Source organism: Mugil cephalus, chromosome 13, assembly GCF_022458985.1.
Source record: "Mugil cephalus isolate CIBA_MC_2020 chromosome 13, CIBA_Mcephalus_1.1, whole genome shotgun sequence".
NCBI classification, from domain to species: Eukaryota; Metazoa; Chordata; class Actinopteri; order Mugiliformes; family Mugilidae; genus Mugil; species Mugil cephalus.
Window position 1 is genome coordinate 15397656 of NC_061782.1, and position 216963 is coordinate 15614618.

At 41.2% G+C, this 216963-nt stretch overlaps 1 protein-coding gene across 5 annotated transcripts; it reads left to right on the forward strand.

Moving 5' to 3' along the window:
• The first annotated feature begins 12335 nt into the window (after window positions 1-12335).
• Window positions 12336-193068, forward strand: LOC125019203 (protocadherin-15-like). 5 transcript variants are annotated; one of them, XM_047603767.1, is made up of 38 exons: window positions 12336-13138; window positions 66752-66870; window positions 77484-77498; window positions 78622-78687; window positions 95558-95718; window positions 96499-96654; window positions 98222-98341; window positions 98438-98548; window positions 100209-100379; window positions 103737-103845; window positions 103948-104060; window positions 106892-107098; window positions 109120-109254; window positions 114886-115035; window positions 116445-116638; window positions 117301-117433; window positions 117677-117756; window positions 121383-121476; window positions 127608-127736; window positions 134715-135020; window positions 136949-137179; window positions 139451-139567; window positions 143219-143359; window positions 145578-145690; window positions 160597-160706; window positions 161130-161270; window positions 164707-164834; window positions 168936-169151; window positions 171262-171350; window positions 172583-172759; window positions 175008-175226; window positions 176505-176513; window positions 177877-177996; window positions 185894-185921; window positions 186519-186557; window positions 186711-186784; window positions 188599-188713; window positions 191547-193068. In XM_047603767.1, the coding sequence occupies exons 2-38, from the start codon at window positions 66780-66782 to the stop codon at window positions 192159-192161; spliced, it is 5223 nt and encodes a 1740-aa protein (XP_047459723.1). In that variant the 5' UTR covers window positions 12336-13138; window positions 66752-66779; the 3' UTR covers window positions 192162-193068. The 5 variants fall into 5 exon arrangements, with proteins under 5 accessions (XP_047459723.1, XP_047459724.1, XP_047459720.1 ...); XM_047603768.1 differs by having other exon boundaries at window positions 185897-185921; XM_047603764.1 differs by lacking the exons at window positions 185894-185921; window positions 186519-186557; window positions 186711-186784; window positions 188599-188713; window positions 191547-193068 and adding exons at window positions 179126-179131; window positions 179937-181676.
• Window positions 193069-216963: the final 23895 nt, after the last annotated feature.

Consider the following 216963-nt stretch of genomic DNA (forward strand, 5'->3'; position numbering starts at 1 on the left):
ATGATGTCCCCACATTAGCCACATTCTTTTTTTTTAATGAAAAGTGGAATAAAAGATAAAACTTTTAAACCCCTGATTTAAACAATTAATTTTAATACTATTATCACACATTATTATTACACACGCAAGCTGTTTAGAATACCATCGTACTGTGGTGCTCCATTGTCTAAAGGAAGTCATAAGTCAGTGCGCGTAGATATTCACATAGTAAATATAATTAATTCTTATAGATCAGCAGTTGAATTTAGCTGCAAGTTAGCGCATTAAACTGCTACTTAGAATAAAATCAACTTTATTAGTCAGGCATGCAAGGCGTCTGGGGAGCACTTTGGGTGAATTCAAGTACTTGCTCAAGGCCATGAACATAAAGCTGACCAAAGCTGCTTCTCTAACCACCCTCCCACAGCTCCCCCCCTGTTTTAATGTGTAAAACTAGATGTGCGGTAATGATACAACTTATACTTTGGTGAAAGTGTTGATGCATGGCTTAATTTTCTTTGTAAGTCTTTATTTTTATGTTATGCTATTGCTGCATTTACTACACACACAGGATCGGCAGTTGTGCAAGAGATCTATGCTGGACCGCTTCCATTTTTCATCCTCTCTTTCCTCATATTGAACACAGCAATAAATACTGCATGTGTTGTTCTTCCCGCTGCCCAACCCTTCGCCATAGCTCTTGTTTTGCAGCCCAGGGATTGAGACATCTACGTCCCAGTCCTCTGAACCTCACAAGCGCCATCAATAATTCTGCTAAAGAGTGCACTGAGCTGAAAATGGGAAGGGTGGCTGAGGGAGGAGGGCAGTTGATGGCTTTTCACATGGCACACTCAATCTCTCCACCTCCCTCCGCTCCCAATGGGCTCTCACGACGTGACCTTCTGCAATAGTGTTTATCATTTTATGCTGTATGGACAAGAGGAACACACACTGCCTTTAGCTCTCTAATTAACAGGAAGCAGACACCCTGAGCAGCTGAAGAAAGTTCAAGGGAGCTTTTATTTGTCTATTTTATACTGCTAAGACCCGCGGGCTGCGGTCGTTATAAATCAGTGAAAATGGCCAGAAAGTTACCATAAGCAATAGACTCTAGAACAATGATGGAATTTATTCAGTGCTTGAAAAACATTTAGTATATTAAAACTTTATTAAACTGGGAAGTTTAAAGGAATGTTTGTTCACATGTGCAGCACTGAATTTTAGTTTGCTGACGAAACACAGTATGAAAACTTAATTTCTCGCATATACTGTACAAGCGTCTGCAGTCTTATGAATACTTTCATGAATCAAACACTGATGTACATCAACCTCGTAGGCTGAGATAAGTGCTTCTAAATGTCACTGGCCTTCCTTTGGGGAATCACAACATTTGTTTGTTGCCGCACAATCTGCTGAGACCGGTCACTCGGATCTTATGAAATCATTTGACGTATTTTTCTTCTCACTTGGGTTTTACTATCTCGTTGGGAAATGTAATAAGACTTCCGAGATTGGTCTCTGACATGCATTTATTATTCATCTTGCAAAATGATGATGCATTTTTAAAAGAGGTGATTTTTTATTTTTTTTGTACATTGTAGCTCCATAATTTTGACCGATGGTGATTTTATGTGTATTTCATTCTTACAATATTTTTATTTTTATTTATTTTTTTATCTTATTCTCATCCTTGACTCATATTCTTATGTCTGGACTGGTCACATTTATGTTCTCTGTTATCTTGAGACTCTTGGACAACACAATTTCCCTGCGGGGATCAATAAAGTCATCTTGAATCTTGATCTTGAATTGAATCTTGAATGTAAACATGTATTTAGACCATTAGAACATAAGTGCTTATTCAGGCACTCGTCAACATACACATTATCACATTAGATAACATTAGGACACTTCTTCTGCTAATAAACCAGTCACACCCAGCATTCATGCAGAGGTGGACCAGACCACATTAGACCTCGATTTGACCTAAGAATGTGTCCTTGATGCAGAGGGACACAATGTAAAATGTGTGCCGAATCGGTCTGGACTTCAGTCTCTGCAAACGTGTCCACATCTCTCTGATCTATTCTCCTTACAGTGATTTTTTTTCTCTAATTACCTCTTGATTCAATCATCAATTAGGGTGTAAAATCTGAGATAAAGGGCAAAGACATTAAGTTCACAACTTAAATTGACAGCAAAGTGAAATGAATGAGCTGCTGGAGTGGATGGCCCAGTGTGGCGGGACTAATAAACCTGCAGGCTAGTTCAGAAGGAGGGGGAGGAGGTGGAGGAGGAGGTGGAGGGGGAGGCGGCTCCTCCACCTGCCAATTAAATGAAGAGGAAATTAATGGGTAAACAGTTTCATTGGGGACCACAAAGGAGCGATGGTGCTGGGGGCCCCTGCAGGGGAACCACGCCACCCTACCACCACAGCCGCCATGTGTTGTTAACAGCCTCGAGGAGGAAGCAAACTTGTTTATTTGTTCTCATTATTTTTTTTCTAATCTCTGTCTTTGCCAACGACTACCTTCAAGAGTTAAGGTCTGAGGCAAAACTATGCTAATGTGATCTTTTTTACAGTATATTTGCTCCATGCAGATAAATATTCCTATCCGTCCCCTCACAGCTGCTTCGCTGCCGGCTATATCAGCCCATTATTTTGGATTTGAAAATGCTGCCATGTCTTTCTGGATGATTGGGTGCACAAGTCAGGTTATAGCTTTTTAAAAAAATCTGCACTGCATATGGATTTCCATATTAGTGCACTGCATCTGTAACTAGTGAAACAGCCACACACTGGCAACGGCAAAAGCGGCGACTGAAAGATTCTCATGTGTCTAAACCATTTGAAAAGGTATTGATTGGAGCAAACAGCCTGGAGCCACTGAGGTGATTTCTTCTCATCACTGGACCAAAGCACTGATGAAGACTATCCATATGTCTGTCTGTTGCTGTGCCCTGAAGATTGTTTTTATTTCTCCCACTTTTTACATAAATTCTGTCTGATGTACTCTCGGAGCACCTGTGGATGATATCGCAGTGTTATGCTCCTTTAGCTCTTAAAAACGGATGCTGACATTCATAGTCATGGCTCCGGGCCGAGCCATTGCGCCCACGTCATTAGTGTACAAATGTTAAACTGTCTTTTCTTTTTTTTTCTCGTCTCAAAGCTGGGATGAATTATTGTTCCAACCGTGGACTAAATCGCCTCAGGCCTTTATCTCACTTTGTCTCAGACATAAAAACAGATCAGTCTGCCTCCGCACCGTGTGAGATGTGACTTTGACAAGATGCTACAATTTTCGTTTTTGGACCTTTTTGCATTCAACACAAATAAAAACGTTAGCCCAAAAACTGAATGCGATGACCAAGGACTCCGTCAATACGGACAAGAGCTACTCTGACATGGTATATCTTTAAAGATCAGCGAAATGCTTTGCAAAGAGTCTACTGTTGTGAATTATCAAGCTTTAATTAAAATGGTGTGTGTGAGTCTGTGTGTAAGTGTGTGTGTGTGTGTGTGAGAGCGCTGGCATAGAAATAATGTGTTTTGATGGGAAGGGCTGGCTCGCTCCCTGCTCTGGGGGACAGAGGGTAGCAGGGAGTGAGAAGATGCCAAACAACAGACTGAGGCAGGATATAAATCAAATCTCTCTGGAGATAATAGGGCTCACAGCGCACGCGTGCACACACACGCACACTCAACAGTTTTCTGGAGTCTGTCGAAGCTTCAGTACCCCAGACACCAGGTTAATGACTTCAGAACTCTGTGGGAACAGAAGCATGCAAAAGTGATTACAAGGGTAGAATAGTAATGGTGGTGAAAAGCTTTAGAAATTTGATTTTAGAAAGGGATAAAAACATGTTTTCAGGAGGGATTGACTTACCTTGTAGGGTCAGAAAGCAGTGTGAGTCATTTCATCTTTACTGAAACAACAGAACAGAAGCATAAGCCTGCGGTTGAGGGCGATAACGATCTCTCCACAGATTAAAACTGTGTCCAAATTCAGGGATGGGATGCTGTGATGGGACTTTCTGGTTCATGAGCTAAGAAGCAGAGCAGGGAAGGACATCAGGAAATAGTCTACGCCTGAGTGGATATCGCCCTGGCCTATATATGGCTGCATTCTCCCTTTACCTTCTAGTCCGGTGTTGGGCATGAGGTTTTATATTCTAGTTTGTCTTTGCTCATGTTTGGTATGTACAGTATATTTAGTTTAACCTCTCATGCTTAACTTCTCTTTTGGCCTCTTTGTGACATATTGTGGGCATGTCAGTGACGGATGCTGACACAAGACAACTGCAACCTTGTCCTCCTCGCCAAACAAGACGAGCTTCACTGGTACTAAAATCAGTGGTGCATTCAGGTCACCTATGACAAGCTGTAACATCAGACATTGCAAGAAGCTACTCCCCCGATGGCAGCCAAAGTGTAAAGGATAATGTTAAATATATTCATACAGCACGAGGTTATTTTTCACAAGTAAAGCTGGCGTGCAGGATTACAGGATTTAAAAAGCGTGACAAAATATAATTTTTATGCAAATGAATGCCTCATCTCATCAGTAATTGTACATACCCTTGAAATGAGAAGAAGGGTCCACAAATGCAGACTTTAAAGGCCTTGAATTGGGACACAACATAAGTGTTTTGATATCCACAGATCTTTAAAATTCCCACCAATTAGTCTGCATGCTTTCAGCCAACTTCTCCATTTTCTCCGGTAGGATCCAGAGAGGTTCTTGGGTCAAATGAGATACGCGGTATAATTCCTCCACTGAGCGCCCATGACTTCCATTCTGTTAAAATTGCTGAGGAACCCTGCTTAGCTATCAGGTGAAATATAGCTGCTGACTTATCTTTCAGCTCCAAAATACACCCTGGACCTACTGTATGATTCCCTTCATGCAATGGTAACCCTCACTCAGTCTGAGCCATTAATCATCACATACTGGTTGGTTACTGCAGCAACATAAGAAAAATGGTCGGTGCATACTGAGCTCAGAGGTCGACATCCTGCCTCAAGCAGCGATTCGGGGGCTGCGTGTTGCAGTTCTTCGTGAAGTATTGATTGGCTTGGACTTCTTTGACCATACGTTAAACATATAGTTGTGTTTCACAGAGGGGTTCGGCAGTGTTTCTGTTTCTCTCAGAAGGTATTTTAAAGCAAGTCAGCGTACGCTGGACAAATTGGAACTGTCAGCAACCCGCTGTAAGCTTAGAAAAATAGTGAAAAACTGAAGAACGTACTGAAAAATGAAAAACTCAGGTCAGTGACTTACAACTACTATTAGTAAAGTGTTTACGGGACTTTAGAGAAGAAGACATGTTCGCAGGCAGCGGAACATTTTAAAGTACACTCCTTCACTCTGGAAAGTTACTACACTCAGGCAAGAAATAGCCCTGCGTGGTATCACATGCCATTTATCAAACTCCATATTCTGTACATATTACACCATGCTAAAGCTGACCTTTGACTCAAGCCAGCTAGTCTCTCTTGTGTTCAGTCTATATGTTAAGCTAAGCTAACTGGCCGCAGGCGGTAGCTCAGCGCTTATAGTGTACAGTAATGTGGATTGAGTTGAATTCAATTTCATTTACATAACGTCGATAACAATTCAAATTATCTCAAGATGCTTTACAAATATGACCTGAAACCTCCAGAGCAAGCCTGAGGGCGATGGTGAAAAACTCCCTTTTAACAGGAAGAAACCTTGAGCAGAACCCAACTCATATGAGAGGACCCATCTGCCTAAGGCCAGGCCAAACTGACCAGATTAAAATGCAGTATGTCAAAAAGAAGCCGATTGTCAAACATTTAATACTCTTCACGGATTCATAATATATTTGACCACAGTATGCACATACTCTATGCATGCCCTTGTTCAGTGCCAAAGCTATCGTTAGCTATTGCTGAGTGTAGTACACAGAAACAATGTCCTTCAAGTTTTTGATGTGCAACAACATTAGGAATCCAGCAGCTCGTCCCACTGTCCTTCCCGTTGGCTGTCGATTGACAGGCATTCGTATTTTTGGCTCTGTAGAGTTTTCACAGATAATCGCATCACGGTGGATTGTTGCAACTGGATCAGAATTGTTATGATCCCTAAACGTATTATTTGCAGCTCTGCAGTTTGTGATTCATGTTGTGAAGATATAAAAAGATATACTAGAAGCTAAAAAGTCTTATATACATCACATTTTCCCAGTTGTCTGTGGCAATGTTGTATGTATTGTCCCTGCTAAATGAACAATAAATAAATAAAATACAGTATATATCATTAGCATACATCCATTTTTATGTGTCCTTTGGAAAGCATAAAGTTCCATGCAATAAATAATTTGTCATACACTGTTTAGATAAATATATCTTTATCACGTACTGCAATGGGAGAGGTTGAGGATTTTTAATTAAATATTAAAGTGGATCAGTTTATGGGAGAAATGCAATTTACCGGCATACGTTTGTTGGCTTCATACGTGCTATCCAGCAAATATAAATGCCCTGTAGGGCTTTGTAATTTTCATTTCATTCATTATTGAAGCATATTTGAATATGGATGGCATGCCTTTGATGCATCATACCACATGTCACATGCATCATCTGTATTGTTATGACATGAATGATCTCCTTAATGACCCAGAGCTAATGTTACACCTTCCCTGTAGCCCTTTTATGCAGAATTGTAATTTTATTATACTGTATTAATCTTGTCTTATCTCTTAAAACATATAATTCTATACACTAAGTGTCATCCCACTAGACTATTATGAGCATCTGTTAAACATTACATAAACATGAGTCACTGTAACTGCAAATACATACGCTGTGAATAGACTTAACCTATAATAATATATTCACCTACAATAAAAAGCTGTTGAAGTTGAAATGCCGCATAGATAACTTCAGTAGCTTATCATGCACTTAGGAAGAGTTGCACCTGCTGCACGCAATCAGAATATTTATCATAACACACTTAAAAATTGTTTAAAACTATGATAATTGCATGTAACTGTTAATTATCACACAAAAAATAAACCTGTACTTGAACCATTTCAGATGTTAAACTACACAGGCTTTGCACATGTGCATAAGCGCTTTATGAATGTTTACTACACCCGATAAAATTCAAGACGGGCAACTATTATATCTTTAACTGTAATGGAAACATGGATGAATCGTTTGAATTGTGCATGTAACTTAAATACATTAAATTATGTTAAACGGAGGCGTTTGCTGTTTTTAAGTGTGCAAATATAGAAATTAGTTCACGTAATGGAAACACATGTTTTATCCTTTGTCTTTTTTTGCACTTTCATATTTCATTAACATTCTTTCATTAACTTGTTTAGCCATTATGCCATTACAATGTAATATGTATAAACGTTCTAAATGTTTTATTAATTATAATGGGTTTCAATTGAAATATGCAGTATATTCAGCTATATTCATTGAATACTGTTGATCTGATTCAACCACAAATCATTTTCAGAATGTCTTCTGTTCTGAGCCCTGTACGGAGAACATTGGGGTCATATCATGATTAACGGGAAGAGAGTCACCTTGAGTCTCTGCCCTCATTCTCAAGTGAATGAAACCCTGTCCTCTACACAAACAATCTACTGTGGAGAGATATGGAGTCAGTGTTATGTCTTGGATGTGCCTGATTTGGATGCAACCTCGAAACATGCAGTAATTTACAAAGTCCAGCCACCTGGCACTAACACACACAGTGATTGGCAACCACCTGCCATTGGCTAGGCTCTTGTTTGATTTGATCCTCATGCCAAACTTCACCCTGACATTTGTGCTGCCTCATGCATACCAAGCAGAGGGCTGCCTGGGAGGTTAAACAGTTCATTATCTGACTAGAGACTTTGTGAAATCACCACCGACGATGACTGGCTAAGGGAAACTTTATTTATTTTTTAAGAATGGCAGAGAATCAGATGTGACACTGAATATTTTTACCACTTTGGGCCTATTAACTAAATGTGACACAGTTTGTTCTGTGCTGCAGTATCTGTGTCATGTTCACAGTGTCCAAGATGTTAATCAATTATGAAAAATTACATGCAGTCCGTGAAGACGTGTCCCTGAATTTCCGAAAAGCAATTTAAAGGGACAGCTGTGATCTTCAACGTTAGACAAAAACATGTTTGTCTTCTTCTTTCTTTGAGTTAAGATGAATATAACAGTCAGAAGTACTGCATTTAATTACACTGACATTTTTCTTTCACCTCGACATTATGTTTCATGTTTGTATGTGTGAATTAATGAGCATTAATTCGCTGGCTCCAATAAATAGAGGTCGCACATGTGAAAATGGATATGCTGTCATAATTAATTAATGAGTTCACTGTACTGGCGCTGTTTCGTGAAAGTCAGAGGCAACGGAATTGCAGGAATGCTATGCAATAATTTAACATGCATGGAAATAATAGGGATATGATAAATGGGGGAACTACAATTGTTAGAAAATGAGAGCGAGAATAATATACTTTGTGCAAATTAGTGTTCACACTGAAAAAAAATAAAAAAAATCAGATGGCTGTGCAGCCATGCTACTACATGGTAAAGAAGACCCATATCTGACATGTTAATCTGCACAACAATGAGGACAGCAACTTCTTAAAGACAAACACCCCTCATCTTTCATATAATCCACATGTTTTATTCATCCAGAGCTTACTGTGAGATTTGTGGTTTGGTTTGGTCGGTGCTGAGTATTGAACCATTTAGCACTAATTCTTCCTGATATATCTGTCATTGTTTGCGCTTTAGCAGCAATACTATATCCCTTTAAATCTGTCGGCTAATGGGGCTGTCAGACAGCCACAAACGGGTTTTAATTAGATCAAACATCCCCCTTCATTCATGGCCAAAGTCCTGAGTGAACCCAACAGATTGAGTTATTATGATTAAGCTCAGTGTTTATGGACGAATGATTCCAGCCTACCTGAAAGATCGATAAAGGACACCTGAAGGACCATTTTCTTGAGAAGCAGCCTGTGTTGCATAATAAGGTTTCTCCAGCGTCCACACGGTGATTAATTATGTTCAATACCGCTGTTGAGCTTAGTCATTTAGTTTGGGTCATAAGCTGCTTTAATGCCAGCCTCCGACTCAAATGTGACTTTTAATCTCGAATAACATCCTCACCTGCAGTTCACAAATATTTTAGATACAGAATCCCATCAAGCATGTTTTTGATTAGATGCTTTTAATCACATTGTCACACAATATGTAGAACCACTGCTGAAGCTCCTCTTCTGGCAGACAGAGGTTCACAGATGGGAAAGGATGCACTGTAGACGTCATGAATGGACGTTCAGTAGACGTCAAAAAAAGACGTCATCTGGAGTAACAGTCTGCACCTTCAGGTGACCCGAATTAGACGTGCAAAAATGACTTCGTCTCTTTGTGCAGTGGGACATCACTGAGCACATTCCGTTGAGATGAAAGCCAATTAGTCACCTTTATGGCAGTGCTACTTTACTTTCTGTATTTTCACAATAATGATAATAACGAGGCTTCTGTCTATGCCAGCCACACATTATATATGTTGAAGGCTGTTCTTTATTAAATGGACAGTGAAGGCATTTGCTTTTGGGATCACGGCCCATCTCTATGTTAAAAAGTACTTACAGAGAAGTGTAATTATGTTTCACAGATACGTGTTTGACCTTGCAGCTTACTTCAGGTTGCGTTTTGTCTCGCCTTGCGGTTTCAGAATGAGAAGTATCTGTATGTTTTGGCCCCACAACACTGGTGATATTGGGTATTTCGGCAGAGATCTGATTTTCATTGCATACTTTCTGTATATATTAATGTATAGTTAGATCTTACCAACGTTTTTAAATAATTGAAACTTATTTCTAGTGTGCAAGATCTTGATAAAAAAAAAAGGATACTGTTATTTAAATGTATTATAAATGTGACATTCATAGTTTAATGCTTCAGATTAAGAGACATCTTTCAATTATTATTTTACAGTTTACTTGCTAACTTTCGATAAATTAATCAAGTTGTATTTTTATAGCACCAAAATCAAAAGAAATCACAGTCATTTAAAGTGTGCTTTACCTGATACATATTAAAAATGACGCGAAAAAGGACATGAAGACATATGCACAATGTATCTATGATAAAGACAAAGATTAGTTAAAATAATGAAAGATCAATATCAGAAAAAATACTGATACAAAGATTAAAAACATTGATTGAATAAAGCAATAATAAAAGATAGACACATAGCAAAATATAAAAACATTAAAAGTCGATGGAAAGAAACTGAAGGATGAAAATGAAGAATAAAATATAGAAACACTCAAAAACACTTGTAGAGTATAATCAAATAATCTAATAACAAGATACTGAAATGCCTGACCTGCTCCACACCAGAGCTTTACCCGCCTCATTACAAGTATATAATAAGAAGTACAGGGAAGTAAAGTCTGTTAACTTATTCTCATGACAACAGTGTCCGTAGATGCCCCTGATATTCACAGTAAGATTATCCTTGCCTGGAAACCATGGTAACCATCCAAGTTAAATGGTAACCTGTCAGCCTTTCTGCAGTACAAACACTCAGACCAAATGAAGAATCAAGAGATCAATGTGAAACATATGTTTTAAATGACTTAGAGACTTTGTTCTCGACAAAATAATTTTCAACATCTTGCCCATTGAAAATAACAAGCTTCTTCCTGCAGTGCCCAACTCCATATCCATCACATGCGTATTTATAACAAGACGGGTCGGAGTGGTTGTGCCAATGTCAAGAGGTCACTCATGACCACTGGTTTTGTTTCTGCGTCTGAAATTATAACCAGAATCAGAGCTTGTGGACTTTTTAATAATTAAAATAATCCGTGGTACACAGTGAGTATAACATGAAATCAGAATAGCATGAATGAAAAATGAACGGGAAAGTGAAGAAGTACATGATTTTAAAATTACAGTAAACACAAATGATGTTGCTTTCCAGTGGTGTATTCAGAAGCTTTTGTGATGGGAGGCAGAGGAAGGTCACAGCTTAGACTAAAAATATGTGCAGACACAAGTTAAACGTCTACGTTCACTAACAAAGATTGTACCTTAATTGCGAGTGTGTGATTTCAGATGAGTCCCTTGCCACAATGGCTTTTGCTACTTTTTTTTTTTTTTTTGCTTTTGTAGGCCGGTTGTGTCCCCAACCTTGACCTGTCTTATTTTGGTAAATCAAGCTCTGATATTCTCTTTCTCAGCAAGAAATTGAAGAGAAAATACACCACTGAAAACACTGAGGCATTGGCGTACACCAGGTTGAAAGTTTAGAATTTGCAGATTAGAGCTTAGATGGGATCAGAGTGGGATAAGCTCAGGAAAGACTGTACGTATAGGCATGTTATACTACACAATCTCACACGCAGATACAGCACTCACAAATAATGCTCTTGATGCTGAGTGTGTTTTCACTCTGCTTAGCGAGATTTACAGCAGAGACGGGGAACAAATCGCAACTGATCTTCCCAATCCTTTCTGATGGATGGATAGTCTGCAGATTGTCAACGCTGGCAAACATGACAGACTAAAAACGCAGTTCGTTCTTGCTCAGAAATGAAACTCGGGCGTAGTGATGTACAGCGCATATATGCTGCAGCTCGGTGCTATGTAGGAGTGTAGAATGTGATTTAACCTTTGTCTGCCTCACACAGTATGCAGGCGTGTGCTTATTTGAAGAAGCTGACAAGTCAGCATGACATGTATAACTTGCTTTAATAAGCCAGCAGTATTGTAAAATCTCTGGTTTCCTGTTGTCCTCCAAGTCAAATTTGGTCCATCTCTTACAAGTGTGGTCTACTGGCAATGGCTTTCGAAAAAGACACGTACAATATATAATAATTAGTTAAGAAAAAGTTGGCTAAAAATGTGCAACAAAGAATTAGGTGACACATTTTACTTTAAGCTTTATAATAGTTAGGGTCACTTTGGGAGGACGTTGCATGGTCGATGGGGAGACAAAATGAGGATTAATTCCATGTAGTGACCCCAGTGCATCATATTATTCCTCCTTTTTTTTTTATCTTCAGCCTTAGTAAAAACACTTTCCTCATTTGAGATAGAAGCACTCACCTTTTTCACAAAGTGTGAACAAAGACGGGGTGAGATGAGATGTGCAACACTGGGGCAGGATACAGGCGAGGAAAATGGAAGTTAGACAACCGCATTGGTTTGAAACCGAGGTAAAAGTAAGCAGGTGAATGTTGCCTTATCTGATTGGGTGATTGGAAACAGGTGAAAGTGGGTGTGGCAGTCAGGTGACTGCTCAACATACAGGAAACAGAGTGGGTCACAGCGTGGGGGGGAAGTGATAGTAGCATGTGGGAAGGCATAGAGATTTGCCAGCACAAAAAAAAATTGATACAAACACTATTAAGAAGTAATTATGGCACTCCTTTGGGGGGCGTCTTCATATAAATTGACAACACCAGCTGCACCGAGGGCATCCAGTGGAGCTGCACGAAGAACGAAATCTATAAGGTTTGAGGGGCTGCCTGGTGACTGAGACGTTTGGGAATTCCTGACTGTGGATAAAAAGCCCCAACACAACTTTGGGTGGCGCCAGAGCGCAGGAAAAGAGGAAGTGGCTGAAACGCAGCACAACGCACGGGTTAATCTACCCGGAGAATCGCTTTATGGCTTCGGCCGTTTCCACACAACGCAAGATGATGTGTGAATCTTTTCGGCGGGTGGTTGGACTTGCCACCTGTCAGAAATGCTGAAGACACTACGCCGCTGACGACCGCACCGACCTCTCCTGCCACTGCATTGGAAAACATTAACATTTTATTTTATTTATTTATTTATATTTTTTGTGCAGGGTTCCCTGCGCGAGTGAGATAAACAGGGGCAAGTTTGTCTGACATCGGCGCGGGAGAAAGTGAGCCACACGGATAAGTGGTGAGATTATAAACGGAGTCTCTATGCGCCCGGAAGGCTCCGACCCCTCTCGCTTTGAAGATTAGGGGGTTGACGACGTCTGAAGGACACTAAGAACGGGATTAGGTATTGTGCAGTCTAACCTACTTCTCATCACTCCTACATCTTGTCCTCTGAAAATTTGCGCAATGACCTTTGGTGCACTTGGAATACAGCGGGTGCGCCCGTGAGGTAAGGAAAAAAATGGTTCTGAAGTTTTAAGGCTGTTGGTGTAAATCATTTGAAGTTGTGTCACGGAGCGAATTTCCCTCTGAACTCACTGCGATTTCTGTTTGGATATTGATACCATCCGTTAGAGCCTGTTACGCGCAAGTGCCATGGGGAGTGCCTTTGAATAGTTTCACCGAAAAAAGACAAGGAAAGTGGTAAGTGGAGGGGCTTTCACTCATGTTAGTCGCTGTTCAGCTTCATCCAGCGACCAAACTCGGCATTTTGCAAGCCTGGTGCGCCGGGTTACTCAAACGCCTTGTCGATCCAACGCTCCATGCGCACGAGGGCTAATGTAATTTGCAAAATGTGCACCGTTCAGGGACGATCAATAGTTGAGGGATTCGTGTTTTATTCAGTGTTAACTGCATACCTAGAAACGACGTTAATGCTGTTAAATGTCTCGACCTACTCTGATCAGGGCATCTTCTGAGATATGCATATACGATCTGGATCGTATCAATTATTATTATTATTATTATTATTATTTAAGCACTCTTCACGCCAGAAACGAAACCAGCCTTCTTTGGGATCGGGATGGACAAAAACAAAACACTGAAAAGCATGAACCGTATTTGTTAAACAAAATGATCTTTACATTATGCTGGATTATAGAACATTCTGTCTCTGCATCAGACTGACAGAATTTGTGCACTCACTCCTGACCCAACAACTGCACAGAGTGCACCGAAAGCTCAGCCTGTGCATGCCTCAAAATGCATATTTTTCATCTAAACAGTTGTATAAGGAGTAAAGCTTTGTGATGTATTTGTTATGGGCCTGGGCAGCATAGAATGCTTAAGCATAAAAACTCCCTCTGCAACAAGATGGCTCTGTGTTCAGAGGGATACTATAGTTTGACCACCTCCGTATTTTTTCAAGTTTATGTGCCTGTCTGAGTCTTTGTAGATGAATAGGGGACTGGTTGGTATTCATCTGGCAGCCAGTGAGATGAAATACATTGATATTGTATCCTGGAATATGACCACAGCACTACAGTGAGCATCAAGAAAAGCTTCATGATCAAATTATTCAGTTTTCAAAGGAGGTGTTTAAAATTCTCTCTTTTGCTCTTCTCAGCGGTGTTTTATTTTATTGCTACTACAGTTTCCAGCTGCTGCATGTTTGGGTAGTGCCCTCGAAGTGTGCGGGGAATATTTATAAAGCATTGCTGCAGGATGTCTTCATCAGTTGAGGGTTGGGCTTTTTCTTTCTAGAGATGCACATTTGGGAAATGAGAGATGAGGCGGTGTAGTAGTAGCATGGCTCAGGCCGGCCAGGCTCCATTGATATTCCGCCGGTGTCCTGCTCCATAGGCAGTCCATTGTCATGGTTCGCTCAGTGGGATAGTATCTGATGATTGAGGTGTATTGGAAGAGAGTTGAAAGGCAGCTTGTACAGAAACTAAAAGCTCATTTTGGTGAAGGTTAACGCTATCGCCTCACAATGAAAATGGCCACGGAGTATGTGTTTTCATACTTTGAGAGTCGCGTGGAGATGACGTAAATCCAAAGAAGAAAAAGATCAGCCTCTAGCATAATATTTTATTAGTTTGCATTTCAGTCTTTCCCAATAACAAACGCCAACTCCAATGAAGTTGCAATGTTGTTTATAATGTACATAAAAACTAACTACAGTCCTTGGCAAATCTTTTTCAACCTATGTTCAATTGACTCTTCTCTGGGCCCAAGCTTGTCTGACATGAACTTGCGCAAAACTTGACTGTCGTGTGACGAGTCCATATTTCAAATTGTTTGAGGAAATCATGGATGTTGTGTACAGGCTAAACAGGAAAAGGAACATCTAGACTGTTATCAGTGAAAAGGTAAAATCAGCGACTATGATGGTATGGGGGTGTACTGGTGCCTGGTGCTGAAAGGTGCATACAGGTTCTGGAGGAACATGCTGCCATCGTAGCAACATCTTTTTTTGGGACGCCCACATATTGCAACAATGTGGGGTCATAGTGGGGAAAAAATGTCATTGCTAGACTGGCCTGTTTGGGAATTGAGGAAACTAATTGCTGAGGATTTGTGGGTGGAATTCTTTCCCATTCTTGCTTGATGTGTGACCTCAGTTGCTCAACAGTGCAAATGCTTAGTGAGGCTTGTCAAAAGGAAAGGGGATGTAACACAGTGGGAAACATGCCTCTATCTGTCCCAGTTTCTTTGGCATCACATTCAAAATGAGCCAATATTTTCAAAAAAACGGCTAAAGTTCCCCAGTTTCAACATTAAATATCTTGTCTTTCTAGTGTGTTCAATTGAAATATGTTGAAAAAGATTTGCAAATCGTCGTTCTATGTTTTTTCTTCACGTTTTACACAACGGCCAAACTTTATTGGAATTGGGCTTTGCAGATCCACATGTGCTTTAAATAGAATTGTGCAAAAATAAAGAGTTTCCAATCAAGATGGACGCATTTCAAGTTTCAAAGGGTGCAGCTTCTCTAATATGAGACACTGTGTGGCCACACAGCCTGTAGACGATTCATGGCCAGCCAAGCAGAAAAGATTTATCTGTCGTGGGCACATGAAATTGCAATGCTCGGCAGTATTCTGTCCAGGGCAGGTGAGAGAAAGACGGTTCCTCTGTTGCTTTGGGAAATAAAGAAGCACAACAAGAGGAGCCCTTAAAAAAAAAAAAAAAAAAAGCAAGAGCTAATAAATGCCCTAGGTAGATACATTGGCTTTTGTAGAGTGCCGTTGTAGTTGACAGAATGAGATGCCAAAATATACATGTGGATACAGTAGGAGGATTTAACTCTCGACTCTCGATGTTTTTTCCCCCCCCGCACATTAGCTGGAGGGCCTTCTCCATGTTTACTGTAAATAGTGACTGACCAAGGATGATAAGTCGATATGTTGATAAGGATTCAGATTTTTCCTTTTGGCTTTGAAGCAACCCCTGAAGTCGTGTGACCTACAGATTTGGAATACAACATTTCATCAGCTCAGCATCGAGGTGTTGTAAATTTATAGCCAGGAGCCTGTAGCTGCATTAGGTCTTAGCAGAGCTTGACTAATCGTCATGGCCAGCAGATGTAGTAGAAATCTGTGTCCAGGTCTCCACTGAAGCTTTAAGGGAGTCGGTGACTGCATACAAGTTACCTCCACGTGACAACATCAAACGTCTCAAAATTACTCGACATTAAAATGAAAAACTGTGATTGCGAATTCACTGCACATCGGCCTCATTTTCAGTCTGCTCTTCTTGTCACAAGGAGGTTGGTCCTTCTCATGCCGCTCATTTTCTTTCTAATGAGAATTGTTTAGACAAGTGGTGGGTTTATAAATTTCTACTGTAGTGGGGACCTTAGACAATCCACTGTTGAATCTAACAGAGCAGTGAAGGGTAATGGGTGCCTGAGCTCTCCTCTCACCCTCTTGTTAAATCTCTAACTACTGCTGGGCCATCATATGGAGAGGGGAAAACTTGAAGTGTTACACAAGTATTATCACAAATGCCCAGCTGTTAGAGTTGTAGGACCTTCTGAGAAAATACCATGGTTAACACAGACATTATTCTTTTAAAAACAACTACGGCAGTGTCTTTGAGAAGTGCTATGGTCGTCAATGAGAGTTGCCCTTATTAACTGCCCATTGTCAACATGGGAGTATAAGCCGTGTGCAACCTTTCTTCCACTGAAACACTCATCAGATGTGTCTGTGAATAATAAAGACAATACATAATGGTGTTGCCTCTTTACTGAACTGTCTATTTCACTGGCAGTGTGAACTACAATGCCACCTTTCCGATCGCTCTCGCCGCAGAAGCTGATATGGAGCGGTTATCATTCTCTTGAAATTTGTGTCCTTTGCCTTTTGAATCGGTAATTGGATAACGATTGAAAAAATGTTTTCCAAGTATTTGCCTTTGAGTTAAAGTCAATTTCATTTGCATGATCTAACAAGTGCGTCAGTTTAACTTCTACCAAACTACAACTCATCCTTGAATAGCTTCAACCCTTGGATGAAATCTAGCATCTTTTTTTTTTTCTATTATTTCTGCTCAGTGGACCACTGCCTGTTTGAGCTTTGAGAGAAAACTGTGACGGCACATATGCAGATTATCTTTGTAATTTGTGAGGATGTTTGCAAGTGACCATATGTTTGCTGAGTGAATTTCTATTAGCATAAGTCAATATTTGCAACATGAGGCAAATAGAGAGGAAAGATGTGAATTTCCATATTATGATAATAGCATGACTAAACATTGGTTGCACAATTTGTAGGTGTAGACGGATGATATTGTGGCCATGCTTTAATTTCACACTTCAGTAAGAGCGTTCATCTTGGTTAGCGTGGTAGATAATATATTGTGTCTTCTGCAACTTTACCATGCAGGATGATTGCATTGTCGTTTTGTTGTACAGTATATTTGTCATGATTAAGATTGTGTCTTTAACATCTATTTTAAAAATGTGCGTTTTAGTTGTCATGAGCAAATTTCAGTAATGTGTTGAAAACGGCACTAAAAAGGGCACTTATTGCATTTATTGACTTTTGGACACTTGTGCTATCAAACAAATGAAAGTCCAATTTTTACTCTCTTGTTGGTTTTGTTTCATCCCCACCAATTTCCGAGGTAGATGTATGTCTCATCAGCAGGTCAATACTCTACTCCACCCCACTGGTGGACGCTTGACGCTCATTTTTGTCTTTTTCTGTTTTTTCTTTGGGTTTAGAGCAGTTTTTGCTCCAGACTGGATTAGTAGAGTATTTCGTAGGTCATTACATTACAACCAAGTTAGAGATTCTGCCCTGTTTGTCAAACTTTTACAAATCTTTATATTATATTATCAGCTTATAATGATTCCAGTGTGTGTGGCCACATTGACTGTGCCTGCCTGCTCCCAATTCCAAAAATGCGGTGGAGTGAAGTTTAGGTAAGTTGCTGAGGCCCAGACAGACGACTAACAATCTCAGAGAGTACCCACCTGTCACTGAAAGCAGACACATCTTTAATTATAACTGTAATTGGTGATTTAATTAAACCAGGTGTGTTATATAAAAACTTACCCTTTGCACCGTTGTAACGAATGGAAAAATAAGCTATGTAGACCAAAACTGTGTTTTGTACCAGGCAGTAGATGTTTTCTTCTTCTTCTTTTTTTTTTAACATGGAGCCTATGAAGATTGACTCTATTTTGGATGCAGCCTCAGGTGGCGATTCGAGGCACTCCATTGTTGGTTTCATTTTTCAGCTACAGATGTTGCCACTCGGGCACTGTTGGTAGAAAAAGAAATGGATTCAACCTCTTGAAAACAACTAGCAGCTTACATTTGTGTGTAGTCTAGACCAGGAAGTGTGTTTACAGACCATGTTGGTGTCACGGTGATCTTTTGGATCTAAAATGTCATCACCTTGTCCTGTCAGACATTTGTGTCAAATCTCGCCATAGTTAACCAATGAATTCTTGTGAAGCAAGTCCCTCAAGGCATTTTTGAGATATCATTGACTAACGGGCCATACAGAACATTTTGTGACACAGTCCAAAAATACAGTGCCTCCCGCCATGGCTGTCACCAGCATGCGGGGATTTAAAGACATGGCTAGACTGTATGATGTTGTGTTTTGTTTTGACTGATTCTGTCTTTCGTGCTGCTATTTTGAACTGGTCATTCAGTTTGAAAACTTTTTTTACTCCAGGATGCAATCAAACCGAGCACTTGTGTTTAGTTGGAGCTGAGACCTCCCTAAGAGAGGCACAAGTTCAGCTTGAGTGTTGGCATAATGATGCCCGAAGTGAATTGTGAAATAATCAGTTGTTTAATATTGAATTTACAACAGTTCCAAACATCGAGGTTGCACTGGCGGTAATAATGAGCACATACAATAAAACACCTACACCCAAGGCAACCTGCTAAGGGCTGTAAAGGCTTTTTCGTCTCAGAGGGATGAACCTTGAAGCGCATAAAATCCACCCCCATCACCACCGATAAAGCGTCTCCAAATTCGGAAGCTCTCTTGCTTGTTTATTTTGAACGCACACTCAGGCGCACACATACGCGCCTCTCCTTGAATATCTACTTCAGGCCTAAAAATAGTAAGATGTGCACAATGCTATGGCGCTGAGGGAATCGCAGACTGTGGGAGCATGATTTGTGAGTATGTGGTGACATTTCTGTGATTACGCTTTAATTCATGGACAACATCAAGCTGTGGGTTTTTCTCGGAATGCGGCAAAAATAATCGCACACCTGTAGCTTTAGAGCCCCAGGTAGTGTTGGAAGTAATTGATGAGCAATTTGTGGCCTTGGTGTAGGTTAACCGACCTCTATTTAAATTACTCTGGTTCCAACTGTTTCATTCAGGCAGTCAAATGTTTTCATGTGTCCAAAAAATTAATGAATAAATGAAATTAGTTGTACGTTAATTTACTTTGTGATATTTTCATAGCATCCATAAAATCCACTTGTTCAGTGAGCGTACATGTAGACATCAGTGGCCAAAAACATCAAGCTATATAAAACATATTCACTAGACTCACTAGAAAAATATGTCAGAAAAGGAAATGGCCTTCGTATTCAGAAACAATTAGTTGGAGTTAGTTGTCCGTGAACGTTCATAGTATATCCAACAGCATCCAACAACAATGAAATAGGAATAAGTGGCAAGATGTTTCTACAAGTCCTTTTTCTTTTTCTTTTCTTTTTTTCGTTTTACATCCCAGCTAAAGAGAAGCAACAAGAAACCACTGTATTTTGGTTTCATAATATTCTTTAGTTGTCACTCGATAAATACTTGAACAAAGGAGACAGAATTGCCAAGTGTTATACAGTTGCATCAATGAAAGAAATAAAACAAAGCAAGCTCTAACAAAGCGTGTAATTCTTACTTGATATATAGAATAAAAATGCCAGAAACTGGCCTTACTAAACAATAACTAAAACAGTACCTGAAAAGGGCTAGCACGTGAGTTGGCAGAGGACGCAAAATGGGAACAAAAACATGAGGCATAATGGCGAGAGGTTCAGATTAACTCAACAAGTGTAGTACATAACATCACTGCTGCTTTTAAATAGGCATGCGGCCACACAGCTCGGCTGATCGGAGAGCTAATCTGAAAGTCTCTCGCCTTAGGGTCGAGTACAGCCAGGCAGCAGAGCGACCTGTGTTATTGGGCCATGCAGTCACGGAAAGGGGACCACACAGCAAAACCTACAAACTAAAGCACTCTGAGAAGGTTAAGTACGCAGTCATTTAGCCAGGATGTTAACGGCTTTCAACAGCGTCTTTCGTGATAAATGAGTATTTTCCAGTCATGCTGCTCTGATCACTGTTTGCTATAGGAAGGGATCCCCCTTTGTTGTTAAACTAAGCCCCTATTTGTACTTGTTAATGAGATATAAACAGCATTTATAGCCTCCCTTTTAATTTGACTGTTGATAACTTTGCCCCAGACGGGGCGATTAACAAAAACCTGAGCTGCATACAAACACTGAGTTAAGGTCAAAGCGGAGCATAAAGAACATTTATTCCACCAAAGCTGTTGAATCACTTCTGTACCGTATCGTCTCACTGCTCTACCAGCAGCATAAAAAGCAACGCAACAGCCAAAACAGCAAAGTACACGTAACTTAAGCAGAATGATAAACAGAACCAAAAAAACATTGTTCATTTAAGTGTACGCAGTGTTGGCGCCAGTCAAAGATCAGAGGGCAGGTTGGGCTTCTTGTGACCTGAGATCTGCTTTATTCATCTGGAGAACTCTTGATTGAGCTGAGCAGCAGAGTGCAGTTCCATTGAATGTGAATGCTTTTTTTTTTTTTTTTTTTTTTTTTTTTTTAATACTGAGAGGATCTCGGGTTGTGGTCTGAAAGCAGATGGTAGCCAGTCAAGGTTTCAGAGGACCAGAATGAAGTGGTCTGATTTATTTATTTTCTTTTGCCAGTATGTGAGTGGCTTTGACTTGAAGGTCCATTTACCGAGAAGTTTAGAGCTTGCAGTGGTTTATTGGGGGAGTTTCTGCAGTTCATGGCATGCAAGGACAGAGCCACAAGGAATTATGTTTTGCTATTGCCGTATATTTTCACCATCTCAACTTTCAAGCATGTAAAGATTGAGTCAGTACGTGACAATGCGTATTTTAAGTTAAAATAGCTGTTGACTCGGTAAGCTTAGAAAAATCAAAAGCTTCATCCTGGCAATTTAATTATCTTCAATGTTCAGTGTATTATTTACTTCTCACATGAACGCGTCAGCCTCATTTTGATGTTCATGTTCATAAGAATTTCATCAGCCATATTTTACTCTGATGCTCAGCAGTTTAAACATCTGTGTCACTGGCTGTTGTGAGACACATTTGTTTAGTCTTTTGAGACTTTGAGTGTCTTAAACGGAAAACAAGAAGCAAGTAATCAGTTGCATTATTCATTTTTCTATTTCGTGACCACGTGAATGGTATTCATTTCACTTTTACAGAATGTAATTGTGCAATCTTGATAGCGGGGGTCTGAAAACATATGAGCAAGCATCTGGTATGTAAGAGAGCTTTTGTACTTCAAGATTGTCCCTCTTGTTTCTTTTGGAGGTTGAAGCACAGAAATCACAAGGGACGAGCGAAGACCAAAAGGAAGAAAATGTTAGCAGTAGCCTGAGTCAGTTTTGGCTTTGATGCTGAATATTTAAGTGTAACCATGGCTGTCTTCATTAACATACAATGGTTTTAGTGAATAATTAGCTCTAGGATAATAGTGGCATGCACTCTCACAATATTCTGAAAGCACTGATATAGTTTGATCTATTTTCTAATAAATTGGGGCATGTGCTGGAGGAATTTTTAAAGGGATTCAGTAATATGAAAAAATCCATATACAGAGTAAGCAAACTGAGCTACGTGTGGGAGTCAGCTCTGACATTTCCACATTATTAGAATTAGCAGGTAGTTTACAACCATAATAAGCACTGAAGTCTCATGATCCAAACACCTTTCAATTTCCCCTTATTATGCTAAAACAATGAAATCTGTAAAGTGTTTCCTTGGTTTTTAGCTGTTTTTGGACTGTTTGACTGAATGACAGTAACATTAACTTAAAATGAAGAGCAAGTATTTGTGCTATAGCTTTAGGACACTTGACCAAAAGTTAGTAGATGAGTGTGCTGGCGCTCTGACTTTCATTGGCAAAAAGAAAACTTGGCTTTCACCTCTTTTGCTCAGAATGTCAATATTGTTTTAAGCTGCTTGAACAGACGACTTCTCCTGTCAGTCTTTCCTTGAGATCATCCAGCTTGAGGGGTTTAGTCCACTTCCCTGCATGAAAACAATATCCAGCTGTTAGCTGAATACAGAGACCTGAGGCCATGAAGTCGGTTTAGCTTCATTAAACATCACAGGATTTTTGTCATTTTGACAGCAGACACACACAAAAAAACAACAAAGAATTGAGCCTTTAGATTATACACCGATCAGGTGTCTTTATGACCACCTTCCTAATATTGTGTACGTCTCCCTTGTGCCTCCAGTACAGTCATGACTCATCAGAGAATGGACATGGACCTGCTGAGGGTGTCCTGTGGTGTCTGGAACAGGAAGTTGTTAGTGGGGGCCTTTGGGTCCTATGTTTTGAGGTGAGGGGATTAACACTTGGTGCTGTTTCTCTGGTGTTTTGAGTTGTTCCTAAACCAGTTTTGCACCTGTGTCAGGCTGCATCGTGCTGGGGCTGGTTTCTACCATCAAGGAGCGTCATTGCTATGAGGTGGGCTTGCCTTGTCTGGTCTACATGGGTTAGGTTATGTCTAAGGAACATCCACATGAATGCCAGGTCCTAAATTTCCCACTGCATTGTCACAAGATGCTCATTTAATGTTGTATCTGATCTGTGTTTTTATCCATTTAACCACAAGTTTTGAGATGGTTAACATCTTTCTGCACGCAGAAGAAATTGATTCATCACAGCAGTACTTTCTGTTCTGTAATCCAACAAAAGCAAACCAGTCTGAATTCACAGATTGGAGGAGGAGATTTAATGTCATTGCAGTCGAGTCTGTTGGAGGTCCATTCACTCCCTTTTTGTCTGTTTACTTTGTCTTTAATAATGATTTCTCCTGTCTCTATGAAACTCTTTAAATTTAAAGAACAAGTCCTTTACGAATCTCCCATTCTGTGTTTCAATAACGCCTTTTAATAGTTTTGTAGCCAAGTCTACTTGTGATTGATGTGGCCTGGAAAAATAAACCCATTCATCACAAGAGGCGTGCTGTCATTATTTTGACGTCTGCTGATAATTGGGTCAAATGAAGTAGAGCTTGACTTAATCGAAACCAATGTAGAGCCTCGTTTCTAACACGCGTACTCTATTAGTTGCCCTGCAATGAGCAGACGCTACAGCGTCATCGTGCTGCTTTCATTTTAAGACCTTGATGTGATCCTGACTTGCTCTGATGTCATGGAAACACTTAAGCGACCAAGATGCCTGTAATCTTTGGGCTCGGGCACCACAGCTGCGCTCCCCCAACCAGACAATCCCAAGGTGTGATGATAAACACCTGGCTCTCTCCTTATATAGAGCCCACTGGTACAGATGATGGCTCAACAACATGGTGTGTTAAGAAACCATTGATTTTGCACTATGGAGGTTTAGTCTGTTAATGGAGTCAATGTTGTGTAGTTTTCATCCGTTCATTACCAATTGTCCTTGGAGACTGCAGGCATTATAAGAATGGTCTAACAATAAGTAACACATAATTGTTAAACTGAACAACACAAAACCTGAAATTCTCAAAATAGCACCTGTACAGTCCCTGAAGAATGGTAGTTGTCGTCTAATACTTAAGACTATGTATTAATGTGGTGGATTTATTTTGGTAGTTTGAGGGAGAGATCTAGCAGTTTAAGTTCTAATCATCTGCTTTCTGGGTCGAGCATCTCAAACGAGCCTTTTGTTACAGCAGTAACAGCTGCAAAGAAAGAAATGGAAAGAAGTGTCAGGATATACCACCACTTATCTCATGGTATCGCCTTAAACTGCAGGGCAAGGCCTTGCTGTTTAGAAGTAAAGAGCATTAAATTTTATGCTTCACTTACTACTCTCTTCTCACCTCTTGATCCGCTGCCACTCACTGAATCCAGCTACGTAATGCCTCGTCATGTTTTCCTGTTGTCCTTGAGTTTACAGTACAAACGTACTGCAAACATACTGTGTACTGTTTCCTTATTCATAACGACTGCAAGTGTAGAAGATAGTGAGGAAGTTGAAATACCTGAATGAGGCAGTCACGTCGAGCATTTTCAGGACCACTCTGTAGTTCTTGAAGTCCTGTCGCTGTGTCTGTAAACCCACTTGTGGAGCATTGACTGGGAACTGAGAGACTCCTGAGTGGTCCAGCCAGTCAATTAAAGGAACCTTCACCTAATTAACCTCTCTCTCTCTGTAACAGTACACGCTTGCCGAAGAGCTCATAGACTGAAATACCAGAGTACATGTCAAGGCGCTGCATAATGAGAGTCTACTACAGCTTTCAGCTCGAACTAACTAACATACATTTGCTGAAAAGGAATATATAATTAGGGAGGTAATTCCCAGAGAGGAAGACTTGCTGCATGTCTGCAGGAATGGTTTGGAAATGTGTGGGTTTTCTGACAAAAATGCATCCGGAGAAAGTGGAACATGTTTTTTCTTCTGTACCTGTTATAATACAATGATAGGAAAATCCTGGTTGCACTTTTTTGACAGGTGTGTCACCTGTGGTTTTGTGAAGCAAATTTTATTTTTTATTCTGCTCTATTTTCTGGTATGTTGGTACGCACATGGTGATTACTGGTTCAGTTCTATAACAGTAATCTAATCATGTCGCCATGCGGCATTGTTGTAACGTAGAATTCAGCATAGCTTCATTCCTCTGGCATTTTTGCAGTTGTGTATCATCGCCAATATACTGCGAGTTGTCAGATCTTTTGAAAATTACAAAATTTAAAATAGGAATATCTTTGGACCCCTGAGGCAGATTTCAACCTGTGGTGAAGATCTGTTCAGTAGCAGTAAACTGCATAGTTACTTCTTGGTAGAATCCCTTTCGACTTTTTAAGCACCACTGTATAGCGTAGGCTGCAGTCGAGGAAAAAAAAAATACTCAATGTAATTGAGTTTTCCCCTCTCCTGGTGACAACTCCTGTGGTTCCTGGTTCATGCTGATTTTCCCATATTTTGTCATTTTATATCAAACATTTAATTAATCCAGTCTAGCAAGAAGTAGTGAACACTGTTTGAACATGACAGACTAAAAGGAATGAGGAGGGATGGGTCTTTAATGGAGAGGGTAAAAAAAAAATGAAAAAATGAACACCAGAAAAGAGTGGGAATTACTCTGTCGCTTTGAAGTTAATGTGAGATCTTCAATTAAAAAGGAAAAAAAAAACATTTTTTTTTCCCCTGCAGTTTGCTCTGCTTGGCAAATGTCCTTAACCTTTACCGCGAAGAGTCTTCACATGTGCCTTCGGCAGCAATGATTCTGTATCTTGTTTCACACTCCATGATATGAGGAATTTGGTGTTTTTGCTGCATGTGGGATATGACACTCTTGGTTGACAGCAGCGCGCAAAAGCACATGGCCAAGGACCATTACCTCACCAGTGAGCGCCAGTACATTCAATAGAGGAAATTACTTTTTGCTTCAGTGAAATAAGTGAATTTTGTCTCCATATGTGGGGATAAACACTTGCCGTTGGGATTGGAAATGCAGTTGCAAGAAGAGGCCGTTTTAGTCATTTCACAAAAGGAAAAACCAGGATCTTATTTACATTAAACGGGTACCACACGGTAATCAAATTTGCATTCTTGCTTTGATGAAAGTTCTCAACACAGTGAACGCACAAGAGAGGTGACATTGTAGAAATATATCATGAGCCATATGTGTTTTTGAAATGAATTTCATTTTAAGGTAAATCTCTCAAGGTTGGCATGGACTTAAATACACACTACAATAAAAATGGATTTACTTAAACATTATTGTTATTTTTATGCACATCCAACAGTAAACTCCACAATGAGACTTAAAAATGGACAGGGCATGTTTAAATTAAACTTAACATCATGTGATTGAACTAAATTCACCAGTAAAGTGTCTCAGCGCTGCATAATTTTAGGAGAGGGCAAATCAACGGTTATTTCCAGTGGGTCGTTTTGTTGTTGTTTTTTGTTTTTGCAAAAATATCGAGTTTTTGGGTCACAGTGTTCCACGCTGCGGAGTTACTCTTTTTTTCAGTCGGAGTCTTTGTTATCAGTAGCAGCAGCCGCACAAACAACAAAGTTTGTATTGTAACAGAGGGCATTAAGACACGTGTCACATTTTGGCACAATTTTAAGTTGTTTGGGTTGTTGCAGCACCAGAGAAACTTTGGGATCATTAGTAACCTGGCAGTGGACTACACTGAACAGGGACGTGCAGCACATCAGCCACAACATTAGGAACAAGCAGTGACAGGAGAAGTAAATGACATTGACCGTCTAAGTAATTTCCCCCTGGGATCAATAAAGTGATTCTGATTGTGACAATACAGTGTTCTGCTGGGAAACCTTTGGGTCTGGTATTTGTGTGACATGGGCCACTCGCCTAGACCAGACCAGACCAGACCAGTCACCCACACCCAATAGCGATGATGGCAGCTGTCCGCAGCAGGATGCAGCTTGACACAGGCACACACCTGTCAGTGGTTTTAATATTGTGGCCAATCGGTGTATGTTCCTGTAGTAGACTGCCAGGTTGCTAATGATCCAGATGTTTCTCTGGTTAAACAACAACTCAGAAACCATGAAGAACAACCTGCCCTGGCCTCCAGATCCTCAGCTGATCAAGTGGGATGCACAAAAATAAGCTTGATGACACAGGATTATCTACACAGTATTAGGCAGTTGGTCATAATGTTCTGCCTGATTGTTGCATATCTGTGTTGCTATATGTTGCCCTGTCTATTATATATTTTGGATAGTTTACCGAACTACTGAACCGAAGTCTACTGTTGAGCTGGTATAATACAAGTATACAGCCAAACTAAAAATAGCCTGTTCTTACCTTCCATCCGAGGAGGGCATCCATTAGAGAGGATATCAAATCAAACCTGTTGCCAAAATGCGCTCCACTCTTGTCTAATCCTTCGCCCCAAGTGCCTCCCTCATGAATTCTTCTGACAACTCTGATAAAACCAGATGCCGGAGGACTATTTATACACCAAAACTGGCATTTGCATCCAAAAGTCGGCACAAATGCTATTCTCTTAACGCCCGCAACAGGGGTCTCTTACAAATATTTCTTCAAGTTTGACAGCGCATTTATTGAACTGGCAAGCCAGGGGAGCGAATGGCTGAGTAACCTTGCATCCCGTCGTGAAGGTTATCACTTTCCGAGCAGTGTTAGAATGTCTTGCAGGTGAGATGACAATTTCACGACCAATTACTCTCCCTCTCACTCATCACTGCTTGACAATGTTGCCCTCTGTGAAGTTGAGAATTACGCTCCTGTTACAGCTGAACTTTGCTCATCCTTCTTACTTTACATTCACCCAAAGCGAAGCAAAACCTTAGGTTTAATTAATCATTTTATCACTGACGCTGGTAGCGAATTCTACTGAAACAGATTTACAGAAAAAAAGCCGGTGCTGTTGTGTATATTTAGAACAAAACTACATGGGCAGGGTCCGCGCTGATGGATGTGGAGAAAAAGCGAATGTGGAGTCGGTGCAGTCCTCGCGCTTACAGGCTGTCAACCTGCCAGCACTCAGGCAAAACCTCAAGTGATTGCATACACATTCTAACGCAGTCATACAAGGACCACACAGGCTGCTAGAAACCGCTATTGCTGCAGAAGGCGCTGCGCAGTTTGGAGCCTGTGTGATTTGTTAATTAATACGTGTTGGGCAGAAAGACTCGCTGACATCCATTCTGCTGAAGATCAAAAAATATCTTTCCACATCCTCAAACTTTTTTAAGGGGTTAATAACAAGATAAAACACTGTTGTGCTGCCACTCCTCAGCAGGATGGCATTTACCCTGAAATACACATATAGTACAGTGAGAATGGCCTTTATCAAAGCATCATATGACGGTGACATTTAAAAGAGCACCGTTGCTCTTGTAAGGCCGACATTAAAGAGGCCTCCACACTGCTAGAGGCTTCATTAATGGATTTGTGAATGTGGAAAAAAGGGGCCAGAGTTTTTATTGGCACTCAGCAGGATTGTACAGTAGCTGTACACACCTTGTGATCTGGTTAAATTAGCTGTGAAATGCAGAGTTGTGCTGATGTCAGGTTTTAATTGATGCCTTCTCTTTTACATTTTTTTTCTTAACATAGCCTAATAGAGCATGACAAACCCCTGAAATTAAAAAGCAAATCCTAGATCATACAGTTTCTTTTCCTCCTCTTTTTTTTCCCTCAGTGGACAACCCATTCATCCATTCTCTCTTCCCGTGTCAGCCTTTTTCAGGGTTGCTGTAGTAGGCTGCACTCATTTTCAGAATATATTGACAACCCAGTCCATTACATTTATGCAATAGAAATTATTTGTATCTGACAAGCAATCCATCCTCTGTACCTGCGTTCCCCACAGTGTGTTCCCAGTTTGGAGCTTTTGTTTCTTGCATTATGGCTCAGTATGATAGGTTGTACAGCTAAATTGAACATGTCAAGCTACCTTATGGATTGTCCTTTGTGACCTTAAGTTCATACAGTAGAACAGAGTGCAAGAGAAATAGCCTTGGTCTATTTATGTTTATAGTTCTCTTGTAATCGATTTCCATTTGTAGAAACCAGAGAAAGTCTGGGCCATGTTTAGAAAGGCCAACAATGAATGACTGAACCGTCAAGGGTGAGCATTCTTGGTTGTAAAGAAAGCGCTATACCTCTATGACATTTAACATGAAGCTCTTGTATGTTAGTCAGTCACATGCTTTATTGTACAATTGCCCAGAATGAGCACCACATGACCACAAGTAGCAGGTCAGTTCCAGGTCTTGATTCGGCATAAACCCACAGTGAAGTCAGAAAATCAGGACACCGGCCTTCGAGCTGAGATCCTTGCAATACTTTTGTCTTCGTAATGGCGTATTGAGTGTTTTCAGCGCAGTTGTGGTCTTTCATTTCCTGCGGAGTAAGGTCAACGCTAATTACTGCTAATATAATCACTGTCCAGTAAGTGATTATCTTGGTCCTCTGGTTATTCAAGGTTCCTTTTCATGCATTTGAAATGAGCCCACGTGCAGTTCATCTGTTCACGAAAGGGACATTCAGCGCACTCCAATTATTAAGTCATACCCAATGTAAAGTGATGCTTATAGTAATTATTACAGCTGTCTTGTTAATAGCTTCACCAGGTGATCTAATTGAATTAAAGACAAAATAAGTGGTCATCTCTCTAATCTACTGCCACACTGGAATTCTATTATTAATAAGACCAAACCGAGCACCAAACTCTTTCATCACAAATAAAGCATTGTAATTAGTCACTGTGAAGGCTGTAGATTCGCATGAAAGAGGTTTAACTTTAAGTCGGCTAGATTCTCACAAGAGTCAAGAAATCAGGAGATCACAAGATATCCATCCATCCATTCATCTTGCGTGGCTTGGATGCACATAGTTGATCCACAGAGGTGCAGACTAGTGAAGCGGCAACTGTGGATGTTCTTTTAGGTGTGACCACGGTCACTACAAAGAGCTTTTTAGGCACAGGCGTTCCTTGCCATGATGGTTCTTGCCAATATCTTTGCTAAGAAGTAGATACACTTACTGCACTGTCTGCTTTCTAGCTTTCAAAGGTTCTTTCTACTGTTGACTGTTGTGTTTAGCCTGTGATGATAGTGCCCTTTCCCAAGTGCACTTGCACAGGTTCTATGTAACAAACCGTTCAGTGAGTCAGGTTAAAAGCAGTCTACAGTCCTCCATAAATTACTCTAAGTAAATCTTACAGTACTTGCTGTCCACTGCTTCCTTATACTGCTTCAAAAGCATTAAATCCCCGCAGTCAACTTAAAGGAACACACGTGTTCATAAATCTGCCGCCTCTGACTGGAGTAGCACCACACTAAAGCGTGGCGCCAGTGCGCATGATCGTTTACTGTGATTATGTTTATTAAGTAACATGCAAATGAGGCCATGCTGCTGCGCTGTAATGCCGATTTTTACAACAGTTTAGGATAAGTGACAATTTATGACGTGAGCTGCAGTAAAATTGAAACTGAAATAGCACAGGATTGCTTCATAACCATATTGTTATTTCTATTGTCAGGCAAATTAACGAAAAAACAAAACGCCATCTGCCTCTCGCAAGAGAGTGGCGTTTTCGCATTGCGTCTCTCGGCTGTAAGATTTCCTGGAGGAGATTGTTGCATTTGTTGATCTTTTGTTGGCACCCTCTCCTATTGTTGGCACAGTTGTATTAGAGTGATAAGACTAGTGATGTGACTGGCTAAGACTGAATTTATTAACCACCGCTCCCTTTGGTAGCTGGGACACAAGGAGTCTGTGCTCCTCTAGTGTCTAGAAGTTATTTCAGCTGAATAATTGGGGTTTCTCCTTACATGTTAGGACACATGGGTACCTCTAATATAGAACCAAAGTGACTAATATAGAACCCTTGTGCAACAAGGCTTGCTAAAAAATAAGTGGATCCAACAATGTCGCTACAAAATAAAATTGCAAAGTAAATAAAGGATTTTACTGGAAGAGGGGTGGAGCCTCTATAATAGTAAGAACAGACATCGTGCTCTACACTGGGCCAAGAGAGTGACCACACAACACATGCTAATCTACCAAATAGCTTCTTCTTTCTAACTTCCTTTTGATTATGAGTCCCACCCTCACTCTGCCCAAAGTCACCAGAGCGCTGGATGCAGGAAAAAAAGAATGAAGTCCATGTGGTTTTCTATTATTCATAGTACTACTGGGCTACAACTGACCCTTCTAGACTTACAGTGTATAAATGATGAGCCCTGTGCAAAACTTTGTTAGTGATTCCCCTGTTTGTGGACCTGTAAGTCATTTTTATTTATTTATTTTTTGTTATTCACACCATCACAAAATGATTCTTTTAAGGGAGTGGTGTGTTACATGTCAGTAGATGGATCACTCGCACAGCGTAATGCAGTTGTTTCCTTGAACCTTTGTAGACACTCTGAATGGTACTGATGTAATCTTTAAGGGAGCAAAGTGCTTGAGACCTTCAGCTAAAAAAGTGCTGTATGGACTCTGGAAAACAGCCATCATTGATCATCACTGTGCTGATAAAGATAAGCTGAAAGATTGCATTAGTCTTTTAACTTTGTATGTGGACTTTAATGGTATCTCTTGTAATTTCCAGGACTAAATGGAAATATCTGTCTCATTCTATCTCTCCATCTTGTCTCTCGTTTATTGAGTCTTTCCACACCCTCCCTGCCCCCTCCCCCTGAAGTGGTAGTTTGAGTGTGGCTGTTTTCTCACGAGAGAGTGTCTCTATGGCTTTTCCTGTCCATTAAAGCACATCAGCCATGACACGTGTTAATAATAAGGAATATCACAGCTTAATGGCTGCCACGGCTGTGAGTGTCACATGCTGAAGGATATTCTAAGCAGGAGGAGCTTTAAACGCCAAGTGCAAACAGCCATGATGAATGAGCTTGTGATATCAGGTATCGTGTTACTTACAGGGTGACTGCATCCGTGAGCAGATGTGGGGTTATTTAAAACATGTTTTATTTTGATTAGGACTGTCTTACAGTGGTTAAGCAATTATTGAGTTGATTATTATTGAGTGAGTGGCTTCAGTGACATGTTTCATTCACTGAATGGTAGTATTGAAGTCAGTTACTCATTTACACGTGTCTTCACTGGTTTGTAACAAATAATTTACCGTTATGTCTTTCACAAATGTCACAAAATAGTCTCCAAATTCCACCTTTCTCTACTCCCTTTTTAACTCTGACTGTTGCGTTTTAGAACCATGTTGGAGTCATGTCAATGACGGTAGCGAACTTCCCTTTTCTCAAATTATATCTCATCTATTTTATCAGCATGCATGCAACTTAAATAGTAACTGCTTCATAAAGTGATATTTCCTGCTAACACAGTCCCTGGCAGAAAGTTACTGTAAAAGGTCAACATTTGTTCAACCCAATTTAAATCATTCTGATCGATGACATTTCCATATAATGGTTTATTTTAGCTTTAAATAAAATTACCTGATGAGATTCATGTTTCCCAAAACATTTATCCTATTATAGACAATCTATTTCTTTTTTTTTTTTTTTTTTTTTTTTAAGATGCACACACATTTCTGATAACTGTATTAAGAAGAAGAACATGACTGAGATGAACCCATATTTCCATTGGCGCTGCATTGTTTGTAGCTGAGGTTGATCCCACAAGACAGACCTGAACAAATGAATTCATTCCAACCAAGCATTGACATGGTTATTTGGTGCTAATCATTTCTTATTGAGTGAATTATCAAGTGGTTTACACCTCCCCTCTGGATCCGTCGTCTAAAAAACGCTAATGTGTTCTGACTGAGGTGGTCGCATGGGGCATTTTTGTTCTGACTGGGCTGTTGTTCTGATTAGCTAAGCCCTAGCATCCATTTAAAGATTGCAATCGATAAGATTTGGATTATGGATCCTTAAGTCTTGGATATGAATTGCAGTTGGAGTGCCTTGGTCTTTAACGTATGAAAAGGAAATCCCCTCATTAAAAAAAATATTAATGCCAGAGTCACCAGTTTCAAACTTTTAAGTGCTCAGGGAGAGTGATATGCTCGAGCACACTGTTAAAATTATCACATTCAAGTACCGCAGCCCTGGCAGCATAATGTGTCTGTAACAGTGAAAACAATGAGTGTGCAGAATATTTAATTCATGTGTTGCCTTAATCGCTACATTTAGAAAGTTGGTAACCTCAGTGGAGCTGCAGCGCACCAGCCTCAAGCTTGTTGATCTCTGACTTATCTTTGTGTTTTTATGCTTGTGAATTTACAGTGTTTACCTCATGCAGTTCTCCTAAGAGCCCGAGCAGTACAATGCATACTGTAATTACAATTAAAAGCGGGTGCGGGAGAAGACATAAACATTCAGCTCTTCAGAAATAAGTTGCGTACATGTTCACCTTGTCATTACCATAGTTACAAGACCTTGAAACTATAGAAGGTAAAATAACCATTCTTTGCCTTACTTTTTAGTCATTTGCTCTTTCTGTGTAGCTGACAGTCTAAAGGTGTCTATGTTCTGTTTTCTACTTTGTTTTCTTAGAAGAATAATGTCCTTTAATTATAGCATCTCAGCAATCTTGACAATTAAATATCGGTTTGCTCTGAAGAGCTCTTTCAAATGCAGCAAGAATTTTGATGGATTCAAAAAAAAAAATCTATATAATAGTGTAATTTTCCATGAAAATGGATTTGAATGTGAGATTCCCTGTTTACTCACAATTTGATCCACTGTTATTTCTTTATATGAGAGGGACTGGCTAATGCTCAGTTATTGTCATAACCGCAGGCTATGGATGTCGTAATTCATTATCTCTACAGCAAAGCAGATATTTTCTCTCAAGCCGTTTACTTTCTTTCCACCCACATTCAACAGCAATTCTATGTGACCCCCTCTAGAACAGCTCCCTTCCTTACATGACATTGATCTTCAATCACTTGACATTAACCACAGGAGGCGGTTAACAATTAGATGGATGGAAATGGAAACATTCAACCTTTCAAAAGGTTGCTTGATAACCAGCAAAGACTCCATAAAGTACTCGTGTGTTTTCCTCTGATTTCAGTCTATGTGAAGCTTTACATGGTTACTGCCCTCTGAAAGTGACAACTCATCTAGAAAGGAAAATAACCACATTTCCCGGAAAGTCCCTTGAAGTTTTTTCGCAACGGATGTTTTCAGAAAGCCTCACCTTACCGTAACTTCACTAAAACCACGTGGTCTTATTTTTGGGATTCGCCAACAGAACACTGATGGCGACTTGGTGCTTCTTAAAACAACATTGCTAAATGTCAAAGGCGGATGCAGCGGTGATGACGCTACCACTGGGAGTTGCCATTTCGATGGCAGAGAAAAGCACTTTCACAACAGAGATTCCATGCAGTTCTACGTTTCTAATTCAAGATGGCTAAAAACAAAAATGTGTTCCTTTGTCCTTATTTGGGGAATATACATCAAAAAGAATGTTAAAGGATGAGCAGTTGCTTTAATTCGACACACATCTACTCTGTATAGTATAATCTAATAAACATCATCTCTTTTTTGGATAGACATGTTTGATGTAGCACTTGTCAGGATGTAGCACTTGAGGGGTTCAACTCTGTCCTTCTCCTCTTACTTCTCTCATATTTTCCTTCCCACTCCCCTACTGTGTTTCTTTGCTGTTTCCCCTTTGTCTTTTCCGTTTTCATGTTCCCTTTCTCACACTGTGTCCATCAGTTCCTTTTGTCTTGTTTCGCCCTCTCTCCTCGCCTTTCTCTTTTTCCCTTTGAAGTGCTAAACAATGAGAGGGCAACACTCCCTGTTAAGCTCATAGGGAAATCCAGGCTTGAAACTGCATGGCACAGTGCAGCGCAGCAGAATCTTGTCCCGCGGACCGCAGGGAGATGAAAAGGGAGGAGGCGACATCAGAAGTATAGTCCCCATGCAGTGACGATGACAATGGCTGCACAGTGCCTTGATCCTCCGAGCCGTCAGCAGACTACATCAGCGCAGTGTGGCTGATGAACGCTATGACTCATTTCCTTTCTGCCTGTGTCGCTCTGATTGTTGAACCTTGACAACTGTCCATTCCTTGACTGGATTTGAAAAGGACTATCAGGGTGCAATTAAAGCCACCAGAAGATTTGCATGTCAGGACATTATTGGCTGTAGTGATTTAGTCAGAGTATTTCATTAGTCCAGCATGTCCGTGGGGAGAAGGACGTCTTCCATTGTCTTCCCTCTCCTGTCTTCTTTTCCGTGCATGCAGCCGCAAACACATCCATGCAGTGATGAATGCTATTCATTACTAAGAGATGGAGCGGGAAATGAAGCAAAATTAGTGCTCAAGGAAGCAATCCGTGACTAGGGCCATATACCACTGCCTGCCGAGGCATCTGAGACGTATGTTTATCCACTCCCACATATTTTCTTGAAGCTGTACTTAACAGTTACTCACGCTATGCTGTATGCACCTCCGAAATCTGATACAGCCTCCCCAATTTCTGACTGTCAATTTCCTCCACAGGCACTAATGCCAACGCTGCGTGACGTTCTTTTATGTGGTCATTTATGCTTTTAAGTCTCGGATGAAGTGTTATAATTAACCCTTTCACCAGTCCCCCAATGCAAGGCGATGCATCCACAGTGAAAATGATTGATTCCACGTAAGGGATTTAGAGCGATGCAGTCAATATTTATTTTCACTCCCCTTCATTTAGTCCATATCTCTGTAGAAATTCCACATGTACTTAATTTTCTTTGCCTAAAAATATTCTCAGTGATTAAGCCACTTGGAGAAGCATGTGGGTTGTAGCACGCTTTCTCAGTGGGGCTCTGCAGCTTCATCTAATTGGCCTTTAATTTGTTTGATTACGACAATGAGGTGAGCAAGCGTTAATGTTTCTCCATGCTGATAGAATTGCCTGGAATTTTGAGCTCTCTGCAGGTCGTCTCACCCGATCTGGCGATGCACAAATTTGATAGCTGCCATATTGAAAATGATCTGTGACTGGTCTCACGATATAGGTCAGTACCAGTTGCACAGACGCGTTAATTCGAGAACGGATTCAATTATTAGATAATATTTTTGTGTCAACGGTTCCACTTGATTATTTGTCAGTTTACTGTCAGGCGAGACGATAAATATCCATTTCTTCCTTGTTCAATACAGATTTTGTCCAGTATACACTTAGTGCCGCGATGCATCAGGGTGATAATAGTCTTGCCTTGACAGGGCGTAGGCACTGTGTCTGCAGTTTCGTCACACTCGGTGAGGAAAGATACACTTTAATTTGCATTTATTCCTATTAAAATGGGTCCAGTAGACATGTTTGAGTCACTAATGTGCTACATTTTGTTAAATAATGTTTCAAGATATTTCACTGATTGGCAGTTTCTGGCAGCTACTCCATCTCTGCAATTTTCAAATTGATTATTTTGGATCAATAAAGATGGGGAAAGGTTAACTCAGGACATTGTTGAGAGTGAAGCAGGAAGTAGAAAGTGACACAGTAAGGAGAAAGAGATGCAGGAAGGGGAAACGAAAAATAATCTGACTGGCAAAAAAGACTGAATGGCGACTAGCATGTGAGTGGTGGTGTTACAGAGTGAGGCAGACTGACGAGCACAGTATACGTAAGTAAGCATTAATGGCTCGCACTGCTGTCAGCTACAGCTTCTAGTCCCACAGAGGCATTAACTCCACCTGAGAATGTGAAACTGAGACTTTCTGGTGGCAAAAGGTGAAATGGGAATGTGAGGGTTATCTGGGCTCATGCTGCAGGGAATATAAATCTTCTAATTACAGAATGTCATCCAGTCACTCCAGTCAGTTGTTGAGAAGATACCATAGTTTTCGACCTGATGGTCAGTTGACACACCAACATTACCGACCCCCAGCTTTGAAATCCAGATTCACTGCCACTGATCAGTAGTTGCAAAAATATGATGACTGAGGTAAATTACCTGTTCTAAATAATATATGACTGTAACTAAGATGAACTAGACAACACAAAACTGTGGATATTGCTTCCTAGATGCCTGCAGCCTCCATGTCCAATAGTTGTTGACTGATGAGATGCAAGGTAGCGCCCAGGCTTGAAAGCTTGTTTCCCCTAATACAAAAGGAAATTATGAGGTGTTTCAAGTGGTCCATTGTATATCAAGCTTACCTTAGTGCTTTCCTGTGTTTCCAAAGCTCGGCTAATTGGCTGCACTAGACAGCAAATATATTCAATGTATTTGCTTCACTCGCAGACCTGTCATGATCGAAGTAGTTAATTATACAAAGCAAAACAATTTTTCAGACGGATGTTGCTCCAAACTCAATTAGGCGAACATCAGAGAAAGTGGAGAAAACCAAAATATACAAAAGACCTTTTTGGTTCTTATACAACACAGTCAGAATGGATGTTTATTTACAGTTTAACACCGTTTGTGCATTTCTTTCATTAAAAACTGAACAAATTACACATTTAAATGAACGATAATGCAAAATGTCATGCACTCGTGTTTTAGACTTTTACGTTTTACGCACAACATGCTTCTCTCACTGTATCCAGTGCAATGTGTTAAAACGGGTTCAGCTTCAGCTTCTGTCCAGGAAATTAGGTTTCAATCAGATACGAGAAGAATCGCAGAGGATCCGGCACAATACATAACCTTGCACAGTAGAAGGCTGCTCTCTATCTCTGACAACTTCTGGTGTTTGTAGACTAGTTACTGTATGCATCAGTGAACTCTATAATGGAGAAAGAAGACACAGGGAGGTTATCTGAGAAAGAAATTATGAATTACTTCCATATTCTCCAGATGACTGTACTATTTCCTGTAATATGGTACATCTCTTCATTTATTTCTACTAAGATGCTGTTCATTAGGAACTGAAATTTTAATATTTTGGTAGTATCTAAGAAAAAAAAATGATTCTCAGATGTTTGTGTGCACGCTTGCTTTAGTGGTCTCTACTCGGCTAGTCAATTACGCTGTGATTTTGCTCTGGTGGACATCTCGGAGACATAGTGAATCAGACAGGATGGACCACTGAGGTTTTTAAAGCATTGCTCTGTTATGTTTTATTAATGACCCTATGATTCACCCTGACGTTTGCTGATGCTCTCTGTCTCAAGCAAATCTCTTGCCATCATAAAACTGCTTGTCCAGGGTGCACCTGGTAAATATTTAAGGGGCTCGCAGAGATTCCCTGGTGTCCCTGGCCCAGATTGTGTTGTCTTTAGGGTAAGAATTTTACAAAGGTCTGATTTTAGCTTTTAATCCTGCGGTGGAGCGTCGACTCAGAAATAAACTTGCGGCAATTATTGGAGTGTAGGAGTATTAGCAGCCATTTCAGAGTTTCTGGGAATTCTTTTAATCAATGACAGAAACATTGCTAAATGTAGCTGTATTTACGTTCCTGGCCTCGGGGTCATGGCTCATCTCCCTGTTCATTACTGTTACTGCAGCAGTGTCTCGGTTCATCCTGATGACTCTATTTTTTTTTTTTGCTTTTTTCTGGACTGAGGTGCGGAACCAGCAGCACATCTAATAATAATCAATATACTGGGGCGAGAGAGGCGTTTAGAAGACAAAGTTGTTTACGGAACCTGCTGCTTGTGCAAAAAACGAAAACATTGTGCTTCTTAAAGCATCCTAAATGAATGATGTGACTGACAGACAACTACCTGACTAGTCAGGTAAAAAAAGCTATACACCAGAAATCAATTGGTTTTGAGGGTTGTCTGCTGAATAACAATGACTCGGATCTATGCCTGCTGGAACTGAAGCTGTGATTTATGTAATTATTGGTAAAATGGTTATAAACCAGATTATACAGAGACTTCACTGATATTAGTATATTCAAAATCCTTGCCATGCTCCAACTGATGTAAGATTTCCAGTTTTAAAGGAGGATTTTAAAGTGTACTAGATGGAATTACTGAAATATTTTACAGATGCACATGACGACTCAATTGTAAACATTTCAAATTCCTTTCACTTAATGTCTCCAACCACCTCTCGCAGTTTCTGACATTTCCTTGTTGTGCAAATGGGGAAAAGGAAATCTAGTGTTGAATTTATCTTTTAGTCCATCACTACTGAAGGCCAAGTAGCTTCTACACTCAGGAGCTATGCACACAGATTTGAAATTCACTCGGTGAGTGACAGGTTTGGAGTTTGTGTGTGTGAACTGAAGAACAAGGAGGAAGGAGACGAGAGATGGGATAAACAAAGAGACGGTGGTGCAGGAAGTGGGGCAGGTACCACAGCGTAGAGGAGATTGTTGGAACGTAGAGTGCGAGATAGAGCTGACGGGGTCCAGCACGTGGGGGGGGGGTCAGATCAACAATTGGACATAGGAGGCTGAGGCTAATGGCTCCAGCACAGTGATCTTGATTAAAAGACTAATACACTCCTGCACCACATTATAAAACCGACAATGAAGGTAATCGTTGTTTTAAGTCCACAGCTGAGCCAACAATGGTGACTTCATCTCATGATTAATCACATTTGGCATTGTTATCTTTCAAAACAGTCCCTGCCTCTTTGTGGGATTTCTATCAGGACAGAGGAGAGAGAGAAGAGTGTGCCTCTGAGGCAATTCAATTCAGTGTTTTTCTACTGCTTTACTGTAACAGTAATATAATCTCCCTCCTCTTGCCTTGAATACATCTGTCGGGAAAAAAAAACAGTAATCAGTAAACAGTTTCCTCTGCGTCACACCCCTTAATGGGATGTAAAAAAAATGGCGGCATGTTTATGACTGTTGTTTCACTCATCTCCAGTGTCAGTTTTTTTCTGTGTGTGTGTGTGTGTGTGTTGGTAGTCGAGTAACCTTTTGTGCAAACTGCTTTGGGGACGCATGTGTTCTCATGCTGCTTTTCTGAATGCATGTTCAGTAAAAGATGTTACGGGATTGAGGGCAAGGTGACAGGCTGGGATTTTGTGATTATCTGAGTCACTGCAGTAAACTGACGTCACCTGAAACAGGTGCAATCAGACTCGGGTGATTTGCAGAAACAGCACAGAGATTTAGAGGCTCCTTTATCAAATAATCATGTTTGGCGTGCCTCATTTGGGGAAATGTTTGCACACTTTTGTTTTTTAAATTTTCATATTGAAATTCTAAATATGTCGCGCAGAATCGGTACATCCACAGGTGGGAGTCAACAATTATCACAAATATGGCAGCATCTGTATGTAGGCTAGTATGGCAGACTGAGAAAGATGGCAAAGCAATCAACAGCGGAACATTATTTTTTATGGCATTTTATGCCTGTTTAATTATTTAATTTAAATTATGTAAGGTTTAATATAGCGTTTTATGTGGTTTACATTGTTGAAAAGAAAACATTTCAATTTTCTGTTAAGATTACTGTTGTAATTGTGTTCGTTGTACTGCCATAATCTAATGAAAATAGTTTTCATTCTAACCTTTCTTCATGATCCAGGCTTTTTTTAAATAAGCTGACTTGTATCTTGGCCTATTATTGGCTTTTTATTGTTCTTAAGCGCCACTATTGTTATTGCCACTATTAGTCGGTGAATCACTCCACTGGATACCAACAAAAAAAGAGATGAAAAAAGTCACCAGTTTATGTTGCTACATTGTCTGTAGTGTTAGCCAGGCTGTTCTTATACACAAAAGAATGTGACCAAAGTTCATTCACTGATCTCTTAAGAAAACATTTATATAAAATATTTTCAAGTTCTGCTAAATGCCTTTTCTTTTTCCTTTGTTTTTGCATGTTCTTTGGCTAAGTTCTTGTTCTAAGGCCATTTTTCTGACAGTTGTCTGTCTATGGCCCTGCTCTGTCTTCAATGATTTCTGCAACTTGAGGTTGTGGAATTCTTGGAAATGGGTCCAATCTACTTTCTACTACCGGCTCGGCTTGATTGCCTTCGCGAAAAGAATTCATAAATGCCCGAAATTGCGTATTATCCTTCACAAACTTGTGTGCATGTGCGCTTGCCCTCAGGAAACTGGAAAGAAGTGAACGCGGAAATGAAGACGCCGCTGCCACTTGGGGTGTTTGCAGGTGGAAATGAAAGAGGGATTTTATTTGTTGGCTGTGGGCTTGTCTCATATAAACACAGTGAGCCATAATTTCCTATCTGCTTAATGGGAACGGAGGTCAAGGGCATTTTTCAGTGAAAGGAAGTATATAGCTTTTGTTTTCTCTCCGTATCTGCTCTTAACATCTTTATCTTGGCCCCATCTCAGTTTTATCCTCCGATAGCATCTACATCCTTGATCTCCCGCATCTTATCTGCAGTGCCAGGCACAAGGAATGGCAAATCAAAAGGGAGAGATAAAAGGAGGACAGGACTTGTAGTATTTGGTGGATGGGGAGAATTGAGACATAAATGGTGTAGGAGAGAAAAGGGACTTTCTAGAATAACACTTTCATGGCAAATATAGAAAGACAATGACAAAAGTATGCATATCGAATTAATTTTTCGATGTTTAAAGCCTTTCTTCAGAGTATCGTTTAGGTCTTTATTCCTTTAGATAAGTGTGTTGTTGCTGTCTGCTTTTGGATATGTACTGATTAGCGCTGATTGGTAAAAGATGCACTCCCACCTCGATGCACAAATTTTAACCCTAATTGATGCTCAATGTGGTAATTGATCCAATTTTTCAAACTTGTTTGTCAAGTTTTGATGGATAATAATTCCTTTATCTGAATCTGCTGGAAATTTGAAGAGGTCGTCTGCTCTATTAGGTGCTAATGGACTCTGTAGAGGCTGGGTTTCTTCTGGAAATTTGTAAAAGTAGTAACCTGTGGTAGCTATCAAAAGAGCTCTCTTCCCACGATTGCCAAGGTGCACTCTGAAGAAAAGAAGAAATGGGCAAGAAGGGGATAAAAAACAGAGAGAGGGAACATTTCCATTACAGCCCTCCGTGTTGGTTTCTTTAGCCTTTGGGATTCCTAGTGCTGGTGCTTTAGTCCCCATGTGATCCAATTATCAAACCCCTTTGGCTTCTATGCCAATGTGAGACATGGCTCATGAGTATCTGTCACACAGCAGCGGGGCAACTCGAAGAAAGAATTACAAGTACTAAAGAAGTAGCCATGCAGCTGGCTTCATTTCAGTTGTTGGAATTTTACCTATTTGATGGTGTTTCTATATGACAGAGTTTTCTTTGTAACACAAAGACAATTATGCCCTAGTTCAGCAGATTCTGTTTAGTGTTTCAGCATCTCTTAGTTCGTTGTTTTGGTTCCCCTCACCACTATCTTCAGCTGTTGGTTGTTTGTGGCTCTTTCTGCCTTAAGTTTTGTCTTAAGTAAGTGAAATGCATGATCAATCAAATTGAGATCTGGTGATTGACTTTTGCAAAATATTCCACTTCTTACCTTTTACAAACTTGTGGGTTGCTTTTGCTTTATGTTTTGGGTCATTGGGCATTGTCCAATATACTTTGCTGCATTTGGCTGAATTTGAGCATAAAGTGTATCCCTATACACTTGAGAATTCGTCCGACTGCTTCTGTCATCTGTCACATTAGAATTAGAATTACAAAACCTGTATTTGTCACACAATGGGGAAATTGCAATTTGCAACAGCATATGTAGGGGCAGAAGAATAACACGAACAAAGGGTAGACTGTTTAAAAGATAAATAATGGGATGATAATAGAATAAACAATCTACAAGTATAATATAGATATAATAGAGTTGTACAGAGTAAGTAGTGAATGGTGAGAGTGTTGAACCTTGAGGAGTAATAATATTGCACATATTACAAATGTTCATGTTCATTGTGGAGCTTAACAGCAGCAGGAAAAGACCTTCTGTATATCCTACACACAGCGAGGGTGAAGCAGTCTGTCTCTGAAGCTGCTCTTCAGAGATGTCAGGTCACCCTGCAGGGGGTGGTGCTCATTGTCCAGCATGGATGACGGTTTAGTCAGGACTTTCCTGTCACCCACCTCCCTCACTGAGTAGCCCAGCACAGAGCTGGACTTCCTGATGACCTCGCCCAGCTTCTTCCTCTCCCAGCAGTGCGCAATATACACAATGACTGATGCCACTACAGAGTCATAGAAGGTCTTCAGGAGTGCCCCTTTGACTCTAAAAGACCTCAGTCTCCTCAGAGGTCAGTCTGCTCTGTCCCTTCTTTTAGAGCGCATCAGTGTGGTGAGTCCAGCCCATCTTCTTGTCATCAATAAAAAACTAGTGAACCAGTGCCGTTGGAAGCCCTGCATGCCCATGCATTGCACTGCCACCACCCTGTTTTACAGAAGATGCGATGTGCTTTGGATCATCAGCTCTTCCAAGCCTCCTGAATTTTTTCTTCTTCCCGTCATTCTTGTACAGGTTTGTTGTAGCCTCATTTGTCCAAAGAATGCTGTTCCAGAGCTGGGCTGGTGTCGTTTGATTTTAGTTTTTTGACTAATCTTTTTGACTAAAACAAAACTTATCAGTCTCCAAATATATGTGGACCTAACAGTTAATAGGCACATCTGTCCACATCAAATCAAAGATTGACAGCTCGTTCCCACTGCCCCCAAATGGCCAAAACATATTGCGTGCACGGCTTTATGTAACAAGTAGGCTATTCTTGCTCACCTTATTCTTTTGTTCTGATCATTAACGTGATGTGCCGTCTCATGTCTACCCCTTCAGTTAACCTCCCTGAAAGCCTTTTTAAATAGGACTCCTCATGCAGAAAATTCTTGACAGCAATAAAATATGAATCAACTCCAGGTCTGTACTAGAAATGGTTACACAGTTCCCTCAAATCTGGAACTGGTGGGATTTTTTTTTTTTTTTTTGCACTTTCAACTCTATCACTGTTAGATTATTGCTGGCATTTCAGTTTTTATTCTTGTATTGCATAGAGTGTGGCCTATATCAGTAAGAAGCAGGGGAATACCACAAAATATTCAGCAAACGAGTCAGTTATTTTAAATCAACCCCCTGTGCAGACTAAAGCCTATGGATATTCTGTGCTATACTGGTGAGTCATTTGCAATGCTCTTGCCTCCACCCCCTGTTGTATTTTGGTTAGAATGACTGAATGACTTGATATTAAGTGTTTGTAAGACCTACCTGCTACCCATGTCATTGGAATACTTATTTTATCTCTTGTTCATTTTTGTGTTTTTTTTGGACCCCTCTCTTACGCTATCTTGTTGGCTTTCTCTGACCTCCCTCCCTCCCTCTTGCTCCCACTCTCCCTCTTGCCCGCCCGCGGTCTTAGTTGCTCTGACCTCTCAATATCACACAAGCTGTCTGTGCCAAACTATGAATGTCCCATGACACTTATTCGACTCAGACACCCTTCGGCATTTCCATTTCCACGGAGCCAGTTCCAGTTTTTATATGGGGGTTGGGGTCTAGTGTAAAGCCTGCATTCAGAATAGGCTGAAGTTGAAGGCACGGTAACAATGGGCCCTAAGCAGAAATATGTGTGTTTTGAGTCTGTGTGTGCGTCAGTGTATCTTTATTGTCTTTTGGGAGGCTGACCTACTCAGCCATGAAGGCTATCTAAACCTTTTCTCTTAAACCAATTCTCTTAAACTACCAACCATCAGCTTTCAAACACCTTCACAGTTGCAAATATTGTTATATTGTCATTTTAAGGTCATTCCATTAATGTCTTTCGTACTTCTTTGAGATTAATTATTTTCATTCATCACAATATATGGTTAAAGGGCAATGTACTGTGCTGATGAGGAGTAGAAAGGTCACCAGTAGGAGTGCTTGGCGTTTTAGTGCAGTTGAGACTTTCTTTCAGCACCATGGACAGCACCAGTAACTTAACTGTGTGTGGGAGGCTGCCTGCATTTGTCTAACGGGATGATTAAACATGGGGACTAATGTCAGTGTTGTGAAGTTCACACTTCACAAGTGCTCAGTGTTCACACCGGCTGACACTATTTCATGTACATAATTCACTATTTTGGATTTTAATCTACCTTTACTGCACTAGTTCATGTTTCATTTGTGCCTTTTCTACAGAACCTCCTCCCACCTAACCCTCTCAGCTCCTCGTCATTACCACTGCCCGAGCTAAAAGAATTGATGTTTACTATTATAGAATCACAGATATTACCACTGAAAGCCAGGGTTGTTGATTCATAGTCATACACTTTGCTAATGATTTCTTGTGATCATCATTCACTTGGCGTTGTATCCCGAGACTGGTGTGATACTTCAGCTCCATGTGTTGTTTGAGATTTGTTGCAGATGATGTTGGCTTTGTTTCAGCAAACCCAGAGGCAACGATTTGCATAAAATTGTTCGATTTATTTATTCATTTATTTATTCAGCAGAAGGGGCACAGATTTGTTCTTAAAACTCCTAAAGTAAATTGGTTCCTCTACTGGTAGGTGGTCTGTCTGAACCATATCAGGTGCCGTGAAACAGTGTGTGTAACGCTCACGTTCATTTGTCGCAAACGCATACCTTCACTTCACCTTTCACCAAAAACATGAGCAATGTAAGAGCTCTTTTAGCACAATAATGCCCTACACATTTTATAGCCAACAATCTCACACACAGAGCTATTGTATTTTTATGAGAATGTTGGTTGAGGCTCTCATATTTCTTTGGACTCTGTTGGGAGCCTTGTGTAAAGCAGCATTCTAAAGTTGCAGCTTAAATATTTTAGAAAATATGGCTCTAATTTATGTCTGGGTTCTGGCAGCTAAGTAACTGCAGGTTGGTGCTCTTTAGAGGCTTCATCATGAAGTCCAGTGCATATGGCTCCAGAAAATATACTGGGAGAGGAAGAGACAGAATTTGTCACTGTGCTGGGCTCAAAAAGTTAGTCATCCCTATCGTACCATAGAATTTCCTCACACTTCGCATCACACATCAGCACTTCTGAAAGGTGTCCTCTCTTCTTTTGACCTGTGGTGCTTAGTGCAGTAAATGTGTTGTATTAGAAAATACAGCCTCTAAACACACATAATAATGGATACAATTGCAGGCACAAGTGTAGAACTGAGATTTCAGCCCCATCATCTGTTTTGCAGCTTTAGATCTTTGTGGCTGTACATGCATTGCTGTGCACAGTCGCACACTCCTGTGGGACTGCCTAAAGGGAGCTCACGGGCAGGAGGATTTGGGGACTGTACAGCTGAGTGCATACTCCCAGACCAGGGAAATGATGCTTCAAGAAGAAGAATTGCTCCATTTGTCCTGAGTGGAAAAACAATATTCAATATGAATCTTGCATTTTTATACTTCTGTTTCTCCTTTTCCTGATTTTTCTTTCACAAGGCTTGAAGCATCACTGGGGCTGCTTTGATGAATTTGTTGACAGTATAACGGACAAACTTAAATCAGCAAAGCAACATCAAAGAGATTTCTGAACGAAGTCATCCAAGGAAAAGAGTTCATTTTCTGTTCATTCACGTATGACCATGTTCGCTGAGCCTCTGAAAGATTTATTGTGCCATTGATTCAATGAAGCTCAAGAGAAGTGCACACCACCGGCTGACTCAAACCCATTTCAGTTCAGTTGCACATTTTCATGTTGACTATAGTTTTTTTTTTCTTTTTTTGAATTTCACATTGGTGAAATAAATTGATAGTTCTAAATGATGCTTCAGATGTCCGAAAAATTACCCAAACACTGCCTGTCCAAGTCTGAAAGCATCCAGTTGCCGTACTAAAACAACTCTTTTTCAAACATTTAAACTAAACAAAACCATTTAAATGGGTTGGCAAAATGATATGAATGTACTGTACCATTTCTACCCAAAAAATTGTTAATACACATTTTCTATATTTCCCAAATGTGAGATGAGAAGGTGTTCTTTGTGAACAATTAAACCATTGCTTTCTGTCACTGCAGGCAGTTCTTCTAGGCAAAAAGCTTTAAAGAAATGACTGAAGGGCCTGTGTTAATGCGACATCATTAATAGGAGTTTCCCTGAAGAAGACTCGCCTGCTTAACAATGGAAACCTCAGCTGAATACAAATAGGCAGTGTACACCATTCGTAAAAGGCCCTGCAGGCTTCCCTGGTTGTACAGCAAAAAGCCACAAACATCGATACAACTCTGAACGTTCTCAGAAGAATACATGAGGCCTCAAAGTCAACTCTCCTGCTCCTGGTTAAAAGAATTCTGTGCATGTATAATTAGTTTTATTGAGAGCATTGGAAGTTTTAGCTATGTCATAATTATCCAAATCTTGCCACAGAAAATCGTTAATAAAAGGAAGGCTGTTTCTGTGCTTCTTTTTATATAAACACTTTTATCGTGGCCATGCACAAAGTTTTTGCTTTGCTTTTTTTCTCGCTCTCACATCTTTCTCATTCTCTCACATGACTGTATAACTTATACTTGCACAAACACATACATTTAAACATATATACTTTAATAGACAATACATCCTGACATAGAAACTTCAGTAGGCCTATTTGTAGTGTTGGTTTGGTCCTAAGAAGACTTCATTGGAGTGAAGAGATGAGTCTTTTTCCCTAAGAGCAGAACATCCATTAATCGCCCTGCTCTGTGGTGTGCCTTCCGTCCTGCCTGAACTGTGGCCCTTCATTTTCTGTGGAGCAACAGAGACGGTATAAGAGGGAGAATTAGTTCTGTGGTCAGGGCTGATTATTGGAGAGCTTTTGCTCAAAGCTTTCCTCATACCAAAAACAAGATAGGCCAAGTGGAGGTAGGGCTTAACCCGGATTAGCTCATCATGCTCTTTCAGGATACTATACATTCTGTTTTTTGTTTTGTTTTTTTTTTTTTTGTTTTTTTTAAATAAATATATCTATTTCATAGAATGTTTTACTAATTGTGCTTTCAAGTGATGTTGATTTTTGACACATTCACAGAAACATGATGGACGTTCATAACCCTTAGCAAACGTTACAGTTTTGTATCTCCCAAGCTCCGAACACCAGAGTTTTAAGCAAATACAGAAAATATTCTGATTTTCTGACATGTTTTCCCCTGGTCTGTTCCTTTTCTCTTTTGTTGTCATGTGAATACTTGAAACGGCTATCAGTGTCTTGTTCAGATGCTTGACGCAAAAATCACATCTAGTTTGTAGCATCCTAATTGTTTCCACATTCCAGCTTAAAAGCACTTGATCTCACTGAAGTTAGAAAAACGACTTCCCAGTGAGATCGAGGAACGCGTGAATGAACCATGAATATGCAATTACCTTGTCCTGCAGTGACTCCTGATAACAGGTCTTGGTGTGTCGTTTTAGAAATGTGCTGCACGTCTTTTAAAATTAACGACCAACAATGATAAAATAAACAAGTATAGCTGGGGTTCTTTTGAACAGGAAGATGCAGCCCCTGCCAGTCAAACTGACTTGATAAACCCACTGATGAACCTAAGGTCCTGAATTATAAATAGTAAAGAAAATCTACCCATGTTCATTTAATAAAGCTTCAAATGTGAGTAATTTAGGGAGTTGGTTAAATCATACATTTCTTAAATATCACTGGATCGGTGCTATTGCTATGGGTTTAAACTGGGTTGTTATGCAGTGTTGCAGAATGAATCTCTCTGAATAATGGATATCTTCCAGTTTCACCAGTTTGAAGTTGGTACAGAAATACCAATGGGATGCAACTATGCCATGTTGGAACATTCGGATTTATAGGACCCCATTTATGTAGGGTCACAATTCAGTCTGTTCAGCTGTCCAGAACATCTGCTGTGGCAGCGATGATGCGTGGACCCGAGAGTGTCACTTTAATTTTCACAGATTAGATGGTTGTGATACTCCTTTTTTCTATGTAATTTGAGTTTATTGTCACTCCCTCTGCTTTAGTTAAAAGTCTTAATAGATGCTGGCAAGCTGTTCATATTTCACTGAATTGCATTTACTGTTTGAGAAAGGTAATGTTATATGTAATTTTCTTTAGAAGAATTGTCTGATATTGAACTGTGGGGTGACATGGTCTTTGTGAGAAAACTGTGTTACTGAATATTATTCAGCAAAGCAGCTAATTAGAGTATATTGATAGAGTTTTATTGTTGTTTGTTATAGGGAATAAGGCTATCGGGCTATAGCTATAGGGAAGAAAGCTTCATAATTGTTGGAAAGTGACGTCTGAATCATAGCAAACTGCGTCCAGGGGTATTATTTCCAAGCTCCCATTAGTTCACACACAACAGAGAAATGGGTTTTAATACTGAAATAATTGGCAGCCTTTTAATGGCCTTCAGTAACTATAGTTTAACAGATTGAGAGTATGGCATTAACACGGAGTAATAATTTATGGATTCATTTGACCTTCATGTGAAGGTTAGAAGACTTTTATCCGTTCTCCATGTCTAGCATGGGCACAAGACATCCTGTTGAATGTAATCCATCTTTCTCGGGGAGTGTGGACCGGAGTTAAGTGTTAGGTGCATGGTGGGAGGAGGGGCAGCGGAGCTTTAGCCGGTCTCACCTTTCATGACCGGTGTAATAAGATTACCTGCTTTACACGTCACGACCAGAGAGAGAGGAGGGAGAGAGAGAGAGAGAGAGAAAGAGAGGGAGAGTTACTCCGTGTTTTATCTCGCTCTGGACGACCTACAGTCCTCCGGCGCAGTGCCTTCTCTTGCTGTGTCGGTCTCAAGACAGGGGGGCAACTGATGTGCCCTTGTGCGGAGGCAGTAGCTCAGCCGGTATTAGTGTCTCCTTTGGATTGATGAAAGAGCTTTTGTCTTGAGCACATCTAAACCTAAAACATGGTAAGACGTTCTCTTCTTGTTGGTTTTAGACGACCGTCGCTACAATTTACGCGCGGTGAGAACCACGCGAGCGCTGCGATACGCACGCGTATGCCAATATTCTCCCTGAGTAGCGGATCTTTATGACCGCGGAGTAAGAGCTCGCTTAGGACCCTTACATCGCTGCCAGTACTTTCACGGTATCATGTCGATTCCCTGCCGTGTAATGAGTAATCCATTGGCAAGACGCAGACGTTCCCCTCAACTCTGCCCTGATCTGCGCTTCTAATCTCGGGAGGAAACCTCTTGAAGTTTTTTCCAAAAACTGTCCGGAAGCATCAGCGCTCATTTTGGATTCAGCGGGGATGGCATCACATTCATGATTGTAATTAACTGTAGTTTGGTTTAACTCTGTGTGAAAATTTTGAAATATTTCAATTTATAATCGTTTTTTTCTTTTTCTATGAACGTTATTGAGTGCATCAATCCCACAGCTGCATTTCTTATCAGGAGACTTTTGTATCTGGCCTCATATGCATATCAATAAGCATTTTAACATGCATATTCATGTAATAACTTCCCCTGAGTGTGTGCAGCAGCCCATCACGCTGCGGGACGTGATGCATACCCCTTCAAAACTTCATTCTCTGGCACAGTCTGGCTTTTCACTGACTCACACAAGCTTTTGCACAGAAATGTAACAAGGCTGATTTGGTTCTGACTCATTTTTTTTTTTTTTTTTTTTTTTTTTTTTTTTTTTTTTTTTAGAGAGAAACCTCTTAACAGCCCAAAATGACTGCAGAGTGTAGTCACTGTGGACCAAATATTCTGCATGCCTCATGTTGCAGCAGAAGCCTGCAGATAAAGAAATGTAACTCTAAATGACTGTGTGAAGTGTAGACGGGATATTTCTGAGGTGTCATTTTAAAAATGAGGAAACCGATCAGCCTGACTAGAATGTCAGCGAGTAACACTGGCTATGTGTTTGCATCATTTTTGATGGCATTTGGGGCTTAATTAATTAAAAAATGATTGCATTGCTGCTTGGGATGATTTAGATGACCAGAAATATGCTTTTACCTTAATGGACATTTTTCAGATGTGTATGCAGGAAAGTCAGGGGTGTGACAGCTGCACTCTTGTTAGCCACTTGCAGTGATCCTCTCCCTTTGTCCTTTTTGCTGCCTTAATAAAACATGGTGTAAAAGCATTAAATATTACACAAGTAGGTCAAGTTAGGTAGTTTATTTTAATAATACTCTTGAGCACCGCTCAAACTGATCATTTTAACTATGCCTTTTTAGAACAATAAACAAAAAGTAGATTTGTTTAAAACAAACAAAAAAACGGACAGACTTTTACATTAATAGTACAATCCAAGGGTAACTTAAATGCTTTACCTGGTAATTATACACAGAGATCTTCCCCTTTATGTTACACTTTCAGCTTCAAATGTAGAACAGTAAACCTGCTACAGTGTATGCACAAATGTGGAGGACCTTGTAGTATTCATAAAACACATACAACAGGTTTTAAGTTATTCCCACCAAAACATGTTAGATGATGTGAAACTGCAATAGAGACTTTGGGCTTTATGTTAGATTTTCTTTATGACTGTGTGTCTTAGTATGACAAAGTATGACTTATATGCTTTGGCGTCTGATATAAGGTACAGTATATAGCTTTTTATTTTCTATTTTTCAATAAGATGGAGGACAGTCAGCTCAGGGCGTCGTCTGTTTAAATATTAATACAGCGAACAAAGGAGGATATAAAATACTCCACTAACTGAAGTGAACCAGAGGGGATACATTAGTCAGTGGTGAATTATCCTTAGAAGTAATGGAGTGTCTTGTTCATACCAAAGGATGAGGGATGTGGAAAGCCCAGTGGGTGTGGTGCTTATAAGTAGCAGTCAAAATGACACTAATCTTCCCACTGCATGGTCAGCCTCAACTTTATACGGCGGGTTATTTATTTCAGACGGTGCAGCTTTCCAGTGAACGCCATGGCTTTCCACGTCACTTTGTCTCATCTTTCAGCATAGAAATAAACAGAGTCCTCAGTTCCCTCAGAGCCCTCTGGGTGAGCAGAGTGCAGTCTTCACCTCTTTATTACATATGTTAACAACAGGCAGATGTGTGTGTGTATGTGAGATACAACAGTAATTAACAAGGGCTGCAACACTCCCATAACTGACTAATGATCTAATCTTGTCTGTTGCATGAACGCCCCACACATAATGCATTCTGGTGCTGGAGCAAATAAGGCTGCACTAATTTTGCAGCCCTTGAGAAATTAAGGTATAAAACAATCTTGGGAGTTTTGAACGGGCTCTAATTTTAGGCTCATTGTGCTGTTCTTAACTATGTGACATAAGCTGTTGCTGGTTAAACGTAGATGTCGGCAATATTCTTTGTTTTAGTTGTATTTTCGCAAATCACCATCTGGCTTCGGCTCTGTGGTTCTCAGTGAGTCCATTGGTTTCTACTGAAGCTGCAAATCTTTCGTAACAGTTCACACAGAGTAAAAATGTATTGGGGATGGCAGTACGTCTGCCTTAGAGTTGATCCACAGGTGGTTGTTTACAGCAGAAGACATATGTGAGGTTGGTGTTAATTCTGATCAAGGGCTATGTTGTATGGAGTTATAGTGTGCTAGACTGTTTTCCGACATCAACTGACGTCCGTGACACAGAAGAATATGCTACAGTATAACAGATGTTGGATTCACTGGCATTACTTCTGCATTCAGTTTGAAGCAACGCATGAGAACGGCATGAGTGAACCAAAACTGAAAGGTTGCATGCTTGAAAAAACTAAACAAAAACTAAGATCTATTATTTATATAATCATATCTCATGGATTTTGGCTGGGTATTATTTAAACGCTTGAGAAAGCACCTGAACCTCAGGTTTCGCAACATGAAATAATGGTGAATTATTAAAACGGGATTTCATCATAGAATAAGGAATATTCCCGCCGCAGTGTATTACTACCATAACCTACTTATCATTCAGCAAATATGACTTTATTCATATGCACAATGGACACCTCAGGGCAACCATTTCAATATTATTTGATAAGATACTCGTGTGTAGTGACGCCTGAAATGATTTGGGCCCAAGTGTGTGGTGGGAGGAAGAGGAAACGGGAACCTCTGTGGAATGTTTTCTTCCTTTTCCTTTTCACTTTCGCCTTGGTGCTTCAGTTTCCAATGACGGTATTTCACAGATTAAGAGGAGATGCTGCGGGTTGTAAGCTTGTGTTGTGATTTACTGTCGGTCTCTCTGTTTCCATGCGGGGAAGGGCAGGTACTGCACAGCAAGACCACCATTATCAGATCAGCAGCTCAGTGTCAGATATCAGAGGTAGTAAACTCTCTATTTCATCTCCACCACCTGTGGTGGAATGAAGCGAATGGAATGTGCCAATAGAAACCATTAGTACTGACTCTGTAACATGCTGCAGTGAGCATGGAAATGACTCCAAGGCACAGGCGTGGTGTGCTGTGGGAGAAGATTGACAGGTGTGATCTCTGCACTAGGGGGGCGGCGATGTAAAACAGCATCCGTAACAATGCGATGGTGCCATTCTTGGGTAGTGATATTTCCTTAGTCTCCCATCACTTTCAGTCTGTGACCTCGTATCACTGCTTCTCACATCCCACCTTGCCACATCTCTTCTGTCTTGTTAAATATAAATTTGGTTTGTTCGCCAGACCATTTCTTATATGTGAGAAAACTAATTGAATTTTTATCATGGACGATGCCGTTTTTGCGTTCACTCCATGAGTTCCATGTTGTCGATTCTCTGGCCTCAACTCACCCTTCAACTCCAGTGTGAGAGCTTAAACAAAACATACAGATTAACTCTACTGGTGTTGGGGGGGGGAGAAAAATAAGCAGAAGGAGTGAAAGTCAGTCACCATTAATAAGCTTACAGAGCGGAGCAATAAAGTTGGCAAAGATGTCCTTCTCTGTCTTGATTAAATGTGGACGGTATTTTTTTTTCCTCCATTGATATTCATTAATTTTATCTCAGCTTTTAAACAATTAAAAGTTTACTTTGTATTATCTTGGTTAGTTACTAAGTTTCTTTTGCATTTCATCCGACAGTGAGATGAGCAGTCGAACACCATCTGAAAGATGAATTTAGGGAATCTGCATTATTTATGTGTTTGTTGTGACTTTAGCCAGACTGGTTGTGTTCCAGCTGTGAGCTGTTGACTAGAGAGGGGCTGGCATTACTTGTGCAGAAATTCCCTTGAGCCATCCTTTAAACCCTGTGGTGTTTTGCAGTATTGAACTTTGTGATTTATTCTGGCCATGTTTCTCACCATTACAGTCCGTTGTAAGTCACACCATTACATTTTGAAGCAATGAAAAAAGTCAAAGTAGGTCGTTAAAGGAGAAAAGCAAGAAAACTACATTGGGGAAAGCAGCCGAGCCGAACAATCTTGTGGACACATTTTGCTTGGAGTGTTGCAGAGCAATTTAATATTTATGTGTCTAGCTAGCTAACAGAATGGTTTGCTGATAAATTAAGTTGCATTCAGTTTGAGAAACTGTCACAGAGAGTTAATCCAACACCATCTCATGCACTGGATGTTATTCTGAGCTAAGAAGGATATAACTGAAAATCATTAGAAGGTGTTTACACTCAAAGCAGATGTGGAGAAATGTCTTGTTTCGATTATGGTGTGAACACATTAGAAAGGGTTGATGGAAAAGGCAAGATTTGGTGGGGAAAAAAAGGCATCTCTTTTTTTCGTGTAAGCCTGCATTTCTGTCATACATAGTGAAGGCAACTGTTGTTGCCAATTATTTTGGGCCCCTTTTATTTTAAGGTTCTTCTCTTCTTCTCTGCATATTACTGACATGTTTAATATAGCATGTTATATCACTGTCTACAATTACGTAGCCCATTTGAAACATTTGAAAATGTTTGCTCAGATTCGCCTCACAATTGCGTGGAAGCATGGCCATTAATAGCGAGTTATCTTTTTTTATTGTATCTGTTTTGCTGAAATAAACCCAGTTCCCAGCTGCGTTGTCGGGATGTCTGGTGTCAACAGCTCTCTTGGGATCTAATACCGACCTGAGATTGGGCTCTGATTGGATCGAAAGGCACATTCATTTTCTCTATTTTAGGGATTTATTTCAGTGAATAGGGACATTGTAGTGCTCCATCGTTGAATTCCTACTTGGCTCTGAGTCGCAGACAGCATACCAGACGTTATCCTGTAAGATGGCTCCATAAACTTGTTGTTAGTAAGTTGTGTGGGCCACAACACTGGCTTTGGCTTTGCACTGAGGGTTCAATGTAGTAACATTTATATGCCATGGCCTGTTTTCTTCTAAGGAAAAAAAATCCAATTTAGTTTCATTAGTCCACAAAGCATTGTCCCTATAGAGAAATTACTTCCACTGATGTAAACCAGCTCTAAAGATTCCTTATATGAGCCTTTAGCTGTAACTCTGGTTCTTTAAGCTTTCTGTGTTAGGTCTTTTGCTTCAGCTTTGTTGAAGGTAGATGTTGGCAATTTGAAGGTGTCATGTAAATGGCAAACTCCAGAGTGTTTTTATGAGACCAATTAGCTCCAACCCGCACTTTCAGTCTTCTTCAACTGATTCATATCCACGTTCCATCCCCTGCCTCCAATTAGCTTTCCAGGTGTTGTTAGCATAGGTGTGCATGATTTAATTAAGTGTTCACTGTAGGTGATTAAAATATATTGTGTGTTACTAGATGAAATAGTTTTTATTTATTTATTGTAACTTGGGTGAAGGCCACATTTAAGGCAAATGTATTCACTTATTCTGTTGTATGTTACTAGCAAGTCTTTGCTGGCACATGAAAGGCCCATTTCAATACAAATGAGTGCGCTTTGTCTTTTATACCAGAATCCTTTGAAGCATTTGAGGCAGTCAGAGGAAGTTACCAAAGTGAGTAGATTGCATTGTGTGGTGGCAGACATGCCACTTCAGCAAGATTTTAGGTGAAGGAAATGTAGCGTTTTTTGGAGTAAGAATAATACTGCCCACCTCCGATTTCCAAAATCTGGCAGTGGCCAGCAGTATGAATTTGTAGGAGTGGTTTCCTGAACTTGGAAGGTCAAGTACAACAATAGGATATTTTATTTTTTTGAGGTCCATATTGCAAGCCAGGCAGCAGTATTCCATTGTATTGTTTGAGAAATCATCCTCAGGATGGATTTGTCATCCATTTTCTGCAGTACAATCTGTCCAGTCCGTGTTTTTCTTTCACATTGATCTAGATAAATGCACCACAGTGACCACATTCAAACATTCATTTTAGGGTTTTATTTTTCTGTGTGGGGATTAGTCATTCCATTATGTGTTGAAGCTTTGAGACAAACCCTGTGACAATCACAACCACGCTGCGATTAGCAGGGGTAAAAGTCATCCATTGAGGTGAAGGATTTACAAAAAGTCAAAGGCGTTTTTTTTCTGGTTTTGTTCTGGCATCAGCTGCATGTGTTTAACGCCATGCGGCTAAGTGGTTCCTATTGTGCGGAGCGGTACGCCTTGTGACATGGATAGGATATCGTTGATGCTAAGCAGACACAGAGTGGTTGAGGCACCGTGTGGACTGAGTTCAGTGAGGGTTTAGAGATTTAGAATGTGGTCATGAGATGACTATGGCAGAGGGATTAGAACCTCTGAGATCTGTGCCTCACTCGCCCCGAATTAGTGCAAATGAGAGGTTTAGTGGACTACCAGGCCCTGTTGACATTAGCTGCAGCAGAATACATTAACTACATACTGCCCTGCATATTGGTTTACTTTGAACTACCTATTACGAGTTTATTTAATACTGTATGTGCACAAATCCGTGAGTGTATAATGATAGTATACCCTCCTTTTTTATCCATGTAATTCACACTTTCTCTCGCCTGCCCCACCATTGCTCCTTCATGTCCTGCAGCCATCTTTTTTTTTCCTGACACTAGGTAATAGAGTGGTATAAATGCCAGCAGTCCATTACTGCTTATCATCTGTTATCTCTTCTACTCTGTGCTATGTAATAGCTTGTATCAAAATGTGCAGTAATCTATGATTATAGAGGCTGTCTGATTGTAGATTCAACTTAAAGCCTAATCTACAGTGCTGCGGTGACCTATGCACGGACACTCTGCCTGTACTTGTATGCTTGTCAGACTGAATTGCTTTGTAACAACGCCACTCAAACACTAGCTGGCACTGTGTCTTTTTTGACAGTCAGATTAACTTTTTTTTTTACTTCTTGCTTCACTTTCCACTTCCTGCTTCAATTTTAAAAAATGGCGGCTGACCTCTTCAGTTAACCTTACAGATTCTTTAGTGATCCAAAACAATCAGTTTGCAAATCATGGCAATGGAGAAGTGGCCAGAAATACTAAAGCTGACATGTGCTACTAGAGGACCAATTGCAACTCTTGGGGACTGCGTCGCTGCAGCACGTAGTTGCAGTTCTTGGGATGTGCACGGTAGCTACAGAGCCAGGCTCTGCATCAGTTAACGCAGAAGCATAAATTGTATTTACATTCTCCAAACGGTGTGATCTTTACCAGGAAATATCTGCTTGTGTCTTTGGTTTGTTTTTCCATAGACTGACCGTTTTCACACAAAGAGGTAATAAACAGCAGCAGTAGAACAAACGGATAGCAAACAGATGGCCCAGAGGGTCGACAGAGATTAACTCATTTTTGAAACCAACCCCAAGTGGCCATTTGAGGAATTGTAGTTTTCTGCACCAGCTTCATTTTTCAGCCCTTGAGGTGTCTGTTTGGGGTCAAGCTGGAAAAGTTTCTTCCATCAGCCTAATGTTTTGTCTTGTGCAACACTGACTCAATGCGCATATGGCCATGACTTGGACCAAAGCGCAAGTGTTGTTTTTAGAAGTTCCAAATTCAGTACAAATACAGATTTGCAACTTTTTGCGAATTTCTGTTGTTTAGCGTTTATCTCCTCACATGCAGTGTGTGTTTTATGTACTAAGTAACATTGTAAACCTTTTGTTGATGCAAAAGGTAAGCTTTTATTCTAAAACAACAGTTGGACGTTTAAAATATGTGTCCAGTTAAGGTTTCATATGTGGCACTATTTTTGGAAATTAGCATACATAACAAGATGTGGACCCAAGTGCAGGATTAAGCGGTACAGAAGATGAGATGAGGAACAAGATGTGGGCATGTTCGGTGCAGTTTTTATCTGCACATCAAGGCCTGGTAACAGGAACCAGTCAAACTCCAGACATGTTTGTGACTAACCGGCATTCAAAAATAGATGGGAAATCTGTTGGCCATCATCACATTGTTATAGCATTTAATTTTGTCATGACAAACACAGGATGCCTAATTTCCTCTTTCCTCTTACTTCTTGTTCTTGCAACAGTTTTTTTTTTTGGTAATGTGAAAGTACATTGCATAAACAGGTGTGGAGGGTTTATCATGTTTAAACCTTCTCAGCCCATCAAAATAATTATGAGAGCACTTGAGGCCCACATTAAATCTTTCATTTTCTGCTAGCACCACCGCAAAAGCACATAATGGTGTTTATGGTGGTTTCCCATTAGGGTCCCGAGCCAAAATACCCAGGCTAAACACGCCAGCTGTTACGTTTGAGTTTGGCATTAGCACCTGTCAGCTCAGCACGCTTCTTCACCAGGAAATTGATAGAACACACCTCCTGACACAGGTGGGTTGGCACAAAAGTTACATAATTAGAGAAACCGAATGAACATTAACTGCATAACAGCTTTTCGATTCCAGGTCAAGCGCACACGGGGATCACCGCACGCACTGAGGGCTACTCTCTCCTATAGCCATATACATACAATGATCACTCACTTAGGAATCACTCATCTAATAATAGCAGTTACATCATCCTGCAGGGGGACGCACCTGCAGTATTGACGACTGAGGACACATGTAAATTGAGTTTTAGAGTAGTGCTGTAGGATTTACTATGAGCTTTCAAAAAAATTACTATTGATCATGTGATTACTTTTGTCTCTGTTTTTCTTTTATAACCTCACCTGCTTACTAGCTGTTGGCACCAGTGAGTTAAAAAGCATGAAAGTACATATGTTTTTTTTTTTTCATCACATCACATTTAGGCTTTCTAAATGTGTAGCAGCTGCAAGAGAGAGGGCGTTCATTTCTCTTCTAAACCATCATTTTTTTCTGATTCCATGTGGGGGGCAAGCAATACTTTGACAGCTAATGTTTCAGTTAAAATGCAATAGAACTAGCACTGTTTTTTTTTTATTATTCTTATTCTTATTCTTTCTTTCTTTCTTTTTCTTTTTTTGCTTTTGGTCAATATGACAATGATTTTTTGCCAAAGATGGATTAATACTTGCAAACCCTAATATATGGTCAGGTTTCCCCTAGCTCTTAATCAATTTCTCTTACTTTTGCTGTGGCATCATGAAGCAATAAGCAATGCATCAAGTGCATTATTCAAAAGCTTAAAACTACTCTGATATCTGCATAAAAGAGGCTGTTAATAGATTTAGCTCAAATACATTATTAATAAGGTGGAGTATTTGGGTCTGCTTTAATGCCATATGATAAATATGCAACATTTTGTAATATGGAACTGAAATTTGGATATGAAAAGGTTATAAACATGTTAATTTGTGGCATTTAAAAAGGTGACATCTTGGCGTGGAAAATGGAGAACCTAGGTGTAAAACTAATTTTTCATTTGCTTGCGACTTAGCAGATTAAAAAATGGTTTATGAACTGCAGCTGGTGCACAGTGAATTCATTACCTTTGAGTTTCCTTTGGTCATCACCGACCACCAAGATTTGTACACATAAGCATAACGTGTGCAGTAAAGTGATGCCAAGTTAAATTTGAACAGATGGTAAACTTGCGTTGCCTGGTGCAGGTGAAATTGGGGGGAGGGGGCTGCTGTGTAGGGTCTGACATAGCAGCGCAGAGCATGAATAACAGTATCCTCTCAAACGTCTCCTTATCTCCGTGATCAAATACCTTATTATAATCAGTTAATGAATTGTCTCGGTATTCGTGGACCGGTGTTGTGGAGTGTACAGATAAACACAGAGGAGGAGAGAGATAAGGCTTTAGCTGCTTGCCTGGATGTTTAGCCTGATCTGTCTCTGTTTGGCATTTCAAGGCTATCTCTAGCTGGGCATGAGCCATGTGCAGGCCAGACCGTTAGCCAGGGCTAATCACTCCCGTCATTAGAGCACTGGGGCTCTGGGGCTCCCTTGTTACCACTGATTACATTTCTCGGTAGGTAATGAATAGCTCTGCCTAGCTTTAGCGCCTCTAGTCGCACACACTTAACAATTGTTATATTTGTTTGCTTTTACCATACACTTTTTTGCCTTTTTTTGTGTGACCGTCCTTAAAGCTGCACTTACACTCCCTAGTTTTGAGTTACACAGTGTAGTTGAGCAGGTGGTGTTACATTACTGTGATGTCACATGTTGGAATTTGGGGCTGTTGCCAAGTTCAAGCTCAGGTCCGACATTGTATACTAGTGATGTAATATGCTGAGTGTCACATCGAACACAGAACAAAACGCAGAGAAATGTTTCTGATCTGAACTGTCTCTTTGCTCATTTTAGCTAGAGGATTTTTGCAGCAAAGCGCTGCAGCTTCTGTATATATAGCCTGGGCCACATCGGTGTTAAGATATTCCTAAAGTGCGCTGGTGTTTGTTGTCTTCCTGTTCCAAGCCCAGTGAGGAGACGTAGCATACAATATCTGGATATATTGGAACAGTTTCTTGCCAGGAGCTTAATGCCGTCTGTGTGTGCTCCTTTAATTGGGATTTACATGTGTAGATAACAGCAAATCTCCTTACAAAGCCTCTCCTCAAAACAAGCTGTTTTCCTGGCGCCTGCGCAGTCGTTACCATTTGCAGTGCACACAGTCTGTGTGTTCAGAAATATGGTCAGTGTGCAGTTGATTCAGCTTGCATGCAATGCAGGATTTCATGTTAAGGCAGAAAATGTATGGCATCGGTCCTTGTGCGTTCTGGGTTTCCCACGCATTACTAACCACCGCTTCATCCGCTTTAAAAGAAGGGAGCTTAAACAGACCAAATTAAGTCTCTTCATTGTCTCAGTTTTGACTGGGAACAGTAAGTACAAGGAGGAGCTCCACTCATTCAAGTGGTGAAGCCTTTAATGTTTGTTTTTAATAATAATAATACTGCATTGGATTTATATTGCGTTTTTCCAGATGCTCAAAGCGCTTACAATTGTATTGTATGCATTATTCATTCAGTCACACTGGTGATGAACAGAAACGTGGCTGCCAATCTACGCCTACAGCCCCCGACCACCACCGACATCACTCACTCGCAATCATACACCAGGGAGCATACACCTGCAGGCAAGGTGGGTTAAGTGTCTTTCCCAAGGACACATCGAACAGACTAGGGATAGGGCGGAATCGAACCGCCCACCTTTCGGTTATTGGCATGTGAACGGTCTTAGGTTTGAACATGAAGTTTTTGACAGAAATCCTTTGACAAGACACTGTACCCCAAACAGTAGCATGTTATTATCAGATTATCAGCATTTGAGGGTGAACGGAAGGTAGAAGGTAAATTCTGAAGTGGTGTGTGATTGCATCCACGTACCACTCAAATACATTACAACAAGCTGGGTGAAAGAGACTAAATTTTGTAATCAATAAAGCTAAAAAGAAAAGTAGTGGATTGACTGATCTATTAGTTGTTCATCAGAACAACTCATCTGCAGCTGCTCTTCAAGGTACTACGCCAAACGGCATTATGCCATTTCTCCCTGCGTTTATGTGGTTGTGTTTCTGTGTATAACTTGTTTGTCCTGGAACCTAATTTCTTGTTGAAAGGAAAGGTGACAAGTCACGTATAACGCACCACCACTCAACTTATAATTTTAGCATATTTTGCTGAAGAGTACATTTGGAAAAGGAGATTTGTTGTTCCAGGGTGCACAGAATTATGCATAACAGCTCAGTGGCTCTCCGCCAACTAAGTCAGTCTGGACAGGTGAGAGACAGAACATGCTGCGTAGCTGTAGGCTATGTGTTTTTAATGAATGCAGATGGTGATGGTGGAAATGTGCGAGAATTCCAACACAGGTGCAAGCTGGGTCAAGTTAGACGAGTCGCCTGAAATGCCTGAAGGGATGATAAGAGTGTTGATGAGACATAGTTTTACCACAAATGTAAATTGGGAAGCTAAAGCAGACTACGCACACATATGATGGATCATTTTAATGTGTGGGAAAAGTACAGCATTATATCTATTCTCTAAGCACTTGATCAGCTGGTCAGTATTTACTATATAAAACAATTTATTTCCTAAGTATTTGTTGCCTGTAAAACAAAGTTTCCCGTAGTGATTTTCATCTAAACTTGACAGGACAGTCTGCTGCTATTATAATTCAAATTAGGTTGTAGTACGGTTGTAAACATGGTGATTAAACACTTCTTGAGTATACGCAGCCTCGCACTATTGTGTAAAATAGCATCTGCTGATATCTAATTTATGGAGCCATGGGCTGCTATTATCTCCCAGGTTTTACGAGTTAGATCTGTGCATAATTTACAGTGCATTGTTTTTCATCCTGATCAATTGGATGTCATAGTGCCCTGTACTGTAAATGGAGGAGAAGTAGGTGGATGAGGAGCTGCTCAAAAAGTAATCTGTTGATTTATTTTTTTATTTTTTTATTACTCTGATGAACCCTGAATTTTCATTACCTGCACTAAGGGGAGGAAGCTGATGTCAAATCTCTTGAGAAATGGCAGTATTCACTGGTTGGTATTCGAGGCATCCGGTTGTTTAATGTTCAACTTGGTTTTGGATTCCAAGGAATTCGGTGCCAAATACTTTGAACAGGAGGGCATAAACCTTGTAGTCTACTGTATCTCACTGTATCATGTCTTTAGAAGAACACTACAACACGCAAGACATTCCACAGTGTAGAATTATTAATTTGAAAACCAGAAGAGTACGTCTGTATCAGTCTGTTAGTTTGTCTACCACATTGATATCGCGTTTACTGACTTTGAGCAGATATCCAGATGATATGATCTAGGTTACTTATTGGTACCATTGTAATGGTTTCAACAAAACTCCCTAGAACTAGTATATAGAGTGTGATGAAATATATGTAATTGTCAAGATAAGACACTAATAGAGTGTATGTGAGATCCCAATAATCCATTTTGTTCTGCCACAGTTGTTTACTGTGCAATTGCATATTTAACAGACACTAGTCGTAGACTAACCAACTCAGAAAGCATCATCTGTTCGTCAGATTGCAAATTAAATATGCATTTATTTTTAAGGACAATGTGGATATTAATAACAAAACCGACAGAAAAGGGCTGCCGGGTGCTGTCAAATCAGTAAATAAATGTAACAAAAAAGAGGACTCCTTAAAATAAAGTGGAGCTTTCTGTCTGATTACTAATGTGAAGTATCAAAGACAACAAATTAAATATTCCTAAAATGAGACACTAATTACTCTAGTGCGTGACAAAGAAAACTGAAATACAAAGGATCAGCACCTCTACTCCTGCTGTTTCTAGACAAAGTGGTAAGAACAGTGAACAGTGAGTGCACATAACCAGAACCAGAATCTGGTTGGCTGGGCCCGCACCAATCTGGGACTGGGAGGACACTGGAGATGCTCCACTTGTACACAATAGACAGAACAGACAGACAGACACACACATATGTATGGATATATATGTACACACACACAGTGGGAGAGGCTCAACAATGTGTTTTGACTTAAGACAATTCATGCAAATCACACAGGGAAGATACATAAATGTCCGCTCTAACTCTGTATCTGTCCATCAGTATACCAAGCTAAATGTAAACTAACTTCATTCCTTATAATGAGTCAAGCTGCTCTTTTCTCCCTGCAGACTAAAGCAGGGAAATGGGCTTGTGGACAAAGCCCATGATGATCTGCTTTTCCTTTTGTTTCCTCCAGTGCTATGACGCAAATGGTGGAACACCTCAGTAACACCTAGACTAATAGCCCTGCCTTTTACTGGTCCACCGACTCGGCGCCTTATGAACTGAAAACCACAGTTTTGATGTTCGAGTGGTTTTCTCACCTTGTTTCTGACTGTTCCAGAGACTAATAAAAAATAAGGCAAAAATGTAAATATGGCCGTGTTTCATCCGTTATTTTTGACAAAACGTTTAAAAAATGAATTTACTTCAACATACTGACAAATTAAAAATTGATTGCGTAGTGGCTTGCAAGCAGCATCTGCGAGCAATACAAATTAGCTTTTGATTCGTACATGTTTTGCTACTTTTGCCCAAAGTCCTGACCAACCCTTGACTTGAATCACTTTAGAATGGGATATGGCGGAAGAAGTTGCCATGTGTCCAACACTAAGACACACAAACAGGATGAGGTAGGAAAAAGAACTCGATGCCGGATGAGAGGCGATCGAAGGAGCACGGACAGGGGAAGAAAGGGAGAGACGAGCTATTTTTGTTTTTCCTTTCAGGGAGCGGCAAAACCCCTGCACTTAGGGGGTAAAGATCTTCACTGTCTGTGTAATCCATAACTGTGATTGCTTCACCCCTCCCCCCCCATCATTTTAAACAAACCTCTTTCTTATCCTCCCTCAAAGTTTCATCACTCCTTTGCCAACGCAGTGCGATGTCAGAGATACTGTACAAACAGTCTTTTTTTTTTTCAGCAGAGCCACTTAACTTGGAGAGAGTGGTTATTGAATTACTGTGACGTGATCTGCATAAGGTGAGGTAGAGCAGAGTGGAATTGAACTGCCCAAAATATGTGCCCAAAATATGGATTTCAGCTCATGACGTGACTCGTGGGCCACTCTGAAAGGACTGCTACAGAGTATTCCTGACGTTTTTTTTTTTTTTTTTCCTTCCTTCGCAGTTCGGTCTGCAATCTCTCCAGTATCTCTGTTCATTAAGTTTGAAGGACCATCGTTGTTAGTCCATGTAAATGAGATACAGCGTTCCCATGTCAACCAAGAGAAGATTTGGAGGAAGTCGGGAAAAGAAATGACTTCTCTCTTCGGGGTGGCTGGTTGTTCAGGTCTGAGTTTTCTCATGTGAAAAGGATCAAAGCAATCGTACTCAGCCCTCTTAAGAAAGATAGATGTACGAATGTGGGAAATCAAATCTGCTTCAAAAGGGAACACCACTGGGAGCCGGAAAGATGAGAAGGCAGTGACTGAATAGGAAACCAGTGTGAAATCACTCTTGTTGTTGTTGTAGTGTAAAAGAAGAGAACACAGTCGTCTCCTGCTGTCCTCAGAATGTTTGTGCGGTGTGTCTGCTGTTTGGCTACGCTGGGTAAAGCGGTGTAAAATGTGTCTGGGCGAGTGTGTGCGCAGGTTTAAAAGAACGCAAGTAAGGTAATACCTCCTGCACGGTGTGTGCGCGACAGACAGAAACGAGTGGCAAGGAGAGGGAAATCACCATCAAATGAAGAAGTGCTGATAGTTAGAGATTTTATTTTTGTCAAACACACTTTGATATGAGAGTGTTGATGCTTGTGAGCCTCCTCTCGCTCCCTTAGCATATGCTATGAAAGCTGATTTCACAGCTTATTGCCTGCTCTGAGAGTAAGCCTTGTGAGGAAGGTATGACATCAAATGGCTCAGACAGATAGAACCCCTCTATTCCCCACGCTGACATTTTACCTTCCTTTGACTCAGGGTGGAGGCTGTGTGCGACTTACACAACAAGGTATAATATATCATCTGCACAGCTTTGCTTGTGATTTGCACTCAAGCCTGAATGGGGGATTCTACTGTAAATCCCAAGTACCATCGTAATGTAAGGAGATAATACAGTTTGCTTAATTTTTTTGATTCAAGGTTTGGTTCACAGTTGCATCTTCAGACGGGGATGTTTGGCAGTCCAATAATATCCCCTAAAATTCCACTCAAAATGTGTTTTTTCTAGTCTCTGTAAATTTGTCAGTCTTTGTAGACTTACACATAGAGCTCTTATAGTTTGCTCATTGGACAAGAATATAGGTTTAAAAGCTAAAAAAAAAAACAGTATCAACCTAGTCATATTTAAACTTTTAGTCCTCATAAATTGCTATTTGTCCTAGTTAGCTAAGTGGCTGGCTACTGTGTTTGCTTCAGTGCATCACTTATGACTAATCACAATGTCTAAACACTCACCTACTGTTTCTTGCTCAGTGTTGCTTGCTCTGGATTCTCCTGGGTTAAAAACAAAAAACAAGAACAAAACAAAAACAACTGAATATACAGTTTACATACCCTGGCAGAATTTATGATTCCTTGGCCAATTTTTCAGTGTTTCACAGTAGGAATGATGTACCTTTCATCATAGGCCTTGTTGAGTCCTCTCCAAATGTACCATTTATGGTTGAGGCCAAAATGTTCAATTTTGTGCTGTTTGGCGTATTGTAAGCGGGATGCTTTGTGGCATTTGCGTAGTAACGGCTTTCTTCTGGCGACTCGAACATGCAGCCCATTTTTCTTCTAGTGCCTCCTTATTGTGCATCTTCAAACAGCCACACTACATTTCTTCTGCATTTCAGCTGAAGTTATTCGCAGGTTTTTCTTTGCACCCTGAGAAATTTTTCATGGCAGTCGTGGCTGAAATTCTTGTTGGTCTATCCGACCGTGGTTTGGTTTCAAAAGAATCCCTCATTTTCCGCTTCTTAATTAAAGGTTGAACACTGCTGATTGGCATTCTCGGTTCCTTAGATTTCTTTTTATATCACTTTCCCATTTTTTATGCAGTTCAATTACCTTTCCCTGCAGATCCTTTGACAATTCTTTTGCTTTCCCCATGACTCAGAATCCCAGAAATGTCAGTGCAGCACTGGATGAAAGATGCAAGGCTTTGTCATGCCCAGAAACTCACTGACCTTTTATATAAACACTGATTACAAGCAAACAGATCACAGGTGAGGATGGTTACCTTCAGTGGCCATTTCAACCCATTTGTGTCGGCTTTTGTGCATGTTATCAAAGCCAAAATCCCCAGGGTATATAAACCCTTGATCAGTGTCATTTGGGTAGTTTCTGTAGTTTCTCTGTTGTAAATCAAAAAGGATTACAGGTTATAGGATTTAAGGGAAGAAAAGTTGTACTGCATGATTAATGTGGTCTTCAAAAATACTGACCTAATGATGATGCTGTAGTCACAGTTGTGCATGCATGAAGCTCAGAGATGAGCTTGCTGAGACTGAGAATAATCCTTCCTCTCTGTCTTTTTGTTTCCTTCCTTTTTTTTCATGTTTTTGTCCAGGTGGGCAGGCAATAAGGCTTGACAGAAGATGCAACGGGGGTGGTGGCTCGTCAGATGGCTGGGGACAGGAATGGCAATCCTCTGTTTGCTAACCCACAGCTGGGGCCAGGACACAGAAGGTATGAACAGCCAGCACCGAGACAATCACCCTCAGGCCTCCCCACATTCAGTTAACCGTAGCTGCACTGCCAAAAACAGACGTGTAACGTGGAAAAGGCAGTGTTTTTTTTTTTTCTTCCTCCTCTGTCAGAAGACCAACACGGCGGAAAAGTTTTCGCACAGTTGTTACTGATACTGAATTCTGTCCCAGTCTGAAGTGTGAATTCCTCAAACAAGTTCGCCAACTCTTGCTAAATGAATAAGAAGCAAACTTTTTTTTTTACTCACTCTGCTGCCAAAGTTTCCATCGAGTCATGTCTGTGGGAATTGTGACCGAAAAGTAATTAATTTGGCAATTCACAGTTTTTATTCCCCTGACAGTCCTTTAGCTGTTACTGCAAATAATGTGCAGACAGAAATATAATTTCAATCTGGTTACAATGTTGATTCTTGTTCATCCAACTGCAGAGATGTCCAGGTGTCGGTGTACTGCTGACACTGTGCACGCTGCCGCAGAGTTAAAACAAAATTTACATTTACAGTATTCTTTCAATCCTTCCATTCAAATTTACATAATGTTTTCCATTATTTAAAGAGAGGGTGCAAATCCAACTTTCCTCCTACACAGCTGACTGATCACACTAAGAGGATTCTCCTTGTAGTTTAATGTTTAAGTTCCCACATTACAGAGAGCATCTTAGCATTTATAGTCTCAGCTCACTGACTTTGTAGCAGGTGCCAGTTAAAAGTGAATTCCAGCTCTGTAAGACTGGCATGTCTTTAAACATAATACTAAAGGGAGGCAGCGCACACACAGACACGCTTCAATTCCCACCCCTGTGTGGCAATGTTGAGATTCAGGCCAATCTGAAGATGCTGTACTTTTCAGAAGCAAATTCCCTTTATCCCAGCCCCATTTTCTTATTTCTTTTCATCCATTTCCTGCTTCCCAGGCCTCAGTGACAGGTTTATTAATGTGAAAGCTTTTTTACATAAGAGTGATACCTCTTCTTATGAAGTTTAAATTAAGATGTTATTGTTGAGACGTTTGCTTCATGATCCAATTCTCCTAGAAAAGAGTAGACTTACTTTATGGCTGTCTGAATCTTTGAAGGAGAACTTTTGCACCAAGACTCTGACCACATTAATAGATCAGTGGTGCTGTGAAAAACTAGGAAACCATTGACCCAAAAACACGGCTGCGGGACTCAAAAACGGCCAAATGGTGTTTTTGAGTAATTTCTTTTCAAAATTGATGGCCTTTACATGTGTCTATTTATAAATGTGTCTGACGGGGGTTGATTGACATACAGGACCGATGGCTCACTAACCTTGAGGTAAATTTATTCTGCTTGAGGAAACCTGTATTTGCTTGAGCAAGTGTGCTTAATGTTATGTACCCGCTTTCCCTGCTCACACGTCAGTACAGAGCAGGAAACTTATTTTCAAGGAAAACTCTTGAAGTCTGCGTTGCAAAAAAATTTATTAATATAGCAAATAACAGTTGCGGGTTAATTTATAATTTGTATATTTGTATAATTTTGTGCTTACTAGATTTTCTGAGTACTTGTAATTATTCAGAAATATTTACAGTAATTATAACAGGTAATGAATCACTAAATCTACACTAATTTGCATTTGGGAGAAAATTGCTGCTTTCTGTCAACATTTCTGACAACTGTAAGAGCGCTGAATCAAAGTCTGAAATCGGTTTTCCAAAAAAAAAAAATACATAACGCCACAGATGACAGGTGATACCACCTCTTTGTGCAAAAATGCTTTTCAACAGCAAAACCTTGATACATACTCCAAAGCTAACTGTGCTGCTGTAAGTGCACAGTGGAGGGTCCAAAAGTTTCAACTGTGTGCATGCAGGAGCAGGAGCAGGGACAGATGTACCTCTAACAATAAGTGGAAGTGTACTTGGCTTACTTGCACCCATAAGACGAATTGGCATGGCATGTGCTCAAGTACTCTGACGGAATGAGTCAGAGGCTTTGGTCACATAACGGCACTCTAGACTGAGCGGTAAATTAAGTTGGTGTTATAAAATATTGCTCATGCATAATACATGTGGTGCCTTTTAAACCTAATTTCGGGGCAAATTAACCAAACATTTCTGCAAAATGTTATGACTATGTGACTTAGTTATTGCTCCCTCCCAGTTCATTTAAATCCTTTTTTAACCCAAAAGACGTGCCATTACCAAGATGGCCGCCCCGAGCCAAGACTCACCTACAAGGACTGTTTTTTTTTCCCGCTCTGCCTGTGCAGGAACGCAGACGAAAGAGTCAAGCAAAAACACCATACAACTTTTATTAAAATTGCCTAGATTTTAGTGTTAACTCTTGTTAGCATTCAATAGCTTATAGCTTATAGCTAATAGCTGATCAACTGCAAAGATATTAGACTACTTAGTTACTGTTTGAGTCCAAGGTTGTCCCAAACAGATGTCTAATGCTAAATCAAACATCCTACACTGACAGATTGTGAGACTTCCAACCCCTAGTTTCTCCACATATATAATGACATCCTGGCAAGATTTGTTTTGTTTAAATCTGACATTGTCCTCTGACCGTGCCATAAAGGCATTGTTTCCGCTGATTGCAGTTGTTGCTGCAGCCTGTAATTTCACTGGTTGCAGGCAGAAATGATTATAAGACAACAAAAATATGCTCTGATTGGATCAGATTCTGCCAGCAAATCATCCACAGTGACAGTGCAGGTGCGATGTGGAATATCAGTGTCGTTATGTTCCGAAGGGCAAAGGAAAATACGGGTGCCGTCGTTGTCTCCCTTTGCCGTTCACTGTCTCCCAGGGATAATCTTGATTTGAGCAAGGATATTCCCCTCCCCTCAACACTACATCCCTCATCTCCTCACTCATAAATCTCCCCGCTCTGCCCACCTCAAGCCGTCCTTGGCTTTCAACTCTGTCAACGTGTTTGTTCTCTGTCGATCAAGTGAAAATGGCAACCGGACGTTTTTAAAGGGCATTGAGCTGTGGACACATTTCCTTTTCAGAGGATGGTGGATGGTGACTTTCAAGTTTTTGCTTAATTGACAAAGAGATATTACGACTTCCAATTATTGTGAATGTGGACATGGTCTGGATATTCTGACTTTGACAAACCTTGGGATTCTTCTTTGAAACAGCTCATTTATTTGATTTGAAAAATTCTCCAAATGCTTTAGTTTTGTTGTCTCTCCCTTGCATTCATACTGTAACCTCTTACTGTGTTGAGGAACAAAAAAAAAAAGCTTATTAATGAATACTAATGTGTGCTCACTTGTTAGTGAACACACATTAGTTACTCACTCGGTAACTAATGGCTAAATCTCTACCCTATGAAGTTATCTTCTGCATCTGCCAAGACAAAAATAGCTGATTTGTGTGTAATAGAGCAGCATTAAGAAAATTCCTGCCACATTCCCTCTGTATTCTGTCCCTTAATTCATTTTCTTAACACAGTGTCTACATTCATTTTTCTTTAATAATCCTCTCTTCCTTGGGCCATCTTGTTCCACGTTCCCCTCCTTACCTTGCGGCGTCTGACTCTTATTCGGCTAGACTCCGTGGAGAATAAATTTTGACTGCACACGTGAAACCCGGCAGTGTGCTTCATCTATTGATCCTTGTGCGTATGTGGACTAGCGTGCAGCAGTTAAACAAATTGCAATGAAAGATCAAAGTTCAGGGACAGATGTACACTCTCCATACCTCAAAATCCCTCCTTTGCTTAATCCAGATAATAGACCGATGCACGTGTGTACAGCCACGCACCAACATCCCTAGATGTATCTGTTGCTGTGGTTGTGTGTGTGTGTGGATTAGTTACTATGGCTGTGGACGCTTCTGCCTTGTGACATCAGCCTACCTCCTTCTCTCGCACATTTCCCATCTCTACCCTCTCTTCCCATCTGCACATCCATTCTGACCCACAATTGTTTGTCTATTTTTGGGATTGTCTGATTAGGGGCCAGATGTGCAGACTGTGTCTGGCTGCAGTAGAAGCCTGTGGAGTGTGTGGGGGGGGGGGGGGGGGGGGGGGGGGGGGGGGGGGGCAGTGGAGTGACAGAGGGAAGGGGTTTTAATCTGCTCACCAGTAGGCTGTAATCAGGCTCTGGACAGCAGAGGGAGGGGCTACTCTTGCTAAGACTAGGGCCCTGTCCTGCCTGGGGTGTGTACCAACAGGCCCGTCTTAAAGCTCAGCACGTGAGCAAGTGTTTGCCGAACTATTCACTGGTAGTGTGATTGCAACCTTCTCCTCTACTGTCTGTGTCTGTGTGGTTAACCTCGCGTAGTCTCTGTGAGAGATTACATGTCGGTAAAGTAATCCCCTTTTCTCTTCCATTGTGAGATGCTAATAATTTACATGATGCTGCACGAATCTCTTCCCACCTCACTGTCTCTGATGTTGTTCTTCACTACAATACCCACTGCTGCCCCCTCTCTTTTTCCTTTCTTCTCTGCCTGTCTGTCATTTTCTTTCCATTTGCCTCCGCACACACACTCAACCCCACATGTGATCCTTAAAGAAAGAAAGAAAAAAGAAAAAAGAACATAGACACAATTACAGCAAGAAGCCCTACAGAGAGACCCGCACTTTTAATGATTTGTCAGGAAAGAGAGATTTGGACAGAGGCAAAGCCACAGTACAGTTTGCTTCCACATTGATTTTGCTGCTTTTCCCTCATGTAAGAGAATAGTGAACTGACTGGAAGGAAGGAGGAACTGGGCTGTAGGTTTAGCTATACACAAAACAGCTCACACGTGCATTCCCATTCGTTCTGTGTTGGTCACATATCTGTGATGTTCCTTATTATGTCGTAACTTCCATCAGCTCTGTAATATTGTGAAAGAATATTGGTATGGATTCAAAGCTGCACCACGCCCACATGTCTTGACCTCTTGACCAGGGAAGGGAAAAAAAGATTCAATTATCTGAATCTAAAAATAATCTGTTTCCTCTGTTCTGTTGTACCTTTCTGTGTGTGAAGTGTAGAGTTTCTTGGGGAAAAAGTAAATCCAGGTGTCATATCTAGATATTATACAAACCATGAGTAGTTATTGTATTTAAATATCACAAGGTTGCTATTTCCTTTGGGTATTTTCCACAAAATAATCAGTTAGTAATGTTACAAGAGGACTGTGGAGAAACGAGGCAACGTACTGAAATACAGACCGAGTTCTGCTTCAAATGGGTAATATGCATCTAAAATTTCAGCAGTGGGGATAAAAAAGCAATTACAAAAATTACTTGTCATCTTTGTTTCCTCTATTATGGTGCACTATATGCATTTTGTTGACATCAATGTATTTCCTCATCCATGCCACAGACGGCGATTATGGCTGATGGTCAGCGATATTATTTGAACATTTAGCTGCAGGATAATCATTGCGTAGGTGAAGCAGTACTCTCTGAATACATCAGCTGTAAATCACACAAGATAGAGGTAATAAAACTGCATGACATGTTTGATGAGGATGACAGTGACTTGTATATCTAATATAGTAAGTGTATGCAAATACAACAGATGTGAGGGTGCTAGTGGACAGATTAGCAATGTGTTTATGGCAACATAAACGTTCATAAACTACTCAAAGCATCTTAAGATTTTTTGCTCGTTATGACAGATGTGTATCAAAGAAAATGGCATAAAAATTAAAACATCAATGTTTACGTGACCTTTTCTGTTTTATGATCATGCACAGCTTTGGCAGCCAGCCCCTAGGCCCTAGCTCTGCTCAGTGTAACAGAGACTGCTCATCTGGTTTGACCTGCTGCCTCCCCGTAAGCCATGACGTGGCATTATCTGCCACTGGACAGCTGCCCTTTGTCCCTCTCGGCGTCCTTTGCAAGGCCTTACTGGATCTGTCCCAGAATGCCCCTTCTGCCCCACTGGACCTGGATCTATGCAAAATAAACTCCATCCGTCCAACTGGGAAATTAAAACAGTGTCCATGTTTGTCTCCACTCATCCCTAACCTGGGCTGACTGCCACTCTGGGGATTAGTCATAACTCTAACCTCCAACCTTGAAGTTTTTTTTTTTTTATGGGTTCTGGTCAAAGTGGAGGTCGGCATGCATTCCTGACTTAACTGCCTCAGGTCAACCATTGTGGCTGGAAGCAGAAAAAATATCCATTTAAGATTTTCCTGTCCTTTCCAGAATAGCTTTCCACAAACTTTGTTAGACATTTGCTTATCTCAACATAGGGCTTGATATTTATGTGGGCAAGCATGACTGCCAATGGACACATAGTATGGAAGACTTGATGATAAGGGGAAGCTTGTGTTGAGTTGGCGATGTGCCATTTATCTATTGGATGAGTTCCAACTCTCCCCTTTACTGCCTTTGCCCTTTCTTGATGATCTCTTTTTTTGATTGCTTTTTGGAGTCCCCACATCTGGAGAGCGCAAGTATGTTGGGAAGGTTTGCACTTCTTAGTTATCTAAATAAGTGGCTTCTGATCCTATGTTGGTGTGTTGTAAAGGTCTGCTGGATAGATCGAGACCACGCTGCCTCCTGGACCACATTACTTGTTAGGTTAGTTGTCCTTTAAAGTCTGTTTTTTTTATTTATTTATTTTTTTTAGATCTCCACTCCCGGGGAGCTGCAGTTTGATTTATTGGTTGCTAAAAAGGTGCTTTTGCAGATGAAGCCACAGGAAAGGCACAGGCAATTGAATCGAGTGGCAGGGTAAAAATGCCTTTTGAAACTAAATGTCAGCGAGCAAAATTCATCTCATCACCGTCTTGTTGCTTCAGAAATGTAGCAGGCGATGAGCTCCCTTGTAAAGACTTGAATTGCTTAGGAAGTTGTCTGAAGGCAGTCTTATTTGAAAATTATAATGAAAGAACTCAGAAAAAAGACACGCAGAGACACTCAAAACTCTGACATCCAAAAAATATATATAACGATACTGTAAAACATTACAAAAGTGGTTCTCTAAGAGTGTCGTTTAATAAGAAAACCATCAAGGAGTATCTCATTGTTGTGTTTACATTGTCTGATGGCTTCTGCTCAGTTCTCTTCGGTTTTGCGAGATGAGTTTAGGTTTGGCAGGGGGAAACTGTTGTTTTGTTCAATCACAAGAGTCTGCACATTGATTGGGGCTCGCTTGCAATCATTTTATTCCACCTGATTCCACAAGACAAGCAGTAATCATTTGTAATTGAAGTTTCACAGCTTCAAGTCAACATTGTTAGCTTGATTAGCGAGAAGATCTCTTTTGGTGAGAGCAAATTACGCCAAGGTCAAAATTAGAAGGCTTTGATTGTCTTTGGATTGGGTCTCTGAAGTGTACAGTGCCCTGATTATCCATTAGTGATTGAACGCATTTTTGCATACATTTTTTATGATTCAAGTCATTTTAAATATTTGACACCACCAAGTAATATTGTCATTCACAACAGACATATACGCTGATTGAAAGAAATGTTACTTGAGATTTATTAACAATAACCGTTACCTGTAACTGGAAGAAAGCCACATTAGAAAAGCAGTGGTACATTAAATAACGGTTAAGCAAATTACCTTAGTCCCATTTGAAGAGAAATTGGTGCAACGAGCCAAGAAACCTAAATTCCTCAAAACTGTTGGTTAAGACTGAGCGTTACTGCTGCTGCCTAAGTAATGCAAATATAGAGTATGCACCTAATGTTTTAAAATACATTGATTGATTTTTCTTTTGTCTCGCCACCTAATGTGTTTTTACAGCTGACAAACGTCATAAGAATCAGTGCACATTGGCTGTCCTCTTTAAGGTTGACACAACGAACCAGCTTCAAAGAATTCCCGGCAACAAAGGCTGACAGTGTTATCAGCTCATGCCGTAATAACGTATTCGTTCTGCACCTGTGTGAGAGGAAATAACTATTTTTTACCTGCAGCTGGCAGTAGTCTGTATCCTTGTTCAGAAGAGGAAGCCAGAACAGCTAGGACTTGCTAGGAAGAACTCCAAACCGTTGGCCAGAGCTGACCGTTCCCGATTCGTGCTGATCACCGGGTCTGTCATTTATTCAGTTTAGATATGCGTGTTTGAATGTTCAGGTCACATAAACATCAAGCGCGAGACGAACGATCTGTCAGAGCAAATTCTGCTGACCTTAAACTTTAACAAAGAGAAAGAAGGTATAAAGTTGTGATGTTTCTTGCAGGTCGATATGAGCCCTAGATTTCTATTCTTAAATCTGCTAACTGATAAAAATACGCACAAGCCCAACGCTATTACCTGACTTCGAGGCTTCAGACCTCGGTAATTGAGGGCCCCATGCTGCTCTGTACCCATCTGCCTGAGCTGTGCGATCGGCTGTATCTTTTGTTTTTCACTGGTTACCATTTTTAAATGACTGCATAGAATATCTCCATGAAACAGACATTCGCTCGCGTATGCTGAGAAGAGCATTTTGATCACTGTCCACATCCGGTGTCAGAGATTTATTCCTCATATAGCTACTATATCTCCTATTTCCTTCTGCACAGAATCATCTGTTCCTCCTTCCCCTCTATTCTCCTTACATGTTTGTGCATCATTAAGCAATTCTAGATTCTGTCAAATTGGAAGATAAACGTAGTACTGCTTCATTATATATTTGTATGCATTAGGACCCTCCATACTAGCTTTTTTTTTGTGGTGGAGAATTTGGTGTAACAGTTTGGCACATTTTTGTAAAACTTCAAAGGACCATAGGGAATTGATTTGGCCAGAAAACATCGTTTCTGTTCTTTCATTACACTGGAATGGTTTTTAAAATGGGAGGAAAGCTTGATGCAGAATATTATTAGAAAATATCACCAGCAGCTAAAAGGTGCAAATGTGATAAGAAGTTTGGATTATTCCAATTTTGTAGTGTCCATGAGCAGAATTTGTTACTTGGAGTTTTTTTTCTTTTTGTGTGTGTGTGTGAGTGTGTGAGTGTGTTAGTATTCACATGCATTTGAGTGCCATATACACCAGTCAGGCATCCTGCTGGGGCCATCAAAGGTTGGTATTGGTTTTGTCACGGGATGGTCAATGTTATTTTCTTCTCCTCTCAGTGGTTTTTGTGTTGTGGCTGATCGGTGAATGTTTGCGCTGTGATTATAATATAGGCCAGTGCAAACTGAGGTGCTATTCTTTGCCTCTGCTCTGTTTTGCCTTTTGTCTTCAAACCAGAATCCTCACATCTTCCCCTGCTGTTGCAACTACCACTTAAAGCCACACACGCACCTGCAGAAACACACACACACGCACACACACACACACACAGTTCTGCCTGAACGCACGCATGTAAAACTAACAAAACAGGCTGCCTGTGATCCTTTAAAAAGCTTCTCAAAATGAGTGCAAGTAACTTTTATTCCGCACACACGCGCATGCTCAAGCCCACTCTTCTACTTCTACTTCACACGGAGTATATTCTCTCAGAGCAGATCTGCATTTGATGTTGCTTGTTGTTTATGTCTCAGATTGCTAGGTGTGACCCACTTGCTCTGTTCGTTTTGTCGCTATTAAAGGAAACCCCATTTCTTCGGCTATGTGGGGTTCGGGGTTTCTAATTGCTATAAAATGGAAAACGGAACTCGGGGACATTTAACAGTGAGCATACTTTTAGGAATTATCAGTGCAAGATGAGTGTTTGTTGATAATTATTCCACACAGGGCTTAGGATTAGAAGAGGTTGTGTATGCCTCTGAACATATCGGCTTTCTCTGTGAACGGATCTTCACACCGACCGACGCACATGAAGCAAAGATAACATACTTCACAAGGATCTCTGCTCTAGATATTTTTTTTTATCAAAACATGTTTGGATCATAACAGTAGTACATGTTATAAGGGACAATATGCAGAAATAATTTGCATAAAATATTCTCTGCTGTAGCCTCAGGTTTTCATTACCATTTAATTGCTAATTATTGTATGTATCGGCACTTTGGAAACTGCCATAATTGAAATGCAGCAACATCACATCCAGAGTTTTTTTTTCTCTATAATTAATATGCACTTTTAAACCATCACATTAGTGAAGGCTCATGGGCATGCATATTTAATAAGAGAGCTATCCGCTCTTTTGCACCTGACAACAGGTGCATAGTTGCACAACTAAAGTCAGGGGAACATAAGGCAGGTGTGAAACACTAGAGTGCGGCGGTGTCATTCTGTCCCTCTCTGATTTCATGCAGTGTAAGATGAAACTACCTGACAGCAAGCTGCTTGAGAGGCTAGATCTTGCAAATGGAGGCAGAGCAATTTAACAAGTAAGAGGACGACATTTCTCAAAAGTCCTCTTTCATTCTTTTTCCCCCTCATCCAGAACAAAAGAATCTCTTAATTCACATGTAGTATGTATCATGAACCCCTACTACTCTTGTGGTCTTGCAGATGTTACTAGTAAGAAGTGATGTTATGCTCATGTCTGTGTGGGTGGCAGTTCACGAACATCCTGTTTCTCTAGTGAAGACACTTTTCGGCGTGTCTTCCTAAAACTCTCTGCCTGTCTTCTCCCTTATTTTAATATTTTGCATAATGATATGTTTCTCTTCTTTCCTAACTTCAGAGCAGCTCCTTAACCGTTTCATGCTTTTCTTCCTTTCACGCTTCTGCTCTGTTTCCCTCTGGCTACACTAACCTCTGACTCCTTCAGACTGGCAGTATGAGGGTAAGCGAGCAAGCATCTGTTACCTGTTTTCTTGTCTATTGATGCGCTCCCATATTCCCTCTTTCACCATTTCCTTTTGTCTCTCCTTCTTCCCCCGTCGAAAGACGTTTAATCCTCAACTTCCCTCTCATCAGCTGCTCAGCGCGTTAACTTGCAACGCCATTCATCTCGACTAGACACCTCCCTCTCTCCTGCCTCCTCCTCCTCCACCACCACCACCTCTCCGACTGCCCCATCTGGTGCCGTCTGTCAAGCTGCCATTACCTGTGTCCCATGTGCTCGTACTATCTAGCTGCTGTGACCTCCATCTGTGGAGCTGCTCTCGTCAGTGCTCTGCTTATGATGTTGCCACATGCTTTCACTGCCCCGTTTGTCTGGTGTCACTGCTGCACAGTCCATTCTCGTTGATGTTTCATTGATGCCACCTGCTGTAAAACGATCACATCAGTGTGACGGCTTATGGAATGACAGCAACGCTTTGAGGTTTATTCCCTCAGACAAATTAAATATTTACACTGTCAATGATCGTATGTCATTTTTTGAGGCAATCATTTGACAGTCTTATATCAGTCCCGGATTCAATATTCAAGACCCAAGTATTGAAATTCATTTCGCCAAAAAATACGTTACATTATTGCATTTGTATCAATGCATAATAAAAGCGGTATTTTAACACTAAAGCTAGTCGAAGCAGAGTTTTAACAACTCTATGTATAAAACTGGGTATTTAGGTTTCCAACCCTTTTTTCTGATAAAATATTAGATCTTTTTTCCTCTTTGGGGCATCAGTCTGCAATTTGAATAAAATTTATTTGAGAAGATTACAGGGCAAAGTCTCTTTGGTGGAAATTCTAATAGTACAGTAGGTTAAGGAAGGGAAAACCCGGCTTAACATGTTTAGAAGCTTATGGTACGCTTAATTTAAAATGAAAACCCGAAACAAGCTGTCAAGTGACTGTTAAGAAGTTTTGAGCTTAAATGAATGTTCCTGGTTACCAATAACATAAATCAGCATGTTTGAGCTTTAGTATTAATTCTGTTTGTTAATTAGTCTATGCTTTGGTTCTACCTAATATGCAGCCAATCCTTTCTGTCGTAATAATTCACGTGGTTTTATTTGCAGAATGCAAGCTGTCTCGGCCAGGCCCCCCTGCAACCATAGTGACCATTGACGAGGAGAGCCCCAACGGTATGTGCCATACAGTTGATCATCCTTCCTCTCCTGCTCCCGCTGCCGCTTTGTGCTGTTCGCCGTAGAGCAATGGATTACGCTGCTGGGATTTCTTTTGTATTACAGCATACAGTGTTGCTTTGGTAATCTAATACATATTAATACCGCTCCTGTTGGGAGTGTTGAATTACGTAGTCACTCGATGGCTCGTGATGCGCACTGGTTGCAGTAGATGTTTTGTCAGACACGCTGGATTGTCATTTGGTTGTGTTTTAAATTAAAGATAAATATGTTGTAGTTGTTCTTGGTGTGTATATATTTGTATCGCTCTCTCCGGGTAAAGCAGAAATGTGTGCACTTGTCTGAGTGAATACAGATGGTGTTTGGCATACAGCTGTAACCCGGGGCTCCATTAATGAGATGTCTGCTCCATGCACAGGTTGTATTTACTGTGCTGTACCTGCGCTTCAGAAATACAGGAATCACTGAAGCATAGATCACACAAGCAGCACTTGAGTAGGTCGGGTGAAACTATTCTGCGCCTCCCCCTCTTTTCTTCAGGCATCTTCTCTCAGGCCTCTCCATCACCTGTACCCGCTTATCAGCTGTCCACAGTTTTGCTAGTTTTTCCTCCCTCTCCTTCGTAGTGCTTTGCTACACATTTTGAGGGTTTGCCATCTGCATTTTGCTGATGGCGTTCTCTGTATGTGCAAATACGTGTGTGTGTGTGATAGGGAGTGCTGCCTGCTGCTTGGGGAGGAGCTATATATTCATTGATGGATTGAGAAAAGCTTTTCCCTAAATGGAGCAGGTGTGTGTTTGTCTCACTCACTTCTCTCTGCCGATATTAGTGCTGCAGGTTAACAGAGTTTAATAACAGCTTTCACTACAGATGGCGTCCAGATCTTATTTATACAAACAGAATACTATTTCACAGATGCTCTGCTTCCCTGCAATAGTGTATGTAACGTGAGTCATGCTTTATCAGGTGACTTGGGAACCTTAGAAAGAAAATAGTTTGTGCACATATGCATACACGTTATGGGCACATTTGCATCCCGTGAGTAAGAATTGGTGGCTCTGTGTCAGATCACACTGCCCATTCCTCAGCACAATAGTCTGCAATTCAGGCCGTCGTGCATCTTCACGTACTCCTTTCTCTCTGTGTGTGCATCTGCGATTTGGGACTTTGATCGATTGCTGGGGGAATTTGTGTGATGGAGGTAGCCAAGCCTGTATCCGAAAGCCTCTCTCGGCCCACATGTGCCGATGCTCCGTGTGAGGGATTTGCACTAATCTTCTTCATAAAGCTCTCATTTACCTGGGATATGGGTCTCTTCTGGCTCCAGCGTCCTTTTATTTATCTCTCCATGATGAAACGGCCCAGGGCCCGTCCTACCCATAATGGAATGTAAAACAGGCAACCCGCCGTTATTGACCAAAGCAATTATCCTTCTAAATGTGTTTCATCTCTTCTGTTCTGTCACACAAATGGTACATAATAAGATCCCATCTTTTTTGAGCATTTGCCTTTATATTCCTTTTTGTGTCGGTGAATGAGAACGCAAACAACATAACCATCCACATGTCTGGCTTCGTTTGATCAGGGTCAGAAAATATACACAAACAAATAAATATATAATGCCCTTTCCCTTAGCTTCTCCAAAGAACAAATTTAATCTGAAGCAGACGAGCCAAAAGGTATAGGGTTCCCTGTGGAAAAGGTGTCTCTCAGAAACATGATAACATTTGCAAACTGTCGCAGGCCCTATACTTTTTCAGCAGTAGTTCTTTCATTGATTGTCCCCGTGGATATATAGTGGACCCATTTAAAACATCAGACTTCAGCACAGACATTTAGAAATAGGCACTTATTTTATCCCTTTTCATTTGTTGTTATATTTTAATCCTAGAGGTTTTCACTTTAGAAAAAGGAAAAATCACAAGGGGATAGCAACCCAGTTGCATAAATGAAGCATAATATGCTTAATTTATTTAAGCTGCTTCTGCAGACCCACTGACATGTGCCAGACACAGCACATAAAGTCTCGCACACTTAAAAAGCAGATCTCTATTGGGTGGATAATGCTGTTTTTATGCAGGCTTAGCTTATTTAGCCTATGAGCTAAATTCAAAAGCATTTAATGAGGTTCAAGAGCCATCTGTCTGATTGTATAGGGGCAGCTTCTTATAGAGAGCGACAGGGTAGTTTTCCATTGATGGAAAGCTTCCTACAACAGCACCGGGAAATCAGTGTGTCTGTAAATGAGGATGCTGTCTCCTAGCCTTTATCCTCTCTCTGCAAATTCATGATTTGTATCAACTGTTGCCTGAAGCGTGTGAGAATCCTCTCAACCCTCTGCATATTGAGCAACAGCGTATAGAAAATCAGAAACAAGTGTTACTGAGGGGCTTAAAAGGGAAGTCAGTTTAGCATTCTTCTATGCGATGTGCTGTCAAGGTAGATTCAATCTAAATGCTTATGAATCTTTGCATATCATTGAAGGTTGACTCCCACTTGAATAAGGTAATCAGTGTTAAAATCCTCCAGAAGCAGATGATGCAAGTAATCCTATCAGTCACGGAAATGCACACTTGACCTCACCATAATCCCCAGGATGCGCTGGATGTTCACAACAAGTGGTTCGATGGGAAACATACAAGATTTACCTGTGGTGAAGCAATGTTGCAAGCGCATCATTTTCTTACTATTTGGGAATTAATTTGATTCATAAAACCATACGAATCAGTTGAAGGCACTGGCCTCGGCAGTTGTCCAGCTTTAACTTATTGCCATCTGAGATATACAGTACCTAGACTTACAGTACTGGTTATGATGAGCTCTTTGATTGATTCATTATAAGCCTCCTATTAAGACTGCAGCTAATAAAAATTTCACATTAGCCCCATAAGCTCCTAAAAAGATCACTGATCTCTGAAGATATCTAAAATATCAAGTATCATCAAGTATCAAATATCAAATATTTAACCTGAGACTGAGGTGTAGTATCCGTTTGAGGGCTCTCCCAACAGTGATTTTGGTTACGTTTTGACTGTAATTTAATATGTCTTCATATTTGTACTTTTGTAGATACTGGTAAACATTGTGACTTAATCTTACTGTGCCACTATCAGGAAGCGCAGAGCACTGTGAGCTCAGTGTCATGAGAGTTGGTGAAACAGTCACAGAATTAAATTGTAAAATGTAAAGTTGGTCGTGTACATAGATACGAATTTTCACAGAGCAGGTGTTTGAAAGTAATGTATTTCAGTTGGCTGGAGCTTTCATGTTTTACTCATTTTTTTTTTCCTGAACTTAGGTTTAAGTGACAGGAATACTAACTCAGCAGACACTGAAAGCTGCACCAAACAGCAACACCAAGGAAAAGAAAACACCAGGTCAAAATTAAAGTCAAGTTTTAAAAAATCGAATAAATTCCTCCACACAACTCAAACCCATTTTTCTTGGTGATAGTTTAAAAACTAGAAACATCAGCACTCCTCTAACCCGCGAGGGCAGACTGTTGTCCACCTTTATACTTGCCAGTACTCCAGCTTCCTAACTATCATAAAGGTGGAAAAATCATGCGATAGAAAGCACAATTTCTCTGGATGAAATACAGTCTCTTTCTTGCCGCTGCGTCTTCACCGTCATCTCTGAACTTGCACTAAACCACACAAAGCTCACCAGATAGAAAATGAACTGACAACTGTGTCTGTATGAAACTTGTGCAGTGGTTCTGCTGCTTTCTCTGATCTACTGTCAGTTCTTTGCTTCCGCCGTTTCATTGGTATGTTCGTTTTCCGCTTCTGTTTTTAGACCTAAAGACAACTGACCACAAAGCTGCCTTGACAACGCATTATAAGACCTGACAGAACTGAAATGATGGCAAACAGCAAATAAATATAGAGAGAGTGCCAAAGCCAAATACAAGACCTATTTAAAGGTCTCTCATTTCATTGAGGGTGACTAGCATGCTTTCTTCATGAGCAGAATCCCAGGTCCAATTTCTCCAGGTTCACCAGGTTTAAAAGACTTGGAAGGCACGTCAAGGGAGTGTTAAATGTGTTAGGTTTAAACAATTAATGAGATCAGCCAGCCTACGTGAGTGTTTTCTTCTCAGCCACCAAGGATTCATCAGCTCCTCTCCTTGAACCTAATTCAGTCCCTCACATTGTTTCTCTCCTGAACTTGTCATGAGTTCAATCAGGGTCTCTGGTGCTTAATTTTTCCTTTTTTGTAGTAGCTTGTTGCGTTGCTTTTCTCAAACCTATAATTTTTTGTCTATTTTTCTTTTCTTATTATTTATTTCCTGATACACATCTTTAGGATCTTGAAAATAAAACGTGTGCCTCGAGTTAAGGGACAGTTTTCTTACTTAACTGAACTGCAAGCCTACCTGGAATATGTGTCATTATTAATTGGACCTAGAAGACAGGAACCTTATAATCCAAGGTTAGTCCAACAGTGGACTAAAAGTCCAGTTTAACACCCCCCCATGGGTGTAGCACCATGCATTACTATGATGAATCTTCAAACACCTATTGCCCTGAAGGCAACTGGACTCAAACAATAGTATTTGTCAGTGGGAGTGCAAATTGATGTATGGGGCTTTCAGCGTCCCCTTGTACAAATTGAAAGGGTGTAATTTGTAAGTCTTTTACCAAGAATGGTACCAAATATCGGTCGAACTGAATGAGGAGACGGACAAAGCTTCACCCTTTGGTTTTTAACAAATTTATTTTTAAAACCACGCTGAAAATATGTCAATATTCTCAGAACATGAGGTCTAATTTTGCTGATTAGCGCTATTGGGTATTTGTTTTATGACTAATAATTGCAGGAGCGGTAAGATCTGAGGAAACTGAGGCGAAGTTACCCAAGTGGCCAATTTGATTTTGTGGAGCCGTTACTCAAACAAAACGAGGGCTGCTGTCTTGTGTGCACGTGCACTTGAGCATCTGTGAAATGTGTTTCACGGTTGCAGTGTGTGTGACTGAATGATGACCAGGGACGTGCTGTGCGCTTGTTCACAAATTCCACTTTTTTATTTATTTATTTTTTACTCAAGTGTCTGATTAGAGTCCAACACATTCTGTCTATTCCCTGTTGTCACAATAGCACTGGTCTCTGCTCAGTTTTATGACTGCGTCCAGTTGTGATGATTGCTAGGTCATCAGTATATAATTAGAGTGAAGCTGAAAGGCCGGGATTAGTGTACAACACCTGCTCCTTGTGGATTAGAGAGCAAAACCCAGAGTGGGATGTTCAGAGAGGTTCTATTACACGGTACATACACTAGACTTTGACTACCCCGGTAGAGCCACAGTTCTGTATCATTCATGCATTTTTATTTTTAGATTATGCAATTTATGTTAACCTCTGCCTGCTCAAAATGGCCCACAAGGGTTTTTTTTTTTTTTTTTTTTCCTTTTTAAATCCCAAGTAGATGGGGAGCTAGCGGAGAGTCCTCCCCAATTACTTGCCGCTAATTAGGCTACAAATTTGTGTTAATGCTATTGTTTTTCTTCAGAAGTAGGAGCAATTTTTAGTGTTTGATGTGCAAATAAAGATGGCAATTACAGTGTATTGTGGAGATAAATGGTCAGCATAATTACCTCTGTTCCTGTTGTAAATCACTTTGTGCTTATCCCCATTACGACATAGAAAGAGGCCTTTCATGTGTCACACTGCGCTGTGTAATTATTTGCATGGACGTACTTGGATTGTTTGAGATTTTAAATATCAAATGAAAATCGCTCCGTATCTGAGATGCAAATAATCTCTGAGTCAAATTGCTTAATCTGATAGAAAATGCAAGAGTACACAAAGTTAATGGTCAACAGGCTCACCCAGCTTGCCATAATGTAAATAAATGGTTTTCTTATGAGTTATGGTGCTGGAGTAAGGACACTACATTATTCAACTGGTCTCCCCAGAATATGGTTAGGATTGTCACCTTAGATGAATAGTGTCATCACAAAAAGTGTGTTTTTTTTTCCTCATTTCTCTAAGGGAATCCCAGTGTTCTTTCACCGCACTGTCTCCAACTATGTACTGTACGTGGACAGACTGTAGAGCAGGATGATAGTTGCTAGTTTTCCACACCGCACTGTGACACAGATGAGCTGGGAAACTGCAGTCTGTGAAAAGTTTGCCTCCGTACGAGCATGTAGCAAAGTCTCCGCAACACATACGCGTACTGTTCGGTGAGCCTTTTAAACGGCACCCGTGCAATTTGTACCACAACTCAGTGGAGAAGCGGCTTTAATGAAACGGCGATGCCATGTTCCTGGACACCATAATGATGCTTGAGGCGGCTTTAATGATGCTGACATTTCCTGACACATAACTGGTAACACATCGATGAAATTAAGGTTATTAGCAACCTCCTTGAGTCTCTGCACAGAGAAAACAAGAAAGAGCAAGGTTTTTGCCCATTCATTCACTGCATAATACCACAACTTGTAGCACTTCATAGTGTATTGATTCTAAGGTTATTCTAAGGAAACACACACGCATTAGTTTTTATTTTTAACTTGGCCAAACCTGCAGTCATATTCACTAATGCTGCCTGTTATTGTTGTATTTATTTGTCTTTTCCAGTTGGTAATTTGCGTTTTTCCGGTAATAAGGTGCAAAGCATTCATCAGTTCATAACAAGCACATCCCAATCAGATTATGGATTAGTTTAATCCTCACATTAGGCTGAACAGACATTTAAGTGATTGGTCATTCAGATCTCATGTTTAGAGCTCCTGTTCAAGCAACACAGATGGACAAGCAGAGGGCGGTGTGTTGTTGCTCAACAGTGAACAGATTAAACTGTTTTAACAGCTATGAATATGGTTCCTACAACCTGGCCTTTGTTTTGTTCATAGAGGTGAAGTGGTGATGGCAATGCTTAAACTTTTTCCTTTAGCTCACCCGTTTACACACTTACACCCTGGGAGAGCCCCATAGAATTTAGTATTTAGTATTTAAGACGACTATAGTCTGAAACTTTGAAAGATTTCTGAGAAGGCGTAATTACAAAGGTAATGATATCGTCTTGAAACGGCTTTCTGATTCTCTTCACAGTCCCGTTAGTTACAAATGAGCCATCAGTAGATGAGATGTATGAGAGAGGGAGAGAGGTTGGTTGGTAGATTCAGTGATGCCCTCTGTTTGTGAGTGGGGGTTTTCTTTATAGTAAATGACTATGATTACAAGAACAAAAGAAACAAATTTGCCATCCAGGCAGCGAATTAGATTTTGCGCACATTGCAATAACCTGGTTAGAGTAAAACCTGTGATTGTATTAAGATGTCCCTCTTTCCGATACCCTCTGCCTTACATTTTCTGAAGGAATGTCTGATGACTTGAGTGTGATGTCAAAGAGACGATTTTGGAGTATTTGGACACATGCCGCAGTGAGATGACTGTCATACATGAGCACATTTTCCTCGCACAAAATGCAGGTAATGAAGAGGAAAACTGAAACCTTGCTGTGTCTTAGCAACATAATGCAACTTATTTTGTCACAGAAAGCTGACAATAAATTAGTAACTTGTTGAAGGCAGCTTTGCTTTTATTTGCTTTGTATTACGACTATGATAATAATGGAGGCTATGAAAAATTCAGTCACTTTTGTGTCAAGAAGAGTAAAAGTGGTTTATCTGCATTGTAACAGTTTTTGCTGTATTGATGAATATTCATTGCACCTTATAACCAGTTCCTTTTGCCCCGTTGTTCTTGTCATGCCTTTGTACAGCTGCATTGGGAGCAGTTTAAAAGTGTAGGCAGTTCAGATAATCAGATAACCTTCAAACTAACGTGCTAGTAATACTCTACACCAGCCCTTCATTCTTCATCAATAGACTGTCTCTGGACTGTAAATGGGACTGCCATCTCATATACCAAGCTTGCTTCTTGAAATTCAAGCTTTGGTGAGACTATATTTTCTATGTGGAAACATACACCATGCAATACACTACAGAAAACACATCTGGTATAATTCAGTTCTCTTCCCTTATTCTCAGCTTACTGATAAACACATTGAACTTCAACATCAAATGAAATCTCCACAAACTGCTTATATACCCGTGATCATAAATCATATACTTATAAACAGCCCAGTGCATTTTTCCATTCTTCTATTCAATGTACCTTATTTATTTGAACTATTAAAGACGTTCTCTGAATGTGTTCATGTAATCGATGAATCATCATAGCAGCGTCGACAAATCCAGAGCTATCTAAATATTCATAGAACATGAATCATAGGTCGAGGCTGTTTGTTTTCTTTTGAAAAGACTTCGCGCTCGCACACAACTCATGTTACTCAAGGTAATGAATGCCCTTTCCATCCCGGCAACAGGTTTCTCCTCTCAAGGGTTCGACGTATTTAAAGGGCTTTGAGGGAGCAGATGAATGTCTTGCTACCATGCCGGACATTGTAAGTGATTCGTTGTGAGTAACCCTGGCTACGTTCTATGGGGATGATTTATGGTCGACTGACATATTGGATGTGATGTCACAGATCTATGCTAATTGCATTAGGCCCTTTTCCAAAAGTCAAGATGTTTGACCATCATTTTTCCATGGAGCAGAGTTCATGGATTATTCCACCTATCAAATGATAGTCTTACAAAGGTTTGTCAGTTGATGTTGTGGTACAATGATTTTAAGTGTGTACGTGCGTGTTGCACAGCCTGATGTGTACAGTCCACTGCCTGCTCTACACAGCTGACCAATGAGGTGATGATTGTCATTACATGCTTGTAGGTAAGGGTGGAAATGATTATTGCTCATGTCTAGACTGTAGCAATTATCTTTATAGACTACATTTTATACAAAGTTGGAATTGAAAGTGGCATTAAAATATTTCTATAGACTAAATACGTACTTGTTTTATTGTCCTTTAGCGGTTAAAGCAACAACAGCCCTGCAATCTGTCACCTTAAGAAATGGTGCTGATGGCCTAATGTATTTACCAACATCAAATCTTACGTTTGTGTCGTCCATCTTTCAGCGCACGATCTCCTGCTGCAAAGCAGTCAACGTTCATCTCTTTGAAAGCACTTGATTCTTATGTAAATGGTACATCACCATCCCCTGATGACGGTTGCTTTTAGCATCAAGGCATAGATTTATGATAATTACCAGATCCTTTTATGGTTGGCCATATCTGTGGCAATTTTCTCTATATTGTATTCCATTCATTCACTCATGTAACTGTGGAAGGGGCTGTCAGTTGTCTGAAGTCTGGGCCTCAAACTAAATCACTCGCTGAACCATATAATAAAATGACACGAGGCAAACAAAGCCGTCCTAACTATATGGCAGATATGGTGAGACTCAAAATCAAATGGTTAGGTGTCACATTTGGTAGCGCATTTGTATAATTCTAGTGTGACATCTGGTGCTCCACGAGCTGAAGCTGAAAGTGAGCATCCTTATTTGTGTCAAGAGTAGGTTTTGGAATTTTTCTTTTCACCGTGCAAATGTTTGAACTATTTCACTTTTCATGAGTTCCAGCTCTGACAGATTTTGCCTCTACCTGGTCTTCAAATTGATTTTTATCGTCTTAATGAAGATGACTTTCTGTCGGCTTCATTTCTAGCGGGTGGGGCCAACGACTCTTTGTACACTGGGGATACTTCACTAAAACCAACAAGCCTTAACAATGGCAATACATCACCAAAGGAAAGTTGAGACGCAAATCTGTGTGGGAAAGGGAAGCAGTGGCAGCATTTGGCAACGGGCCTGAGACGTCCCTTGTTCAGAGCTCTTTACTGTGTTCATCACTCGCAAACTAGCCTGAATTGTGCGGAGGCGTGAGGCAACGCTGTGGAACCTGTGCACAGGCAAGAAGACAAAGGAAAGTTCCTAATGCTGAATGTAGTCAAAGAAATTAGTGTGTTGATGTATCTTATGCATGTACTTAGTGGTGTTTGGGTCAGTATCAGGGTGCGATTCCTGTATTTTTTCCCCAGTTGCCAGTTTGTATAAAGGCAGTAAGTCAATTTCTCACACTTGCTGTTGATATAAACCGAAGGTCATTGTTGCTTTCTTTGCCAAACTTATAAAACCTTGAATGTTTTGTGATGCAGGGGAATACAGTAGCCTGCACTCCCTAATCACTTGATGCAGTAATCTGTTATCTCCAGAATAAATTGAGGTTTTGTTGATAGTAGAGCATCTGCACATGTGACTTCTTTAATTTTTGTTCTGTTTGAACAGTATATAATTTTTTGTGTGGATTATTTGTATTGATTGCTAAGATATTTTGTACAGACTCTCCGAGCCCAGATGATGCATTCTGTTGACTTTTCCTTCAGGGGCCACATGGGTTTCAAAGCTCTCTTGTTGGTAATGCTTAAAATGTTTTCAATGCTCAGAGATGGCGCTGTAGAAAGTGTGTGTGTGTGGTTCAAGATTGAGAGAGAGAGCAGGGGGAGTTGTGCCAATTGGAAAGTAGGTTGGACATCAATACGCCAGTATACCTCGGTGATTTTCATGCACCCACTTGCGCCACGGAAATGATGTTGGAATGTTTGGGGTTTCTGGGCAATCCACACAAGAAAATTAGCTGCTTTCTAAAGGGACGGCAGAAGTTTCACCACGACTGAAATTAAACTAATTCTGAAGGATGACGGGGTTCCACCCAATATGAAAAAGAAGTTAAAAAACACTATCCACATTTCTCCAGGGGAAGAGACTGTTTCTCACAGCACTTCCTGGCATCACTGTTTACTAAAGGAAACAGCTGCTGCTATTTTTTCTTTTTTTATTACTTTGACTCCAGTTATTTAAGAAAGGGAAAAAAATAAATAAAAGGCAGAAATAGACAGATGTTTTTCAAGTAAAATTATATCAAAAGTAATTGGGGGTTATAGTGCATTTGAAATGCTAACATGGCTGTGATATTACATGCCTTCTCTTTTGGTGGCGGCTGTAATACACCTACACTATTTTAATTTTGGCAGTGTACGCTGCACAGCGGGTCCCTTGACAGCCGGTGCACACATTTGCACTTTATGTGTTTATGAGAGGCTCCTCCTGAGTGAGACAAGGAGTCAGTGTGTGGCACAGCGCTCAGAAAAGACTGGAAGAAAGTGAACTTAAATAGAGCGTTGAACAAGTTTTGAAGAAAGTCGAACACTTCTATAGGGGTTTTCTGAGGCAAATATCCATTGGTCTTCCAGTCCTTTTGTGTGTGTTCTCACAGTTACTCTTCCCATAATTGCTGCTTGACAGCCACTTACTGCAGTTACACAGACATTCTCATTTTTCATTTCGGTTGTAGATCATCCTTTTATTTGTCCGCATAATTATGTTGGGCAGCATTGCTCATTGTATAGTGATGCACTGCAGAGGCGTGGGTCATGGCTGCACAGTGCTTTTCTGTGACGGATTATTTCATATGGAGATATATGTAGAGTACCTGTATCTTATTACATGCCATATATAAAAGATGCTGCTTTAAGCAGCATATATGAAAGTAAAAATTAGAATCCGCATGTCTGCTCCCGTAGGATAAAGTAAGATAAGGTAATCCTTTATTTATCTCGCAGGGAGCAGCTCTCACTCCTAAAGACAGTGCACACAAGAGATAAAAAAAAGTAAAACACCAAATAAATACAATAGTAGTACGTATATAGGAGCAGGCTCAGTTGTACTCCCTCACGGCACCGTGAAGGGGCTGGGATTGGTTTTCCATGAGGGATGACAGCTCTGCTACCGTCCTCAGATCACCCACATACTGAGGGGGGCATCCCAACCCAGAACTGAGCCGGCCTTCTTCAGTCCCCCCTTTCTTTTTTCCTTTGTCACTGAGATGCTGCTACTCCAACAAACCACTCAGTAGATGACTGGCTGATGACTCCACAGAGTCATAGAAAGTCCCCAGTAGTGCTCCCTGCACTCTGAAGGACTTAAGTGTCCTTAGCAGGTGGAGTCTGCTCTGGGACTTTCTTATAAAGTGCACCATCGTGGTCAGTCCAGTCCGTTCCTTGTTTGAATGATCACCAGATACTTATAAGTGTCCACTATCTCTATGTCCATTTCCTTAATTATATCTATTCTCCATATACCTACGTGTACATATCTCTGGTGTTCAAACCACTTTGTTTCTCCTATAAGAAACCATAGACTGTAAGTAAAACCATCCTATTGCAAAAGAATTGGCACTGAAGCCTTAGTAATGGATGTAGAAGACACTGTGCCACATCTATGTTTGTTCATTCCCTGTAGACTTCTGCGTCTGCAAACAATATTGTAACTGTATCTAACACTGAGCAAAGCTGAAGAAAAAGGTGGTCAAGGCCGCAACATTTCGAACGTACTGTACTGACTTTAATTGAGTTACGAGTGAAACAGTTGTATGTCGATATCCAGCAGATTTCAGAGGGAATCGATCTTTACACTATGATTGCAGCTATTCTCTCACAAAACTATTTTAGGCCCAACATACCACCGTTTTTATGTGCATGCTATCTTTCCACTGTCATTTGAAGTCTTTGGTTTGGTCTTTGAGCTCAAATTCTGTTGAACGCTTTGAAAGAAAAAACAAATTATTCCAGCCTTTGGCAACAATTGTTCTGTTGTTGTTTTTAATTTTTAGTTCTGAGTTAACAGCTTGTGTGACTCCCCCAAACCGGCCTTTGGTGTGCCTCCTTGTGGCAAACTAAGATTATGGATTACATTCACATATATTTCAAACCAGACTTTGTGGCAATTCCAAAGAATCTTTCAATACAACTTTTTTTTTATTTTATTTTTTTCATACTAATCCTGGAACCTTATCTGAAATTGGCTTCCACACTTATCTGCTGCCATCGTCTATGGATGCCAACATTATTGATATTTGGGATAAAAGTGAGCTCTCTGTGTTGTCTCTGTGGGGTTAGTTTGCTGTGAAGTCCAGACCAGAGGCGCCTCTGACTGGAAATGACACTGAGTCAAGCTGCTGAAATTAGTCATTTTAGAAATATACGACATATATCGTTTATAGCATGTAGAACTTTGCGTAGCCTATTTCTGAATAGCTCTGGCAGATTCTGACATCATGGCTGAAATTGAGAGAGGAAATGCCCAGAACAGAGTATTACCTGTCATAGCAAAAACCGGGCGTTCAATTAACTTGAGAAAGGAAGAAGACTCTCCGTGCCCTCTCATGTAATATTATCAGCCACGTAATTTGGAAGCTGACAGTTTCAGAAAGATGTAGTCCTCCACTCAAGTTATGGAGACAGTCATCTTTATGAAGAGCTGTGTCTTAGATTAATGAAGCAGCAGCAGGGGGCTCTTTTGGCTTTTAAATTAAATTCCGAGAACAGTCGTTTTTCAGGGAAAGTTTAGGTGAGGCAAGTGAGACAGATAATTATTGGTCCCTGTGATCACAACACAAAAATGCATCAAACCTTGACTGCAAACAAGGAGCGCAGTCATTAATAAGAGCCTAAAAATGCAGCAGTGGGTATAATTATAATGCAAAAGCTTCCATCACACCTCCATCTGTGCGTCTTCTAGAGCGTCCTAATGACTAAACCCGCTTTATGAAATGATAAATTACAAGATGTTAGGGGCAGCAATTAAAAAGCCCATTAAAACACCACCATCCTCTTTAAGTTTTACAGCTGGTAGATTAGCGAGGCAAGTCAAGTGCTTTTAGTTTCAGTAGTACATATATATATGTACTACTGTATATATATATATAAATATATATGTGTGTGTGTGTGTGGTTATGCTTCACTAACTTAAAAATTCAAATTCACTTTTTGGAGAGACAACACAATGCTCTTCAGAATGACCAGCTGACTTTTCATTTGAAATTTATTAAATGCAATCTGGGTGAGTAAAGGTGGAACAAAGCTAATAAAATTAACTTTTCAAACTTTTCAAAACTCTTGGCAGATGTGATTTTGTATAAGTCCTTGAACTGTAACTGATGGCTCAGCTGGTAATGGTGCTGTAATTTTTATACGCTTCCTTGCTGTCATGAATGCATTATATTTCCGAGATGAAAGGTCTGTTTTAGTGCCCATGAAACAAGCAACATATGCCCGTAAATGGATATCTTGTAGTATTTTCATGAAGGTTTATTGCCCATGCAAGAATTTCTAATGAGATTAGCCAACAGCATGGCTCGCAAATTAAAGCAATACATTTTCCAACAATTTCTACCAACAGTAAAGTCCTGTCATCTAAAACTACCAACACGCGTAAACAGTGAGATTTAAATTCACAATGTGTGTAAAGGGACGCATTTCACAGTATATGAGGCAGGACATGGATCTCCTCGATAAATAAATCATGGGCTTTATTCAAACATAGCTCCAGCAATGACAGCTGTCAAAAACACCCCACTGTGCTCTGCTACAACTCCACACAGTGTTATAAGCGAGTGACTCACTGTGCCAAGAGTATGAAAGCAGTGACCAGTTTCAGTTAATTATATCGATGCAGAAAAGAGTGAACAATGTGAGCAGAGGCTCATTCTGCATCTATTTCTGTGACACTGATCTAACGTGCCGTTGTCAGTTTAAAACTTCACTGGTTTTGTTTCGTCGCTCTTTGGGCTAAATCCTGTCCTCACAGTTCTCCAGCAGATGCATCCTGACAGTTGATGGAAATGAAATGATAGAAATACTAAAATAGACTGTTCCATATTGCAAGAAAACAATATGCTCCTTAGTGCCGTGCAATTCAGTTGAAAACTGCTACATCAGTTCAACAGCAGGCCTACATTTGCAAACTGAAAGGAAATAAAAACTGCATTAAAATGCATTTTGGATCCCAAAATATGGTCAAGGCTTCTGTAAGTGGAATTCTGACACTCCCGGGGACGTGATGAGAAATGTGATAATATTACACAGCCAGTGTGTTTAAAACCAGAGTAAGTCATAACCAAGATGAGTTTCCTCACAAGGCATTTGAACAACTGGCTCTTACTTTCTGCCGATTTGATGGTTGAATGAATGTCCACTGGCTGTATGTTAGTTATATGCCAATATTTTATTGGGGGCAATAAAGTATGAATCTGAATCTTTTTCCTGTAAAACTATTAATACGTATTTGAGGTTATTAAATATATTGGTGTGAGTGTCTCTTTGATGATTCGTTATATTTATATATAATTGATAATTTGTTGTGGCAATGATATATATATATTACAATAAGTTTTAAATATATCAAGTTGCAGGAAGAATGATAAAGTGGTGTCAAAGTGTTGCCATCCTTCCTGACTTCTTATTTTGCATGTTTGTCACACTTAAATGTTTCAGATCATCAAGTAAACACAAAATGCAGTTTTTTTTATTAGTAAGGGAAAACAAAATCAAAGAGGGAATAAAATGTGTTTTGGATTATTGTCCCCCTGCAGAACCCAAGTTCTCTTCAGCTTGAGGTCACAAGCGGATAGCCAGGCATTCCCCTTTGGGATTTTTTGGTAGGCAGCAGAATTCATGGTTCCATTTATGATGGCAAGTCTTCCAGGTCCTGGAGCAAAACATCCCAGACCATCACACTACCACCACCAGTGGTTGGTGTAATGTTCCCTTTCTGAAATGGTGTGTTACTTTAGTAACTTTTTTTGGACTTTTGTCTTGTCGGACCACAGAGTATTTTCCCAAAGGTCATGGGGATCATCAAGATGTTTTCTGGCCAAACTGGGACGAGCCTTTATGTTCTTTTTGCTCAGCAGTGGTTTTAGTCTTTCAACACTGACCTTAACTGAGGCAACTGTTCTTTGGATGTTGTTGTGGGGTCTTTTGTGACCTCTTGGGATAATTTTGGTCAGTCGGCCACTCCTGGGAAGGTTCCATGTTTTCACCATTTGTGGATAATGGCTCTCACTGTGGTTCACTGGACAAAGCTCCCAAAGAAATTACTTTACAACCTTTTCCAAACTGATAGATCTCAATTACTTTCTTTCTCGTTTGCTCCTGAATGTCTTTGGATCTCGGCATGAAGTCCAGCTTTTGAGGATCTTTTGGTCTACTTCCGTTTCAGACATGTCTTGATTTCTTGATTGAGAACAGGTGTGGCAGTAATCAGGCCTGGGTGTGGCTAGAGAAATTGAACTCAGATGTGATAAACAGGGGAGCAAACACTGAATCTGGATTTTTTTCCCCCTTAATAAAAATGTGCATTTTGTGTTTACATCTTATATTTAAATTTGATTTAAATTTAAACACACACAAAAATTAAAAGTCAGGAAGGGAGCAAAAAAATGGGACAAAAAAATAAATAAACAAAAGAAGGATTTCCATAAATCTTTAAACAAATACTGTATCACAAAATGCCTGATAAAAGTGCTGACTGAGGATTTATGGATCAGTTTGTGCTATCCTTCTCGATTTTGTATTGTCAGTAAAACCGTATGCATATGGCTTGAGTAGCTAGGAGGAGCAGCTGTGGCCAGTGAACAGCCTTTGCCGTGAGATCTTATCTTAGTGAACCCCCAGTCATGTCATATATCCACTAATTTGGCCACTTAGGAATCAAGCAATCCACAGATTTAACTGGCTTTGGGAGTTGTTTTTTAGAGAGCTGCCGTGGCAAAGTTTAATTAGTCTCTGAAGGTGTTGGTACCTCCAGGGATGGTGATTTACTGACATGAGGAGAACAGTCTACGGAGGTTAATACCGTGAGGTCTTCTTAGGCAGTTGTTAAATGTTCTCTGTGGGATTGAAATTAAAAAAAAAAATGTTCCTTTTGAAAAACATACACTACTCATGATCTAATGACAACACATCATCAGTCAGTGGGTAGCATAAGCCTTTCAAAGAGCTGTGTAATTTCAGTTTCATTTCTTTTCAAGGTGACTAACAAAGGTACAAAACAGTGATGGAGAATGTCGGCCTTCCGACAGAGGCATTCAACACTGCTCTGCCTTCACAGGTACAGTTTTGGTGGAAAACATGCAGATAAATGGCCGTGCCCAAGACCCAGGCAGAACCATCTCGCTGACACTGCTGGACAACCACGACTACTGGGTAATACTGGAACCAACGCGGCAGAGACTCTACCTCAACAGCACCGGACGCGTTCTGGACAGAGATGTGAGTACAGGACTGGGTGGTGATCTATGGTAAAGTCAGGAAAAGTTGTGTCATAAGTGTGCATTGATTAAAAGAAACATGATCAGTTTAAACTTCACTTTTGCAATTTTTGCTTATTTCCAGAGTGAGTCATAATTCCACTTTGTCTTTATTTTAAAAAATGAATATTTATTCAGGAAAGAGGATGTGAGAAGAAGGGTGCTGGGGGATGCTGTGGGATTAGTACGGGGTGTTGGTCTTGTGGGAAAAGATGATGTTTTAAAGCTTGTGGTCGGGTTACACAGTCTGAAAGGAGGGAGGATGGAATATGAAATGTGGCCAGTAGGAATGATGAGATTTGAGAAGCACGTGGGAGACAAACCTCTACAACTGATGAGAGAGAAGGAGGAGGCTAAAGCTGGCTCTCTGCATTTTATTGTAAAGCAATTTTACCCTCGCTCTTAAATTCAAAATCCAGCTATGTTGCACTAGAAAAGGTTGCAGCTGACCAACAGAATGTGGCATACCGCTCTAAAGTCTGACATTTCAATACAAGCTTGCTGTACAGAGCTGCATAAAATATAAAATGACTAGTTTACACCAGTACTGCAGAAGCATCACAATGAATAAGAGGACTGAATAAAGGAACAGCTGAGTTCTCATTTTATTACCCCTAATGAAGTATGCATGTTCTTTATAAACTGATACCGTCAGCAGTTACTCATTATGACCCCTGCCAGCTGAAGGTAGTTTGAACCATACAGCAACTTCCGCACATTTCTTTGTGTTTCTTTCTTTCAGCCCCCCAACTACATCACCACCATAGTGGTTCAGGTCCAGTGCACCAACGAGCTGGTCGGTACTGTCATTTTTCACGAGGTACGGATTGTTGTGAGGGACAGGAACGACAACGCCCCTCGCTTTCAGCAGCCACGCTACTACGTTTCAGTGAATGAGGTAAGGGGAGAGGTTCCTCTGCTTGCCTCTGGAGGATCTGTAGTGTGTGGAGAATTAACGTGCTGTTTTCATATAAGCTACATTAAATTTAAACCTTTGTCCCAAATTTAGATGTAGTGCTCCCCTATTTTTCTTTGGCTGTTTTTTTTTTTTTTTTAAATGCACTCAATATCATATTACAGTGTGAACTGGTCACAAACTGGAACTGATTTGTTTTTGCGACCATGAATGCTTTGTTAGTCTGAGTCTTTATCTGCTTTAAATGTGACCCCGAACTTTTCCCCGGCAAGGCAGGCGCACCCTCCTGCGGCCCCTTTCAGCCATTTGCATCAATATGATTTCAAACACTGACCAATTATTATTGGAGCCCTCAACACGACGCCTTATCGCCCCTCCACTGACTGCATCCTTTCCAGCTGCCTTTCATGTTTATACAGACTCCTGCAGAATTCTGATGAATGTTGTAAGGAAATAAAAGTATACCGTATCCGTTCATTGTATTCATTGTATTCTATGTCATTCATCAATGACAGTGTGCATTCACTGTTCACTTAAAAGTTCCATCTGTAGATTCTGTACATCTGTATGCATTCTGTGTCATAACATGTCGTAGTGGAGTAGACAGTGCACTGCAGCAGTAGTTGCAGCTACAGTACTTATTGTGCGTGTCTTGTCAGCACAGACTGTTCATATGAATCTTAAATATTCAACACTTTTGGGCCACTTCTGCCCGCAGCCTCAGTTTCTTTGGGCAGGGTCTACATAGGCGATGTGGGAAGCATTGCTTTTTGCCACAAATTCATTTTTTTTTTTAAATAGCAGAGGAGTCGACGCTGGGAAGTTGTTTTTGACAAATTTGTCTGACTAACTGTGGCTATCAGTCAATACTTTCAAATTAACTGCAAATCATGTTTCAGATTTGATTTTGAGGCAGTAGTTACATCTTGGGTGTCTAGGAGCATTTTGCAGGAGCGTACTCTGCATTCAGCCATGTACATTTAATGAGCATCAGACAGAAACACCATTTTCCTCAACAACCTGCAATGCTTCAGCCCAGCCTGTCTAAGCGTCTGACTGTAATGTCATGATAATTTCCATGCTGAGTTCTATGCAAACACAACCTTTGTGTCCACTGTTCACGCGTTGCATGTTCAAAATTCCCGTCACAGTGAGTTATCATAGCCATATGCAACTACCCCAACAGTATAGTGAGTCATTCTACATTGCTGTCAAATCCCCTGAGCAAGATCTCCTGCCCTCTGCCTGTTCCTGTGGACTTTACAGAGTGCTCTGGGGAACGGCCGTGGTGCTCATACATACTTTTTGTTATTCTGTCAGCGGTGCGCACAAGCCTTCAGGTTGCTGCTGACTGCAACATTTTCCCTTTTTTGATTTTTTTTCCCCCCTTGCTTTTCTTATATTAATGTTGCAGAGTGGCGGTAGTAATAGCCATGTGAGTGTGCTCGCTGCTAAGGAGAAGTTGATGTTGTACTCACAGGGGGCTGGTTGAGCTGTTGACTCTTTTTTTCTGTCTCTCTCTCTCCCCCACTCTCATATTTTTCTCCAGCTCACCCCGGTCGGAACAACCATTTTCACCGGGTTCTCAGGATATAACGGCGCCACAGACATTGACGACGGCCCCAATGGACACATAGAATACAGCATCCTTTACAACCCCAGTGACCCGGTATATGGACAAGTCACGCCACAGTAAACACCCTCTGTGCTATTGTAAATTTCCCCGACAATTATGACCGCCCTTCTTTCCTCCTTTTTCTGTCAGGAATCTAACAGAACAGTAAGCGTTGCAAACACCCTTTCAGGAAACATTATCCTGGCAGAGAGGCTTAACTATGAGGAGAGGACACGCTATCTGGTTTTGGTCCAAGCCAATGTAAGTGAACTAATAAATAGACTATAGTTTGTCCGTTTCAGTACTGGCCTTGAGGATAGAGATCTCTCAATGTCCCTGAACACTGAAAATAATTTTCTGAGCGTGAACTAAAACGTTTGTTGCATTTCTCTTCCTCTTTATTGTTTAAATTCCATGTCTGCTCTACTCTATACAATGCTATCAACTGCAGGCGCCATTTAGCGTTAACAAGGCCACATTTAACCAATGCTAACATCTCAATCCTCAATATTAGGCGGACTTATCTCAAACAAGTGTTTAATTAAAACTTACTTTAGACTGAAGCTGTCATGCTATGAGATATCTCTTTACCGTCAGCTTTGCATATCAGTGCTAATTTAATTACGTGTTTTACTTGAGCGAGTGCATTTCCCTCAACACTCTGACTGGACAACATGATTGGGAAAAAATACAGTAAAACAAGTAAACTTAATGATGCGGGTAAGGGAGTATGGATGATGGTGAAGACTTTTTTATGTTCTTTGCTCAGTCCTTGCACTTTAGTCATTAAGCAAGATTTATCTGTTGATGAAAAGCCATAGAAAAGCTACAGACCAAGAATTTGACATCAATTAAAGAAACCAGACTGCAATCTTAAAGTTCCCCATTCATTAATTGGCAGTACCGGATGTTTCAAAGCCTTATTGTGTGAGAGCGTCAATATAAGGAACCTTTCTGTGCGGGAAAAAAAAGATGTCATTTTCCCGATCACTGATTATATAACTGCATAGCAAGCAGTGGTAAAATATAACGCTCAATACTTTGAAATGGAAGCAGTAAAGTAGCACAGGACAGGTAATGATTTAGCAGTCAAGCCATCTCCTGTTCTCTCTATTTCTTGCATGAAAGAGCCAAAATTCAACACTTTACGGCAACAAGAGGTTTTCCAGTGAGACGTAATCTTGTCTCCCAAAAGGACATCAGGAAAGAGAAAGGAAGAGGAAGTCTGTGCTTTGTATGTCAAAAGTTCAGTTACACTGACAATGCAGTTCTTGCTGCTTACTTACTTATTTGTCAGGGTGCCACTCCAGACAGCTACTGTGCCACAATGAGGAATCGTTAAAATATTCCTGCTGGTCTTTTATTGCCAAGAATTATTTTGCAGAATGTAGTGGAGTGGTGCTGTCCTGACTTGAAGCGATCTGATGTTGGACTTCTGTCTAGATATTTCCTAACATCTTTTCATTGAGATGTTGGTCAAGGATACGAATGTATTATGCAGTCAAACACTCAGCAGACAGGTAACTTAATCAAACATAATGGTTTAAATGTAAACCGATTAATACATTTATTTGTCCTAAATAAAACCGTTTCTTTTCATCAAGTCTTCTGTGTTGCATTTAAATAAAAAAAGGCTCATTTAGTATTGATTGTTGCCTACTGTGGTAAAAGCATCAGAATCCCCTCAGCTGATCTTTTTTTGTTGAAAATATTTATGACATTTATAAATATTCATTACCTGACTTGTAGCTAAATAAATACAATAATAAAAGACAATGCATACAATGCTGTGAGCTTCCGTGGTAGGCAACACTGTAATGTATCTTGAAGAACAGGTGCAGAAATCTGTTAATGACTGATGACTTTAACGTGTTATATTGTTTTTATCTTGAGCAATAAATCACCTTTGTCTGTCGCCCAGGACCGTGCTCCATACCCCCCCAACCGACTAACGGCCACCGCCACTCTCACTGTGGACGTTCTGGACGGAGACGATCTCGGTCCCATGTTCCTGCCTTGTGTTTTGGTGAACAACACTCGCGACTGCAACCCCCTCACCTACCGTGTTGCTATCCCTGAATTCACTGAACCGGTAAGAATCAGGCCGACAGGCAAGTGTGCGCACATGGCAAGGTCATTTTCAACTGATTTCCTCCAGTTAATAGTATGTGCATATTTAGTTTTTTTTTTTTTTTTTTTTTTATGCACGCAGGTTGTTTTGTTTGTCAGTCTGTGTGTTTGTGCGTATGCAATATGCGCGTAAATGTCACTATCAGTTTAGCGAGCAAATAAGTGCAAACGAGGATACCTGCCCTGTGTGAGCCGCTTGGTTCTGCTTCGCGTATGTATTGTTCTCATTCATGATGCATGTGTGCCTCATGTGTGCATCATGAAAGCCTTTTTAAATGCTCTAACTGTCCTCTTACACCTTCCCTTTGCCTTCTCACCTAGAGGTAGAGTATGCTTTGCTGTTTTGTCTCAGCGTGGCAATTCTTGGGGCATTTTGTGGTCTGTTGTACCAGCAATTAGAGCTGAAGGCTGAGCTGACCTGGGATGACAGCTCAACACCACCAGAATTCATAGAAGCTAGAAAAACAGAGGAAATTGCGTGCCAGCTGAAAATAAGCGATAAAGAGTCCGAGGGAGCAAGGAAGAGGACCAATAGAAATTATATTAATTTATAAATCTATTTCACATGTGCTGCGCATTTACATGCAAGAAATGATCATCAGAATGAACTTAAATGATTCATTCCGAGTTGTGCTGAATTATTGAATTTGAATCCTAGACTAGTTAACAAGGCATCCCCTCAAGGTGCAATTAGTAGAGGTTTCAGCCATACAGCACGTTCCTCATCATTAGTTTAGACTAGACTGCATTGAACTGACTTTCATTGAGCTGAGTTCCTTTGTGTTGCAGTGGAATGGGTTGGGTTTGATTGGATTAACCGGACTGGACTGGATTGAGGTTGGCATTGTTGCGTTCTCACAGCAGGAAGGTTTCAATCTCAGCAGGTGTCCTGTTAGAGTTCTCTGTGCTTTATTTCCCTCCCACAGTTCAAACATTCCACATACAAAGTATGAATTACAAGCACGAAATCAGCCCAAAATATGGATATGCTTGCCAGAATATTATTTTTTTTTCCACGCTCTCATTCTCAAGCATTATTTTTCATGCACTGTATCATAGGGGAAATGATTACTGCAGCATTTAATCTTTTTGGTTTTCCAATGAGTAGGTTTGCTATAAATATACTGATGACAAAATGTTCTTCTTTTATTTCTCGTGCAGTTCACCATCTAGGTGAGATTTGTATATTTCCATTAATGTCGAGTAATGAATCACATTCACCAGGGTCCGATTAAGGAGGAACTGTGTAGCCTCGCGTTTACAATCCACTTTATAATGGCAGCTTTAGCCACAGCTGCTTTCCAGTGCTCATTTGTTTTCTGTCTCCATCACTACCAGCCATGACTGATAGTCGTACACAAGGAATGCTGAAGAAGATTTGCTGCAGAATTTTGTTGGCTTATTTTTGTGGTTTGTCATAAGCTTTGAGGAAACTAAAGGTTACAGCATGGCAAAAAAGAGCCTGTGATTAAAGTAACAAAAAAGAAAAATCTAAAAAAAGATTTTCTAAGACACAATGGGAAACGGGCCTTACACAGAAAGGCACACTGAACAAACACAGTACAGTATGTGTATGTGCTTGTAGCATACTGTTAGCCGGGATTGAGTGCATGAGGCATAGGATGTTCTTTGTCCATTTTTTTTCCATCCAGGGTTGGCTTGTAAAATGCATAATTTATGATAAAAGGTTTGCAGACTGCTAAGTATGCAGGACCTGGGAGCACCTGCTACACCAACCAAAGCTTTTTCATCAATATGAGAATTGTTGGCATTTTTCCAAATCAGTTTCAAACCTTCATACTAATAGATGTTACAGTGACCTTTTCATTATTCTCCCCTCTACTGTACATGTCAAGTGTTTGTTTTCCGGAATTCCCAGTGCTTTACTTAACATTCCCTTCCTGTTTTCTATTGGTTACTTTAATTTAATTTTGTGGCAGCATTGTTAGGAATGACCTACATTAACATTGCAGTTTTCAGTCAGTTTTTGCTGGTGTCTGATTTTTCTCCATTCTGCTGTGTAACCGTTATGCTAACATATCTGTCCACGGGGAGATTTGTCTTCGCGTAATTGATGAGTGTATTATAATTAATCACAATGGCACGACAGGCATTATTAAGTTGATCTGTATTTATTTTTCGCCCTGGGGGGATATACTGTGGGCTCTGGAGTCCCCTGGATAATGACTGCTGGAGGAGGGTATTATAGCTAATCATCATTGTGCAGAGCTAGGGGGATTTGATTTAGCGCACCTCCAGACATTGTAAAAGCAAGAGGGCTGGTTGGGGAGGGGTTTAAGGATTACTCCAGAGCTGAGGGATATAAATATACCCCCTTGGGGAGGGATTCTTCTGCCAAAGAGATGTTAACCATGCTACGCTAAGAAAGTTCAGCAAAGGCCTCTTAGCATGCACGTCAACTGTATCGGCCATATGGAGGCATTTCGCATGAGGACAGCTATTCTTAAATGTGATGTTCTAGACATATTCCCACTTACCCATATGTTGGTGCAAAAAGCGTAGAAATGGAGTCGGGGCAATTAGTGCTGACGATGTTTGAGTATGCATGAGCAGTAAAAGTAGCCTTCGGCATCACTAACAGATTATCCGTGGTGTGAAACACTGTTTTGCATATTTAGGATCTTGTTGATGAGAAGTAGATCTGAAAGGTTTATTAATCAAGTATCCTATTAATTGGCTAGTATGCTAAAGATTATGACTGATCAGGCAATTGCCTACATCAGAAATGATTAAATGGATAGCAGAAAGGCTGTTGGATGTTTTTCAAGTCCTGTTACTGGAAATGTGGGGAAAGACTACATGGTTGCAGCTGTGCATTTGGTGACCAGAGGATAAATCCACATCACAGTTACTGTATTCCTCCAAAGATTTAACATTATCGCTGGATAATATTATTAGCATGTAGCGCTGAGGCAATGTTTCTCTCTTCCACTTTAAAAGCAAAAAAAACACTGTAATGGGCCAGTGAGAGAGTCCAGAGCAGCCTCTCTAGAGAATGCTGCTTTTATGTGGAGGAGCAGAGTTTAAAAGAATGTACAACACTTCACATAACAATATACAGCAGCCAGAAATATTAATATATGGCACGCAAAATGTTTTCTGGGGCAGATATCTTTTTTTTTAAGCAGGATTTTTCATTTCAGAAGACTAAAAATCTTGTCTCTCTGCATAATAATGCACTCAGAGTTATTTTAGGAGACTTTATCTCCTGTGTTAACATGATAAACAGAAAATAAAGGGATTCCGCATGTGTTTGTCTTGCTATCTTGCCGACTGATTCTCCCAACCCTTGTTGCAGAGCAAACTGAACCCACTGAATGTGACCCCTCCGATACGGGCCGTGGACATGGACAGAAACATACAGCCCCCATCAAACAGACCTGGCATTCTCTACTACATCCTGGTTGGTAGGTACAACATAAAGCTGCACTGACGACATTTAACACCTTTCGTTTAAAGTGTCATCATCTTCTTTATGGTGCTTTAATCATTCTTATCCTTTGTTGCAGGTCAACCCGCCACATATCGAGAATATTTCTCCCTCAACAGAACCACTGCAGAGCTGCGTGTTCTTCAGCCAATTAGCAGGGACTTGTATCAAAAATTCACACTCATCATCAAGGTAAACAATAAAATAAGTTTTGACTAAACCTTTGAGTTTCTCCTTACTCACCTTTCATCTGTTGCATTGTCAGAATCTGTCTTGTTTTTTTATGTGTTTTTTTTGGGGGGGGGGGGGGGATGTCACCTACAACATTGTAATGAGGACACTTATGATTGGACATGAACACAAAACTGGAAAATGAGAAACTGCTTATCTTTTCGATCAAAGTCCTACAAGGCTTGTACAGATAAAGCATAGGAAAACATTTAGTCAACCAGGTGAAGCCTGATTGTCTGGTTGCTCAGCTTCCTTTGCATTATACAAACAAAGCTGTTTTGCTAGGCATCTAAATTATTTTCTGATATTTTTTATACTAGTTGCACCACAGTGTAACTCATGTCTTGATAACTTTAGCATGCATCCTTACCTGCTCTGGCTAGATAACCTCACTGCTGAAGGCCATTAACCTTAGATTTACCTGCTTAGCAGATGGGAGTGAGAAAGATGTTATGATTCATGGAGTTTGCAAGAGGATGGGCTGCCGCGCCTTCATGAATCCTAATTTAGAGTCGAGCCAGGGATTGCATCGTTGCTGCTGGTGCAAAGCTGCAGTGCAGATGAACTTTCCACCAACCCATCACTAACCTCTAAACTCCTCTGAGCACTCTGTAACCTGCAGTTTATTTGGATAGCTGAGGAGCAAAGAGATGAGAGGAAGACCTGATTATCGCGGGAGGAAGGTGGAGGCTGATCTTAAGGGAAACATTTTGCATCTCTTTTGGTTTGTTGGTACCTAGAGGAAGGAAGAAAGTTCAAAGGGGAGACGGGAAAAGACCAAGGTAGATGGAGAGATGTGTGTGGAGGATGGTAGGAGCCTTATCTACCTGAGTCATGGGACAGAGAGGAGCCGAAAAGTGAGAATTAGACTTGGCGTCTTGAGAGTCCTCCAATGCACCTTACTGTGTTGTGTACGTGGCTGATGGTGAAATTACTTGCAAAGTCTGAAGCATTTCTTAGTAAACACATCTGTTATTCTTTAAAAGCCATCAGTGATACTGATGACGGCACATCCACCACGATGACGAGCACGAAATGAAGACAAGTAGCAAAGTCACATGGGGATGGAGAAAAATAGTTTGGTAAAAAGCTACAGTATGACACTCCAAGGATGATGGAATCACGACAGGAAAATCAAGATTGAGTGATAAACAGTGACTTTCGGTAGCAGTGAATCTCCTGCAGGCCCGTGTGTGGCAGCAGCGGAGAGCAGGTCATTTAACACTGCCTCCCTGAAATAGGGACACCGCTAAAGAGCTAAATCTCCAGAGAACATTGTAATCCTACACCTTGTCTTTTCTCTGTCTGACAAAAATGTGTGTGCGTGTGTGTGTGGGGTAAGGGGAGGACATCTAGGAACGCACATTATGTCTGTCAATGATGGCACTTTTCCCTCAGGTGTTTTTGTGAGCAGATTGGATCTCTGGGTCACCACAGTGTGGGTGGTCTTTATTATCACTCATACGAGGGGAAAAGAGAGAAAACAAATGTTCGGGAAAGGTAGTCGAGCATAACGTTGTGATGAAAATAATAACAGGTGTGAACCTCGGCTGGAGAGAAACCGTAGAAGTTTTTGTTTTTGTTTGCATGTGTTCTTCTGTTATAATCGGCTCCTTGCAACACAAGGCCAGTGAAATCGAGCTAATGTGCGGAATTAGTTCCACGTCATGGGTTAAACTGATGCCTGTATTTCCAAAGCCTTTAAGTTGCCGAAGCCTCACAGTGTGGGAGGCGGCAGTGACGTATGTGCTTAAGATTGTAGTGACAGCCTGACCAGGCCACCGTTGTTTTGATTTGATCTCGCTGGGCTCTAGTAGTGTCACGTGCAACTACAATTAAAGTGAAGCTCCGTTAGGTTTTTGTACAGTTTGAATGGCCGAGACAACATACATTTTGATTTGCAGTGATGTTCCGTGCTGGAAAACGAAAGGAAAGGAGTGTTTACATTCCGGCAGATTGCTACACTTTAGGATGTGCATGTGATACAGATGTCAATAACTTATTTTGGATTTTTGATGCAGGTGCACATTTCCACACTCTACTTGTAGATTTTTCAGAGAGGGTATCACTCTGGGGATTCATCTGTAAGCTGTGCTGTAACATTTATTCTGTTCAGTTACGCTGCGTGTTCTAGTATTATGTAATATTCAGCAGATTAAGAAATAAGCGGTGAATGGTTGTTTCTCTAGAACTGAATCCTGATTTTTTTCCACGTCGTTTTCTTTAGGGCTGGTGAATGAGCATTGTTTCATGGCAGGATGCTGCGTGTTTGTTTGTTTTTTAATATTAACATGCTAAAGGGATGAAGGGTTTATCGTAACAAATTGTTCAGTGGTTCACTCTCGAGCTTTCAGGCAAAACACAGCACATAATTTATTTCAGCTGGGGCTTTCACACTCAGCGGTGAAAACAGACTTGGAAGCCGTGCTAGAACATTTCTTTAATAGTTAAGTGGTTAATTTTGGCATTGACTCAGCTAGTAATATTCCCAATGAGCCTCTTGTATCACTGGTCACTCATTCGACAGAGTGGGAGAGCCACTAATTACTGTCTCCTCTACTACAAATGATGGTATTTGCGTTAAGTGCCCTGGTAATTACCAAGTCCTGTTCCTGAGTGGACTCCTGATTAAATTTAGTCAATAAAGCTTTTTTGTAATTGAAATGACACTCAGAGAAATTATGTCTTTCTGCCTATCAGTCTGCATGAGGAGAGTTACAGCAAAACTTTTAGCCTTGTTGATCTTTTCATACTGTGACTTTTATTCTTTTTTTTTTTCTTTTTTTCTTTAGGCAGAGCAGGATAATGGTCATCCCCTCCCAGCCTTTGCGGATCTCATTATAGAGATCCTGGATGAGAATAACCAGGCGCCGTATTTCCAGTTTGCCACCTATCAGGGCTACGTGAGCGAGTCTTCTCCAGTGGGCACGACCATCTCGGCAAGCGCCAACCTCAGCTCGCCCCTGGGAATCATCGCTTTGGATAATGACATTGAGGAGGTAGAGAGCGCCTTTATTCTTTATCGGCACCAAAATCACTGTTGCCTGCCCCCTACACGTGTCCGTCCATGCGTGTTTGCGCAAACACAAAGCAGTGCATTGATTAAATATTGATTAGAGATCCGCATTTACTGACGTGTTTGTGTTGTGTACTCACGGAAAGTAACATGCTCATGAGTCATTCTCCTGCTGTATTTTTTTATTTATTTATTTTTGTCCCTGTTGTAGCTGGCTCCCGGCAATAGACCTGTAGGTAAAAGGGTTGTTTTGAGATGCAGTGACACACACACACACACACACACACACACAGGGTGTAATAAAGGGATGTCCTGATCTAGTGTTTGATACTTAATGAAAGTCAATTTCAATATTGAGTATCTTTCAGTACTTAATCCAATATTTATGTTTCCCTGCATAATACATCTACACATGGGCACACTTAATAACCTAAAGTGATATCAGTGAAGCAAATTCAATTTGATGGCTTAATATCTCTGTATTAAACCTGCATCACAGCTCTCACTGGCTTCCTTAAATATTCTAGACCTTCTGTTGATCTTCACTTTGAGCAAAAAATTGTAAAGGTTAAATTGATTTTCTTCATTTGCTTGGTTGGTACCTGACAAGCGTTCGTCTTGCCCACTGTGGCACGATGCTAATGTGCACATCATTCATTTAAACTGCTGAACAGGTCTGACAGCCGCCATTTGAATATTTTTCCTCAACAACCTGCAGCGCGAGACGTTTCAATAAACAAAGGAGCACAAGTGGTTAGGCCTTTTATGTCCAATCGAGATCCGACCTTGATAGCCTTAATCCCTCCTCTGCAAATTGACTCAGGACATCCCTGCTGTTAATGCATGCGCCCCTCTGCCAAAAGTAAAAACAAAATGAAAGTGCTCATCCCTGCTGGAGACATCCTGAACTCATAATTAACAGCTTTGTGACTATATTTTGAATAAAGCGAAAAAATAACTATTTACTGATCAAATTATATGCTTGTGTCACTTCACAGTTTCATAAACGGTGAACCAAATACTGAGGAGGTCTCCGGTAATGATGGGTGTGTGTAGATTGACTTTTGTATCCTCATGAGAGTGTGTTTGAAGTGTTTTGGAAGTGGTGTTCTTTTTTTCAATGGGACTGATGTTTATGCAAATTTTTTTGCAAGGGTTGCCTTTGACTGGTTTATATTCTAAAATATTATGAATTCTTGTGTGCATAGTTGGATGAAGGGGTTGTTCCAACATGCTTGGTTGTTAAAAAAAACAAGAAACTGATTGTGTGTGTTCAGCTACCACAGCACAGAGCGCCTGTAATTCCACGCACTAACTCTGCCGACGGAGTGACTGATGAAAAACACACAGTCGCACACGTTCACAGCAGATGTTTAACATTCAAAATATACCATTAGTGAGACTTTGGCGGTGATTAACAAAGCAAATTCGAGTGGAAACAGAAATAACAGAATCAATAAACTGCCGAGTCTCGATGTTTACCGAACTCTTAAGAAGACTCACTGATGGACGTGAATCAAAGCCGACTGAACCACAGTGGACTTCTTGGTTTACACAGCAGTGATGACACATCTTTAATGTTTCGTTTTAACGTGTTTATTTTTTTTTTCAGCTGCATCTGGACGCCCTGAAAAAAAAAAAAGCTGTAAAACTTGCATTTTTTTCCCACATCGGATAAACAGGAGCTACAATGGGTGTATGCTGTTTTAGGAGAAGACACTTCCTCTCTTCCTTTGATTCAGTCACGTTCTGAAACATGTCGGTCCAGTCAATCATGTTAAAAAGTCATTTGTATACGGTTCCGTCCTCTGCTCCTTCACCACTGTTTTCTGAAGTCAGATGAGAAACCTCCCAGCAGATTACTTTCTCAACTCTTCGGTACATCAAAATGTACTGTTTGATAGGTTTTCTGAGCCCCACAGCTGAGGCCTTGCAAGAACTGATGAAACACTCGTGTCACCATGGTAACATCTTATCGTTTGTGGTGTATTTTTCTGTTGGAAGACGAAAGACCCCATGGTGAAGATTACCCTGGATGGCTACACGGCGATCTTCAGCCTGACTCCAACAGGGATAATCCGCTACCTGAAGCTCCTCAAACCTGTGGACCGGGAGACGCAGATGGCCTATACTTTCACGGTAGGCCTGCTAGACTCATGTAGCTACCTGTGAGACGGCACTATAGCCCCGTGACCTTCATCTCTTGTACATTAATAGAAATCCCAGGTTAGCGCTATACCAACAGGCTGCTTGGAGATACAAAGCTAACCTGACACTTCTAGAGCAGTGTGACCTTTATTACAGGACAGATAGTAGTGAAGCAAGGCAGTCTGCTCATGCAATTCGCAAAATTATATCAAAGTTAACCAAAGGCAGAATGTGTTACGTTAAAACTGCTTAGATGGTGAAGTGGAAAGGAGACATAAGCACAACAGTCGGGAGAAGATGGAGTCAGAGTTTGTGTGAGCAAGAAGAAAAATGTGTTTAATTGAACCAAAAACTACTTACACAGGAACACAACTGTAGAGGAGTGTGGGACAAGGTGATTGTGTCAAATATTATGAAAAACATGTAATAAAACTGGGCCTAATCTGATGCTGAACTCGAAACAAAACACAACCAAAACCTGATTCTTATCTAAAAAAACATAAAGAAACAAAACAAATCTTAACCAAAACTAAATACAAAGGTGGCACCAACCCTAAAACCTAGACAAAGACGTGCTACATGAATGACGACTCAGTGATTTTCAGCATAGGAACATACAAACAGCAGCTGAGAACAGGATGCGCCAGGATCACTGCAGACACGGTCCTTTTAGGCGGGAGCCCTGGATGATTGGCCAGCTGCGCTCCACAGGTACAGGTCAATTAGGCTGATGGCACCTGAGAGCAGAGAGAGAAGCAGGAAGGGGAGAAAAGACCAAGAGGGAAACACATGTACAAACAGTTCTCCTTCCTTACTTATGCCTTCATCTATTTGGTCTGTTCAGCTCACTTCCTCCACACTAAACCCAGAGCGACGATCAAAGTTCCAAAATGTAATTGTTCTTGTTCTTTGAAATGAACACTGCAATATGGCAAATAAAATATTAATTTAATAGAATTGGTTGGATATTTTAGAAAATGCCTTTGTGTGTGTGTGTTTAAGAGGGCAGATAAATTCCTCTATGTGCCAATAAATCGGCAGCTACAGCCAGCAGAGAGGTTCATTTAGCTAGGGGGAAAACTTTTGCCTGAGTGGTAACAAATGTCCGCCTACCAAAGCCTCACAAACAAATATGTTTTTTGAAAAATAACACAACTGCTACATCTTCACTTTTTATAGATATTGATATTGAATTTACTGTTGCAAGAATATCCTATATTTCACTTAATGTATGAAAAATGTATATTGTACATGGAAAATTGTATTTTTTTTTGGTTTTCTTTGATATAACACTGGCGTCAGCAGCCTGCTTCACTGGTTCACCAAAGATGCTTTCCATCCCTAGAGATTGCTCTGGTTAGTATCTGTGACCCTAAAGTGAGCTCTGCAAGAATAACCCTAGTGACTCCAAGAGTTTCTGAACGGGAGTGATCTGGTAGACTACAGGTTTTGATGTAAAGCCGGTTTGGTTTGGTCGGGTGGGTGGAAGTTTCTCGGACATGAGCAAAAATGCAGTTTATTACAGTTTGTTGTGTTTATTTGTCTGTGCACAGGTTTGTTTGTCTTGTATTTTGTTTTCTGTGGGTTGGGGTATGACATGCTCAAATGCTGGTAAGTGCTGAGAAAGCTTTTTAGCTTAAGATCCGGTCCGACAACGCTTTACAGTAGAAGCTGTCAGTGTGTGATGACTCTTCCTTGTTCATTTTTAGATTTCCACAGCCCTCACAGTGCTTTAGAAGGGCATCTTTTCTTCAGCGTCAAGAGAAATTTCCCGCTACAGTATCTCCTTGTGTTTCCACCTAGATAAAAGATTTGCTGTCTGGTGAATATTTTCCCAGAGACACTGCTGCACATTAAATGCTAGGCTCACAGTTGGCGGTGTTACAGGCAGTTGGATTTTTGTGACACGGTTTTACCGTTCATCCACAGCATGACCTGCGAGCCAGACTCTAGCTGCTCGAGTCATGACTTGCTACAGTTCAGTAACATAGACTAGATGTGCTAGGAAGTAGGTGTTTGTTGCCATGCTAGCTGCTTGTGTGAGCTAAATGTGTGCTAAGCTGTGATGTGGCTCATCAAGTCGTGGGTGCAATTTTGAAAGACAGTTGAAACTCATTATAAGTCCTAACACTCAGCAGGTGACACAAAGTCCTTGCCCTCCAGAAAATCTCAGGTGCAGGCAGTCCAGGCCATAAAATTAATTTCTTTAGAAATGTATGAGTTTTGAAAACATGAATGGATGCGTGGAATCAAAGAGACACAGAAGCTGTTAACTGTCTTGTGGTTTTAAGTGTGTGGATTTTTGTTCTTTGGAAAATGCTGTCATGTGGTTTACAGAAAAAAAAACTCACAGCTGTCTAGTCATGAGGCGATGTTTCCATATTTTACCACTAAAATTAGCATTTCAGAATAAGGTGAAGGTTAGTTTATTGTCATCTGCATGCTTACAGATAAAAACGAAATTTGAACTCAGGACCAGAAGCTTACAAAACAAGTCCTATATATAAGCAGCCCTAAGAAGAAAAATATTATACAGTTAATAGAGTGATGAAGACATATACACAAATTAAAAACAATAAACTCAATAAATACCATATACTCAGTGGATCAATAAATACTGTGGTGCAGTGGTTTTCAGAACAGATGTAACCAGTCCCATAAAACCAGAGCAACATTCTGCAGAGCATGGAAGGATATGATGGAGTTCACCGCTGAGACATGGAATTTACCGTCTGACAGCCTCTGTGTAGAAGTGTTGTTCTCATCTTAATGCTCTGCAGCCTCTCACCCAAGGGGAGGGGGTTTAACAATCCGTGGGCCAGGCTGGGTAGGGTCCCTCATGATACTAGCCACACTGCTCCTGCACCTGTTGATGTAAATGTCCTCCATAGAAGGGCAACTCTGACCAGCCTCTGCAGTGCCTTCCTCTCTGCAGCAGAGCAGTTCCCATACCTTCCTTCTTCACTCCATAGTGATGGAGGGACTATTCTCCACCTCGCACCTGTAGAAAGCTGCCAGCACTGAATTGATAAGGCCAGCCTGCCTCAGCGTCCTAAGAAAAAAAAGGCATCAGTGAGCCTTTTTAATGATGTTTGCAGAGTGTGCAGAAATGTGGTTTCTGGTTTTAAGGTTTTCGTAACTGTCAAGCATTTCCACAGCTTTTCCTCCAGTAAGCAGGGGGCAGGGAGTGTGGCTTCTCCTCCTAAAGTCCACAACCAACTTTTTGTCTTTGTCTTCCCTACGTTGATTGAAAGGTCACCGTACCGGTTCACCATAAGTTTCACTTCCTGTTGGAGCGACGACTCATCATTGTGAGATATTAGCCCCGTGACTGTGGTGTCTGCAAATTTCACAATGCAACTGCCCGGGTATTTGACTGGGCAGTTGTATGTGAACAGCGTGTACAGAAGGGGGCTGAGGTCGCATCCTTTGGGGGAGCCGGTGCTGAGGGTGATGGGGGAGGACGTGATGCCATGAATTCTGACAGACTGTGGCTGGTGTATTATAAAGTCCAGTACCCAGTTGTCCAAGTACCAGAAGTTTATTGTCTAGAGTCTGTGGGGTGATGGTATTAAAAGCAGAGCTAAAATCTAGAGGCCTGACATAAGAATCCCCACTTTCCAGGTGGCTGACATTGATTGTTGTTCCTTATGTGGATCACAACTAGTCGCTCCAAGCACTTCATGATTATCAGTGTGAGAGCCACCGGGCGATAATCATTCATGCTTTTGACTGTTGCACCTTTGGGCATTGGGACAATGGTGCATGACTTAAGACACAGTGGCACCACAGCCTGGGAGAGAGAGATGTTAAAAATGTCTGTCCACACTTCTGTGAGTTCATGAGCACAGTCCCTCAACACCCTCAAGTATTTAAGGTGCTTTACATTCCTCTTCTCCAATCCTATATATTGTGAAAATCATCTCTTTATACCTCTTCCCAGATTGTGCAGCATTTTCACTGTGGCTAATTTCCAGATAGTCACCCCACTATTGCAAAAACAGTGATGTTTAAAGTTTAAGTTCCCTCTGGTATGATGACCCCCAGACCCTCTGATGATGAACCGGCTTTATATATTGTTAGGAAGAAGATTATTTCTCACTTTGAACATGATATGTGCGGTTTTCAGTTGTTGGAGTGTTCCCAATTCTCCACATTACTCATGATCCTGATGGCTCTTTTTTGTAGATTGCTTTTGTAAGTGTACAAAAATACAGTACAAGTACAGATGTACAGTGCATCTGACAGAACCGCTGTGCTTATCTTTTGATCTGTCCAGCTATCTGCTTAGGCTGCACCTTGTGTTTTATTCATGCCTCAAGCGAGTAACTCTGCCTTTAAGTTTGTACTGTAAGCACTGTTATTGTGCTCTGGGCCCTGAGTGATGCTAAAAGGCTCACAATGTAAACGGCAGACGCACTTGAAATAAAGGAAATCATCATTCTGTGTTCAAAACCCATCCACGTGTCGCAGCAGGTCAAAGTGATACTAAGGCTAAAAGGGGCGTCTTACAGAATTAATCTTAATTGGTGATTTTATCAGTCATTCTCGGTGATAGCGAGGGTTCCCGAGTTCCCGCTAAAAGCTCGGCAGCATGTTTACATGGAGGCTTTGAAGTTTGTGCCACAGCTTTTTTGAAGATGACGGGGAGTCTTTGTTTAAATGCTACCATCAAGTAAATTTTATAATTACTTTCTTAAGTACCTTAGACTGAAAAGAGCGGGGTGCAAACAGAATATACATCAGCCTCCTGAGATTATTATGCTCATGTTTTGTTTGTATTCTTACTGTTTGTATGCGTGTGAGAGAGAACGGATAAGAGGGATGAGCAGGTAGGCGCGGCATTGTTTACATTTGTCAGTACTTACAAAGTAAGGAGTGTCTATACATACAGTTAAGGAGGACAAAGTAAATACGAAACCTGCTTTCCTCCTTGGCTTCGGAAAACTATCTGCCATCTCTCTCCTGGGCCTGTCTGCAGAACACAAACATTGTTTGATGTGCTGTTATCATGTATTTCTGTTCAACACTTTAACTTTGAATGCTGGGCTGCTACTAAAGGCACCCTCCTCCCCCCTCCTCTTCATCCCCCTCCTCCTCCTCCTCCTCATCTTGGTGTACGGTGTAAGCAGCAAGACTTGTCATTTCCATCTCGGCGCTGAGTGGAAATTTTGGGGGAAAAGCAATTTCCCCCTCGCAAACATGTATTTCTTGCTGCTGCCACAGTTGTTGTTTAGATCTCCTCTCTCTTCCACTTCATTTGTTGCTCTGCTCAGTCCATTTTCTCTCTCCCTTGCCAAGTACTGGAGATCAGAGATGCCAGGGACACATCAGCATGTAGTTGGCTCAGTGGGCACACTGTCCTTTAGGCAAGCTTTATACAGACGCTCTCTTCTCATCTCTAAAGGTTTTTCTAATGTTAAGGGAAAGAAATGTTGGCATATACAAATGGCAGAGTGCAAGTGACATTGTTGTTGTGGTAGAAAGATGCTGATGAAGTTATTCTGAAAGCTTAAGTTTGGTGGAAAAGCAGTCATTTGTCTGGGGTTTATTTGAACCAGCTGACTTTGTTTCTCCGGTTTCTAAAGCTTTAGTGAACATGTGTCTCTCTTGTGTTTGCAGATGGTGGCATCAGATGGCGTCCAGCAGAGCAGCCCAGTAACTGTCAACGTCCTGGTCATCGATGCCAATGACAACACGCCGACGTTTGCCGAGGTCTCTTACAGTGTTGAGGTCTTCACAGACATGCAGCCGGGAGAGACAGTGCTGCAGGTAATCGATCCAGCGATCATCCTAATGCCTCCCTCCCTCCCTCCCTCCCTCCCTCCCTCCCTCTCTCTTCTCTCTCTCTCTCTCTTCTCTTCTCTCTCTCTCTCTTCTCTCTCTCTCTCTCTCTCTCTCTCTCTCTCTCTCTCTCTCTCTCTGGCACTCTGCCCCACGCCTTCGTCTTTGTCCCCATCGCACAGAATCTCTGTCGCACACGTTCTTTCACGCTCAAAGCGAATCACCACCACGATCGAGCACACTTTGTTGACAAACCCTGACACGGTTCCCTTCGCCTCGTCTGCGGTCAAGTCTGAGAAAGGGTTTTAATTTGTATCTGCCCTGCACAGGCTGCGGTAAATTCTTAGTGGGAGGCAGCAGTGATTACAAAACAGGTTTTATTAATTCTATGGATAAAGATTACAGTTTGTTCTGATTTCCTCTGGTGAACTGGCTTTAACGTTCATGATTTTTTTCTTTTTGCGTCCACACACGCTAGCCCGACCCTTATCTATGCCAGAGAAACATATGCTACATTTAGATGCAGAAAGCGTCTCCCGGACGTAAATCCATAATCTCGCGCTGCTGTAAAAATTGGAAGTTCCATCATCTTTGTTGTCTCTCATTTCACAGTCGGAGCATGATCTTTTTGTCTTTCGGTTGATCTCTCCTCTCAACACAGCTTCTCCAAAAAATGTCAGACGATGAAAAGGTCAAGTTTAATCATTTTATGTTTAGTTTAAAAAAAAAGAAAAAACAGCTGTTTCCCCCGCCCTGAAATGAGGCCAAGGGTCTCAGCGCGTCTGGTTTGACCGCTTAACCGGTTTTTATAAGCTGTTTACGAGAGCTGAAGCCCCCCTGAGGACACCACTGCTTATTTGATGCTACAGCTTTTACTCGTGTCACATGCATGAAGAAGTAGGTCGGTTAGCTTGGATTAGAGCTAGCCTTGAAGATATGAAGCCAAGAACATCATAAAGGCTCATAATTACAAGTAGCAGAATGCACTGCGTAAGTGGCTTGTAGGTTAAGTGGTTGCTTTATTCTTGCAATAAGACAGCACAAAATAAATGATATGTTATAAATACATCCTGTTCTATTCTGTATGTCGTGCTTTTTTCATCGACCTAGAGAACTATTGCCGCTGCTTCTCTACAACTCTGCCATCCATCTTACATGAGGCTACGTGCAATTAATTCCACCTGTTAGAAACGTTATTTGTCATTTAAAGCCACCAAAGTGAAATCAGTTGGTCTGATTGCAGCATTAGTAGCAGGTATACATTTCGGTAAATGTCAAATATGAGCATCCGTTATGTAATAATATGTATGAATAAAATCTAATGTGTGTGTGTGTGTGTGTGTGTGTGTGTGTGTGTGTGTGTGTGTGTGTGTGTGTGTGTGTGTCCGTTGTCTCAGTTAACAGCAGTGGATGCCGATGAGGGACTGAACGGTCTGCTGACCTATGAGATACTGGCTGGCGCCCAGGGAGATTTCATCATAAGTAATCGCACCGGACGCATCGCCGTGGCCCCTGGTGTCACTTTAGTTGTGGGACGGTCCTACGCGCTGACTGTCAAGGCCTCTGACAATGCGCCTGAGACACAGAGAAGGTACAGTAGCCCTTCACCTCCCCTTGCTTGAACTCTCATGGGTGTTTTCTGCACTGGTGGAATAAGTGTTTTAATAATTTATTGTGATTAATTATTTCTTTTCTTTTTTTTCAAAAGGCTTGCATGCATTCAGTGTTATTTTCTGACATTTGAAGGGGCTGGAACACCCAGTGTGTTGTTGTTTTACCTACAGCTGTTCTCTCAGAACTTTTATTTAGTATTAATGGGAGCTGTGAAAAGAAAGTCCTGTCTTGGACAACAAGCTCCAGCAGATTAAAAGCTAACATAAAAACAACAGGGATATGGTGCTATGTCAGGTCGTCTTCAAGTTCATTTATACATCTACATTTCATAGCAGTTGAACCGAACATGTCTCACTCAGCCAATGAATAAAAAATAACCGAGTCAGTTTGGTTTTCTGGCTGTTGCTGTGAAGAGCTGAACAGTGCGGCTGATGATAAGCACTCATGAACAAATTATGAATGCTTGTTCTTTTTGACTCGTCACAATATAAAGAATCATTCAACCCAAACCTCCGCACAAGTGAACTTTGATTTATTTCGTGAGCATTTTTCTCAGCGCTGTGGGCAAGGAGCATCGGTGCAGCTCAACGGGTTGTAAATCAGAAATTGATGCCGGTCTGTTGTTTTTTCTTCTGCCAGGAGCTCTATCACTACAGTCTACATTGAGGTTTTGCCGCCCAACAACCAGAGCCCCCCGCGCTTCCCTCTCCTCACCTACAGCCTAGAAGTCAGCGAAGCAATGAGGATCGGAGCTATTCTCCTCAACCTACAGGTGAGTCACAAACCCATAAGTGTGAGTCTTCGTACAAGGTGTTCATCCTGAGACTGCAGTTTTTGACGTTATGACTTTTTTTTTTTTAGCAACACAACTGCATTTTCGCACATTTTTTTTTTTTTCTCTGGTTTTCACTTCAGTCCGATGTACTTGCTCCTCAGCTGTCATATCTTTTACCCCTCCAGCTTTAATGGTAGTCTGTGACCTTCACACAGATGTTATTTTTTATTCTTCCTCCAGGCAACTGACAGAGAAAACGATCCCATCACATATCGCATTGTGAGTGGGGATTCTCAGGGTATCTTCAACCTCACTGAAACGTAAGTCCAGATAGGCTTCCCCAGTTCTCCAGTGACATAATATCCATTTTCTTTCCTGTCTTGCTCTGATGAAGGCCACCGGGCCGAAACATTAGCATGTGGTGAAACTGAGATTTGTCCTCAAGACTGGCGTGTGCTACCTCCCTCCGAATGGACATTTAATTGAAACAGTTTAATATGTTTGCCTATTACATGTGGTTTTGCTCCACTATTCCTCCCAATGCCTGCTGAGCTGCATAAACAGGTATTGTGAATGAATACAAAATGCTTTGTTGTACTGAAATACACCCACCATAAATGGCAAGCCACTGGAAATCTATTGTGGTCCTTGCAAGGGAACTCTTCTAACACTGACATTAGTTTGAGAGTTTATTGAGTGTATTGGGGAGCAAGACAAAGCTCTTATGCACGGTGGCTAGTTTATCAAGAGTGGTATTGAATTTGTGATTTAAGAGTCACGAACACAAGGGCAACTTAAAAATGAAGGCCTTTGTTCTTGCTGTCTTTCTTATCGAGGGATTGCTGCAAAGCGTTGACAAAGACAATGACTTGAATCGGGGGCTTGGATGCTGTGATCATGGCGGCCCTGGGTTTCAGACGCTGTCATGCAGACTTGACTTGTGGCTCCAAATGAGTCTGTAGAAGTAACGACACAAAATAAAACTTTATTGGATGAGTGGAGATTGGTGTTCTCTCAGTTTTTCTCAAGCTCCGAGCCCTTTTCAACCCCGCGAGATTAAACAAGGCATAAAACAACAAATATATCTCGAAAGTAAAAGGAATGCAAATATCTCACCTTAAATCTCATAACCAATATCAGCTCTTGGAAAAAAAAAGGTCTAGTGCAAGGAAAAGGCATAAAACACTGAAGTGGTCGATGTGTTTTTTTTCTTCCTATTCATTAAATAAGGAGGGGAAATATAGAGAGAGGAGACACGGGGAGGCTGAAAATGTAGGACTGTGCCAGACACGTGTCTCGCTAATTGATTAAAGCCCTTTTTCCCTGTACCCTCAGTTTCTAAGCTGTGCAAGGAACAAAGACTGTGCTGCTGCACTTTTACCCTGCATTTTGTTTGTTTCTAATTAGCCCCACAGTGTTAAAACTGTTTTACAGTTTCTTACTGATAATGGCAAGCAACGAGTAGGGTGACACAATTAAAAGAACACGTCTGCTATTGTTGCTACTGCCACTGTATTCATGCAGTGACAGAAAATATGCCTAATTAAATTGATTCATTTTCCTTTAGGATATTTTCTATGTGGTAGAACTATTACTATCAAATAGCAAGCTCCCATCAGTCTATAAATACAATAACTTTTAGTGGCTGCTGATAAAGTATATGATGAACAAGTTATAAGCAGGTACACTTGATGAAGGTACAGTGAACATTTTTATTTTTTTGCATTGCAGCATTTTCCTGTTTCAACCCAGCTATTATGAGTAATGATCTCTCCAGTTTTGAACTTCTTATAAATGGACCAGGTCCCCCTGAAGGAGGTGTAAATCCTTCATATTCACTCACCATTACTTCTCCCCTTACACGAATCCTTCTCTCTCACTCCACCAGAAAGAAATAGCCGGTTCATTTCAACTTTTAAAAAATTCACCCCGGTACAGGCTATTTTAGTTAACCCCCCCAAAAAAAGATTATAAGATCCAATATATCATGAATATATAGTGCTCTAATAAGATATATAAACTCTCAAATATCAGCAGTGATTTCATTTGAATGATATTCATTTTAATCTTCGGTTAAGTTCAACATAAATTTTGAGTCTACAAATCTCACTGTCATTCTAACAACCCTACTTACTTTTTTTTTTTTTTATTACATTGTCTTTGAAGCCAAAGCTGCTGCTTCTTTTTTTTCTTTTTTTTTTTAGTTTCTTCTAAAAGTGGCCTAAACCTCTCCTGGAGGCTGTGCCAACTTTCATACTTGCAGTGTATTCCACTTGGCAGCCGACTCTCCTTCTTCAAAATTAAATTGAAACAGAAATTGAAAGAGGTTGTGCATTTCTTTTGTACACTGAAACCAAACACTGATCTTCTGGTCGGAGTAATAAATGTTTTTTAAAAAAACACACTAACTTATAATTATGCTCATTTCCTTTTGATGAATCTGTAATCTTCGTATTTCCCTGGATCATAATTTTTAAGAGTTTAAATACGTGGCAGAAGTGATTTGACTGAAAATTAAGATTTAGTGACATTAAATGCTGCCTCTATAATTTGTCTAGCCAGACTGGCCCTCTGGCTTAATATTCACGCCACCTGGAACTCACGCCTTGTGCATCACATCCACTTTACCGTTTAGAGACATGATCTGAGCTGAATGAAAGATCAACTGCTTCTGTGACTGGGATGGACAGCCTCCAGCCTGCACTGCTGACACTCTAGACGCCGTTGTTAATGGCTATCCCGTACAGCAGACAGCATCTTTTCATTTGCGGTGGCTGGGGAGAGGAGGCAGGACGCTATCGCACATGATCTGTGAACCTCTCAGACACCGCTCGAGTGTAGTTCAGCACTCCAGCTGTAGCGAGAATTAAACTCCCCGGGGTGGCTATGCGGCATTAATCATTCCAATCTTTGTCATCGTCGCCATCAAGTTCATCATCATTATCGCCGTAATTACGCCGTAATTATAACGGTGATCAATGTGTATCATCATTCACGTCAAATCTTCCTTACCTTTACAGCCTCCAAGTATAGAGAAGACTGTTTTCTATTCTCCTCCTTATGTATAAATAAACATGAACGCAGCAGCCAGTGATGGATGGTGTGCTGCATTTTTATGTGTTCAGAAAGCTGTGTTTGCCCTCTTGACTTACTGATCATCATCAGGTGTGGTGGTTGAATAGTGGAGCGCTCACTTCTTTATGGGATGAGTTCTCAGAGAAGCAGGCGCTGATTGAGACTTTTGATGATTTGTGAATTAAATTTTTTTAAAATACAATGACTGTTTGATGATTATGGGCTACAGAGGCAGGGGGGATGTAGTGGTCTGGATCTGCTTGGACTGTTTGGTCACAAGAGCTTTAAATTATAAATGTGAAAGGGCTGCGGGGACAGCAGAGAATTGCGACGAGCATTAATCTAGCAGTGCGTTCAGATGCATTCTTCTTTCGCTCTGTTTGAGATTCTGGCAGAGCCTCTTCTTTGTGTGGCGGCGAAATTGTTTTGTGCGCGCTGTGTGTGTGTGTTTCTATGGAGCCGCACTCGTGTCTCTTGTACGCCTGTGTGCAAACAAAGATAAGTCTACACGGGAATTCATCCACACCAGAGAGGCAAATTATGGCTCGTGAACGAGCAGGAGGGCCACAGCGTCTGCTGCATTAGAAGGAGAAATGAGACCGTAGTTCATGTGGTTTGGGAGCAAGAGACTGGCTACACAGAGAGAAAAGACAGAGTGGGAGCATTTAAACTCCCACCTGCTCTTCGCCATAATCCTCTTCAATCAGTGATCATGTTTTATAAATCTGGTAAATAAACAGTGAAATACTGCTTCACACACCACTGCATCAGCGATACAGTATCCAAAGCCAGACAAACTCTTTGTATCATGTCCTTGTTAATGGAATTATGAGATATATTATTATCTGCTCTGACCCTTCTCTCTCTGCAGGATTGGCCTCCTGCTTCTGGGTAAGCCTCTGGACAGAGAGACCACTGATCAGTACCGTCTGATCGTAACGGCGTCCGACGGCAACCCCGGAGGGGTGAGGCGTGACCCTTTTTTTATTAAACTGTTGACGTGCTTCCTCTGCATTGATGCTCTTCACACATTTAGAACACATTAAGCTCAAATAAGATCTTCTCGAACACGCTCGGAAATTTGGCTCACTGAACCAAGTGGAAAATCTAACGGTGTTTGAAATTGAGTTTAATAGCCTGTGATTTTGTCGCAAATTCATACAATCTGTGGTGGCACTGGGAGTCAGGACCACCAGTTATTATGCCATACCAATGCAACACCAGGATAATAAGAGCTGTCTGCTCCTTTTAGCCTATACTCTGTATCTGGAAATTATATTTTTGTGACTTTTGGAACCCTTGAGTTCCTCAGGCACTTATTCATTGAATAATGGAAAGCCGTTGTAAAAGTGACTGCTGTGAATAGAATTGCAAAAGAGCTAGTTTAGTTTGCAGTTGTGTCCCTCTGGAGTGAATTTCAGGTCCGTGAGTCTACAAGTCATTTTCCATTGTTCAGATTAGAATGATTGTCAGTCACAAAGTGTTCCCCTTTACAGTTACAAAGGGAACTGACAGTACCTACCACCAGTTTTCACTGAGAAATGGCAACAGTTTGAAAAATCTAACTTAAACTTAAATAGGTTTAAATTCATTTAAACACCTGTCATTAATATGATTTCATATTGCAGTTGTCATGACAAACTTTTTACATATGAAAATAGCTGTGAGCTGATGTACTGGACATTACTGTAATGTTTTTATTTTTATTTATTTTTAATGAACGTAGCATTGTAGCCCACATGTTAGCTTAGATAGTACTAGGATAACACTCACAGTGGTTTGCAGCACACAAAATTAAGTGAGTACGGTCATTAAGTGACTCAAGACATAAAGCAAAATAACCGAGCACTGGTGAACTTGATACTACATTTCCCATCATATAGACTTAGACTTAGACAGACTTTAATCATCCACGAGGGAAATTACTTTGTCACCATAGCTTTGTTGCATATAAAAGTAAACACTCATAAAAACCACAAGAAAGATAAAATTAATATTAGATTGAAATAAAATTAAATTAAACAGTTTAACCAAAGAATTTACAGAATTAGCATTATGAGCAAATGTATAAACATAGTTGGCAAAACAGTGTCCAAGGTGATGTGGTTGTTTGGCCAGTTGCATAGCAGCAGTGGCATGGATCATGTCGCATAGTGTTTCCTTGTCTTTGTCACTGAGGGAGGGATGTAAATTCAAACGGAGTGTGTCCGTCCGTAGAGTCCTGAAACCGGGCACAGACCTATTGTGGTCCTATGAACCAGGTCTCCATAGCACTTCTCATGACACACTCCCATCAAAGTCCCATCAAACGCGCACACAGTCCATCCATTATCCTGGCAAAGGCCTCCCGTTCCCCATGGACAGACGGCACCGCCGTCCCGAACCTCCTTCTCCGCTCCTTCACCTCCAGCTCCAGCCTAGCACCCCCAGAACTTCCTCTGACGTTCAGTGGGAATCTCAGGCCTCACTCCGGGCAGCTCAGGGGACACGGACAGCACGAGCAGCTGATCACAGGAACACACCAACGGACACAACGGCCGCTCTGCCGAACTCCACAGCCAACGACCAACGACGCAGCCTAAAACAAAATGAAAACAGCACAGAAAGACAAAAACAACCTAAAAAGCACAGAGAAACAACAAGTCAGACAAAAAACAACTATCAACAGACCAAGAACAACCCAAAAATTCTTCACGGAGCTACTGGTGACATTCAGTCACACTTTCAGGTGCATTTTTCACATAAAAATAAATTTAAAAAAAAAAAAAACTCAGCACCTTTTAATAACGGTGCATTGAACTGAAACGTCTGAATTTATAGTAGGACATTTCCAATTATAGTTGCTTAGTGCATCAACAGTAGTGGAAGCCATTATGTTTAATACCACTTATGTCTATTTGTGTTTCATTAAATAATGTTGTTAACAAAATCCTGTTCAACTTGCCGTTCCCAAAGTAATCATCCCGTTGATTAGCCTGGTGAACCGTTATTGGTTTCCTGACTTGTTGAATTGAAATGCTGTCAACCTGCGGGAATCTCAGTTCCTAGCTCCGACTTCCAGCTTCAGAGGTAAATTGAATGCACCAATACACGCCCCTTGTCTACTATATATGCCATTATTTTTAACAGGCGCTCTGTGCTCTTGACGTCATGACCACTTAGAAGGAACCTGCGGCATATTCTCAAACTTTACAGAGCTCCAGACGACATTCTAACAATATTTTACAGGCTCAGTTGCACTAACCACGACTGGTAAAATAATACTTAAGTGCCTGATCAGTGCCGCTTCAAAAAGCTGCTGCCCATTCAAAAGACCTTTGAGCATAAAACGCACACAGAGCTGTTTTTGTACCTTAGCCTTGAGAAACAGCGCAGACCATAACCAAAAGTGAATACTGGCCGCTCAGTCCCCCGCCGAGAGCTGATAATCATATAAACTGTCTTAATTTAATTAGACCTCACCTCGGCTGGCTCCGTTTGCGCAGCTGTCTCTGTTCCAGGCAGAGGTGACACGCGGTCTCCTTTTTAGGATGCCGTATGTGATAGGTAATGAACATTAGCTGATGAGCTGTCGCAAGAGTGATGTTGATTGCCCCCCCTCTCACCTGCACGCTCATAAACACTCAGAACTACACCTCCTTTTCATCTATTGGCAGACATTGGCGAGCTGGTCCAGTGGAGTTACGTAAGCGGACTCTGTGAGAGTGTCCCGGTATTTGAGAGATCTCCAGAGCCGTAAGAGTGCAAAGGGAGAACGGAGTGTCGCGGCAGGAGTACGAGGGGCGGAAGGAATGAAAAATGACAGGGTCAGTGGGAAAAAAAATAAAGAGGGTGTAAGATGGGGTTTCACCTCACAGAATGAGGTAACCACGGGCTGGTGGTCTCCGTCCTAATGCTGATGGACAGGTTGTGGAAAGCGACAGCCTTTACCTTTGCCGTATATATCGCGTGTGCGCAAGACATCTTCCGCAGAGTAAATTACAGGCTGACTTATGTGGGCAAAATGTCACTGGTAGGAGGAAAGGCTGTCACAACAGGAAGGAAGCTGAATGAGGGAGAGGGGTAAAGGTTTGTAGGAGTGCGGGGGTGAGGAACTCACTCAGTGCGACAGAGTACTGCAAGGACAGCCAGAAACGGGGAAAGGATCAAAATAAGCGCAGGGGGAGGGGATGGAAAGGAGATAGAAAGCGATAGAGAAGAGGACAGGGACACCAGGGATTTGGATGTGTAATTAGCGCAAACCTTTGGTAGCCATGGAAACCTGACACAAGGAGCAAAGCAAGCCATCTTTGCCCCCGGTGATACTTCTCACAGAGTACAGTCAAATCTGCAGACACACGCCTGCATGCGTGAATTGTTCTTTGTAATATTAACTCTTTGCAACATCTCATGCACGAAACAAATTGTGCTCATCTGTGCGACAAATTCAAAGTTTGTATGCTCAGCAGCTCAAGCTTTAATCAAAACTGCCAGGCAGACGCGGATCCCAAAAACTCACGCTGGGGTGCTGGATAAAATTATTCTTCTTGCCCTCGGAGGAGAAAGAACATGACTCCTAAGAGCCTGATCATATCAGTCGCTGCGGCATGACTTCTGGTCAGGATTGTCACTTAAAAGCAAAGTACCATTGGTCACGACTGGATCTTTCAGACAGCGAGGACAGAAGACGAGACATCACAGAGCCCCATCTATTTTATGTTAAATAAATAATAACAGCTCATTAAACACGCTCGTAGAGGTGGAATTTTTGGCTTTGATAAGAACACCCACACCAGGATGGAAACACTAATTACCTTCAGGCCTACTGTAAAATGAAAAATAAGTAGATCCCTTTTCAGCACTGATACCAAGCTGTGTCCTGTTACATCCTGATTTTAGTAGTGATGCTGCGACAGCTGCATGGAGGATTTTCAATGGCTTTCCATTACAGTTTATGCTTGAAGAGACTAATTATCTTAGAAGTAAGAACAATGGGGAATGATTTCCCAAAGGACGGGGAGATTAAGGTGATATTATCTAGGTCATCTTCTATATGACATGTGCAGTTGAATGTTTCATCTCCCGAGGCGACTTAAAACATATTTTTTTTTTCTTTTTTTGCAAAGGCCAACTCCTCTTCTCCACAACCAGCTCATCCTTCCTCTCCCAAAGGAGGTTACTTACACCTTTGTATACATGTTCATCCCAGGACAGTATGACGTCATAGAAGTAGCATATTCAGCCTTTTTCTGTGGTGATTTATTGGATTGCTACGGTTGTGTGTCATTGTGTGAAGGTTAACAGCAGTACAATGGTCCACATTGGCCTTCCACATGAATAAACATGCCAGGGGGAATGAACATGAGACGGTAAACAAACATTGATTCATAAATTGATTTATTGTGGACAGTGTTTTGGTAAACACGTGGTTATTAAATTTAATTAAAAAATACGGTCAGGGTTGAGTTTCACGGTGCTGTGTTGAACCTGTATTTTAAAAGTAAAAGCTTTTATTCACTGGGATGGAGATGGGATTAATCGAGTTTTATACTTTCATCTTGCAACCTTTCTCTTAATAACTGTGTGCAGAAGATCAATACACTCTCTGAACTCTCTGAATAGATGCTATATGCATTAAAACTGATGCACTGTCTTCTTTTGGCAGCGTTAAAAGTTGGGAGCTTCTCATTGCAGCTGCAGTGCATTACAGATACATGGAGATTTATTTATTTATTTATTTATGCCCGTTGACTCCAGGAGGGAAAAGCTGATCCGGTATTATCTAGCATATTGAACTTCCTGTACAGTATTAAGCATTGATGGAAAATGAACATTATATACATGAGCTGAAAGGACTTTCATATGTTTAGGAATTTGCTTTCAAAGCTCCACCATTTCTGCCGGGGTGCCCGTTTTCTCTCTCGGCAGCAGCTAAAACGCATTACAGTAGTTTGACTAACAAGATGACATTTAAAAACACTTTTATAAAACATTTGGGGTGGAACTGTTCTGCTATTTATGCAGTCGCCCGGCTTTTAACATTTTCCCTAAACAAGGAATTATTTATGAGTCTAATAGTGCTTTCGCAGGGTTTGGTGTATTATAGCGGAAGCAGGCTGCCACATCTGAAATAAACTATAGCTTACTGTCCCTGCCAACCAATTTCCTGGGGAAAACCCTGCTGAGTTGGCAGTGACTCCTAAATTCTTTCCTTTCTTTAATAATACATTGAATGCTGCGCAAAAGTTTTTGCTGCTTTAGAAGCTTACATTCTTATCCATTGCACAACACCATCAGGCAGGGAAGCATGTGATTGGTCTCACATTTTTTCTGTGCATCTAAATTCCCAAAAGAGCTGTGGAAATTCTCCAAGATGCTTGGAGCAGGCCTGTCTTCCATGCAAGTGTGAAGGAGTGTGAATGTTTGTGATGTTTTAAAGGCAAAGGGTGGTCACACCAAGTGTTGAATTCATTCAGTTTATGTATCCTTGTTTTAACTATACTTTATTTCTGGTGCCTAAATGTTGTTACGTACTATATTTCCATTCAGTTTTCACCAGTCGATGACATTTTCAGTGCGTATCAACATTTGAGTCATTGACAAAGTGGCTCTGATTTATTCTTTAAATGCCACTTTTTTCCCCCCCAAATGATGATGTTTCTGATAGTAAAACAGTTTGGCATTTGGTTTATGTTTTCCCTGCTTCCATGTATTTTGTCTGCTCGCAAATGGCTTCGGTTAAAACGGCTGTATTTCGTTAACTTGCGAAAGAAAAGCTTTTTATGCATATTAAAGTTCATGTTGCCAGTGATAGCAGGAGCTGTTATTTTTATATTCTTAGTCTGCACACATTCACAGGGTTTAAAGGGTTTCCAAAAGTGTTTGATTCAAATCCCTTTAAAATTCTGTCTTGACCATGAAAAAATTCATTTTAACAGTCAACCTTTAAATTATTAATCTTTAAGTTTATGTCGGATTTCACCCAAAAGGCATAATGCAAATTTAATCATACATTTTTTTTGTATATAACATGGTAAAACATAAATACATTATTTTTCTGTTATGATAATTTTCTTTGACAATATTATATTTTTTTCTGTTCTTCATTTTCCTCTAGACATCTACTACTACAGTGAACATAGTCGTCACCGACGTCAACGATAACGATCCTAAGTTTGACCTCACTATAACCACTAATTTTACCGTGCAAGAAGAACAGGCCAATTTGTTCGTAGGACAAGTCATGGTAAGTGTAATTTGTTTCATAAGAATGCTTGTCTTTGTGTTCATTTTAAAGCAAATCAATAAGCTGTTCTGCGCGCATTACTCTTTTTTTTTTTACACACTTAAATCCTGATTATTATTTTCATTGTTGTGTGTATACTGGAGTTATGACTGCACCCAACTTTCTGTTATGTTCGCCTATATAAAATTACCTCATGTTTTTCTACTTGGTCGATCTTGCTGGACAGATTTGTCACCCACAGCTGCTTCCCTGGTGACTGTCTGGGTTTAGCTCCACTGAGCAGCCATATTTTTCTAATTACTGTTGTAGATTAATTAGTCTGATGTTTGTCAGCAGATTAATCATGGAATAATGATAGCTGGCTTCCCGCGTAAATATATGCTCATATGCAGTGTCACTTAAAAGTATTTACGCCCCTGGGAGTCTTATGCATTTCTGCGAAAAGCTGACGCAAAACATCAGCTGATGTTTTTAGTCCTGAAAGTAGGCAAGGAGAAACCAATCAAAGAGGTGAAACGGATAAATTATGCTTCTGTATGTTTGTTCAACAAAATGATTTGTACAAACCTGTGAGGTGAAAAAGTATGTGAACCCTTGTTTTCTGTGTCTGGTGTGACTCCCTTGTGCAGCAATAACAGCAACTAAATGTGTCTGATCACTTCTGATCAGCCGTCTAGCGCCTGAGAGAGATTTTAGCCCGTTTCAGTTCTGACATGTTTCCTCATATGAACTGTTTGCCTCAGGTGCTTCCACATTTCCTGTTGAATTAAGCTCTGGACTTTGACTTCTCTGTTTCAAAACGTTCACGTGTGCTTGGGTTTGTTGTCTTGCCGCGTGACCCAGTTTCTCTTAAGACTCATCACGTTTTCTTTCACAATAACCTGGTATGAAATTCGTTGAAAGTCCCTCTAATGTTTCACGGATTAGATGAGGTTCTGAGCCTGTCTAGTTTGGTTTCATCCAACCACTAAACATTTTCCCCTCAGTCTTCTGGCTTGTCCACATGTTTGGTAAACTGCAGACTGGCAGGAATGTTCTTTTTGGAGAGCTCTGGCTCTGCCCATGCTGCCCTGCCATGCACACTGTGGTTGTTCAGTGTTCTCCTGATGGTAAACTCATGAGCGTTACCATTAGCCAATGTGAGAGAGGTTAGAAGTTACTCTGGGCCCTTTGTGCCCTCTCAGAACTGTTATGCATCTTGCTTTTGAAGTGATTTTTGTTGGTCGACCACATCGCAAATCTCCTCCACTCGTTCACAATGTGTCTGTGGATTTGTTGATTCCAAACTCTTTAGAAATGTGGTTGTAACCCTATTCAGCCTGATTATCAGTGCCAAAAACTTTAATCTACATGTTTTTTTTGGTGTGGGGGACATAGAATAGTATGTTGCAGTTTGTCCCTGCAGCATGCAATGGAATGAGCTATTAGAGCGCCCAGTTTCCTTTTTGCCAGAACTTGCAGACACTTGTTATCTAACCGACATTTTGAACACCGACACATATTTTCTCCTTCCCTCCCTCACTCTCACACACACACACACATACACACACACACGCACGCATTGTCCCGTTGACTTGACTTTTAAATAACTTATTTACTGAACCACCCACAACCGCGGCTTAATGCACAGTGCAGATGTGACAGTGATAAAAATAGCATTCATTCGCCAACGTAATCAGAACCTGTAGAGGTACTTTAATAAAATATTTCTTTTCACTAAATACTCCAAATCCTCCATCACTGCGCTTGCTCATTAAGCTAAGGAAACATCAACACAAACTTGCTAATCTTGCGTTATTTTATTCAATGACTGATGGCCAACGTCTAATTAAAAAGGTGCAATTAGGAAGAGACAAAGTGACACAAGAGAGTGCCACCATATACTTGCACAAACACGTGTTGTGTAGATCAGACTGTGACAAATCCCTGATTTATTTTTTTTTTCTTCCTTTAAATAAAACGGTGCACTGAGCAACATCTGAGTCTCATTACACTGATTGGAAACACTTCAGAACGGATAGACTCTAATTTACTTGTAACCCTGAGGTGCACTTACTTTTGCACCTCACGATTATGTGATATTGGCTATTTTTCCTGCACTAAACAGATTTTATTCATTTTTTTTTTTTTTTGACTGGTTTCTCTTTGTCTAGTTTCAGCATTTTTGTGAGCTTCCAACGATGCTTTGAGTCATTTTTATGCAGAAATGTAGAAAATTCTTAGGGGTGCAAAATACTTTAAAGCGCCTCCATGCAACATGTCTCATGTCTGAGAGGGTTGTCTGTCATCCAGGTCATGATATAGCCCAAAATGTTAGAAAAGAAAGACAACTGGACTTGTAGAGTTTCCTGAAGACATTTCACCACTCATCTTCCTCAGTTCTAATGGGGGGGAGTTGGGGGAACATCTGTGGGTGTTGCCCATCAGAGTTTCATCATCAAGAAACTCTACAAGCCCAGTTGCCTTTCTTTAACATTTTAGCTACACTATACAACATGCATATATAATATGACAGATAAGGCAATGCAAGCCTCACATCGTTTGTTGTTGCTTTTTGCCTCTATATTTATCTTACAGTCTCAGTCACTGAATTTAAATACTTACCCCCACATTTCCTCCACAACTCAGTGTTTTGACTCTCAATACAGTTCAGAGTTTAGCTTCAAAATAATGAGCGAGGATAAATGGGGCGGTCGGGCGGGTTGCCTGAGGTTCTGGCAGTAATACAAAAACGATTTCTTCACATCATAGAAATAGTTTGGTTTGAGTCTGGAAGTTGTCTCTGATGTGGGTTCACAGTGTTAGACAAATAATTCAAATTTAGCATGGTCCAAATAGATAGAACAGATAATTAAAAAATAAACAATTGAAAGACAAATTAAGGTAATTAATTGATAATGAGCTGCCTGATTACCATATAATAAACACTAGCAAACTAAATAATTCTATTTAATGTGGATAAAAGTGGCTGTACACTGCCAAAACTTCAGTAAGATTGTGAGATTGCGTTTTGATTGTTAATGTCAACAACACTTGATTTCCCATTGCATTTTTAGGGGGCGATAAAATGGACCACCACTAAACGTTAGGTGTTTATGAAGTGTGAAGTAAGACCAAAGGACATGAAGGAAGCTTTGTGTTTGCATGCGTTAAAGCTACCCCCTAAATGTTTCTCTGAAATGCAACAGCAGCAGCAGCAGCAGCAGCAGCAGCAGCAGCAGCAAGACTGGTGCTTAGCCCAGACAGCAACTAGCCAGCCTGAGCTGAGGCTTGTCCTGAAAAGAAAAGTACATTAAAGTACTTAGCGCAAGACAATCCTGCTCTCTATGCACATTCACATAGAAAGGCTATGGTTTATCCTGCTGTGGCTAACGAAGTCTGGAATGTACGGAGGGCTTTTATTCAGGCGTGTTTCATAACAATATATGAAAATGTAATGGTCATGCAAAAGATTCAACTATGTGAAAATACCATAAATCTGACTTTTTTTTAGCTAATTTTCTGTTCTTGTGGTGATGACAGAAAATTAGGCTGTAGACAGTTTTCAAACCCTATATAGGACTTGTTTGACTCCCTTTCAATTCTTCAAGACATCGTTATTAGTCATATCAATGCAGACAACACACTACATGTTGTCACAAACGGCACTGGATTCACAAAGTTACTGTTTCAATGAAATAGTGCCTTAGTGAAAGCTGAACTTGCTGCTGATCTGTTCATGGGACAAATTTATTAATTTGACCATGACCTTGTGCTGAAAAAAAAAGTGAAAACCAAAAAGTTGTGCAGCTAAAGAGAATAGTCACTCAACAAACACCATCTAATCCTTTCTCTATGTTTCATCAGCAGTCCCTATGGGCTGATAAATGCTCAGTAACTGCCAGCTCACTGTCCGCAGGCCTGAATAACATCTTGTGATGTGGAGAGTCTTTATAGAGGTTTTGAAGGAGCTTTGTGCAAAAACATGTCTGTTTTAAGTCAGTTTTATTGAACAAATGTTGTCCCTATCAGAACAGTAGCCTTGCTCACTGTTCCATGACATGCTGAGTTAGTGACACAAGAGGCACAAGAGGGAATGGATGAGATGCAGTCTGGTGGAATTAAGCTATCCTTTGTGTCTACTCAAGTATTTTATATTTAAATGTGGTGTGTTGCAGAAAAATCAGTTTATTTTCCCTTGCACTGTGTTGAATTCACCAACAACAAAGCTTCAAGCAGTTGCCAGCTTTGAAGATGACTTCAGTGCAAATGCTGCTAAGTAGCTTAAGGCTAGCATTAAAGTATTTTGGATTAACGTTAAAGTAACTGGAGCCGGTAACTACCTATTATTTTACACACACTCGCGTAGGCTGGGTGCGATTTACAAGGTTATCACATCTGACAGCATTGCTGGTTGTGCTAATAGAGTCGTTTAGTCTGTGACTGACAAATCCTGCATCATATAAGCCCATTCTGTTTGCTCAGAGCAGGGAGCCATAATCTGAGCATGCAGATGACCGGAGGACAAATCGATTAGCATTTGTGTCAAACACATCATGGTCGCATTATGTAAAATTGTTGCTAATTGGACAGGCTGTTCAGCACAAGGCCATTTAGTTTTTGACAAGCAGATTTCTTTTTTCTTTTTTTTTTGGTAAAGTGAATTTGATGGCTCAAGACATATGCAAACAATGCAATGCTGCGTTTCACCTGATTGACACACACTGAGTGGAGTAAGTAATCAATGACTAAATGTGTTTTGCAAAATACTGTAACCAGATGGGAATAGCAAGACGTAATTTGTTACGATAATAGAAGTGGGCAATTCAGAATTTTTGGGTTTCTGGCTTAATTATCCAAAGCAGAAAGAATATGTTCACTTTGAAAATGCAAACAATGATCCACTCAGTCCAGACCAGCAGCACACAGAGAAGAAGCATTTACTGTGGTGTTTTATGTTAGAAGCCTGCGTGGTCGTGTTTTTCCAGGAGTGCCCCCACCTACTCAAGCTGATTTTCGCGCAGCAAGTACCTGCACCCTCAGGATGTTCTATTGCTACCAAAATCAATATTCCAAGCCTGCCCACTGTCAGAGGTCTTTGCAGGTTAACATCACAAAATAACCCCTGGGTCGTGAGTGAAAGCAAAAAAGGCTGACTCAAAATACTGCTTCAATGCAAAGAAAACTCTAACCAAGATATATATACACGTGGCCACAAGTCAGAAAATAGGTTGGTTATGCAATGCAGACAAATGACTACAGTCTGTACCAAGTCCAGAACATGGACTGTAGACAAACATCAATCAGTTCTCTATAACGTCACCCATAGGATTCCAGAAGAGCGAACTTGAAGTTCACTCTGTTGGCTCTGGCTGTCAACATCTTGGCAGTGCCTTACGCTGACTCCGTCCAACTCCCGACTAAATCATAAGTGGGGCAAAGAGGTGGCGTGTGAGTTGAGTTGAAGCAGATGGTTGACACCTAGGCGGGCAGCTAGTGACCTGCGATGGCGCCCACCGCGGTGGCCGTGTTTTTAATTATGCATAACTCTAAAACTTAAATGAGGAGTTATATAAAAATGTACTGTGGTGTACAGTTGTTATAATTGGGGGAATAAGCGATGGAGACTGAAGCAGCTGCTGTGAATTTGGACATTTTAGTGTGGAGGACCGTGGTAATTCGTTTTCATTTGGAGCCAGCCCCAACTGGACATTTTTTAGCTACTTGTTTAAGTCCACAGAGGTTACTGCTGTCTGCTGCAGACCATTCTAACTGTACTTCACTAAAGATGCAACATTTATATTTGGTTTTACTGCCTTGGAACTAACTGTGTTGTCCATCTTATAAGGCAGGTAATTAGCATGAGTAGATCTTGACTCAATGCACTTGTGCCCATTGCAATTATGAGTTTGGGGAACATGTCCCCCTCCCCCCCAAAAAAACTTGTCTGTCGTCTGATTAAAATCTACCTGATAACAACCTGATCAGTGTGCCTGACTTTACAGTGTCTGCTTTTGATGATTGATCAGGATGTCTGCAGGGTGTTTTTTTTATTTCATGGATTTATTTTTTTTTTTGTCTGTAATTATGTCCCCCTCAACCATTGTGGAAAACAAACAGATACCATCTTTAAAAAAAGAACATTAAATATGTGCTTTGGTTTGTTTTGCTTAAAGTCAAGGTCCAATTTTTTTTTTTTCCCCGCCTTTGAATATTTGTCAGGCACGCCATGTAAAACAAATTAGGGGCAGCTTTTAGCAATCATCTGTGCATGAGTATCCTCCCTCTTCCAATGCTCTTCATAGTCATATTTTTTTTCCTCCTTAGTGCTTCCTTGTCCTGCCTTGCATGGAAATTATTACCACGTAGACAGATGAAATGTAGCTTGAACTGGGAATGATGTTTTTTTTTCTATTCCCCTTTTCGCAATTACAGCAAAGAATTACTGCCACACAGGAGACCGTTAGAGCACACAGACAACACAATAAAGGCCCTACATGGTGTTAATATCTGAAAAGAATCATCTGGATCATCACAGCGTACACCTACGTTTCTCTCTGTAGTTCTTCGGTTTTCCTGTTTTTGTTTTTATTCTTATAATTTTATTTACCAGATGAAATGCATGCTATTAATGGGTATTTATGTGTTCAGTTGCTTTGATGAGATACAGCAATCGGATGAAAAAAAAAAAAAAGTCTGGTCTTTAAAACTTATAAAAGATTATTCATGAGTTTGTGGCAGGCTCTATTCTCAGTATGAAGAGTAGGAAATGAAACGTATGAGAGCTGTAGCTTTCTTGGCTTTGTGCTTGAAACGTCTGTAAATATGAAAGGCATTAGCTCTAATGGATCATGTAATGGATCAGAGATTATTTAGGCTGTATTTCTCAACGTCTCTCTGTTCAGTCAATACAGTGTCTCAGACAAGAGCAGATATATTGGTGTCTTTTTACAGAGATGACCCGCCCATTGATTAGTCCCTCGTTCTCTGTCTCCCCAGGCCACAGATCCAGATGCAGGAGCCAATGGCCAGGTGCGCTACCGGATTGTCAACCATCCCAACCTGTTTATAATCGGCGCTAATGGAAGCATCTACACAAAAGTCCCACTAGACCGGGAGTTAAGGAGCCGGTACGACTTGGTGGTAGAGGCTTCCGATGGGGCAGTTGACCCTCGACGGACCACTTTGACCCTCGCAATCCAGGTCACGGATATCGATGACAACAGCCCCGTTTTCTCAGAGCAAACCTATACGGTGAACGTACCTGAGAACAGCCCCGTGGGAACTGTGATCCTGCAGCTCCGTGTAAGAACTTAATGTTCATGTGTCCATTGCCAAAGTCGTTGTTTGTCTCTGGTTGTGTTTCCTAATCTCAGCGTGTCTCCTGTATAGCATGCTTGTATTAACTGCTTAGCATTTACCTTCAATGCTTGCTATTTAGTGTTTAAAATGTCAATTGCTCCCAGATGGAAACATTCACACAGACTAAAACATACAGCCTTATATACACATACCAACACAGTTTTCTGTTTTTGGATTTTTTTTTTTTTTCAGACAGAAAAAGACTTGTCGCCTGTATTTTTTTCTCAAGTCATAACCAGGCTTTGATGAGCTGCTTTTCCTCCGTCCTTCGCAACAAACATTAATAAAAGCTGTTTTTGGGTATTGCTTCGACACCGTCAGAAGTCGGCGCATGTGTTTGCACTGAAGTGAAGTATAGGGAAACTCCGTGCATACAGAGCAAACATGAGCAGAAGGGCGAGTAATTGCTGCCATATTGTGAGTGACATTTCTCGGAGAGGGATAAAGCAGGAGGGGATGGTGAGAAGAAGGAGAGGTGGTGGTTGAGGGTTAGGGGAGGTGAGTGACAGTTGCACTGTGACACTATTAATGTCCCAGGCGATGACACTTCGACTCTAAACGGACGGGGGTGGCAGGCAAGATATATAAAAACTCAAAGCGAGATAAACCAACGTCTGCTGCACACAGGCAAGAAAGTGGCTGAGATAGTCAGATTAAAATGTACTGCCTTTACCCTGCCTGCATGTGTTTTAGCTTTAAGTCCATGCTAGTAGTGTAGGGGTAAACAATGTTGGTGGATCCACCTCCCTTCCCTGGAGGATGAACTCTGTTGACTAAGAGAATCTTCTGAGTTTTCTTCCATGTTCCCAAACATGATTTTAGTTTTCAGGGTGTTCTTATTCATTGAAATATGTAAGTTTACCTGGTAGATTTTAGTACAGATATACAATCTATTCCAATGATTGTGGGGATCCCTCTATGCACCATGATGTGTTTTTTTTTTTTTTTTTTTTTTAATATCTCAACAACTATTTGACAGATTGTAGTGAACCTTGGCAGAGACATTCATTGTCTTGTACAATACCTGCAAAACTCATGGGCTTTAGCCAAACTTCAGGTTTATTTCTATTTAGAAAATGCTACGACTTTACCCACTTTTGAAGTAGAGTCTTCAGGACAGTTTCTAGTTGCGCGTCACTTTGGTTGTAGCTAAGTTGTTCCCTATGCCATGGCCTGCTGCGAAACGTGACATGTACCTCCTCGGAAATGTAACTTCTCGTCAGCGTTACACAGACCGCAACCGCTGTCTCAGTGGCTGGACAAGCACAGCCCATTAACCCTTGTTCATCCTCCAACACACAACCTGCTCAGATGTCTTCTCCATGTTCTCTGCTCTAGTGATTTCATTTAAAGCAACTGTTCTTCAACATTAAATTCAATTTCGGCATTGCTCGAAGTACGGGGTGGAACTCGGCAGAGCTGACTCGGTCGCAAGAGCATAAACCAAGCCCCAGTCTTGCTTTGTCAAGTAATTTTGTTTTGTGTGTGTATCCGTGTTTTTCTCCACAACATGCAGCCTGTGTCTAGTGAACTGCTGTTGCTGCAGCCTTCGTAAATAATGTCCAGTTTGAGACTTGTGATTTAATACCGTGCTTTCAGTAGTGGTTTAATTAAATCAGAGCCTGATTAATGATTGATGTAAGAAACCCCTACAGCATAAAAATGCAAGATTAAACTAGAAACATTAATATTCACTATCTATAGTCTATACACACCCTCTTATCTATATATAAGATATAAGGTCCCACTTTTGGAAATGTAATGCGTGACTTTGCCTGTCTCCTTTCATAATTATATATATATTTTTTTTTCATATTGTGTGTGCCTTCTCTTAGTACTAATCCCTCTCCTTTTCTGCCTCCTTCTGCCAGGCGGTGGACGCAGACCTGTTCTCCAATGTCACATATCAGATCAAGACTGAATCGGCCAGGCAGCTGTTTTCTCTGAACCCTGTCACCGGGGAGTTAGCAGTGCTGCAAGCGCTGGACTTCGAGAACCTGGCAGCTATGGGCATGGGGGCCTCTTACACTTTCCAGGTGGAGGCTGTCGACCAAGGAGGGGTCACGCCGCCGGGACAAGCTACCGTCACGGTCCGCATCACGGTAAGAGTCTGCAGGGAACCAGTCTACCATAGCCTCTGAGTGGTCTCTTCTTCTTTTATCTCTCCACATTGTGCCTCTCCAGAGGTGCAGCGCTGACAGTGATAGGTCATTAGCATAGGTTTACAGTAGTAATGGTGTGTGCATGAGCCACAATCCAAAAGGGATTTGGAGACAGTACAATATTGCACCTGTACTGCTGTTTTGATATAAATTCCAATGACTTTTATTCAGAAGCTTATTGCTTACCCTGCGTATGGCACCTTTTGGCCTCGCAACCTGCTTGTCCTCACAGCATCCCCAGGAAAAGACAGCTGATGGGGAACGTGTGTCTGCCTTGCACACCGCTCTGTTCCAGACCTGAATGACTCATTAGCTTTGTGACAGCAATTATGTCAGGGTTTTTTTAGGAGGTTGTGTTATCTTGCCAGCCTTTAGCAGATTAGCAGCTGAATCCTAACGACAGGATTAGATGCCTTGTGATACCTTTCATTTGCGTATGCATGAGTGTTTGTGCGTGTTAATTGCTGAATGTTTTCACCCTGATTAACTCTTCAAAAGGTGTGCGCATTTATCTCTGCGAACGGAGCCAGCCCCCAGTGACTGTCTCAAAGTTTACAGAATTAGCCTCTCAGTTTTTGCACAGAATGGAGTGATGTGCAGGAGCTTATTCGAGAAGGCTCCTCCACATGGTCTCCCAACCTCTGATAAGGACAAACTTTTTGGCATTGTTCGTTCCGTTACCCAGGAATGGCGTTTGATAGGATAAAGAATTGCACAGACACAGATATAAAACCTGTGTCTGCCCTTTCAAGTGAATGGGCATAATGGATGCACAGAGGTTTCTAGGTGGCTGGAGATGGAGAAGCACAGTGATTCTTCTTGCTTACCCCTGTGACACCTGCAGAGGGTTTTTTGAAGTTGCTTTTGTCTGAGTTTACCTTCCTTGCATTTTTTTTTTCTCATTGCCGTTTCTTTTATTGTTTACCTCGCTGTGATGGATTGACTGTCCTGCTTGTCTTGTCTCGGTTCCAGCCAAGTCCAAACTTTTTCCTCTGTTCTTCACTTGGGAAATTTAAAGGCCGCATGTGTATGTCTGTGTGTGCGAGCATGATCAGAGACAAAGTACTGTATGTACGCGTCCATGTAGTGCATGCATATTTTAAGCAAACACAAGTGTGTCTGCACAATCATCTTGCTTGTCTGCAGCTTTTTTTTTTTTTTTGTTAGTTAACTCTTGCACCATGCACGGATCAGACTTTGTTGTTCAAAGCAAGAGCTCTATCATAGATTTTCTGCTAGGAAACACTAAACCTGTGTATAGATCAAAGGGAGGCTGCCCTCCACCACAGAGTTTATAGAACACACGCTGTTGACCATGGCTCAACCAACACAGTGGAAAGTAAAGAGAGAAGTTAAGAGAAGGAAAGATCAGGCACTGGCACTTGAGATATGCGAGTGGCTTACTGTGATTTCATAGCACAGTTAACAAGATTTTAGTTCTCTGCAGAGACACAATATGGCAGAGTTCCGTCGGCTCTGTGCATTATTTACTGGGTAAAGGTGATTAAAAGCTGTGGCAGTGTGGTGAGGTTCGCACGTGTGTTCTGAGGAGCATTAAATCATTAAATAGTTATGTGACTGCAGTGGGCGGCATTAGGCTTTCTCGTTTGCGTGGCTCATGTTTTCATGGTGACCTGTCTGCTTTCACTGCTTTTGCTTGGTGCGCGGCTTTGGTTTGTTTTCATGTCTGTATGCCTGTGTCTCAGTTCGAGAATCTACGCCTAACACTGCTTCAGAAATAGTGCAAACTCATGCTATTCACCGTGACCTCATGTCAGCTGCCTCAAAATACAGTATCTCGAGAGCAGAAAATATTGTTAAACTAAATCCTTGAAAGTGGTTTTACTTGGCACTGACGATAAGCTCAGTCAGCTCAGAGTGAAATGTTGATCATTTAATATGAACATTAAGTGTCACAATTCCCATAGGATTGGAAACAGTATTTTTCCCTGTATACATTTTATTTATTCATATATAGATGTATTTTGTAATGGTGTGATTAGAGGTGTTACTCCTTCAGCATGCCCCTGTGATTATTAAAAACGGTAGAATATATTAGTAATTTTATTGGACTGTTTTAATACCATTTTCTTCCTTATTAGCTATTACTGCATTTTAATGGGTAAAATAATTGCAAGGTTTAGCAACAAACACAGGCTGCAGTTGGACGCATCGCCAAAACATTAACTGTTAATCCATTTCTCATTTTAGGACATGAATGACTTCTCCCCCATCTTCAGCCAAGACCTGTATAGGGGCATGGTGGCACCCAATGCAGAGAAAGGAACGGTCATCACCACCGTTTTTGCTTCGGACCAAGACCCACCGGTGAGTGTGAACGCAGCGTTGTAGGCGAAGATGAAAGAGCTTCGCTTGATGAGTTTCACCTATGAATGTAAGGATGTTTTTCGGATGACATCACCAGAGCCGCAGCGCTCCGTGGATGTTAATTCCACTCCATTAGCTGCAACTGCAAGGAGGTCTTGTTTAGAGTCTTGTATGAGTCATTTCCCAGCTACCTCGGACGGCATCAGGTTTCCTCTCAGTCCCTCACTTCAATTTATTTGAACAGGCCACCTCGTTTACCTCAAATGAACCCCTTTTAGTGGCAGTGCCCACCAACTTAATATTTAATTGCACTTGGTGAGTCTGCAAGTCTCACATTGATTCTTTTCCCTTTTTTTTCTCCCCAAACCAGTTTTTATTTTCATATAAAAACGCTGATGGATGTGGGGCCTGTCAGCGTCAGCTGTGGGCGTTAGTAGAACATGGCAGCAACTGAAGTTCATCCCACTTTCTTTCTCAGACAGAGACACTCCCTCATCCTGCTATTGCTGCTCTCCACCTCACTGCTCCAATCCTTATTTCTAATATGAAGTCACGCCTCGTACTATACAGAAACTATCCAGTAGTGGCAACAAATAAGAAATTGTCTCCGTGAGCAGTCATGCGGTTGACGCAGGAAAATAGTTTGACAGACAGATGGATTAGATTTTCTAACGGCAGCTAACTAACCCAGTCTGTTATTGACCCTGGATACAGGAGCTCAAAGCATTTTATTGACAGGCTGGCTGTCGTAGACGTCTCTGTTTGGTGAAACAGAGCTTAGTCTGCCGCTTGCTAACAAATAAATGTGCATACACACATCCCATCTCTGTTTCAGAGAGGCTCATAAAAACCTGCACACATAAAAGATGAGAGAAACAGATTTGCAGTGTCGATGTGACATACTGTATGCGAGTGATGCATTAATTGTCTGAGAGGGATGGTGGTTTAGCGCATCGCTGCTCAAATACTTTGTTTTTGTAGGTTTTGTGAAGAAGGCTTGATATCTACACACTTTTGGAAGTAATACTAATGGTTTTTAAAAAGTAACCGTATTTTTGGCATGCCACTCAATGCCTTAACATCAGGCGTTAATATCATAAGCGAGGAGATCACCATGGAGACAAACGTTCCAATATGAACCTTTCTTCTTGTGGGCCTATTTGTGGACTATTTATGACAGTTTTTTTTTTTTTTTTTTTGCTTCCGCATTTCGGTTCATCACAGAACAGACAGTTTATGATAACTGTCTCTTGTGATTCACGTTTTCTCTGCAGTCTTTAAGTCACTTTCAACAACACACAAAACTATGATATTGCAGCCAGCCTGTCAATAAAGTGCCTTGAACGTGCCTTCTTCCTCAGTTCAAGTGTTTCTGTTGTGTTGTTGTGTGTCTCAGAGGTGTCATTTAGTTACTTGCCGTTTTATATGTTGAGTATGTAAAGGATATTGGATTCTTATAAAAAAAACAACAACAACAAACAAAACAGCAAATATATTTGGAGACTAATCTTTTTTGAAAGATTTATTTTTCAAGCCAGCAAGAGATTTATTTTTTTTTTTTTTCATGACTTTTATTTGAGGACTGTATTTCTACATTTTTGGGGCTCGTCTGCAATGTTAATGACACAGTGAGTTCACTCCGGCAGCACACATAAAATATTCATAGCCTGTGAGTAGAATTCAATACAAGAAAAAGCGGGAGCTGAAAAACTGGATAGAGACGAGGTAAAATGTTTCTATAACTACACTACACTCCGCACTTCTTGTTTTCACTTCATCGTTTTTTTAGTCGCCGTGCAACACCAGTTACTTTGAAATTGTGCAATCTGTTCAAGAAATTACTAGATACAGCATGGAAAAGTGCTGTCTGTTAGTCTTCAGTGAATTATTGTTTTTCTTTTTGTAAAGTATGATAGTAGTAATATGATAGTCTGATATACAATATTCCCCCAAACCTGCATGTTATCTATTGATTTAGTGCACCCATTGATTGGCTTAAATTGATTATAAATAATAATTAAAAATCTAGTAACTACACAGTATTGAATCATTTTAACTTAATTCAATTATACTGACAGTATAGCAAGCAGTAATCATGATGCTCCTGTCCATGTAGATATGTTCACACTGAAAACACCAAAGCTGACAAGACAAGATGCTCAGTCAAAGTAGCGATGATAGGTTATTATTGAGCTGTGATATGCAAACTACAACTTGCAAAGTCAAAGCATGACGTTTTGGTCGCGCATTTTAATAAAACGCAGCTAGTTTCAACTAAACATTATTCCAGCCGTCTCCATTATCGGCCAAGTTGTGTAACCAAGCAGATAGTCTATCCCTCCCGCGGCCGAAAACAGTGTATTAACCTTCTAAGTCTGTTGATCTGGCTTTGTCAAAGTAAACCCTGTGCTCGTCTGACCAGTGAGAATGTTCAATAATATACGTAACATATTTTAGGAAGGTGACGTAATCTTACAATGTCAAAGATAATATTGTGGTCATCTTCTAGCCAGTATTCCATCAGAAGAAGCTTTAAACAATGTGTGAAATATATAAAACAAAAGTGCGTTTGAGCATAAGTTTTGTCATTTTAAACCAGGACAACTGATCCCTTTAAATATATCAATCAGGCATAACATTATGACCACCCTCCTACTCATCAGGAAATGGACATGGGCCTTCTGAGGGTGTCCTGTGGTGTCTGGCAACAGAACATTGATAGTGGGGGTCCTATGTGTTGAGGGTCCTATGTGCCATTACCATGGGGTGGGTGGGGGTGCCTGGTCTGGTATAGGTGGGTGGTACATGTCTAGGTAACATCCGCAAAAATACCAGGTCCAAACATTTCAGCAGAACGTTGTAGTGTCTCATGACGGTCAATGTGGTTTTAATGATGTGGCTGATTAGTTTATAATATAAAGAATGCAAACAAGAAGCCGACTACACTAATGTTAAGCCTCAAGCAAAGCACTTTTAAACACATCTGCTGCCATCTCTGCATTAGGTGCTTCTGTGGAAGGCGATGAAGAGCTTACATATTTTCCATTAATGCTAGAAAACAATTCGAGGAGCTTTTAGAGATAGTATTTTTTCAGAGAATCCCCTTAGCGAGTTCAGTTTTGTAACCTCTTTGAGACACATTCGTGCGAGTAAGTCTCCCAAGGGCTCCTCTGCCACTACAGGCTTTACCTCTTTCTCAAGACCCAGGTTTTACGCCATCTGTGAGGAGCAAAATCAGCTCAGGCAAGAGAGCAAAGCTTCAGGAATCTTATTAAAATCACAGTGAACTTGGGAGTCCAAAGGGATGAAACGGGAATAAGATAAGCTATACAGATGATTAGTAATCAGGAACCGTGATTAATCTTAATCAAAGGGTCATATTAAAGTCCAGACTGTCACTAATGAATGCAGGCGTGTTACTCTGGAGACTAAAAGGATGAATTTAATGGAGAAGTTTTTATTTCAGATGAAAGGAGTAGTTTTGAATCAATGAATAAAAGCGAGTTGCTTTCAGGCCGTCTGACGAGGAACAGACTAATGAGGGATGGGACTCGCTAAGAGTGGATGGATAAGAACATGACAAGACATTTGACATGAGCAATTTTTCAGGTTACTGCTGGTTGTTCATCTTTCTATTTCTCCTTCCTTCAGGGCACTCCCGCCAGCTTCGTCCGCTATAGAGTGGACCATGACAGGTCACCGTACAGCGGGAGCATCTTTGATGTGGTCGAGCTAACTGGGAGAGTTATCACTAAGGTCAACCTCAATGAAGAGCCCAGTGTCACATTCAAGGTATGTGTCATTAATTGTGAGGATTACACAAAAGCCTGCTCCAGCGTGCAATGCGTCATGGTCCATATATTTAGATAATGTAAAAGTAGTGCGGTGTAACACTTTATATACGAGACAGAAAATGATGTTTTGAGCTTTCAGTGAATCCAAGTTAATCTGTTATATCAAATTTTTATATATATATATATATATATATATATATATATATATATATACAATATGGGCTTTTGGTTTGGTTTATTTACTTCGATATTGAAAGGGGGATGAAGAAACAGCAGCTCTTTCATATGTAGGTCACTCGATGCTCACTGTAAAACATCCTGAGACAATCTGGATTGTTATTGATGTCATATAAAAAAAAAAATGGAATTGAAAAGAACTTTGACCAAAAATAGGACACTGGACGGAAAAACTGCCTCCTGCACAGATGTCAGATATACCCTGATCATGATTTTCACGACTTGACCAAGCAAAAGGTTTGGAGTTGATTCCAAGTATGGCACTTGCATTTGTAAAGTGCTGCAGTTAAGAGCTCTGGATCTAGGATATCTTTAGGCAATGGCACTACAGCTGTAGTAAATGCCCGGCAAAGTATCACAAAGGAGGAAACCAATTCACTTGTTCCAGACTTCAGGCAGTCATTGTTTGAAAAGTAATCTCCACAAAGTATGCCAAATGTACGTTTTATTTGTGATTATGTTAATTTGTGGAGTCACATTCGAGCCCTTAGAATAGAGGATTGTTAACCAAAAGAATGATTGTAATAGTTCCTAAACACTGCATCATATATTGTTAGTTCAACCCTTTAATCAAGCATCTACACTAGTATTTGACTCAGGTGAACATAGTTTAATAATCAGCTTAAATAATAACAAAATGTATCGGTGTCCAAACGTCTATGGACCCAACTATATGTCAGCGATTTATAGCACATAAGGAGGAAGCTGCAAAACAAACAGTGCAAACATCTCATACGTCGGGGATCTAACAAAGGTCAATGTGAATCAGTGAATCATCTTCAATCGTATGTGCATGTTTTAAACATATTTAATTAAATATGCAAATTATGCTTTTATACTTTTTCCCAGTTCAGTATGGACTTTAGTTGGGACAGATAGCAAGCTTTATGTCCTAGTGGCAAAAAAGTAACTTCCCATACTTTATTGAAGGATTACAGTAGATCCAGCCAATGTTAGCATTACTAGTATAGTGTGTGCATATAACATCTCCATAAATGTAGAGTCAGCATGTCTCCTTTTGGCCATATCCACGATTTGATTCAAAAATAAAAACTCAATTTCAGCTTCAATTTTTTCACCAATTGCCAAATGTGAGGATTTACAGCTCGGTCACAGTGCTCCGACTACTAATATTAATTTTGTTAGATTTGGATTAAAAAAAAAAAGAAACAGCAGATGTAATTTTTCTCTAAGAAATGTGTTTTTACAGACTCGTGTCTGCTTTACAAAGCCATGGTGCTAAAAAAAAAAATATCACAGAGGTAATAATGCTGATAAGACATCAGGATTAGCGAACACAATTAATGATAATAACCATAATCATCCGGCTAAAAGTGAAATGCTGTATCACAGAGTTCTTTTACACAATGAACACTGTCTGCTGCTCATAGGTGATATTAACAGATCTGCCTTTCTTGTTTTGGCGTGATATCTGTGAATATGAAAGCTTCAGAAATGTGTGTTGACTTTTTTGGGGTTGTTATTCCCTGTGTTTCCTGACTGGTCTCAGTGATCACGTTATTGCATCTATTGAGTTTTCTTATAGATTAAACCAATCCCCTCCCAGGCACCTACATAAACCCCCTTTCCAAACTTAAAATGACCTTGTACTGCATATCAAGGGGTGTGAAGAATGATCTACATCATCTGTCTGTTTCTAGCCTCTTTTTTCTCTTGTCTTTTCTCAACATTTCACCATGCGTATGCTCATTCTGTCTGCGCCCCCCTTCCCTACTTCCCTGCAGCCCCATTCTCCGTAGATCAATACATTCATACGTGCTCTCTGGGTGCTTTGCGGGCTTTCCGCCAGATCCTATTTTGCCGGTCTGTCTTTATTACAATGCCAAGCATGTCTGCAAAAAATAGCTGGCAACGTCGAAAAAAGCAATGATCTGTGCAGTGAGTAGTAGAAATTGAACATCCGTGTGCATGAATTTGCACGTGTTTGTGGCTTACCTGTGTTCTCTCGCCCGTTGCAGTTGTTCGTGATAGCTTTTGATGATGGGGAGCCAGTGAAGACTAACGGTACTTTGGTGGAGATCACAGTCCTCCAGCCTTCCCGCATCCCTATCTTCACCCAGGAAGAATACAGGTAAGTCGCCTCGGCATGCTGCTGATGCAGCTGCCTCCGCCTATGACTTCACATACGAAATAGCATCTTAGACCGTACTGCCAGAGAGGGTGACACCGCGAATAAGCCTGGAGGAAGTGGACACCATGACCAGCATGCTTCACTGAGTTTTGTGTATACATGTATATTAGAGCCACAGGTTAGATGCACATCTCTGAAGCCATTTGTTTCCCTGTGAGAGCAAAGCCGGGCTTCCCTCTGAGATCATAGAGGACCTCTTTTGAAAAGATTAACTGTTCACAGTGGCAGAGAGATCCAGGATGTGGGGACATAATTCATACTACTCAGAGATGACAGGCTGCTTCAGATGCAATATGCAACTGCTGCAACAGGCCTGGGTGCAGTTCATCTGTGCTGATGATGCACTTAGGGTTTTATCATGAAAACAAGCACAGTTTCCAGCGTTAATGGTTGCTGCCTGTGAGCTTGTTCTGTAAAAGAACAGTGTCTGTTTGCAGTGTTCGCCAGACTGTGAAGCTTTATGGTCTGGTAGCAAAGTTACCTGGCACAATGTTGGCTTTAGGAGCTTAAAGTAAAGCCTGTTTTAAATGGATTGATCTACCCTCTTGGATGTCAGTCAAGCTGTGTAGTCTTGTCAGACTGTCTTCTGTAGCAGAATTTTGATATGCCTTTATGCATAAGACAGGGAATGCAAGTCTTGTCCAACCTGTCAACACATCTCGAGTTGTTGTGTCTTTGGGCAGGTTTGTCTTTCTCCCCGTCACACTGCCTTTTGTTAATCTGTGCCCGCATTAGTATAGCTCCGCACCTCCCCATACAAATGAGCGCGTGTGCGTCGAATAAATGCTTCCCTGATGGGTTTTAATCCAGCACTTTGTGTGTGTGCTCACGTTCTTCCGTTGCTCAGCTTTATTCAGTGATTGATACACAGGCGCAGCAGCGTAGCCGTTGAAAGGCCATTGATTAACGCTTTGAATGAGTGGTCTGTCTGAAACGTACACAGAAGGTCGGGATCATAGGTGCAAACCTCTGTAGGGTGTCACTTTGACAATGCTTACCATACACAGTGGCGGGCCGGCTGTAAATTATGAGCCATGAAACCATTAGCCAGGTGCTCGAGCCGCTCTCCTGCTGGAGAAGGTTCTCTCCAGTGGAGAGTTTCCAATCTGCTCACTCCGCGATGAACTGTCTACTCATTCCTCTGCTCTCTATCTCTCCACATTGGCCTCTCCCCAAGGAACCTCCTGAACACAAATCACTTTCTAAACGTCCACAGAAGATCTAGTCTGTCTCTGTGAAGGCAGTTAGTTGTAGCAGCAATCAGGTATGCTATGGCTACAGCTCCAGAGCACACAATTAAAATAACTCTGCAGGGCTTTGGCTGACTTAATGATTTTTTTTTCTACTGCTTTATGGTTGGTCTCCTCCATCTGTCAGAGGGAAATGAGGGGCTCCCAGTCATTGTTGGCTCAAATAAATGGCTAATGCCGGAGTTGCTACCGTAGCAGCATGTTGCCACTTGGTTTTTAGAAGGTTTCAACAAAACACCTTAAGTTATTTCTGAGGAAAACCTAATATGTACAACTCCAAAATTACTGTGAACCATGGATTAAGAAACATTGTTGATATTACACCATAATAATATACTCTCTTAATTAAATAATGTGATCGATTTTAATGCTGCACAAATGAAGAATGTTCCAACTTAATATACTATCGAGACCACAAACAGTCTGCATGATTTAACCCAGCTGAACTCATCAACCCCCCATAAACAATAATAAGGCAGACAAAATGCTAACTGCCCAGCATGAAGTGTAACCTTTGGTGAATATAAACAGAGAAAAAGAAACTCTGTTCTTTTTCTTAGATGTTGGTTGGTGGCCAATGAAGGAAATTAAGAAACTTTGTTATATCACTTTGTAATAATTGCATGTGTATGTGCAAGTGAATGTAGCTAGAGCAGCTTGTGAAGCTGGCGAGGGCTAAAAATGAGGCCTCTGCCCTTTCAGAAATGCTGCAGGCTTTTATAATTTCTTACATGTGCTTTGACTTTTCTCTCAGAATTTATTAAGGCATCACCACCAACTGTTTTTTGCCCTCTTGCTCACATGCTCCCACCAATTTATATATGACTAATTATGCCAAGTGGTCGGCTTCTTTTCTAGCCCAGTGTAGCAAACCTGGGATCTGAGCAGTTCTCTGTGCTGTTATCTTCCCCACAACCCCTTCTCCTGCTAAATCTACTCTATGTCACATGAGACTTTTGCCTCACTGCTTCTGAGGATGTCATTTTCCCCCCCTCTACCTCATTCTCCTCCCTTTACCCCAACTCTGCCAAGCTCCCACATCCCCAGAGTGTTTCCTCTCGGCTTATAACTCTCTGTCAGTTTCTTGCTCACTTTCTCTTCCCTTTGCCTCTGTCCTCACTTTGCTGTCAGTAGCCCTTCCTTTTCTCCTCTCCCCTGAACCTGTACAAAATCCTTATTTTATTGGTTTGCGTTTTATGTGCAGTGGGGGGTCATTAGTCAACAGTCAGTTGTTTGGTCCATGTATTATTATGCCCACCTGTCTAATATTGTGTAGGTCTCTCTTGAGCCTCACTGTCCTGACTCATCATAGAATGGACATGGGCCTTCTGAGGATGTCTGAGGGTGTTTGTAGGGGGCCTTTCGGTCCTATGGGTTGAGGGGAGGGGTCTCTGTGGATCAGGGTTGTTCCAGTACGTCCCACAGTCTGGGGTGGGTGTCCCTTTTCTGGTCTCCACTAATGCCACGTCCAAAAGTTTCCCAGCAGAACACTGCATTGTCACAAGACGGTCAATGTTATTTTCTGTGGTTCTGCCCTCTGTGCAGCGTTGAATCTGACAGATATTTAAAGTTCTTCTTCAGCTTTATTGACACCTCTGAATGCTTTCAATAGAAACAGATCATCTTGATGGATGCACATTTTCAACTGTTTAGAAATTTGTCACAGCACCTGAAGGTCACTCCACGTGTGCCAAACATGAAAGATGTTTGTATTCAGATGAGTCATTTACATGGTTATCACGGGTTACTATTTTTCCTATTGAACTGTTTATCAAAGGTCTGTGCCACTCTTCTCGGCGTGATTGAAAATTCCTCCTGATGGAGTCGGTCTGTTCTGACTGAGGTGTTTACACGATGCATTTCTGTTCTGAGTGGGCTATTATTCTGATCATCTGTAAAAGCAGCAACTAGTGGTGTCCGTCTGTTTTTATATATTGCATGTTTTTATATAAAACACTGTTTATATAAAATACTGTAATAATAAATTTATGCTTGTTTATCCAAGTTGACATGACTTTATAACACCTCTGCAATTTATTTCACGAGTTGGACTTGATACTGCTTGAAGAGAATATCATTTGGAAGTGAAATGCCATGACATTATTTATTCCCTTTTCACTGTAGGCAAAGACAGCCAATGTTGTTTCATACCTGTCGTATTAATATGCAGTCTAGCAATGCTGAGGAGAGCATACAGCTCATTACCGAGCGACGCTTTTACTTGTGCTGTTAGCATAGCAAACAGTGTCAACACTGAGTATTAATACAATCGACAACCCGGTGTCAGTGCTTGCTCCACTGCTAATTGCACAATTAGTTACAGGTACATGCTGTTTGCTGCTCAACATACACAGTGATGTACATTTTCTTAGTTACAGCATTTCCTTTCTACAACTTTTCTCAACCTCAAGACACAGCTTTGCCCTATTTCTCAGCTGAAATTGTTACCGAGGCCAGTAATGTGAATGTCTGTGGTAATATCTCAAAGTGCAGGATATCATAGAGCATGCCTCTTTTCTGCAGTTTCTTGATGTTTATAGACCATAGAGACTGTCTCCATGAATTTCCCCTGGATGTCCACCGACCACAGTGACTGATTTAATGTTCTCAGCAGTCCTACTTACAAAGTGGCTATGTAATACCTGAAGTAGATAGATCTCCTGTGACTGGAAAAGCAAGCCACACTGGACTCCACATCCATTACCCGCTAATCAAAAAGCAATAAATTACACATCAAATTAAATAAAAAATGTTTTCCACAAAACCACCGCTGCTCCTTTGAAAGAAAATCAAAAAGGAAGACAACAGCTCAGCTCTGTGCCCACCGTCAAGTATTCCTGACATCAGGAGAGAAAGAGCATTTATCATTTTCAGAGTAAACCGAAGCATCCAGATCACATTTCTAATTCAGACAAGGCTGTAATTCTCACATAATTAGGCAGATGACATGCTTTCATGGCATACGTCTCTTTTATTGGCAGCCTTTTTGCCACTGTTGTTTTTCCAGTCATGTACACAAGTGATAGAGATGCTCACAGCCTACACATCTGCACTCATTGCCAGGGATTTAAAGGGTTAGCAGTAAACCCTACTGTGTGCTCTTCCACTCTCTGGCATCATGCCTCAATGAATAACTATATTTAAAAAGGCATGTTGAGCCCCCTCCATCTCGATCATTCTATTCAGCTGCCTCTGTATTTCCTTCCTGCTGTACTTCCTTTCTCTTCTGAATCCCGCCTCTAAGGTGTGGAGCTCTTTCATGCGTCTGAAGGGCACGATTGATTTTCAGCCACAGTTTTGAAACTGCTGCCCTGAGCCTCGAGCTTGTGAACACCAGAAGCATGCTGACCTTTCACTTGTCTCTGCTAAATAGGCAGACATCACTCGGTTGTCTAACAGGGGCCAAGTCACACTCATTGCACACATCCCAAATATCAGCCAAAAGGACGATTAAGAGAAAGAGAAGAATAAGGTTTAAAACTCAAACTAATTTTCCTGATCAGTAACTATATTGAGCACCTACGTATAAAAAAAAAAAAAAAAAACACGGTGCTGCATAATTATGTTTAGTTGGTTAAGTCTTTGATCAGCTGAAAGAGTCAGCTGTCAAATTACGCTGTATTAGCAAGCTATTTTTGCATCTACCTGCTCCTATACTAATTTCATCTGTGTGAGTGATGGACACGTTTTAGAGACGAGCTGCAGCTTTCTATAAACTGAGTGCAGCCTATATGTGTAGGGTGATGGGAGACATGTGTAAATGGACAATACCTGTAAGTAGTTTCCAATAGTTTTACTTTGATAGAAACCGATTTTACTTCAGTATTATGCTCTTTAATAAATCTTGAAAGATGTCCAGCTTTTCAGGTTTTACATCAGTCTTGTTTTCTATGTGTTAGCTAAGTGCAGACTAGTCTATTGTTCTGCGCTGATGGCGTATTTCCTTGTTGTGCACACATACAGATTTTTTATTTATTTTTTTCATTCTACACCTTTGGTCGTTTACACTTATATTTACCACATGCTGTTTGGAATCTGATCATCCAAGATGCATTAAAGATCCATGTAACTGTTAGAATGAATATAACGTTTTGATGAAACACAACTCAGAGCCACGCAAACACAAAACACATTTGAATTTATGTTCAAGTGATGTCTACAATCTGGAAACCTTTGTCAAAACATCCATACGCTGCTTCTTGAAGTGCCAGGAAAATAACACTTTATATTCTGTAACTCTGTAACAAATGTGACATACATTGTTAAAGCAAAACAGTATTTTAATGTGACTGGACCCTCACAGCCAGCATTCTGCTGTTGTTAGTGCTGGTTCGTCCAACAGTGTCTGTCATGGATTTTTCCTCCATCCCTTCTAAATTCTGTTTGTTGGACAGGCACTAATGTCTTTTGTGGGTGGAGCTGCCAGATCTACAATAGACAGTGGCAGCCATTTGACAGTAAAGCATGCTGGATGTCACACGCACCTACATGGCACTGCATGATACCACATTGAAAGCCTCAATGGCTGGCCCAGTTTGGACAACATACTCATCCTTCTGCGTCCAAACATTTGCTGGCCTGGTCTCCTCTTGTGTGCTAAATGACCCAGTGGGTAATATGTGAAGTGACGTCCTGTGGGCTGACATGGCTAAGCTGGCACACAGTGTCTGCCTGCACAGTAAATGTTACTTCTCCAGCTTTGCTAATGTGTTCCATCTCGCCCTCCAGAAGACATTTTTGATTGAGGCCGGTTTTCTTTCTTGTAGAAAGAATGGTCCACTGTGAATACAAAAGAAAAATTCTCAGCCTGCTGTTGCAAGATAAGTGATCAGTGCATCGCACTGGGAGGAACATGATCAGAAGAAAGGCTGTAAACATTTTTTCACCCCCCCTTTTTGTATAGCACAGGATAGTTCAATGAAATTTTTTCAAGCGTTACTTTGTGTTAAAGGTGTTGCATTTCTGAGATTTTTGTCAGCACCACTCCATTCCTTTCTAAATCCTCTTACCAAGTTTGAATGTGCTAATATCTTCTAGTGTCGAATTAAGTTTTGGGAGGTGATAAATACTGGAGGAGGTGATAAATTGTTAATTTGTGCACGATTTTCGGATCACAAGGAAACATCCACTGTTATGAGAGTAATAGTTTTGAAATGCCTAATGATAATGTTCTATTGTGAAGCTGCAGGGCTTTCATGTTTAGCATAAGCCATTGTAATTGTGGGTTGCTGGAAGGACAAATTTGCACTTAATGCATAAATTCAAATGCGACAGACTGCTCTGTTAGACGAGCATTTGATGGAAATGATTTTGATTTTTCCTAACCCCATTAGTAATATCGGCTTGACTTGATACCATAATAAGATTGAATTATCTTAAAGACAACCCCAAATGTAATTGCGTCATAGAATAAGAAATTGCTACATTCTAACCCATCGTGCAGTATGGATGCATCTACATTTTTATCAATCTGTTGTCTTCAGGCTTCAGGCTTCCTGCTGAGACAGGTGACGTATAGGTCATAAGCTCCACCTTCTAGATGTTAGTGGATGGGATTTTGGCCAAACTAAAACTTATCACATATATAAATAAATACATAAAATAAATATGCATATACAAGTCAAATACTTTTTGGTTTCTGTCATTTTAGGTTGATATACTTTCCTGTATCCCCAGGAGAATAGCAAAGCAAAGAAGTGGCGACACATTGTCTATATTTATAAAGTCTATGTTCCAGACAGTTTTAGTTTTTTGTGTAATTGGGTGAATTAAGACATGGTATTTGCCTTTATAGTGTGATTCACTATGTGGTTCTTTATGTGTGTTCTCCTGTGACCTGTAATAATGGCATTTAATAACACTAATGCACTAACTTTTATGTTGCTGTACCAGTGTGGTCCAGTTAGAGGTTGTAATCTTGCTGTGATTAGTTTTCTTCAAAGTCAGTAGTATCTTGTACACTGCTTGGCAAAAAAAAAAAAAAGTCGCACCTTGGATTTAACTACGCCAACAGATACGAGCCTCCTGTTGGGCAATTACTGCATGGATGATTATCTTTCAACAGGCAACAAGTTATTTAACCTGAACTGATGCAATAAGTAGCTTCTCATGTCTTAAAAAAACATGTTGAAAAGATGTGGAAAAGATGTTAGTCTGTTTGAGAAGGGTCAAATCAATGGCATCAAGCAGAGAAAACATCTAAGGAGATTCAAGCAGAAACTACTAAAACTGGGTTAAGAACTGTCCAAAGTCAGGAGAAATCCTGATTGATCATGATTGGTGATCACTTAAACATTCGGTGAAATGAAATCAAAGAAAAACAACAGTTGGACTTTTGCACATGTACAATGCAAAGTGAGCTCAATGGATCAGGACTGAAGAGCTGTGTAAACTTAAGACCTTAAGAAAAACACTAATCAGTGAATTTCTCTGGGAAAAAAGACTTTAATTTACTAGGGAGCACAAAGATTGGACTCTGGTGCAATGGAAGAAGACCATGGTCTGATGAGTCCAGATTGACCCTGTTTCAGAGTGATGGGGCATCAGGGTAGGTCAGTGCTATGATCTGGGGTTGCTGACTACCCGAATATACTGAATGACCAGGTTATTCCATCAATGGATTTTTTTTTTCACTGATGGCACGTGTATATTCCAAGATGACAATGTCAGGATTCATCAAGCTCAGATTGTGAAAGAGTGGTTCAGGGAGCATGAGACATCATTTTCACACACGGATTGGCCACCACAGAGTCCAGACCTGAACCCAATGGAGAATCTTTGAGATGTGCTGGAGAAGGTTTTGCACAGTTGTCAGACTCTCCCATCATCAGTACAAGATCTTGGTGAAACATTTAACGCAACACTGGATGGAAATATATCTATCGTGACATTGCAGAAGCTTCTTATCGAAACAACAGGGAATGCATGCTGTAATCAAAGCTAAAGGCGGTCCAACAAAATGGTGTGTGACAGTTTTATTTTGGTGGTGTCTTTTTTTTTTTTTTTGGACAGGCAGTTTTTATTGTAGTTGGAAAAATGTATCTCACCAAATGAAATAGCTTTGTAATACCTTCGCTGTCAGATGCAGCAGTAATTTAAAAAAAAACTTCTAAATATCCTGAGTGATCTCGGGATCTCGTAATAGCTCTTTTTTTTATCTCTGTTTCTCATTTACCTTTCTCCAGTCCACATCTCTGCCCCTCTTCAGTCTTGCCAAAGTTCAACCTTCAGTCAACAGCGTGCTACGGCAAGAACGCTAAAATAATATTGCTTTAAATGAGGCACGGGGAATCACCGTTTTTTTCTGACCATGACTGCAAAGTTAAGAATAGGAAAGATTCAATCCAGTCCTGAACTTACACTTTGAAATGTGTAATACAGTATTTACAGCATCCAACATGTACTCAAGAAGAACTCCAGTCTTAGCATTGAATCCAATACTGACACATTCTGCTAGTCATTTTGAATGTTTGCCACGCTAATGCAGTTTTAAAGATTCGACTTAAAAGGCCATTTCTTGCTTAAATCACGCTGTGTGACTGAGTTGGCTGTGCCTTGGCTGTCAACATCACTTAGAACTGTGGTTTTCATACCGAACATGATCTCTGGCTGCACAGCAGTGCTTTTCCGTTTTGTGTGCTTGTGTTTCGAGGAGGAGCTGGAAAGCATTCTCCATGCGTAATTTAGCTTGAGTCAGAGGAGTCTCTGTTTGTCATTCTCAGAATTTGCTTGCAGGCAGGAACAAACAAGTTAACACCAGGCTGACACAACAGCTAACTAACAAACACGCAGCCACGTCAGCCGTCATTGAATTAGACGAATTCATAATCGCTGAACAGACTGTGCCACTCCGAGCATCAACAGTCACCTGCGGATAATGTGCTGCGTCACATTTGCACACACGTATTTACGTGAATCAGTTTATGCTGGTGTGTGAGCACAGTGCGGTTAATGGACTCGTGTCCAGACTTGTTGTTGTTTGAGACCCTTGTGCAGCACCACATTTACAAACCCACCAGAAGAACAGAGGCTCGGAGAGGTCACCCCTTGGATCTCCCAGCGTGTCCGCCGCCTCTTGTTCTCTTTGTGTTGCAATGCATGAAAGGGGAGTGGAGTCAAAGTAGAAAGATAGTAGACACGGTAACAGTGGCCCCTGTGGCGCACACCACACGGCTTATACGCCTCTGCCTTGTCTCGTAAGCATCACTTCGCCATTGGCCCTGGGGCAGCGAGCTCGCTGACACCTGTGTGCCGCCCTCGCTTCTCAGTGGTGTGTCATTCACCCTCTCTGATGTTGACACAGCGACTCTCTGCTTCTGCTGGTAGACAAGCATTTTCCCTATCTCTCTCTCTCTCTCTCTGTCTGTATCCGGTTGAGATTTTCCTCATCTAAATATGAAAAGAATGAAAAGTGACTTTGGCCCTGCTCAGTGGTATATATATCCCACTATGCATAATTGACTTTTTGAATTTGCATCCTGCTTGACTCTTGAATGCACAACTTGTGGATCCTCTCTGATCTCTCCAAGACTTAATATATCAGCCAGTTTTATCGTTATCGAGTGTTTAGATATCCATTAGTCATTAATTGACTTTTTGAATTTCGAATCTCTCCTTAGTCTTGACACCAATCTGTATCGGTCCTCTACTGATCCTCCAGACTATATCAGCAGTATTACTCTATACTAATACCATCTTCAGAACCATTACACACTCCTTGCTTCCAGCATCATTACACCCTTAGTGCCACCCAGCTTCTCAAGTTGATAACATGTCAGCTCTGCTTCTACATTGCAATCACACCCTGCGACTCGCTGCCAGCTCCACAGTCTTTCATGCCCCGCGCGTATCAAGAGGACCACCTGAGAAAAAGCTGCGAGTAGGTCAGCGCGGGTTATCCGGCCTTCTCTCCAACCAGAGTTTTACCAAAGCTGCAGTCACCAAAGCTTAACAAAAAATAAGTATGAATGGTACAAATCTGTCGCACACAGATAGTCTTGATGGGACTTGAAGCTCCTTTGTTGAGCTGAGTCACTTCAGAGCAGTTCAGAGGAAGCCTGTTGATCAAATCCTATGAACGGCCTTTACAATCTTACTTCCTTACTTAGAGATAAAGCACTCCAAATCTAGTAAAGGTTTTGGATAAAAATTGTGTCCTTGCATGAGGTCCACTGCCTTCTGCGGGGTGAATTTGGGCTTTCAATCTCTTCCATAAAAGCTCACCTAGTGTGTTTGGAGCTCGCTTCCATTGCAAGTTAACTCCACGCTCTGGCTCAAGTTTGTTATTTGCCGGTGGTGAGCAGAAACACATGAGGTTCATACTAACTGGAGTTCACATTAAATAAGAGATGATTTCTAGCGCAGCTGGTCCGTGTGTTGAGAATGAAGGAGGCTTATCACGTTCACATTGTCCACCCTAGTTTTCCTGTATTTAAAGTGAAGGCACATATAGTCACTGACAACCATGGAGTTAGAGTTGGTTCCAGTAAATGCCACGTTTAAATGACAGATTTAGAGTCACGTTTTTTGGGCTGTGCTCGCATTGTTCAAGGGCTTGATTCTACTTCTTTTTTTTTTTTTTTTTTTTCTAGCCTGATCTGAGCCAAACAGGTAATCTGCTTATGTGAAGGCCACATTAATAAATTGGTTCCCATCACTGTGGAGCATATTGTGGCATCATTCTCCTGGATGCCAGAGAGACAGCAATTATTCAGTGACAGCTCAAATAGTGCAGCGAGAGGGAAATTGAACAGAAGTCATTTAGTATTATCCAAACAGCACATTATACACGTGTCGATAACAGCCCTGTATTTTTCCTGAAAGGGGTTGTGAGCATATGCAGTTCAGCGATTTCACAGTAGTGTCCAGGTGACAATATTATCTCTGAGGATGGTGTGCTATATCATCCTGTGTGCAAAAGAACTGCTCCTGTTTTTCAGATTTATTCTCAATCTGAGATGTCCTTGGAGGTTGTTTGTCTCTGAAGACAGTAACTGTAGCCACCAGGATGGATAGATCTTTCTGTTTCTCTTTTTTTTTAGTCCTTCAACAATGTACTGTTTGGTAGCTTTGGTTGCTTATAAAACTTTGAGCGAGGTAAACACATACTCTGCAGTGAGTGTTGCACCTGCAAGCTGTCTGGAGAAAATGTGTGGTTTTACTCCAGTGAGCTGCAGAGACAGTGGCATTTATCGTCTCAAAAGCTATGGATCCTTTTCGGCAGGAACACTTCTGTTTTTGTGTGGATTAAGTTTCTCATGCTCTTCATCTTCGCCCTGATATATGGCTCCGATGTCCTCTCACAGCTCCGACGCTATAAGGGAGGACTGCTGTATAAAATCACAGTAAACACTAATGAGAAACCTAGACTGAGCGTACTTTATCATTTATAGTGTTGAAGGTGCTGGAGCTGAGGGTTAGGAAAAGGTTAGCCAATAGAGACATGAAAGCATTGGGCAACATGTTATTAACTTGGACTAAATGCATCTAATTGCCTTCAGTCTGCGGTTTGTTTATAGCTCAGACTGCGGCGATAGTGTTTACACCCTAAAATACCCTGTAACATTGACTGTATAATAGACTGTGACAGTTGGAGATTATGGCGTGAGTATTAAACCCACCTCTCTGTCTGAGAGTGCTTTTTACTGCTGCTATGAATAAGAGCCCAACTTCTAAAACTGCGGCAGGGGGGCCGAGGCGAGCTGTCATGCATGCGCCAGCACGCACGCACACCTCACGTGCTGAGACGAGAGATGGAGCGAGTCGCAGTGTCACAGAAGGGTGAAACGTTCTGAATTGACATTATCAACTTGAATCACGCACCGACACACCACCAAGATAAGGTTACTCTTCTATCCATGGCAGCAATGTCTGTCGAGATCGTTGACAATCATGCCTGCTGGAGATGATTACACACTTGTATGCGCGATAGTCATGCATGCAGTTGCCAATAAGTGTTGCAAAGTGAGACTTATCAGGGAAAAACGTATTTCCCTTACTTAGTTAAATCTGTACGCGGAATAATTCATGCTGGGTATTATTTTTTTTTGTTTTGGATATGATAATGAAACTGTTTGCACTGCAGCAAAACTTTGGGTGAAAGGTCAAATTCGCTGCATTGATGAATTAATGAATAAATGAGCTGCTGAAAAACAGATTTAAACTCCCACCACCTCTAAATAATTTTGCATTTTGATGTTTTTATCGTTTATGTTTTCATTCTGTTGTATCTTTAACCGGCTAGTCTTGATTAGAGCTAAAGCAGCACCCCAAACTTGCTTTTCTCTCGCAACTTCCACCAGCACTCGTAAGGAGATCTTATTCCTCCGTAGCGACGAACTTCCTTCTTGTGTACTGTCACCACTTGGTCGTTACGCTCCCCAAATATTGTGACCGCAGTTGAGATATGGAGCAAAGACTAATAGACGGATGGAAAATGTGATTCTGTTTCATTTTACCTCCACCTCTACTCATGCACTTAACCGTTAGCCAGTCTGGCAAGCTTTCATAAACTCACCGCCGTGGGATTACGTGGAGAGATCCGGCTTCACTCCAAGCAGTTTGAATTATTTATTTATAAGTTGTATTTTTCTTTCTAAACTATGCTGTGCTCCTTTTGAGAAATGCCATTTACCTCACAGAATATCTAACAGAATAACAAGTTGTATTGTTATCTCCAGACTGAATAAATTTAAAGTTAACCGATCAAAGTAAAATTGTCAGATAGACAAGTGACTGTTGTTAAAGCAGTTTCAGATGTCTAAGATTTCCTTTTTCTTTTCTTTTCTTTTCTTTTCCAAGTGCTATTGAGAAATTCTCACTGAGTAATGCCATGTCATTTAAACTGTAGGATTTTGAAGAAAAGAGATCAAAAAATGTGGATGCCGGCTCCTTCCTAAATGTTATATCTTATTATAAAATGATTAAATTACTTACCAACATTTACACATCGGTGTAACACATACCCAGTCAGGATGTATTGTAGCAACACGAGCATGCAGAGTATTTTCAAGTATTTTTCAAGATTCAAGAAGTTTATTGCCATATACACAACAAACGTTACACTGAGCAATTAAATTCTTACTTTGCAAGTTCCCCTCAGACACCTATTGTAAACAATTAAGCTAACCTAAAATGAAGGAAATAAACTTACTCAAGGCAATAAATGAAATAAGTAAGGGTATAAGGTGCCACATGCAGATGTTACTTTGTTGCCAATATGTGCAGATACCATGTGTTCGAAAGTTCAGAATTGCAGTTAATCAATGATGATTCAGTAGCGTGATATCCTCCCTGTGGATAGAAACTATTTTAGTCTGGTTGTTCTTGCTCTCATAGTCTTACAGCGTCTGCCAGATGTCTGGAGGGTGAACAGTGTGTGCTGTTCGTGGGTTCGGTCCTTGATGATGTTGTGTCCCATCCTGTGGTGGTGGGAACGCTGGAGAGCCTTCCTGTCTCAAATGGTGCAGCTCCCATATCACACTGTGATGGAGACTGCCAGGATGCTCTCCGCTGTGCGTCTGTAAAAGTCGCTGAGGAGTTTTGAGGGTAATCCAAATGTCCTCAGCTTCCTTAGGAAGAACCGTCTCTGTTGAGCCTTCTTGATGATCTGCTGCGTGTTGTGAGCTAAGGTGAGCTTCTCACTGATGTGGATGCCAAGGAGTTTGAAGGTCTTCACCCAAGTCCCGTTGCAGTGGGACATGCTGGTCTGTCCTCTTCCTCGGGTCGATTATGATCTACTTAGTCATCTCAGTGTTTAAGGAGAGATTATTTTCCTGGCACCAGGACACCAGCTGAGTCACATCTTCCCTGTAGGCTGCCTCCTCACTCCTCTCTGCCAGTGATCAAACCGATGACGGTTGTGTTGTCAGCGAATTTGATTATGAGAGGTTGCTCTGAGAGGGGACACAGTCATAGGTGAATGTAGTGTACAGGAGTGGATTGAGCACATAGCCTAGGGGCGTCCCTTTGCTTACTGTCTTTGTGCCTGATGTCCTGGTACCAACTCTGACTGCCTGGGGTGACAGCAGAGGGGGGCTGTCAGTTCAAGGGTGAAGAGCTTTTGAACCACTTTACTTGGGAGAATGGTGTTAAATGCTGAACTGTTGTCTATAAATAGCATTTGAACACACGTAGGTGGCTGCATTAACAGCAGCATCAGTAGACGGGTTCAAATGGCCTCTTTGGTGTGGGTTGGCCGTTAGAATGAGTTTGGTATCTTTCAGCTGAATCCCAAGGGATGAAGCGAGATAGGAACAGCACCTCCCAGAGTTTACAAGCTGCAGGTGGTGGTGAAGGGAACCCTGTATCCACTTGATATAGACTTATCAAGTGGGTGTACAGAGTGGAAAAGAGCGACAATGAATTTAAATCACAAGACCTTGGAATTGACTAATTGTGAGTAATGAGAATCAAAAGCTTTTGACAGCGTGGGAATGCAGAAGAGTTGAGGGAAATGTTAAAGAACGAAGAGCACAAGGGCACTGACCTTACATAGTGAACAAAGTTTAATTCCTTCAGTATCTGCAATAGTTCAGTATCAGCCACCATGCTGGACCACATTGTATGGCTGATGATTTGTGTTCAATTTGTTTCCAGGTTTGCTCAAGTCAGTGAGTCGGCTCCAGTTGGCACTCCAGTGGGGACTATTCTTGCTGCTGCCATCAATGAAACCATCTTCTACTCCATTGTTTCAGGAAATGAACTGGGTAATATAAGATATTATGTTCGCCAACACTCCCTCCCATCAGAGAGGTTACTTTATTTTTTATCCATTTATGCACATAAAGCAAAGACACTTTTGTATCAATGTCTGCTTTGAAAAATCTGAATCTGCAGTTTTACTGAAAGACACCTTTGGAAAAGTACCCAGATTATTTGTGAAAATTATAGGTTGCCTGTTATACTCATAGGTACTGCTTATAGACGTCTGCCTTTGTGTACACGTAGAGGAGACTGTTTTGGCATACTTGCAGAAAGCTTTTCACACTTGTTGGCAAAGTCTGGAGAGTGTAATTACACCCAGGACGAGAAAAGGGAAGCTTTCAGGCAGTCTGTTGTCCCTTCTCTACATGTCATAGTTGTATCTTCCCAGTCTTTCCGGCTTTTTACATGCTTTATTTTGGTTCCAGGTCATTTTCAGGTGAACAACAGGACGGGTGTCATCTCCACGGCTGCAGCTCTGGATTATGAAAATGTGACCAGCTACGTCCTCAGAGTCCAGGCCGACTCTCTGACTGTTGTGTTGTCCAACATGCGTGTGCCTTCCAAAAGTAAGAAATATCAGCCATTAAATGGGTGGTTGTGCAGGTTGTTCCGTGTTCAGGGGTGAAATTGTGTTTCATATGATTCCAGGTATTGCATTTATATATTTAATCATAATCCTTCACCATGACAGGCTATGATTAAATAACCTTATAGAATTTTCTATCTCAGACTATTTTTATCCTTCATACTTATTTTCACTGTATTTGTACTGATGTATTTTAAGTGTGCTTCCTCTTTCATGCGTAATTCTGCCTTCCTAGGGAAACAGTAAAGAAAATTGTCAAGGGTTAAGAAATACACAAATTGGTAACTTTAGCTTTCAATATTGTGATACACCTTTTAGACCTGACATCTATTTGTGCTGCCTACACTATACGTTGGATCAGCTTGAATCAAAGTGAGGTGCATTTTTTTAGTTTTATGCTTATTATGCACTGTTGCCTTTCTGCGGGATGTGATCGGTTGTTCGATTTTCCACGCCATCCAGTGTATTAACAGATTTCACTCTCATCTCCCAGTCATCAGGACTGTTAAAATAACCTTGAAAATATGATTTATCCCATTGCAGGAGGGGAGTGCATCACTCTCATTTGTCCAAATGCGGCCCAAGGGTGTAACGATGAAAAAATAGCCCATTTGTTTTAATTCAGATAGACCACCCCCAAAACGAGGGAGGGTGACATAACATTAATCATAACAAATTCTTAGTTAATGGAACTCCTGTGTGTTCCCGCTCTGAAAGCCTCTGTACGCTTGGGAAAAAAAAAAAAAAAAAAAAAAAGAATAGATTGTGTAGAAACCAGTATGCTGTTGGATATGACAAAGCTTGAAGCCAGGGCTAAAAAAATCCTGCTGCCACAGCTCCTTTCCATTGTCTCCCTGATCTTTTTTTATGAAGTCTATGTATTATCGTAGCCTGGACATGATGTGCATATTATAATAATGACACAACCCCAACGGCATTAATAATGTTCTTCTCCACTGCAATTATAAAAATGGACAGCAGTGAGTTGGAGGAAAAAGTTTTGGGTTTGTTTTTCTTTTTTATCAGATTTTCTCAAACCTGCATTTTTGCATAGAGTGACCTTTGTTGCTTCATTGTTAAATTTTGTAAAGATGCACAAATGGTTGGAAGCTTTCACCGTCACACCGGAGGCTTCAAATACCTCTGACCATTCGAGAAGCGCTCTGATTGTTGGAAGCCCTCTCTGCCGGCGGTGCTTCTGCTGGAATATCATTAGGGTCGTTTATGGCCAGTTTACTTGCTTACAAGTTTTGGATAATGATTGATGAAGTGCTAACAACAAATGGGGTTCAATGAATAATCAATGACCTATTCTTGCAGCCTCTCTTCTTCTGCCACACTGTGTGTGTCTCTCTCATACTAATGACAGTAATTACAAGTTTCCAGCTCTCAGGCACACATGCATAGCTTATTTAAAAGTAGAAGACTCTTTCTCACCCACTGGTTATGTTATGTGTAATGCAGATACACTATGTTTCTAATCATTATTTAATTTTTATCGAATTATTGGAGCATTACTGGACTGACTTGTCATCATCATTTTTACACTGTATATGTATGCACATGGTAAATAAGCGCATGCACGTACACCAAACATTCATATGTACATGGGTTTGTTTAATAACCCAGGATAAGACAAAATTTAACTGAATGTTCCTATACAGTAATGCACTCTTAGGTGCACACAAACCAACTGTGCCCCACCAGCTTTCTCTCCTCCTAATGGGCATGTTCCAGAGTGGAGTGGGGAGGAGGACTGTATTTATGTTTTGTTATGTCCTGAAATTGGAATAGGGCCACTTTCTATGGGAAGAGGAAGAAAGTGGAAAGAGTGCAGACCTCTTTCCCATCCCCTGGAGTCCTCCCCCCGCCTCGCGCCTCATGCGACAGCTTTTGTGTCTGTAATTTGACGAGCTGTGGTTTGTTTGTCCAACTCCCCCAGTGCATCCTTAGCTCCGATGCTACATGACTTTACAGTTTTGGTATTCCAACAGAAGAAAAATGCTTCTTGACACTGCATAATTTATTTTTTTTTTTTTTTTAACCGTAGTTGCAGAGCAAGGATATTCTCTGTACATATTTATGCTGCACACTGCATAGGTGTAGCTGTGACTAATTAGGAGGGTGAATGTTTATACTCAGTAGGTGTGCTTTTTCCTTTCTCTTTCTTTCTTTTTTTTCAAGGGTTGGGACAAATATTCCAAAAGCTTTGCAGAAAAGGCCAGTTAACCAGCAGTTTTCTGCCTCTTTGCCTCTTGCAGTGTTACCTCTGGGAACATCTTGCTGCTTGATTATTGGTGGCCAGCCAAGTGTTATTTCCAATAATGTGCAAAGGTCTTACCTGTTAAACTTTCAAAACCTTTCTACTGATGGTATTGTATATTGTATATGTGCCAAGTTGTGAGGAAAACCAACTTCTCAACAATAATGATGCAAGCTAGACCTCACTTAAAATAATGGCTTAGACGGCAAGATTGCATCATCTCCTTTATTATTTAACGGAGCCACTCAGGGTGTTTTTGCTGATTGGTTGCTAAGCACAAGGCAAAGCGACTCAGTTGTTTTTCTGATCTACTTCTGGGGGAAGTGGGAGAGAAGTCATCAACACACTTCACCCGCTGATTTTCCTCTATGCAGAGTATTTGGTGTAATCAAAACAGAATTAACCTCCTCATTATCGACTCAAAGTTGTCAGCTTCACCAAAATAGCTTCTCTCACGGTTGCATTAGAAGGGGTTGAGGTAGGTGTAAGGGAACCTAGTTATGTTTTCGGCAAGCAATTACAAATCCACTTCAGAAAGTTATTGTGGTGCAGCTGAAAATTACTCCTTAATGTAGAGGGGATTTTCCAAAACTCACTCAGTTCACATTTCAGCCCAGTGAAACCAAGAAAAATGTGTCCAGGTTTCAACATGAGCTGTTTTCAGTTAGATTTCAAAAGCTAAGTGAATCTGATTTCCCAATTAATTCCAAAATAAATCAAAATTGATTTCCAAATTGATCAAAGTACCCTTCCTCAGATGAAGGAAAATGTCATTTTCCGCAGCGCTGGTGGTGACTAGTCAAAGATATGTTGTTTGATGAAAGCTTTGTAGACTGATGTTACTTCAAAAATGAATCATTTCCAGAATGTTCTAGGACATTATTTCAAGCTTTTGAAGATGGGAACCAGCTGATGGCCATGAAAAAAATTCTTCTGACGTGACTGTTCTCGATCATTGTCAATTCAGATGATTGGACGAAATGAGTTCATTCAACAGTTGGCAGCTGCAGGGATATAAAAATTCTACAATGAAGTACACAGATAGAAGTACGTGAAACTTTTCTTAGTTTCACGTAAACTAAGAAAAGGGTTCATGCTACACTATGCATACAAATTAGATTTGTGTTTTTTTTTTGGACTTTGCTTTTTGCAGGCAACACAGCCAAGGTGTACATTGAGGTGCAGGATGAGAATGACCACCCTCCCGTCTTCTCCAGGCAGCTCTACATAGGCGGCGTGACGGAAGACACCAAGATCTTCAGCTCTGTGCTCAAGATAGTGGTAAGACAACTTAAGCTCTGTCCTGTTTTTGCTGGCTTTTGTATCACGGCACGTTGAAATAGGGCTAAAACTGAAGTGTTTTATTCTGATCCCACTTTCTCCAACTTGCCCTGCAGCCTTTGGTGGGAGAATTCATCCTATATGTTCTGTGTGTTCAGCAGAGTTTGATCTCCGTCTCTGTTGCTCGCCACATTTCTACATCGGTTTCACTCTCCTCCACTGTCTGCCTTGTCTGCGAGCAGGTGGGATCAGATAAGCCGAGCAGTGTAATCCCTGTGTGTTCACGAGGGCATGGCTGGACATCATGTCTTATTACCAGCCTGCTTTGTCAAGGAAGTTTGTGCATGTCCATTTTGGAGACAAGTCAGTGTCAGTGTACAATTAGGTTTATGTTTTTGTGTTACATCCGTGAGACTGATGGATGCAATGTGAATCCTGCGAAAGAAAAAAGATTAGATGCAGTTAATATTAACATTATTAAAATTGTGTTCTTGCTTGTTCCTACTTTTACTGAGGAAAAAAAAAAAAACGTCTGCAGTGAAACCTCATTTTCTACTGACAAATTATAGCATATTCCTCTTGAACAGATACAGTTAACATCTTATTACTTAGTTCTCTTAAAAGAAAATATGTGAGCTCCTTTTCCTGTAGCAGCCTATAATCTGATTTGTGTAATGTGTGCGTCTGTGTACTGTGTAGTACTCATGCTGCAGGTTTGAGACAGAAAAGGTGCACGTGCAAGAAAACCTCTTTTCGTGTGCTGGACTAAATATGAGAACGGTCAGCACACCGTGCTCTCGCAGCCTTCCACTGATAATTGCAGTGCAACATTTGGATTAAAAAAAATGTCTTTGGGCACTTCTCTTGGCTCAAAAACAGGTACTGCAATGTGCCTGAACATCAAGCCTGGACACAAGCATTGTTTGCAAAAAGAAAATTCTCATAATATGAAATGAAGGGAACAACAAAGTAATTATGTTCAAACCGAAACCTCAGACAGGTATAGAAAATATTGTAGCTTTCAGGCAAAGTACCCATCTATTATGTGTAATCACGTAAGCTGCAGGTGTTGGAAATACTGGCTGTAATAGTGGTGTAAAATCCATTGTGTATACTCAGATGTAGCACTGGGGGGAAAAAAAAAAAACAGTTGATTGAACAATCGTGGACTATAGCTTAAACCACCTGACCATTTCAGTATCCTTCTTAGTCTCTTGTTTAACTTGGAATAGACAGTGGCCAAATGGTCAAACGTTTCCCCAGACATTCTCTGTCTATAGTGCAAAGGGTTGGTACCGTACTTAATTAGTCACAAAGTTGAGTTCAGCCATTTCTCCCGCAAGATGATCATTAAAAATATTGCCACCATTTGGCGTAGTCTGACACACATGACAGTCTGCAACTTGACTCTTAGCCAAAAATAGTGTAGTCATATATTATAGTCACAAGCAGCGACTGTCAGGCAGTTTTATGTAAGCAGATGAAATTTCCAGGACCAGTCAGGTTTGCGTTATTTGTTGCTGAGGTCTACTCTGAGTGGGGAAAAAAGCAGGTAAGAAGTGAATAAACAGGGTGAAAGTGAGCGGTTTAGGAGAGGAGTCTGAATACACTAATCAGGCATAACATTATGACCATCTGCCTAATATTGTGTATGTTTAGTTGGTGCCTCCAAAACTCATCAGAGAATGGACTTGAGCATTTTGAGGGTGTCCTGGCATGTTGTTAGTGGGGGCCTTTGGGTCCTATGAGTTGAGGGGAGGGGCCTCTGTGGATCATCCCACAGATACTTGATCAGTTCGGGATCTGGTGAATTTGGAAGCCAGGTCTACACCTTGTGCTGTTTTTCAGATATATTTTTCTTAATTGTTCCTAAACCTTTTTTTGTCTGGGAAGGGCTGCTGACATCAAGGAGTGTCATTGCTATGAGGTGAGGGTGTCTGGTCTAGGTGGGTGATACATGTCCAAGTAACATCTACACAAATACCAGGTGCAATTTTTTCCCTACAGAACGTTGTGTTGTCGTTAAGATGGTCAGTGTCACTTCACCTGTCAGTGGTCATAATGTTATGCCTCATCAGTGTATGTATGTCCATGCTGCTTTGTGTGGGACTTGCGTACCTGTGTTTTAATCAGGAAGTAATAGGATGGGTAAATGAATGTGAAATGAATGCAAATTTTCAGTTCCCTTCTTGACACCCTGGCCTGCTGGTACAAAGTACAAAGAAGAATTTCGTGAACAAAAACGCCCTAAGCTCTTAAAGCTCCTTCATCACATTCGTTCTTTGGTTTCCTAAACGATTTTTTAATATAGGCTAAACCATGGGGATCCGTGCATTTCCCCTTAGTGTTGTATAACAGATGGAAATAAACCTCAGTGGCAGTCTTTCCCCCACTGTCCATAAAACTTTTAATGGTTTGCCCTACACGAACGGTGCTTGTACGTATATATTTGTGAGAAAAATGTATCCAGCGAGGATATCTTACTCTGTTGATTTATGCTGTCCTTTCATCGGGACCTTGCCGCTCCCCACCCCCTCCTGTGCCAATAGCCGGAGAAAAAAAGAAAAAAAAAAAAGAAGAGATTGCTCCTATTTATCAGTGTCACTCGCCACGGACAGGAACTCAGAAAATTGATGCCTTCATGTGAGCTCAGTGGCCAATCAGATCGTATGCCTCAGAGGTCGATGGGTGAATTCTGTGGAGCAGATAAAGTGTTGTGACAAGCCGCACGTAGACTATGATCTTCACAAATTATACGTTGCTTTTGAGGTTTTCATGTCGTGTCCTTGTTTTGCAGTGGGCCCAAATCTCACAAAGATCAAAAAGGGCATCACTAGGGTTGAATAGATTTATTATATATGTTTTCATTATTGTTACAATGACTATGTATCCTATGGCTAATGTTAGGTGTTGCTCATAGAGAGCAATCGTGACCGCAGCTCTGCTCTTTTGAGCGTCATAGCGGGTTCCAGCTCGGTGTTTAGCTGTCTAGCCACAACTTTACTGTTCTGGTTCAGTCGTACCGCTCTCACAGGATTCTTTTTGACCACAGCAGGCAGCTGTTTTCAGAAAAAAAAAACTGTGGCCCAAACAGCAGGACACAGTGTAGCACTTAGCAGCTACAGACTCAGATATTTCCCTCAGGAGAGACAAAAAACAGAGTAGACGCGAATGAATATTGGTCCTAAATGTGTTAGATGGGCAGAAACATAAAAAACAAATTAAAAAAATAATGTTTCTTGACTGCTGCAAACAGCAGTTTGCTAATAAGTTTTTCCATTGTTGTAAAAGGGTGATAGCGTGCCACTGTTTTCACAACTAGATTCCAGTGCTCAATTAGATCAAAAAGAAAAGGAGCTATAGCAGCTCAGAAAGGAAAAAAACTAAACAAAACAACTAAATCATTATTAAAAAAATATGTGTACGTGGTTGGAAACCTTGCAATCGCTTTAGCCTTGGAGTAACAATGAGAAAAGCTGCAGCTGTGTGAAATGAGCCACTTGAGGTATAGATAAGTTATGAGCCTGCAGCTGCAGCTCTTTTCCATTTTGTCAGCTACTTTTACAGAGCACCTGCACAGAACAAATTATAAGCAAGCATCTCCCCCAGGGATCACTTAAAACTCCACTCTTACACCTCGTTTGTTATTATTTTATTACCCTGTGATTAATGAATTGTTAACAAAAATGTGTCACACTGACAGCTTTTCGCACTCCTGTCAGCTGTGGTGACACTGAAATGGTTGCCCATCAGTGTTCACGTGAACATCATTCAATTACCAAAATTGACACTATGGAAACTAATTGAGAGTGGAGAAAAAGAAAATGTGGCTAACCTTCAGGCTGTGACTGGTCCTTATGGACTGCTGTGACAAAATTGAATTGTTCTGATTTGCCACATGGCTGCAGAATAATCGTGTGATAAATAACAGCAAGGTGACTGATACACAATGGGGGACATTTTGGGGGTAAAACAGCGCACGATGAGGAATATTTCTCTTGTGTCGCAATTTGATGATCAGTTCTAGGCTATTTTCTTCTTTTTGTTATTATTATTATTTGAAGTTCTCCCGTCTAATTTGCTGCCACATGTCCATTACAGGCCACTGATAAGGACACTGGAAATTACAGCGCCATGGCTTACCGCCTGATTATTCCACCCACACCAGAGGGACAGGACAGCTTCGTTATCGAGACCTACACTGGTATCCTCAAGTCGGCCATGAAGTTTCGAAATATGCGAAGATCCTACTTCAAGTTTCAAGTTATTGCCACAGACGATTACGGAAAAGGTCTCAGCAACAGTGCAGACGTTGTTGTAAGTACCCAATGTATATATAAATATATAATATATATATATACATATACATATATGTGTGTTTTGTTCGTGTGTTTGTAGAGATTCTAGGACACACATACAGTTTTCTGCTGATCTTTTACTTTCATGTGACTGGTGTGACATATACATATTGCTTGCATGTTGTGTGTTTCTTCCACTGCACAATATTGTTGCAGAAAATAGTGCTTTAGAATGTACGTTGCAATGAATTTAGGTAAAAGTGCAGATGCTACTCTCCTGTCAGTAAAATAAATATAAAGCTACATCCAGCAGCCACTTGGTAACGTAACGGCTGGGAAAAGTGCGAATCATCTGCCACCACATCTCAAACGTGCTGGATAACACATCGCAGCTCATTTGCTGAACTTGTTCAAAATCCGAAGCGTTCATACTATGGGTGGGAAGTGTCATATTATTCTTTCATAGAAAGCCTTCGCTGTGGCGTTGTAACGGAAAACACCTTCGGGTAGCATCAGGGAAAGTGTAGGCTCCAGCCCACCCATTCGAAAGCTCACAACAAGCTCACCTCTGCTTCACAAATTCTCACCTTTCATTTTCTCTCTGTTCGAAATCCTGTTACTTTATGGAATTGCAATACTAAATAGCTGGAGTACCCTTTAAACATGTTATTTGATTTACACTGCAGTGCAAACTGTTATGGAAGTGATATTTCAGTTGGATTTCGGTAAAATAAACATTAATTTTCAGGGAAATTTGTTGCTTGTTTTACCTCTATATATTTTTGGTAGTGTCAATCTCAGAGCTCTTCATTAGTTTGCCAGAAGATCTTAACTATCTGGCTTAAAACGACAGTGACACCTTAACAAGTCATGCTGCTCAAGCAGTGTTGGGGGGAAGAAATATGGAAGAAAAAAAATTGTAGCATGTTTTGCAAGACACAAGAAACCTGTTCATATTTTCCAGGATATGACAAGGGATTATCTAACCGTGAAAAGATTTGTTTGTGATTCAGAGTCTTGTCCAGTGAAGTCCAAAAAAGACCCCAAGGCCACTTTGCACAGAGGCTCACAAAAGGAGAAAGGGATCATGGTGTGTTCACTGACGTCAAACCTCCTGAGGACCCATGCAGCGAACATGCTGTATATCTATATAAGCTTCACAACCTTGAAACAACAACTCTGGTACTCAGTACTGATACAGTAAAAAGGAAAACATGGATAAAGTAGGATGTGTTGGTAAAGTGATATTAATCAAGGTCGTCTACATATAGAACTGTAGATATGGTTGTGTATTTTGTAATATTTGTTCTGTCAACGTATAAAAAGTGTAAATTTGATTTACTTTAGTGGAAGCTCTTGTCTAATCTTCATATTAACGTGTTTATTATGACTATAGATGATGGCCTTTCTTTGTCTTAATTTTTTTGTTGTTACACTCAACATTTTCCTTCCAGTCTGTTGAGTTATTCACAGTGGGTACAACACTCTCAACATGTGGCCTCAGCCACTAGCTGATGATCCAATTAAGCCTTTCTTTCAGCCATGCGTATTAACTGCACACATTATGCGCTTCTGCCTGCATGTACGTTCGTCTATATGCGCGTCTGTTTGTGTGGATTTCTTTCTCTCTATAATTTCCCCACGCCCCTGCTGCTGCTGCTGCGTTGGGGCTCAGCTTTGCCCCCGATTCAGTTCTTATCTTTCCTGGCTGTGGGCAGGCTTATTTTTCGTTTCAGTGAAATATGTCGGGCTAACAAGCCTCTAACGAGACAGAAGGAGGGTCTGGGACATTGCCTGGATATGAGAGAGCAGCGAGTGCTTAACCGTGGTGCTCGTTAATTTTCAAGGGGAAACCTAATTTCACAGGAGCCACATGGGAGATTTGGCTTCAGAGCACAGAGGCTGTTGTCTATGCACTTAACTGTGGCATCAGAATTAGGTCCTGTTAAGTTTGCCACATGGCACCAATACAAGCAGGCAATTAGAGGGTCTGCCTTTAACCCCCAAAAGAAGCATTTAAATGAGACGACTAAACTCACAGTAGGACACGTGACTAAGTGGCATAATCACCATTTATTTCTGTTTTGCCTCTTTCTTTCTTTCTTCTTTTTTTTTTTTTTTTTAATCAGGTTTCTGTGGTCAACGCATTGGACATGCAGGTAGTTGTGTCCACTGTCCCACCCACCCTGGTGGAAGAGAACAGGGAGGAGCTCATTAGGTAAGACCACAGACTGTATATACCGTTGGATGAACCCTCCATAACATCACCCATAGGATTGCAGAAAAGCATATTTGAAGCTCAGCACGATATCTCTCTTGGCAGTGCTTGAGTCTGCCTTTATTTCTCCCTGCTACTCCAAATATAGGCAATGAGGTGGAGCTGAGGCAGGTGGTTGATAACCTGCTAGCAACCTGTGGCTGTACCTGCCTGTCACTCAAAGCGGCTACTCTCTTAATTAGAATACGGTTGTCATACAGTTATGGGGGAAATTAGCTTCAGAGATCAAATACGTTTTTTTTGTTTTGTACCAGACTGTAAATGTGTTTGCTTTAAAATTTTGCATTTATGAGCACGGACTTGTCTTTGGAGATGGTGAAGCCTCAAGTGGCCATTTGAGGAACTGCAGTTTTTGGTACTTGACTTTGGCTTCATTTTTCAGCCTCGGAGATTGCAGTTGTGTTAGAAAGGAGCAAGGGAAAGACAGATGTTATGTAAAACAGTGTTGCCTTTTGCTGTTCAATTACTACTAGCCAATCGATTAAAACCATCAATGAGCCAATAAGACAGTTAAGTCTTCTCTCTGCAGTCTATTCTCCTCGTCCAAATTAATTACTGATAGAGATTCACAAAGCATCTCTCTGCACCTCTTGGGACTTTGTTTAGTTTAATTAGCCAGTCTGAAAGGCAAATTGGTGTTAATAGTTGTTTTTCAAAAGCTTACGCCATCTCTTCCCTTCCTCCCTCAGACTGTGGTCATTAGGCTGAAAAACACACACATTAGTCATGTTAAGCTTTTTTGCAGTGGCACCATTTGAGAGGTTTCAGATTTTGCAATGCGCTGGTGGTGATCCCGGACCATTTTACCTGAGTGCTCAAAGTGTTTATCCACCTTGGCAGAGGCAGACGGCAAGGCTTTCCTTTATTGGCCGTAGTTTGAGGTGTGGATTTCTCTCTGCCTGAAAAAGATTATCGGAGCCTTATTTTGCCAAGAGCCCAGTGTGAAGAGGCAAACTGCAGCCCAATGGGACAATCACTGCCAGAGTGGAGTACTTAAGATTGGTGGCTGTCATATTGCTTCAGGCGTAGAGTTGCCAGGAATATTTTGAACTAATGTGAACCCTGGTTTCAGCTTTTATTGGCCTAACCATGAACTGCATTTAAGTGTTTAGTCTTTTACTGGTCTTTTTTTTTCTGTCTAATACTGAATTATGATTTTGGGCTCATTGCAGTATTCTGGAGCGCCACGTCCAAGACCAGATTCCAGGTGCCAAGCTGATTGTGGAGTCCATCGGGCCGCGTCGTCATGGTGATGGCTTTGAGCTAGAGGACTACTCTAAGTCTGACCTGATGGTATACGCCATCGACCCTCTCACGAACAGGGCCATTTCCCCCAAGGAGCTCTTCAAGTGAGTGAATTTTACTACAGATCTGGTCTAGTATTTGGTTTTAATTGATGCCATAATGTCCCCGCTGTGCTGCATGTTTAACCTCATCCACTCTTTACTCTCTGTTCAAACAGTGAGTCAGCAAATATCTGTTTCCCAGGCTCCTCTTCGACAGTATCTCCACTCCACTATCTCTACTTTTTCTTATAAGACTTTGATTATCAGCCAGGTGCACCGTATCTGTCATATGTCATAGGAAAGTGGGAGTTATAAAGGAATAAAGGAGGGGGTGAGGTCGAGGAGGGACACTGTGAGAGTGGGGCAGGGAGTATTTCAATCAGTCCATCAACCCATCACGCCAGTGCCTCAAAGGCTGCTCTGAGAGCCTGGAGATATGCCAGCAATACATTTTATTCCTTTTATTTTGGGACACAGAGCTAGAGAGTGCCCAGGGTCTGTCTGCCTGTCTCAGACAGTGTGCTAAAATACCAAAGAGAGGCAAAGCAACACAGGAAAAAGTGCGTACAAGACAGTTTGTCATCCCATCAGAAGAAAAAGGACCATGGCTTTAGCTGGCACCTCAGGACAGCCTTGCACTCGACGTTCTCATGTTTTTTCATCCCTTCTGTCAAAACGATCAGACACCAATCCTAAAAAGCAGACTCCACCAGAGCATGAGAGTTTCCAATCAATAGGAAACACCCCCATCTGAGTTGTTCCCTTCACTCTTCACCAGTTTGTGCTTCTGCTTACCTTACTTGACACCGTCTCCTGTCTTTATCATCGTCTGTGTTCTCCACCTAAGAAACCACTCCTCCTCCTCATCTGTGGAATGTGACTGTGAGAATTTCATTTCATTTGAAAATCTCCCGCTCAGATCACATTTAGATGTGCTCTGTGTGCGTGCTGAATTAATGTGTAAACGTTACGTCTGTGCCCTTGACCATCAGACGAGTGCTGCACCTTTGTTTAAGCTGGGAGTCGAGGCTGGAGCAATGTGGAGGGTGGCACTCGTGTCATAAAAACACCTTTATTTAATAACCAAGTCTAGCAATCATTGTGGAAGTGACACTTGTTGTGAGAGCCAAGCTAATTTTGAAATAATTTAGCTACATACTTTAATAATGATCTGCTTCCTTAGATACTGTCAGGGAAATCATTTAGATAAGAGGAGAACATCTTCTTATGCATTCAGTGCATGTCTGGCAATATTGTGGAATAATTGTATGTCATATAGCCACAACCATGCTGTCAAATGACAAAGGGAGAGGGGGAAAGACAACATTGTAAGTGGGTTCTTGCATTATAGAGCGTCCTGCTTCACCTTGAATGCAGCACCCACCACCATTTGAGCTCTCTGAAGGATAGACTGTTGGAGAGTGCAGCTAATAACCTTCATCTCCACTCATTTATTCACCTATAGAAAAACAAAAATGACAGTAATTGGATGTGGCATGCTGCTCAGTCCTTTGTCATGAAGAACGTTTGAAAGCTGTTCTGTAGCAGCTTCTTAGTTTTACGAAATAACCTCTGTGCAGCAGCCGGTGGATTGCTTGTACGAGTGCACATTTTACTAGAGTGTTGATGCAAATTCTGCTAAAAGAGATTGAAGTGGGAGTCGGCTAACTTTGGTCGAATTTTTTCATTTGCACTTAACGGACCAGTGTGTAGGAGGGATATATACTAAAACATGTGTCTCATGCTTTTAAATTATTTAGGTTGTGGTTATCAGAATGATCAGACGCGACTGAATTTGAAATAAGGGCGGAAGACATGTCTACAATAATAGGTATATTGACATAATCTTTCTTTTTCAAGCAGTTGCTTGTGCAAATTAAGCATTCACAGTTGGAGTGCATATTTCTGGCCACCTGGTGAATGCTCAATATTCACTCTTATCTCTGCACCTGTGCAAGAAAAAGTGCAAAAAAAAAATCTGTCTCTTCAGCTTCTAAATAACCCACCTAGTCACTGAGCTGTGTTTCCCATCTTTTGCTGAGCAGGTAGTATACAGAGGGATTTTTGAACTTTTTGCAGAAAACAGCTGCCATCTGTGGCCAAAAATGACGCAGTGAGAATAGACCCAAACAGTCGAGTTGCGAGGCTGACAGCTGAACAGCAGGCAGAAGTGGAAAAAGCTGCAGATTCGGTTAAATCCGTAAACCTCTGTAGTTTTTTTATATATGGTCTCTTATGCTTTCAACCTGAGTGACTCTGGTCTGCTAGAAATTCGTTTTTTTTTTTTCTCATTATCTGTTGTAAATTACAGATTTCTTGATGGGAACGTGCTTGAAATCAATAAGGAGTTCCAGCCGTACCTCGGCGAGGGCGGCCGCATCCTAGAGATCCGCTCGCCAGACATTGTGGCCAGTGTGAAGAAGGCTGCCCAGGCTGTGGGCTACACAGAGGGAGCTCTCCTGGCGTTGGCCATCATCATCATCCTCTGCTGCATCCCTGCCATCCTCATCGTCATGGTCACCTACAAACAGTCAGTATTCTCGCCTTCGTAATAATCACTGGCCTCTATAATCGATTAATCATCTTTAACTGGTTGTCAGGAAATTAAAGGTGGAATATATTTCAATTAAGAAGATTATCGTGTTGGGAGGTATCATGCTACGCTCACGGTTTTAGCTAAAGGGTTTGTTCGACAAATCGGGTGGTTATTGCTGGAACTATTGTTTACGTCTTGTACTCTATGACCTGTTAGAACAGAGCCTAGCAGTGATGAAAAGTGTATTTGTTACATATTTAAGATAACGCAAGAGCATCCCTTGCTTGGATGCCTGCCGTTTTGTCTCCCTCTCTCTCATCAGACATGCTGACTGCGCACTCTGCTGGGCTAATCTCCCTGCTCATGCTCTGTGAAAGCAGATTAATTAACACTCATTTGTGACAAACATCTACAGCCAATTGTGACCGTCACAGCGCGTCTTCACACTACTTAATCATCTCTGCCCAACAGGCACACAATAAACGGCGCCCTTCTTTTATTATTTATATTTTTTTTTATTTCCTTTTGGCTCCGTATCTCCCTCTGACGCACGCGCTGCAGTTAAAAATATGATGCTTTTCGTTTCAAGCACCATTCAAACCGGGGAGGTCGTTGAACCCTTATTTGGCAGCAGCCAGGTTCTTATCCCTGCTAATCGTTGGTATGCTGCGAGCGTTCCACTTGTGTCTATGTTTGGGAAATGTTTATCCACAGCAGATGGGTTGAGTGGTTGCTCTCATCCAAAATGCAGAGACCAAACACGCAGCAGAAAACTGTCGATGGTGACATTAGACCTAACGTGCAAACTGTCACAGCAGATGGCGCTTCGTTGGTGGCGCCATTATTTGGGTATAGATAAATGATTTAGGAAATGCATTTCTCATTTCCGTTAGTCAGCATAAATTAACTGTTGCATAAATTTTGGAATGAATAGCCTATTTTAAATATCAGTTTGTTTAGTCATGTGGAGTAATTGAATTGTATTGTTCGCTATTCATTTAAGGAGGGGAAAACGCAATAGCACCCTGAGGTCTGAGGGTTTCTTACTATGCATAGAAAAGGAAGATGTATGTTTTGTGGTTATACAGGTAGTTAGATCTTCTGTTATCTGAGTAGGGATTTCAATAATGGCCTCGGCAACATGAAATACCTCTTAGCATCAAAACTGTATGAGGTTGCTAAATTATGTAATTATACCTTTTTTTTATCCCCCATCTCTCTGTGTCTCTTCCTGTTTCACCTTCATTCCTCTGCATCAAAACATATCATCAGGTTCAAAGAGTAAGTAATTCTTCGTGTTTTACAAATGATTGGCCTTTCATTGCTAGACGTGTGCGTGTGTTTTTCTCATCTTCCCTAAGCACTGGTTATTTAAGGATGAATTGGACGTGTGATGAACAAAAATATATGGTGCCACCTTTTTGAAGTGTCTCTAGCATAATGACACAAAGCTACACTGATTCATCTTGTAGGTTATAGAACAGAATGAATGTGTAGTTTGGCTGAATAGATAGTCCTCATTTGGAAAAAAATATGACCCAATTCAAAAGGAAAATCAACCCAAAATCAACAAGACTCATCATTACGCTTGTCACTTTGCTGGAAAGAGTTGACCTGTCACATCAGTTATCATGTGTCCTGTGCAAAAGCTGCATGTGCACTGATGTTAGTCTTACTAGTCGACAATAAATAGAGTGTATAGGGTTTCTTACAGGATGTATGTTGTCATCCAGGGGATGATGTATCCGAAAATATATCAAAAACAAAAGTGGCTGGATCTCTTATTTAAATGTCGTCTTCAGTTATGAAAGTCGAGTTTAGGTTTTTATTTAGGACATACGTGGGTGGTGCGCGCAGCTAGTTCATCGCTCTCTTGCAATTTAAAATTCTTGTGCTTCGGTCTCTCCGTGTTCCATTACGCATCTTTTTTTTTTTTTTTTGCATTTGTGCTGAAAGAAATGTGTACTTTAAAGGAAAAAACATTATTAGTTCTACCAGTCCCTCTGTGGATCAGCTTTAGCCACTCTACGCTGCTTTTCCGCGGGTAAACATTTAGATTGCGCCAGGACTTCTGAACAAGCTAGCATGAGCTAATTATTTGTCTCAGGAGATGGCACAACAAACCAGGAATAAAACAGTTATGAGTGTCGACTTTCACAATGTAACCACATCACGGTAAAGATGATAATCGTGTAGTCAGCTAGATTCAGGAATAATTCAAGATGAAATTCAGCCATGGGGCATTTATTGAAATACTTCATAAGTGAGTTCTCTTTACTGTACATTTGTTTTGGTATTTAATTCTCCGCCATAAACTGAAAACAAAGCTCTAAGCAATTTTACATTGACGCAAGATAAGAACTGATGCAAGCCAGACCCTTTTTCCTACCTACAGCGTGTCTTTAGACACGAGAGAGCAGTTTTAATTTCACCCCGACTTAAACCACCAAAATGACTCATGAAAACACATGGTTAATTCATATCAGTGACTTCATGCATAAATGATGTTTCTGGTTTAGTCTTATTCTTCTTATTTTGGGTTGATTTTTCTCATTGTGTTTGTGTGTGATGTTTTTCCATCCCATCGTTTTGCACTAAAACCTCACCTAGCGCTGTAACGCGTAAATGTTACCACTTTGCACAGACGACAGGCAGAGTGTGCCAAAACTGCCAGGATTCAGATGGCTCTACCGCCGGGAGGAAAAGCAGCTCCAACGGCCGCACCTACTGCTAACCTGTACGAGGAGCTGGGCGACAGCAGCATGTGAGTCAACCTTGTCCCATAAGTTTCCTCCTCCCATATACGGGTACTTCATCTGGCGCTGCAGGATTCTTCCTTTAAGTTTTAGACGCTAGTGCTGCTTTCTCGGTATTTTCCTGCTTTTTACTCCAGATTCAAGGTCATATCTATCTTCTCTTGCAATATGACCACTGACAGCTCTGGTTGCTGATCACAGAACTCCCTTGCACCTGCTGCTTCAGACGTACTGGTAGCGGCATCGGTGCATCTGTTTTTTTGTCTTCTAAAAATGATCCTCTTCTGTTGACCGCACTCTTTGCCGCAGCACTGCTGGTGATAAGACTTTAGCTTGTGTTTCCAATTTGACTGCGTATGCATTTTTGCAAGACCCCCTCTAAAGGTAAGAGTACGTTCAAGCAAATACAGGATATGGTCTGTGCCTAATAATTACTTTAAGCCTTCATTTGATCAATACCCGCAGTGCATGGACTGCTTCCTAACCTTAACAACTTAAGTGTTTTGCCATCAGCACAATTGAATTCCGCCTTTCATAGAAATAAATACTTCCCCAAATGTGAAATGAAATGTTAATGCTTGCAGATTAAATAAGGTTTGTATTGAAACGGCTGCCCCGCTGGGCTTAGCAATTTTGATTTACAGCATGTTAACGCAATGCCGCTGTGTCTCAATTTCCATTTGAGAAAGAAAATTTGAAATTTAATGGCTACCAGTAAAGAGCTTTTGCAACGTTTACAGCAGTTGTTGACCAACATGTGGGAGCTTTTGGGTGAGTAGCAAGGGAAAAGCTCTCATGGGTATTGTATTGTTGCAAACTTTTGTGTATTTTTGGTTTATATTCCAGCCTCCGCAGGGAATAAGAGGATAAGAGGATTGTGCAAAACTTTAAAACACTAAAAAACCCCGCGTGTAAAGCAAAAGGTTTTCATGTTTTCAGCACGTGAGTTTATGCCACTGGCGCCGCATACTGTGAAATGATCACTTAATGCTCAGAACGCAGACAGAACCCTGCCTTATCCTTTCGCCTGCGCCTCTTAATTTTCCAATTAAAACCTCTGACATTTGTATAGTCTTCTTACCATCTGTCTGTTTCCATCTTTCCATCATTTCATTTCCCTTGTCTCTCTGGATTCAGACTGCAGTAAGTAATCCTGACAATGTTATGTGTGAATATATCACACAACAGCAACACCCTTACGACCTCTCTTGCTTGTAGAGTTTGCTTTTTATAGTAAACTAAATTGGATTTTGATATTAATTTAACCTGCCCTTAAAACTGAGGAGTTTTCTTTTATCGTTTAAAGTTTTACACAGTAGGAAAGTTCTATAGTTTTACAAATTGCGTGTAGTCAGGAATAGAGAAGCACCCTTTGTTTAGAGGTACTGCACTTCAAAAGATATCACTGTAGCTGTCTGCTCTCTCCCTTCCCATTAGGCTGCATCTCCTTTTGTGTTCTGTTGCCCTTACACGTCCTTTCTCTCTGTGTTGTGACTGATTGTACTAATGCATCAAACATGGGCTGATGTTTGTTGTTTGTACTACGCTTTGAAAGAAACCCCAGCCTATCTGTGGACATAATCATTTCAATATTTAATTGCGTGACATAATTTTGCTTAAGTTCCAAATGTTTTTTAAAGTATTTTCTGTTCAATTTCCCTCAAAATCCAGACACTTGTCTGCACAGTACTGCGGACATTTAGATCACACTTGAAAACTGAACAAAATATTAGTTCGTTCAACCCGTAACCAATGAAGACATTGCTGTGTTGAACCTACCTCTTAAACTCCGAGTCACAATACTAAGAGTCATTATCCTTCCAAATATTTTATCACTTTGCTTTTGCCTCACACTTTTTTCTTTGCTTTGCTCACCCCTAAACCATCTATCTTCACCTGTTTCAAGTCTTTTTTTTTTCTTCTTCACCTCCACCTCTTACCGGAGCAGGGCTAAAAAGTCTGTCATTGAGGAGGCCGACCACCAGAGGATTCTTAGCTCCTTTGCCTGTCGCGCCCTTGCAGCCCACAGCAACGGAACGCTGCGAGTCAACTTGCCCAAGTCAGAAAGCAACGTGACCTTCCTCTCTGACCGCAACCCACTCACCACCCATAACCCTGTCTACGAAGACAACAGTCCCCTGGGCAGTCCGGATGGTTTTGAACTGGGGGGGAGTCCATCTGGAAGGTGGTTCTCTTTTTCGCCTTCCCACTCAGCAAGGTTAGGGAGCGCCCTGTCGATGCCTGCCCGCCTTCATGGAGGAGGTCTGCAGGGCTGCGAGGTACCAAGGAGACAAGCTCTCATGGACCCAGAGGACTGGGAGCTGCAGATACTACAGTCGGCCATGAAAGGCAGGCATAGGCGGGAAAGTCTGGACACGCTTGAGACCAAGTTGTCAGTCCGTGAGCAGGCCAGGCAGTTTGAGCAACAGGCCTTCCAGGAGCACACCCTCAAGCAAAACCGAGATTCCTATGGCTCCCTCTCTTCCATCCTTGTCAGGGATAGAGATGGCAATGAAATGCTGGAGGTGACCTCAGATACTCTACTTTCCATTATGGATTACTCCTGCAGCCCACTCTCTGTGGGCAGAGATGTGCCCCCCAGCATTATCATTACTCAGGGAGATGAGTCATGGGCCCCGGCCAGCCAGAGACCAACTCCACCTATTCTCAGGAAGTTCAGCTCCAGCATCTCAAGCTACATGACAGTGCAGCCATGTCAGATCACTGTGGAGATCATACCAGATCCACCAGAGAATCCACCCCCTCCTCCACCCACTCCTCCTTCACCACCGCAGAATGCACACCCACCTCCCCCACCACCCTCACCTCCTCCTATAAGCCCTTCTCCTTCTCCACCCTCATCCGACCACTTCCCTAAACCTCAACAAACCCCTCACTCCTCTCCTCCTCCCGTCCATAAACATTTGGCTCCCCCTCCTCCACCACCGCCTCTTCCTCCCTCGCCTTCTAGTGATCATGCCCGTACAGTCGTCCAGTTTGTCCCAACCGCTCTGCCACCTGTGTCCTCGCTTCGCCCCGTCTCAGAACGAAAGCCCCCTCCTCCTCTTCCACCGTCGCCAAATGACGGTGCGAGGAAGGAGCTTAAAGGCATCCTGAAACACATCCAGAATTTAGCTGACATAGAAAGGTCTGTTGCCAATCTGTACAGCCAAGTAGACAAAAATTGCAAGGTGCCCAAGTTTGGCAAGAATCCACAAGTGGCTGAGGAATCAGAGGGTGCTAATGAAGGGCAACACTCTGATCCTGGAGATGAGCAGAGCACGCCAAAAACAACTGACTCCAGCTCTGCAGTCCAAATCAACTCGACAACGTTGAACTGCGCTGAAAATGGAGCGAGTCGACTGAACGTAGCCACTGAGGCTGAGCAGAACATGAACAGCCCAAACACGACTGAGCTCAGTGAACAATTCTCTTCTCAGTCCACAGCGTTGTGACTGTTTTCCCTCCATACTCTCAGTATTCCCATTTCTAAATCTCCATGCCTGTTTTTCTATCGTTTCTATGTTTCATGTTTTGCACATTTGTTAGCATTTTCTATTTGCTTACGCCTACGCTTTAGCCAAGATTTTGACAAGGCTTTTTTTTTTAATTGTATAAATCAAAATATAGAATGTATAATGTGCTCATTGGCTTGCACTAGAAGAAAAGAAAATGGCTTACACATTCAGCATGAGTCTGGCTCAGTTTATTTACACATATTAATCATCTTAACTGCTGTGAGATATATGATAGTGTTAATTAAGTACATGCCACAGTTCACAGCTTAGTCAGTTCATTGTCCTATGTTTATGTACTTTTGGTTCATAATCTTGACATTAACATTTCATAGCTAAAACTATTTTAATTAAATTTGCACTTAATACCAAAACTTGTAATCCCAGATCCCTGAGAGACTTTTTCCTCAACCATTTGACTGACTGCATGCTGCTGCTATCTTTTACTTCTTCACGATGATAAGAGCCTAGAAATTATTGAAGCTGTCTCTTCGTGAATCTAAATTAGGTAAATGGAAAAAAAATGTAATGTCAGACGTTTTATTACACTTGAGAGCACATTACCATGATCCCAGAGGTACCTGTGTGATAAGCTTTCAGTAAGGATGATCCAATATTCGTCGATGAAGCTGATTTTTAAAAGTTGTTGCACAGATTTCTTTATTTGCACATGTATTTCACAAGATACAATGATGAATGAAAGTGAGGAAAAAGCTGCACAGACGTGGGATACAGTGAAAGAGCAATCTAGAAATGCATACACTGAAACGTTCCATGAAGAGAATGATGGATATTTGAATACAGTCCATATGAAATCCTTTTCTTTAGACGTAATAACTAAATGCCAATAGCAGACACATCTTTTTTTTATTTCGGTTGAAGCATTAGCTGTTAAAAAATGCATCGATTGGGTTCCCGGCAGGCTTAAGTTGAATAAAGGGAGCCAGCCTCTGGGGGACTTGTCTGTTCACATGTCTGCAGAGATCCTCCCAGCATGATAAAGTACTCAGTGTGATGTTCGCCTGCACCCTGGATAAGGCTAATTAGAGAACCAATCAATCGTTAACCGGGGCCGCTGCCTGTGGGACTGTCAACTACTGTTACGCTCTCCTTTTCTTTTCCATCCCTCTGACCTTCTGCCTGTCTGTGTTTCTTTCTCCCACTCCCTCCCTCCCTGTAGTTAGTTATAATACTTTCCAATCCTTGGCCTCTTCTGGTTAATCTTTCCTTGCGGTTCTCGGGAGATTCTATTACCTTCTTTAGACTCATTCCAACGCGGCCTCTGTCACCCCTATCTTCTGCGCTCAGAGTTTTCCACTTCATCTCTTCTGTCTTTCCTCCTCGTAGCCTTCGTATGTTTGTTTCACCCTCCATGCCCTAAGGCAAATGGTCTTAGCGTACCTTACTTCTACGGCAATGTAATGTTTGATTCATCACACTTTCCCCTGACGGGCGGATCGAAGACTTGCTAATTCTGTATTCCATGTTCACTACATGGGGTAATCTCTTTTGTAAAGAGGCTAGCAGGCCACATGCTGTTTCTTTTAACCCACAGAGTGGTGAGCCCTAATGGACAGCCTTCTTTATATTAGTTTTTTTTAAAACCGTTTTTTACCAAACTCTTTTGTATCCCGACTGACTACTCAATGTAGTCATTTTTTTTTAGTCTCAAAAGGAAGAAAACTGAAAGGTTGAGAGCTGTTTTATGGGGAAAGTTTACAAGATAAAAAATAATAACTCAAGTCAAGGTATGTGTTGAGTATAAATTTCCGCTGAAGAAGTCGTCAGTGATACTGTATACTGCATGAAAACATCAGATCAACAGACGTCAACACACTCAACCCCTTTCAGTTGTTGCAGTAGTGAAGGCTCAGGAGTATTAACAATGGCTCAGCACCATTAGGTGCCTCAGTAAGCCACAAAGTGAACTAGTACTAGAGTGGAATGTAATAGCCCATGTTAAACCTCTGCTAACATGTCAACATGTTTGCTCTTATTCACATCCTTGTCACGAACAGCTGTGTGCTGACGAGGCGTAACAATCCTTGTAAGAGGAAATCTTTGATTAGGTCTTAATTCCAATGCCGTCTGAAAAAGTAGAGTAACTTAAATTAGGTAATGTAAAGGCACAATGAAAAGAGTCTATTGGCCATGTCAAAATTGCATGTATCTCTTGCATATATGAAATTATGAATAAAACTCTATAGGACTAAACGGCAATGTATTAATTTACCACTGACCTCTTCCTTTTCAGGTTAACTTATACCTTATCCAGCATTTTCAATTATGAGGTTACGAGGTTACCACAAGAGGGAGCTGTTGACTTTTAATGTGACAGATTACACACAACTCCATTTGAAGGCAGCCAGGGGCAAGAGAGCAAACCAAGCCATTGTTTGGGCTCCCATTGAAAAGAAAATGAGAAAAGGAGCCCCTAAATGACTACCTTTTGGCATATTTTTGTAATCAATAATACTCTGGGGCAGCGTAAGTCCACAAACCGGCCAACCAAAGCCTCTAAAGTGATTAATATTGGATTACAGCAAATAAACAGTCCAGTTCACAACTATGCACAAAACCGCAAATTGCTTCTTGATTCTAAGCTTTTTAGAGATTAATATAATGAGATTTAACATTTTAATTAGTGCGCTTTGGATGACAGATTTATTTCCTTTGGACGCAGCCGACTTTTCTGTGTCCCCATGTTTCTTTGCGCTGTGCTGTCCTATGCTAACGTGTTGATGGCTTTAGCCGCACATTCACTTTATGGAAATGCATGATATCAACCTACTCATCAACCAACACTTGCCTGGAGCAAAATTATTACGTCTATTTATTTACCTGATTCCAACCATAATGACTTTATTATGTTGAGTGCTTAACCTGTGTAGGGGAATAGAGTAACGCAGGGTTGAGACGGGAGATCTAGAGCGGCGGCCTACCTGTTTACATCAGACGTGCATTCCTCTACGCTGGTCAACAAACAATCGCGCTCCTCTTCTCAAGAGCTGATAACAACCTCATGAATTTATAACATGATGCTTTTTGTGCTTTGCCTGGATAAGAACATGATTGTCCAATTCTGGAGCACCTGTTACACGCGCGGAGGAAAGAATTGCAAAATTGAATCTCCAGGATGACAGCTAGGAGAGTGGGAAGGGAAATGTGTTGACAAGCATGGGGTGCATATATGATCTTTTATTGCAGATCATTCATGTACAAATGTTAACCAAAAAAAAAAAAAGAAATGTGGACAGTGCTTTGCTTCGCTTTTCTGAACCAAGCATGATAAAAACCTTAGATCTTCTGTAATTTCTTAATATAGCGTGAAAACATGGAGAGCTGTTATTTACAGAGCCAATATCAGCCTGCAGTTGAGGACGGGGTCCCCCAGGCTGTTCAGTATTCAAGTCCTGCCGTAATTCTGAGCTCACCTCTCACCTCTCTTTTCCCACAATTCCTCACCTTCCACCAAGTCCTCTCTTGTGCAAACTTCCTATGGCTACTGTCCATTTTTCTCGATGGTGCATGAAGCAGCCATAGCCAGCAGCCAAGCCAACAGGTCATCCATCAGATCCCAGTCCCATCATCCGCTCTGCCTGGGAGGTGTGGCATATGGCTCTGCCCTGTCCCCTTGTCCTGGCCCATAGTAACAGATTACAGCTCTCCAGAGGAATCTCACATCATTGCTTGGCTATACATCTAAGTGTGTGAAAGTTGTCATTATTTATGGGCCCAGACAGGTTACAGTTGTATGCTTGTGAACCTGGAGGTTTCAGCCGAGCTGCTCCATTACTCGCCGTTTCTCATTGACTCATGCTAAAAGCACTGCAGAGCCACTGCTGTCCCCAGGAGCAGCTTTTACTTGTTTTTTTTTTATGTGTTTGATAGAGTGAAATTAGAGAATAAATAAAGTCTAAGGTTTACTTGTTTCTGCTGAACAAAAATGCATTACTAGTGGGCTTATTTTGATTTCATAACTACTTCCTTTGAAATCAAAAACGCTCCCTCAGTCCAGATGTTCTCTTTACATCTAGCTCTTAAGATATAATTGCATAAACACTGACTTCTTCTTTTTTCCAGTCTTCACAGCTTGTCTTCTATTTGCCTTTTTTGTATAATTTTTTTTTATTATTATTCCCGTTTGGATGAGACAGCGGTCTACACCAGCTTGATAACACTGCAGCCTTAGGCACCCTTTTTAAAACTGAACAGTGTCTGCAATTCTGTAATTTAACACATGAAAGTACACAGTAAGTAAAGCTCAGCGGTCAGCACAATGTAGACGCATAGCAGACTTAATGTTTCAATTATCGAAAAGAACTTGCAATGGTGCTGTCAATCCATATTCATTATTTGTCTTATTTGTTTTCCTTTCTACGCCAAACAGCAGGCGAGGCCAGGGCCAGGGCAGACAGGTAAGCATTCCCGAGATGTGATGTGTATTTTTTATTTTTTTTTAACCTCATTGTTGTGTCGAGACATTTTGTCACTAAAAACAGCTTGACGCCGCTTATATCCTATTATTCTTATCTACAATTCACTTGATGGAAAACACTGAATGAGATTAAGATGAGATCCCGCCGATAGGACGTCTGACACTGACAGTACAGTTTAGGCTTGATTGGAAAGCCTGTGGATTCTCCAATGTTCTTGTCAAATAGCAGATAAGCAGCTGAATGAGTTTTTTGGAGAAAAAAAAAATCAAATAAAATGTAAACATTTAAACTGTCAATGTCTGACGCACGTAGGATGTTTTATTTTTTTCGTTGCAGTGTCCACATTGCTCCATCAGCATCTTTCCTCTTCCTCCTTGCTTCATTTCCAAAATTTCCATTTTTTTTACCAATCTTTTCACCTTATCCCTCCATCGTGTATAGCGTAGAGTTAGCAGTGGCGGGCCAGCATTTTCTGTCTTTAAGTCAAATAGAGCGAAGTCTTCCTTGTGTTTGTGTCTCTCCTGAGCATCCCTTCTTTCCATTGCCTTATCCTTCTTCTGTACTAATCTTTGGCAGCAACAGCAACTGCTGAGGCCATCCCTTCTGAGACCTGAGGTAGAAACCCTCCTGCTTTTCTTAATTCACAGGGATTGTAGTCATTGTGCTGTATACAGTACTACTCACCCTGCATGCTGCTGCTGCTCTTCATTTGCCGTCTTTCTCCGAGGAGTGCTGAGTAATTCCTCTGTCTTCCTCTCTGAAATGCAGGAACTCTCCATGGAGTCAGGTATCGACCCAGGCCAGGACTACTACTCACAGGACTACTATAATTATGACCAAGGGTGAGCATGCAACCCGCCGACTGTCTCATCTCTCATTAGTCGCACTGTAATCCATGAAATTGATCTCCATCGGTTATCTTCGCATTTTAAAAAAATTACATCTTCAGGGCTAGTCTGCCGTAACCTTGCGTTGCTGATGTCCTTGGAGGATTGAGAGCATTTCAAAGAAGTCAAAATTATGTCCCCTTAAGCATCACATACCAACCGAGCATTTACACACTCTCTACTCCCATAAAATGAGATCAATTATCCTGCCGGATAAGTTGGGTAAAGTGTTTCCCATAGCTTAATGGACAGAGGGTGTTTTGGCTTGCCTGTTACATTGCCCATATGCTCTAAAGAGGAAAAACATGGGACTCAAAGCCGTAACAGCTGCTGAGAAATTGTTATTCATTAAACGCAGCCGCTCTGTTGCAGGTGACTTGCACCACCCTGGGGAATTATGCTGCCAGTTTATCAAAACGTGGAGAAGCATTTGCACCTTGCAGGCTTAAATCTTTGAAGGACAATCTAACAAATGTTAAAAAAATAAAAAAATAAATAACCATTGTGAAATTAGGTGTTGTAATTGCCACTGTAGTTACTCACCAGCCTCCCTTTCAAGTCACCTTTACTAACACTGATTGGTGTGCCTGAATCGCACAGGGCTTCGCTTCGCAACAAGCTGTAATTATATTCTAATGATATGTCACAAACTTCATTGTGAAAGCAGCTTTTGCGAATGAGTGTACCACCATCACTGTGATTGGACATCTTTGATCGGGTTTCCGTTTGTAATGAGATGCACACGTAACCAGCAGTTAAGCTTTTAATCTGGCAATCACTAGACTGTGTGATCCCCACAGTGGACCCTCACCACAGACATTCAGGAGGTGGCAGTGACACAAATTGCCACTGGTCTCTTTGCCTCAGGCATCTCTTTAATTTAGTATTGCAGAGTGAGACTAGTTATTCATGTCTTAAATATAAATCAAGTGAAGCCGTGTCCACCCAACTAATTCAGAAGAACCTAATGATGGAGCCTGATTAACTGTTGCGTTTTGTACATTCAACCATCCATACTGAAACACCAGAATAATATCAAATCTCTTCTTCTGTTGTTTTTATTTTATTTTAATGAAAAATACAGCTGTGTATTGTGGCTCTGGAGTCTTTGTGAGTGTGGTTAGAGAAGAAGAACCTGATTGAATTCAAGTGTTTAAATGGCTTTCAGGTGCCACTTGGCATGTATTTCCATTCTCGTCATTTATTAGGCTCGTTTGAAAAACGTGTAAATACTCCAATATAAGTATTCTGGAGAAACTCTTTTAGCCTCTGCAGGTCTGTTTTGTCCCCTTGTTGCATTCTTCCTTAATTGAAAAGTAAACTGCAAGAAATACAAAAAAGTGAAGCAAACCACCACAGCCACTGCTGCCCATCTGGCCTAAGAGGTTGAGGAGAATGCACAGAAAAATGGGACCAGAAGCAGTAATTAATGGGGCCAGGCTGATATAAAAGAGGAATATGTAGGAGGGGGAGTTAAAAGTAATAATGAGAAGAATTACCAGCACAAAAGGGTGAGGCCTTTTATGACCAATTGGACAAGGCTTATTGAAAATGGCCTTTTAAAAAAGAAAGTGAAATAAGTTTATGGGTTTATTGCCAGATTACTAATATCAGGCCCCAGTGATCATTCTTGACCATCACTATGTTAAATGACACATAGCACATTACTGGATACCTGGTTTATTTTATTAAAGCTATAAGCAAGTGATAATATTGTCCACAGTCACTTACAACATATTTTTTTTATGTCTTGTGAATTTATTTCTCAGATACGACTTTCCTCAATATGGCAGTAGACGGAGGCTGATACCTCCGATGTATGATGAATACGGGGAAGTGATCATGGAGGATGATGGGTATTACTACAGTCCACATGGCCCTGAGGTACTACCGTCCCTTGAATGTGAATGTCATGCTTTCAGTGGTAATGTCAACAATGTCAAGTACTGCCTTAATACGTTGTGTGTCCAGTGTGTTATTGACATTCTAAGGAATGTTTGCTGAATAAAATATGACTGTCTTAGGGCCGAGGCAGAGGCCGCGGCGGCATGCGGGGTAGAGGTCCACCAAAGAGGGTCGCATTTAGAGACGTTCCGCCTGAGGAAGAGCCTGAACAAGCTGAGCCAGCAGCGGAGGGTGAGCCTTCAAAGGCTGCCAAGAAGCTGAAGTCTGTCATGAAACTCAGCAAACTCCTGGCGGCCAGTAAGGGAGAACAGCCATCTGATGCTGGTCCTTCTGGCCCGTCTGCATGGAAGAAAGCCAAGATGTTCAAGATGTTTGGCGCCGGGAAGAAAGACAAGGATTACGCCAAACTGATGTCAGCCCGCCGTATCGACAGCCAGGAGAGTCTGACTGACGGACCAGCTCTTACTGGACCGATAGACAGCAAGTCTGAGACCCGCAGCAGGCTTGGCAAAGTTTTGAAGAAAATCAATATAAGCAACAGGTTGCAGGCCCGGAGGAAGTCACTAAGTAGTGTGAGTCGTGGTTCAGCCACAGGCAGTGAGAAAGATGAGGCGGCCTCACAAGCAACCAGCGAGGATGAAAAGAAGTCCAAAGTGTCTATTAGTGTGACAGAGAGTGAGCCAGAAGCAGGTGGAAGCAGTAAGGAAAGGGGCTCCGACGAGGAATCCTCAGAAAAAAGCAGCATTGACAGAGATTATCTTAAAGTAGATTTAGACCGGGATGATGCCAACGAAAGCACTGTGGACTCAGAGGAAGAGCCTGATGAAGAGCCGGAGGACTCTGATGAGGAAAGCAAGTCGAAATCTGAGGGAGACGAAACGGAGAAGGACTCTGAGAAAGAATCTGGGACAGACAAAGAGTCCGAATCAGATAAAGAGTCAGAGTCAGAGAAAACATCAGCTACAGAGAAAGAGTCAGAGTCTGAGGAAGAGTCTAGATCGGAGAAAGAAACCGAATCGGGAACGGGCACGGCAACAGAGAAGAGTTCGGCAACAGAGAGAGATTCTGATGAAGAGTCTGAGGAGGATGAGGCTTCTGGCAGCACCAGAGATAGTGGGTCTTCTGCTCGCTCTTCTACGAGATCTTCAGCCACTGGGACCGGCAGTGGGAGCGGGAGCGGGAGCGGGAGCGGGAGTGGGAGTGGGAGTGGAAGTGGTAGCGGGAGTGGAAGCGGCAGCGGCAGTGGCAGCGGCAGTGGCAGCGGCAGTGGCAGTGGGAGTGGTAGTGGTACTGAGGGTGCAAGTGAGAGTGGCAGTGGTAGCGCTAGCACTGCTGCGTCTTTATCTGGCTCGAGTGTTAGATCATCACAAAGAACCAGATCCTCTGTAATAACCACAGAGAAGTCCAGTGAAGAACTCAGTGAGGCTGAGTCAGGGACAGGGACAGCCAGCGAGACGGAGGCAGAGTCAGCCTCAGTCTCGGGATCAGGAAGTGAAGGTTCATCTCGAGGATCCAGCCAGAGAAAAAGATCTGGTTCAGATTTCAGTGACAGGTCTTCAACTGGCAGTAAAATGTCAGACCGAAGTTCCCTGGTCAGTGAGGAGAGTTCAGCTGGTTCCCGGTCAACCAGTCGCAGCCGTTCCCAAAAGTCCGTCCTGAGCCGTGGATCTGAGGACACAATCACAGAGGAGAGCGAAGAAGAGGAAGAGGAAGATGAGGGAGAGTCTGAGGCAGCTGACGAAAGCAAAGAGTCTTCCAGCGAGCACAGTGATGAAGCATCGTCTAGGAGGTCTAGCGTGGCCTCTGGAGACCCTGGGCCCTCGACCGCTTACACCGGCCCACCTTACAGCCCTGAGGTCAGAAGCATTGGTGACACCTCCGTGGAGACATACGGAGGACTGTCCCCAATCACCGAGGTGGACGAGGACGCCATATCCTCTGACAAATCTTCAGCCAGCGGATCGGGGAGCGGCAGTGCATCAAAGAGCTCAGGAGGAACCGCACAAACGTCAGATGCTGATTCAGAGTCTGAAGGAAGCTCAACTGCCCTCTAGAGAGATATATTGTCCACTGTGAAGTAAGACTGAATAAAATCAATTACTCTTGCATGGGAGTGAAGAAATATTACTGCCTCTACAGCGTGTTTCAAATGTCCACTTTTCACCTTATTTCCCCTTAGCAAGGAAATCCCACTGTGGGTTCCTGCTGCAAAATATCCGAATCTCTTTCTTCCAGCTTTGACTTATTCTCCTCTTTGATGTTTTCTCTCTGTATTTTTGACTCACTTTGACTTGCTTTTTGTATAACATTATCCTCCTGTTTCTACCGGTTTTTGCATGTTGCAGTGGTGTTTTATTTCTCTGGGTTTTCCTGTGAGGTTGAAGATTACTTTCTGAGAGACTATAGCGTTAGACTTTTCAGCCAGAAAGCAAGATTTCTCACCGTGAATTCGGTTTCTGACACAGAAATGGAGATACTTCATCCTTTCTCCGAACATTTTCTTTTCATTTTTTGTTTGAATATTTTTAGTAGAACAGCAACAACTCTTCAAAAGTCACATTTTGTGGTTGGATGTCAGTACTTTCGTGGCTGAGTTCAAGAGATTTGAGGAAGGTGTATTTGTTTCAGTCCTCATGTGTCAAACACACAGGACTAAATTTTTACTTTTAAAAGTCAGATTATTCTTCAGTATTACACAAACAGGGTGTAAATCTTAGTGACATTTCCCTCTTTATTTGCAGTGTTTTGCTTGCAATGCTTGTGTATATAATACTTCCCATTGACAGTGATGTCTCTACTCTCTCCTCCTCAGCCTGGGAGAAAGAAGCGGATTAAACTTGCGGTAGATCGAGAGAATGAGACCAGCTCCACGGGAGAGGAGAGCACAACGGAGAACCAACGGAACAGACTCCCAAACAGCCACAGCAACATCAACGGGAACGTCTACCTATCGCAGAACGGCACTATCGTCCGAACGAGGCGACCACCTCATCTAAACAACCTGAAGCTGGGCTCCCCATGCCGGCTGGGTAAGCATTTTAAAAAATTAGACAAATTGGGTGTGACTCACGAAGAACCCCCTCCCGCTATTAGCACGGAGGGTTCGGGAAACGAAACCGAAAACGGAATAGCCACATGTGTTCCCTCCAGCAAGGACGTCAACCTCAACACTCTGTCATCTTTTGGCTCCCTGGGGTCCACCATTACAGAGCTTAAAAGTTTCGGGTCCAAAACCAGCATCGCCAAGGCCATAATTGACAGAAACAGTAGTGGCCCTTGTGTCAATGAGGAGCAAGAGACTTCTGTTGACAACCACAAGAGCAGTAGGGAGACACTAGAGTCTCACAGTGACCACACATTATCAGATGAGGAGGAATTATGGATGGGACCTTGGAACAGCCTGCACATACCAATGACAAAACTCTGACTGGCCATGCAGAAAATTAATTTCCTTTTTTTATTATTATTGTTTTCCTATCTTTATCATGTTGTTTTTGTTTAGAAAATAATCATAAAATTGTGTGCCTCAGCTGGATGAGCTCCAACCACTGACAGGTGATTGCAGCTCTGTCCAAATTTAATTTAATCATGACGTGTTGAAGCTTCCTTGTACCAAGTGTTTATCACCGGCAGGGCTATTACAGAAGGGGACATAGAGCTGAAAGGCAACGAGTGCCTCAAAGAAATATAACACCTTATGTGAACTGTGCTTGACTGTATTTTTCACTCTTTATTCTACAGAGAAGACGGGCCTTTTTCTTGAGTGATTCCTTGTTTTGCTTTCTTTCTTTTTTCTTTTTTTTCTGTTTATGTGTTAATCCTGAAACGGATCACAGAGATTGTAGTTCAATTCATTATGTTGTTGAAGGTATTCACAGAGAAATCATGGCAAAGAAATTGTGGTTATATAGTCTATGATACAGTAAAAAAGAAACTTATTTTGCTAATAGCGTTCTACTTGCAAATAATCCAGATTGTCAATGATTATTTTATGTTGTGATCACTTGGCAATGTCTTTTTTTTTTTTCGAAGAAAAGTATATGAGATTATTTTTGTCTATTTTGTATCTAACAGAGACTAAGAATCTAACATATGACATTAGAGACATAATATCCACATGGCTGTCATCGTTGCTGTTACATTTCACTGTGTTTTTTTCCTGCGGTGAAATATGACAGCATGATCAGAGCGTTTTTATATAGACATTTGTACCTACAGAATGTGGTATTTTCAACCCCTTTACATGATTCAGATTCACTCTGTTCATGTCATAATAATGGAAGGAAGACCAAAAAAATGTATCACAATCAACAATAAAGCTCTAACCTATTTTATTTTTCTGTATTGTGCAGCATAATTGCAGCAGTGGCTGTTTCTGCCCTTTACCCGATGGGGTTTGGTAGCATGGATGACATTAATAACGGAGCACAATTTTGAAAATATGGAAATACTTTATTACTTGACTCTGAGAAATTAATTACAGTCCTTGAATTGTTTAAAAGGAGCTGAATTGTAAAGCAGCACACGGCAGAAGAACTCTGCGGTAATACACTAACAATACAGAGTCTGCAGAGAGGAGTTTGTCAGGTTGTCTCTGAGTGGGCTTTCACTTTAAAGCAGAGCAATGACAGGTCACCAAACACGGGAATATGGTGAGCTACTGTATCTTTGAAAAGCTGTGAAGTATGCTGCGAAGTGTAAGAAAAAGAGTAGGAGGCCCACTTTCTTTCCTGTCAACACAAATCGTGAAAAAAAAAAAGGAAAACATGTTTTAACAGTGATTGTAAGCAAAAAAAAAAAAAAAAAAACACTCAATTTTCAAATTTCTTCAGAGACTCACACATCTAACATATCTGCAATGACATTTACAAAAAGTGTCTCATAGTCAATCAAGCCGTGAGAATGCCAGCCGAGTCTTTGCGGGATGCCGTTCCGAAAGGAGCAGGAGTCGAAAGCCGCAGCGAAATGGTTTGAAAGGATCCTCAGAGAAAATAGGTCGGTAGGGAACCTTGTTCTCACCGTAACAAGCCCGGCGCCCTAAAGGATCAAAATACACCTCTGCACTCCGCTGATGGAAAAATACACGAGAGCAGGAACCGCGCAAATCATGAAGATCAGCTCGTTTTAATCCGTGTTATTTGTTTCCTGTGTATTCCAGTGCTCACTGACTATATAAAGGGCCACCTGCTTCACACTCTGCACGCCCATTCGCAGGAATTACCACTGTTGACAGGAGAACACCAGTGTACTGTACAGTCGGTGCATGGAGCTGTTCCACGGCACAATAACATGCACCAGTTTGAACATTCTCTTATAAAAACACATGTTGAACATACTTTTTAACAAAGCCTTAAATTTTTTTTTTTTTTTTTTTTAATTCTTACCACTGGATATAAAATGCACCCTCATCTTCTAAAACACATAGAAATACATAACTCTTATTGTAATACTCTTCCAATCAATTGGATTAAAACCCAGGCCCGATGAGTAATTGAAGCGTTTCCATCTGTCATAGGATTATGTCCAAAGCTTTTTTTTTTGTGTGTGTGTGTGTGTGTGTGTGTGTGTGTACTCTTCACAACAACCATGCCACTCAGAAGATTAAATTAAAGCCATCCCTCTTAATGAGAGTTAAACTTGAGACAACCTGCAATCCAGTGTCTTCTCAAATGAGATGATGAAAGATGATGAAATGTTGCTCACCTTTAGGAAACTGCTGAGGAGATCAGTATGGGGCTTCTATAGAGAGAGAGAGAGAAACATGTAGAACGCGTCCTATTTTGATGTCACACATGGATCTTATTTGCTCTGATGATCTACAGAAGTAGGTCCCAACCTTTTTCCAACTCTGGGCCCACTTTTAAGTCTCAAAACGTTTTGCGGCCCACCTCCGACCCCAAATATGATGCATTCTCAAAGCATTTTTGCAGATTGAACGTAAAGGACTGAACTGAATGCAGGGGAGCTCCACAGTCGCTAACACAGCATCTGTAACATGTTGCAACACCTCCAGTATTACAGTTTTCAAGGAGCTGTCCACACACGCACACACACATGCACACAGTCATCAATCATTCAAGGAGCTGTCCATCAGCACCACACCAAAAACGGAAATGACAAGCAAGGTGCTGTCTATAACAGGCTAATTAACAAATCATTCTTAAATAACAGTTTCCTTCAACAATGGAGTAATGCATTCCCATATATAACAATTTGACATCCAATATCAGAACCAAACAAAATCCAAATATCATATAAAGCCCATTAAATCAATAGAATTACAAATAAACACCAACCAAACATAAAAATGATGTAAATTCTACTCAGCTCTAGTTTAGATTAAACTTCAATTTAAGCAAAGATCAAAGTAACAAAATGAAAATACTGCACTCTTACGTATGGCTTTTTCCCTTTAAAATAAAGACTGCAGTGGATCATATTAAGACATCATGTTGTTGGTGTTTGACATACAATGCCAAATATCACGTGAAATTATTTGGCGGCCCACATGCAATACCTTCAACCCACAGGTTGGAAATCACTGATCTACAGAAAACCACTGCCGTCACATAATCCTGAGCAGCTGAATAAAGGAGATTTCAATTTCATATTATTAATGTACTCATCTAAACTTAAAAAATGGGGAAGTAAGTTAAATTAACATCGTAAAAAAAAAAAATTGATCTTGTAAACATCCTCTGGTCCACATTTGCGTTGTCTTGTGGTTCAATTAACTTGATTTAAAATGGTTTGGTGCATATTGATTAAATGACATTCATGTGTAAAACAATTAGTGGCTTTGGATTTTCATGGTAACGAGAGGATGAATTTTAGTGAGTTGGTAATCCCTTGATGGCAAACTAATATTAAACGGTTGGCCATGACATTTTGCATATTCATACCACCTCAAGATGATACTTGATACTTTGAATATTTTTGTATGGCTCTATCGTAAGATGAAAATAAAAAATTATCATATTAGAGAAAAACATCTACAAAATAATGACATTTCCACCAGGCTTAGTTATGTATTTTATTTTGTGCTAATTTTGCAAGTGTTAGCGTGCTAATAATGCTAAGCAGCACTAGAAAACAAGGTATGCATTGTGTGCACAAAGTATGTTAGCATTTTGAAGTGTGTTTCGTGGCCTTAAACTCCACATTTCACACTGAGTCAGACATGTAGACGTTTATGAACTGATCACAGAAGTGGAAACCAGTGTTTCTCAGCCCCTGTATCATATAATCTTCACCTCGGGGTCCATTTTAAATGCATTTATACATCCTCCAAAACAAGTTCTGCCACAGTTTGTGTTTATGTGAAGTAATTTTCCGCAGCAGTAATTCTGCAATGAGGATGTAAATCATGACACAGAAATGGCTGTGTTCACAAAGATTCATAAATCTCTTAAGGCTTTATGGAGGGTGATTATTCATACACCAGGGAGCCTGCTAAGTTAGCAGTGCTCTCTATGCGCCAAACAAAGGTGCAGGGTCATAGTCTATCTGCGTGCTAGCCTGTGACAGCTTGCTTATTCTAATTGGACTTTCAAGGCTTTGTTTCTGGCCCTAAGTTTAATCAGTGCAAAGAGCTAATGCATGCATTCAGATACACACCTGACGCCTCTTTAACAAGAGAACGAATGCATTGGCTTGCTGAGGGTGTAGCCACGCTGCTGCAGAAAGAGTCACATAGCTCTTGATATGTTAACATTCAGTTTGACAGGAAGAAGAAGTGGGAGCAACATCACAGAAATGCATCAATATTAAATCACCTTGTAATCAAATATTCATAGTGAATGTAAAACAGGAGCAGAACCTCGATAGGAATTGGGATTCAGATCTTTTTTTTTCCAGACATATGTAAGTGTCACTAAAGTGACATGTAATAATAACGCTACAGGCTAATGACTCCCAGCTGTCACTGTATTAACACATGTCTCAGGTGAGCTCATCCTATTTGATAACAGGAAATTATATTCTGGAGACCACCTGAAAAAAAGGGGGTGCAACTCCTATTATTACCTCTAATATTTCATAATATAATCCACATGAGGAATTAAGAAGTTGTCAGAGTTATGAATCATTGTCGATGCTACACAGGCAAACTGGGGGGAAAAAAAATAGAACCAGCGCATCGGTTATTCTGGGGTTTCAATTTTGAAAAGCTGATGATTCAAATGGCTTGGAAACCTATAGCAAAAAAAAAAAAAAAACGCGCATTGATGATTATCCAAAATTAAACACAGGAACCCACAGTATTAAAATTAAATTTTTCCTTGTACGTCAAAGTAACATTTGTTAGCTGATTAATCCGTTACATAAGCATGAAGATTTTATTTTCTGTGTGCACAGCAGGAGTGGCTCATACATTGACACCCGCAGAGGAATTTGTTTCCCGGGTTCAGGTAAGCTCTGTTGTCCACCCGCGAGCCTCCCAAGTTTCACCTATTAGCATAGCCTATATAGGATATCCTGGCCTACAGCAGGCGATATGGTAATCTACCTATGACTCATTCTAAAGGAGATTATAACAAATCCCCAACGGAGGCAGGAGGAAGCTCCTCGTAATACCTATCCGTCACCACTGCTCATTGCAAGCTCAGACCTGGAAGGTTGGATTCTTCATTTCCTCCAAAGCCCGACTCCAAAATAAAATAATGACCACTTAAGTGTTTAAATAAAATAAATCTGTTGAGGATGTGAATACAAGAGAAGTCATGTTACCATACATGCCATAATCCCGAAACAAAATAAAGAGGAGGCGAGCTGGGAGAAAAACACCTCAGATGCTGGTGGAATTACAGCCAGTGACGAACAACCAGTGTATCATTATTTTTGTTGTTCAGGGAACTCTGGCTTTTCACTCATTAAACTAGATCAGATCTGCCCCGCTGACGGCACGGGGACAGATGGGAATGGTTTGGTGCTGCAGGGTAGATTGGGGCTCGTCGCAGCTTGGTTATTACAGCGGAGTCACATTAGAGGGTGCTGTGCAGTAGTGTTTACGCCAGACGTACACCATCTGGTGTAAGGGACATTTATTTGATAAATAGCAAAACTCTAAGGTGATGGGATTTTTTTTTTCCAGTCTGTGTGTGTTTGTTTTAGCCTCGGTGATTTTCTTTCAGCAGTAAACAAGATAGTGAGGTTTTTTTTTTTAGTCTCACAAAGGTCTCACACACTGGGTACTCTGTTTGACTTGATTATGAATTTGTGTTAATATGTGAATAAAAATGTTGTAAATCTCTGGATTGTTTCGATTCAAAACACAGAGGAAGAACCGACTATGGATCAGTGGTTTCAAGAAAACCTTTAAGGCAGGGGTCCTCAAGAGTTTTCAGGTCAAGGACCTCCAAACTGATGGAGAGATTAAGTAGGGGCCCCCTATGCGTTCTATATTAAACTTGGCCTAGTGCTATTTATAAATATACATTATTATTATCGTTTTGCATTTACTCTTAAACTATCCCTACAAGCAGTAGCGTTTCTGTGAGACGTCAGCCAGAGGCGAACACAAATTTCCAGCTGAATCTACTGATCACTATGACACGTAAGGACAACAGATCACACTGGCATCTGCTTGGCAAGTATGAAGTCAAAATTTCGAAAATTAAAAGTTAAATTAATAATTCAAAAATGATTAATCATACTGTTGAATACAGATATTGTGGCAAAGCTGATGATATTGAGAGCCTCACACCTTATGCCTTCATGTTATTGTGTATGTGTAATGTGTTAAAAATATAAAATTGTGGGGGGGGAATTAAAAAAAAAAAAGTATATATACATATTTGTGTGTGTGTGTCTAATCAACCAAAGATTTTGCCACCCCCTTGCAGTGCCTCCTCCGGTTGATCAACTACGCTTTCAGGTAAATTTCAAGTTTTTCCAAAGGTATTGAATGTTATGTTGAAAACCATAACACTAATTAACTTATCATTTTTACCTCTTCAGGTCTTAAGAAGGTAAAATATATCCAACGAAAATCTATATATATTGTGTCCCACTGCAACAGAAATGTTGCAGGAACAATGACTGTCTTATTACACACTAAACACTCACTAAACTAAACATTTAGGAAGATATCCTCCAAGTAAAACCGAGACGTCGACATAAACTAAAGACGTTCTTCAATGTTTCAGTACATTTTGTGAACTGAACAAAGAGGTCTGCCTGTCTGCCAGACGCATTGAGACTGAACAGTGACAGAGACAGTGAATTGTGTTGTGCTCGTTTCATCGCTGCGTGATGAAGTTACACACTGTGCTGTATTGTTCACATGCCCTTTTCTATATCGCTTACAATGCGGAGACTCCTATCGAGTTCTGATGTAGTTGCAGCTCTCAGTGGTCCACCACCCCTGCTGACAAGCGGCACCATTGTGGGAGCTCCTGCCCTTCCCGGTCGATGCTAAATTCATCAGAGCTTCTCCGTCTGCCATAACTCGATTAACTGCACTTAAGAGCATTTCATAAACATTCAGGAAATTCTCTTCGGGGCACATTTTTTTTCCCGGTGATCAATTTGGCTCTCACCTTTTCAGCTTTTCCCTGCAGCTCAGCCACCTGTTATGATTGCACCTCGTTCGACTTCTTCATATTTCAGCTCACCGCTGCTTACTAATGACATTTCCTCAGGGGAGTCAAAACTGATCGAAGCGATAACCGAGGAGCTTAGAATAACTTTGTTTAACCCCTCCGTGAGTGCGTGGAAGCATCCAGAACCACTAGGAACGGCCTAAAAAAATGACAAATGGCCAACAAGGACATGATTAAGTGTGACTGATTTGGGAAGAACTAAATATTTGTAGTAGAAAAATGCATGAAACCCTTCTTTGCTAGTTATTCCCACACAGGCTTTGCATCATAATCTTTCCTCTGCCAACTCTGAGTTCATAGTAGCGACATTCCCAAGCTAGTATTCTTCCTTGAAGTGTCAAGTTATTAAATGTTATTAAATGCCATAGCTGTGAAATGAAAATGATCAGTCAGTCGCTTGGCAGATTTCCTGCTGTCACTCATACTGAATAAAGTTGCACAGCGTACGATGATAATGAATGGGGCGATGGCCCTGACACATTAGTCATTGTTAAATAAACAATAGGCCAACTGTCATTTTAGCTGCTGTTTTTTTTTGTTGTTTTTTTTTTTTTTGTTGTTTTTTTTTTTGTAAGATATATATATATATTGATGCATTCGATGGGGGAGAAATGAAGAAGAATTCAAATATAAATATTCGGCTGAAAATAGTCGAACCTTGCCAAACTGTGTCCCGGTGCGCGTTCAGTCCCAAGTGAGCGCAGACGCTGTCCACTCGCCGCCACAAGATGGCGCTTGAAACTCACGGCTGGGGCTCCACATCTGCCAGTGAGACGGGAGCTGGGGCAAATGAAGTGATGAAAGCTGTTTAGAAAGAGGGAGTGCTGATGGAGTGGAAATGAATGATAATGTATTTACCGGCAACAATCTTTAAACATTAGTGGCCGTGCGTCGTGGCTGGTTATTCATCTTGTGTGTGTTAGTTCTCCGCTAAGTGAGTAAGTAAGCGCTGTAAGTGATGACGCTCATAATTCTCTTTGACCAAAGCATGAAAGTAATAGTTGTTAATCCTAATTGTTGAGTCAAAATTTTCCCCTTTTCTCGTTGCAGATGTGTGTTTGTTGTTCATGTCTTCGCGTCTGTGGCGGCCAATTAAACATTACTTAATATTCCTTAATTTAATAGACTTCTTTTTATGGTTTTGCTCTGTGAGACTGGGACCATAATGATGGTGGTTTTGTGAATGACTTGTTGCTGCCCGTGCTCGCCCTAATTTGTTAACTTTTAATCTGATAATTCTCGTGTTTCTGTCTGACATGTGAAAAACAACAACACATCACTCCTATTTTCAGAGAGCGGTGCTTAGGCAGAAGAGAAGTACAAGTCCATCATCATCTCCTCATTTCCTGCTGCTATTTAGGACTGTGCCTCTCCAAAATAGGCACCCGATGACCGCAGCCAGAGCTATCCGGGGACCGCGCTTTCAAACTAATTCGAGGATATTAGGATGTCTCCGAATGTTTTGTTTTGACATTTCTATACCTTCGTCGACCGTTGTGTGTGCAAAGCGTGTGCCGTCTGACTTAATGCCATTTTAGAAGTCATCTCAGATGCTTTTCGGTTTCCCTAACTATATATTGTACATCTTGAGTGCTTTATAATTTCTATGCTGCACATTGTTATTTTGGAAATGTACTCGAAGCCCAAAGTTAAGGTTTAACTGACAGACAGGTCACACACATACACACACAGAGCAGCTCAGTGAGCCCAGTCCTACGACATCCCGCCCAAAGGTTATATTCTATCCGAAATGTTGGGTGTGTAGTAAAATACATGCTCCACACTGTCTGGCTCTCCTAATGAAGGGGTTTATGACTGGCAGTCGTGTGTTGTACCATGGACCATGCACCGCTCTATCACTGGATGCAGGCTCGGATCATATCTCATCCTATATCTGCCAGCTGTGCAAGTCTGCAACAAGAGCCCAGTCTATTAGTCACAGCTGGGACATTATTCCAAGTCATTATTTTTAATGTGATTTCGATGGATCCCGGGGCTTAAACATAGAACCGAGTGCTCCTAGGAGGCCTCCCTCGCTCTCATTGTTGTTAATTTCATAAACGCCGCATAATGGAGTTATTTTGCTATTGTGAGTCAGATGCAGTTGTACGTGGCCAAACTTGTCAGACTGCGAGCTTTCAGCACCCACAGTGTTAATGTATAATGTCAACGCAGTAGGGAGCCTTGTTAAAAAGCAATTAAGCCAAAATGATTTAAACATTGTGTGGTTTGGCCACTGGCGAGCCTCGAGGTACACACTGTGTTGTTGTCTTAAAATGAGAATTTCACTGTCTGCTCACACAGAAAACCGCTATTTGTGTGAGTGTAGCTCTAACCACACTTTCCCACACCCGCCAAACCATACCGAACCACAGACTTCAGATGAGTATGCGCACCACACACACACACACACACACACTGGCACAGACATACACACACACACACACTCAGTATTCACATGAAGAGTAATTGAGGGGTTTGACTAGTTTTTGGTGCATTAAAACAGTAGCTGTTTTAAATGACAGGGGCTGAGACATACTTGCATTGATGTCTGCGAGGCTGGTAAAGATGGCTGATTACTCAAAGAGGACGTGGCATTCAGTAACTCTTATTATATTCCTCTTTATTCCGAGGAGTTTGACTGAATCACACCATTTAAACTGTTCCTGACAGTAATACATTCTTAATCCATGGCTTTCTTGCTCGGTATATCCATTTCTTGGGTGATTTCAGGCGCAAGCCCTTCTGCAAACAGTGTTATACTTGGTCTTATTTCTGAAGACCAACATCACTGCTGACAGTTGAGAGACTTCGACAGGCAACCCAGAGGTATTAAGTTGTTCACCCCGTTCCCAAAGCAGCAGCTCATCCCGTCTTCCATCTGTTAATTTGCCGTTGTGTGTGTGTGCGCGCGCGTGCGTGTATGTGTGTCTCCCAGTAAGTCTACCAGCGTTACGTAAGCACCTTCGTTTTTAGCTCCAGTGGCCGTTGTCTTAGACAAAGATTAGTGCTACGCCATAGTCAGACACATTTTAGCTGTTGGCAGATTGTTAGCTTACACTCTGTGTGCAAATGTGCTCATCACCGCCAGACTGCTTGGATGTGGTTTGGAACATCTGTGTGGTCTCCACTCCAGAAGACGACAGACAGGGGAGAGACAGAGGGTGAGGAACAAGGGAAGGGAGGGGTGCCGGGACCCCATGTCTGCTCAGAGAGAAGCCCTCAGTTTTTCCATCACGGCTGTCGCCACCGCTCCGGTCGCGGCGTTGCCTCTGAGCAGAGCCAGAGGACGGCGTGAGGCAGATGCAAAGCGTGTGTGTGGGAGAGGAAGAGAAAGAAAGATGGAGGAGAGAGCGCGCGAGGCCGGGACAAAGCGTCTGTGTGGGGAGCTGTCAGTCTCGGGGAAGACTTATGAAGCTGAAGGTTGGGTCTGGCAATCGCGGCGCTGCTGGCGGGCGCGGGGAGAGGGGCGTTGAAAAGAGTCTTGGTCCAAACCCGTGGTCAGCTCCCCCACCAACAGCAGCAGCAGCACCGCAGCCCAGCTCCCTGCCTGTATGCCTGTGGTGTTTATTTACGAGCCCGTTTAACCACGGCGCGGTCCCTGTGGTGGACTGACACAAGATGACAGCAGCCTAAATGTCTTGCCCTTTAAATCCAGCCTAATGGTCGCTTAGTGCAGTGGAGACAGGCACTGGGATAGGCGCCTGGGGTCTTTTCATAGGGGCCCTCTGAGTAACACATCAGCTAACACATCTATGGGCCACCATCCAGGGCCTTATTACTACCTGCTTGTGCGGCTGTGGCGCCACTGATTTAGCCGTGGCTGTGTGTGGAGGGACAATGCGAGCATGGGAATAGACACCATAGCCCTATTACAGCTGCTCTGACAATGATTCGCGATGTGAATGTCTTTTTAAGATCTGCATTTGCGGCCGCGGGACGGATGCTTAAATGCAGGGTTAAAAGAAAATGGCAAGTTAATATGTTTTGGATGTTTGCGCTCAACTGAAGCCTAGCAATGATTTTTTTTTTTTTTTTTTTTTTTAGAGCACGAAAGCTGCCGTCTGTTGTTGTTTGCGTTTGCTTTTCAGACTAGATGACAAAGAGTTAATCCGTTGTGTTTTTGCCCAAAGTAACTCTGTGGTAAGTTAATAGCAGACGTGAGTGTTATTGGGCAAATTATATGCAATATGAGAGCAAACATACACTTCACATAAAAACGAGCTGCGTAAACACACCATTCATAACTGCATACCATTCTGTGTGGGCTTACCAGCCAATGCAATTAGATGCTTTCTGAGAGGAAGAAAAGATTATCATCCAAAAGCTTTTGCCTTGCACAATTCGTGTGAAAAAAAAAAGCGATGTTTATTGTGAGTCACATTCTGCCTGTCAATAATCCTCAACAGATCTTAACTAAAGTCATTCTGATCACACCTCTGGGATCTGTGAGAGGAAACAGGCAGAGGGGGGTGGTGGTGGGGGGGGGGGGGAAATCGTCCGCAAATCCCATGGGAATCCATTTCTGCAGAAGAGTCTTCCTCTGAATCACCTGTTGCCCTCACTCGCTGTCTCCACACCAAGCTTGTTGCTCAATACACGCACACACACACACTCAACGCACACACAAAGGCTTTGAGCTTCAATCTGCATGCTTCGGTCCTGTGCAAACACAGATCAGACCATACTCATTGGGCCGTGTCTCTGGCACTCATCAGGCTGTTTGTACTGCAATTTCCTCCCCGCTCTTATCCATGTTTTGTCCACTGTCATTCCAGCAGGATTATGTGATGCTTTCATCATGCAGGAACATCAACGGAGGCAGTGAGGGAAATGCAAAGGAGGCATGTTGTTTTGCTCCTCTCATCAAACATAGTGTTATCATCACATGCCATAATGAATGCTGCAGTCTGGAGTTATCCGTGGAGCTAATTATTATTTTGTAGCTGCTCTCCTGTCCATCTAAACAAATACAGTATTTAAAGCAAACTCATATTCATTCCACTTCTTCTAACCACAGGAAGATATCACATGCAATTGTGCTAATCGCACGTCAATAATATAAGATAATCCTTTAATTTATCCCACAATGGAGAAACAGGAAGACTAAAATTTTAAATGTAAACTTGATAGGTAGATTGTAAAATACAATTTTTCTTTTTGCCTTTATCTGATGATTTTCTTATATATATATATATATATACATAACAATTAAGACATTAATATAAAAAGCATAATATTAAATCTAACCATTGTTATTCCTCCTGCCTAAGTCCCTGTCCATGAACTGTGTCACAAAGGAAGACAATGAAAAATTGCGGTGGACCAATTCCATTAAATTAATTATCTGACCAAGATAAGGTCTTACAGTCTGAAACCTATTGACTTTTATAGAAATCCATCTCCGTTTAGAATCGATTTTCCTCTTAATGTCTGAGGCACAGGTGGTTTTGAAACTATACTGCAAAGCGTTCATGTCCCGTCTTTAATAGTCCCTTCAAAGTCTGAATCTTTTTTTCTTTTTTCTTTTTTGATACCAGAGCTGCAAAGTATTTCAAATGAACCGCTTGCGGATCTTAAAGCTGACTTACGTGACTCTTCTTAAAACTACTTTTTGTTGACATGCTTTTGTGCAATAATCTTAATTATATGCTTCGCTGTCAATTGCCTATTTATGCACTCGGTATATTCTCTAATCTTTTTAAAGGCGCAGCATACTTTATTATTTTTTTTTTGCATAAACCTGACATAACATTTCAATTGAGAGCTTATCTGCCTCTATGGGTTATATTCTCCCTAAACTAGACCAGTGATGTCAAAATACTCAACTGCAAGTTCTTAAAACAAGTCATCAGAGCAGATTAAGGCTCTGTCTAGACACAATCTGTGGTTAGTTTTGTGTTTTCTCTTCATATTAGCTGAGGCTTTGGTGAGGTTAAGATTATCCTAAGTCGTTGCTTCGAGGCTTCGGCCACTCGTGCTCCTAATCTGCGGGGGGACAGTTCAGTTGATTGAGTCTTTGATGAGGTGCCCTCCGTCTCCAATACTGATGAGCTGTTAGTCGTCGCCACTGCCCAGCCTTGCTGATGTGGTCTGGGCCTGCCGCCTCCCTTATATCCTCGTTCATCCCAAGACAAACAGAGGCAGTCATTACAATTAAGCGGCGCTATTAAAGGGACAGTCTGCTGCCAGATTAAGCGAGGAGAAATGAAGTGGCTCTTTGTGTTGCTGCGAGTGGTCAACTCATTAAAGGTGGAGGGTTAGCAACGTTTTGTTTGTTGCCCGTGAGCCGCCTTAATAAATGTATTAGCTTGCCTGTGGAAATTCATGCGCAAAGTCCCGCTCCTTGAAAATAAAACAACAACAACAGAAATAGAAAAAAAAAAAAAACAGCTTTGTGACTAAAGCGGAAGTCGATTTCGAGTTGAAGTGCGCTGCTTAGTATTTGAAGAGTGAATGAAAACAGGCCTGAGGAGACGCTGAGCGCTCAGACTCAGTTCTTAAGGGGCCTTGAGACTTGAAGGATTAAGATTATGGGGGAGGTTCTTTTAAATGACTGATAGTACAAAGTGAGAGAGGGAGCAAGGCAGGGCAGGGCAGGAGTCTGTGTGGCGGACTAGCAGCAGCTTTACTCTTCAATCAGTGAGATGAAAATTGCCACTCGTGTCAAAGTAGAGGTGTTTACTGAAAAGAGGACAAGGGAGAAAAAGAAATAGAGAGAGACCTCTTTGAGAGGGAGAGTTATGCAACCTGGATGATCCGAGTTCCCAGGGAGCAAGGCAGCTAAATTTGGCCACTCGGGGCTTGAGCCGTAGGTGTTCGGGCCTAAATAGCGGAGGTGTTGAGAGGTGGGATTTAATATCATGAAATTACGTCGATACAAAAACCAAATGTAAACATCTCTGAACGTGGCTTAAATGACAGCTTTCCGGGAATAAGAGAAGGGCATCATAGTGCTGGACAACTACGCTTTCTTCTTGAGTTTAATTCAAGAAAAAAAAAAAAAAAAAAATGCAGTGAAAGTGAGGCAAGAAAAAAGGCAACATCTGAAACGCCAGAAAACCGTTTATGTCCAGGGTGTCGACATAAAATGTCACTCATGACCTCAGCTCTTAATCATTTACAGGGGCCTGAGCATTCCCTTTAGGAGTAGCTTGGTGTGGTTTGGTAGCATGGTGGTCTCAGCTGTGATTTATGATACAGTAGGCCCTTGTGGCACTGCTGCCTGCCGTGCATTTTGTGACTGTCTAGATTTCATCGATCGCCGTTGTGACGGAGAGCTGCAGTCCGGCCTGTTTGTCAAAGCGGGATGTGACCGTCAGGCCACTTCAGCGGTGATGAGGATTCCTGAAGCTTTATGACCCCTGTGGCCTCCATGATTTGCTGTTCGTAAAATGTATTTTTAAATACACGTTTCTCTCAAATTTGAGCTCCCTTTCAAACTCTGCCATCGTGATGCTAAAGAACACTGTGGCCTCCGTAATTCAGAGCAATTTAATGTCACCAAGAGAGGTTGCTAGATTAAATGCTCGAGCGTTTCGCTTTTTAGGGAAAGTGGATCATATTTTTGCGGAGCGCATTCTGACATCTTCATAAATCAGAATAATCACTGGGTTGTGGTACACCCCTGCCTTGTTTGTGTCTTTGTTAATGCCATGCACATGTGACCAATGACATGCTTGCATAGATGAGTGAGGGCAAGCACGCTGTCTGAGCCGTAGACGCGGTTATGTGTCTGCCTACCTCTGAGAGCGTATTATGGAGGGGAACACGCCAGACGATGTTTGGGTGTGCGGCTGTGGGCTTTGGCTTAGAACAGCATCTGACATCTTGAAGATAGAAGAAGAAAATATCCTCTTTAAATTAGAATTTTATCTTTAACCCGCCTTTGATCTCAAGACACTTTACTTTTCCTGACATAGTGACTCTCTACATCGATCTTGATGATCTGTTTTGTTTGCAGTTTTTTTTTTTTTTTTCCCTCCCTGTCATGCGGCAGGATCTATGAGTTTCAAATAAGCGATCCGGGAACACCTTTATTGCAGTGATATATCTTGCCACGAATATCTTGATTTTCTTCAGGCCAAACGCAGCTGGACACCACATGCCTCATATCCGCGTTCCACGGACCGTTCAGAGACAAGATATGGCTTCCGTCTTTGTCTCACTTCACCGGCTTCTTATTGGTTTCTTATCTCCCGTCCAGACTGCAAGCATTTGGACAACTGTTCAACAGCAAAATTAAAAACATAAAAAAAAATACTGCATGAAAGTGCCACGGTTCAGCTTTTATTGGAGTGATTTACGTTCATTTTGACAGGACTGTATGACAGATATGTCCATTTTAACACGTTTATTTGATGCAACTGCTGCTGGTTGCTATAGCTGCAATGTGTTGTACCAAAGGAGTCCCTTTGAGAGAAGGAAGGAAATATTGAGGCCAAAATTTAACTATTTTTAACTATTAAGGACAGGTGGCCATGAATTTCAGTGATTTATTTGAAGGTAGGAAAGCCAGGTTGCGGTTTGCAAAAACATACAAATACAACAATGATCTATGGAGACATGGAATTAAAAACTACTCATAAAGCGATCAGGGCAGTGAATGAAAGTCCGGGCGAAAGGAAGGACCAGCTCATGACTCCGGGCGCACCACCTCATCCGTCAAACACGGTGGCAGCTCTGTTACCGCCTGAGCACGTACAGCTGCCAGGGTGGAAGTGGCAAACTGAAAGTCACTGACGATGTCCCTGTTGACAGAAGCTATGAAATTAATACATTTGGATTTGGCCAAATCTGTCTGGGCTAACTGGACATCATTTCATCGTACAGCGAGACATAAACAAACCACAAAGGACACCCAAGAGCTTTTCAGGGTGAACGGTTGAGCTATCCGTGGCTGGCTGAGTCAATTACCTTCGATCTGCATTTCACTCACTGAAGATTAGACGAAGGAGTGAGAGACATCGCGACACAAAACAAATATGGCGATTTTATTTGACTTACTTACTGTCTCTCTAATTACTTTTAAATCCCTTTCTTTATTGATTCCTACCTACTCAAATTAAGTCTGGTTTTGCATTCGTTCGTTTACGTCATATAAAATCAGTTCCAGCCTGACGACCAAATAAAAGTCCACGAGCTCCAGGTTGTATTTGTGTCACTTTCTCCTATCCACAGATTGATATCATTCACTGTATCTACGGCGCAGGCTGCACCCATCATCAGACACCGCATTTAAGTCGGAGTTTGTCTTTAAATAGATCCATGCTGTCTGAAGTGGAGGCAGGCCTCGCTCAGATAGTAGCTGATGAATGCTGGAATGCTTTTGGTCTTATCATGTTGTCATCGGGATCCAGCCACAGCAGGCCGGGTTCAGGATGCACGAGCGAGACACGATGTCTTCTCGAAGGCTTTGGAATAGGCTGAGTCATATATCATCATTTCCTTTCATCGTACACAAGAAACCCACGTGAGAACGAGGATGTCCCTTTTTATATTTAGATATAGATTCCTTGCTGGGGTATTCAATTGGTTTTTGTGGGCTAGGTTATGGAAATAAATCAGTTCAAACAGATCTTTGAAACGTATGTGCCATTTAAATGTGCTGCACTTACAGTATGTAATCAACATGATGCTGTGTTTTCTTGTTACACTCTTTGAAACCACTTCATTGTCAGCTTATCAGACATGTTGGGGACAGTTTGGGATTTGGTCTACTTATTTAAATTTCCCGGTGTGTTTCTTAGACGCACTGTTTTCCACTAGTACTTTTTCTTCCAGTAGAAGTATCCAGTTACTTATTTTATGATCACACTCTTGTTTTATGAGGAATGTTACTATAATCGCTGAATAATTGCCGACTCTAAAACGAGACGGCGTAAAAAATAAATAAATAAATAAACAGCAAACTATTAACTCCGGTGGCTGGATAGATTTGAACACTGTGGTAACAGTCCCTGAAATATGACTGGTGTTTCTTACACACACAAAGCGCTGGTGGCTCAGGCGACAACAGTGCGACTGGCTGTCTGTCAAAGTTTCCAGCCAGTTCGCTGAAGTCTACGGTGAGCACGCCGATCTGGTTGTGATTACCATAGCGGAGACAGTAAATCATGACGCAGCACGAGACTAATTTGTGGTGGGAAAGAAAAAGGGACCTGGCCCTTTCTTTATGGAGTCGCAGTTAACTACAAAAGACACATTAACATGTGCAGGGGAACATTGCAGCGGCAGCGAGTCCGAGCGGAGGAGCCACGAAAAAAAAAAAAAAAGACAGGAAAAGAAGCCTCAGATTGTTTGGCGCTCGTGAAATAATGTACAGGTGATCGACTCAACCTCCGACATGCGTTTCAGTTTCCGCTCTCTCTGAGCGTTGCTGAAGGGGTAAACATCCCACTTCTAAAAGATATTCTCTCATTAGGAGAGTGCGATTTAAGGCTTGGCTTGCGATTTAAGGCAGGGCCTCAGTGCCCTGGTTACCGAACTTTTACTTCCCACTCTGGATGTTTGTTACATGTCATAATCCACTCCCTTACAGATCAATATCAAAGCCCACAAACCACACTGTATATCCATGTTGGGGCTTTAATGGCTTCAGAGAAATTAAATGTGATCTTCTTGGCCCTTTAATGTTCTAATGCTTTAAGACACCAACAGCACAGAGGACAACGTGAGACTTCGTGGGCCGCCTCTGCTTCTTCTTCTTCTTCTCCTCCTCCATCATCATCCGGAACCATCCACACGTCCCTCCACTCATTTATGGAGCAATATTACACTCCAGTATTACTTTGGAGTTCATGTGCGTCTCTGCAAAAAGCTCATTACTCGACTCGGTCTACTTAATTGCATTACAACCAGCCTGAGAAATTGGAAAAACGCTGGATGACTCATTTTGTGTTCGTAGGCTCACCTGTGGCGATGTTGTGTGCTTTAAAACAAGAGTCCTTCTGTCTCTGAAGCAACTCTGAAGGAATTTGAGGCAGAATTTTCCACTCTGGTTTGAGACCAAGTGAGTAAACACCAATAAAAATTTTTGGGGTCATCTCTGTGTCCTCTGTGAGCCGAGACCCGGCGCTACAAAGCAGGCAGCAGGCAGATAAAGAGGGATTTCCGTGCATATCATCTTTCTGGGACAGACTGAATGAACTATCAGGACACTTAGTCCTGATTTGCTTGCGGTGCAGGAGAATATGTCTGTTTTGTGTAAAACCACAAAATGACCCCGAAAAGGCCATCCTTCCAGAGACGCTACAGGGGTATGGGATAACTAATAGGCTTAGTAAAGACTCCTTAATTTTTCAAGTCTCCCGTACAACACAAACAATGTTTAGAGAAGTGCTCAGTCTGCCCCTTAATCTTTGCTGCTGAGATGTTTTTGTCTCTGCTGCCCTGCTTTTCAGTTTAACTCCTTTGAATCTACCTCTCTGGGTCAAATGATTCCCTGGCTTCACAGCAGTTCTGCGGTGGCTCCACTAATGGCGCTGTAATTTTGCATCTCTTTGATGTTCTCCCCGACCGTTGTGTTACCTGAAGTCTGCACTTCTCTGAGGTTTTGGGATGGGGCAGGCTTGCTACCCTCTGCAGCCTAATTAAATGTAATTGCTCCATTTTGTAGTGGTGCCCGTGTGGAGAGGGGAAGCCTTGTAATAAGGGAGATTGCGTGAAGGGTCCGAGGATCACAGACGCCAAAGAGGAGCCACGAGGAGACGATCGGAGACGCTTCCCCCTCTGTCGCCTCCTCTGTCCTGAGCAGACCTAGTCATTACCCCTCCACTCTTCTCGCTCTGGCTCTGTCTTTCCTTTCCTCTGCTGCTCTCTCTGCCCCTGTTGCTCCTTCATCCCCTCTGTCATCATCACTCTTCCTCCACTCTTCCTTCCATTCGCAGTCGTCGCACGTGCACGGCGACGGTGTTTCGCGCTGCACGCCACTCCAGCTCCATGTGCAATTACTTTGTTTTTCACACCCATCTGAAAATCCGTCACCTGGACATGAAACGGCAGGTAGACGGATCCGCGGCGCGTACAGGAAGTGTCTGGTATGATCTCTATGGCATTCCCTCAGGTGGCGTCACAGTTGTGGGTGCAAAAGCTGGAATTCTTGGAATCCTGCAGGCACCTCTGAGACTCCGTAAGTGAGTCAGACACTGAAATGGGCTGTTTTGCCCCCTTGACACTGAGTGGTGGAGCGACAGGAGACACATTCTTTCCGGGAAAGACGAGAGGAAAAAAAAGGAAATTACAGAGCACGAGAGAGACAACATGACACACAGAGAGAGAGGGAGCGCCAGCTTGACCGTGACCCTGTGGGATGACAGGCTGACAGGGGGATGTGTGATGATGTGTGTGCTGTGGGTACAAAGGTGACTTGGATCCAGGGATAAGCATCATTCCACCTCTCTGCTGTGTTTTTTTTTTTTTTTTGGTGTTGGGGTGGGAGGGGAGAAAACTTTCGAGTGGGGATGATGACATTCCTTCCTGCTGCATAAGCTCCCCATACTGCGTTAAGGCGTCCGCCGATGTGCCTCCCTCATCTTCCTCCTAGTCCTCCTCCTCCTCCTCCACCCGTCATCTCCTCTCCGTGGTGCCAGTGCGTCTGCCACACGGCCCGTTAAGGCTAATGCGACACAGGCTCCATATCACATTTCACCCTCACATGAGTACCCCGCTCCCCCGACTCCCACCCCCACCTCCCTCCCTCCTTCTTCATCTCCGCCATCCTCGTCCTCCAACTCGAACACCCCCCCTCCCCCAGCTTCCTCTTCTTCTTCTTTTTTTTTTTTTTTGACGCTGAGTAGGCTTGGCCGAGGACACGCACATTTGATCAGAGAGCGCAGATCAATAAAAGCTTAGGATCCCGAAGCCATCATTTGGTGTTTTATGATCCAGGAAAGTGTCCGCCAAATGATTTCTGTGCTTGTTAAAATAGTTGTGTGAAGTTGGAAATGGGCGGCAGTAGCCAAGCTTCTGCTCAGACGGAGAAAGAAAAAGAGGAATGGGTTTGTGGGTGTGCGTGTGTTTCTGCTTTCCTGACAGTGAGAGTAAGGGGTCTCTCAATGAGCAATGATAAAAGTTGAGGAGGGAAACATCAAAAGTGCGGCGGAGAAGGAGTGTGGTGGGATCGCACACAGCGCCGGGCCTGCTGTCTTTCTCATGACCCCCCTGTCATGTGGCTTCCATGAGAACCAAACATCCAGCCACAGTTGTTTCCATACAAAACCAAGCTGCTTTGGTGATCCGAACGCTTTTTTCTTTTCTTTTCTTTTTCTTTTTCTCTTTTTTTTGTTGTCTACCACAAAGCTAATCGTTTGGATGTTTCTGCATGCCTACTTTTTTTTTTTTTTTTTCATCTTATCAAGGTCTCGGTATCACACACGCTGACAAATTTGATAATTCCCCTCAGGTCTGCAAAGCGAGCGAAAACCTCGGTTTAATTCCTCTGTCACACATTTCTCATGCCTATTCGGGTAAACGCCGTTGAAACACACCATCCCACAAGAAAAAAGGAAAGAAAAAAAAACGCTTCTTCAAAAACACCAACACTGTTGTGCTTCATAAATCTGCCAACCTGATCACGCTCCTGCTCTAAACAGGGGGCATAACCAATTAACGAGGTCTACACAGTAATTAGCTGTCTGCATGTTGAATAACTCCACACTCCCAGCTCCCATTAGTGGCTTATAGCTGCAGAAGTTCATAATTATACCATGAATTGTATACGTGCTTGATTCATAATTATACCATCTTTGTAATTATAGATTCATGCTTCCTCCTCAACCTGTTTTGACACATATTGCATGACCTCTTGTGATCAGAGCTATTGGTGCGTGAGTGTTATTGAGTCAGGGATTGCAGCAGATCTTTCTGCAAATGGTTTTGTTGTTTCCAAACATTGAGTAAAAACTGTTTTGGAAACCCTTCAATCTCTTGACTCTGAGGGTGAGATTTTGCATCCCTGTCACAAAGTCAAATAGTACCCTCTCATAAAGAGGCTGTCTCCATTCATTCATTTTTCATTCATATTTATTTTATTTTTTTTTTGTTCTTCTCAGTTTTTCTATTTTTTTTCTTTTCTTTTTTCAGAGGGTTGATGAAGCACTCACAACATGAAACTGCATATTTTCTAACCACGTGTCTGGTCTATGATTAGTGCCTTTTTCACTCCGCAGTCAAAGTATAGTAGGTGCCCTGGAATTAATGTAATTGTTTGAAGTGTAAAGCATCAGATGGCATTCATTTGTGAGCTTATCAAATCCAGATGGAGCCATATTTTACTCGGCATGATTCAAATATCCATCTCTTTGAGTCTGCTTGCAATTAAACCATTCAGTGAACGTTCAACAGCCTGAGAAATATCTGGTCCTTTGGAATCAGTGGGACAAAAAGCAGGGTGAGCTGTTAACACCGGGAAAGACCACCCCTGAATTTGACTGTAGATGATATTACACATCCAATAGTGCTTAACTCCTACTTCAAAGCAGAGCAGACAATACAACTGGGACTGGGTTTTGTCCTGTGTGAGAAAATCAGTAGTGTTTAGAGTGCTGAAGAGCTAAGCTCTTCTTTGGATACACAACAGTGGAGGCATTCCTACAAGAAAGGTACAAGAGACACGGCGAATCAGGTGAAAAATAGAGATTGAGCCAGTGGACCAATAAAAAGTGCATTATGGGAAACTCCAGATGTTTTGTCAGATCGAGAATAACAAGTTCCTGTCAAAAATCACCCTCTGGCAACACGGGGTTGTAATTTCAACCCCATTAAGACGTATTAGTGTTAATTTGTTTAAAGACAAGGAGCTGTTGTTTTGTGAGAATAAAGCCTATTGTGCTGAGACTTGGGTGTGGTCAACGCCAATTAGATTTATCTGCAACTGTTGACAGATGAAAACATCACTTTTTAATGAATGGAAAATATCTGTGTGCGGCTGATTACAACAACTAAACCCACAGATACGATTAATTAAACAAGCTGTTTGCTTTGTGGCTAAAGAGAAGAAAGGCAGAGAAATGTGTAAACACTTTTGATATTAAAGTGCAGCTAATTTAAAAAAACGGACTGCCTGCGATACAAATCATCTTCTAACCACATAATGAGATGGTATAAATGTGTTTCTTTCAGATGGCACGGCTAATCCCGGTGACAGCAAATCTGCTGTGTGTCTTTCTCATGGAGTTCAAAAGGTAAAGCTCCAGATCAGGTGACTGCATTAAAGTCTCTCTTTTATTTCCTTTCCTTTCACTTTCCCAAAAGCAAAAAATAAGGTGAGATTAAAGGCAAATGCGTGGAGGACAGGCAGAGGCAACTTGCAGTGCAATTTAATCTTCATCTTTTTTTGCTCATTTGATCCAGAAAAGGATCCGCAAATACTGATAAGGGATTTGACGGCGTTTCGGACGGACGATGAGTTTTCCACCAAGAGACAGAGGTGGACCAGTGAGTACTGAATAACCTTCGCATGGGTCAAAAGGGCAAGACTTGAATGAAATAAATAAATACATAAAATACATTTTGGCCTCTCTCATTAGAGTGCAGTGCACCGTGGGGACTTCCTGGGCTAATAACTGGGATGAGGTTTGCATTACTTTGTATCTCAGCAGCAGGAGAGGAACACAACCCTTTAATACAGCAGCTTCAATTACACCACATCAGGAAAACGATGTCCTCTTAGATCCCATTAATGCCCAAACTGTAGCGTGCTTGGTGCCGCGCGCACGCGTGTGTGTTTGTGTGTGCGTTTTGTGCTTGGTTAACTTTGATTCCTGCAAGGATCGCTCCGGGTCTCTGAAATTTGTCAGACTTGTCCTTTAGTGTGCGCTAGAGAGACTGGTGTGTTTAAAAGCTCTAACTGTGCAACATCTGTTAAATTGCCGCCATCGATAATCATCGCAACTACCGGCAAATTGTTGCATCTTATCAGCGGCAATTAGCAAAATACGGAACTTCTAAAACACCCTCCGGCTGTCTTCTCTCTTCCTGAACTTCTCTCTCCCCCTGTCAGCTGCTCAGACATATGTGGCCTCATGTCAGGGGATGCCTCTCCTCGTGAATGCCCATTGAAGGAAGCTATTTTGCCAAATGCCATAGCCATTGGGTTGCTTCATATCCTGTCAGATAAGCGGCCACAAAGAGCTCTCTTTTTTTTTCCCACTCCCAAACTGTTCCTTACATCTCAACATCCTCCTCTCTTCCTTCCCGCTCCCCTCCTCTTGTTAGTTGATAAAGAGCGTTGTAATGTCAGGAAGGACACACATTCCTCACAATGTACTCACAGATCTCTGAGGAGCTGGGGTTAGCTTCCTAGCAATGTGTGTGACAGATCAGAGGGAAGTGGATGGGGAAAAGGAGGAACGGTGATACGCAAAAAAATGCGGTCAAATGGAAACTTGACATTCAAGGCAGGAGACGGTCCACACATAAATAATGACCCTTTAGGCAAGAAAACTTTTTCAGCCCATTAGCTACATTTAATTATTGATAGTGCAACCCTACTGGCCGTAGTAAAGGGGGCACACACGCGGAAAGAGACTGGCAGCGACGTGAACAGACCACATAATGCCAATGAAAAATGCAACCTGCTGCATTTTTTTGCAATGATGATGGGCGGGAAAAGACTCGCTGGGAACCAAGTTGAACTAATCTCAATTTTGAGATGACACAACTGGGGAAAACGACCAATAGGAGCGACTAAGGCAACTGACTGGCATGTAACGAATGATAGATTTCCCTAAATGTTTGCCCCAAGGGAACAGTGTTTACAACTTTGGTTCACACCACCAAATTCATCATGACGCCTAGTAGATCCACGTGGCTCTGTCTATCAGCGGTGCCGGTAACACCTTATTTAGTAACGCATTACTCTGATCTGACCACTTTTTCCAGTAAGTACTATTTCCATATCAGTAATCAGGTTCAAGTTACTTATCTAAGTGACTGTTTTTCCCATTTTCCCGAGTAAAAAGATATATCACCCAAAAGTTGCTCGGGGAGTGTGTTGTAGAGGAAATGCTCCCTTTTTTTTTAAAAACATTTATGTTTTTCAGGAAGTAGTTTTTAAATGCACTTCTGATAAGAATATAACTAATAAAGTAACTTGTAATCTAACGTAGTTACTATTAAAATCAAGTGATCAGTAAAGTAACACCTACAAAACGACGAGTGAAGAGCAAATAGTTTTATATGAGGACAGTAGGAATGGAGGAAATGTGAATCTGCATGTAGAGGAGGTCGGGGTGGATGGATGGGTCAAAAAAAGAAATTAGACTTCTATTCTGCATTTCAAACCAATGCCCAGTCTAATTTTGGGCGCTGACCTTTCCGTAACCTTAACTGTGAGTTTATTATTGTAACCATGACTGTTAATAGGTTGCATTTAAACCCACACCCTGATCTTTCCCTAAAACTAAACAATTAGTTTATTTGTTTAAATCTTTCCAAACACAGGTGAAAAATATCAAAGCTACGCCCAGCCACTAATAACATTCCTGTGGTTTGTATACAGAGGGCAGGGACTAATTCATTCCCGTTAAAGGATTTCATGGAAGCTAAACACGAGAGATGTCATAATGGACTGGATTTACAACAATAATAATAACTCTTAAGTTTATTGCATCTGTCTTGTAACTGCAA

What these genes read in the sequence shown, in the direction of transcription:
- LOC125019203 (XM_047603764.1), top strand. Translation starts at nt 66,780, where the DNA reads ATGCAACGGGGGTGGTGGCTCGTCAGATGGCTGGGGACAGGAATGGCA. An exon ending in TTTACAACCCCAGTGACCCG is followed by an intron (nt 98,342 to 98,437) that starts GTATATGGACAA and finishes TTTTTCTGTCAG; the next exon opens with GAATCTAACAGAACAGTAAG. An exon ending in CCGTCACGGTCCGCATCACG is followed by an intron (nt 137,180 to 139,450) that starts GTAAGAGTCTGC and finishes TTCTCATTTTAG; the next exon opens with GACATGAATGACTTCTCCCC.